The sequence below is a fragment of the Phlebotomus argentipes genome, unplaced genomic scaffold (assembly GCF_947086385.1).
Source record: "Phlebotomus argentipes unplaced genomic scaffold, Phlebotomus argentipes genome assembly contig_51, whole genome shotgun sequence".
Taxonomy (NCBI): Eukaryota; Metazoa; Arthropoda; class Insecta; order Diptera; family Psychodidae; genus Phlebotomus; species Phlebotomus argentipes.
The window spans coordinates 28,099-300,649 of record NW_026776191.1 but is presented as its reverse complement, the minus strand read 5'-3'; the positions used below and the strand labels follow the sequence as shown (position 1 = coordinate 300,649).

The 272,551-nt window shown below is 33.6% G+C and overlaps 11 protein-coding genes and 1 long non-coding RNA gene across 17 annotated transcripts; 6 read left to right on the top strand and 6 right to left on the bottom strand.

Annotated features, from left to right (window-relative positions):
- Nucleotides 1-34,343: 34,343 nt before the first annotated feature.
- Nucleotides 34,344-156,816, top strand: LOC132264416 (ras-related protein Rap-2a). Its single transcript, XM_059764626.1, has 4 exons — nucleotides 34,344-35,104; nucleotides 138,863-139,000; nucleotides 152,477-152,594; nucleotides 155,651-156,816. The coding sequence occupies exons 1-4, from the start codon at nucleotides 34,970-34,972 to the stop codon at nucleotides 155,806-155,808; spliced, it is 549 nt and encodes a 182-aa protein (XP_059620609.1). The 5' UTR covers nucleotides 34,344-34,969; the 3' UTR covers nucleotides 155,809-156,816.
- Nucleotides 156,817-158,349: 1,533 nt separating this feature from the next.
- LOC132264412 (uncharacterized) lies at nucleotides 158,350-164,345 on the top strand. The gene is made up of 2 exons (XR_009468532.1): nucleotides 158,350-161,915; nucleotides 164,066-164,345. It is a non-coding gene; the product is annotated as an uncharacterized LOC132264412 (long non-coding RNA).
- A 4,427-nt stretch (nucleotides 164,346-168,772) lies between these two features.
- On the bottom strand, nucleotides 168,773-210,350 carry LOC132264406 (copper-transporting ATPase 1). Of its 5 annotated transcripts, XM_059764610.1 has the most exons (9): nucleotides 210,022-210,350; nucleotides 209,862-209,946; nucleotides 195,074-196,147; nucleotides 191,747-192,866; nucleotides 188,570-189,055; nucleotides 175,008-175,708; nucleotides 173,424-173,582; nucleotides 171,761-171,781; nucleotides 168,773-169,336 (listed from the first exon to the last, which is right to left on the bottom strand). In XM_059764610.1, exons 1-9 carry the CDS (start codon nucleotides 210,098-210,100, stop codon nucleotides 169,207-169,209), a joined length of 3,855 nt encoding a protein of 1,284 aa, XP_059620593.1. In that variant the 5' UTR covers nucleotides 210,101-210,350; the 3' UTR covers nucleotides 168,773-169,206. The 5 variants fall into 5 exon arrangements, with proteins under 5 accessions (XP_059620593.1, XP_059620594.1, XP_059620596.1 ...); XM_059764611.1 differs by lacking the exon at nucleotides 171,761-171,781; XM_059764613.1 differs by lacking the exons at nucleotides 209,862-209,946; nucleotides 210,022-210,350 and adding an exon at nucleotides 207,570-208,056.
- Nucleotides 178,187-179,179, bottom strand: LOC132264408 (SUZ domain-containing protein 1). The gene is made up of 3 exons (XM_059764617.1): nucleotides 179,001-179,179; nucleotides 178,529-178,815; nucleotides 178,187-178,445 (listed from the first exon to the last, which is right to left on the bottom strand). Exons 1-3 carry the CDS (start codon nucleotides 179,055-179,057, stop codon nucleotides 178,301-178,303), a joined length of 489 nt encoding a protein of 162 aa, XP_059620600.1. The 5' UTR covers nucleotides 179,058-179,179; the 3' UTR covers nucleotides 178,187-178,300.
- On the top strand, nucleotides 179,335-187,395 carry LOC132264407 (ovarian-specific serine/threonine-protein kinase Lok-like). The gene is made up of 3 exons (XM_059764615.1): nucleotides 179,335-179,585; nucleotides 182,734-183,644; nucleotides 186,561-187,395. The coding sequence occupies exons 1-3, from the start codon at nucleotides 179,372-179,374 to the stop codon at nucleotides 186,963-186,965; spliced, it is 1,530 nt and encodes a 509-aa protein (XP_059620598.1). The 5' UTR covers nucleotides 179,335-179,371; the 3' UTR covers nucleotides 186,966-187,395.
- Nucleotides 210,351-218,011: 7,661 nt separating the features above from the next.
- LOC132264418 (uncharacterized protein K02A2.6-like) lies at nucleotides 218,012-219,157 on the bottom strand. Its single transcript, XM_059764627.1, has one exon. It carries the CDS (start codon nucleotides 219,155-219,157, stop codon nucleotides 218,012-218,014), a length of 1,146 nt encoding a protein of 381 aa, XP_059620610.1.
- Nucleotides 219,158-222,033: 2,876 nt separating this feature from the next.
- Nucleotides 222,034-224,626, bottom strand: LOC132264414 (lipid droplet-associated hydrolase). Its single transcript, XM_059764624.1, has 2 exons — nucleotides 224,255-224,626; nucleotides 222,034-223,034 (listed from the first exon to the last, which is right to left on the bottom strand). The coding sequence occupies exons 1-2, from the start codon at nucleotides 224,543-224,545 to the stop codon at nucleotides 222,417-222,419; spliced, it is 909 nt and encodes a 302-aa protein (XP_059620607.1). The 5' UTR covers nucleotides 224,546-224,626; the 3' UTR covers nucleotides 222,034-222,416.
- A 2,126-nt stretch (nucleotides 224,627-226,752) lies between these two features.
- Nucleotides 226,753-234,528, top strand: LOC132264411 (DNA cross-link repair 1A protein-like). 2 transcript variants are annotated; one of them, XM_059764621.1, is made up of 5 exons: nucleotides 226,753-226,894; nucleotides 226,966-227,927; nucleotides 230,010-230,314; nucleotides 231,477-231,620; nucleotides 233,604-234,528. In XM_059764621.1, the coding sequence occupies exons 1-5, from the start codon at nucleotides 226,888-226,890 to the stop codon at nucleotides 234,328-234,330; spliced, it is 2,145 nt and encodes a 714-aa protein (XP_059620604.1). In that variant the 5' UTR covers nucleotides 226,753-226,887; the 3' UTR covers nucleotides 234,331-234,528. The 2 variants fall into 2 exon arrangements, with proteins under 2 accessions (XP_059620604.1, XP_059620603.1); XM_059764620.1 differs by having other exon boundaries at nucleotides 230,007-230,314.
- A 1,892-nt stretch (nucleotides 234,529-236,420) lies between these two features.
- Nucleotides 236,421-240,509, top strand: LOC132264415 (seminal metalloprotease 1-like). Its single transcript, XM_059764625.1, has 3 exons — nucleotides 236,421-236,531; nucleotides 237,836-238,113; nucleotides 240,073-240,509. Exons 1-3 carry the CDS (start codon nucleotides 236,450-236,452, stop codon nucleotides 240,502-240,504), a joined length of 792 nt encoding a protein of 263 aa, XP_059620608.1. The 5' UTR covers nucleotides 236,421-236,449; the 3' UTR covers nucleotides 240,505-240,509.
- Nucleotides 240,510-243,514: 3,005 nt separating this feature from the next.
- LOC132264410 (zinc metalloproteinase nas-13-like) lies at nucleotides 243,515-244,406 on the top strand. Its single transcript, XM_059764619.1, has one exon. It carries the CDS (start codon nucleotides 243,566-243,568, stop codon nucleotides 244,349-244,351), a length of 786 nt encoding a protein of 261 aa, XP_059620602.1. The 5' UTR covers nucleotides 243,515-243,565; the 3' UTR covers nucleotides 244,352-244,406.
- A 2,281-nt stretch (nucleotides 244,407-246,687) lies between these two features.
- On the bottom strand, nucleotides 246,688-248,154 carry LOC132264409 (zinc metalloproteinase nas-7-like). Its single transcript, XM_059764618.1, has one exon. It carries the CDS (start codon nucleotides 248,053-248,055, stop codon nucleotides 247,285-247,287), a length of 771 nt encoding a protein of 256 aa, XP_059620601.1. The 5' UTR covers nucleotides 248,056-248,154; the 3' UTR covers nucleotides 246,688-247,284.
- Nucleotides 248,155-249,740: 1,586 nt separating this feature from the next.
- On the bottom strand, nucleotides 249,741-265,212 carry LOC132264413 (chitin synthase chs-2-like). The gene is made up of 7 exons (XM_059764623.1): nucleotides 264,606-265,212; nucleotides 261,550-262,047; nucleotides 259,648-259,838; nucleotides 257,436-258,572; nucleotides 255,088-255,554; nucleotides 253,207-254,007; nucleotides 249,741-250,993 (listed from the first exon to the last, which is right to left on the bottom strand). Exons 1-7 carry the CDS (start codon nucleotides 264,628-264,630, stop codon nucleotides 249,790-249,792), a joined length of 4,323 nt encoding a protein of 1,440 aa, XP_059620606.1. The 5' UTR covers nucleotides 264,631-265,212; the 3' UTR covers nucleotides 249,741-249,789.
- Nucleotides 265,213-272,551: the final 7,339 nt, after the last annotated feature.

Below are 272,551 nucleotides of genomic sequence, written 5' to 3'. Positions count from 1 at the left end.
ATAACCTCAAAAATATCACTAAAATTGCAGAAAAATGTCTCTTTGCCTTGATTATTTTCACGGTTTTTACTTTACAAGAATATATTTAAACTGCAAAAGCTTCAATTTCAATAAATTGAAGAATTTTTTTCAATTACTTTGCGGAGAAAAATCGATGTGATCGCTTTATTTTTGAGGTTATGTGATAAAATAACCCTTAAAATCATTAAATTTGTGTTCAAACTGAGAAATGTTCTCTTTTCTTGGCAAAATGAAGGATTTGCATTCGAAAAAGGCTCCAAATTTGGTTAGAAAACAGGTTAAAAGTCAACCATAACCTCAAAAATATCACTAAAATTGTAGAAAAATGTCACTTTTCCCCGGTTTTCTACGCGGTTTTTACTTTAAAAGAATATTTCCACTGCAAAAGCTTCAATTTCAATAAATTAAAGAATTTTTTTTCAATTACTTTGGTTAGATAAATCAATTTGATCGCTTTATTTTTAGGTTATGTGCAAAAATAACCCCAAAAATCTTCTTATTTGTATTTAAATTGAGAATTGTTCTCTTTTCTTGGCAAATTTAAGCATTTGCGTTCAAAAAAACTTAAGTTTAGTTAGAAAACAGCTTATAAGTCAAACATAACCTCATAAATACCAAAGAAAACTCTTTTTGCTTAGTTATTTTCACGATTTGTGCTTTTAAATGGCAAATTTAACCTCATTTTTTAGTGTAAAGATTGTGATATTCACCATATTTGCTCATATCCAGTCTCAAAAACATATTTTTAGGCATTTGTGATGAGAAAAGCGTCAAATTTTATAAGTAAAAGAGCAGATTTTATGTCAAACATAACCTCAAAATGTCATTTTAACCTCTTTTTTCGGTAATTATGCGATTTATTCGTAATTATCCAGTAGAAACATTGTAAAAAGGGGTTGAAAAGGGTTGAAATTTGTTCAAAAAGATTCTAAAGTCAGTTTTCATAACCTCACAATTTATTCGGAGTTTCTTTTCAAGCAATTTCTGAAGATTAAACTAGAAAATGAAGACAGAAATTGTTCATGAACAAATTCTGGGACGTTAAAATCATGTTTTTACGGTCTGAAATCTAAAGCATTTGAAGAGGTTTAACTTCTCGTGACAGAAAAACCCAGTTTAAATTGTGATAAGTCAGAAATCAGTAAGAAAAGTTCTTGAAGGAGTTGAAAAAGCCATGAAAATTGCCTTTTGAGGCGTCCAGAAGTGTCACTGAAGTGTTGAAGATTCTGCTGAGGAATTGCGAAAGTGTCAGGAAGTTGTGTACACTGTTTAGCAGTATTATCTCCCCCTTGGCTGGAGGCAAAAAGAAACCTCACGCAGGCCGAAATGTATTCAAATTGTGTGTGTGTTTCGTTTTTGGGCAAGTGAAATGGACCATGAAAACTTTCTCTCAACTTGCAATTTATATAATTTTTTATGGGCAAAGTTGGACCGTGTTTTCCACATGGAAATTCTGCGATAAGGGCAAATGGCCTCTTCATTTTGAATGGCCTTCTTTCGGGGAGGATTTTCCACCCTCAACGACCATGTGATTCAATTGAACATGCGGAAAATGTCTCAGTCTCGATGAATTCGCCACTTAAAATCATCATTAATGGGATTTTTATTGCACAGAAAGCTTTCCGCTTGGGTAATCTTGACAGTGAAAACCATTTCTAGCAGTGCAGAAGTGCCTTTGCCCAAGGGGCCAATCACTCGCCAGTTGAGACCATTAACTTTGAGATTATTCAATAATTTTTGATGATTTTATACAAAAAAACTCATTATGTTTTGATTATTTTCTCAATATTTGATGAAAAATCGATATTTTCATACCATTTATGATTATTTTTTGATTATTCAAAATCAAATTTTGATTTTTTTCATACAATCTCTAATTATTTCTTGTTTATTTCCTGAATATTTCTTTAAAAATCGATTATTTCTGATTATTCAAAATCAAATTTTGATTTTTTCATACCAATTCTGATAATTTTTTGATTTTTTTCTGAATATTTGATTAAAAATCGATTATTTCTGATTATTTTTTTAATTATTAAAAATAAAATTTTGATTCTTTCGTGTAAATTCTTATTATTTCTTGTTTATTTTGTGATTATTTTATTAAAAATTTGATTTTTTTTAAATTCCACTTGAGAAAATAATAATTTTCTTAATTTTTTTGAATTAAAAATTTGATTTTTTTTAATTTCACTTGAGAAAATAATAATTTTCTGAATTTTTTTCATTAAAAATGTGTTTTTTTTTTAATTTCATTTAGGAAATTAATAATTTTCTTGATTTTTTTATTAAAAATTTAATTTTTTTTGAATTTCATTTGGAAAAATATTCATTTTTTAAATTATTTTATTAAAATCTTGATTATTTTTTAATTTCACTTGAGAAAATAATCATTTTTTTATTTTTTTTTATTAAAAATTTGATTTTTTTTAATTTCACTTGAGAAAATAATCATTTTCTTGATTTTTATTAAAAATTTGATTTTTTTTAAATTCCACTTGAGAAAATAATAATTTTCTTAATTTTTTTCATTAAAAATGTGTTTTTTTTTTAATTTCATTTAGGAAATTAATAATTTTCTTGATTTTTTTTATTAAAAATTTGATTATTTTTTAATTTCACTTGGAAAAATATTCATTTTTTTAATTATTTTATTAAAAATTTGATTATTTTGTAATTCTACTTGAGGAAATAGTAATTTTTTGGATTAATTTACTCAAATAATTGATTATTTGACTAGAGAAAAATAAGTTTCCTCAAAATTCGCCCCTTGTGATTTGCCCCTTGTCTTTTCCCTTTGGACACTAATTAATCGCCGGCGATCAATCTCTTGGCGACGCGATGCATCCTTTCTGGAGATTAGGTGGAAATTTTACAATCTTCCGGCCCCTTAATGAATGGACAAGTTTTCCCGGCTCAATTGAAGGGTGTGAAAAATCTATGGCGCCGCCCCCAAAACTCCCCACCCTCCTAATGAGTTTAGTTTTCGTGAACACTCAACTGAGCACGATGATTAATCTTGAAGATTCCCTCTGACACGCCGTGTTATCAATCTTCCCAATGACACACAGTGTCACACAATATGTAGGCCAAACACTGAACGCCATCTTTTCATTCATTCACGCCCGTTGCAATGCTGCATTCGTACTTTATAAGATAAGATGTCACCTTTTTGTATTACAAGAATATGACAAGTGAGACAATTATCTTTAATCAGGGGGAAAAAAATGTGATTTTCACAGACTAATTTTCAATTTAATTTCGCATTCAATCATGTCATTGAGGATGAAAATCAAGGGGAAAATATTAACCCTTAATTTGTACATCACTTCTTGACACTTCCGCAGCTTCTGTGCAGAATCTTCAACATTTCTCAACGTCTTTAGAGGCATTTTCACCACTTTTCACACTCCTTCAACTGTTTTTTACATTCATTTCTCACTTTTCTTACAATCTAACCTCAATTTTTCCTTCTCAAGAAGCTTTAAAGCTCTTCAAATGCTTCAATTTAAGATTTCTAAACTGATTTTATTGTCCCTGGATTTATTTATGAACAATTTCTGTCTTGATTTTCATGTTAATGTCTTTGAAAAATGCTTAGAAAAATTCGGAAATAAATTGTGAGGTTATGAATTCAACTTAAAAAGACCTTCTTGGACTAATTTTAATACTTTCAAACCTTGAAAATTACAACAATGAGCTTTAAATTGTCACTTTTAAAGCACAAATCAAAGAAATTACTAAGCAAAAAGACATTTTTCTGCACAGAAACGATATTTTTGAGGTTATGGTTGCTTCTTAAATTGGTTTTTTCAACTGAATTTTAACCAATTTGAAGTTTCTTTGACGCAAATGCTCAACTTTAAGACAAATTTGACGATTTTAAGGGTTATTGAGTTGCCAAAATCTGTTTTAAATCAATCAACATAACCTAGAAAAGCAGTAAAATAATTGTTTTTTTGTGAGGAAAACATCATGAAAATCTTTGAGAAAACTTCCAATTGTTGAAAGAGAAGCTTTTGCAATGAAAAAAAAAATCTGATTTTTTTTTTATTAAAATCAAAAATCAATTAAAATTTGAATAAAAATCACAAATTTTACAAAATTTGTAATATAAATTGAACAATTGTGAATATTCGGGAATATTCTGAATTCAATTATAGAAAAAAAAAATCTTTTTTTTTATATTTCATGTAGAATTTGAATATTAGAAAAATATTTTTTCTTTTATTATTATTTTATTCAAAAATTCGATTATTTTGCAATTTTAATTTGGAAAACAATTTTTTTTATTCAAAATATGATTATTTTTTAAAATGTAGGTACTTGAGAAAATATTCATTTTTTCTATTCTTTAATTCAATATTTCGTTATTATGATTGTTGGTCATTTTATTTGGGAAAATACAAATTTTTTTCAATTATTTTTCAATTTGAGTTGAGAAAATAATCATTTTTTATGAATATTTTAATCATAATTTGATTATTCTGATTTTTTTCAATCTTACTTAGGAAGATTAATAATTTTTAAAATTATTTTATTCAGAATTTGATTTGTTTTTTCAATTTTTTTGGGGAAAATAATCATTTTTTGTGATTATTTAAATCAGAATTTGATAATTTCCTCAATTTTACTTGGGAAAATATTCATTTTTTTTAATTATTTATTTTTTATTAAAAATTTAATTATTTTTCAATTTTACTTGGAAAATTATCTCTTTTTTATTATTTTTTATTCAAAATTTGAATTTTTTCAATTTTATTGGGGAAAATAATCATTTTTTGATTATTTTATATAAAATTTTTGATTATTTTTCAATTTTACTTGGGAAAATAATCATTTTTTGATTATTTTATTTAAAACTTTTGATTATTTTTCAATTTTTTGGGGAAAAAAATCATTTTTTGATTATTTTATATAAAATTTTTGATTATTTTTCAATTTTTTGGGGAAAAAAATCATTTTTTGATTATTTTATATAAAATTTTTGATTATTTTTCAATTTTACTTGGGAAAATAATAATTTTATGATTATTTTAGCTCAAATAATTGATCATTTGATTGGAGAACAACTAAGTTTCCTCAAAAATCGTCTTGTGAGCTAAATTTTAGTGGTTTTTTCCTTATACAAAAGAAAGTTTTCTGAATTCCAAATATGGAAAAATGTGAGAAAATTTAATGCAAGTTGAAAAAATATCAATTTTCCTTAAAGATTCTACAAGTTTTGATGCATTTTGAGGTTAGAATACTTAATAAGAATTCATCAGTGCTTCTTGAGGACACAAATCCTTGTTTATCTCTTTCATGAACAGACATAAATCTTCTCCGTGTCCTGAGAAATTCTCATGCAAATCTGCGCTGAGAATGCAAAGATGGAAAATTTGCATTTCCTCCACAGTCGAGCAGAGAATCAATTTTCTTTGCTCCTCAGCCAAAAATCACATCACTTTTCCGCGTGCTTAATTGAATTCAACTCCTCCAGTGTTATAAGTTCTGTTGCTTTGTTGGCTGTGCAGAATGTCAGCGAGCGAAGAAGAGACTCAGTTTGTCGTCAGAGGAAGATCGATTGTGTGTTTTAAAGATAAAACGCCGCGCGCCTAACCGAAAAAGCACCCGCGGAGGATTCATTAATTTACCCCCGAAAGAGAAATTCACCCCAAATCATTGAGGCTCTTCGCCAAGGGGCAAATCACAAGGGGCGACTTTTGAGGAAATTTTTAATGTTCTCTAATCAAATGATCAATTATTTGATGGGAAATAATCAAAAAATCATTATTTTCCCACAAGTTTTCCCAAGAAAAATTGAAAAATAATCAAATTTTGAATAGAAAATAATTAAAAATGAATATTTTTGCAAATAAAATTGAAAAATAATCAAATTTTGAATAGAAAATAATTAAAAATGAATATTTTTGCAAATAAAATTGAAAAATAATCAAAATTTTGAAAAGAAAATAAATAAAAATTAATATTTTTGCAAATAAAATTCAAAAATAATTAAATTTTTAATAAAATAATAAAAAAAATTGAATATTTTCCCAAGTAAAATTGAGAAAATAATCAAATTATGATTTAAATAATCACAAAAAATGATTATTTTCCCAAATAAAATTGAAAAAACAAATCAAATTCTGAATAAAATAATTTTAAAAATTATTATTTTCCTGAGTAAGATTGAAAAAAAAATCAAAATAATCAAATTATGATTTAAATAATCATAAAAAATGATTATTTTCTCAACTAAAAACGAAAAAAAAATCTAATTTTGAATAAAAAATTAAAGAAAAGATTATTTTCCCGAGTAAAATCACCAAAAAAAAACAAAATAACCAAATTCTGAATTAAATAGTAAAAAAAATGAATATTTTTTTTACAAAAAGTGAAAAATAATTAGAAAAAAATTATTATTTTCCCAAATGAGATTACAAAAACATCAAAATAACCAAACACTGGATTACATAATAAGAAAAAAAGAATATTTTCTCAAGTAAATTTTTGAAAAATTATCATATTTTGAATAAAATAATCCAAAAATAAAATTCCCCAGTAAAATTACATTAAAAAATCTCAATAATCAAATTAATTAAATTAAATTATTTGATCAAAAAACAATTATTTTCAATCAATAAATCAGGATTTTCCTAATATTCACAATTTATATTCAAAAATTTTGATTAAATATTCAGAAAATGCATCAGAAAATAATCCAAATGTTGTATGAAATAATCAAAATTTAAGACATTAATTATTTATGATTTTTTATTCAAATTTTGATTATTTTTTTTCATTATAATAAAAAATTGGATTTTTTTCTTCAAAAAGTCAAAAAATAATCAGAATTTGACTTAAAATCACGAAATAATCGAAAAAAAATGATTGAATTATCACAAAGTTAATATAATACTTCTGAACGTCTTTGAGGGCTTTTCTTACACTTCTTCAACTGTTTTCAACACGAATTTCTGACTTACCACAAATCTAATCCAGATTTTTCCATCTCAAGAAGTTTAAGCTCTTCAAATGCTTAGATTTTGAATTGTAAAAATTGATTTTAATGTTCTTTGATTCGTTCATGGCAAATTTCTGTCTTGATTTCCTAATTTTGCCAACGAAAAATGCTTCGAAAACTTCTTACCAAATTGTGAGGTTATGAAAATCGAAATTAAAACCTTTTCGGATTAATTTAAATCGTTTTCAAACGTAAAAATGCAGTGAATTTAGGACAAATCAGAATGTTTTTACTGAATAATAAAGTATAAACAGCGAAAATAACAAAGCAAAGACGCTGAAATGATATTTTTGAGGTTATGTTTGACTTTAAAGCTGTTGTTTTTTACTTTTAAAATTTAACAAGGCTAAATTTTGCTAAGAAAAAAAGAATTTTTCCAGTTTCAACACAATTTTTGGCAATTTTTATGGTAATTTGAACACCAGAATCTGTTTAAATTTGCTTTAAAAAAATTTCATCAAATTGTGAGGTTATGAATGTTGACTTTAAAATCATTCTTGAACCAATTTGAAGCTTTTTTCACCAGACAATTAGTGATTATGGCGAAGAAAACAATGTTTCTACAAGAAAATGACGTTAAATTTGCCACTTTCAATCGCAAATCGCGGAAAACCTAAGCAAAAAGACAATTTTTGAGGTTATGATTGACTTTTAAGCTTTTTCTCAACAAATATGAAGTTATTTTAAACAGGAAAAGCTCAATTTCGCCAAGAAGAATTAAAATTATCTCCGATTAAACATAATTTTCATGGTTTAGATGATTTTTTAATCCCAAAAATCTGTTTTAAATCAATGACATAACCTAAAAAAAAGCAAGAAAATCGATTTTTTCAAACAGAATTATTTAGAAAATGCGTCAATTTGTTGAAACAGAAGGTTTTGCAATGCAAATATTCGATATATTTTTCCACTACCACTTCTTAAACACTTCCATGAAGTTGTACACCACTTTTAACCATAATATCTGCCCCTTGACTTTTAAAACATAGAATTAAGACGACGTGACAGACTTTCGTCGCGCGATTCGACGGTTTCACAGCGTGAAGAAGCGGAAAAAGAGAATTGTTTTGGCGTCCAATATGGCGATTAACCGTTTTACCTTTGGCGACATCTACACTCTTAACACAAGCACTTGTGCATAGATATTTAATCCTGATGGCTGATTTTCCCCCTGACGAAGTGCAAAAGTCAATTTTCTCGCGATGAATTTTCTGACTCTGTTTTGCTTCCCCGGGAAAAACCGACAAATGGAAAATGTTCCCGCGGGAATTGTACTCACTGAACACACACCTCGGGATTGTTCATGGCAAAAAGGAGAAAAAGATAAACTAAATAAGCCATCGAAGCAATTTTCCCCACACTCTTTTCATCCCCTCAATCTCCGTGGCGAAAGTTTCGTTTATTTCCCCAGCGGATTTTTCATGTGGAGCAATTTCACTTTTTTCGCCACAGTGAAAGTGGATTTTCGCCAAGAGACTCACACTCGAATGATCTTTAAAGTCCAGAAAAATGGTCAGAAATGTGTCTTAAATGCTGCAAGATTTGACGAATTGTCTTTTCAACACAATTTGGCGGCTGGAAATGTTTGAAATTGAAGAGAAAAAGCACAAAATTACGTTAAAATATGGGAAAAATAATAATATTGAAAAGTTTGTGGAGTTTTTGCTTAAGAAACTGTCGAAAAACCCTGTGACGACCTGTTTACGACCAATTTCTAACTGTGATTTCTAGCTGAAAAACAGAAGTTCAAAATCTTGCAAACATAAAAATCCAAGGGGAAAATTACTCGCGCAAGTTGAGAACATTTACTTTGTGATTATTCAATTTTTTTTTTATTAATTGTGATTTAATTTCAAATTTTGAATATTTCATAGAAAATTCTGATTATTTTTTGATTATTTTAAAATATTTGATAAAAAATTATTTATTTTATAAAAGAATCTGATTTTTTTTCAATTTTACTTGGAAAAATAATCTTTATCTAAATTATTCAATACAGAATTTGATTATTTTGATTTTTTTTCAATTTTAATTGAGAAAATATATTATTTTTGAATTATTTTAATCAGAATTTAATTATTTTCATAATTTTTCATTTTTAAATGGAAAAATAAACGTGTTTAAAATTATTTTATTTAAAATTTGATTATTTTTCAATTTCAATTGGGGAAATTTTTTTTTTTTAATTATTGTATTCGGAAATTCATTATTTTTATTATTTCAATTTTAATTGAGAAAATAAACATATTTATTAATTATTTTTATTCAGAATTTGATTATTTTTCAATTATACTTGAAAAAAGAAACTTTTTTTTTATTGTATAATTTAGACTTTGATTATTTTGATAATTTTTCAATTTTAATTGAGAAAATCAACATTTTTTCAAATTATTTTATAAAGAATATAATTATTATGATTATTTTTCAATTTTAATGGGGAAAATAAAACTTTTTTAAAATTATTTTACTTAAAATTTGATTATTTTTCAATTTGAAATTTTTATTATATTTATTTCTATTATATTTATCTTTCAAATAATTAATTCTTACACTTAAAATACAATTATTTCTATTCATTTTTAATTAACTTGATATTTTTTTTAAAAAGTTTTTCAACCCTTTTTCCACTAAAACTTTACTAAAAATGAAAAATGTCATGTTTTTAACCGAATTCTAACCAAAAACTAACTCTTAAGGTTTTTAGGTTTACAGGATTTTGAATTTTCGATTTTTAGAAAGAAAAAACGGTCAGAAATTGGTCATTATTAGGTCGTCACTTGGTTTTTCGACAGATTCTTAGGCAAAAACTCTTCAATCTTATCAAGAAACCTAAACAAAACCGATAAAATTATCGAGTTCGATATTAAAAGAAACCCAAAATTGCTGATTTCGATTTAATAACTCGATTTTGGCTTTTCTGATGCAGATTTTCTCCTTTCAACCAAAGTTCAGCGTGAATTCTCAATGATTTCTCAAACTTAACAACGGCAAAAGAAGGGCGGAAACCGAATCTTGTGAATCCTGTGAATCTCGTGAGAAATCCACCCGCTCTTTTGGCGCACTAACAAGCGCGCGGATATTGTTAATTGTATTGACAAAACATTTTAATTTTTCCACTCTCTGACTGTGGAGTGGAAGTGAGTTTGGTGGGAGTTGAAGCTCAACATTTGAGCAACTTCGTTGTGAATCCTTGCGAGACGTGCAGAGCAATTAGAAACTTTGGCGAATGCAAGCAATTATACTTCCGTGTGCAAACAATGTATTCAATTCGGAGTTCTTGTCTTTTCCCGCACCCTCTTTTCTCCCCTGATGGGAAACACACACACACACACACACAGTCTGGCAACTCTTATTTGCCCATCGTCGTCATCTCCATCATCGGCGGCTGAAGCGTCGTCGTCTTGGCAGAGCCAAGGGGCGAATCACAAGGCGATTTTCAAGGAAACTCATTTTTATCTAGTCAAATTATCCAATTATTTGAGGGAAATAATTGAAAAAATGTCTATTTTCCCAAGAAAAATTGAAAAATATTCAAAATAATCAAATTCTAAAGAAAAATAATAAAAAAAAGATTTTTTTACAAGTAAAATTGAAAAATATTCAAAATAATCAAATTCTGAATTAAAAAAAATCTAAAAAAGTTTATTTTCTCAATTAAAATTGAAAAATAATCAAATTCTAAATAAAAATATTTAAAAAAAAGATTTTTTTACAAGTAAAATTGAAAAATATTCAAAATAATCAAATTCTAAATAAAAATAATTTTAAAAAAGTTTATTTTCTCAATTAAAATTGAAAAATAATCAAATTCTAAATAAAAATAATTTTAAAAAGTTTATTTTTACAATTAAAATTGAAAAATAATCAAAATCTAAATAAAAATAATAAAAAAAAGATTTTTTTACAAGTAAAATTGAAAAATATTCAAAATAATCAAATTATGAATAAAAATAATTTTAAAAAAGTTTATTTTCTCAATTAAAATTGAAAAATAATCAAATTCTAAATAAAAATAATTTTAAAAAGTTTATTTTTACAATTAAAATTGAAAAATAATCAAATTCTAAATAAAAATAATAAAAAAAAGATTTTTTTACAAGTAAAATTGAAAAATATTCAAAATAATCAAATTATGAATAAAAATAATTTAAAAAAAGTTTATTTTCTCAATTAAAATTGAAAAATAATCAAATTCTAAATAAAAATAATAAAAAAAGATTTTTTTTACAAGTAAAATTGAAAAATAATCAAAATCAATTATAATAAAAATTTTAAAAAAAGTTTATTTTCTCAATTAAAATTGAAATAATCAAATTCTAAATAAAATAATTTTAAAAAAGTTTTTTTCTAATTAAATTGAAAAATAATCAAATTCTAAATAAAATCATTAAAAAAGTTTATTTTCTCAATTAAAATTGAAAAATAATAATTCTAAATAAAAATAATTTTAAAAAAGTTTTTTTCTCATTAAAATTGAAAAATAATCAAATTCTAAATAAAAATAATTTAAAAAAAGTTTATTTTTCTCAAGTAAAATTGAAAATAATCAAATTCTAATAAAAATTTAAAAAAAGTTTATTTTCTCAATTAAAATTGAAAAATACCAATTCTAAATAAAAATAATTTAAAAAAAGTTTATTTTCTCAGTTAAATTAAAATTCAAAATAATCAAATTCTAAATAAAAAAAAATTAAAAACTTTATTTCTCAATTAAAATTGAAAATAATCAAATTCTAAATAAAAATAATTTGAAAAAAGTTTTTTTCTCAATTAAAATTGAAAAATAATCAAATTCTAAATAAAAATCATTTAAAAAAGTTTATTTTCAAATTGAAAAATAATCACATTCTAAATAAAAATAATTTAAAAAAAGTTTATTTTCTCAATTAAAATTGAAAAATAACCAAATTCTAAATAAAAATAATTTAAAAAAAGTTTATTTTCTCAAGTAAAATTGAAAAATATTCAAAATAATCAAATTCTAAATAAAAAAAAATTTAAAAACTTTATTTTCTCAATTAAAATTGAAAAATAATCAAATTCTAAATAAAAATAATTTAAAAAAAGTTTATTTTCTCAATTAAAATTGAAAAATAATCAAATTCTAAATAAAAATCATTTAAAAAAGTTTATTTTCTCAATTAAAATTGAAAAATAATCACATTCTAAATAAAAATAATTTAAAAAAAGTTTATTTTCTCAATTAAAATTGAAAAATAACCAAATTCTAAATAAAAATAATTTAAAAAAAGTTTATTTTCTCAAGTAAAATTGAAAAATATTCAAAATAATCAAATTCTAAATAAAAAAAAATTTTAAAAACTTTATTTTCTCAATTAAAATTGAAAAATAATCAAATTCTAAATAAAAATAATTTGAAAAAGTTTATTTTTACAATTAAAATTGAAAAATAATCAAATTATAAATAAAAATAATTTTAAAAAAATCAAAATAATCAAATTCTGAATTTAACAAATAAAAAATGATTTTTTTTACAAGTAAAATTGAAAGAAAATCTAATTTTGAATTAAATAATAAAAAAGAAATATTTTTTTCACAAGTAAAACAGAAAAATAATCAAATTTTGAATGAAATAATAAAAAAAATCATTTTTTCCCAAATTGCAATTTAAAAAAAATCAAATTTCGAATAACAGAATCAAAAAATTGATTATTTTCCTAAGTAAAATTACAAAAAAAATACACAAAAAAAATGATTTTTTTTTCTCAACTAAAGTTTTAAAGAAAATCTAATTTTGAATAAAATAATAGAATAAAATGATTTTTTCCCAAGTAAAATTACAACAAAAAAATCAAAATTCCTGAATTCCTGAATTAAATAAAATCAAAATGTTATTTTCAAAAAAAAAAATCATAATTTGCTATGAAATAATCAAATTTTGATTAAAAATCACGAATAAGAAGAAGAAAATGATGAGAATAATCACAAATTTTATGGTCTCAACTTGCGCGAGTGATTTGCCCCTTGGGCAGAGCGAATGAGAGACAATGGCACACAGCATTTTCCTCTGCAGATAGTTTTCCTCATCTGAAAATCACTGACATGAGAGAAATAAATTCACGACGACGACGTCGCGGAATTCTTCCGCAACGCCGCATTTTCGGCGATGAATGTCAAATAAGATGAAACGAATATGCGCGCCTTTGGATTAAAAAGCTTTCCATTAGCCCATGGAGGAATAATTCAAAATACACACGCCGCACGGGGTAATATTTTTATCCTTTTGCCTCCCCCCGCCCCCTCCCCCCCCCCCAAATGATATATATCATTTCGCGCGCGCTCACATGAAATTCAAACACGTTCGAGCGCGTGCAAAAGGCTCCTCTTTCTTTTGCGCTCCTTCGGTTGGTGGGCCAAGAGAGAGGGAAAAAGGGAAGCTTTTTGGATGAGAGGCATAATTGTGTTTCATTCATTTGTATCCTTTGCCAACGTCTGCGTGCCGTAGAAAAATTCCCTTCCGCCCTCTGAGAAAGAATTCTGCACTCGACAGGCGTTATAAATCTTGAAGAATTCATCGTGGATTTTAGTGAACTTGAAGCTTTTTGTCTCATGCGTCAATCCCAAGCAGCACAAACAAGAATCATCAACAGCTTTTCAATATTAGATGCAATTCTCAAATGTGTACTAAAAATAACTAAAATCTGACCCAAATATAACTTCATTTCCAATTAGAAACACACAAAAGTACTTTTAAGGGTGAAATTTTCACAAATATATCTAAAAAGAATTAGATTCAGGGTGAAAATTGAAATATTTGACAATTTTCGGATAAACATGTGTTGTTGTTTGGTTGTCCTGACGTTATAATTCAGTTAGATTACTAGAATATTCCGTCAGGTCATCAGATTCAGGGGAAGATAGTATGCCTTAGACACTTCCAAATTTGCCTGACACTTCTAGAAGATGAAATTTGTAGTTTGTTTGAAGTTTTCATTCGATAATTCTGCAAAAAATTGACTTTTAACCACTTTCTCGGCTACTTTTCCAACTATAACCTCAAAATTATTACCAAAAGATCTTCAAAAACTCAATTTGGATGCTTTTTAGATCACAAAATCATCTGTTATAATTTGCAAATGAACTAACAATTGCTGATTCACAGTCAAAACTGCCTAAAAAGTCAACTAAATGTTTATTTTTGAGGTTATGTTTGATATTAGCAAAATTTGAGGTAAATTTTGGCATCAAATGAGTGTAATTCAATGGCAAGATTATGTTGTATTGAATTTCCATCCGATATTTCTGCACAAGTTCACTTAAAACCACTTTTTTGAGTGTCTTTTCCGACCATAACCTCAAAATGTCACTAAAAGATCATCAAAAGACTCAGTTTGGGAGCTTTCTTTTAATGTAAGCTGACAGAAATTGCTTTTTTAGCTCAAATTCCTTTTCTTCTCCTGAACACAGATCATGCTAATGTCAGCACAATCTTCCCTCTTATTGACATTTCTATGTCCCGATAAGAAGATGTGGAGAGCCTCGAATGTTTTCAGTTTTATTTGTCGTGGAAGCTTTCAAGATCACAAAATCATCTCTTATTCTTTGCTAATGACTTAAAAATTGCTGATTCACAGTCAAAATAGCCTGGAAAGTTTCCTAAATAAACATTTTTGAAGTGTCAAAATGATATTTTGAGGTTATGTTTAATTTTAACACAATTTGCAGTGTTTTTTTGGCATCAAAAGAGTCCAATTCAATGGGAAAATAAAGTTTGTATTAAGTTTTCATTTGATATTTTTGTTAGAAACCACTTAAAAACAGCTTTTTTGTGTGTATTTTACGACCATAACCTCAAAATGTCACTAAGAGATCTTCAAAATTTGAGGTTATGGTCTTAAAATTACTGATTCTTAGTCAAAATTGCCCTAAAGTTTCCTAAATAAACATTTTCCATGTGTTCAAACAACTATTTTTGAGGTTATGTTCAATCTTGGCACAATTTGCTCTGTTTTTTCGGCATTAAAAGATCGAAAAAAGACTGTTAATTGCTTACAAATGCTTAATTCTGCCAAAAACTAGCAGAATTGATGTGATAGAATGCGAATTATTCACTAAATTTGTCAATAATTCGCTACATAACCTAGAAAAGAGATTATAACCTTTGTTACTACGTAAAAATCGAAGAATATTAAGAGAATTTAAAGGATTTGTCAGTAAAAGAAGCGCTTAGGAATGGAATATTGTAGGTTTTTTCAACATTTCCACTTCTTAAGCACTTCTTCTTGAGCTGTACACCAATTCTAATTGATTTACCTTGAATCATTCACACTGAAAATCAATTGGAAATGAATTGAAATCTAACTGACAACTTAAAAGCCCTGATTTTTAGATTTTTCCAGGGAATTTTCATACTAAACTTGATGATTTTCTGCTTTTGAGAAAATTTGAGGTTAATTTTTGCATTGTTTTTTTATCATTCAACTGACAGAATAACAATGTTCATTGGGTACAAATTCACAATAAAATTGTTGACTGGAATTTGACACTTTTGTGTTACTTGGGATTTTTTTACACTGTGTTAATTCTGACGTGTATTTCAAGAGAATTCATTATCAAATATGATCTGTGTGAAATTAAAGAAACACATTTGATGTGCAGAATGAGAAATCAGCTTCAATTTAATCACTTTTTTGATGCTTTTTCCCAGTGAATTTCACCCCTTTTTTCTTCTGCATTCACTTTATTGCCATTGCTTGAAGTCTGTTGGAATAAAGAATTCCATTTTTGCCACAAAACAAGGTGCTTTTCATTCCACCCCAGAGTCGCTTTCTCCAAGAGTGGTGGTTTCCCGGTGGGTAAATTGTGCGGAACTCGCGCGCGTCTTGAGAAGTCAAGAATACAAATTTCAACCTTTTCAGCAACTGCTTCGCCAATTTGCTCCCTTCTTCGATGGCGCGCATTGGCAAAAGCCAAAAAAACACGAAAAATATTCAATGCGCTGTTGTGCATTCAAGAGAAAGAACTTGCAAATCGATTGAATGCTTACGCAAATTTCAACCCTCATTTTGCTTCTCAAAAAACCCGCGATAACAGCATAGCGAACAAAAGCTCCCCCGTCGTCGTCAATTCATCCCAGTTTACCATTGAGAAACACTTCAAATGGGGGGAAAATCAACTCTTGTGCGGAGATATTTTTCCACACACACATTTCGACGGGTGAATCGAAGACTATCAAAAGTCGTTTTTTGATAGTTGACGTCTTATGTCTGTTTGGATTGATCTTAAAAATATTCCATTGAGTTCTGATTGGCAAAATTTTGATTATTTTCTCAATATTTCATTAAAATTTGATTATTTTTTAATATTTCTTTATTATTTCCTGATTATTTCATTAAAAATTAATTATTTTATACAAATTTTGATTATTTCGTTCAAGATTCTGATTATTTTTTGAATATTTTCTGAATATTTGATAAGAATTTGATTATTTTTTGATTTTTTTTAAATTATTTTCTGAATATTTGTAATAAAATTTTGAATATAATTGAATAATTGTGAATATTCTGATTCATTGATTGATTATTGATTGAAAAAAAATCTTTTTTTTTGATATTTTATTTAGAATTTGATTATTTTTCAATTTTACTTAGGAAAATATTTATTTTTTTATTATGTCATTAAAAATTTGTTTGCTTTCTCAACTTTTCTTTAGAAAATAACCTTTTTTTTTTTGAGAATGTAATTCAGAATTTGAATATTAAGATTTTTATGTAATTTTAGTTTAGAATTTTTTTTAATCTTTTATTCAAAATATGATTATTTTTCAAAATTTTCTTGAGAAAATATTCCTTTTTTTTCATTCAATATTTGGTTATTTTGATTTTTTGCCATTTTATTTGGGAAAACAAAATTTTTTTCAATTATTTTTCAATTTTTGTTTGAGAAAATATTCATTTTTTGACTATTTTATTCAGTTTTTGATAATATTTTGATTTTTCTTTTGTGATTTAACTGCGGGAAAATAATCTTTTTTTTATTATTTAAATCATAATTTGATAATTTTTCAATTTTACTTGGGAAAATAATCTTTTTTTATTATTTAAATCATTTTTTGATTATTTTTTCAATTTTTGGTTGAAAAAAAGTACACGAAAACCATCAAAAATCGTCTTATTGTACCAAATTTCTTCCAATTTCTCTATGAATTCTTCGTATTTTAGTTAATATTTCAAACAAATAACAGTGGAAAAACCTGGGAAATTCTGCATAAAAATAGAATTGAGCAATTTTATCAATTTACTGAAAGATAACAGAGAGTTTATGGAAAAATTAGGCAAAATTTCAAAGCAATTTCATCTCTCAAACTTCAAATTGCTGCCTTTTGACAGTCTTCGAGGCACCCGTCGATATGCAAAATCGATTCAGTGCACGGGTTAAATTACTATGAAAATGATTGAGAAGTGATACGACACAGAACTCATTTTCTTCTTGCCACTTGAGCGCCAGAAGGAAGCTCTCTTTATCCATGGCGCGCGAGCGCATGTAAATGGGGGTGTTGATGGAAAAGACTGCATCATATGGGGAGAGTTTTATTGGGAATTTTCACCTTCAGCGAAATTGCATACTGATTATGCCAAGAGAGAGAGAGAGAAGATTGGACTTTCTTTTCCACCGTGGGAAAACCCCGCCTTGGGTGTGTTTGCTTGGGATATCACGTGGCTCAATGAGGTGATAAATTGAGCTCGAAGAGATCCTCATGGAAGATTAATATTTTATGTTTCGATGGAGAATTACCCTCGATTTTGGGGTGTGTGTGTGTTTGGAGCCAAGGGTGCGAGAATATGCAGAAAGACTTGTACATCACGTCTTAAAAACCAATTGAAGAGAATTCTTGATATCTTTCTGGAAAAAAAATTTTAATCCAGTCTCTCCACCTTTAGAGCCTCGACTGGCGTCTGCCGCCGACTTTATAACAGCCTCAGCGGAATAAACGACAGAAATTTCTGCATAATTGACTGAATAGCGAATAAACACACATCCTAACGAGGTTATTAGCTGATTAACAGAAATACAGAGTTCGGAACACAGACGAAGGGAACCAGAAAAAGAAAGGAAGTCAAGGAATAAGAGTCCACGTAAGCTCTGGTGAACTTACAGTGTCGCCAATGAATTCGGACAGGAAAGGACGAAAGAACACTTCAAAAGCAAATGCAGAAAACAGACACAGAAATGGAAACACGGACTAGGAAAGAAGGAGAGGAAAGACAGTAAGACAGAGAAGAAAGACACCACGTAAGAAAGGACGGAGCAAAAGGAGAGAAGCGATACGCATAGTAGAAAAGAAGCACGGAGTAGAAGAAAAGAGAAAGACAGAGAGACACAGTGCAAGAGAAGATGAAGCAAGAACCAGACAAAGGATTTAAACAGAAGGGATGAAATTATGTGAGCAAGAGAACGCGAGAAGAGGAAGAAGAGAGCATGCAGGAAAGCACCATTAAAAACACATCAGATTGTATAATATGAATAATGCTGTGAAATAAATTAAAAAAAAAAATTCTTTGTCAACTTAAAAAGAAATTTTTTTTATATCATAAAAAATTTTTTGAGGTTTTGTTTGACTCTAAAACTGTTTTTTCAGTGTAAATTGTGAAAGACGCAATTCTTTCTATAAAATCGTTTTGTCCTGGAGGTTGGTCACCAACGCTAAGACGGCGATGGCCGCAAAAAAGGGGCTGTGACAAACATTATACATGCTGTGATATAAAAATCTAATCTAAAAGCGTAAAGAATTTTGATTTCCATACTAGAATTGATATTTTTAGTCATTTAACTTTCACTTCAATTACAAACATAACCTAGAAAACCATAAAGATTGATTTCTCTTAGTAAAATTACCTGAATAAATACAACGAAACTGCGCTAGATTCTGAAGAAAGCTTCTCATAATCAATTATTGCAGATATTTTAACACTTCCATTGATCTGTACACCACTTCCAACCACATTATCTCACCCTTGGCGCTCACAAGCATTAAAGAGCACACACATTCCAATAGAATCCCTCTTTAATCGTGATAAGGAAGCATAAGGAGAAGTGAGAGAGAGAATAATTCCAATGTATGATTTGGCGCGCAACAAAAGCTTACAAACTTTTCCCTTTGAACACCTCTTTTGAGCTTCTCGTACTTTGCAAAATCCTATAGATAGTTTTGCCGTGAATCGCGCGCGAGAGTATAATTTATGTGAGGGCGAAACTATACACTTTTGCCTCTTATCACGCGGCTAAATTACCGTGAAAAGTTTCTTCGCGAGCGCAAAGCTTAACCCAATTATAGTGTTCGAAAATGCCCCCCTCCCCCCTCGTGTTGTCCCCCCGGAACCATTGCAAATCGATCACACTGAGAGAGAGAGAGAGAGAAACGCTGCGATGGGAGGGCGACCCAATCCGCCAAATTGAGCCCTGAGGACGTCCTCAGAAGCCATCTGGCGCCCTCACGACGTCTCCAAATGGGCCTAAAATTGGATTGCACCGACCATCTGAGGACTTAGACGAAATTTGCCTACATCGGTGCGCTTTTGACGAGCTGAGCGAGTTTAAGCAGTGGTCATTAATCGAGCAGAGCTCCAAATGTCCGCAAAAAAGTGGGTGTAAAAAATCACTTGCATGAAAGAATAAATTCCCATTGCGCTGAACGGGAGTCATCATGTCGAAAGAAGCGAGCAAAAGAGTGATAAGAAGTGTGGCTGTGTGATAGCGAACGCGCGTAGCTTCCTTTCTTTGCTGTTTCGCTGCGCGCGCTCTGTTCACAAGCGCCGTGCGAAAGAGTGTGAAACAAAGCGATCGCGCGCGTTCACTCTATCACAGACACACTTCTTATCACTCTTTCGCACGCTTCGAGTTCTCGATTTTTTCTCCGGGGTTTTTGTTTTGTGATTTTCGCAGTGATTTATTCGGGATTTCTGCAAAAGGTGAATTATTTTCAATTGACTAAAAAGTGAAATGTGAAAGTGCGATAACAAATAAAATAACTCGAGTGTTTTTTTCTCCCAACGATTCTCATGAGGGCGATTTTTAACCCTTTTGCTGAGGCGGCCGTGGTGCAGTCGGTAGAGAGCCAGACTGAGGACATCACGGTCGTGTGTTCGATCCCCATCACTTGCAAATGATCGAACACAACAGATGCGAAAAATATTAAGCCTTTCAATGACAAATATAAAATTCCAGCCCAAAAATAAGGTTGCTGTTAAATGTTCCAACTGAAGTAGAAACTTCTGTGGAAGTGTATTTCGCATCTGTCCTTACTTATAGATGGGCACACTACCAGACTGGTGTCGCTTGTAAATAGCGATATCTCGTCTGCAAACACGCCCAAGGCCAAGCTCTGCTAGTCTGTGAATTTGACTGGCTCACTTTGAAAGCCTTGCCCTCTGAGTGGGAATAAAAATCAGAGGATAACCGGGGGAGAGAGACGACATAAATAAAATAAGAAGATATCAATGAAAGTCACAGGCCAAAGCTGTACCGTCTGAAAGGTAACTGGATGACTGGTTAGCTTTGGGTCTTGGCCCTTAAATGGGAAAATTTTCCTGGGGATGCATAAAGGGCCCGTCAGATGGCCTGGATGCCGTGGAGCAAGATTTCTTGTACCACCCCCATTTCTAATCTAATCTAAGAAGAGGCTTTTATTTCGCGGCTGGTCGATGTACAACAACCTCACACGTGGCGTTTCTTCGGCGCACTCCGGGTCCTGTTGTGAGCTTCACGAGGATCCAGCCTTGAATCGGACGAACCGGGTGGCAGCGAGTGAGAACGAGGGGCTGCGGGCAAGGGGCTCGAGGAGCCTCTCGTCGCCACGCCGCCTCCTCTGTTCCTCTTGTCGGATAAACCGCCTTAGCGCCGCGGTTAGCGCGACGCCTTCCTTTCCTCGTCCTCGACGCAGGATCCTCTAGGGTCCTCGAACTCTGCTTCCTTGCGATCCTGGCTCGGATAGATGGCACAAAAACAGGGGCGATTTGCTGGTGGTGTGTCCACCTCCAGAAATCGCAACACACTGACTCTCGCTCGTCGTGACAAGCCTTTAGAAAGGCCGTTGCTTAACGGTGGATGTTTTTCTGTGAGGGCTAATAAAGCCACAGCACAGAAAAACACGTTGTTGTCTTTGGGCAAATAATTGAATTGGGAGGGCTTTTGCAAGCCACTGAGCCAATATCAATCTCGCCGCAGAGCGAAGTCACTCAATGCATTCTCCAGCGGCTGTTTATGTGGGGTGCAAAGATGTTGTGGTGACGAATTTTAGTTTCAGTTGTGAGACTCTGTTGAGCAGCCGCTACTACTCCCCCCTCGGATCGTAACAAAATAAAATAAATCGAGTGTTTTTTTCCAACGATTCTCGTGAGGGCGATTTTTAACCCTTCTGCTTGTGCCGGTGTCATTTTTTTGAACCTTTTTTCGGTTTATTAGTGATAAATTAGTGATTTATCGTGCGTTTCGTGTATTTTTCAGCCAATCGCATTCAAGGTTGGTTGAATTGAGAATCTTAACTCTGATGTGAACATGTTTGGATGCTCGTCTAATGACTTTATACGTTTATCAATTGTGGCATTTTTTTCTTCGGTTTTTGCTCGCGCATTTTAATGTTTCAGAAGTCCTTGTAATGCCACGACAATACGTGGAAATAGGAAAAATTGAGAAAAATGCGCGCATGAAAGCCCCGAAAGTCGAAGTCGCGGCTGGTGATCTGGGAAGGCACTTTGAGTGATGCTCCAGCAGAGAGAGAGAGAGAGAGCGAGAGTGCACTTGGCGCGAGCTCATTACAGAGGACGACCAAAGGCACCACAGCGATAAGGGATGAATAATGAATATGGCATGCGGGCGCGCGAGAGGTGAAAAAATTAACTTTATTGCCAGACACCACATTTACCCACGGCAGCATCTTCCGGCGCACTTGCCGAGACCTTAAGTACCCGCGCTGATGATGTTTCTCCGTGCACAAGAGCCAAAACTCCTCGCGTCACCTTCATTTGCCCCCCACCCCCACCCCCACCCCCACCCCCTAGCCGCAGTTTTATGGCGGAGGGTGCGATGAGTGCATGAAACATTCATAAACATTTTCCAATAACATTGATTTTCATTTTGTGGATTTGATGTACGTGCCCAACTCAAAGCATCAGTGCTGACACGATTCTAGGTTTCAAAATTCCCGGGCTTTGCAATCGGCACAGTGAAACTTTTCCCAGGAAAATCCAAGAATGGAATTCTCCATTTGACTCCACCCACTCAAAAGCCCCGCCTTTAGCATACGAAAACTGTGTGTTATTTCCATATTCAACCGTTGGAAAGTTTTTTGCAAAATCTAAAACTAATTTTTAGCTCTTAAATTCTTGAAAAATAGCATTTAGCAAAGATTAAAATTTTGTGAAACTTCTTTATGGTCATTAGCAAGTCTTAGAACTAAACAAGGCACGAGAAATTAAATTGAAATTAATGAGTTTCTCACTATTCGGTTGGATTAAGACTCTAGCTTGGTCTCTAGACAAGACACGCGGCGCTGTGAAATGTCAGTCTTTTTGACTCCAAATGTATGTAAATGCATTGTGACAGAAGCACTCCAGATAGAGTGGAAACTGCTGAACCATCGAAGAATGTCAATCAATCCTTTTTACACGGTCAATTGCACTGCAAACTCTCTTGCTGGATTAAGAGGTCCTTCTGGTTATTTCCCTGATTAAATATCCTTTCTTGCACAGTCAAAAAACCTCCGTTCGATCCTTTGAAGTCACATATTCTTCACTCTCCATAATTTAATATTCACTTAATCAAATTTTGATATCAAACACTTAAAAAGTTTAAATAAAATGTTAAAATCGACGGGATAATTGTCCTTAAGACACCCCAGGATACATTTAAACTCAAGTTTAAACCTCATTAAGTACCCAAACCATATTTATATGGGACAACATTAAAATGTTACTCAGGTGATCCTCAGGCTAATTGCTGTTTTGGTTCGGTTTTGGCATCATAAAGGGATTAAGGATTAGACCGAATGTCTTCAAACTTGGCATGGTCATTACTTGTTAATCAAGGAAGATTAGTGGAAAAATTCAGATCTTTAGCACCACGTGGAAATTCACAGCACATCGAAATGTCTTAGAGGCTGAGGGGGTCCTATTCCATTTGGAGTCAATGTACCAAATATCCAGATGATGTCCCAATTGGCACACACTGTCGCTGGTTTACACACAAAGCAAGAAACAAAACAAACACCCACAGTAAGACCAACAGAAAAACAGTAAAATGGCTGAAGAACAGAGTGTGACAACGTGTGAGGAGTGTGGGACAAATGAGGTTAATCAGTGGCTCCAGAAAAGAGAACCATGATTTCTTGTTCAGTGAAGTGAGCATATTGAACCACAACAAAAGAGAATGATTCACTGGACACATTAGAAGCGCTCCACATTCACTTCACGAAGCATCATAATGTGAACAAAAAGCAAGACTGTCTAAATGTGAATACAATCTTTTCTAGCATTCTGTAGAAGGTGAGACAGAGACGGAGGAGACGAGAAGAAGAGCATGAGGAAGAATTTTTGATTGGTTAATTGTAGAATTGTTGTTTTTCCCAAGTAAAATTGAAAAATAATAAAAAAAAATCAAATTCCGAATGAAAAACGAAAAAATTATTATATTTTCCCAAGTAAAATTGAAAAATAATTAAATTCTAAATTAAATAATACAAAAAAATGATTATTTTTCCAGGTAAAATTGAAAAATAATAAAAAAAAATCAAATTCTGAATGAAAAACGAAAAAATTATTATATTTTCCCAAGTAAAATTGAAAAATATTCAAATTTCGAATCAAATAATAATAAAATGATTATTTTTCCAAGTAAAATTACAAAATAATCAGAATTTGTATGAAATAATCAAAATTTTTTATCAAATATTTAGAAAATAACCACAAAAATAGTCAAAAATTATATGAAATAATTAAAAAAAAAAGGTTGTTTTCCCAAATAAAATTGAAAAATAATAAAAATAATCAAATTCTGAATGACAAAACGAAAAATTTATTATATTTTCCCAAGTAAAATTGAAAAAAAAATCAAATTCTGAATGAAAAAAAAAAAAATTTTCCAAAGTAAAATTTAAAAATAACTAAATTCTGAATGAAATAATATAAAAAAAAAGATTATTTTCCCAAAAAATGGAAAAATAATCAAATTTTGAATTAAGTAATAAATAAAAGATTATTTACCCAAGAAAAATTGAAAAATAATTAAATTTTGAATGAAATAATCAAAAAATAATTATTTTTCAAAGTAAAATTACAAAATAATAAAAATAATCAAATTTTGAATAAAAAAAAACGAAAAATGATTAAATTTTCTGAACTAAAATTGAAAAATATTCAAATTCTGAATGAAATAATCAAAAAATAATTATTTTTCAAAGTAAAATTACAAAATAATAAAAATAATCAAATTTTGAATAAAAAAAAACGAAAAATGATTAAATTTTCTGAACTTAAATTGAAAAATATTCAAATTCTGAATGAAATAATCAAAAAATAATTATTTTTCCAAGTAACATAACAAAATAATCAGAATTTGTATGAAATAATCAAAATTTTTTATCAAATATTGAGAAAATAACCACAAAAATAGTCAAAAACTGTATAAAATAATCAAAAATTTGAGTAATAATCACAAATTTAATGATCTCAACTGGCGAATTGAGAGGAAAATCTGTACATTTTGCATTCTTCGGGAAAATTTCTCTCCTTTTGGGGCAAAGCCTAATTTTTCGTGGAGTTGCCAAAGGTTGCTCACCCTTGAAAGTCAAACATTTTCTCTATCATTATGTGTTCCGTTCAATCTCTTGCCTTATCAACCACCACAGAACGCGAAACTTTGCCCACAGATTCAACCCCGCCGCAGGAGCTTTTCCACCCCCTTTCCACCCCCCACCCCCCCAACAGAGGCACGACTTCCGGCGTGGGAGACTCACGCACAGCGAATTTCCCGCCTCAGTGATTCGCGCTGAGACACTCTTTGATTGTTGATTACATTCGCTCGGCTTTCCAACAAACGAGCGGCAGCTTTTGTGATTTGCGCGTATTGACAGAAGATGATGTATCCATCGTCAGCAAGTCGTCAGAATGCCAGCAATACTTCCAGAAAATTGTCGAGAGAGAGAGAGAGAGAGAGAGAGAGATGGAAATTCCTGGGAATCAACACAATTGAGTGATTTTTGCACAGAGCAAAAGCTCACAAATTGACGCAGTTTTGCGTGAAACGAGATTTGCAAACGCGAAGAGAAGTTGTTTTGCTTGATGAGTCCAATTCCAAGGGGGAGATAATATGACTTTTAATCTGTATACAATTTCCCACCACTTCCAGGCTTTTCCAGTGCTTAACACAGATGTTTAAACGGTAATTTTCAAATTGTATACCCAGTAAGAACAGTCCTATAGAAATCCTGCAGAATTCCTGCCGGATCTTCCAATATTCCGCTATTTATTATTATGTCCCGGAGGAATTTTAGTGGAAAATCGCGTTAAAACTCCAGCAAGGACAATTGTGGAATTTTACCGGATTTCCTTGCCGAAATCACGCAAGATGATCCGTTGGAATTCCAGCAATAGCCAAAAATGGACCTTAAATGGCGGATTTGTACCGGATTTTCCTGCAGGAATCCTGCAGGAAATTCCGCCGAAATTCCGCTAAAATATATGCCTATACTTTGAATATGACGCGCTTCGGATCAATTCTTCGAGGTGGCGCTGTGATTCACAAAATGTGACATGTTGATGACACACAGGGGAATTTCACAACATTAAAAATGGCGACTTGGAATTTCACCAAAACATTAATTCAAGCACGCAAATAAGTCCTTTTTCACGCTTATAATAATAAAGAACTTTGTGCAAGGATGCTTCCACGGTACAGGATGTGTAGAAAGGGGGAAAAAGTACTTTCCGCACCGGAAATACGCAGATTTTTGGAAAAATTGTTGGAAAATACTTTAAAAAATATTTTTTTTTGCCGAAATTCTCATTGCTTCTCAAGGATATCAATGTGAAATCATCGAAAAACTGCAAATATGCACACCCAAGAGCCTTATTTCTTCAATATTGAGGATAAAATGTGTGACTTTTCCCCACCCACTTTTGACAGCTGCCATCTTGCTGGAATCTTGCGGGAGAATTCCACCGCAATTCCGGTATTTGAGAAAGAAATGCAGGAATTGCGGTGGAATTCTCTCGCAAGATTCCAGCAATAATCCGTCATGGCAAATCTGTCGTCCTGGCGCATCCAGCGTCTCAGCCTTTCAACTGTGAGGGAATTTGGCTGGAGGATTCGTGGTGGAATCTTGCAAAAGGCTTCCAGCGCTTTCCTGGCCTTCTAAATGAGAGATTCTGTCCGGAGGATTCCTGGTGGAATCTTGCAGGAAGCCTCCGGCGTTTTTCCGGCCTTCGGAAGAGGGAATTGGCCTGCAGGATTCTTAATGGAATCTTGCGGAATGCTTCCGGCATTTGTACGGTCTTTAAAGTGAAGGAATTTGAATTGGGGATTCCTGAAGGAATCTTGCAAGATTCGTCCACCGTTTGTCTCCCCGTTTAGTGAAAAGGGATTTGGCTTTAAGGATTCTTACAGGAATCCCGCAGTGCGGAGTCCGTCATTTTCAGATTGCGGATTTGACGGTGGATTTTCCTGCAGGAATCCAGCAAAGCATAATTTGGACTCTGGAGCCAACATGACGGAAATGTGGTGGAAAAACGGCGGATAGCGGATTGGTTTTTACTGGGTAATCAATTTTGTATGTTTCCATCCAATATTTCTTAGAAGACTAACATTTTAAAACTACTTTCTGGGTATTTTTTCGATCATTATCTGGGAAATATGTCAAATGGATCTTCAAAGACTTCATTTAGATGGTTTTCAGAAAGAAATTAGCTGTCAAAATTTGTCAATGAACTCAAAACTTCTGATTCATTGTCAAATTGACAAGAAAGTTTTCTTAATTATCATTTTTCATATTCAAAATGCAATTTTTTAACGTTATGTTCGACGTTAACACAATTTTGAGTGTTTCCTAACCATTAAAACATCCAGATTAGCAATGTTTATTGCATACAAATGCTTTATTTCTGCTAATGAATTGCAAATTATTCACTAAAACCATCTGAAATTAGTTACATAACCTAAAAAAACACTGAATTCCTTGCTGAATTCACAAAATCAAGATAATTTGCAAGTAAAAGAAGCATTCAGCAAATTAGAATTGTAAGATTTTGCAAAACATTCACTTGCAATACTCAATACATGGAGAAAAGGAATTATTCTTTACAGCTTTCTAGGTTAGGTGATTAATTTAAGAGAAACTTTGTCACTAAATAATCATAAAAATAATTCATTCTCACACCACAAGATGGTATAATTTGCATTTACTGACATAATTAGAAATGAAATCAGATGAAAATCACAAATATTCAGTGTTTAAAAGTATTTATTACTTTAAGATTAAACATAACCTCAAAAATATTGTGTCAAAATAAGAAATTGTGTAGTTTGACAGTTGTTTGATTGATTTTCCACTCTCATGGTCGATTTATAACAGATTAATACTCCTCAGATTTGCCTTTAAAACCTCCCAAACGAGTTTCTCAGTTTCTTTCAGGGATTCTCTTAAAAATTTTAAGATAATTTTTAGGTTATGATCTAAAATGCATCCAAAAGAGCGTTTGACAATTCATTCACATCAAAATAACTGCTTAAAACTTCAAATATTTCTTAATCACTGATTTCTCCATAAGTTTCGGGACTCTCAGAAGTAAAAAATTGTGTCTTTCAAAGACAAAGACAACTAAAGTTGAGGTTATGTCACTTAAGATGCTTGAAAAAAGCTTACAATATTCCTGTTCCTTTCCTGACTGCTTATTTTACTGACAAATAATCCGAGTTCTTTAGATTCTCTTCGATTTTCATACAAAATTAACAATAAAAATCTTCTTTTCTAGGTTATGTAACGAATCACGGACGGTTTTAGTGAATAATTCGCATTCTAGCACATCAATTCTGCTAATTATTGACTGAATTAAACATTTTTATGCAATAAACATCGTTATTTTAAATCTTTGACATCAAGAAACACTGCAAATTGTATTGAAATCGAACATAACCTCAAAAATAATCGTGTGGAATTGAAAAATGTTCGTTTAGAAAGCTTTTTAGACAATTTTCACACTGAAACAGCAATTTTAAGTTCATTTGCAAGTCATAATCAGATAATTTTGTGATCTAGAATGCTTCAAAATGGAGTTTTGGAAGATCTTTTGGTGATATTTTGAGGTTATGGTTGGAAAAGATGCCTAAAAATGTGTTTTTAAGTCGATTCTTATAGAAATATCACGTGGAAACTTAAGAAATTCATTATAATTTGAAAACAATTTAGTTTGGAATTGATGTATAGATTTAAGGCATATTATCTCCCCCTTGGCATAACCTAGAAAAGAGGTTTTTGTGATAATTTCTACGCATGAATCATAAGAAATCCATAGAATTGGAAAGGAATCTTTTGTGCTTTTCCAACACTTTCCAGTTCTTAAGAACGTCTGGACTGTATTATCTCCCCCTTGGCGCAACCCTTCATCGTGGCTTCATGAAATTTAATGCTCAAATAATTGTAATCTTCGCTGTAAATTCGCAAAATTCTGAGTGTGCAAAAACATCTGGCGCACGACAAGTGATTCCGCGAGGCGCGCGCGATTGATAAAATTGCGTAATTGGAGATTAAAGATTATTTGGGGTGGTGGTGGCTTTTTTGACAGTGGCGGGCGACTGTGGAAGTCACACTCCATCAATCATCGAAGGGGTGGCCACTCAATCTTGACTAATCGTCATAAAGCGACAGAGAAGACAGTGACAAATGTGCAAACAGCAATTTTGATTCATTCCACAGGCAACTTCCACCCCCAAAACCAACCCTCAAACCCAAGGGGCCAATCAGTCGCGCAAGTTGAGAGCATTAACTTTGTGACTATTTAATCATTTTTATGATTATTAATAATCAAATTTTGATAATGTTTTTTGATTTTTACTGAATATTTGATGAAAATTTGATTATTTTTTGAATATTTTTTATTCTAGTTTGAATATTTGATTAAAAAATTTTTATTTTATACAAAATTATGATATTTTTAAATTATTTTCTGAATATTTGATGAAAATTTGATTATTTTTTGAATATTTTTTATTATTTTCTGAATATTTGAGGAAAATTTGATTATTTTTTGAATATTTCATTAAAAAATTGATTATTTTATACAAAATTTTGATATTTTAAAATTAATTCTGAATATTTGATTAAAATTTTATTATTTTTTGAATATTTTTTTTATTCTTTTTTGAATATTTTATTAAAAATTGTTTATTTTATTCAAATTCTGATCATTTTTAAATAATTTTCTGAATATTTGATGAAAATTTGATTATTTTTTGAATATTTTTGATTCATTTTTGAATACTTAATAAAAAAATTGTTTATTTTCTGATTATTTTTAAAATTGTGGTTTTAATTCAAATTTTGAATATTTTTCAATTTTACTTGAGAAAAAATTCATTTTTTTTTATAATTTAGTTCAGAATTTGATTATTTTGATTTTTTTGTTTTTTTTACTTTCAAAAATAATAATTTTTTTTTAACTATTTTATTTGCAAATTTGATTTTGTTTTTGCAATTTAACTTTAGGAAATATTAATTTTTTTTTGTAATTATTTTTTTCAATATTTGATTATTTTGCAATTTTATTTTCGAAAATATTAATTTTTAATTATTTCTTTATTCATAATTTTATTATTTTTTCAATTTTTCTTGGGAAAACTTGTGGGAAAATAATCATTTTTTGATTATTTCACACAAATAATCGATTATTTTCCTCTAAAATCGCCCCTTATGATTTGCCCCTTGGCTCAAATCACCCCCAAACTACCCCCAAACCCTCGTCATCAGCGCGCCTCGCAGCAGAGCACAAAAGCTCCGACAGATGCTGAAGAGAGAATTACAATTGTCTCGTCTTGTTCTCGTCTTATTTACCGTGTTTCTCGAGCGGCTGCGGAGGAAAAGCCAACACTCGGCATTTCACGCATTTCCCCCCGATGATTTCCACCCTGTCACCGCACACACACACACGCATTGTTCCCCGGGTCCTTGCGAATCCCTTTTCGCCCACGAGGAAAGAGTCCCATTAATAACATCTTTAAGATACACGGAAAAACCCTCAGTGGAAATTATATCGCGAGTGGATTCCAGCTGAACATCTCTTTCTTTGGTTATCACCAGTGTTGTGCCTTTACATGGTAAAAAATACCTCTTTACATTTTACACGTAAAGAATATGTAAAAAATGTAAAATGTAAAGTAAAATGTAAAATGTCAAGTAAAATGTAAAAATTCTTTTCTGAAGTTTAAAAACTACTGAAATTCCCGTGGAATTCCCGTGGAATTGCAGAAAATACTTCTTGTCAAATACGCCGAGAAGTTGCAAAATTGTAAACAACAGTGAAAACTCAGGAAAATCTGCAAATTGTTGGCATAAATTGAGTAAGATAAGTTAATAATTCAAGAACTGATGTTCCAATATATTTGTTTGATGGATTATCGAAGTTTTACTCTAAATTTTACAAGAAAATTTGCTAACTGAACGTATTTTTCTTGTATTCTTTTCGAGGTGCTTCTGCTGCCGATTAACCATCGAGGAAAACACCAAGCAAGGAAGAAGAAAGTCCATCCAGCAATGAAAAGGTCTGTAGAAATGTCGGATTGCATTTTATGAACTTCATTCTTTGGATTTTGGGCAAGAGAAGACGATTTTCATGCCGATTGCCGAACATTTCGTTGTTTTTTGGCGAATAAAAACCACTTTAATCACACTTCAGTCTTCTGACAAGCGCTTCTGACATCCCAGGAACGCCATAGACGCCCGCAGGATATTCTTCGATGGTCAATTCCTAACTAAAAACGGCTCTTCAGAGATCATCTTCACATTCCTGGACAGAAAAGGACAATGTGACAGTTGCTTATTATGCTTAATCCAGAATGCACAGCGGGAAAAACCAATGTTTAGCAAATATCTTGGCATGAACTTCAAGGATTGCAAGAGATTAAAGTTTTGCCTAAGAATCATAAAACCGAGAAACCTGAATGCACATTTTGGTCTTAATTGCCTAAACGAGGGAAGAAAAAATTCACAAAACTCTTAATGATTTTGGCTTCATGGAAAAAAAACGCCTGAAGTAAATTTCCGTTATTAACGAATGTTCGATTCGAAAAATTGAACCCAATTTTCGTATTTAACATTTTTTCTTTACATGTTAAAAAAAAAATGTGTGTAAAGAAAACATTTTTTACCATGTAAAGAATTGTGTAAATGTAAAAATGTAAAAAATTCGCCCAACACTGGTTATCACGACAAGTTGAGGAGCACAAGAAGAATTCTTGTCAGTAGATAAAAAGCTCACACATTGCGCTCGAGGGAGCTTTTTTTCCTCCAACTGTAAAATTGCGATGGGAAGAAAAGAGTTGAGAAGAAAATTGTTGGAAAATCAAGTGATTCTGAGAGAATTTCATGTAAGAAATGTTGTTTGTGTTGAGATTTGAAATTCTGGGATTGCTTTTCATCATCGCCAAAAAAAAAGAAGAAGAAGAAGAAGAAGAAGAAGAGAAAAAGCTTGAAACAAGGGGTGAAAAATTATGTACAATTGCTTGTAAATCTGTTCAACTTTATTGATAAAATCAGATAAAATACACTTTACATAATTGTTCAGCTCGTATGGCATGGATCAAATCCAAATTCTAGTATGTTATAGCTGACCTTAAGACCTTTCCAACGAACCACCACGTAAGGACCTAAGTCCTTTCAAACCCTAGATATAAAGGTTCAAATTTTTAAACCTTAAACGGCCATAACTCCGCTTCTAATTAACCGAATTGAATAATTTTGAGCTCATTAGAAAGGTTTCGTAAAATGCCATCTCCCATCTAAACATTATAATTTGGTAGAACCACCGCTAGAGTCGCTAAAGTCGAGAAAACCATTTTTTAAACTTTAAAATTAACTTTCTTGAAAAGTAGGCTGTGTATTTTCTTTAAATTTTAATATGTTATAGCCGAGGTCGAGACCTTTCCAACGAACCGTTACTTTTAGGGCCCTATTAATTAGGAGTGAAGATATGGAAGGTCAAAGTTCACACTTTTATCGGCCTTTATCTCCGGTGTTTATCAACCGATTTTGATCATCTCTTCAGTAAAAGACGTGTCTCAATGCCCTTTAGTAGGCCATATTCATTATTACTCTGTGACGTCATGACAAATGCTGCCATATTGAAAAACCTTTGAACGCCTGTATCTCTGCAACTTGATCATAAATTTTCTTTAAATTTTAGTATGTTGTAGTTGAGGTCGAGACGTCTCTAAAAATAGGTTATAGTTTTATGTGAATGCAATAGAACCGGAGTTATGACGGTTTAAAGTTTTAATGTTAAATATGCTATAACTTCGGTTCTCTTTATCCGATCGTTACGATTTTGGGCTCGTTGGAAAGCTCTTACAAAACTCTACGACTATTTAGAACAACAGAAGTTCATCAGACCACCGCCAGAGGCGCTAATGTGAAAAACATAATTTTTGAAATTTGGAAGTGAAAAATTTTGTTCCAAAGTCACACTATTTTTGGATAATTTCTTAAGTATTTCGATAGTACAGATTGAGACGTTTCCAAAATGGGGTCAAACTTTACGATCGAAGCCATAGAACCAGAGTTATAATTGTTTCAGGAAAAAAATGCATTAATCAAAACTGTTTCAATTCACTTCTTTGCTCAAAATGACGATTGCAAGCTCAGGGATTTAATAAAAAAATTTGATATTGTATAAATTCCCGTGTAGTGAATAGACATATCATTTCCCCCTTGAATTAATTGGCTTTGATCAAGGGGAAAGTCACTCGCGCAAGTTGAGACCATTAACTTTATGATTATTTAATCATTTTTATGATTATTTGTGATTATTAATCAAATTTTGATAATTTTTTTTTTTATTTTTACTGAATATTTGATGAAAATTTGATTTTTTTTTGAATATTTTGAATATTTTTTCTGAATATTTTATTAAAAATCGATTATTTAATACAAAATTTTGATATTTTTAAATTATTTGATGAAAATTTGATAAAAATTTGATAATTTTTTTTGAATATTTTTGATTCTTTTTTAAATATTTAATAAAAAATTGTTTATTTGATACAAATTCTGATTATTTTTAAATTATTTGTGATTTTAATTCAAATTTTGAATATTTTTCACTTTTACTTGTGAAAAAATTCTTTTTTTTTAATTATTTAGTTCAGAATTTGATTATTTTGATTTTTTTTCTTTGTTACTTTACTTTCGAAAATAATAATTAGATTTTTAATATTTTATTTGCGAATTTGATTTTTTTTTGCAACTTTACTTTAGGAAATATTAATTTTTTTGTTATTATTTTATTCAATATTTTATTATTTTGCAATTTTATTTTGGAAAACATTCTTTTTCTGATTATTTTATTAAAAATTTGTATTTTTTCACAACTTTACTTTGGAAAAGATTCCGTTTTGGATAATTTTTTTGTTAAATTTGATTATTTTTCAATTTTATTTGAGAAAATATTCATTTTTTGATTATTTTACTCAAATAATCGATTATTTGATTTGAGAACATTAAGTTTCCTCTAAAATCACCTTGTGATTTGCCCCTTGGCTTTGATATTAATTATCACTGAATAAAGCACTAAATCAGTAGATTTACAGCATTTTGATTGTACAAAGCAAAATTACCTGAGCGTTATTATTTGAAAGCGCTTAGCGAAGACGTCAACCTCTTTCGGAAAATGTCAGCAAGACAGCAATCATGCGAACACAGCGCCATGCTTGATTGAGTAGCGCACTCGCATTAAACTGTATAACACTGCAAATGTCATGGTTTCTCATGAGAAAAAGGGGTGAAAGAATCAAAATACACTAAGAATTTTGAGCAATAAGCACACTTTCGGCCTGTTTGTCAGTCTAGATTAGTTTGAAGCATTTCTTTAAGCGCAATTTCCATGGAAAAATCCCCAAAAATCCCCTTTTCGCTGTTATACGGCGGCAAAAGAGCGCCAAAGCGCTGTGTGACAGTGGCTGGCATGCCAGCGTAGTGAACTGTCATCCACCGACGAAGATTGTTGGATGTGTCATTCCGAGTGTTCGCTTTCCGTGGTTCGGATCTCTTGTTCCATCACAAGCTTGTTGGATTTTCAGTGAAAATTCTCGCAATAAAACCACCCCCAATTGTCCCCAACACACCCCCACCGGTCGTGTGTCCAAAGTGTGGTGAAAAGGTGGTGAAAATTGTTGGTTTTTCTCTGTTTTTGTGCGATTTTTGTGGTGCTTTTTCGCAAAAGAAGAAGAAGAGGTGCATTCAGTCAGCGCCCCTTGCGGCGCCGTGTGCAAACCCAACAACAGTGTGTGTTTTGAGGAAAGGAGAAGAAGAAAATGCAATTTTCCCTTCTGCATCTCATTGTGGAGTGATTTTGGCAGCGGAAGTGAAGAAATTGGTGATTTTGTGAGTGTGTTCTTGTGTCGTGAAGAAGATGCCAATGGGCGGTGTTTGGTGCTGAAAGTTCTCAATCAAACACACACACACACAAAACAGTGGATTTGACGCTTTCTTGTGCCTTTGAGAAAGTGAGTTTTTCGCGTGACACGCACGCCATCCGCTTGATGCTGAGCCACACAGTCATCGACGACTGGCAATGACATTCCGCGCCCGCGAAGTGCAGTGAAATCTCCCTCTTGAGCGCTTGTCTCTCTCTCTCTCTCTCCACCCCAGCGACGACTCTGCGCGCCCCTCAGACGCCACCCAGACAACCGCCCAGACACCCTCAAAGCAGCGCCCCTCAAGAGATGCGCGAGTTCAAGGTCGTGGTGCTGGGCTCCGGAGGCGTGGGCAAGTCCGCCCTCACCGTCCAATTCGTGTCCGGATGCTTCATTGAGAAGTACGATCCCACAATTGAGGATTTCTACAGGAAGGAGATTGAGGTGAGTTGACCGAACTTTCGCAGCTCCCCAAATTGCCCATCTTCTTCTTCACACGCGCGCTCTCCAGCGCAAATTGCCCATAGAAATGCCCGCTTTCCGGGAGTGAATCTTTCTGGGCGAAAGTCAGTGCAATTAACCCATTAAACAACGTCGCTGTCAAAGCGCTGAAGAGCAATTTTCCATTGAAGATTGAGTGTGTGAAAATCCTCTCAAGAAAGATTTCTGACACACAGAATAGGAAATATATATATTTTTTGCCAGTTGAAGTTCAATGAAAAACCATACAATTTTAGGTGGTTTTCGACTGGGTCTCATTCCACGGTGTGTCGCTCCCTCCGAGGCGCTACCCGTCCCAGGATCTAGGGTCCACGGGTTTCCTAGAAGTGCCCGAAGAACTTTTCGCCCCATTTCATTGGGGGTGGTCCGGGGGATGGGGTGATTTGGGCTGTTAGAAGCAGAAAAAGACCCTAAAAGAAGTGCTTAAGGCCAGGATTCAAGGATGGTATCGGGGTCAGATAGCCCAATTATGCTCAAAAGGCTTCAGTCAAGCTCTATGAAGGAGTTTGTGGCCATTGGGCCCCCCAACCCCAATGCAGAGGACCCATATTGGGCAATCACGTAGTACTAGGCAAAGACCTTTAACAGTGCGGTCCACGGAGGACCGAGGCGGGGTGTGGCGACGGTAAATGGTTTCTGGGTTCAAAATGAAGGATCCTTGTGATTTTCAGAATTTTCCGATTTTTTTTCACTGAGATATAGTGAAATTTCCCAAGTGGAGCTACAATTAGTGCCAACGCAGAAAGTGATAAAGTTCCCTAGAATCCCTAGGATCCGGCGGTGGGGCCTCATATTGGGGGTTTTGTTTAGGCTATGAATAGGCAATCAAATGCCATATTTGATATTTTTTGATTTTGCCCCAGAATAACCTACAGTGGAGCTATAATTAGTGCCCACGCTGTAGTTTAGATTGAAATCGTTGGAGGATGCTCAAGTTTGACTTGCAAGTTGAACCCCACACTTGGATGCCATATATCCAAATAGGCTTGATGACAGATTTGTACACGAGAACTTTTGAGCGAAGAGGTAGACTAGAGTGGCGGCCGAGGAGCCAGAAGAGCTTTGCCGTGCGCAGTTTAAGTTGAGTCATCTTAGTAGTTATTTGATGCTTCCAAGTGAGTCTCCTGTCCAGGTGAATCCCGAGATATTTAACATGAGTCTGCTGAGGGATCCTTGAGCCGTTCAGGGACACAGCCGGGCAGGATCTCTTTGTTGAGCGTGAAGGTGATATGAGTGGATTCACTGCCCTGATGGAGTCATATCTTGTAAATCGAAAGTTTCGGGTTTATCAACAGTCGGAGCTGTCTGAGTTGAGACCAATTGAGGCTGGGGCGTCCCACAGGGAAGTGTTCTGGGGCCAATCTTATACCAGATCTACACTAGAGATTTGCCCACGTTGACGTACGTCACCACTGCCACTTATGTTGATGACACTGCAATCATGTGCTCACATAAAAACCCAAATACAACCTCCAGGGAGCTCCAAGAACATTTGTGGGATATCCAGAGATGACTTTCTCAGTGGCGCATAAAGAATAGGAAATATGACAGAAAAATACTATAACCCTATGGGGAAAATCCATGGAAAATTCCTCGGAACTCCGTTGGATCAATAAGGAAAATCCTATGGAATTCAGCATGGAAGATTTCATGCTGAATTCCATAGGAATTTGGATGCTGATAAACTTAAGTTGATCGAAATATTGGTAGAATTTTGTCAGAGCTTTTTAACGAGTCCAAAATCATTATGATGGGATCAACAGAACTGAAATTACACGTATTTAAAGTTAAAACTTTAAACCGATATTACTCCAGTTCTACTGCATCTGTGAAAAGTTATAACCTATTTTTAGAGACATCCTGACTTGAACTACAACATGCTAAAATCTCATCAAATTTCACAGAAGATTTGCCGAGATACAGGTGTTCAAGGTTTTTTTTTAATATGGCGCCGTCACTGATTATATGACAGGTTAATGGAGAATAAAGTCTACTTAAGGGCATGTAAGCACGTCTATTTAAAGAAAGTCTAGAAACGTTCCTTACAAGAGATTTGACATTGAATGATCAAACATCGTTTTTGCGACTTTGGCGCCTCAAGTAGAGATTTCACCAAGTTATAATGTTTAATGGCGGACAGAAGAGTGACAGATTGGATTTGACAACATCGCACATTGATATCTCTTGTCAATGAGTGAAACATGACAAAATGATCTGCTTTCTCATCATATTTCATCATATTTAGCCTTCCTGAGTCCATTTTTCCATTTTTCCGAAGTGCTCGGAAGATTCAGAGTGTCTCTTTGGCCACACACAATTCCCGGAATATTTGTGCATTCGAGCCACTCAAGTGTCGCAAAGAGTGTTCAATGACTGGCGCGCAACAACAAAAGAACCAACGCCAATGCAGCAACGGAAATGAAGCGCACAACACGCGTCTTGTACGCCAAGCGCGTTGAGGTGTTGAGCGAAATACAACAACAAAAAAAACATGCAAAAATCAACTCAACATTTTTACGTAACATTTCCCGAAGTTTGAAGCAAAAGAAAAAGCTGCAATTCACAGCAAAAATCGACAAGAGAGAAACTCATCGGAAATTTGCAGTGTGTGTGTGTTTCCAATTGACTGAAATATGGAGTGGGAGACGATTAAGTAACAAGAGGATTTTTGTGTGCCATTTATCGCGGATTTATCAATTCTGTCTCAATCCACCGAAAAAACATCATCGATAAATTGGGAAAATTTCCAGCGATGGCGCATTAAAACCGTGCGATTTTCGTGGAATTACTGTGATTTCACCTCATTTTGGGTGAGAATCTCTGTGACAAAGAGAGAGAGAGAGAGAGAGAGAGAAAGGGAAAGCCGTGCTGACATAAATTGAAAAAAGAATAAAAAATCATCGGTAACAGGAATTTTCCAGCAATGGAAAAGCATTAAAATTATCTTATTTTAATCAAGTAAAATTAGAAGAATTTTCTCAATATTCAGCAAAACATCAAACATAATCAAGGGGGAGATAATACAGTCTGAAGTGGTGTACAATTCAATTAAAGTCTTTGGAAATGAAAATGCTTGAATATTTATCAATTGGATGCATTTAAAAGTCATTTTAAAAAGAAATCACCGCGATTTTTGGAGAAAAGAATTGTTTTTTGCAATTTTCTAGGTTATGTTATGAATTTAAGACAAACTTTATCACTAAATAACCTCAAAAATCACTCATTCTTTCGCTTAAGCTGGTTTAATTTTGAATTTTGTTGAAAACTACAAGATTTCAATGCGAAACTATGTTAATTACACTAAAATTGACACATAACCTCAAAAATACTGTTTCAAGATACGAAATTGTCTATTTTAAGAGCTTTTTGATTGATTTTTCTACTCTAAAATAGTTTAATATTCCCCAAATTTGCCTCTAAAACATTCCGAAAATGGATTTTTTCAAGGATTCTTTCAAATACCTCAAGATATTTTATAGGTTATGTTCCAAAATGCATCCAAAAGAGCGATTTAAAGTTAAATCATATCAAAAAATTCACTGGAAACTTCAAATACATCTAAAATACTGTTTTTCTCTGAGTTTTGAAGGTTATAAAAGGTAAAAAAGGCGTCTTTTTGGGTCAAAGACTCCTAAATTTGAGGTTATGTTAATTTAAACGGTTGAAAAATAAGGAAAAATCATATTTAAAGCACTGGAAGTGTTAAGGATTTTTCACGGAAATTGTTGTACAGATTTTAGCCACATTATCTCCCCCTTGAACACAATAATTATGATTTTCCCGATAAAAATCATTCAATTGAGAATTATAAAAGAAATTTCTTAATAAAAAGGCATGAAAATGAAGGGAATAAATCAGAAAACGAAGCCTTAAATACAATTTTAAGTTATTAAAAATCTGTTCGAGTGCTTTAAAAGTATTTCAAACTATTTAAGAGTATTTCAAAAGGTCCAGTTTCAGTTGTTTTTCTAAAAAAAGGTTTAGACCAGGGGGGAAATATACAGAAAGTGCTTGAATATTTGTAATATTAAGCGTTTCAGAGCTTCTTTCAAAGTAAATTAACACTCAAATTTGAATAATTCATATTCTTTAACGTTAATTTGCGCTAAAATTGAATCATAACCTCTAAAATATTGTTTAAGGATACGAAATTGTCTATTTTAAGAACTTTTTGATTGATTTTTCTACTCTAAAATATCAAATTTAAGCTCATTTTTGATTAGTTTTGCCTTTAAAAGATTCCAAATAATTTTCTTTCAACGGTTCTTTGAGATATTTCAAGGTAATTTTTAGGTTACTGTTTGTCTGTAAGTTTTTTTTCAAGGTCAAATAAGTAAAAATTGAGTATTTGAGAAACAAATGACGATAAAAATGTGAGGTTATGATACTTAATGAGGTTAGAAAAATCTATAAAGTGTTCCGCAAAAGGGGAAGAAAATAAGGAAAACGCATGTTTTAAGTCAGTGATGAAGTTCTGGAAGTGTCTGTGGAAATGTCAAGAGCCGTCTTATCTCCCCCTTGATTTAGACTTTTCTGTTTAATAGAAGTTTTTCTTCCATTTATACTCCATTAACCTGTGACGTAATCAGTGATGGCGCCATTTTGAAAAAACCTTGAACGCCTGTATCTCGGCAAATCTTCTATGAAATTTGATGAGATTTTAGTGTGTTGTAGTCCAGATTAGGGCGTTTCTAAAAATAGGTTTTAGTTTTTTGTGGATGCAATAGAACCAGAGTTATGACGGTTTAAAGTTTTAACTTTAAATACACTTTAATTTGGGTTATATTTATCCGATTGTTACGATTTTGGGTTCGTTGGAAAGCTCTTGCAAAACTCTATAAACATTTCGAACAGCTGAAGTTTATATGACTGCCGCTAGAGGCACTTAAAGTCAATAATATTATTTTAAAGTAAAAAAAAACTGTTTCAAAGTCAATATATGACCAGTTTAAGTTGATTTTTAAACTAGTTTTAGACTTTTTCTGTCTAATAGAGGTTTTTCTTCTATTTAAACTTGCTTTGCTTGATGTTGTCCACTGAAAAAGCGGCGGTAAAATCCAAGGGGCAAAACGCAAGGCGACTTTTAAGGAAACTTTTAATGTTCTCTAATCGAATAATCAATTATTTGAGAAAAATAATCAAAAAATGATTATTTTCCCGAGTAATATCACAAAAAAAAAACAAAGTAACCAAATTCTGAATAAAATAGTCAAGAAATGAATAATTTCTCAAATGAAATTCAAAAATATTTGAAAAAAAATTATTCTTTCAGAATATTTACAATTATTCAATTATATTCAAAATTTGATTAAATATTCCGGAAATAATCAAAAAAATAATCCAAATTTTGTATGAAATAATCAAAATTTGAAAAATAATTAAAAAAAAAATTTTTTTTTATAATTCATATTCAAATTTTGATTATTATTTGATTATAATAAAAAAAAATCAGAATTGTTTTGATATAATTTTTTTATAAAATATTCAGAAAATAATCAGAATTTGAATGAAATAAAAAATTTTAATCAAATATTCAGAAAATAATCAAAAAATAATCAGAATTTGAATGAAATAAAAAATTTTAATCAAATATTCAGAAAATAATCAAAAAATAATGTGAATTTTGAACGAAAAAAATCAAAATTTGAGTAGGGGTAAGTGGGGCAGCTTCAGATTCAAAATGCTGCTCCAACTTGAGGATTTTTTCTTGAAAAATCGGCTGAATATATTGAAATGATCACAACGCTCAAATAAACTCTCGTCTGTTGAGCTTCAGAAAATGCCTTTCATTGGGCATTAAAACTGATCCTTTTTCCTCTAAAAGAGGAATGAAAATAATATTGTAAATTATCTGAAACTGCCCCGCACGGGGATGTTTCGGATTGCTCTGGGGCAGCTTCAGATTTTCACTGATATTTACCTTAAATTCCATTGTGGAATTGTAGAATCGCGGACAAATGATCACTTTGATATCTATTCTACGCACTGAAACTGTTTATTTCGCTAAAAATCGCCTTTAAAGTAATATTTTCGCGACTTTTCTGGACCCTTGCACGGACTGTCAAAATGTCTGAGCGAAAAGCAAGTTGCCCGTCATTTTTCCTGTGTCGCAACGCCACCATGCGTGAGTGGTGGCAACTTCAGTGCCACCACAAATCAAATCAGTGCAAATCAGTGTTTTTCGCGTGTATTTTCTCACTTTTCCACTAAGAAGTCGTTTAACGTGATGAAGCAATGCAGCACAGAACGGCACTTTGTGAAAAATCTTCAATATTTGCCACAAGAAAATTTCGACCGTGATGTTGCGTCATTCTGTCAGAGCGCGCTGTTGTCAGTCCGTGGCGATCCGAAACTGCCCCGTGTGCAGTGTTTGTGCATTTTCCACCACCCACTGAAAAGGCCGTGATCAGGAGGAAAAGTTCGGGCATATTTAGAATCTCTACTTAACTCTCAATAACCTTTGATTGTGTTTCACGCGAATTGTGGCTTTTTTAATGGAGAAAACACGCAATCAATTCGGCAGCAAAATTCTAGTTTGTGAGTGATTTTCAATTTTCACTTATTTTATCTAAACAGTCAAGGCAATCCTGTGCAAATTTTCGTCAATTGTAGTCCTTAAGGACTACAAACATTGTGTGAAGACCAGGAATTTATTCATGTAAAAATCTCTGAGAAAATTAAGAAATCTGAAGCTGCCCCAATCTGAAGCTGCCCCATTTACCCCTATTAGGCCCTATTGCTAACCCCTATTGCTTAGTGGAAAAGTGAGAAAATACACGCGAAAATCACTGATTAGAGCAGAAATTTCGAGAAGCACATTTTGCGCGGAACTTTCGCGGCGCGTCAAGTTGCCACCACTCACGCATGGTGGCGTTGCGACACAGGAAAAATGACGGGCAACTTGCTTTTCGCTCAGACATTTTGACAGTCCGTGCAAGGGTCCAGAAAAGTCGCGAAAATATTACTTTAAAGGCGATTTTTAGGGAATTAAACAGTTTCAGTGCGTAGAATAGATATCAAAGTGATCATTTGCCCGCGATTCGACAATTCCACAATGGAATTTATGGTAAATATCAGTGAAAATCTGAAACTGCCCCAGAGCAATCCGAAACATCCCCGTGCGGGGCAGTTTCAGATAAATTACAATATTATTTTTAATCTCCTTTAGAGGAAAAAGGATCAGTTTTAATGCCCAATGAAAGGCATTTTCTGAAGCTCAACAGACGAGAGTTTATTTGAGCGTTGTGATCATTTCAATATATTCAGCCGATTTTTCAAGAAAAAATCCTAAAGTTGGAACAGCATTTTGAATCTGAAGCTGCCCCACTTACCCCTAATCACGAAATAATCGAAAAAAAAGATTGAATAATCACAAAGTTAATGGTCTCAAACCGTGAGTGATTGTCCTCTTGGTAAAATCCCAGCTAGCCATAAAGCCAATGAGTTTATCCCACATTTTTCGGGTGGCTTTCGAGTGAGAGACTCAATTTTTATCTCGATCATCTCATCCACTTGTTTCTCTGAGTCATTTTCACAATGATTTTCTTTTTTTTTTTGCCACAAACACACAAAGGCGCAGGTGAGAAAGAGCGAAAGAGAGAGAGATTGTAAGAAATGTGTAATCATGTAACAATTAACTTTTCTCACTCATTTGCCTCAGCATTTGATGGATCTTCGGGGTGATTTGAGACGCTTAAGGAGAGCAAACTCTAACACACACAAATCCGAAAGAAATTTCATCTAAGCAGATGTTAAATTGCACTGTGTTTTTTCTCAATTTCCGTCTCAACTCACTTTACTTCTTCTTCTTTCCTTCACAATATTATTATTATTATTCTTGTTTTTGTATTGTTGTGTGTGTGTTCAATTTTTCTCCTCTCTTCTGTGAAAAACTCAAGTTGAATCTCTCAATGTTAAAAGGCGGAAAACGGTCTTGAGACAGTTAAAACGTGATTTACGTGATTCAATTCTAACATCTGGTTTTTCCTCAGCCTTTTATTGCTGATGCTTTGCTTCGGTGTTAATGATTTTTTTTTCTGTTTTTGCCACTCGTCAAATAAATACATTTGCTCGATTTGCTCAATATTTTTGGATTTTAGGGGAAGAACAGGGTGATTTTGGAGTGTTTTTAGTTTTTGACTTTATAAAATTATTGTGTCATTTTTGACTATGAAACCTCAGAAGGATTCAAAAAGGCCCCTAAAAACGACATTTAGTCACTAACTAAACCTTCTTTACCATTTTGAATGACAAAACATGTGATAAGCCAACGCCAAGAGTCGCTTATGCGAACATCGAAATGTAACAAACTCGATTTGTAATTGAGCTAAAGTGATTTTGGATCTAATTTATTTATTATTTGTTGAAATTTATTTTAACCACTATAAATGAGGTTCTGAATAATAACTTTATTTAAGTTTTTGTTGGTTCACGATGTTACTAAAAACCACGTAGTAATCGATGGATTTTAATCGCCACAAAGTAGGCAATTCACTCAATTATTTTCATATTTAAACCACTATATCTCGAGTTCTATGGCATTGATAAAGAAGTATAAAAACATTTAAGAAACGTCTCAATCTGGACTATCAAAGTATCTAAAAAATTAATTTAAAATATTTTTGACTTTAAGCAAAATTAGGGACCTAAAAACAAAGACATATCTCCCCTCCTATTATTTCAATCTTCATAAATGACGGATCATTTGAAAGGTCTCAACCTCAGCTACAATATATTAAAATTTAAAGAAAATACACAATGTAGTTTTCGAGTTATTCGATTTTGAAGTTTCTAAAAGGGTTTTTCGACTTCAGCGCCTCTAGTGCTAATCTTACCAAGTTATGATGTAAGAGTAAAAGATTGTATTTTATGAGATCTATCTAATGAGCTTTGAATCATTCAAATCGGATAATTAGAACAGGAGTTATAGCCATTTTTAGTTTTGAAACTTTGTACCCTAGTTTCTAGGGTCTGGAAGAACCTAGGTTCTTTAGTGGTGGTTCGATGGAAAGGTCTTGAGATCAGCTATAACATACTGGAATTTGGGACAAATCCATGCCATAGGGGCTGAAAAAATGAGTAAAATGTTTTTTTGGGATGTTCAAAATGGCTGACAAAGGGGTGGGGGATGGATTTGACATCATCAAGTTCTAGCGGCAGTAGAAATTTTGACTTTTGGTGCAAATTGCATGTCGATATCTCTTCCCGGATGGTTGGAAACCAAAAAAAAAATAACCCCCCTTTTTTCTTTTCGGCGGATTTTGTCATATTTGATCTCTTTTATGTAATTTTATTCGATTTTGCGAAATTCTATTTCTTGTGCGATTACATATAGAGCCAAGAAGCTCAATTCGATGGTGTAAATTGATATAATTGTCATATAAAGGGGCGGGGCATGCGAAGGGGCGTGGCAAATGAGCGTTTATGACATTTTCATAGCTTTGCACATCACTTTCTGCTAATAAAACGGACATTTCACTCTGATTGACCCTCTGAGTCATCGACAAAGAGAGAAAAAGAGAAGAGATTTGACTCTCGACTATCAGTGTGAATTCACAAAGGCCAGAAGGGAAAAAAAAGCCAACCGACATTCAATGGCTCAATTAAAAATGTGTGTGTGTGAGAGAGAAAGAGAGAGAAAGAGAGAATTGAAGGGAATATTTTTCAGATTAAATTGCAAATTAAGATGAAATGAGAAGTTAAGCGACGCGCTGAAATCTCGCGTCATTCTTGGACTCTCACAGCCAGAGGTGTGTTTGGAAGTGGAAAAAGATTAATGATTTTTAATGGTTAGAAACTGAAAGTGTACAGCTTTTTTCCTGCCCATTTGTCACGCCATCGAGATCTTCTCCATCTTTTCTCTCTTTCTCTCTCTGTGGATTATTAATCCTCTTGTAATTTGTGACTTTGTCACTGTAAATCCTCATCTTAATTACTAATTTCCACATAATCTCATTGCGGAGGAGCAAATAACATTAGAGATAAAACATAAACACCAAACAAACTATGAATTAATCATCACACTTCGACGGGTGCCTCGAAAACTGTGAAAAGCCAAAAGCGCAATTTTTCAGCAAAACAATTTCAAGATTTTCGCTTCAATATCGCTGCAAAATTTGCTAAATTTATCTTAAAAAACGCCTTCAAATCGTCCGTTAAAGTGCAAATATTGCTCTGAATTATTGATTTTGTAAATATTTTAGATGATTTTATTGGTATTTATTGGAATTTTTGATTAAAATATGGCAAAATTAATGGAAAATCTGAAAAAATTACTTTCCAAAGTTGATTTTTATTAGTCTTCGAGTCGATTTTATCGAAATTATTTCTAAAAAATCAATTTTTCATACTCCACTTGATCTTTTCCTTGCAATCTTAAATGTTTTTAAGTAAAAACTTTTTAAAAAATATGAGAAATATTCATTTCAAATCCAAAGAACATTTTAGAATAATTCTGAACATCTACAAATATTTTAAGAAAAGGCATTTTATGCGTTTCAATCAATTTTTCATGATTACATGAAATTTTTCTTAATGTTTTCAAGTGAAAAAAATTTAAAAGATATGAAAAATATTCATTTAAAATCTAAAGAACATTTTAGAATAATTCTGAAAAGGTATTTTATGCGTTTGACTGTAATTTTTGAGACATTTTTCATAGAAAAATTGTTGAATATTTGAATTTTCATTCGTAAAACATGAAATTTTTTTTTACCATTTGTGTTTCTTTAGATTAATAACATTTTTTACAATTCTCTCTTAAGATAAAGATCTCAAAAAAAATCTTTTACAGGAATAAAAAGGTCAAAATTGTCCCCTTTTTAACTTTAAAACACCTTGAAATTGAACTTTTCTTTAAAGTTTTCAAGTAAAAAAAAACATTTAAAAGATATTAGAAATATTCATTAGAAGTCAAAAAGCAAATCTCAAGGTGATTTTTGAGGAAATTTAATGTTTTCCAATCAAAAATTCAATTATTTGAGTAAAAAAAAATTATTATTTTCCCAAGTAAAATTAAAAAATAATCAAATTTTCAATAAAAAAAATTATTTTTCCAAGTAAAATTACAAAATAATCAAAATAATCAAATTCTGAATGAAATAATAAAAAATAATTATTATTTTCAAATGGAACAATATAAGAAATATTCAATTAAAGTCTAAAAAACATTTAAGAATAATTCTGAAAATCTAAAATGATTTTCTGAAAAAGCATTTTATGCGTTTAACTGCAATTTTGGAGACTTTTTTCATAGAGAAATTGTTGAATATTTGAATTTTCATTCGTAAAACATGAAAATTTTTTACCATTTGTGTTTTTTTTAGATTAATAACATTTTTTACAATTCTCTCTTAAGATAAAGATCTCAAAAAAAATCTTTTACAGGAATAAAAAGGTCAAAATTGTCCTATTTTTTCAGAAGAGCAAATTGAAAATTTTGCATTAAGATTGTTGGCAAATTTATCTTAAAACGCTTTCTAATCGTTAATGAAAGTGTTAATATTGCTATAATATTAAAATATTTTCACTAAAATATGACAAAATAATAGAAAATTTGAAAATAACATTTTCCAAAGACGATTTTATCCAAACAAGTTCTAAGAAATCAACTTTTCTTACTTCAATTGAACTTTTCTTTAATGTTTTCCAGTAAGAAATTAAAAAGATAAGAGAAATATTCATTAAAAGTCTAAAAAACATTTTAGAATAATATTTAAAATTAAAAATTATTTTCTGAAAAGGCATTTTATGCGTTTGACTGCAATTTCTGAGACATTTTTCTTAGAAAAATCTTTCCAATTTTCATCCATTTGTGCTTTTTTAGATAAATAAGATTTTTTACAATTGTTTCTTAAAATAAAAATCTCAAAATTTTTGTACAGAAAGAACAAAAAAAAAGCTTTTCAAAAATAACACAAGACAAAAAGTATGATAAATCGACTTTTCATAGTTTTCCATTCACCCGTCGATATTTGAAATGTGATATTCTTGCGTTGCTGAATGTGACGATTTGACTATCAATTAAATTCCATTTTGTGGATTGTCAGCGGTGATTTTTCATGCAGAAAATAATCCTCAACCTTCGGAAGTTCGCGCCAAGAAATATCTTGAAGATGTTTCAGTTGGTTTGCCACCAGTCAAAATACAACTTCAAGAAGAGCGTTATGGAATGAAACATCTGCAATTTTTTTTTTACCGCGTTCCAAGCAATAAAAAGCACCTCTTTTTTTGGTGGGCAAATGTTTGACCTCAGAAACCTGCCGAAGAAACCACCTTAAAATCTCACTCGTGTGTGTTTGTGTCGATTGACGACAACAAGAGAAAAAAGACTCTCTGGAATTTTGTTTCAAAACCTCAGCGCATGACTCATGTTTCTGAGGTTTTGAGCTTTGCAAATGCGCGCGCGCATTTGCGAGAAGGCAAAAATCAAGGGGCAAATATAAGGGGAAAATCACTCATTCAATCATTTTCTTGATTATTTGTGATTATTATTGAAATTTTGAATATTTCATACAAAATTCCGATTATTTTTTGATTATTTTCTGAATATTTGAATAAAAATTATTTATTTCATACAAATTCTGATTATTTTTCAATTTTAATTGGGAAAATAATCATTTTTTAAATTATTTAATTCAGAATTTGATTTTTTTTCAATATTACTTGGGGGAAAATCTTTTTTTTTAAATTATTTAATTCAGAATTTGATTTTTTGATTATTTTTAAATTTTAATTAGGAAAATAAACTTTTTTTTCAAATTATTTAATTCAGAATTTGATTTTTTTTTTCAATTTGACTTGGGAAAAAATAATTTTTTTGAATTATTTTATTCAGAATTTTATTATTTTTCAATTTTACTTGGAAAAAATATATTTTTTTAATTATGGTATTCAGAATATGATTTTTTTTTAATTATTTTTCAATTATACTTGGGAAAATCTTAATTTTTTTGGTTTTTGTTATTCAGAATTTTATTATTTTCAATTTTAATTGGGAAAACAAACTTTTTTTTTAATTTTTATATTCAGAATTTGATTTTTTGATTATTTTTCAATTTTACATGGGAAAATAATCTTTTTAACGTAAAAATTAAAGAAACAATTATAAAAATTTAACGATAAGCAACAGATTTATTGGTTTTTCTCTTGACAGTTTAATATATTTCAATATTTTCTGGGGAAACTGATTGAATTTCCACTGAATTTAGTTTGTAAATCTCACACGGTGAGAAATTTCTCATGTTTTGACATTTAAAATCATCAATAAATTAATTTTCTGTGGCAAAAACATCCTATAAAAATATTTTTTTTGCTTTCACAAGGAAGGAAAACAGACAGAAATTTGACGTAATTTCAGAAGATTCTATTTTAGAAACAGCAGAAGAAATGTCATTTTGACATTTGTATTTAATACTAACAACTGTCAATAAGAGTTACAAAGTTGCATCGTTAATTAGTAATTTTTATGAAATGAAATACAAAATCTGTTGTTTTGCATCGAATATCTCCTCCTTGGAGAGTAAAATATTGTACGTTGGCTGCAAATGATTTTCTCTCTCTCTCGACAAACACACAAACAGAGTTGACGAGCTGATAAAAATTTCAAGTGTTGACACAAAGGCGACCTTGTGTCAATTATTCTCAAATGTGGAGGAAAATCAACCATTCGAGAGATGTTTTAAGGAGAATTTTATTATCAATCGTTAATGCTGTATTTTATATTTTACGGAAATCAAACATCTCGCAATGATGTCATTGAATTTGGATTTTATTCATTTGTATGTCACAAGCGCGCGCCTCGCAAAGGCAAATGGATGGTTGAAATCAATCGATATGAGAAGGTCTTTTGTGTCAATAAAGCCACATCGAGGGTTGCTCAAGTGAGGAATTAATGAACCATTTTTGAAGCTGTTTCAGTTCGAATACTAAAGAATATTCCAGGAATGGATGGAAATATAAGTGAAAAATTCCATAGAATGAATTGTTAATTTGGGATAGAAGAATAAGAATTTCGCACATTAAAAAAAATTAAGCTAAAATTGAAGCATTTACATTGAAAGTATTCAGATTTTAAATTAATTTCCTTCACAAATAACGTTTTGCAAGGTTTATGTTGGAAAATTATTCATTGGGAGGCATTAAAACTCCTCAAATTAATCAATTGGTTGAATTGTGGTGTGAAAAAAAGACCAAAACCGGAAAATAAGTGAAAAAAAAAAACTTGTCGTGAGCTGGATTTGAACTCACAACGGAAAGTCTGCGAAGGAAAGTGACGGAAAATTGCGATATTAACAGCTTTCCAAACGACTTTTGCAGCGAACAAGATGGAAAATTACATTTTGGGCTTCGAAAAGAGTTCTTTTGACCATTTTTATAACCTAGAATTGACATAAAAACGTTAAAAAGAGTGGGAAAAATTTCCTCTCTCTGAGATAAAAGCAATTCCGGCCATCAAATTGAGGTTATTAGAGATAATTCTTGAAAAAATTGAGAAAAAATGCTGATATAAAGCTATAAAATGAAGGAAAATACAGGAAAAAGGAAAGAAAAGTGAAAAAGATTTGTGAAAAAATTAGAACTGAATGAGAATCGAACCCGCGACTTCACGATCTTGAGCTAAATTCTCTTTTGTGGAAGATTTGCGCTGGAATTTCTAACTAGACGATTTCGAAAACACAATTTCAAATAATTTTTGGAGGGAAAGAATATTTTGAAAAATGAATTGGAATGGAAAGGAATTGATTGTGGAATATTCTTGGAATTTTGAGGAATGGAATCCACTTTTCATCAACTTGAGTAACCCTTGAGCCACACACCAATTTGTCTCACAGCAATTCTCACAGAGCATTGAAAATGAATTTCAGTTGAGAAAAATTGAGTACGGAAAATCATCATTTTTTCACGCATTTTATTATTATTATTCATTTTATTATTAGCAAAAAAATCAAATGTCGCAAAATCTACTAAAATAACATAAGGGAGGCTAATTATGACGATATCTGATGAAAAAAAAATGGGGGGTCACTTTTTTTTGGTTTCCGTCCGCCATTTTGAACACCCTGAAAAAACGTTTTACTCATTTGCTCAGCCCCTATGGCATGGATTAGGCCTCAATTGTAGTATGTTATAGCTGACATCAAGACCTTTCCAACCAATTGCCACCTAAGGATCTAAGTCCTTTCGAACCCTAGAAACTAGGGTACAAAGTTTCAAAACTAAAAATGGCTATAACTCCGGATATAATTATCCGATTTGAATGATTCAAAGCTCATTAGATAGATCTCATAAAATGCCATCTCTCACCTCAAAATCATAACTTCGTAGGACCATCGCTAGAGGCACTAAAGTCGAGAAAACCATTTTTGAAACTTTAAAATTAATTTTCTTGAAAAGTAGGCTGTGTATTTTCTTTAAATTTTAATATGTTATAGCTGAGGTCGAGACCTTTCCAACGAACCCCTATATGTGAAGATTGAGATCATAGGAGGCGAGATATGGGGGGTCAAAGTTTACGTCTTAACCGGCTTCTGTCTTTATATAATGTTTAAGTCAAAAATTTTGCTCAAAGTCAAAATATTTTGAATGAAGTTTTTAGATACTTTTAGATGCGGCAAAGAAATCCTTTCACATCAAAAGCGTTCAAATGAAAGGCAAATCAAGAAATTCGCGGGATTTTAGAGTTAGATTTGACTTCATCAAACTCTATTTTGGTTCTCTTTTTCGGAGGAAAAATAGTTAAAATGCAATAAATGTGTGGCGAAAATGACGAATTGTAACATTTATAAAATATAATCACTATTTTCTATTCGAATATCCACTAAATTTTTACATTCTCCGTTTCAGAGCTTCTATAATAAGTGAAAATTATCAATATAATATTAAGAACAATTAGAATAATTATTCTATTATTCATTTCCGATGCCATCGATGACAATTTGATACTTAAATTGCAGTAAAATCTTAAAATTGAGACATTAAGCAATCGTGTTGATTAATTTTGAGCCAATTTTCACTCAGTTTCTCACTGATTTTTCACTCCAAGACTCGCAAATTTCTCAAAATCAGTCAATTTCCACTGATTCTGATTTTGACGACATTTCAACACTCAGACCTCAAAGTCTTGAAGTTTCTCGGAGTTTATCGGGTATGTGACAAAATCTGGTGTGAAAAAGAAATCAAATTCCACATCCAATTGATTATTATCATTATTTTCACTGTTTTCACTCCCAAAAAACGAAAACTTCATTTTCACAAATAACGTACGCATTTTTCACACACTTTCGCCCAAAATTCTTTTCACCACAGAAGCCACAATAAATTCTCTTAGCAAATCGACAAAGAAAAAAAAAGTTCCCAATTTACTGCTTGTTTGGGTTTGTCGATCAAACATGGCGAAGAGAAGAAGAAGAAGAAGAAGAAGAAGGAAAAAATCCATTATCGACGCTCTGATTATTTTCCCTCCCGTTCATTTCATTCCACAACACCGCATTTTCTGTGCGAACGCAATTTCTCATCTCCGCGCAATTCACTCTCTCACAGTTTTCCACAGTCGTCAAAGACGGCGCGAATTGCATTTCAGACAGCGCGCGTCAAATGCGGAATTACCTTCACACATATATATATACAAAACCCACATTTATCACTTTCTCGTGCGCAATTTACATGAAATTAGAGCCTCTAAAGTTGCATTAGATTTTTCACAATGTTAAGAAATCAATTGATTTTCAATTTATGAGGAAATAAATAAATTGTCAAAAATATGAATTCATTAAAAAAAAAAGACGTTGCAAGATTCCAATTCATAACATTTACTAAATCAATTAGAAGTTGAAGAAAAAAAAAACCTCCTAAAATTGCAGTTCAAAAGTAGACGGAAAGAAATAACTTTCTGACAGCTGTCAATTCATATTAAATAAAATACTAATTTTGCTTTGCAAAGCCAACTTGTTCGTATTTGATTTCGACGGGTGAATGGAAAACTATGAAAAGTCGATTTATCATAGTTTTCGTCTTATGTATTTTTGAAAAGCCTTTTATTTGTTCTTTCTGTACAAGAATTTTAAGATTTTTAACTTAAGAGACAATTGTAAAAAATCTTATTTATCTAAAAAGCACAAATGGAAATAAAATTGTCATGTTTTGCGAATGAAAAGTCGAATTTTCATTGTTTACGCTGAAGAATTTTCCCATAAGAAAAATGTCTCAAAAATTGCAGTCAAACGCATAAAACGTCTTTTTAGAAAATATTTGTAGATTTTCAGAATTATCCTAAAATGTTTTTCTGGACTTTAAATGAATATTTTTCATATCTTTTAAATTTTTTCACTTGAAAACATTAAGAAAAAGTTCAATTGAAGTATGAAAAGTTGATTTTTTGTATAAAATCGACTCAAAAACCATTAAAAATCGACTTTGAAAAGTAATATTTTCAGATTTTCTATTAATTTTGCCACATTTTAGTCAAAAATTTCAATAAAAACCAATAAAACATTTACAAAATAAAAAATACAGAACAATATTTTCACTTTAACGAACGATTTGAAGGCATTTTGAGTATTTTGAAGTAAATTTGGCAAATTTCGCAGCTGTTTTAATGCAAAATTTTGAACTCGTTTTGCTGAAAAATGGCGATTTTGACTTTTTATAGTTTTCGAGGCACCCGTCGAAAAGGAATTCGTAAAAACAGCTGAAATTTATATTAAATAAACAATTTCAATTTCGCCTTGCGACGCAATCTTGTTTGTCTTTTATTCGTATATAATACTAATAAATAATGTTAAGTTGCATCGTCCGTTTGTAATTTTTATAAATTGAAATAGGAAATATGTAAAGTTGCAACGAACACAGTGCAATTATTGCTTCTTTTGCACAATTTTCCTCGTGTAATTCATGTAATAATTCTAGTAACAATCATTCTAACTAATAATTTATGTAATTAATTATTATTTTACATTTCCATATTAATTTTCCTGTTGATTGCACTCTTTTTTTCCCTTGTCAGCATTTTGTATCAGAGGAATGACCTTGAATGATATATTCAATCGATTGAATATATTTGTGTGTTAAATTATCGGAAAAATGGTAATTTATTGCCTGTTTTCATAGATTTCTTCATATTCTAAAATCAATTTTATTCTTTATTACATCAACTGTTTTTTCGCTGTAATTTTTACTCTTCATGGCTGAAATCTTACGCCTAAATACGCGGTCAAGTTTCTCCGTTTTGCAGCGCGCGGCTTCTTTTTGACGCTTTATCTATTCAAATTAATGTGGCCAAAAGCGTCGCAGTGATTTTTTTCTTTCTTTCCTCATTCTTCAATCTGTACTTGGAAAAATTCACGCTCTGTTTTCTGAGAATTTCCATTCTGACTGACGCACACAACATAAATTCAGTGAAATTGCTCTGCATTTCCCGCTGAAATGAATTTGAAATGCATTGAGTGTGAATTGATGCAATCAATTCGTGATGCAATCAAATCGATTTTATTTTGCAATAAGAGATAAGAGAAGAGATTGAAGAAGTGTGAGAGAAGAGAGAGAATTTGCTCTGCGCGGAGGGAATTTTGTGCGATGCTTAATGGCAAATTATCGTGTTGAGGAAGAAGGAAAAAGCCAAAGTCAAGTGAGGTCACATAATTTGACCTCCTCTTTAGCATCGCGCGCGCGTCTTTCTTTTCTCTTCTGAGCAACTCTGACAAGAATGTGTTTTACACATAATTAGACAGATAGATATGTAGTAAGTAAACTACATTCTATTTATTTGTGATTTTAAGGCAAATTTCGGTTATTTCGTACAAAATTCTGATTATTTCTTGATTATTTGGTTTTTTAAATTGAAATTTTGATTATTTTATACAAAATTCTGATTATTTTTTGATTATTTGTTTTTTAAATTCAAATTATGATTATTTTATATAAAATTCTGATTATTTTTTTGATTATTTTCTGAATATTATAAAAAAAAAATTTATTTTATACAAATTCTGATTATTTTCTGATTTTTTTCTAAATATTTATCACAAATTTTGAATATAATTGAATAATTGTAAATATTAGAAATATTCTTAATCCATTGATTGAAAAAAAAACTTTTTTCTTTTAATTTTATTTAGAATTTGATTATTTTTCAATTTTACATTGGAAAATATATTTTTTGATATTATTTTATTCAAAATTTGATTCTTTTGCAATTTTTATTTTGAAAAACAATCATTTCTTGATTGTTTTATTCAAAAATTGTTATTTTTTTTCAACTTAACTTTGGAAAATAATGATTTTTTGATAATTTTTGAATGATTGATGATGTAAAAAAAAAGATGCGATGCGAAGTTGGTTTTCCTTCTTTTGGGGGGTGGAAATGAAGAGATTTCTCTGAATTGCAGATTTTCCACAGCATCCTTGCATTTTTTTCCCCCGCATGCAAATTGCGTTGCAAGATTGAAGGAATATTCTTTGTCGAGTCACATCACGATTCGTCATTGCAGGGGTTTTTCTCAAGGGGGAGAAAATGTGACTAAAATCACTTTCTGACCTTTATTCGCGACTTTTATTGAATTTTGAAGGTTCAAAAATCACCAAAAAGAGTTTGATTTGTTCATGTTTTAGTGCGCAATCAATTAAAAATAAACCTCCAAAGCATTTGTCAAATGGCCAGTGTGGCCAGATGTCAAATTTAACAGCCAAAAAAACACTTCTAAAAATTGAATCAAGCAGTGAAAATTCATATCGATTTGCGAAAAATCACTCGTTTATAATATTTTCCAATAAAACTGTCAATTATTGATCAAATTGACCAAGTTTTTCAAAGAAAATTCATAATTCAGTGCTTTCTAAGAGGTTAAGAATGCTGTTTTATTTGGCGGAAGAACTCAAGAAGTCGTTGTGACTTTATAGATTTCGAATATCTTATCTTAAAAGCTAATAAATTTGATTGTTGCAATTTTAAGATTTCATATCTTATATTGGTAGCCGTACGGTGGCGCTAGTGCAAAGCACGAATGAAACACGAAGAAGAAGGCGTTGCAAGGCAAAGTTAAGAGTTTATTAATTACGAATTGACAGCTGTCAGAATGACATTTCGTCTTTAAGAGTGTTTTTAGGACAGAATATTCCAATTTCCGTCCAGTTTTTGGTCATTTTTCTCCTCGTGGAAGTTAGAAAATGTTCTTCACTGTGATTAATACGCATATTTCTGACTAATCTTAAGGAAATTCCAGGAGTTTTCCCAAATTTCCACTTCTTTGTCTAAAAACACTGTCTATTTTCTTGGTTTTCACGTGAATTTTCCAACTTTTCTTGTCACAACGCGATGAAATATATCAATTTTACATTTCACATGAAATTAATCACTTTTGTAAATGTTATGAATCACAATCTTACAACGCAGAAGTGTGAATTAATAACTTTGACAGCTTATTATTTAAAAATATTGCAAAAGGAATGTTGCAACAACTCTTTTACATATTCGAAATGCTATTTTTGTGGTTTTGTTTAGCACAATTTGCATGTTTTCTCACTGTAAAAGTCAAGAAGAAAGTCCTGAAAATGTTGCTCCACGGATTTCGGGGGGTTCGCTCTGAAGGTCCGCTTCCTTCGTCTTCACGCAGTTTTCCAATGAATTTTATATATGACGACACTAGACTTACTGAAACGAAAAAAAAACACCTCACACCACCACTCACGACACTGTTGCACTCTCAAACGTTGAACAAGAAGTGATTTTACTTTGTCAATCCGAGAAATTCGGGATTGACAGATTGCACAATCTGTGTCAGATTTATTGAGGCACAAATGCGCCCGTAACAACGTTTCAATTTTTATTGTCCAACGCTTTATAGTGGATAAGAATAGATGTTAATCTTCAGACATTTTAATCTCCAAACTTGTTAACAGAGAAACATGCCTTTGATATTCTCGCTAAAATAGTATTTAAGAGTTTAAAGCGATTCCATAATGTGTAAAAGAGGAAAAATGGTGAAATTTGCCAAAATTAATAAAATTCAAGTAAATATTTAATGTAAATTCGCGATAAAAAGAATTTACTGCAAAGATCTTTCATGTTTATGCCTTAAAATGAGAGTCACAATTGCAGATTGATTAATTTTTCCAAGATATTTGCGGATTAAGATCTGTTATTCTGCTTTTAACACAATTCAATGAAGCACATTCACTTCTGGAAATTGTGTTAAAATTACACATTAATTATTACAAAAAAAAAAATCAGAAATGTTGATTTACAGGCTCAATTGAAATTCTATTTCCATGTTTTCTTACTGTAAAAGCCAAGAATAAAGTCCTGAAAAGTGTTCTAGTTATTAGATTAAAATTCCTTTGGCTTAAGTGTAAGAATTGATGTGTTGAAATGTTAATTTTTCACTCAATTTGACTTTAAATGGTCACATAACCTTAAAAAAAAGCTCAAGAATGAATGATTTTCTTCTAAAAAGCAGAGAAAAGAAGCATTTTTCTTCACAACACTTTTTACACAAACTTCTAACCATAATATCTCCCCCTTGGAATGTTCCTGTGGCGAAACAGTTGGATATATTGCACACCAAGTGAAGACGACGGGTTAAAACTTCCTTAATACAATTTCCGGGAGTTTCTTCGCAAAAGGCAAAAAATCACCGTAATTCTTGATTATTCAATTTTGCCAAAGTGAAGAAACTTTCTCTCAAACTCAACAGAACTTCCCATTTTCATGGGCAATTGCAAGATTTCTTCTTCTTCTTTTTGCCCCCGAGAAAGATGACGGGAATAATTGAGTTGTTTCCATCACTCGTGCGTCGTTATTTCTCTTAACCTTGTGAAGATTCTTCAAGAGAATTTGTCAAAAAAATTGAGAGCATCTTTTGCTGAGATGGCGCAGACAATTTAACCGCCGCAAAAGATGAGGGCGAAGAGGAATTTGTCGTCTTAATAATGATGGTGTTAGTTAAAAAGAGTTTCCGGTTGAACGATGACGACTTTTTTTTCTCTTCCCCTTCTTTTGCTCATCGACGGTTGCTTGGAAGACTGTTGAAAGTGCAAAAATGTTTAATGAAATATAAAAGGAAAATGTTAATCTACTTTATTAAGGACGAAATCTTAATGAATTTTTTCAATATAATGTCTTAATATCTTTGATTGAATATGAATGATTTACGCGTCGTTGCAATTTTACTGATTTTGTATTTTAATTCGTATAAAATACTAATTTGTGTTGCAACTTTACTGATTTTGTATTTTAATTCGTATAAAATACTAATTTGTGTTGCAATTTTTACTGATTTCGTAGTTTAATTCGTATAAAATACTAATTTGTGTTGCAACTTTACTGATTTCGTAGTTTAATTCGTATAAAATACTAATTTGTGTTGCAATTTTACTGATTTCATAGTTTATCTTGGTGGCCGTCTGGCGGCGCTAGTGTAAAGTGTGAATGAAATACGAACGAAATGGCGTAGAAAAGCAAAGTTGAGAGTTTATTTAATACAAATTGACAGCTGTCAGAATGACATTTGCGCTTTGAGGATGTTTTTAGGACAGAAAATTCCAACTTTCGCCCTGTTTCTGGTCAATTTTCTCCACGTGGAAGTTAGAAAAATGTTCTTCAGTGGAAGAGAAGCGTATTTTTCCGTGCTCTTCCGGAACTAATCTCAAGGAACTTCCAGGACTTTTCGGCAATTGCTAAGGAATGCTTTTCAACGTGAAGAATGAATTCAACAGGGCGAAATAGTGAATCTGCAACTATTCCTGACATTCGGCGTATTTCTGATGGGATTCTTGAAGGATTCTGCTGGTCAGAATGTCCGGAAAGATGTTTTTATTGTGACATTTCAGCACAGTTCCGTTTTCGTTCTCAGAAAGAAGAAACAGAAACCAAAAAGTACTTCTAAATGTTATCTAAACGCAATAACGAATTGACAGCTGACAGAATGACATTTGCGCTTGTGAGGATGTTTTTAGGGCAGAAAATTCCAACTTCCGTCGATTTTCTGGCCATTTTCCTCCAGGAGAAAGTTAAAAACAAATGTTCTTCAGTGGAAATGAAGCGAATTGTTCCGTGTTCCTCCGAAACTAAACTTCTACTGATCAGAATGTCTTAAGAAAATGTCTTTGTTGTGACATTTCGGCAAAATTCACATTTTTCTATTAAAAAGTACTTTTAAATACTTTCCAAAAAGCAATTAATTTCTTAGAAAATTAATCAAAGGATGTCGGAAAACACTTAACCTCAATCTTGTGCTTTGAAATATGCACAAAAGACCCAAAAAAAAGTGTAACAAATCCGTTCCTTTGAATCTAGAAACGTCAATTTTGTCTATTTTCTTGGTTTTCATGCGACGAAATAATATAAATTGTCTTCAAATGTCAAATTAGTAAATATTATGAATTCATAATCTTGCAACACCTTTTTATGAATTCATATTTTTGACATCTTATTTAAAATGATACGAAAGTAAAGTTGCAACGACGACTAAGGATGTGAAATTTGATGAAAATTAGTCAAATTATCTTCCCTTTTGTGTTCTTTTGATGTCAAAATCTTTGAGTTATTATTGATTTGATTGCAAGAAAAGTAAATTAGTCGTTTTTGTGTATTTTTCATGGCTTTAAATTGTCAACATAGTTAAAAGAATGTTGCAAAATATAACAACTTTAACACACAAAACAGACATCAATGACCAGTGGCATTGCGAGAAAGGCCAAGAAGTTAGCAAAAAGCCATAATTCCTGTCATTTTTCTTCTTTCCACCACCTTTTAAGTACACCTTAATGGACATCGCGGACATTCTTCAAACCACTGACTTAGAGATCCGTCATAAAGTGCTAAAATGTCTCTTTTTTACGACTCAACCGATGACAAAAAACTGACCCAGTTCAATCTCACCGTGGAGAAAATATGCGCTAAAATGACTTCAATATGAAATAAAACATACAATTATATGGTGAGACAAATATGAGTCATTCGCTCATGGTGAATCACACACTTTTAACGCTTTGACCAAAAATTCCAAGGGGGAGATAATGTGGCTAAAATCTGTACAACAATTCCATAATTTCCATTAAAGAATCACAGACACTTCCAGAACATCAGCAGTGCTTGAAAATGCAATTTTTCCTTACTTTCTTCACTTCTTTTGGGATTTTCAGAGATTTTTCCAATCGCCTAAAGTATCATAACCTCAAATTTAGGACTTTTTTTCCTCAGAAAAGACGTTATTTTCACTTTTATTACCTTAAAACTCTCAGAAAAACAGTAATTTAGACATATTTGAAGTTTCCAACGAATTTTTTGATGTCATTTAACGTTAAATTGCTTTTTTTGGATGCATTTCGGAACATAACCTAGAAATTTTCTTGAGATTCTTAAAAGAATCCGTGAAGGAAAGTTAAAAGGAATCTTTAAAAGACAAATCACACAATATTCGTTGAAATTCCTGCAGGAAAAAAGAACCTAATGGAATTGCACGTGACTTTCCTGGATTTTTCCATCGGAATTCTGTAGGAAAATCCCCTCAAAATGTATCTTTAATGTGAAAATAGCGCGCTTCGGATCAATTTTCACTTCCAGAACTTCGGCAGTGCTTAAAACAAGCGTTTTTCGCATTTTCTTCTCTGTTTTGTGAAATTTAATAGATTTTTCCAACCGTATTAAGTGTCATAACCTCAAATTTAGGTCGGAATTGTCATGAAAAGACTTGATTTTTAAGAAAAAACCCACGGAGAAACAGTTTTTAAGAAATATTTTAAGTTTCTAGCGAATATTTTGATGTGATTGACCTCTTAATTATTTTTTTGAAGACCATAACCTCAAAATTATCTTGAGATGTCTGAAAGAATCCTTGAAAAAAACTTATTCTTGTAGTGAAATCTTGCGTGACAATCAAATTTTCACCGAAATTTGCTATTTTAGAGTAGAAAAATCAATCAAAAAGCTCTTAAAATAGACAATTTTGTATCTTGAAACAGTGTTTTAGAGGTTTTGTGTCAATCTTAACACAATTAACATCAGTTTTAAATTGAAAACTTGTGAATTTTCACAGATTTAATTATAATTGTGCCAGTAAATGCAAAGTAAACAAGCTCAGGCGCAAAAATGAGTGATTTTTGAGGTTTTTTAGTGACAAATTTTGTCTTAAATTCATAACATAACCTAGAAAAATACAAAGAAAACAATTTTTTCTTCAATTATTGCGTAAATTATTTATTAAAAATGAGTTTTTGACGCATTATTTTGATGATATTCAAGCACTTCAATTTCTTAAATACTTCAATTGAATTGTACACCACTTCTGGACTGTATTATCTCCCCCTTGAAAAATTCCTTGGAGCAGAATTTTCGTTTCTCTCTTTCTCTCTGTTTCTCTTCTGTCCAAATTTGCCAAGCAAATTATCACGAGCGAATGACGGGAAAAAGTGCGAACGCGCGCGAGATTTTTACGTGACAAATTAAATATATATATTTGCTCTGGACTTTTTCTGCACTTCCGACAATTGCACTTTGAGGTCAACACGGATGGCCAAAAAACACACTGACAAACTTCTCAATGGAATTAGGAAACAAAGTTTGAAATTAACACATTTTGTCGACAGAATTTTGTGTGTCTTTTTTCGCCAAACACGACAAAACAAATTTACTTTCATCCATCGACAGACTGAGTAAAATTCCATTTTAACACAACGTGTTGCCAACGAGATAAAAGTTTGCAATGAAATAATAGAATTCTTCAAAGGGGGAGATAAATTAATCTTCTTTGAATCAACTTTTTTTCATTTTCTTCAAATTCATGGCAATAAATAACCTCAGAAAAATATTAAATGTTTCAATTCGTGTTAAAATTCAGCAATTTTCAATTTTTTGATGTGATTTAGATTAAAAAAAACCTTATTTTCTGTGCTTTCTCTTTATGTTTTCAATCAAATAAGAATCTATTTGTTGAGCTTATAAATGAATTTTGATGTTATTAGATAGATTGATAGATTGATTTATTCACTGATTTGGATTTGCGGCCATCGTCGTCTTAGCGTTGGTGACCAACCTCCAGGACAAAATGATTATTGTTATTTTTTAATTAATGATCAGGAAAATTTTTAAAAATGACCCCTAAAAATATCATTTCATAAGATAAATTTGAAAATATTTCGATTTTCTGCCAGAATTCAGCATTTGTAAGCAATAAAAATCACGATTATGTCTTTTATGGTGAAATCTAACCTCAAAAATGTGTTCAAAATTAAGAAAAACACTTTTATTACGAGATTTTAACCAAGTTTTCCATCAAAATTCCCAATTTAGAGCGTGTTAAAGAATTTTTACTGTTGAAAATCTTTTGCCTGCTTTTTTAAGAACGATTGAACATTTTTTTAAAGCCTATAATTGTTATTTTTGAGGTTATGATCAGAAAAATATCTCGAAAAGCATTTCTAAGCCAATTTTTTGCCAAAAAACAACATAAAACTTAATAGAAAATCTTAGTTAAAAGTGCTAAACAGTTACAAAATATTTTAGAAGAATGAAATTAAAAAAATTAGCCATAACTTGTTAAAATGTGTCAGAAGCTACTTAATTCGAACACAGAATTTTCGTTTTTCGGAGTATGTTTTTGAGCAATAATAGCCTACAATGTTGGGTTTAATGGCATGTCATGGACATAATATGCAACATTATGAATTGCTTGAACGCTAGAGAATATCTAAATGCAATTTGGCCCATTTTCCTGCAATGAATCTATAAGAAATTAATGATTTTCTGAACCCTATAATAAGAAATTGTCTAAAAATCACCCTTTTTAAAGAGCAAAATGCTGTAATTTTAACACCTACATAACTGTTCTTGAACAATCAACTTGGGCTCGTATTCTACAAGTCATCAAAACCTTTGGACCGGATTTGGGCCGCGGTTGTGCTTAAGAAATTAAGAAATGGTACAAAAGTGTTAAACAGTAGCGAAAAGCATACAAAAAGCAAATTTTCAAGTCTTAGTCAAGGCGGCCTATGATGTAAATGTCTTCTAGACATTCCAAACTCATGATTTAATGTAGTTTTCCTAGCCAATATTATGATTAAAACACGGATTTAGAGCAAATTATGCAGCGTCTTAAGAACATTTTCGCTGTTCTTTTGCGCACATTTCTCTGCATTTTGCCAATATCCAAGGGGCTAATCACTAGCGAAAGTTGAGACCATTAACTTTGTTGTGATTATTCAATCTTTTTTTCGGTTATTTTAGTGATTTTAAGTCAAATTTTGATTATTTTTTGATTATTTTCCGAAATACTTAATCAAATTTGGAATATAATTGACTAATTGTGAATATTCGGGAATATTCTGATTAATTGATTGAAAAAAAAAAATTTTTTTGATCATTTAATTCCGAACTTGTAATTTTACTTGGGAATTTAATTTTAAATAATCATTTTTTTTTATTATTATTTTTTAATTCAGTATTTGGTTATTTTGATTTCTTTTTTTTGTAATTTTATTTGGGAAAATAATTTTTTTTTTCAATTATTTTTCAATTTTTGGTTGAGAAAATATTAATTTTTTGACTATTTTATTCAGAATTTAGGTTTTTTGCGCTTTTTTTTTTGGCGATTTTACTCGGAAAAATAATCTTTTCTTTGATTTTTTATTGAAAATTAGATTTTTTCTCCAATTTTAGTTGAGAAAAAATTCATTTTTTTGATTAGTAAAATCATAATTTAATTATTTTGATTTTTTTTTCAATTTTTACTTGGGAAAATAATCATTTTTTGATTATTTGATTAGGAGAACATTAAGTTTCCTCAAAAGTCGCCCCTTGTGATTTGCCCCTTGGCAATATTTCGGTCCCAAATTGAGATATCGCCATGATTTCAACGCCATTTGAAAGATCATAAAATTCTCATTATTTTTTGTCTTAAGGTAAATGTCTCTAAAATTGAAAGAAATGTCGAATTTTTCACAAAAAATGGATTTTATGTCCTAAAACTTTTTTCGCTACTGTATATTATCTCCCCCTTGGAATTCTCAACACTCTCTTTTCAGTGTTCAATCTATTGATGGAAAAGTGTGTGTGATTTGTTTAACACCCTCGCAGTTTTTCAATCGTAATTTCCAATTCACTTCCAGACGAAAACTTGTTCATGAAGCACAGAATTCAACTGTGATTATTTGTGTGCTTTGAAACTTATGTTCAGTGTTATTTTCCACTGTGTGTGTGTGTGAGAGAGAAGAAAATGACGTTGAAAAGCAACCACCTGGCTTTACCCCATTGTTGTATTTGAAGTCTTATGCAAGCGCGAGTGCAAATGGTGTATTTGGAGAAAATGAGGTTAATTCATATCAGAAACCAGCACGAGGTGCAAAATTCTCATTCTCATTCCTCTGACATCAGCAACAGAGCACAAAATCCAATCTATACAGTGGCGAAAATTAGCTTAGGACACTTATGATGAAATTTTGGCCATCTTTCCTTTTTGGCGCTAAAAATTCGATATTTCTTTCAATTTTCGAGACAATTTCATTAAGACAATGAATAATCGCCACAATGCTAGATTTTGTGGCATGTCATGAGCATAATATGTAACATTATGGAAGCCTTGAATGCTAAACAATATGCAAACGCAATTAGAACCATTTTCCTGTCGTTCATCAATAAGAAATTATTGATTTTCTGAACATTATAATAAGAAATTGACTAAAAATCACCTTTTGTAAAGAGCAAATTACAGCAAAATGTTGTAATTTTCATGGTTACATGATTGTTCTTGAACAACCAACTTGGCTTCTTATTCTAAACACTTCATAGAAAACCTGTGAACAGGATTTAAGCCACGATTGTGCGTGAGAAATGAAGAAATGGTATAAAAAAGCGTTGAAAAGAAAGCTAAAAACATACAAAAAGCAAGTTTATAAGTCAAAATCAAGGTGCATTTATTATGTAAATATTGTAAATGTCTTTAAGACATTCTAAAATCATGATTTTATGTGATTATCTGAATTAGTTTTATGGTTAAACCATGGATTTAGAGCAAAATATGAAGTGTCTTAATTAAATTTTCGTTGTTCTTTTGCGCACATTTCTCTGCATTTTGCAATATCTTGGCACTGAATTGAGATATCGTCATGATTTTAACGCCGTTTGAAAGATCATTAAATTCTCATTATTTTTTGTCTTAAGGAAAATGTCTCGAAAATTGGTAGAAATGACGAATTTTTAGCATCAAAAGGAAAAATGGCCTAAATTTCATCATATGTGACTTAATCTAATTTTCGCTACTGTATTTTGAGGAGGTGAAATGCGATTCGCTTTCAGGTAAAATTCCCTTCAAAACTCACGTGCAAGTTGGATGGAAAACTTTTCAACCAATTTATATCTTTTCCATTTCGACGGGTGAATTGAAAATGAATGTATTTTTGTAAAGTTCTTCATCTGTTTTTAAACAATTGTTAAAAATACTCTTTATCCAAGAAAAAAAAAACTTGGTTGAAAGAAAATTTTAATGCTTTGCAGCGTAAATTATGAAAAGTTGACTAAGAAAATTGTCTGAAATTCCCATTTATTCTTAAAATATTCTAAGAGTTCGAATTAATAGATTATTTGTTATATTTTTGAATTTTTTCACTTGGAAACTGTGAAGAAATAAAAACTTTCGTGTAAAATATGAAAATTTGATTTTTTGGATCGTTTTTTTTTCTGAATAAAATCAATAAAATTTACTGAAAAACGATAAAAAATTAGTTTAATAAATAATATTTTCAATTTTTCTATTAACTTTGCCATATTTTAGTCAAAATATTTAAATATTACAGCAATATTAACATTTTCATTAACGATTTCAAGGTGTTTTAAGGTTAAAAAAGGGACAATTTTGACCTTTTTATTTCGGTAAAAGATTTTTTGAGATCTTTATCTTAAGAGAGAATTGTAAAAAATGTTATTAATCTAAAAAAAACACAAATGGTAAAAAAATTTCATATTTTACGAATGAAAATTCAAATATTCAACAATTTTTCGAAGAAAAATGTCTCAAAAATTGCAGTAAAATGCATAAAATGTCTTTTCAGAAAATCATTTTGGATTTTCAGAATTATTCTAAAATGTTTTTTAGACTCTTAAGAAATATTTCTCACATATTTTTTTAATTTTTTACTTGAAAACGTTAAAGAAAAGTTGAAATAAAGAATAAAAAGTTGATTTTATCGAACTTGTTTGGTTTAAATTGACTTTAGAAAGTGTTATTTTCAGATTTTCTATTAATTTTGCCATATTTTAGTCAAAATATTTTAATATTATAGCAATATTAACACTTTCATTGACGATTAGAAAGCATTTTAAGGTAAATTTGCCAACAATCTTATTGCGAAATTTTCAATTTGCTCTTCTGAAAAAAAGGACAATTTTGACCTTTTTATTCCTGTAAAATTTTTCTTGAGATTTTTATCTTAAGAGAGAATTGTAAAAAATGTTAATTATCTAAAAAAAAAAACACAAATGTAAAAAAATTTCATGTTTTACGAATGAAAATTCAAATATTCAACAACTTGTCGAAGAAAAATGTCTAAAAAATTGTAATTTAACAGCATAAAATGCTTTTTCAGAAAATAATTTCAGATTTTGAGAATTATCTTAAAATGTTTTTTAGACTTTAATTGAATATTTCTTATATTGTTCCATTTGAAAATAATAATTATTTTTTATTATTTCATTCAGAATTTGATTATTTTGATTATTTTTTAATTTTACTTGGGAAAGTAATAATATTTTTTTACTCAAATAATTGAATTTTTGATTGGAAAACATTAAATATCCTCAAAAATCACCTTGAGATTTGCTTTTTGACTTCTAATGAATATTTCTAATATCTTTTAAATGTTTTTTTTTACTTGAAAACTTCAAAGAAAAGTTCAATTTAAGTGCGAAAAGTTGATTTTTTCGAACTTGTTTGGATAAAATCGACTCAAGAATGATTAGAAATCGACTTTCAAAAGTAATATTTTCAGATTTTCTATTAATTTTGTTATATTTTTGTGAAAAATTTCAATAAATACCAATAAAATCAATTGAAATATTTATAAAATAATAAATTCAGCGCAATATTTGCACTTTAACGGACAATTTGAAGGCGTTTTGAGGTGAATTTGGCAAATTTAGCAGCTAAATTTTCAACTCGTTTTGCTGAAAAACTGCTATTTTGGCTTTTGACAGTCTTCGAGGCACCCGTCGATATGCAAATGCATAAATAGTGATTGTATTTTTCAGTGGAAATAGCAATTTGATGACTAATTCACTGAACGTCAATTGATTCATCTCCTTCCTCACCTTGTTGGCGTCAATTTTAATTGATTACAAACTCTGCGCGTCTCACCGCCTAAAGATAACACTCACGCAAGCACACAACATTTCCCTCTCTCTCTCTCTCTCTCTCTTGGCCAACGTCGTGGAGCAAGAATGAATTCCATTCAGTGAAAATGCACACACAAAACTGTCATTTCAGCATCTTTTCCACGCTTTTTTCACCATCGTTCGCCGCGTGCGCCATTCGACCGAATGAAAGTCGCCAAAGAAAGAGAGAAAGAAAAGACGATTAACGTCATCGATTATTTAATCAACTTTCAGTGTGTGTCCAACACTTGTGAACCAGAGATACGAGACCACGGATTGCCTGAAAGTCTTGTGGATCCAGTCAACATCCATTAAAAACTTCACACTCACACACAATTTGCCGCTTTGAGTGAGTGGAAAGAAAAACACGATGGTGACTCAACAAATAGTCGATCATCGAATTCAGAGCTTTGAAATTGACTCTTTTTGCCGGAAAAAGTTGGAATTTAAGATTCAAGCTGGAATATCAAGGAATGGGGAAGAATGGAAGGGAATGATTGGAATGGATAAAATTCTTGGCAGAATTAAACATCAAAAAGCCCAAAGAATACGCGGAATTTGTTGTAAATATTCCGTTTTTCAGTCAGAATATAAGATTTTCTACTAAAATCGCATTTTCCTTCCATTTTCACACATTTCTCTATGATTTTCTTAATAAACTTTCAAAGTTTTACAAACATTTTCGAACATTTAGAATAATTTCAAGCCCCAAAATAAACATTAAAGCGTTAAAAAGAATTTAAGAGTAAAAATTTAGTGAAAGAAAAGCAATTTCGACCATCAAATTGAGGTTATTAGAAATAATTCTTGAAGAAATTGAGAGTAAATCTAGGGGTACGCAAGCTGATTTTAAACGTGGCCGTATTCCATTATTCCTCAAATATTCCAAATATTCCAAATATTCCTAAATATTCCTGAAATATTCCTAAATATTCCTAAATATTCCTAAATATTCCTAAATATTCCTAAATTTTCCTAAATATTCCTGAAATATTCCTAAATATTCCTAAATATTCCTAAATTTTCCTAAATATTCCTGAAATATTCCTAAATATTCCTAAATTTTCCTAAATATTCCTGAAATATTCCGGAAATATTCCGGGGTGGAATATTTTGGAATATTTAGGAATATTGGAATATTTAGTATTGTAAATTGAGCATAGCGGAATAAAATGAAACTAATGGAACGCGATTTCGTCATCTGACCGACAAGTTTAAAGCGATCGCGAGGGAGAAAGAAATTATATTTGAGGCATAAATATTGATAATAGCAATAAACAAGAAAGGAAATGCATGAGAAAACAGGAAAAGAGTGCAAAGCGAGAAAAAAAATGCACAACGCACCAAAATTGAACTCGGTAGGGGTAAATGGGGCAGCTTCAGATTTCTTAATTTTCTCAGAGATTTTCACATGAATAAATTCCTGGTCTTCACACAATGTTTGTGTCCTTAAGGACTACAATTGACGGAAATTTGCTCAGGATCGCCTTGACTGTTTAGATAAAATAAGTGAAAATTGAAAATCACTCACAAACTAGAATTTTGCTGCCGAATTGATTGCGTGTTTTCTCCATTAAAAAAGCCACAATTCGCGTGAAACACAATCAAAGGTTATTGAGAGTTAAGTAGAGATTCTAAATGTGCCCGAACTTTTCCTCCTTGTCACGGCCTTTTCAGTGGGTGGTGGAAAATGCACAAACACTGCACACGGGGCAGTTTCGGATCGCCACGGACTGACAACAGCGCGCTCTGACAGTCTGACGCAACATCACGGTCGAAATTTTCTTGTGGCAAATATTGAAGATTTTTCACAAATTGCCGTTCTGTGCTGCATTGCTTCATCACGTTAAACGACTTCTTAGTTGAAAAGTGAGAAAATACACGCGAAAATCACTGATTAGAGCTGAAATTCCGAGAAGCACATTTTCGCGGCGCGTCAAGTTGTCACCACTCACGCATGGTGGCGTTGCGATACAGGAAAAATGACGGGCAACTTGCTTTTCGCTCAGACATTTTGACAGTCCGTGCAAGGGTCCAGAAAAGTCGTGAAAATAGTAATTTAAAGGCGATTTTTAGGGAATCAAACAGTTTCAGTGTGTAGAAGAGATATCAAAGTGATCATTTGTCTGCGATTCGACAATTCCACAATGGAATTTAAGGTAAATATCAGTGAAAATCTGAAGCTGCCCCAGAGCAATCCGAAACATCCCCGTGCGGGGCAGTTTCAGATAAATTACAATATTATTTTCATTCTCCTTTAGAGGAAAAAGGATCAGTTTTAATGCCCAATGAAAGGCATTTTCTGAAGCTCAATAGACGAGAGTTTATTTGAGCGTTGTGATCATTTCAATATATTTAGTCGATTTTTCAAGAAAAAATCCTAAAGTTGGAACAGCATTTTGAATCTGAAGCTGCCCCATTTACCCCTACCTCGCAATCTGCAAGCGCATGCTTTACCACTATGCTATCCGCTCTTATACAGGTGGTTCAATTGGATCTTGTTCATGCCTTTTCCACGTGGGTGGCTTCTCGCGCCATCTGGACGTGTTCGAATGAAATTGAAGCAAGTTCGAAACATTTATTCCTGGATATTCCAAAATATTCCTCCTTTTAGGAATATTTAGGAATATTTAGGAATATTTGGAATATTTGAGGAATATTGGAATACGGCCACGTTCAAAATCAGCTTGCGTACCCCTAGCGTCAGCCAAATGATGCATTTAATGCCATTAAACATCCGTAAATTTGTCTCATCGCGCGGCATAAAGAAAAAACATGGACGCAGACGAAGAAATTAGACACTTTGAGCGATAGTAAAATGTCACCTCTGAACTCATGACGACCTCGAGACAATTTCCCCTCCGCAGAGTTGTTATTCGAGTGTTGTGCAAAAGTTCCACGTCTGAGATGCTTTTATATCTTCACCGCGCACAGCAACTATTAAACTCTCCCTCCAATCGCCTGGAGGAATTGTGGCAATTCTTCTGGTATTTTCCACAATATATACATAGATATCGGAAGAAGAATGGCGGAGTTAATATTGCCACAGATGGGAAAAATGTGACTTGAATTATTTGTCAAATGATGTGAATTCACAGACCACTAATAATGATAATGGAATTTTCTAATAAAAATTTTTTTTTTTTTCACCACACAATTCTCACTTCCAAGCCGTGTGCGATATTTCATATATATATATATACATATGCTCTATATATATATATTCTCTGCTAATTGCATTATCGCATTGTGTGTGTGAAAAATTCATCTCGCCACGGTAAAAATATGTGGAAAGAAAAGCGCATTCCAGAGTGAGAAGTGGCGCAAAGAGTGAGAGAATTTTAATCAAATATGGCTTCACTTGTGACAATTTAGTCAAAAAGAAAAATCGTCTGACTTTGACGTTTCAGCAACTGTCAATTGTCAAAATTTTAAATTATCCATAAAAACACCAAACAATTACACAGTAAAAATTTCCATCCAGTGTCAATCGTTTATCCGCCGTTTTTGCCATTTGGCTGCTTTTACAGATTCACAACGTGTACAGTTGCTATAAATTAAATAAAACCACCATGAGTAATAATTGAATTTTTCCCCCCACTTTTTTTTTAAATTAATCTGAAGTGTCTTTAGAATGATTTTCCTGTTGAATTTTCATTTATTATCTCGAACTTTGAAATTGTTAGATATAAAAACGCAAAAAAGGACTTCTTTTTCCTAAAAAAAAAAGACAATTTGGAGTGAAATTGACAAGGAAAAAGCTTCGATTTCGCGAGAAAAGTTTCCCGAATAAATTTTATCATCGAATTGTTCGCAGTTTTAGGCGAATTTCGTCATGTTTGCTTCTAAGAACCACTAAGGAATTGTTTCCTAAGGACCTTTCTAATCCCTTTTTTTATACCATGAAGAACATATTTTATGTGTTTTTGAACTGAAATCAAAAGAGTGCGAAACATCAATCACTAAAACGTTGCATTTCCTTGCAAAATGCTGGAATTCTTGGCTTTTGAGACGCCAAACATCCTTTTTTTGCGTCATCAAATCCATGACAGATGAGCTTCTGTCTATCAAAATATAGGACTTTTTTTTGCCATTTGGAGGAAGAATTGGACCGAAGATCTTTTTTAATTTGCCAAGATTGGTGGAAAATGTCAGACCTTTAACTTCACGTGAAAATTCGCGGCACATCGATTTGTTTCAAAGCCTCCAAGTGGCTCTATTTAATTTGAAGTCACTGTAGATTTTCTAGTATTAGTACTAAATGTTGAAGAAAAGGTGAAAATATTGTTAAATTCCAACATTGACATTTTCATCACGCTTATTTTGTTGATCGAAGCGCCACGGTAGAAAATGGATTCAAATTTAAAGCACACAATAATTTATACAACAAATTACAGTTCATGCAGGATTTCGAAAGGAAAAACCTATGGAAATGTCAATATTTAATGATCTACAAGATCTTAGGACAACAGTGGACGTTCTGTGGGAATTCTGCAGGAATTCTGTGGGAATTCTGCAGAGTTTTCCTGCAAAAATCCTTAGGACTGTCCGATGAGAATGGTTTTCACTAGGCAAATGATTCCATTAAATAATCACATGTCTCTCTTGTGGGACACACACAAAAGTGAGTCAACAATGTGAATGTGAAATTTAATGTTGGCGGCGATATTTTACCACAAATTGTTTGTCGTCACAGCAAAATAGAGTTGCAATGAGAAAACGCGTTGCTGCGCAATTGGGAGTTGAGAGAGAGAGAGAGAGAAAAAAGCACAACAATGTTGCACAAAGTCCAAAATCTTGTTTCATTAATGTCGGAGGAGCATTGAAAAATAAAAGAGAGCCAGAAAAGACGTCCAGCAATCACGCATAAAGACGACAGAATGAGATGCAAGAGAGTCACACAGAGCAATAAAAAGTGTGGTCGAAGGCAAAAGTGAGGCAAAATAAGCGCAGACAAAAAAAGCATAAAATATATATATGTAAGATTGTATACATTAATTATAAAAGCCACCCACATGAAAGTTTCTCCCTCTCGCAATGTTTTGATCACCATCATGGCGTGCACATATATATACATTCCGACAGAGAGAGAGAGAGAGAGAGAGAGACTTTTCTTCACAATTGTCAAGGGGCAAATCACAGGGCGATTTTTGAACCAACTTGGTTGTTTTCTAATCAAAAAATCAATTATTTGAGGGAAATAATAAAAAAAATGATTATTTTCTCAAATAAAAATGAAAAATCATCAAAATTTTTGAATAAAATAATTTAAAAATAATTATTTTCTCAAATAAAATTGAAAAATAATTGAAAAAAAATTATTATTTTCCCAAATAATATAGAAAAACAATCAAATTTTGAATTAAGTAATAAAAAAAAGATTATTTTCCTAAGGAAAATTGAAAAAAAATTAAATTCTGAATGAAATAATTAAAAAAATTATTTTTCCAAGTAAAAATGGAAAAATAATTAAATTCATAAAGAAATAATCAAAAAATAATTTATTTTCCCAAGTAAAATTACAAAATTATCAAAGAAAAAAAAAATGAAATTCTAAATTAAATAATCCAGAAAAGATTGTTTTCCCGAGAAAAATTTCAAAACAATCAAATTTTGAATAAAATAAATTTAAAACTGAATATTTTCTGAACTGAAATTGAAGAAAAATATCTAATTTTGAATAAAAAATTAAAGAAAACATTATTTTTTCGAGTTAAATCACACACAAAAAACCCCAAAACAACCAAATACTGAATTAAATGATCAAAAAAAAAAATAATTTTTTTCTAAAGTAAAAATATAAAATAATCAAATTTAAAAAATTATCAAAAAATCATTATTTTCCAAAGTAAAGTTGAAAAAAAAAAACAATTTTTAAATAAAATAATAACAAAATCAAATAAATATTTTCCAAAGTAATATTGAAAAATAATCAAATTCTAAATAACATAAAAACAAAGATTTTTTTTTCAATCAATGAATTCAAAATATTCCGAATATTTACAATTAATTCAATTGAATTCAAAATTTGATTAAATATTCAGAGAAATTAATCAAGAAATAATCATAATTTGAATTTAAAAATCAAATAATCAAGAAATAATCAGAATTTGTATAAAATAATCAAATTTAATAATAAATATTCAGAAAATAATCAAAAAATAATCTGAATTTTGTATAAAATAATCATAATTTGAATTTAAAAATCAAATAATCAAGAAATAAAAAATTTAATAATAAATAGTCAGAGAAAAAATCAAAAAATAATCAGAATTTTGTACGAAATAATCAAAATTTGACTTAAAATCACTAAAATAATCGTAAAAAGATTGAATAATCACAACAAAGTTAATGGTCTCAATTTGCGCTAGTGATTTTCCCCTTGACAATTGTCTTCATGTTGTCGCACTGAAAATGTTTGCATTTTAAAATTTCTTCTATGGCATATTTTAACCACCTCTCAACACACATCAAAGATTTCTCACACACAATTTAATAACCACAACTCATCAGAGAGAGAGAGAGAGAAATGTGAGAAACGCCAAATATGATGGAAGATCATTTTTTTCTTGCCTCTCTTTTTCCGTCCCACAATCAAAAGTCATTTTGTCAATCGAATGCCATAAAAGCAAAGTGAAATATTTCACTGGCCATAAAAATACAAAACCGTGAATTGCGTAAGTGTGCCAGATCCGAAAAAAAGACCAAGATTGTGGCTCAATTCCTTCGCCATTTAAGATGGCAAAATTGTTATTGAAATGCTGCGAGATTTTTGAGTGGCAAAAATTATCAAGTGAAATTCTTTTACTGCGCCCAATCATTGAGCAACAAATTGCCCCGAAGAAATCAACAGTATTGAACCGAAAAAAAGGGGTTGCTAAGATGGATTTTGAATGCCAAAGACGAATTGTTTCGTAGAAAAATATCTTTAAAAGTGTCCAATTGTCTTAAATTAGAATCTTTGGGATTAGTTTGAAGAAGTTTAAAGAGCGCGAAAGAGAATTTTGAAGTGAAAAACCTAGAAAAGAAATTATATTTTGAACATTTGAACGCGAAAAATGTGAAAAATTCTGTAATAAAATATAGAAATTAGAAGATTTTGGGAGAAAAATGTATTTTTTAGGTGGAAAAAGAACTTTTGAGGCACAGTTTAAAGAGAAATTAATAATATTGAACGAATACAGGACTTTTTTTTGGTTTTTTTTACATTCACTCTCGTTTTAACCCTAAAACCGTGCGTAAAACCCTAAATATCCGATTAAACATTAAGTATTTAAGCCAAAGCTGTTCAGCTGTGAAATTCAACTTCGACTGTTTTAAAAATGTGCTCAATAATTTTATTATTACATTTTGATTGAGAATTACATTTATCACAGTCTCATTTGCGGCCATCGCCGTCTTAGTGTCGGGCAATCAACCTCCAAGACAAAACGATAGGATAAAATATCGGTTTCTTTTTCAAGAACAATCGCGATTCAGAGCCTACAACTTTTTCAAAACATATTATTTGTCTCAGAGTGGATTTTTACTGAGTTTTAAAAGCTTCTTTTACTGTCTTCTTATGCATTTTGCATGAAAAATATCTATAATCGCTCTATTTTTCGTGACATTTTCAAGAATATATTGACGGGTTGAAATAGGGGAAAAGATAGCCTACAATTGTCTGGAGTAAACCACTTGAAGAAAAGCATCTTCACATGGTATTTTTGAATAAGTATTTTACAAATGCGTGAATATTTCATGTTTCTCTTTGCTTCATTCTTCATTTCAACAAAAAGTGATTTCTTTTTCATGTAATGTTGCACAAATACGTCATAATATAGAGTCATTGAAGCTTACAATGCAAAATTGCGAAGTTCCTCTTAAAGCGATTACAGACTAGCGGATTATCCACGGGAGGTTAAGCGAGAGCGCGAGTACGATTGACAGTTCGCTTAGCCATAAAACGCGAATAATCTCTCGATATATCGAAGGTTCAACCGATATTTATGGGATTTCCGACAGCAGCGCGCTCGTGCGGAAATGCGCCGAAACTTTGCACGACTCAGGAAAGGCGCAAAATGGCGGATCTTTTGCGAATTGATTTCCTGAATAATTAAAATCACATTAAATTCTTCTGCGAATCATCAATTTTCGCAATTTTAACGTAAAATTTGACGCTTTTGAAGCATTCAAATCAACTGACAGCTGAACACACCAAACACAGTGGCGCTAGTGTCGACAAAGAAGAATAACTGAGTGTGTTTAGCGCCAGTTTAGCCACGAATTGTGGCAGATTAACCACGATTTATCGCTGATCTGACCTTTCTCACACTAAAGGCTGATCCACGGAGGATTGATCCCCAGTTCCCGTCGATTTGAGGATAAGCGGCAAGTCTGTAATCGCTTTAACAGATCAAGGACAGATTCTAGCACACAAATTCTCAAGTTTAAGTCAGAGAAATCACTCAGTAATTGGCAGAATTAACTATTTATGTACAATAAATTGTGCTTTTCTGAATATTTAATGCCAAGAAACACTTGAAATTGCATTAAACTCAAATATAACCTCAAAAATATTGAGTTGGACTTCAAAAATGTTAAATTTAGAAAAGTTTCCGGGCAATTTTGGCATCTTAATCAGCAACTTTGAGTTCATTGACAAATCATAAACAGATGATTTTGAAGTTTTAGTGATAATTTTGAGGTTATGTTGGGAGAAAAACGCTTTTAAAAGCAGTTTTCAGTGAATTCTTATACAAATTTCAGATTGAAACTCAATAAAACATAATGTTCCTTTTGAATTGGACTCTTTTGATGCCAAAAAATGCCTTTTATGTGTTTTAAGATCAAACATAACCTCAAAAATTGTTATTTTTTTTACAATTTTGACTCTGAATTAGAAATTCTTAGTTCATTTTGATCAGCAAGTCTGTAATCGCTTTAACTTCCCTAAATATTATAACCTCAAATTTTTATCGTAATTCTTTCTCAAATACTCAATTTTTGACTTATTTAACCTAATAAAAAACTTACAGACAAACAGTATTAAAGAAATATCAGTATTAAGGAGATATTTGGATGCACTTTTGATCATAACCTAAAAATTACTTTGAAATATCTCACAAAAGCGGTAAAAGAAACTTATTTAAAGGCAAATCTAATCGAAAATGAGCTGAAAAAAGTTCTTAAAATAGACAATTTCGTATTCTTAAACAATATTTTAGAGGTTATGATTCAATCTTAGTGCAAATTAACATCATTTCACGTCGATTCGACGATAAGCGTCAAGTCTATAAACGCTCTTGTCGTTACACCTTATCAAGATCATAAATCTTGAAAGGGTCGAATTTCTCTGGTGAATGTAAATTTTACACAGGAAGTGAACTGTTGCGCTTAATTGCATTTTAAGTGATTCCTCAATTGCTCTTGCCTTTCGACGGGTGAATCGAAGACTATTAAAAGTCGTTTTTTGATAGTTGACGTCTTATGTCTGTTTGGATTGATCTTAATGTCTTTCATCGACAAAAATGAAAGAAATACGATTTTTCTTAAAAACTCTCGCGTGTAGAAAATTTCTCAATGTTGCGTTGAAAAGTATGAAAAGTCGACTTTTGATAGTTTACGCCCAAGGGGCTAATCACTAGCGCAAATTGAGACCATTAACTTTGTGATTATTCCATCTTTTTTCGTCGATTATTTCGTGATTTGAAGTCAAATTTTGATTATTTTCTGAATATTTTATAAGAATTTGATTATTTTTTGAATTTTCTTTTATTTTTTGAATATTTAATCAAATTTTGAATAAAATTGAATAATTGTGAATATTCTAATTAATTGATTATTATTGATTAAAAAAAAATCTTTTTTTTATTTCATTTAGAATTTGATTATTTTTCAACTTTTCTTTGGAAAATATTTATTTTTTTTATTATGTCATTCAAAATTTGTTTGCTTTCTCAACTTTTCTTTGGAAAAAATTCATTTTTTTTGATAATTTAATTCAGAATATGGATTTTTTTAAAAATTCTCTTGAGAAAATATTCATTTTTTTATGTTTTTTTCATTCAATATTTGGTTATTTTGATTTTTTGTCATTTTATTTGGGAAAATAAAATTTTTTCAATTATTTTTCAATTTTTGTTTGAGAAAATATTCATTTTTTGACTTTTTTATTCAGAATTTGATAATATTTTGATTTTTCTTTTGTGATTTAACTCGGGAAAATAATCTTTTTTTTTTATTTAAATCATAATTTGATAATTTTTCAATTTTTTCTTGGGAAAATATTGGGCAGAAAAAATGTAAAAAGTTGATTTTTACGAATTGTTTGGAAAAAAGAACACAAAAATGATCAAAAATCGACTTTTTGTAGCAAATTTCTTCCAATTTGTCTGTTAATTCTTCGTATTTTAGTTAATATTTCAAACAAATAACAGTGGAAAAACCTGGGAAATTCTGCATAAAAATAGAATTGAGCAATTTTATCAATTTACTGAAAGATAACAGAGAGTTTATGGAAAAATTAGTAAAATTTCAAAGCAATTTCATCTCACAAACTTCAAATTGCTCTACTGAAAAATGACGATTTTGACTTTTGACAGTCTTCACGGCACCCGTCGCTTTGGAAAAGCCCTAAATTCCTAAATGCATTTCGCAAACTCTTTGTCAAAAATGTCCCACAACATTTTCATACATTACAATAATCTCTCTCTAAAATGTGCTCAAGAAATAATTACTCATCGTGTTAAACAATTCAACACAACAACAAAAAAAAAACTCAGCGTGACTGATGAGGTTTAAGTGGTAAATATCGCCTCAACGGACATATAAATGATCCATGTCGTTTCATTTCACAAGAAATTTCCAAGATTGCACCAGAGAATGTCGATAAATCTCAATTTAGAGAGCTTCTTTTCTTTCTCTCTCCCCCACACAAGAAAAAAAGAAAAGGAAAACGGAAGGATTTACTGTGCGGTGCTTCATGAATTTTACACCAAATTCAATTGAATGGGATTTCACGAAGAAAAAAGGAACACGAGAAGAAATTGGATTCGGTCGGTAACTCCTTATGTCTTGTAAGATTCTCTCTCTCTCTGTTTCTCGTCGTGAAAAACTGCCAGCAAGGGCAGAAATGGCGAGAGAAGAAAACACAATAAAAGTGTCTGGGTTAGTGAAAGACTGTGGAATTTGGGAGAGATGATATTGATGACGACGCGACGAAATATCATTGCGAAATATCACAGCACACACAGAGAAAAGGGGGGAAAATACGTTGTAATATACACTACGCGACGTAGTTAATATCCATAACGTGGCCAGTGTTGGGTGAATTTTTTACATTTCAACTTTTACACAATTCTTTACATGGTAAAATATGTTTTCTTTACACACAATTTTTTTTACACGTAAAGAAAAAATGTAAAATATGAAAATTGTGCTGAATTTTTCAAATCGAACATTCGTTAATAACACTAGGCAACAGAAATCATACTTTTTCTGCCCTGTTTTTTTTTTGAAGTGTGGATTTCTCTGATTCCTTCAGAAGTTCGTCCTTTTTGAGCCTATTTTCCCCTATTTTTTCCCACTTTTCTGCACTTTTGTGCTCAAATCTCGCCCAATTTCCAACGGATTTCCCCCAAATTAGACTCAAATGACAGATATTGAAATTATTTACTACTTTGTGAAACATTGTGGGTATTTTAGAGCACTTCTTGTTGGTCAAAAATGATCTTTTGTGAAGCAGTTGGTAAAAAATCGCCGGTTTTTTGACCACATTTTCTCAAATATCTCCGAAACGAAATAACTTTTATGTTGAAAAAATTGAAAGAAGGTAGATTTTGCTCTTTACGCACTCATTTAGATGATGATAATACTTGGATGTTAAAAGAAAAGAGAAAAAATGCCAATATCTCGACTTTTTAGCTATTTTACATGATTTTTTGGGTGTTTTTTGTGCAATTGTTGTTATTAAGATCAAAAAATTCACGAAAAATAGCTTGTAAAATAAGAGAAAAAACTTCAATATTCCATCAAACAAATGTATTGGAACATCAGTTCTTGAATTATTAACTTTACCTTACTCAATTTATGCCAACAATTTGCAGATTTTCCTGAGTTTTTCACTGTTTCTTTACAATTTTGCGACTTCTCGGCGTATTTGACAAAAAGTATTTTCATTGCAATTCCACGGGACGTTTCAGTAGTTTTTTTTAAACTTCAGAAAAGAATTTTTACATTTTACTTAACATTTTACATTTTTTACACATTCTTTACGTGTGAAATGTAAAGAGGTATTTTTTACCATGTAAAGGCACAACACTGAACGTGGCTTTTGACCAAGCTTTCAACTACGCGTTATAAATACTAATACTACTAATAATAAAGCGCCAGGATAAGCTTTTCCAGCCGCAGAAAATCAACTACGCGTTATAAATACGATTACGCGTTATAAAATATGAAAGTAAAGTAACTATTTACTATGCGCAATGGCGTTGTAAATGTCATAACGTGATTTTTCCGCGATAAAGAATGAAACGTGGAGAGATTCTCCATGGCCAAATTGGTCGTTTCTTTTAAAATCATTTTTGCCGAATAGTCTTTCGTTAGCAACATGAAGTTGGCTCCGAAACTCTGTCAATTCACTCTCTTGGATTCATTAAAAAGCAAAAAGAAACATCGTGCATTTTGTTGTGTGAGAAAATCTGCTTTTATTAAAGCAATTTCAAGCCATCAGTCATCGTCGTTGACGCGAGGTGGATCGAAGAAGCTGCCGACAACGTGGACGTGTGAAGTGCGAATCTGGCGACACGAAAAATTGGTCTTTCTCGCCAGATAACTTTACACTTCCGTTCTTACATGTCAGTGAGTCGTTGGTCAGCAGGAAGCCCAGTGGAAGAAGGGCAGAGATCTAATCCACTCTGTTCTATCACAGATTGGTTTCCCGACCAAAACGTAATAAATAGCATAACGCGTAATCGAATTTATAACGCGTAGTTGATTTTTCGGAGTCGAAGCTTTGAATTATGTCTTTATTACGCCCGTTGTAATATGCATAACGAGCGTAGTTGATTTTCTTTAGTCTGAAAAAAGAATTACGGCATAAAAATGTTATGATATTAACCACGGCGTAGTTGATTTCATGATGTTTGGTTGCCTACAACGTTATAATGCACCCATTGTAGTATTCAACTACGAGCGTAGTTGATTTCTCACAATTTTATTGCGTTTTCGCGAAGCTTTTGAACGCCGTAGTTGATTTTTCGTAAACTTCGTAACATTTATAATGTATTACGGCGTTATCACGACGTAGTTAATTGCACCATAACATATTTTTCGCTGAGTGTGGGGCTCAATGAAAAGCGAAAATTGTTCTCTTCTCTCTCACCGAAGAAGAAGAATAAGAAGAAGAAGTTATGATGGCAAATATTGATGGTGTTTCTCTGGGTGTTTATGAAATGTGTGATTACAATTCGACGGGTGCATTACATTACGTTTATTGACTCAATAACAAGTACATTTATTACGACCTCATTTGCTGCCATCGCCATCTTAGTGTTCTTAACAAAAACTTCAAAAGTTCTTCTAATTTTTCTTCTAAAATTTTCCAGTTGATTGCGTAATTTTTTATTAAAAAATTTTGAGTGAATTATGAAGAATAAATGAATAAAATGAGAATATCAAAAAAGGAAAATAAAATTTTTCATAAATATTTTATCTCATAAACTAAAATATTAACAGAATCAGTTTGTTGATCATTTTTTATGAAAGAATTTTGCACAAGAAATACATTCTGAGTGACTAAAGAGCAAATACTTAAAGAGAGGTCGACTGTGAAGTCGGCGGCAGCCGCAATCGTGAAGGAGGAGAATAAATTTTATTATTATTATTATTATTATTATTATTATTATTATTATTATTATTATTATTATTATTATTATATAAATCTGCATTAAATAAAAGAATTGGGAACAGATTTTGTAAGAAAAATGTATATTTTTGAGTATAAATTGAGAAATTGTGGTAAACTTTAAGAAGAACTTATTAATACTGAACGAATTAAGGACTCTTTACGGTTTTAGCATTTTTACAGATTTCCGATTTTGCAAAAATTACGAAGTTTTTCCACTGTCAGAAACATTTTGAACTTCAAACCTTCCGTAAAACCGTAAATATACGATTGAAGATTAAGTATTAAAGCAAATTTTGCTATTTATTGCGGTGTTTGCTCAGTTTCTTCCAGGAAAAGTTTCCAGTGCATATTTTGATGTGATTCAATTTTTAAGTCGCTTTTTCGGATGAATTTTGGTAACATAACCTAAAAATCACCTTGGGATATTTTAAAGAAACCTTGAAAGAAAACTTATTCGGATCGTTTCGAAGACAACACTGGGGAAACTTAATCAAATAATAGAAAAATAATCAAATTCAACAACAAAAATGATCCAAAAATGATTCTTTTCCAAAGTAAAGTTAAAAGAAAAAAAACACAAATTTTGAATAAAATAATCAGAAAAAAGAATGTTTTCCAACAAAAAAAAAAATTGCAAAATAATCAAATATTGCATAAAATAATAACCAAAAAAATTAATATTTCCTAAAGTAAAATTGCAAAAACAAAATCAAATTCGCAAATAAGATAATAAAAAAAAAATTATTATTTTCGAAAGTAAAATAACAAAAAAAAATCAAAATAATCAAATTCTGAACTGAATAATTAAAAAAAAATGACTTTTTTCTCAAGTAAAATTGAAAAATATTCAAAATTTGAATTAAAATCACAAATAATTTAAAAATAATCAAAATTTTTGTATTAAATAATCGAATTTTAATAAAATATTCAGAAAATAATTTAAAAATATCAAAAATTTTTGTATTAAATAATCGAATTTTTAATAAAATATTCAGAAATTAATCAAAATATGAAAAAAAAATAATCAAATATTCTGTAAAAAATCAAAAAAATTATCAAAATTTTGTATGAAATAATCAAAATTTGATTAATAATTTCCTTATATTGATTTTCTAGGTTATGTGACGAGTAGTTAAGCAAGATTTAGTGAAACAATCAGGCATTTGCACCCAATAAAGATCGCGATTTTTGAATTGTTTCATGCCAAGAAACACTGCAAAATGTGATAAAGTAAAATATAAAACCTCAAAATAAAAATGATTAAAATCTGAAAAATGTTCATTAAAAGAGTTTTCTCGACAAATTTTGGGATTATGAGAGAATTTTCACTTGTCTTAATCATTCGAAACAGTTTTAGAAGATTCTCAATGTTATTTAAATAAAGAAATACAGAAAGAAATTTTTTTTCAAAGCAATTTTTCACCAAAATAATTATCAAATAAATTTTAACAGAATTTTTGCAAAAATATCAATAATTTTCTGATTATGAAGCGCTGTCAAAATAATCATTTTTACTCTGTTTATTTTTGGCTGGATAATTGCATAATTTTCCTGGAATTTTCCCTTTAAAATCCCCTTAAGAAGCCTAAAAACATTTTTTGTTTTACAATTCTGAAGGAGTTAAGGAAGTGTTTCACTGATTTTTAGCCATATTTTAGCCCCTTGAAAGCTGAGAAATTCATCCTCTGCAACCCCCAAATTATTGAAATTATTCAGTCAACTGAAATTAATTAATCAGCAAGCAAAAGACGCTTTTTCTCCACTGTGTTCAACTTGTTAATGCTTGATTCAACATTGGCCGGAAGTATGAAATGGTTGGAAGTTAAACAGAGAGAGACTCACACACTTATTTCTTAATTAATTCCACTGCAAATGTGAAATCACGAACAATTACCAATTAATTTATTGTTGTTTGCTAATTATTTGACGTTTCGTGTGTGTTTTCTGTGTGTGTGCAGAAATGCAAATTGTTGTTTTGTTAAAGCTGAAAGTGAATTTCAACAGCTCACGACCTTGCTGAAGACGCGCTTTCGTGTCTTCCTAGGAATGTGGGTGGCGATTCAGCGAGAGGATCTCTGATTTCTTGCGCTGATTGTGATTGAGTGGGTTTGACGAAGAGAGAGAGAGAGAGAGAGAGTCGTTGAGGATGTATTTCTTGAGATTCTCCAATTTATCAATTGATATTGCATCAATCACAGAATGATTGATGGTCTCACGAGTTAAAATATATGTCAATTAAATGATTCAAGGGGAAGATATTATGGTGAAAAGTGGTGTACAGCTGAGTTGGAAGTAGAAGAAAAAACTCTGATGACAAAAATCTTCTCTAACAAAAAACTCTCTGGGATTTAAGCCAGATTTTCTATTGATTTGTGGATAAAGAATCCCGATGAATTTTGTTGCTTTGACAGCAATTTCATCGCAGTGCAGTTTCCAAGTCAAACACCTGTCCAAATGTGACTCCAAGATATTTAACAGAGGAAGGTCGCACTCGGCCCTGGTCTCGGAATGCAGAGAATTATTGTCTAACCTGTCACTCTCCAGTGGCGCTAGCCTCCACTGGGTACCCGGTCATCGGGGTATTGAGGGAAACGAAGAAGCAGACCGTCTCGCTGTTGCTGGAACTAGGTCTGACTTCATTGGTCCCGAGCCTGCTGTCTCTTTATCACTGAAGAGACAGATCTTACACGGGCACTTTTCTGAAGAACACCAAGCAGATTGGACCACGTCAGACAACTGTCGCGTGTCTAAACTGTTTATGGTCGGCCATGATAAGAATAGGACGGAGTTCATAGTCGGTGGCAGCAGATGGAGATCCCGGACGCTTGCCAACCTGCTAACTGGGCACTGTCTCAACAAACATCTCAGTAGATTAGGCGTTAATTGCCACGACATCCTGCAGAGGCTGTGATGAAGCGGAGGAGACGGTCAAACACCTTGTGTGCGACTGCCCTCGATTTGTGAATGTCAGAAGAATCCTTTTAGGAAAACCATTACTCTTGGAAAGTGACCTATCGAGGCTAAAGCTAGCTAGTCTGCTGAACTTCATTCGGAAGACTGGCTGCCTTAATCATCCTTGCCTTGTGTAGAAGATGTTATTTTGTATCGGGGATGCATAAAGGGCCCGTCAGATGGCCTGGATGCCGTGGAGCAAGACCTCTTGCACCACCCCCCTCTTTAATCTAATCTAATCTAATCTAACAGAGGAAGATCACCCATTAAAAACCGTCCGAATGGAATCCCGCTGGATTCATACTGGACAATCCTGCTGGATTCCTCAATCTGAGTTCCTACAAAAATACTGGAAACCGTCCACAGAAATCCAATGGATATTCCTGCCGGATTCTTGCCGGAACGTCCACTACTTTTCCTGACCTCTTAAGTTCGTATAAGAGACCTCTTATAGACTAACTTTCTATGGATTTTCATTGGATTTTCCTGCAGGAATCCGCAGGGAAAATCCATCAAACATCCGGGAAGGGCTAAAAGGACACAAAACGACGGATTTTCACCGGATCTTCCTGCCGGAATCCTAACGGACAAGTCCAGTGTTTGTCCAATTTCCGAAATATTGTATTGTTCCTTGGGATGTCCTGGAGGAATCCGGCATAGTGTTTCGTGATAATCATGAGATTTGACTTGGTGTTGTATTTTTGAGAAAGGCTCTGATGATCTTAGCGAGATAGAGAGGAAGTTTGTTCTTGAGCATCTTAAAGACCACCACATCCATGTCAGACTGTGTCAAAACACTTCTCCAGATCGAATAACTTCTAAAATCATTTAATTATGCATCTAATCTGGTTAAATTTGCATTTTTGGTACAATAAACGATGAAAATCACAAGTTTTCAATGCAAAACTGTGTTAATTGCACAAAAATTCAATCATAACCTCAAAATATTATTTCACAATATAAAAATTGTGTATTTTAACAGGTTTTTGATTGATTTTCCAGTCTAAAATTGTAAATTTTCCTTCAATCAATGCCTTTAAGAGGTTCTAAATAAGTTTCTTTCTAGGATTCTTTTGAAATATCTAAAGATATTTTTTAGGTTATGTGCATAAAGTTTTTTTCAGTGTCATTCAAGTAAATTTGAGTGTTTTTAAGGTCAAGAACACCTAAATTTGAGGTTTTTGATAACTTAAGGCGATTGAAAAGATCTATAAAGTCCTGGATGTCGTCAGGAAGTGGTGTACACAGTCTGGCCATAGTATCTCCGCCTTGAGATGATTCTTCTTTTCTTTTTTGGGGGGAATTTGAAGCATGTTTTGACGTGCTTCTGTCGGACATGACATCAATTACGACACCTTCAAATGGCACGAAAAAAGGTGGACAGAAAGAGGCAAAAAGATCGACAGAATTCTCAAACCCACACACTGATCGATAAAATCCAATGGAACTCACCTGAATTATGTCAGGTGTTGAAAAAGTCAACATTTTTCTTCTCTCTCACTTGCCAATAATCACAATCAAGGAGGAGATATTATGACCAGAAGTGTTTAACGAGAAGATTTACAAGTGTTTTCTGATCTTGAATGTTTTTTTGCTTCAAATTGAGATTAAAAAAGCAAAATTCTTTGCTTCATTATGCTAATATCTTAGCTTTCTAGTGAGTACATTAGCGATGCCAACGCAGATTAGCTAAAGTCCTCACACGGCTAAAAAAAGCAGGTTATTTAGCTAAAAAGTGCTAAAATTTGAGCAGCACTCGAACAAAAAGTGCTAAGCTAAGTTAAAAATACATCAATTTACAGCACATTTTAAAGCTTATTTTACTGCTATGATTAGCTAATTTTTCTAAGCAATTTTCAAAAATGTTCCGAATTTTTCTGCTCCTTTTCCGCTAAATATTGTGCTCAATTTTGAGTTTGCTTCTGATAAAAAACATAGCAGGAAAACAGGAAGTACAAGGACTTCCCTTAATCACGTTTTTTGTATCATATTTGTGCTTTAAGAGTCCTGAAAAAATGTAAATTTCTCAATTTTGAGGTTATTTTCATGGCGCTATTTATATAATTCACTTGTGTGTTGTCATCACGAAGTATATCATTGAAATAAAACAGTTTTACACGAAGCGACATCTATGTATTTAAGTGCTAAATCAATACTTTCATTGGTCGCCGCTACATTCGCTAGTGCATCAAGCAAATGGCTAAAATTTGAGCAGAAAATAGCACAAAAATCAACTATTTCAAGCTCAACTATTGACACTTCGGCAAAACATGTTATAATAAGAAAGTGTTTGAATTGAAACGGCAAAATAGCAATTCTAATTCATTCTAACGCTTGCAACTCAATGAAAACTGCCATTTTGAAACTTCAAGTGTACAAAAAATCCTTTTAAATTCAACATAACCCCAAAAATATTGCGTCCTAACCTAAAAATATCACTTTAAAGGTCGTTAAACTTGTTGGAAAAGCACAACAGGTTGATATAAACGTATTTAAAGGTTTTGAAACATGTTTTTAAATCCAAATGATGTTTAATTTTATGATATTATCTCGATTTCTATGATTTTCTAGGTTATGTGACTAATTTTAAGAGAAATTCTGTCAATAAATAACCTCAAAAATATCAATTCATACACCGAATTAGGAAATATTTCTCTTCTGTGGCAGAATTGAACATTTTCCAGTCATAAAGAACACATTTAGGGCTTTTATTGTGCAACATAACCTCAAAAATGGGTTTGAAACTTGAAAAATATTAATTTTACAAACTTTTCCCACAATTTTTCCATTAAAAATACCAAATTTTGAGATTATAATAGAATTTTGACGTTTGAGAATTTCTTTGAAACCAATAATTGACATTTTTTGAGGTTATGAACAGAAAAATGTCTTTAAAAAGCGATTCAAAGCTTTTTATTTATTCAAATCACGTCGATTAAGTCGAAAAACAGTAAAATTACATCGCAAAGTCAATAAATAATGGAAGAAAACTGATTTAAATGCTGATTTTCCTCATGCAATTGAAAGTTCATCAAATTTCCTGCGAATGCAATTAATTCTCCTGAATTAATCTTAAGACATTCTGCTGGTCAATTTGCCAAGAAAGGGGAAAATTACTCATCATTAGTGGCATCAACCAAATGGCTAAAATTTTAGCAGAAAATTACTCAAAAATCAGCATTTTGTGTTCGCTGAAATGTCACATTATTCCAATACGTGACATTTTAAAATATACTTCGCGAGAAAGACACTTGAAAGCTAATTGAATAAATTGTGACATGAAACTCATTTGTTGCTGTTGGAATTGAGCAAGAAAAAGCATTGAATTTAGCTTATCTAGGCATATAAAATTCCAGTTCAATACTTTAGCACTTTGCTCTAAACAACTGCTAAAAATTGAGCATATTTAAGCTAATAATTCTGCTCTTTTGAGCTTTCAGTCACAATTTATTTCCTCCTTTTGTCACAAAGTTCTCTGTGTGGCAAAAGTGCAATATTCTCATGGACAAAATGCTATTTATGTTGATGGCTGTTTATTTTGTTTTTATTGGTGAGAGGAAAGATTTGCCGCCAACACAAATTACGCTCTCTTTGAGGTTCTCTTTCGAATGGTTTATTTTCAATTGAATATATATTTCAGTGTCTTTCGCGCTTTGATGCTTTGATAGATGAATTGAGCAATTGAATGTCGAATTCTCAAACTGTCGTCAAAAGTCGACGAAGTGCGTTGTTTTTTTTTGCTGTGTTATTTGCAGAAATATGCCAAGGGGCAAATAATAAGGCGATTTTTGAAGGAAATTTAATCAAATATTTAATTATTTTAATGAAAAAAATCAAAAAATGAATAATTTTCCGAGTAAAATTCCAAATGAAGAAATTTTGAATAAAATAAAATAATCAAAATTTTACTAAAATAACAACAAATCTATAATTTATTGAAATTTTTATGAAAAAAAATTCAAATTCAAATAAAAATCACGAAATAATCAAAAAATGATTGAAATTTTTACAAAAAACGTGTAAATTCAAATAAAAATCAAAAAGTTATTGGAATTTTTATGAAAAAAATTTAAATCAAATAAAAATCACGAAAAATCAAAAATTATTGAAATTTGTATGAATAAAAATTTTTAACTTATCAAAAATCACAAAATAACCAAGAAATGATTGAAATTTTTGCAAAAAAAATTTAAATTCAAGTAAAAATCACAAAATAATTTTAGAAATGATTGAAATTTTTACAAAAAACTTTTAATCAAAATAAAAATCAAAAAGTTATTGAAATTTTTATGAAAAAAAATTTAAACTAAACAAAAATCACGAAATTATCTTAGAAAATTATTGAAATTTTTACAAAAAACGTTGAAATTCAAATAAAAATCAAAAAGTTATTGAAATTTTTATGAAAAAAAATTAAATTCAAATAAAAATCACGAAATAATCAAAAAATGATTGAAATTTGATTGAAAAAAAAATTTTAACTTATTAAAAATCACAAAATAACCAAGAAATGATTGAAATTTTTGCAAAAAAAATTTAAATTCAAGTAAAAATCACGAAAAAATCAAGAAATTATTCGAATTTTTATGAAAAATTATTTAAATTCAATTCAAAATCAAAAAATGATTGAAATTTTTGTGAAAAAATTTAAATGTAAATAAAAATCACGAAATAATTAAGAAATAATTCAAATTTCTATGAAAAACCAATTTTAAATTTAAATAAAAATCAAAAAATGACAGAAATTTTTATGAAAAAAATTTAAATTCAAGTAAAAATCACAAAATAATCAAAAAATTATTCGAATTTTTATGAAAAAAATTTAAATGTGAATAAAAATCACAAAATAATCAAGAAATTATTCAAATTTTTAAGAAAAAAAAATTTAAATTCAATTAAAAATCAAAAAATGATTGAAATTTTTGTGAAAAAAATTTAAATTTAAATAAAAATCACAAAATAATTAAGAAATTATTCAAATTTTTACAAAAAAAACGTTTAAATTCAAATAAAAACCAAAAAATTATTAAAATTTTTATGAAAAAAAATTTAAATCTAAATTAAAATCACGAAAAAATCAAAAAATGATTGAAATTTGTATAAAATAAGCAAAATTTTAATAAAAATCCCGAAATAATCGAGAATTTATTGAATATTCACAAAGTTAATGGCCTTAAATCGCAAATGATTGCCCCCTTGGCCAATGATGACGATGATGATGACGATGATGTCCAAAAGCAGAAGTTCAACTTCTCTGCAGACATTTTGGCTCGCGCGCACTTTGCAAGAAATCTCCGTGCGCAATCTTGTGTTTGTGACGATCGCGATGATTATGGGATGATTAGTTAATGGGTGATGAAGTGTTTGTTGGGTTGATTTGACCACAAAAGGAAAATGGAACTTGAGATGAGAGAAATTTTAGCTAATATGCCATCAATGAATGGCCATTTATGGGATTGATTGCAATATAAATTGGATTTGATTTGGAATGTCGCGCAGATATTTTAAAATCTGCGGCATCTTTTATTTCGAATATATAATGCTGAATCGGTTGAAGTTGCCTCATCGATCCACGCGATCAAGGGGCAAATATTGCGGTCGAAAGTGGTGTACAGCTTTTGTGGAAGTGTTAAGAATTAAAAGTGTTCAAATATTCGGAATATTTGCCGAGAAAAAGCTTCAGTTTCAATAAATTCAGACATTTTCTATACAATTCTACTTAGATTAAACAATTTTTATTGCTTTTTCTAGGTTATGTGATTGATTTAAAACAGATTCTATCGATTTAAAAGCTTCAAAATCATCAAAATTCTGCTTAAGCTGGAATTATTTCTCTTTTTCTCCGCAGAATTGAACTGTTTTGATCAAAATAACGCTATATTAATTGAGAAAAAGCTTAAAAATCATTCATAACCTCAAAAATTTGAATTTCAGTCCAAAAGAATGTTTTTTTTTTATTTATCTAGTGGAAATATTCAGAAATTCACAATATTTACTCATTTCCAGGGTTTATAAAGATCTAAATTAGCTCAAAAAGGATTTTTTAAGTCCAATTCATATGCTAAGAATTTGGTCAGAATTTTCTAAAGCATTTTCTAAAGGAAAAACTTTGATTAAATTGTGATAAAAGTTAGAATTTTTGTGTAAGAAACAGTTGAAGAAGTCTAAAAAGCGATAGAAAATGCATTTAAAAACGTTCAGAAGAAGTGTCTGGAAGTGTTGAAGATTCTGCAGAAGAATTGTTACAGATTTTAGCCATATTATTTCCCCCTTGTTCACAGATTTAGTAAATAATTCGCATTCTAGCACATGAATCCTGCTAGTTTTTGGTAGAATAAATCTTTTACAAGCAATTAACAGTGATTTTTCCGATCTTTTGATGCCAAAAAACACTACAAATTGTGCTAAGATTGAACATAACCTCAAAAATAGTTATTTGGACAATTTTCTGGACAATTTTGACTATGAATCAGCAGTTTTGGGATCATTGATGAATCATAACAGATTATTTTGTGCTTTAGAAAGCTTCAAAACGGAGTTTTTGAGGATTTCTTAGTGATATTTTGAGGTTATGGTTGCAAAAGACACACAAAAAAGCGGTTTTTAAGTGGTTTCTAACAGAAATATCAAATGAAAACTTAATACAAACTTTATTTTCCCATTGAATTGGACTCTTCTGATGCCAGAAAACACTGTAAATAGTGTTAAAATTAAACATAACCTCAAAAATAGTCATTTAGACTTGAAAAAAGTCTATTTAGGAATTTTTCCAGGCTATTTTGACTCTGAATCAGCCATTTTCAGTTAATTGACAAAGCATAAGAGATAATTTTGTGATCTAGAAAGCTTCTACAGCAGCAAAAAGCTGAAAACATTCGAGGCCCTCCACATCTTCTTATCGGGACATAGAAATGTCGATAAGAAGGAAGATTGTGCTGACGTTAGCCTGATCTGTGTTCAGGAGAAGAAAAGGAATTTGAGCTAAAAAGAACGTTTTTGTCAGCTTACATAAAAAGAAAGCTCCCAAACTGAGTCTTTTGATGATCTTTTAGTGATATTTTGAGGTTATGGTTGGAAAATACACCCAAAAAAGCGGTTTTAAGTGAATTTTTACACAAATATCGGATGAAAACTCAATATAAAATAAATTTTGCCTTGAATTGGACTCATTTGATGTCAAGAAAAGCTTCAAATTGTGCTAAGATTGAACATAACCTCAAAAATAGTCATTTAGAACACTTTTTGGACAATTTTGACTCTTAATTTTGAGGTTATGGTTGAAAAAATACCCGAAAAAGTTATTTAAAGTCGATTTTTGCAGAAATTTATTCGATAATTAAGTCAATTAATGTGGAAACAGTCTAAAAATTTCATATTCTAGAAGTGTGAGGCAAATTTGGAAGTATTGTACAGATTTTAGCCATATTATCTCCCCCTTTGGACGCCATTCCACTTGCAAATTTATTCATCATATCACACCAACATTGCTGTGTGTTTTTGTGTGTGAAAGAAATGGCGCGAAGAAGGTGGAAAAATTGCAACAGGAAAGGCGGCGGCATAAGAGATATGAGCGAAGAAGAAGAAGAAAAAAGCAGACACATTTTGCATGCAATCGAGGAGAATTCCAGCAAGGTTATTTCCATTGAAAGAAGTTCGCGCGATCAATAGAAACATGGCCAATTTCATGCCCACTTTATCCCCATTATCAAAGCCATGTGATAGTTGAGAAAAACAATGTGTGGCGAAGAGCCGCCAAATTGATGGCCAAAAAATACACTCTCAAATATCGACGGGTGAATGGAAAACTATGAAAAGACGATTTATCGGAGTTTTCTTCTTGTGTATTTTTGAAAAACTGTTTATTTGTTCTTCCTGCAAAAGAGATTTTGAGATTTTTATCTTAAGAAACAATCGTAAAAAAGAATCCAAGGGGCAAATCACAAGGCGACTTTTGAGGAAACTTAATCTTCTCTAATCAAATAATCCAATTATTGAGTAAAATAATAGAAAAAATGTCTATTTTCCGAAGAAAAATTGAAAAATAATCAAATTCTGAATAAAAAAATAAAAAATAATTTTTTTTCACAAGTAAAAATTGAAGAAAAAAATCTAATTTTGATTTAAAAATTAAAAAAAGGATTTTTTTCACAAGTAAAATTGAAAAATAATCAAATTCTGAATAAAAAAATAAAAAATAATTTTTTTTCACAAGTAAAAATTGAAGAAAAAAATCTAATTTTGATTTAAAAATTAAAAAAAGGATTTTTTTCACAAGTAAAATTGAAAAATAATCAAATTCTGAATAAAAAAATAAAAAATAATTTTTTTTCACAAGTAAAAATTGAAGAAAAAAATCTAATTTTGATTTAAAAATTAAAAAAAGGATTTTTTTCACAAGTAAAATTGAAAAATAATCAAATTCTGAATAAAAAAATAAAAAATAATTTTTTTTCACAAGTAAAAATTGAAGAAAAAAATCTAATTTTGATTTAAAAATTAAAAAAAGGATTTTTTTCACAAGTAAAATTGAAAAATAATCAAATTCTGAATAAAAAAATAAAAAATAATTTTTTTACACAAGTAAAAATTGAAGAAAAAAATCTAATTTTGATTTAAAAATTAAAAAAAGGATTTTTTTCACAAGTAAAATTGAAAAATAATCAAATTCTGAATAAAAAAATAAAAAATAATTTTTTTTCACAAGTAAAAATTGAAGAAAAAAATCTAATTTTGATTTAAAAATTAAAAAAAGGATTTTTTTCACAAGTAAAATTGAAAAATAATCAAATTCTGAATAAAAAAATAAAAAAATGATTTTTTTTCACAAGTAAAAATTGAAGAAAAAAATCTAATTTTGATTTAAAAATAAAAAAAAGGATTTTTTTCACAAGTAAAATTGAAAATAATCAAATTCTGAATAAAAAAAAAATGATTTTTTTTCACAAGTAAAAATTGAAGAAAAAAATCTAATTTTGATTAAAAATTAAAAAAAATAATTTTTTTCACAAGTAAAATTGAAAAATAATTAAATTTTGACTCCAATAATAAAAAAAATCATTATTTTCCCAAATATTAACTTAAAAAAATCTAATTTCGAATAACATAATAAAAAAAAAAATTAATTATTTTTCCAAGTAAAATTACAAAAATACACAAAAAAAAATCAATAATAAAAAAAATTATTTTTTTCTCAAGTGAAATTGAAAAAAAAAATCTAATTTTGAATAAAATAATAGAAAAAAAGTTTTCTTTCCCAAGTAAGATTATAAAAAAAAATCTCAAAAATCAAATTCTGAATAAAATAATCAAAAAATGATTATTTTCAAAATTGTAATTGAAGAAAAAAAAATCTTATTTCAAATAACAGAATCAAAAAATTGATTGATAGATAATTTTTGAAATTCAGAATTATTCTTAAATGATTTTAAGATTTTTAATGAATATTTCTCTTATTTTTTTTTAATTTTTCTTTTCAAATCAAGTATAAAAAGTTGATTTTATCGAACTTGCTTGGATAAAATCGTCTCAAAAACTATTAAAATCGAGTTTAAAAAGTACTATTTTCGGTTTTCATTCCAAAAATATCCAAAAAATACCAATAAAATCAACAAAAATATTATCAAAATCATAAATTTAGATCAATATTTGCACATTAACGGACAATTTAAAGGCATTTTGAGGTGAATTTGTCAAATTTAGCGGGTAAATTTTCAACTTGCTTTGCTGAAAAACTGCGATTTTGGCTTTTAATAGTTTTCGAAGCACCCGTCGATATAGAGAATGTGTTAAATTTACCAATTTACCAGTGAAATATTTATCTTTGATTGAGAAACAACAATTTAATGACGCGAAAGTCTCTTTAACTCACTGCTCGGGATTTTTTGCCTTTCTTCTTTTCTTGCTTCTTTTGCAATTTTCTAGCCCGGAAAATTTAATTAAACATGCAATTTGAGATAAGAAATCTCACTATATAAACTGAAGAAAGAAAGAAAAAATCTCATTTTGCAATTATTTCTGCAATTCGTTTTGAATTTATATTTTCTATTTTTCTTCCAATAGCCTTTTATGGTGGTGAAAATTACAATGTAATTTTTCGATAATAAGTATTTGCCTTTCGTCGGGTGAATGGAAAACTATGAAAAGTCGATTTATCATAGTTTTCGTCAAATGTTATTTTTGAAAAGTTTTTTATTTGTTCTTTCTGTACAAGAATTTTGAGATTTTTAACTTAAGAGACAATAGAAAAAAATCTTATTTAACTAAAAAAGCACAAATGGAGAAAAATTGTCATGTTTTATTCGAATGAAAAGTCGATTTTTCATTGTTTACGCTGAAGAATTTTCCCATAAGAAAAATGTCTCAAAAATTGCAGTTAAACCGCATAAAATGCTTTTTCAGGAAATTATTTTTGAATTTCAGAATTATTCTAAAATGTTTTTTAGACTTTGAATGAATATTTCTCATATATTTTTTAATTTCTTACTTGAAAACTTTAAAGAAAAGTTCAATTCAAGTATGAAAAGTTGATTTCTTAGAACTTGTTTGGATAAAATCGTCTTTGGAAAGTGTTATTTTCAAATTTTCTATTATTTTGTCAAATTTTAGTCAAAATATTTTAATATTATAGCAATATTAACACTTTCATTAACGATTAGAAAGTGTTTTAAGGTAAATTTGCCAACAATCTTAATGCGAAATTTTCAATTTGCTCTTCTGAAAAAAAAGGACAATTTTGCCCTTTTTATTCCTGAAAAAGATTTTTTTTAGATTTTTATCTTAAGAGAGAATTGTAAAAAATGTTATTAATAAAAAAAAAACACAAATGGTAAAAAAATTTCATGTTTTACGAATGAAAATTCAAATATTCAACAATTTTTCGAAGAAAAATGTCTCCAAAATTGCAGTTAAACACATAAAATACCTTTTCAGAATTATTTTAAAATGTTTTTTAGAATTCGAATGAATATTTCTCATATTTTTTAAATTTTTTCACTTGAAAACATTAAGGAAAAATATCAAGAAATGTATGAAAAATTGATTTTTTAGTACTATTTTCGATAAAATTGACTTTGAAAAATAAAAATTTTCAGATTTTCCATTAATTTCACCATATTTTAGTCAAAAATTCCAACAAATACCAATAAAATCAACTAAAATATTAACAAAATCATAAATTCAGAGCAAGATTTACACTTTAACGGACGATTTGAAGGCGTTTTTTTAAGATAAATTTGGCAAATTTTGCAGCGATATTGAAGCGAAAATCTTGAAATTGCTTTGCTGAAAAATTGCGCTTTTGGCTTTTCATAGTTTTCAAGGCACCCGTCGCTTTGGTGAAGAAGAAGAAGATGAAGAGAGAAGAATTTTCATTGAATTTTGCCGCCTTGTCATGTGGAAAATATGTGGTCAAATACACAGTGGTGAACGAAGTAATAGTGATGGGATTTATTTATTCTTTAAATCTGTATTTGTCAGTGTAAAAACACCCATTTTTTTTTGACAAATTGACCAGAAGGAATTCTTGGACATTAACACTCGCTTATTGTGCATAAAATGTTAAGAGATATTTCGCAAAGACCTTCTTGTGCACCGCGAGAATTCATCGTTCAGTGAATGCTCTATATAAAATTGCACGCTTGCAGATTGAGATTGTCAGATTAAACACCGCTACAAATATGAAATAGTTGTAAATTATGCAAAACACTTAACAGATTCCAACACTAAATGACCCTTTTATTGGCTCACTGTTTACACTTGTTAACCAAAGTGAACACACACTGTGAAAACAATCCCCACAAACTCCCTGCAACCAAGGGGGAGATAATACAGTCCAGAAGAAGTATTTCTTCTTCTTTTCCACAAAAAATTATCCAAATTCGCTGAATTTCCTTCGATTTTCACGCAGAAACAAACATAATAATCTTTTTTCTAGGTTATGTAATGAATTAAGGACAGATTTAGTGGATAATTCGCATTTTAGCACATGAATCCTGCTAGTTTTTGGTAGAATAAATCTTTTACAAGCAATTAACAGTGATTTTTTGATCCTTTTGATGCCAAAAAACACTACAAATTGTGCTAAGATTGAACATAACCTCAAAAATTGTCATTTGGACAATTTTCTGGACAATTTTGACTATGAATCAGCAGTTTTGAGATCATTGAAGAATCATAACAGATTATTTTGTGCTTTAGAAAGCTTCAAAACGGAGTTTTTGAGGATTTCTTAGTGATATTTTGAGGTTATGGTTGCAAAAGGCACACAAAAAAGCGGTTTTTAAGTGGTTTCTAACAGAAATATCAAATGAAAACTTAATGATTTTTCCAAGTAGAATTAAAAAATAATAAATTAATTTTGAATAAAAAAATTTTAAAATGATTATTTTTCTGAGGTAAAATTGAAAATAATCAAATTTTGAATTGAATAATTAAAAAAAGGATTTTTTTTAAGTAAAATTGAAAAAATAATCAAATTTTGAATTAAATAATTTAAAAAAAAAAAAATTTTTCCCAAAAAAAAACAAATTTTCAATAAAAACAAATAATCAAAAAATGATTTTTCCAAGTAGAATTGAAAAATAATCAAATTTTCAATAAAATTATTAAAAAAATGATTTTTTCCCGAGAAAAATTTAAAAAATAATCAAATTTTTAATAAAAATTAATTGAAAAATGATTTTTTTCTGAAGTAAAATTGAAAACTATTCAAATTTTGATTAAATATTCCGGAAAATGATCAAAAAGAAGTTTTGTCCTGGAGGTTTGGTCAGCGACGCTAAGACGGCGATGGCCGCAAATGAAGTTATGTTGAATGTAAACGCTGTGATTTAAGTAATAATAATAATAATAAATCAGCATTTGTATGAAATAATCAAACTTTAAATTTAAATCACAAATAATATTAAAAAAGAAATCAGAATTTGTGTGAAATAATAAAAATTTTGAATTAAACATTCAGGAAAATAATTAAAATTTGAATTAAAATCACAAATAATCGAAAAAAAGGTTCAATAATCACACAACTTGCGAGTGATTGACCCCTTGTTGGGACTTCAACTCGGCGAAACATTATATTCTTGAGCAATATTAATAATTGAGGAGAAGAGCAATTTGTGACACTTTTAATTTAGCCCAGACAATTCATGGCATTCCGCACGAGTCTCCATGGAATTAAGATGTTCTCTCTCGAGAGAGAGACAGAGAAAACAGGGAAAATGATTTAAATTCCTCCAGAGAAATTCTATTTAATTACACCAAATAGATTCACTTCTCCAAAATTTAGCAACCTTTGGCACAAGCAATTAAGGCGTTTCTCTCATGCCAAAGAAAAGCTCTCTGTGCTCAACAAGGGTGAGTTATTGTGGTCAGAAGTGGTGTACAATCCCAGCGGATGTGTTTCTCTCAATATTTCTGCTTTCCACGCTTGTTTTTTTACACAAATCGAAAAAAAATTATTTCACAATTGAAGTAAAGAAAGGTTTTATCAATAAAATTTCAATATAAATCCTTTACTTTTGCACTTAAAGACAGTTGAGATTTGTTTAACGGATTCTGAACTAATTTAAACAGTGTTTTAAAAGTGATTAAATATTCTTTTTGAGGTTATGGTGAAAGAAAAAGTATCGAAAAGATAAGAAAACTAGTTATTTTTACAATATGTCGATTGAGATCTTCTAAAGTGGCTTAAATAAAATGACCACAATTGATTTTTGAGATAATCAAATCAAGAATGACAGAAATTTTTCCAAAAAACTATTAATAATCTTTATTTTTACCTTTTTCATTGACAAATCTTACAATTTTCCTCTGAATTCTTCTAAGATTCTCCTTGAAAGGGTCAAAAAGTTTTATTGAAATTGTCCTGAAAGTGTTGAAAAAGTGTGGAGAAAGTGTCAGTGTTTTGTTCTGGAGGTTGATCATCAATGCTAAGACGGCGATGGTCGCATGGTCGAATTAAACATCAAAAACCAAAAGAATACGCGGAATTTGTTGTAAATATTCCGTTTTCCAATCGGAATATCAAATTTTCTACTTTATTAATTTGGAAAAAGTACTAAAATCGCATTTTCGCGCCATTTTTCTTCCATTTTCAACTCATTTTCACACACTTTCTTTGACTTTCTTATAACTTTCAAAGTTTTTATAGCATTTTCGAACATTTAGAATAGTTTCAAGTCCCCAAAATAAACATTAAAGCGTTAAAATGAATTTAGAAGTTAAAAATTTTGTGAAATAAAAGCAATTTTGAGCGTCAGATGGCGTTATTAGAGATAATTCTTGGAGAAATTGAGGGAAAATGTCGATTAAAAAAGGTATAAAATGAAGGAAAATCCACAAAAAAGGCAAGAGAAGTGAAAAAGAATTAAAAAAAAAATCACAACTGAATAAGAATCGAACCCGCGACACTTCACGATCTTGTGCTAAATTCTCTCTTGTGGAAGATTTACGCTGGATTTTGTGCCAAAAGTCTTTCCTGTCTAAGACGATTTCGAATATAAATTTTTCGAAGAATGGAATAATCGGAATAGATGGAATGGATTGGAATGGATCAATGGATTTTGTACAGTGAAATCATAGGAATGGATTATGGAATGTAGAAGAAAATTTGAGGAATATTGAGAAATAAAATCTAAATGGTGTACAGATTCTAGCCACATTGTCTCCCCCTTTGATTGAGAGAGTTTTTCTTGGTTGATGAGAGAAGAAGAAAAAAAGTGACGCAGGTGAAAAGGTCATGAAGATCATCATAATTTATCCCTTATTCTAAGGTTAATTAAAATTTTCTTCACTTCACCGACAACATAGTGATTTTTCTCTCTCTCTCTCTCTTTCTCTCTCTCTTCTCATTGACTATAAATGTGAGAATTAGCAATTCATTCATTCATTTAGCATGCTCATTTTTTTTATGCCACCACAACACATGAACTCTTGCGGGCGCAAAAGAAGGAAAGAAAGAAAAAAAACCACCAGCAATAACCATAGAGTGAGAGAATAGCTGAAGAGAAAAAAAGCCCAGTGATTATTATTTTGCTTTATAAATAAATATATTTTCCCTTCTTCGGCGTCACAGCAAATGAGTGCTGTTTATGTTCCCAGTAAAACAGCCGCGATGGAAAACCGCGGGATTCCCGCAGATTTTTCCATACACAAATTTGTATGGAGTCTGTCCGCGGATATCCACTGGTTTTTCCAAGGGGACTCCTGCAGGGAAGTCAATGGTTTTTCCACACCTCTTAAGCCCGTAAAAGAAACCTCTTAGGCCTCTTTTCAATGATTTTTCAGTGGATTTTCCTGTAGAAATCCCTCAGAAAAGTCAATTGAAAATCCTTCAGGGATGAACAGGACCCAAAACGGTGGATTTTCAGTGGATATTTGCGAGGAATCCCGCAGGAGAGTCCATTGGAAATCCTTCAGGCATGAACAGGACCCAAAACGATGAATTTTCAGTGGATATTTGCGAGGAATCCCGCAGGAAAGTCCATTGGAAATCTTTCAGGGATGAACAGGACCCAAAACGATGGATTTTCAGTGGATATTTGCGAGGAATCCCGCAGGAAAGTCCATTGAAAATCCTTCAAGTTTAAATTGGACACAAAACGATGGATTTTCAGTGGATATTTGCGAGGAATCCCGCAGGAAAGTCCATTGGAAATCCTTCAAGTTTAAATTGGACACAAAACGATGGATTTTCAGTGGATATTTGCGAGGAATCCCGCAGGAAAGTCCATTGGAAATCCTTCAAGTTTAAATTGGACACAAAACGGTGGATTTTCAGTGGATATTTGCGAGGAATCCCGCAGGAAAGTCCATTGGAAATCCTTCAGAGATGAACAGGACCCAAAACGATGGATTTTCAGTGGATATTTGCGAGGAATCCCGCAGGAAAGTCCATTGGAAATCTTTCAGGGATGAACAGGACACAAAACGATGGATTTTTAGTGGATATTTGCGAGGAATCCCACAGGAAAGTCCATTGGAAATCCATCATAAAGTGAACCTGTAGTTAGAATATGGCGCGTTTCGGATCAATTTTTCGAGGTGGCGCTGTGATTCACAAAATGTGACATGTTGATGAAACACAGGGGAATTTCACAACATTAAAAATGGCGACTTGGAATTTCACCAAGACATTAATTCAAGCACGCAAAAAAGTCCTTTTTCACGCTTATAATAATAAAGAACTTTGTGCAAGGATGCTTCCACGGTACAGGATGTGTAGAAAGGGGGAAAAAGTGGTTTCCGCACCGGAAATACGCAGATTTTTGGAAAAGTTGTTGGAAAATACTTTTCACAAAAAATTTCTATTGCCGAAATTCTCATTGCTTCTCAAGGATATCAATGTCAAATCAACGAAACAGTACAAATATACGCTTCTTAGAGGCTAATTTCCTCCGTATTGACGATAAAATGGGTGACTTTTCCCCAAACACTTTTGACAGCTGCCATCTTGAAAGAATATCTCCGAAATGTAGGTAATTTGTTATAGTAGATGATCCTGCGGGATTCCACCATGAATTCACAAGGCCAAATCTATCTTCCGAAGGGCGAAAAGACGCCGGAAACGTCCTGCCGGATTCCTGCAGTAATCCATAAGGCAAAATCCGTCTTCCCAGGAGGCGTCCTGGAGGATTCCACCAGGAATCTTTGAGGCAAATATCTGGTTCAGTCTCATGAATTCCTGCAGGCATCCTGCAGAACGTTTCCGGTGTTTTTCTGACCTTTAAAATGAAGGAATTTGATTTTGGAATTCCTGGAGGAATCTTGCAAGTTTCCTTCGTCGCTTAGGCAAAAGGGATTTGAGCTTTGGAGAATCGTGGAGGAATCCAGCAAACCATCTTTTCTGCTCTGAAGAAACACGATGGAAAAATGGAGGGACAAACGGTGGACAGCAAAATGGTTTTTAATGGGTTTTCGCTTCACTTTGGACAATGCGAAGTGCGAGAGTGTGGAAATCAAGGATCTCAAGGATGGAAGTCAAGCATATCAATGTGAAATCAGCGAAAAACTGCAAATATGCATTCCACAGAGCCTTATTCCCTCAATATTAAGTGAGATTTTACTGAATTTCACTGGATTTTTGACGGGCAAATCCACTGTTTGCCCAGCCTTTTGGGATGAAGGATTTGACCTTAGGGATTCCCGCGGGAATCCTGTGGTGCATCCATTATACTCCATGGCAGCAGTATGGAAAAACGATGGATAATCGATGGACAGCGGATTGTGTTTTTACTGGGTTATGATGGTTGAACAAAAGTGAAATACCTCAGCATTAATACACGATATATTCTATGATGAAATTTCATACGAACACACTCTGGCAATGTGGAAGGAACATGCATTACAATAAGGGCAACGACATGTGAAAGACATATTTTTCTTCTTTTTTTTTTAATATGCTATGTGGAAATAACACAGACACATTCTCTCTAAATCCGCGAACGTCACACAGCGTCAATGATCTCTTCCTCCCCCAACGCCGCCACACACACACATTTATATGTGTATATAGGGGAGAGTGGGGCAGATTGGGACACAGATTTTTTGTTATTGAATTTGAGTGTATTTTCCAAGAAGATAAAACATTTGGAGGAAAATCTTATTCAGCCTCTTGAGTTCTCTTACAAATCAGCTTCAAAAGGTCGCTTTTTCTCGGGTTTGGAAAATGCAAGGATTTTCTACACACAGAGAAAAGAGGGGAAATAACGTCAGTGGTAATAATCAAGCCAACTACGCATTATAAATTTCCGTAGGTCATATCATAACGTGGCTTTTGGCCAACCTTTCAACTACGCGTGGAGAAAAGTCATAAATTATGCAAGAAGAAATTGTTTTTTATGAGAAGAGTCCGAATAATTCAATACATCTATAGAAGTTTATATAACAATATTTGATAGAGTTGATCCAAAGAATTCAGTCTTATATTGAAATCAAGGGGAAGAAAATATGGCTCACATATGTATTTCTTTAACACTTCTCAGGACTTCAGACTTCAAAAGCAACTAAACATAAAAACTAACTGGAAACTGACTGCAAAATTTGATGATTTTCTACTTTTATCCGCACTTTCTGATATCGCTTTATTAATTACAATCATTTTTAGCTCAAAATTCGTAGTTGCGAAGTGAAAATTTGAGGTTATGTTTGATTTTAACTCACTTAACTTTCAAAATCCCTATTTGCATTGAGTGAAAATGCACAATTTTACTAATATATGATAAAAAAAACGTTTTTAGTGCTAGAAAACCTAGAAAATTCATAGATTCACAAATCGTAAGACAAAATCTTTGAAACCCTGCGTAAAGATTACTATTTGAATAAGACGATAAAAGAGATCAAAATCAGTGATATTGTACTTAATTTTAGTTTAATTAACTTGAAAATACACGTAAAATTCACATTTTCATACAATATTTTTTCGATTTTCTTCCACTAAATTGTACTTTTGTGTATTTTTTTTTTAATCATAATCATTAAATTTTATTGAAATATTCTTAAAAATAAACCGATTAGGATCGTTTTAAATCAAAATCGGTGATGTTTTGTGAAAAATTGAGGTTATGTTTGCAATTAGCCTTTGTAGAGTTCGATAAAAAAATCAGTTCTGAGAATGAAATAATTGACAAAAGTTCAAAAATGGTTAACCAAATATATCTCCCCCTTGATTAAAGTAATTGAAGGAGAATTTAGATAAATGTGAATAAATCTAAATTGAGTGAATTACTCGAGCATTATTTGAAACATCGTAATGTGTGCTGAAAGAAAACTCTTAGTAATTTCGGCCGGTATACACACAGAGAAAAGAGGGGAAATACGTTGTAATATACACTACGAAGTAGTTAATATCATAACGTGGCTTTTGGCCAAGCTTTCAACTACGCGTTATAAATACCACAACGCGTAATGGATAAACGTTATATCAAAGCAAGCAGGATAAGCTTTTCCAGCCGCAGAAAATCAACTACGCGTTATAAATACGATTACGCGTTATAAAATATGAAAAAAAGTAATTATTTACTATGCGCAATGGCGTTGTAAATGTCATAACGTGATTTTTCCGCGATTAAGAATGAAACGTAATAAATATCATAACGCGTATATTTATAATATTAATATCGGCCGTTGCCTCGAAAACTATAAAAAGTCAAAATCGCCATTTTTCAGCAAAGCGACTTCAAAATTTTGCATTAAAACAGCTGCGAAATTTGCCAAATTTACTTCAAAATCCTCAAAATGCCTTCAAATCGTTCGTTAAAGTGAAAATATTGCTCTGTATTTTTTATTTTGTAAATGTTTTATTGGTAGGGGTAAGTGGGGCAGCTTCAGATTCAAAATGCTGTTCCAACTTTAGGATTTTTTCTTGAAAAATCGGCTGAATATATTGAAATGATCACAACGCTCAAATAAACTCTCGTCTGTTGAGCTTCAGAAAATGCCTTTCATTGGGCATTAAAACTGATCCTTTTTCCTCTAAAGGAGATTAAAAATAATATTGTAAATAATCTGAAACTGCCCCGCACGGGGATGTTTCGGATTGCTCTGGGGCAGTTTCAGATTTTCACTTATATTTACCATAAATTCCATTGTGGAATTGTAGAATCGCGGGCAAATGATCACTTTGATATCTATTCTACGCACTGAAACTGTTTAATTCCCTAAAAATCGCCTTTAAAGTAATATTTTCGCGACTTTTCTGGACCCTTGCACGGACTGTCAAAATTTCTGAGCGAAAAGCAAGTTGCCCGTCATTTTTCCTGTATCGCAACGCCACCATGCGTGAGTGGTGGCAACTTGACGCGCCGCGAAAGTTCCGCGCAAAATGTGCTTCTCGAAATTTCTGCTCTAATCAGTGATTTTCGCGTGTATTTTCTCACTTTTCAACTAAGAAGTCGTTTAACGTGATGAAGCAATGCAGCACAGAACGGCACTTTGTGAAAAATCTTCAATATTTGCCACAAGAAAATTTCGACCGTGATGTTGCGTCAGACTGTCAGAGCGCGCTGTTGTCAGTCCGTGGCGATCCGAAACTGCCCCGTGTGCAGTGTTTGTGCATTTTCCACCACCCACTGAAAAGGCCGTGCCAAGGAGGAAAAGTTCGGGCATATTTAGAATCTCTACTTAACTCTCAATAACCTTTGATTGTGTTTCACGCGAATTGTGGCTTTTTTAATGGAGAAAACACGCAATCAATTCGGCAGCAAAATTCTAGTTTGTGAGTGATTTTCAATTTTCACTTATTTTATCTAAACAGTCAAGGCGATCCTGTGCAAATTTTCGTCAATTGTAGTCCTTAAGGACTACAAACATTGTGTGAAGACCAGGAATTTATTCATGTAAAAATCTCTGAGAAAATTAAGAAATCTGAAACTGCCCCAATCTGAAGCTGCCCCATTTACCCCTATTTATTGAAATTTTTCACTAAAATGTGGCAAAATTAATAGAAAATCTGAAAATATTACTTTTCAAAGTCGATTTTTAATGGTTTTTGAGTCGATTTTTATACAAAAAATCAACTTTTCATACTTCAATTGAACTTTTTCTTAATGTTTTCAAGTGAAAAAATTTTAAAGATATTAGAAATATTCATTTAAAGTCCAAAAAAACATTTTAGAATAATTCTGAACATCTACAAAAATTTTCCAAAAAGACGTTTTATGCGTTTAACTGCAATTTTTGTGACATTTTTCTTGGGGACAAATTGTACAGCGTAAACAATGAAAATTCGACTTTTCATTCGAATGAAACTTGACAATTTTTTTCCATTTATACTTTTTAGATAAATAAGATTTTTTACAATTGTCTCATAAGATAAAAATCTTAAAATTCTTGTACAGAAAGAACAAATAAAAGGCTTTTCAAAAATAACATTTGACGAAAACTATGATAAATCGACTTTTCATAGTTTTCGATTCACCCATCGATATAATATTTGGTATATTTAATAATATTAATATTTCGTATAATATTTATAACGCGTAGTTGATTTTTCAGAGTCGAAGCTTTGAATTATGTCTTTATAACGCCCGTTGTAATATGCATAACGAGCGTAGTTGATTTTCTTTTTGGTCTGAAAAGAATTACGACATAAAAACGTTATGATATTAACCACGGCGTAGTTGATTTCTCACAATTTTATTACGTTTTCGCGAAGCTTTTGAACGCCGTAGTTGATTTTTCGTAAACTTCGTAACATTTATAATGTATTACGGCAATATTAGGGCCTCAAATTCACTTTTTCCCATTTCTTTTGCATGAGATTTTAATATTTTATCTACAAAAAACCACTTAAATTTTCTACAGAAACTATTATGCCAAAACATCCCCTAAATATGTGAGAAATTATTGGAATATTTTAATTGGCTTTGTTGGACAATGTCTTGTGAATGCTGAGAAAGTAAACTGAAATTGCGAAAATTTGGATAATTTCTCTCCAAGACATTTTCTATAATATCAGTGCTAATTGGAAGCCTTCAGAGACCTTTGATTACCATTCATGGCTGTGGATAAATAAAACGCACTGTCCCAATCTGCCCCACTCTCCCCTATATTATTGCATATAAAAACAACGAGACACTTCTTTTATCTCCTCGTGAATTCTGCTGCAAAATATTCACATAGATATTGTTTTTTTTTCTGTACATTTTCTCCATATATAAAACCAAGAGAGAGAGAGAGAGAGAGAGAGAGAGAAAAAACACGCAGAGTTTATGTGGAAAGTCATAAAAAGAACTCGTGGTTCGCGTTGAAGGAGGAGGAGGAGGAAAAAAAAGGAGGTGAAAAATACGACGCGAGATCATGGAAATTGTGTGATTTGCAAATGCAGATTTTTGCAACATTTCACAGCATTTTTTTTTTGTCTGTAACGAAATACTTGAGCTTCACATCGTTAAATTCACAATCGCATGGATGACAGAGAGAGAGACAGAGAGAGAGAGAGAGAGAAAAAAGTGGCGGAAAAACTGTCAGGCTTAAAAGCGAGCAAAGGATGAAAACACTAACAAAAAAAAATTTGCCCTCAATTAAATTTGCAAACAAGAGATGATTTTGTTTCTTCTTCGCTATGAGAGAAGAAAAAACCAAGAGAAGTGAGCCGAAAGGGATGAATAATAAGTGAAAGAGAAAAAGGAGCAAAATCAGTAATTTCAGCGCTGAAATTCAAAAGCTTCCATATAAAAATTCATAAGTTTCTCTAATTCAGAACTCTTTATCACTTCACAGCCAAAAATTACTGTGGAGTTCACAATAATAGTGCCAGTAATTTACAAGGGGAAAGTCACTCGCGCAAGTTGAGACCATTAACTTTATGATTATTTAATCATTTTTATGATTATTTGTGATTATTAATCAAATTTTGATTATTTCATACAAAATTTGGATTTTTTTATTTTTTACTGAATATTTGATGAAAATTTGATTTTTTTTTTTTTGAATATTTTGATTATTTTCTGAATATTTGATTAAAAATCAATTATTTAAACAAAATTTTGATATTTTTTGATTTTTTACTGAATATTTGATGAAAATTTGATTTTTTTTTTTTAATATTTTGATTATTTTCTGAATATTTGATTAAAAATCGATTATTTAATAGAAAATTTTGATATTTTTAAATTATTTGATGAAAATTTGATAAAAATTTGATAATTTTTGTTGAATATTTTTGATTCTTTTTCAAATATTTAATAAAAAATTGTTTATTTTATACAAATTCTGATTATTTTTAAGTTATTTGTGATTTTAATTCAAAATTGTGAATATTTTTCAATTTTACTTGAGAAAAAATTCGTTTTTTTTATTATTTAGTTCAGAATTTGATTATTTTGTTTTTTTTATTATTTTTATTATTTCAATTTTTTTTGCGAATTTTATTGTTTTTTTTGCAATTCTACTTTAAGAAATATTAATTTTTTGTTATTATTTTATTCAATATTTGATTATTTTGCAATTTTTTTGTTGGAAAACATTCTTTTTCTGATTATTTTATTCAAAATTTGTGTTTTTTTTTCAACTTTTCTTTGGAAAAGAATCATTTTTGAATAATTTTTTTGTTGAATTTGATTATTTTTCAATTTTATTTGAGAAAATATTCATTTTTTGATTATTTTAGTCAAATAATCGATTATTTGATTTGAGAACATTAAGTTTCCTCTAAAATCACCCCTTGTTTATTTGCCCCTTGGTAATTTATTTGGCTTTTTAAATAGTTGATGAAATGTGACAATTTCAAATTACTTGAATTTGTAAGAGGAAGAAGAGAATGTTTAATTTCATCGATAGGCAAATGTCTGCTTGGAAGACATTCTTTCATTTGTCTACAGAATATCCATTGACAATAAATAGACAATCCAACGACTAATATTATTACATTCATATAAACTTTTGAAAATCAAATGTCAATGACAATTGTAAGTCATTTGAGTTCTTTACAATCCAGTCTGTCTGTCTTTAGGGCTTCGAGTGGCGGCTGCCGCCGTCTTTATAACAGCCTCAGTGGAATAAACTGAAGAGAAATTTCCACATAATTGACCGAATAGCGTATAAAAACACATCCTAACGAGGTTATTAACTTAATATTATTGAAACGGCACGGCCAATTTTTTTTGCTCACTCTATTATATTTACTCTCCTACGTTTCGGAGGTCAGTTTCCTCCTTCCTCAGGGATGAAAAATTTTTAGGGTGAGAAATGTCGCCAAAATATTCGCCACTTTGCACACTCCAACACTCATCCCGACACTCTTTCCATCACCTCTCTCACTGATCGCACTTATATTTTAAATATAATAATAAAAAAAACAAACAAATCCCAAGTAAAATTACATAAAAATCTCAATAATGAAATTCTGAATTAAATAATTAATAAAAATAAATTATTTTCAATCAATTAATCAGAATGTTTCAGAAAAATAATCAATTTTAAATCAAATATTCAAAAAATAATCTGAATTTTGTACGAAATGATCAAAATTTGACTTAAAATCAGAAATAATCGAGAAAAAAGATTGAATAATCAAATAAGTTAACAGTTTAAGTCAGTATTAAATGTTTGGAAAGTATTTTGGGACATATTCAGCCAACGATGCAAGGCTTTTCTGTCGTTTTCTTTTCCCGCTGAGGCTATTTTGACTGACGGCGGCAGCCGCAAATCAAAGACTTCTCAGTATAAAATTGTAAAAATGACTGAATTGTAATAAATATTCTTATTCTTATTATTGGTTATCATATTAAATGCGAGAAAAGACCTTAAAGAGTTGAAATTGATATTAAAATATTGACTTCCTGGTCCGGGAAAACCGGAAAAGCTAAGAATCAGAGTCTCTGCAGCATTAAATCCGCTCATAAATATGTAGAAATTGCTATTAATCCTATTAGAAATAGGGGTAAATGGGGCAGCTTCAGATTTCTTAATTTTCTCAGAGATTTTTACATGAATAAATTCCTGGTCTTCACACAATGTTTGTAGTCCTTAAGGACTACAATTGACGAAAATTTGCACAGGATTTGCCTTGACTGTTTAGATAAAATAAGTGAAAATTGAAAATCACTCACAAACTAGAATTTTGCTGCCGAATTGATTGCGTGTTTTCTCCATTAAAAAAGCCACAATTCGCGTGAAACACAATCAAAGGTTATTGAGAGTTAAGTAGAGATTCTAAATGTGCCCGAACTTTTCCTCCTTGGCACGGCCTTTTCAGTGGGTGGTGGAAAATGCACAAACACTGCACACGGGGCAGCTTCGGATCGCCACGGACTGACAACAGCGCGCTCTGACAGTCTGACGCAACATCACGGTCGAAATTTTCTTGTGGCAAATATTGAAGATTTTTCACAAAGTGCCGTTCTGTGCTGCATTGCTTCATCACGTTAAACGACTTCTTAGTTGAAAAGTGAGAAAATACACGCGAAAATCACTGATTAGAGCAGAAATTTCGAGAAGCACATTTTGCGCGGAACTTTCGCGGCGCGTCAAGTTGCCACCACTCACGCATGGTGGCGTTGCGACACAGGAAAAATGACGGGCAACTTGCTTTTCGCTCAGAAATTTTGACAGTGCGTGCAAGGGTCCAGAAAAGTCGCGAAAATATTACTTTAAAGGCGATTTTTAGGGAATCAAACAGTATCAGTGCGTAGAAGAGATATCAAAGTGATTATTTACCTGCGATTCAACAATTCCACAATGGAATTTATGGTAAATATCAGTGAAAATCTGAAACTGCCCCAGAGCAATCCGAAACATCCCCGTGCGGGGCAGTTTCAGATAAATTGCAATATTATTTTCATTCTCCTTTAGAGGAAAAACGATCAGTTTTAATGCCCAATGAAAGGCATTTTCTGAAGCTCAATAGACGAGAGTTTATTTGAGCGTTGTGATCATTTCAATATATTTAGTCGATTTTTCAAGAAAAAATCCTAAAGTTGGAACAGCATTTTGAATCTGAAGCTGCCCCACTTACCCCTAAGAATCAAGCTTTATTCCAGAGAAAAATTGAAGAAAATAGATTATTTAATTTAAAATTTGATTATTTTTCAATTTTACTTGGGAAATTAATAATTTTTTTTGATTATTTGATTAGGAGAACATTAAGTTTCCTCAAAAATCACCCCTTGTTTATTTGCCCCTTGATGTTTCCAATGAACCTGAAGCGTGACTATATCAGGTGAAAAAAATCACTGATTAAACTCATGATTGTGTGACAATTACAATCTGTGTCACATGTCAAGCATGAAAAGCTCGGCGCAAAAGCGATAAAAAAGACCCAATTTTGTACACAATAAATACATGTCATTATTCCACACACACAAAGTATGTTAATAAATTTAATTTTATTATTGAAACATGATTTTGGTGGCTTTCCTGTTGCACAAAATGTCCGAAGTGTCGAAGAATAAAATTTAATAATTTTTCCCCCTTTCAACACGCATGATTTCACAGTGACTATTATAAATTCCATTAAGTATGTCGATGTGTTTTCGTTGTTAATTGGAAAAATGATATTAAAACAAAATATTGATGAGTTTTCCCTCGTTCACGTGAAACTTTTCCAATTGTGAAAAGTGATATTCAAAATTGGATTTCATATCAATTAATATTGACCTTCCCTTTGGGTGATTGAATACAACACGAATTTACTTTTAATTCTCTTGCAAACACAATATATAAATGAAATTTGCCAATCTCTTCAAACCATTTCAAATGCATTTGCCAAGGGGGAGATAATATGGCTAAAATCTGTACAACAATTCCACAATTTCCATTAAAGAATCACAGACACTTCCAGAACATCAGCAGTGCTTTTAATATGTGTTTTCCTTATTTTTCCACCGTCTAAAGTTAACATAACCTCAAATTTGGGACTCTTTATCCTCAGAAAAGACGTTATTTTTACTTTTATTACCTTAAAACTCTCAGAGAAACAATAATTTAGACATATTTCAAGCTTCCAGCAAATTTTTTCTATGTGATTTAACTTAAAATCACACTTTTGGAAGCATTTTGGAACATAACCTAGAAATTATCTTGAGATATCTAAAAGAATGCGTGAAAAAAACTTATTAGGAATCTTTAAAAGTCAAATCTGGCAATGATTAATCTAATATAAATCGATAATGAGCAGAAATTTGCTATTTTAGTGTAGAAAAATCAATCAAAAACGTCTTTAAATAGACAATTTTGCATCTTGAAACAATATTTTTGAGGTTATAATCAATTTTAGTACAATTAACACAGTTTTAAATTAAAAACTTGTAATCTTTAACAGATTTCATTATTATTGCGCCAGTAAATTGCAAATTATACCCAGTTTAGATACAAGATTAAATGATTTTTGAGGTTATTTAGTGATAAAGTTTGTCCTAAATTTATATCATAATTTAGAAAATTGCAAAAAATAATATTTTTGAATGCATCATATTGAAAATATTCAAGCACTTTCACTTCGGAGTTCTTCAATTGAGCTTTACAGCACTTCTGACGGCATTATATCCCCCTTGGTTGGAAGTGGTGAACACTTTTTTGTGAAAGTGTTCTAAAATTCAATTTAATTGATACAAATTTGAGAAATTCATCTTATTTTTCATGGTTTTCAGTCTCATAGGAAATAATAAACCAACGAAAATATTTTTTTTTACTACTAAATGCTTTTAAACACAAGAATCTTTCATTTCTCTACGGAAAATGTGTCATGAAAAACGCTTTACTGTTCGTGATTCCGGAAAGAAAATCTACTTTCTTCAATTTTTCTCAAAAACAAAGACTGGTCCGTATTTCTAATAGAATCAATGGCAATTGCTATTGATGAACGGACTTAATGCTGAAGAGATTTTGATTCTGTCTTTTGCGGTTTTCCCGAACCGGAAAATCAATATTTTAATATCAATTTCAACTCTTTGAGGTCATTTATTGCTTTCAAAAGACATCCAATATAAAGAATAAGAAAATTTACTACATTCGCGCCTTTTTACAATTTTATACTGCGAAGTCTTTGAGTTGCGGCTGCCGCCGTCGGTCAAAACAGCCTCAGCGGGAAAAAGAAATGACAGAAAAGTCCTGCAAATTCGCTGAATATGTTCCAAAATACTTTACAAACATTTAATACTGACTTAAAATGTTTCTATATGAGAAACATTACGAGATAACATGAAGAATTTCAATAGAGTTTGAGGTTAAATTGAAAAATTTCTGTGATAAACTGCCATTTGTCCGGGAAAATTGATGAAAACCACGCAATTTTATCATATAAATCAAGAGCACTTCTTTCAGGAACAGAAACAAGCAATTTATGTCCTTTACTTTGGGTGGAAGTGCATTAAAAATGGTCGTAAATATTCTATAGTTGTTTATTTTAGCAACTCGGATAGGATTTGAGGCTCTAATTTGATAAAATATTGCAAAGAAAATTGAATTTCAAAGGCAAGATTTCCAAAATTTGATTTAAACGACTTTTCCGAACATAATCTCTATGATATCTCATCGATTCCCAAGCAAAATAAGCTTCTTGCAAGATTCTTAACACTTAAGAACAGATTTTCCTCCTCAAAATCTCCGGGGGAGTTTGTGAGAATAAGTTTCATTCTGATTCTTTGAAGTGGTGTAAAGATTTCAGTCAAATTATCTCCCCCTTGGCATTTGCATGCATTTCTGCGCTTTATTTGCTTAAGAATCTAATCCTCAATTGATGGGCAGTTCTTGCACGGAAAATTTCAATTACGTCGATTATTTTTTTTCTTCCTCTTGATTTGTTCGTTAATTCGAAACACAATCCAACTTGTGAATTTTTCATCTCTGCACGCCATTTTCCATAACGAGATGGAATTCAGTCAGTCAGAAGAGTACTTTAGCATCAACTTATGCACTCTTAATCGGATTTGACTGCACAAGGTTCAATGCAATTTTTCCCTCTCTTTTTCTCTCTGTCTATTCTCTTCAATTGCCTTCCGCAAATATTCATGGTAGAGTGGAAAAATGTGCAGGCGAGAGAAAAATTACACCATCCAGGCGAAGAGAGAGAGAGAGAGAGAGTTTTGGGGAGGAGGAAGAGCAATTCTAAACGACTATAACGAAGTGATCATTTTAATAAAATGCAACCAAAGTCAATTAACTTTTTTCTCTCTCTCTTTCTGTGTGTTTGCAAAGGGATTTTGCGCAATTATTTCCAGGGAAAACACACACTTTTTCATCCCATTGATATCATCTGTTATCACTTTGATGTCCGCGCGGATGTTCATGTGATGAAAAGACCTCCGCAATGGACTGTCATTGCGGATTAATTGAATTTTATATGAAAAGAACTCCCTTTTTTCATCATGTTCCCCATTTTTTTCCCCCCTTTCTGCCATCAATTGGAAATACCAAGGGGGAGATAAGACGGCTAAACAGTGGACAAACACTTCCACAATTCCTCTGCAGAATCTTCAACACTTCAAATGCATTTTCCATCACTTTTTCCGACTCCTTCAACTGTTTTTCACACTCAATTCTGACTTATCACAAAGCTAATCCGGGTTTTTCCATCTCAAGAACTTCAAAACCTTCAAATTCTTCAGATTTCACACCGTAAAAACATGGTTTTAACGTCCTAGAATTTGTTCATGAACAATTTCTGTCTTCATTTTCCAGTTTAATCTTCAGAAAATGCTTGAAAACAAACTCTGAATAAATTGTGAGGTTATGAAAACTGACTTTAGAACGTTTTTGAACTAATTTAAATCCTTTTCAAACTCATCTCAATGTTTCTACTGGATAAAAAAGGTTAAATTATCAAGTAAAAAGACTAAAATAACATTTTTGAGGTTATGTTTGACTTTAAACTGTTTTTTTTACTTACGAAAATGAACAAATTTGAAGTTTTTTCGATTACAAATGCCCAAAAGTGTTAGGAAAATGTCAGAAAATGCTTTAAAAACATCTTAATCATATTGTGAGGTTATGAATTTTGCCTAAAAATATGCTTTGAGTCTGAAAATGACTAAAAATGGCGAATATCACAATGTTTCCATTAAATATTGAGGTTAATTTTCCACTTTAGAGCACAAATTGCAACAAAAACCTAAATAAAGATAATTCTTTTTGACATTTTTGAGGTTATGTTTGACTTTCAAGCTGTTTTCTAACGTAATCTTAAGTTTTTTCGATCGCAAATGCCTAATTTTGCCAAGAAAAAAGAACAATTCTCAGTTTTAATACAATTGAGATGGTTTTTGAGGGTTATTTTTTCACATAACCTAAAAATAAAGCGATCAAATTGATTTTTCTACCCAAAATCATTTTTTAAAAATGCCTCAATTTGATGAAACGGAAGTTTTTGCTTCGCAAATATTCTTTTACAGCTAAAACCGCGAAAATAATCAAGGCAAGGAGACATTTTTCTTCAATTTTAGTGATATTTTTGAGGTTATGTTTGACTTTTAGGCCTTTTTCTCAATCAATATGAAGTTTTATCGCACAAAAATGCTCAAATGTGCAAAGAAACAGTGAAATTTGATTATTTAATCTGTTTTGACATTAAACATAACCTCAAAAAAGCAATAAAATTGATATTAAAGCAAAATTTAGTGGGAAAATGCGTGAATTTGGTTGAAATGGAAGCTTTTGCCACGTAAATTTTGTCACTCGCATTTCTAAACACTTCCTTTCAAGTCTTACACCACTTTCGACCTTAATATTTACCCCTTGGGAAATACATTTTCCAAATTTATCTATCTCGCTCTTCATTTTGCTCTCCATTTGTGAAGCTCTTCATGGACTAATTTCCGTAATCAGTTGCCGATACTGATTACATTGTTTGCACTTGTCTCTGTATATTGACGCCATCGAAAAGAGGCACCAAAAGATATCACAAAGTGAAATTTGGCCAACTGTATCAACAGATCTTCTAGACATTGAAGGTCACAGTGAGTGTTCAGTGGCGTAGGGATAAGAAATTCAGTAGAAAATCTACAAAAACAGCGGAGAAACATCTGAAAAAAGCGGATTTTCGCTCTGAAAGGCTTGTTTTTCCAACATTTCGATCCTTGTTAGGGATTTCCTCAAGGTCTATAAAACCACAAAGTACGGAAAATACTGTGAGATTACAATTGGGAAGACAGAAAAACATTTTATGAAGAAAACAAGACACAAAAACCCGCTTTTCTTCACTCCTGTTCACAATCAACGCTTGAAAACAACAATTAAATTCAATTAAATGGGCGTGGCATTCAAAGGGGCGGAGCTTATCATATTCATTTACTTGGCATGCACGCGATTGACATGATTTAGGGTAAATTAGACGCAAAATAGCACTTTTAGAAGTCAAAACTGAGAATTCTTCAAACTTTTAGATGTTAAAATCGATGTTGGAATTGTTTTTAAACCTTCCAAAATGTCAACAAAAAATATGTCTTCCTTAAAAGGGGAAAAGGGATTTTTTCTTCCTACAAATTTAGCTTTTTTTTAGCTTTTAAATTGTCTAATAAAGCTTTCCAGTTGACAATGAGCAAAAACATTTTAATTTCAACAAGGAAAATCCCATTTCTGACACCAATGTCAATTTAAATTTCCTCCAAATGCAAGGCAAATTTTGTCTACAAAATGTCTTGTGAAATCAAATTTCAATTCAATCACACCGAAACGGAAGTGTTCTTATTGTGTCACATTGATTTCCCACTTTGCTTCGAAGGTCACACACTTGGAAGTCACACAATTGACCATTTTGTCTGCGTGGAAAATGTCAATCGTGAATGTCAGATTTTACTTTTTCTCCCCCTCAATTGTGTCTGGGATGAAGACATGGTTGACTAAAGCACGTCTTATTGTGTCATATCATGAATTTTCTATTACAAATCATTGAATATATTCTGTCCTTCTTTTGGCATTCACGCAAATTGTGCATAAATACAGTGACACTAAATTAAATAGAGCCACCCCAGAGAATATATGGAAAATTCCTGCCATTAATATCTGTTTCGGGTTCTTACCAAGATTTTTAACAAAAAAAAAAACCCGAGATTCCTTCTGGATATTTGTCATTTAATCGCAGACATTCCATTAAATGTCTCTGCTCCTGAAATTCACCAAGAACTGTTTCCCAAAGAGCCTGTCATGAAGCTCTGGACTGAATGCAAGAGTGCGCCAAGGAAGAAACTGCTGATTTCCAGAAATCAAACCGCGATTAAAGCGACTTGCGTTCGCGTGGAAATATGAATCTTGGCCATCAGAAAAAATGGCGAAATGTCGTCAAAATCAGAATCAGTGGGAAATTGAATGATTTTGAGAAATTTGCGAGTTTTGGAGTGAAAAATCAGTCAGAAACCGAGTTAAAATTGACTCAAAATTGATCAACACGATTGCTCAATGTCTCAATTTTAAGATTTTACTTCAACTAGAGTATCAAATGGCCATCGATGGCATCAGAAATGGATAATAGAATAATTATTTTAATGCTTTTTAATTTTATATTGATAATTTTCCTTATTATAGAAGCTCAGAAACGGAGAATGTAAAAATTTAAAGGATATTCGGACAGAATTAGTGATTATATTTTATAAATGTTACAATTCGTCATTTTCGCCACGCATTTATTGCATTTTAACTATTTTTCCTCCGAAAAAGAGAACTAAAATAGAGTTTAATAATGTCAAATCTAACTCTAAAATCCCGCAAATTTATTGATTTGCCTTTCATTTGAACACTTTTGTGATGTGAAATGATTGACAAATGATTGGACAGATAGTCCAAAAACCAAGTGTAATCAGAAGATGAACAATTGGATGGACAAGAAAATTGATGAAGAAATCAGATTCTGCTCCTGGAACTTCTTGTTTAACTTGCAAGAAAACATTTGTGCGATAATAATGCGCATTATTCACATATTTGTCGCCTGAGGGTGTAATTTTTAGCCCGTCTTAAGGCACTGAAGACACCCCCGATGATGATTCTTTGGGTTTCTCAAACATCTCAAATTCTGAAGACTGATTTTGACTCAAAAGACTCACGAAACTTTCAAAATTGTAATCATGTCAGGCAAGTTAAAAATCGATGAGGTTCTGTTGATTCTAATTTTGAGCCATTTTCAACACTCAATCCTCAGGATTGGCCATCGTCCTCTCCAGACTTAAATCCTATTGAGAGACTTGTATGGATGGTGTTGAAAGGAAAGCTTCGGAAGAAGAAAATCACAAGCATTCCACACATCTCGTCGAAGAAGTGAGAGTAAGCGTGGAAGGAAATTGACAAATCATATATATTCAGATGGCTTATTGACAGCATCTCCTAAGAGATTGAAGGCTGTAGTTAAGAATAAGGGTAATAATACAATATATTTAGAATAAAAGTGGTATAAAAATATATTTAAGTGACCTATTTCCCTATATTCTCTGGGGTGGTTCTATTTAATTTGGAGTCACTGTATATATTTTTTTTCATGACGAATAGAAAATGTTGATGATTGAAGGAATTTTCTTGTCTTGATTTGCAAGAAAGTTCTGCACTTTGGCATGAGCTTTTAAGGGATTTGTCTATCATGAAAGAAGCACGTTCGCTTGTTGCACTGTTCTGTTTCTTATTTTTTCTGTTTACTTGTGTGTGTGTTTGGTGAAGAAAAAGGATTTCTTCCTTTTCTCACACTTTTTTTCTCTCTTTCCATAAAGATTTTTATTTACCATTGATTTGATGAATGATTGAACTTTCATTTGATGGAGAAAAGTTTTATGCTCGAAGAGGTTAAAAGAAGAAAAAAGGATGCGAATCCTCTTGTTGTGATTGTGAATTTTATCGCGTGGAAGAATAAATAGAGTTGTGCGCCATCGTTGAAAAGGGGATTTTCCTCATGAGTGCCATTTTCCATTCAATATTCCTTCTCCTTCACAATATGATTAATAATGGGAGCAATTCTGAGTAACACAGAAAAATGTTAAACCTTCAAACATGTTAAAATTTAACATAACAAAAACGAATAAGAGCGATTACAGACTAGCGGATTATCCACGGGAGGTTAAGCGAGAGCGCGAGTACGATTGACAGTTCGATTAGCCATAAAATGCGAATAATCCCTCGATATATCGAAGGTTTAGCCGATATTTATGAGATTTCTGGCGAATCTCTTGGCGAATGATTTCTTCGGCTCTCAAAATCATTAAAAATACTTCTGCGAATCATCAATTTTCTCAATTTTAACGTCAAATTTCACGCTTTTGAAGCCCTCAAATCAACTGACAGCTCAACACACCAAACACAGTGGCGCTAGTGTCGACAAAGAAGAATAACTGAATTTAAATAATTATTAAATCCATGATAAAAAGAATTTATTGCAGAAATCTTTCATGTTTATGCCTTAAAATGAGAGTCACAATGACAGATTGATTAATTTTTGCAAGATATTTGCGGATTAAGATCTGTTATTCTGCTTTTAACACAATTAAATGGAACAATTTCTGGAGGTTGTGTTAAAATTACACATTTTGAGCTATTTTAAACCTTACAAATGTGACTCAGAATAGCAAAGGCGTGTGTTAAATCAATATAACACAATTATAACATATTGTGTGCGGCTGAGAATTGCTCCATAAGTCTCTTTGCACACACAAACAGTGTCAGATGATGGGAAGAGACAGTGAAATGGTATATTTTGAATGCGGTTGCCAAAGCAATTACAGATCATTTGCAATGTAAATTGATTGAAATTTCACATCAGACTGAATTGTGCATCTGATCCTTGCACAGCATAGCATTTGTGATAAGAAGATGTCTCAAATGGGGAAGTTGTTGATGCACAAACTCACGGCTGGCGCACACTGTGTGGAATTAACCACCTGTCAATGGCACAAAAATCTTCAAGATCTCCACTCCACTCCAGAACTCCATTCACGCGAAAGGGCGCGCAGATGGATGGCTGGCGAGTGAGGAGGAAGAAAAAGAAAAAGAAAGAAGACGTCTTGGGTGCAATTTGATAAAATTGCGCGCTTTCAGCACTAAAACGCCGTATACTAACAGTTTTATTGAACTCTTCTTCCATTGCACATCTTTCCTCCGCCCATCAGCTCTTTATCTCGTGCCCGCTTTTTTTATTTCAAGGGGGAGATAATACAGTCCAGAAGTGGTGTACAACTCAACAAGAAGTACTTAAGAAGTGGAAGTGTTGAAAAACCTTCAATATTCCTCTTCTGAGTGCTTCTTTTACTGACAAATCATGTAAATTCTCTGAATTTCCTTCGATTTTCATGCAGAAACAAACGTAATAATCTGATTTTCTAGGTTATGTAACGAACCAAGAACAGATTTAGTGAATAATTCGCATTCTAGAACATAAATTCTTCTTAAAATAAACATTTTCAAGCAATTAACAATGTTTTTATGATCTTTTGATGCCAAAAACACCTTAAATTGTGCTAAGATTCAACATAACCTCAAAAATTATCATTGTTTTGGACAATTTTGACATAAATTCGCATAAATTCTGCTAGTTTTTGGCAGAATTAAGCATTTTCAAACAATTATCAGTGCTTTTTTGGTCTTTTGATGTCAAAAAACACTGCAAAATGTGCTAAAATTGAACATAACCTCAAAAATAGTCATTTCAACACTTGGAAAATGTCAATTTAGACAACTTTCTGGCCCATTTTGATTGTGAATCAGTAGCACAAATCAGAAGTTAATCAGAAATTATGTTTTTTGTGATCTAGAAAACTTTAAAACTGAGTTTTTGAAGATATTTGAGTGACATTTTGAGGTTATGGTCGGAAAAGACACACAAAAAAGCGGTTTTATGTGATTTCTGACACAAATATCGGATGGAAACTCATTACAACATAATCTTCCCATTGAATTAGACTCATTTCATGCCAAGAAAGACTTCAAATTAGGTTAAGATTGATCATAACCTCAAAAATTGTCATTAAGAAGACTTTTTGGGCAATTCTTACTTCATTTTCAAACTATAACAGATGATTTTGTAATCTAAAAAGCTTTTAAACGGAGTTTTTGAAGATTTCATAGTGATATTTTTGAGGTTATGATCAGAAAGATGTCCAAAAACAGTGGTTTTAAGTCGATTTTATGGAAATATCAAATGAAACCTCAAGAGATTCATTATAAGTTGGGAAATTATGTGGAAACACACAAGAAATTTCATCTTCTTGAAGTGTCAGACAAATTTAAAGCATATTATCTCCCCCTTGATTTCTTTTTCACTCATTCTCTCTCTCTCTCTCACATGGTGGAATAACTGAGGTTGGCGGGGAGTTTGATGAGGAAAATAAGTGCAGTGCGATTGTATATAAGAGAAAAGAGACGTGAAATTTCCGCTATTTTCCACCACACACCAATCAAAACTGCAAAATTGCACGCGCGCACAAACATCTGCTCTTCTGTTTTGTTTTTTTTTTTATTTTTTTGGATCAGGAAACTTAATTAGCCGAAATCAATCACACAACGCGCCAATTTTCCTGCAGGCAAACTTCACTTGTCGCAGCCATTTGACATTGCTTGTCGCTTTCATCTGCAGAAAAATCAGCACACAGACACTGTTTAATGCCAAATCGCTGCAGGGTTTTCCAATAGTTGCTAATTGATGATGGGAAACTTCGTTCTATCGCAGAACTTCCTCGTTCTCAATGGCCCAAAAATCATCTCTGTGCAATCTATCAGCGCCCGAAGCGACAATTTATCCATGAATTTTGTGCTACAACTTAAAGCCATGCAAAAGAAATTCTGTGTCAGAGTTCACTATCCTTAGTCCAGACTTAGGGATACACAATAATAGGAATATTCCTCAAATATTCCTAAAAGGAGGAATATTTGAGGAATATCCAGGAATAATTGATATTTGTGAAACAGACGTGGTCTTAATGACAAAAAACTCCATAAAAAACACCCAAAAAATTCACGTGAAATAGCTAAAAAGTCGAGATATTGGCCTTTTTTCTCTTTTATTTTAACATCTAAGCATTATCATCATCAAAATGAGTGCGTAAAGAGCAAAATCTACCTTCTTTCAATTTTTTAGCGGGTGCGCGAAGCATAAAAAAGCAAAACTTGTCAAAGAAAACCTTGTTTTTCCGGTATAAAGAAAAGAAATATCACTTTGGCATGTATGAAGGAAATTCATCCCCTGAAGTGCTCTAAACACAGGAAAAATAATCCAACATAAAAGTTTTTCCGTTTCGGAGATATTTGAGAAAATGTGGTCAAAAAACCGGCGATTTTTTACTTAGTGGTTCACAAAAGATCATTTTTGACCAACAAGGAGTGATCTAAAATACCCACAATGTTTCACAAAGTAGTAAATAATTTCAATATCTGTCATTTGAGTCTAATTTGGGGGAAATCCGTTGGAAATTGGGCGAGATTTGAGCACAAAAGTGCAGAAAAGTGGGAGAAAATAGGGGAAAAGAGGCTCAAAAAGGACGAACTTGAAGATTTAGAGGAAAAAGAGCTCAAAGATTCAAGGAATCAGAGAAATCCACACTTCAAAAAAAGAGTATAAAAAAGTATGATTTTACGAAGCACATTTTAGAAACGTCTCAATTTGGACTATCAATGTATCTAAAAAAAACTTCATTTAAAATATTTTGATTTTGGACAAAATTTTGGACTTAAAAATTATATAAAGACAGAGGCCGGTAAAGACGTGAACTTTGACCCTCCATATCTCGGCTCCTATGATTTCAATCTTCATGATTGGGGGTTCGTTGGAAAGGTCTCAACCTCAGCTACAACATACTAAAATTTAAAGAAAATTGATAAAATAGTTTTTGAGTTATTCGATTTTGAAATATCAAAAATCAGTTTTTTTGACTTTAGCGCCTCTAGTGGTGGTCCTACCAAGGTTTGATGTTTGACAGGGAGTTGGCATTTGACGATATCTATCTAATGAGCTTTGAATCATTCAAATCGGATGATTAGAACAGGAGTTAGAGCCAATTTTTAGTTTTGAAATTTTGTACCCTAGTATCTAGGGTTCGGAAGGACCTAGGTCCTTGAGTAGCGATTCGTTGGAAAGATCTTAATATCAGCTATAACATAATAGAATTTGGACCCAATCCATGCCATAGGAGCTATGTCATAGGAGTAAAAAAAACAGGGTAGAAAATGACATTTGAGTCTTTAAAAAATGTGTTCTTTAAGGGATGTTTTAAGCCCAAGAATGGACATTAAAGACACTTTAAAGCGTCAAAAAGAATGTCAGGGAATAAACTTAGAGAGTGAGAAAGGTAATTCAGAGCCTCAGATGGACGTTAGTAGATATTATTTTTAAATTTCTTAATTAAAATTCTTAAATTTGTTTATTCCAATATTCCTCATTATTTTATTCCTGATTATATTGAAAATATTCCAAAATATTCTCCAATATTCCAGATATTCCTACAATATTCCAGATATTCCTGGTCAAACGTGTCCATATTCCGAGTTTGCGTATCCCTAGGTCCAGACTTAGGATTGCTAAGTGAGTTTAGAAGTACTTCAAAGATCTTAAATTGAAGCAAACTCAACACCTTTGATAATGTTTCTAAACCACCTTAGAAAGAAGATTTGAAAATACACGAATGTCCTCTGATTGTCCTTCTGACTGTCCCAAGAAAAGTGTCCAAAATATCTTCAGTCAAGGTAACACCGTTCTAATGAGTTCTCATGGTTCTTTCCCCTCTTCTCGAGTCTCTGATGTTCATTGTTCGGTTCTTACTTCGCCTGCTTCCTTGTGATTCTGTTTGCGTCTTTCCTCTTCGCTTCTCTTCTTTTGCTTTGTCCTCTTCTACGCGGTGCCTTTCTTCTTAAAGTAAAATTACATAAAAATCTCAATAATGAAATTCTGAATGAATTAATTAATAAAAATAAATTATTTTCAATCAATTAATCAGAATTTTTCCAAATATTTACAATTATTCAAAATTATATTCAAAATTTGATTAAATATTCCGGAAAATAATCAATTTTAAATCAAATATTCAAAAAATAATCTGAATTTTGTACGAAATGATCAAAAATTTGACTTAAAATCAGAAATAATCGGGGAAAAAGATTGAATAATCACAAAGTTAATGGTCTCAACTTGCGCGTCTGATTATCCTTTATGTTATCTCGTAATGTTTCTCGTATAAAAACAGTTTAAGTCCAGTATTAAATGTTTGTAAAGTATTTTGGGACATATTCAGCCAATTTTCAGGACTTTTCTGTCGTTTTCTTTTCCCGCTGAGGCTATTTTGACTGACGGCGGCAGCCGCAACTCAAAGACTTCTCAGTAGTAAATTGTAAAAATGACTAAATTGTAATAAATATTCTTATTCTTTATATTAGATGTCTTTTGAATGCAATAAATGGCGTCAAAGAGTTGAAATTGATATTAAAATATTGACTTCCTGGTCCGGGAAACCGGGAAAAGCCAAGAATCAGAGTCTCTGCAGCATTAAATCCGCTCAATAATATGTAGCAATTGCCATTAATCCTATTAGAAATAAGAATCAGGCTTTATTCCAGAGAAAAATTGAAGAAAATAGATTATTTGAGTGTTTTTCCTAACACATTTTATGCTGAAAAATTAAAGATTCTTGTGTTTCAAAGCATTTAGAGGTAATAAATAAATATTTTCGCGTGTTTTTTGTCATCAAATGAACTGAAAATCATGAAAAATTGGAATGAATTTCTCATATTTATAAAATTTTATTGAATTTTCCAACATTTCCAACCATATTATCCACGCCTTGGGAAACTTCTATTTGAGATTACTTAAAAGCAATTCTTCAAACGATGTTTCTTCTTGGGTTTTCTGTGATGTAATTTACAGAGATTTTTTCCTCACTTCAGATGAGAATATTTCTTTGCAACTTCAGCTTATCTTCAGATGCGACAAAAACTGTCAAAAGTGGGAAATTTCTTAGTTAAACTTATCAAGATTTTTTACAATCAATTGTCAATAGAATTTCTCATATTTCACACATGAGTCGTTGCAACTTTACAGATTTTGTATTTAAATTCGTAAAAGTTACGAATTTGATGTTGGAAACTTTATGCTTTTCACAGCTTCCATTGGCGGCCACCCAGTGGCGCTGGTGTAAAGTACAAATGAAATACGAATGAGAAAGCGTTGGAAGGCAAAGTTGGGAGTTTTTTAATATGAATTATAGCTGTCAAAACGTCATTTCTTTCTGTCTACTTTTGAGCTGTGGTTTTGAGAGTGTTTTTAGAGCAGAATATTAAAGGATTTTTTGGCGTTTACAGAGAGATATTTCCTTGGAAAAGCTTTAGAAGATGTCTAGAAACAAATAACCTCAATTTGATGCGTTAAAATGTCCAAAAATTGACAGATAAATGCAACAAGATTTGTATTAATTAACCAAAAAGCTTCAATATCGCTTATTTTATTGATTTCTTCACGTTTTCACCTTAAACTTGCATTGCAGTTTTATGATTTCATGACTTTGACATCTTATTTAATATGTTATCAAATTAAAGTTGCAACGACCTCTTTATCTCTATTTTCTAATATAATGAGTGAATAATTAACTGCTATTATAATTAGTATTAATTGTTGAGAATCTCTGATGGCAAAAGGTCACCATTTTGCACTTTTCTTTCTCCATAATAATTAACTGTCTCTGGGTGGTCTTCTTTTGGTTGATGTACAAGAATGGCAGAGAAGATGTGCAAAAAGACGGATAAAAAAAAACATTTCCCGCGTGTTCATTGTTTAATTTCTTTAAGCGTCATCTCTTCCATGGTGTCTCTTTCTCCAGTGTCTTTGCAGTTTAACACTTTGCTTTCTGCTGAAAACACCTTAAGATTGAAACAGAAGAATAGAGAAGAATGAAGTTCCATTGAAAGACTATTTCATAGTGCAGAATATTAATTGCTTCATAATCCAAAAGACAGAGAGAGAGAGAGAAGGAAAAAAAGTGAGTCAAAGAACCCAAAAGCCATGGAGTTGAGATAAGAAAGGCGACATAATTTGCGAAAAGAATTGGATTATCACGTTTTCTTTGTCTTGTGATGGACTTTTGTGCTAATTTTCATTCCAAGAAAAACCGACACTCGAGCACTTGACAGTGTTGTACACTCCAAGGGGGAGATAATGCAGTCAGAAGTGGTGTACAAGTTCAGCAGAAGTATTTGAGAACACTTTCAATAGGAATTAACACAATAATTGGAGAAAAATAATGGTTTTTCACAATTTTCTAGGTTATGTTATGAATTTAAAGTAAACTTTGCCACAAAATAACCTCAAAAATCATTTAATCTTGCATCTGAGATGGTTTAATTTGCATTTTCTGGTTAAAAATAATGAAATCTGATGAAAATCACAAACTTTCAGTGTTAAACTGATGTGAATTCTGCTATTATTGACACATAACCTCAAAAAATATTTTTGCAGGATACAAAATTGTCAATTTTTAGAGGTTTTTGATTGATTTTCTATTCCAAAATAGTTTAATATTTCCCAAATTTGCCTTTAAAACACTCCGAAATTGGATTTTTTTCAAGAATTCTTTCAAATATCTCAAGATAATTTCTAGGTTATGTTCCAAAATGCATCAAAAAGAGCGAAAAAAAATTTAATCACATGAAAAAAATCCACTGGAAACTTCAAATACAACTAAAATACAGTTTTTCTCTGAGTTTTCGGGGTCATAAAAGGTAAAAAAGGTGTCTTTTTGGGTCAAAGAGTCCTAAATTTGAGGTTATGTTAATTTTGACGGTTTGGAAAATAAGCAAAGCACCCTGTAAAAACAGTCCTATGGGAATCCTGCGGGATTTGCGTTGGATCTTCCACTATTCCGCTATTTATTATTATGTCCCGGAGGTTTTGGATCTCGGGATTTCTCGGCGGAATTATAGAGGAAAATCGCGTTGAAACTCCAGCAAGGACAATGGCGGAATTTTAATGGATTTCCTTGCTGGAATCACGCAAGATGATCCGTTGAAATTCCAGCAATGGCCAAAAAAAGAACATTAAATGGCGGATTTGTACAGGATTTTCCTGCAGGAATCCTGTAGCGGAATATAGCGGAAAAGTTGAGGAATCTTGCGGGAGAATTCCACCGCAATTCCGGTATTTTAGAAAGAAGATACCGGAATTGCGGTGGAATTTTCCTGCAAGATTCCAGCAATAGATAGATAGATAGATAATTAATTTATTCCTAGACGACATAGTCCCAGGAGAACTGGCGGGTAGCCTTTGTCTCCTTTATGGGTGTGGTAGTCGTCCTTCGATGATTTTCCAGAAGTTGAGCAGATTGCTTAACTTCGTCGTCCTCAGGTCCGTGATGTCCGTTATATGTAATCCGAATGCGCTGAGTCTGTCCGCGGCCAGGGCAGGACAGGTGCATAGAACATGTTCCACGTCCTCGTAGTCCGGTCGACACCATCTGCAGGCAGAGCTGGGAGCCAGGCCCAGTTTGTAGAGATGAAAATTAAGCCATAGTGTCCAGTAAGTAGTCCAATGAGTATTCCGATGAGCGGTCTGGGGAAGCTGAGCAGCTGCTCGGAGAGTTCCGATGGGGGCGTCTCCTCGAAGAGGGCTCTAGTAGTTCTGCAGACTTCGCGGGTTTTCCAGTACTTCTGATGTTTCTCCTCAAGGATCTCCCTTTATGCTTTCTTTCCTAAAGTCACCAGGCACTCCAATTGCGGATTCTGGCCCGTAGAATAATTCCTTGCTGCCAATTTTTGTAAGTCTGTCCGCTATCTCATTTCCAAGTATATCTGAGTGGGCAGGGATCCAGAAACAGAATATTTGGTCATTTGGTGGCCAAGGGTTCCAGCAATAATCCGTCATGGCAAATCCTTCGTCCCGGCGCTTCCAGCGTCTCAGCCTTTCAACTGTGAGGGAATTTGCCTGCAAGACGCGTGGTGGAATCTTGCAAAAGGCTTCCAGCGCTTTCTCGGCCTTCTAAATGAGAGATTCTGCCTTGAAAAATCATGGTGGAATCTTGCGAGAGGCTTCCAGAGTTTTTTCCGTCATTTAAAATAAGGGAATTTGCCTGCAGGATTCGTGATGGAATCCTACAAGAAGCCTCCGGCATTTGTTTTTTTTTTTCTTTTATTCCACCCTACCCTCTGGGCTTTACAATGAGTATAATGGGCCGGGGATCATTTCACTTCTCAATAAATACATTATATAAGTGATCAGATCACATTGCTGATCCCGCTTTCTCTGACGAACTTCATGAAGGCGCGTCCTTCCTTATTCTGCCCTCCTCAGACATGCAGCTCGCCAGCAAGCTTCTTATATCCGTTGTTTCTTGTCCTAGCCCGAATGCCCGGAGCATCTCCTGCCGGCAATTCGAATATTGGGCACATCGTAATAAGATGTGGTACATATCCTCCACCACCCCACAGGACTCGCACAGAGGACTGTTCACACAATTGATTCTACACAGAAAGAAAAAATTAGTAGGATTTTGTAAAATTTTGTAAAAAAATTCTGAAATTGTATGGGAAAATTACGAACATGCTTGTGAAAATGTCTTCCGGGTAAACATTTGTAAGATTTTGTAATTTCTTTTACAAAACCATCTAACTGACACATTTTACCAAATCTGCTCGTAAAAGCTCGTAATTGTTCGTCAAAATTTGTGCTCGTAATTTTTACCTGCCGTTTGTAATTCTATGTAATCCTTCTCATGGGGTTACAAATGCTGGTAATTTTTTGTAACATTTTCTGGGGTTTGTAATTTAATGGATGAAAAGACTATATTTTGCTTTTCTTTTATAATTATATTTCTGAAACAAATACATATAACTTTCCTTAAATTTTAACATTTTTTAACTATCTATTTGGACAAAATAACATCAAACCTATAATTTAGACAATTTACTTTGAATCTCTTTACATGTGACATAAAAGGACTTGCAATCTTTTGTGTTCTTCTTGTTCTTGAAGAGAACTTTTAAAATTAGTAGGGGTAAATGGGGCAGCTTCAGATTGGGGCAGCTTCAGATTTCTTAATTTTCTCAGAGATTTTTGCATGAATAAATTCCTGGTTTTCACACAATGTTTGTAGTCCTTAAGGACTACAATTGACGAAAATTTGCACAGGATAGCATTTACTGTTTAGATAAAATAAGTGAAAATTGAAAATCACTCACAAACTAGAATTTTGCTGCCGAATTGATTGCGTGTTTTCTCCATTAAAAAAGCCACAATTCGCGTGAAACACAATCAAAGGTTATTGAGAGTTAAGTAGAGATTCTAAATGTGCCCGAACTTTTCCTCCTTGGCACGGCCTTTTCAGTGGGTGGTGGAAAATGCACAAACACTGCACACGGGGCAGTTTCGGATCGCCACGGACTGACAACAGCGCGCTCTGACAGTCTGACGCAACATCACGGTCGAAATTTTCTTGTGGCAAATATTGAAGATTTTTCACAAAGTGCCGTTCTGTGCTGCATTGCTTCATCACGTTAAACGACTTCTTAGTGGAAAAGTGAGAAAATACACGCGAAAATCACTGATTTGCACTGATTTGATTTGTGGTGGCACTGAAGTTGCCACCACTCACGCATGGTGGCGTTGCGATGCAGGAAAAATGACGGGCAACTTGCTTTTCGCTCAGAAATTTTGACAGTGCGTGCAAGGGTCCAGAAAAGTCGCGAAAATATTACTTTAAAGGCGATTTTTAGGGAATTAAACAGTTTCAGTGCGTAGAATAGATATCAAAGTGATCATTTGCCCGCGATTCTACAATTCCACAATGGAATTTATGGTAAATATCAGTGAAAATCTGAAGCTGCCCCAGAGCAATCCGAAACATCCCCGTGCGGGGCAGTTTCAGATAATTTACAATATTATTTTCATTCTCCTTTAGAGGAAAAAGGATCAGTTTTAATGCCCAATGAAAGGCATTTTCTGAAGCTCAATAGACGAGAGTTTATTTGAGCGTTGTGATTATTTCAATATATTCAGCCGATTTTTCAAGAAAAAATCCTAAAGTTGGAACAGCATTTTGAATCTGAAGCTGCCCCACTTACCCCTAAAACTCACATTTTTGAACATGAACACACTGATGCGTTGGCGACTTTGCTCGTTGAAATGCTCTCGAAAACAGCGTTCTTCCAACGTTGTCCGGAATCAATTCCATTTGGCGACAAGTCCGGACGATGTTCTCTGATGCTCGCGGCCCGATTCCAATTGTGTTGCCGTGGAGTAAAGATGTGAGGTTATGTTGTCCTCTTTGCATCCCCGGCAACTTCTGACGCACTGTAGAGTTGTCCTGGACGTGAATGCGTGAAGCTCATCGGCATCCTTGTCACTTGTTGACGATGAAGTGAGGAATTGCGGGAAACATTTTTTTCCTGACGAGAGAAAATAAGTCAATTATGATGCAATCAAATTCGCGAATTCAAGAGAAGAAAACACTTACCAAATAGTGTCTGATGTAGAGACGCACAATTCCACACTTGCTGATGTACATGAAGTACATTTTCACTTATTTTCCGCGGTGAAAACTGCAATATTTGCTGAATTACGGCACTTTTCACGACACAAATGCGTTCTGTTCCACCATTTTTTGACAAACTGAGCTGCAACCGAAGCAACAGAGACAAATATACTAAATATGCTGAAAATCTATTTGTCTCTTTCGCACTTGCAGCTGTGGTCACTGATGAGAGGGTAAAAGTTCGTAAAAGTTTGTAAAAATTTGTTATATTTCGTAAAAACGTTTAGATTTTTACGAAAAATTACCTATTTTTACATATTTTTTGTAACTTTTCGTGAAAAAGGCAATTACTATCGTGTTTAACAAGCTTTGTCACTATTTCAACTATTTTTTTCTTTCTGTGTAAACAGATGTGATCTATACTTAGTATGACCAGACACAAGACGAGACAACTTGACTATGGTCTCACGATCAAGGTCCCTGGAGCCCCTGGAATCATGGTTTGAACGATACGCTGCTCAGGATTGAATGACATTGTCTTCCAAGAGGACTCTCATTCCAATCTCTCTGCCATCTCTCCGGCATTTGTACGGTCTTTAAAGTGAAGGAATTTGAATTCGGGATTCCTGAAGGAATCTTGCAAGATTCGTCCACAGTGTTGGGCGAATTTTTTACATTTTTACTTTTACACAATTCTTTCACATGGTAAAAAATGTTTTCTTTACACACACATTTTTTTTTTAATATGTAAAGAAAAAATATAAAATATGACAATTTTGAGCTGAATTTTTCGAATCGAACATTCGTTAATAACGGAAATTTACTTCAGGCATTTTTCCATAAAGTCCAAAATCATTAGAAGAGTTTTGTGATTTTTTCTTCCCTCGTTTAGGCAATTAAGACCAAAATGTACAGAGAGATTTCTCGGATAAATGGTTCTTTTCGTCCATGTGAAGATGATCTCAGAAGAGACGTTTAGTTAGGAATTGGCCATCGAAGCATATCCTCCGGGTGTCTTTGGGGTTTCTGGTATGTCAGAAGACTGAAGTGTGATTAAAGTGGTTTTTATTCGCCAAAAAACAACGAAATGAAGCAATCGGCATGAAAATCGTCTTTTCTTGCCCACAATCCAATGAATGAAGTTCATAAAATGCGATCCGACATTTCTACAGACGTTTTCATTGCTGAATGGACATTCTTCTTCCTTGCTTGGTATTTTCCTCGATGGTTAATCGGCAGCAGAAGCATCTCGAAAAGAATACAACAAAAATATACGTTCAATTAGCAAATTTGCTTGTAAAATTAGAGTAAAAACTTCGATATTCCATTAAACAAATGTATTGGAACATCAGTTGTTGAATTATTAACTTTACCTTACTCAATTATGCCAATAATTTGCAGATTTTCCTGAGTTTTTCACTGTTTCTTTACAATTTTGCAACTTCTCGGCGTATTTGACATGAAGTATTTTCATTGCAATTCCACGGGAATTCCACGGGAATTTCAGTAGTTTTTTTAAACTTCAGAAAAGAATTTTTACATTTTACTTTACATTTTACATTTTTTACACATTCGTTACATGTAAAATGTAAAGAGGTATTTTTTACCATGTAAAGGCACAACACTGTTAGGGATTCTTAGAGGAATCCCGCAGTGTGGACTCCGTCATTTTCATATGGTGGATTTCGACGGGTGCCTCGAAAACTATCAAAAGTCAAAATGGCCATTTTTCAGTAGAGCAATTTGAAGTTTGAGAGATGAAATTGCTTTGAAATTTTGCCTAATTTTTCCATAAACTCTCTGTTATCTTTCAGTAAATTGATAAAATTGCTCAATTCTATTTTTATGCAGAATTTCCCAGATTTTTCCACTGTTATTTGTTTGAAATATTAACTAAAATACGAAGAATTAATTGACAAATTAGGAGAAATTTGCTACAAAAAGTCGGTTTTTGATAATTTTTGTGTACTTTTTTTTCAAACAATTCGTAAAAATCAACTTTTCACATTTTTCCTGCCCATCATTTTCCCAAGAAAAAATTGAAAAAATAATCAAATTATGATTTAAATAATAAAAAAAAGATTACTTTCTCAACTAAAATTGCAAAAAAAAATCTAATTTTGAATACACAAAAAAAAAAGATTATTTTCCCAAATAAAATGACAAAAAATCAAAATAACCAAAAATTTAATGAAAAAAAAAATAAAAAAAATGAATATCTTCTCAAGAAAATTTTGAAAAATAATAATTTTGTTAATAAAATAATCAAAAAAAAACAAATCCCAAGTAAAATTGCATAAAAATCTCAATAATCAAATTCTGAATGAAATTATCCAAAAATGAATATATTTTCCAAAGTGAAATTGAAAAATAATCAAAAAATAATCAGAATTTTTTACGAAATATTCAAAATTTGAGTGAAAATCACGAAATAATCGAAAAAAAGATGAAATAATCACAAAGTTAGTGGTCTCAATTTGCGCTAGTGATTAGCCCCTTGGGCGTAAAATATCAAAAGTCGACTTTTCATACTCTTCAACGCGACATTGAGAAATTTTCTACACGCGGAGTTTTTAAGAAAAATCTTATTTCTTTATTTTTTGCCAATGCACTCAATGTAATGTTTTCACACGTGATAAGAAGACATTAAGATCAATCCAAACAGACATAAGACGTCAACTATCCAAAATCGACTTTCAATAGTCTTCGATTCACCCGTCGATTTGACGATGGATTTTCCTGCAGGAATCCAGCAAAGCATAATTTCTGGAAGTGTTTAGGATTTTCCATACAACTTGTACAAATTTTAGCCATATTATCTCCCCCTTGTTACAGTCTTTTCGAAGGCAAATTGATAAGAAACTACCCACGGAGATAATGCAATGTTTTTGTGTGTGTGTGTTTGGTGAGTAAGACAGAGAGAGAGAGAGAGAATAAGTTGTGTGGTGCCGAAGAAGATAAGGAGTGGCGATGAAAATAAGAAGTGATTAGTCACTAGTCAATTGGATTGTGACTCTCTTTCACTATGTGTGCTTTTTTCCGGTATGAGATTTGGTGTGGCTTGAGATGCGATAGCAGAATTTCTAGTCAAGCACACAAGATTCTGTTGAATTTGAGAATTCTTGAGAGACGCGCGCACGCTGACGAGGAGAAGGTCAAAAAACCAAGTGGGAACAAGACTTCAATTGTTCTTAAATATCTATTCCGCCTTGAACAAGTTCATATTTTGCCTTTTATTTCACTCAAAGGGGGAAATAATACTGGCTTAAACAGTGTACATCACGTCTAACATTTACGTGAAGAATTCACTCTGTGACACTTTCAGAACTTTAGCAGTACTTAAATTATTCATTTTCCTTATCCAGTGTGAGCCAAAATAGCTGGAAAAAAGCAGTTAAATCAGCTAAAAAGTGCTAAAATTACTGAAGCTAAAATTTGAGCAACAAAAAGTTGCTTAATTTGAGAAACAGAAAAAGCAATCGCAGTATTTTTATGTTTTTTCAATCGAAATTTCAAAAATTTTCTACTCTTTTCCTGCTAAATATTGTGCTCAATTTTGAGCTTTTTTCTGATAAAAATTTAGCAGAAAAAACAGAAAGTACAAGAACTTCCCTTCATCTGGTTTTTCGTGTCATATTTGTAGCCTAAAATGCCTGAAAGAATGTAAATTTTGAGATTACTTTCATGGCACTATTTATATAATTCAATTGGGTGTTGTAATCACGAAGTATATTATTGAAATGAAACAGTTATACACAATGGGACATCTATTCATTTAAGTGCTGAATCAATCACTTTGACTAGTCGCCGCTACGTTTGCTAGTGCATCAAACGAATGGCTAAAATTTGAGCAGAAAATAGCACAAAAATCAACTAAATTAAGCTCAACTTTTGAAACTTTGCGTATTTTGTGTTCGCTGGGTATTTTTTTCTTTTCTCATAACCTCAAATTTGGGGTTGTAATTGTCATAAAAAGACTCAATTTTGACTGAGAAACAATATTTAAGAAATAATTGAAGTTTTCAGCAGATATTATGATGTGATAAACAATTTTTAATCACACTTTTGGATGAACTTTAGAATATAACCTCAAAATTATCTTACGATATCTAAAAGAATCCTTGAAAGAAACTTATTTGGAACGTTTAAAAGGGCAAATTAAAGCTGAAATTTGCTATTTAAGTGTAGAAAATCAGCCAAAGAGTTGCTAAAATAGAGAATTTTGTATCTTAAAAAAGTATTTTAGAGGTTATGATTATTATTAGCGCAATTATCACTCATGAAATCTGTTCCTCGCGTTATTAAAAGGATTAGAGGGACATTAGGACACAATTCCTAATGGAACTTAGAAGCAGACATGACGGAATGCATTAGAAAATGCTGAACAATTGGTCGAAAAAGTGATTCGCGATCTTTTCCGCGACACTTTTTCCGCGAAATCGATTCTTTTTACGCGGTCAATTGCGCTCAAAACTGTCTTGCTGGTATAAGAGGTCCTTCTGGTCATCTCCCTGATTAAATATCCTTTCTTGCGCAGTTGGAAAATCTCCGTACGATCCTCTGGAGTCGTTTATTTGGTTCACACCCTATAATTTTGTTTTTCACTTAATCAAATTTTGATATCGAACACTTATAAAGTTCAAATAAAATGTGTAAAATCGACAGGATAATTATCCTGAAGACACCTCAGATACATTTAAACCTTATTAAGAAACCAAAACCTTACCTAATTGTATGGTTTTTCATTGAATTTCAACTGGCTCTCGTTCTACGTTAGGGCGCTCCCTCCAAAGCGCTACCCTTCCCCGGATCTAGGGTCCACGGGTTTCCTAGAAGTGTCCTAAGAACTTTTCGCCCCATTTCATTGGGGGTGGTCCGGGGGTTGGGGTGGTTTGGGCTCTTAGAAGCAGAAAAAGACCCTGGAAGAAGTGCTTAAGGCCAGGATTCAAGGATGGTATCGGGGCCAGAAATTCCAATTATGCTCAAGAGGCTTCAATCAAGCTCTATGAAGGAGTTTGTGGCCATTGGGCCCCCCAACCCCAATGCAGAGGAGCCATATTGGGCGATTACGTAGTACTAGGCAAAGACCTTTAACAGTGCGGTCCACGGAGGACCGAGGCGGGGTGTGGCGACGGTAAATGGTTTCTGGGTTCAAAATGAAGGATCCTTGTGATTTTCAGAATTTTCCGATTTTTTTTCGCTGAGATATAGTGAAAATTCCCAAGTGGACCTACAATTAGTGCCAACGCAGAAAGTGATAAAGTTCCCTAGAATCCCTAGGATCCGGCGGTGGGGCCTGCTATTGGGAGTTTTGTTTAGACTATGGATAGGCAATCAAACGCCATATTTGATATTTTTTGATTTTGCCCCAGACTACCTACAGTGGAGCTATAATTAGTGCCCACGCTGTATAAAATTCCAGCCCAATTAAGGTTGCTGTTAAATGTTCCAACTGAAGTAGAAACTTCTGTGGAAGTGTATTTTGCATCTGTCCTTACTTATAGATGGACACAGTACCAGACTGGTGTCGCTTGTAAATAGCGATATCATCTGCAAACACGCCCAAGGCCAAGCTCTGCTAGTCTGTGAATTTGACTGGCTCACTTTGAAAGCCTTGCCCTCTGAGTGGGAATAAAATCAGAGGATAACCGGGGGAGAGGGACGACATAAATAAAAATAAGATATCAATGAAAGTCACACAGGCCAAAGCTGTACCGTCTGAAAGGTAACTGGATGACTGGTTAGCTTTGGGTCTTGGCCCTTAAATGGGAAATTTTCCTGGGGATGCATAAAGGGCCCGTCAGATGGCCTGGATGCCGTGGAGCAAGATTTCTTGTACCACCCCCATTTCTAATCTAATCTAATCTATTAAGAAACCAAAACATATTTATATGGACAAGATTCAAATATTACTCAGGGGGTCCTATTCAAATTGTAAGGCTAATTACTGTTTTGGTCCAGTTTTGATATCATAAAAGGGGATTAAGGATTAAGCCGAATGTCTTCTAACTTGGCATGGTCATTACTTGTTAATGAGAGATGATTAGTGGAAAAATTCAGATCTTTAGCACCACGTGAAAATTCGTGGCACATCGAAATGTCTTAGAGGCTCAGGGGGTCCTATTCGATTTGGAGTCACTGTATATGTAGCGATTCCAAGGTCTCAAGTTGTCTATTCATCCCGCTGCGGTCTAAGATGCTCACATTTTCAAACTCGAACGCATGATTTTCTCCTCTCGAGTGGGTTACAAGAGCGCTCACATCATTTTCTGGTCTGGTTTCTTGAGGATTCTTCTGCATGTTCCTTACGCTCCTTTTGTGTTCGACCCACTCGATCCTTGAGCCTCTGTATCGTCTTGCCGACGTATGTTTTGCTGCAGTTGCAGGGAATTGAGTAAACAACTCCACTCTGCAATAATGTAGGCGTCTTATCCTTCTGGTTTGTGTAAAATTGAGAGAAATTTCGTGGACACCTGAAGACGTAGAATGTATGTGAGGATGTGGAGGATGTATGTGAGCGACTTGTAGATTTTTGCCTCTTCAATCTCGCTATCTTTCGTGTTGTCCAGCGTTCTGCAGTGATGATGCCACAATCGATTGATGAGTGCTCTTGGAAATCCATTCAATTGTAATTTTGTCGAGATTATGTGTCTGATGTTCTGCTGATTTATCGTTGTTAATCTCTGTATGCGTTTTATAAATCCCACCGCAGTGCCAATCCTTTGTTGAAGTGGGTGTTGAGATAGGTAATTGAGCATTCTGTCAGAGGCGATTGGCTTCTTATACCAAATTGCTTGCAGTGTTTCATCTGTCCTCATGACGAACGTATCCAGATATGCTATGCCTTGGTTGTTCTCAATCTCGACCGTGAATTGGAGCTTCGGATGGAAACTGTTAAATGCCTGCAAGACGTCGTTTATTCTCCCTTCAGGGATTAAGGCAGAATATGTCGTCCGCAGCTCTTAATATTGCAAATATTCAAACACTTCTACTGAAATGTACACAACTTCTCACCATATTATCTCCCCCTTGTTTTTCACTCTGCTTGGCGCATTTTTTTTTCCGTGTTTATGGCTGGAGAAAGAACATGAACTACTGTTGCTTACTTTCTTGCTTGATGGTTATTTACAACTTTTGTGAAGAAAAAGAACGAAGAGAATGATGCGAAATGTCCAGAGATTCATCATTCAGTAAAAGGAGTTTTATATATCATATTTTTTCCCACCAAAAATATATCATGAAATTCATATTGTCTTATCTCTGTGTCTCAATCGGCACAGAAAAGTCAATGTTCTTGGGAAAAGAAAGAGATTCTAAATAACTTGCATAATAATATTGAGAGAAGATATATATTATTTCTCCTGCTGAGATTTTAGATTATGATAATATCCCATTACGATAAGAGAGAATAAAAGAGAGAGAGAAAAACGATGGGAAAATCAGTGTGACGTTAAATTCCGACTATGATTTTTGTTAAATCACTGAAATAACCACAAAAATGCCGAGAATAATCTCAAGAAAGTCAATAATATCAACTTTTTTCCTGTATTTCTCACAAAATAAGAGATATTTGTTATGTTTCCATGAAAAACTTAAGAGATTGAAGACAATATTATAACAAATTTCTGAAGAAATCTGGCTTTTCTTGAAGATTTTCAGCACTCTTTGCTACTTTGATGAATTTTTAGATCACATTTGAATTCTTGTTCACTTTTCTTAAATTTCAATTCTATATTATCACAAAAATAATAGAAAAAGATGGATTTTCACGAGTATTTAGAGAAAATTCACAGATAAATGGGCGGAGCTTCCGAATGGGCGTGGTTTAAGTTGTAAAAACTTGAAATAATCACAAAAATAGTCAATAATATCCACTTTTTACGTATGTTTCTCACAAAATAAGAAATATTTGTTGTGTTTCCATGAAAAACTTAAGAAATTGAAGGCAATATTATGACAATTTTTGAAGAAATCTGGCTTTTCTTGACGATTTTCAATACTTTTTGCCACTTCTGTGAATCATAATCATTAAAAAGAAAGGGAAAATTACTCTAAATTGTGGAAAAACACAATAAAAGAATCTCAGAATATGTTCTTAACGCCATTTTTCGCTATAATTCGCTGGAATTGAGGTTATGTAATGAATCAAAGACAGTTTTAGTAAACAATTTGCATTTTAACACATAAATTCTTATGCTCAAGTTGGAGAGATTGCTAATCATTGACAGATTCAAGCATTTTCATGGTTTTTCCTAAACATTTGATGCCAAGAAACACAGAAAATTGTGTTCATGTCAAACATAACCTCAAAAATTGTCATTTTGACTTGAAAAATGCTAATTTAGAAAGCTTTTTTGGACAATTTTGACTCTGAAACAGCAGTTTTAAGTTCATTAGCAGATCTAGAATGCTTCCAAACGGAGTTTTTAAAGATCACTTGGTTAAATTTTGAGGTTATGTTGGGAAAAGACACAGAAAAAAGCGGTTTTTAGTGAATTCTCACAGAAATATCGGATGAAAATCGAATACAAACATTATCTTACCTTGAATTGGACTCTTTTGCTGCCAAGAAACACAGAAAATTGTGCTGAGATTGAACATAACCTCAAAAATAGTCATTTGAACACTTGGAAAATGTCAATTTAGACAACTTGCTGGGCAATTTTGACTGTGAATCAGCAATTTTAAGACGATTTGTGATCCAGAAAGCTTTCGAAGAATGTTTTTGAAGATCTCTTGGTCATATTTTTGAGGTTATGCTCGGAAATATGTTCAAAAACAGCGGTTTTCGGTCGATTTTTATAGAAATATCGAAAGGAAACTTGAGAAATTCAATATTATTTGGGGATTAATATGAAAAAAGATTACAAATTTCATGTTCTCTAGAAGTGTCAGGGAAATTTGGAAGTGTTTGGAAGTGTTGTAAAGATTTAAGGCATATTATTTCCCCCTTGTATTTACCTATTTATCTTTTTTAACACTAAAGAACCTCCGCAAAGCGCAATATTTATGTGAAATATTTTGCAATACACATCAAAATACACCTTTTTTTGCTATTTAATTCTGTGATGTTAAAATTTGATAATATTTTTTGATGTTTTTGCCAGAAATTCGGAAGAAATCAATCGAATTCACGCGCCAAAATTCAAAATATCTCTCTTGTATTCACGAAATCTCTCACTGTTTTTACCTTTCGATAATATCAGCTTCCAGACACACCTAATCAATGAAACTTAATGTTCTCCTAATCAAATAATCAATTATTTGAGCTAAAATAATCATAAAAAATGATTATTTTCCCAAGTACCTAAATTTCAAAGAAAAAATCAAATTTTGTATAAATTAATTTTAAAAATTATTATTTTCCTAAGTAAGATTGAAAAAAAATCAAAATAATCAAATTATGATTTAAATTATCATAAAAAATTATTATTTTCTCAACTAAAATTGATGGAAAAAATCCTTTTTTGAATAAATAATCAAAGAAAAGATTATTTTCTCGAGTAAAAGCACCAAAAAAAAAACAAAATAACCAAATTCTGAATTAAATAGTCAAATAAAATTGGAAAAAATTATTATTTTCCCAAATAAGATTACAAAAAATATCAAAATAACCAAATACTGGATTAAATTAAAAAAAAAAGAATATTTTCTCAAGTAAATTTTGAAAAATAATCATATTTTGATTAAAATAATCAAAAAAAATCCAAGAAAAATTACATTAAAAAATTTCAATAATCAAATTAATTAAATTAAATTATTTGTTTAAATATTGAGAAAATAATCAGAAAATAATCCAAATTTAAGAAATAATTATTTCTGATTTTTATTCAAATTTTGATTATTTTTTTGATTATAATAAAAAAAATTAGATTTTTTTTTAAAAATTCTTAATCAAATATTCAGAAAAAAACCAAAAAAAATCAGAATTTTGTACGAAATAAGCAGAATTTGAATTTGAAAAACAAATAATCAGAATTTGTATAAAATGAAAAATTTTAATAATAAATATTTAGAAAATAATCAAAAAATAATCAGAATTAGAATTTAAAAATCAAATAATTAAGAAATAATCAGAATTTTTAATGAAATAAACAATTTTTTAATTAAATATTCAGAGAAAAAATCAAAAAATAATCAGAATTTGTATAAAATGAAAAATTTTAATAATAAATATTTAGAAAAAAATCAAAAAATAATCAGAATTTGACTTTAAAAATCAAATAATTAAGAAATAATCAGAATTTTTAATGAAATAAACAATTTTTTAATCAAATAATCAGAGAAAAAATCAAAAAATAATCAGAATTTGTATAAAATGAAAAATTTTAATAAGAAATATTTAGAAAATAATCAAAAAATAATCAGAATTTGTATAAAATGAAAAATTTTAATAATAAATATTTAGAAAATAATCAAAAAATAATCAGAATTAGAATTTAAAAATCAAATAATCAAGAAATAATTAGAATTTTTAATGAAATAAACAATTTTTAATCAAATATTCAGAGAAAAAATCAAAAAATGCTCATAATTTTGTACAAAATAATCAAAATTTGACTTAAAATCACTAAAAATAATCGGAAAAAATTATTAAATAATCACAAATTTAATGGTCTCAACTTGCGCGAGTGACTTAATTGACTCTTGATTGCTGTTTATCTTTGCAGGTTGACAACTCACCGTGCGTTCTGGAGATTCTGGATACCGCCGGAACAGAACAGTTTGCCTCAATGAGGGATTTGTACATAAAAAATGGCCATGGATTTATTGTTATGTATTCACTAACAAATCATCAAACGTTTCAAGTGAGTATATATATTCAAAAGACTTCTCTTGTATTGCCTTCCATTAAAGTGTGTTAAATGTTTGCTCACGGGTGTTGATGATGATGAAGGAGGGAAAGAGAGAGAAAAAACGGTTGTGGTAAATAACCAGAGGTGTAAGTGTTGCATAAGAAGGTATGAAGAGATTGTAGTCGAAAAAGACTGGACAGTTTCATTGCCTTCTGTGGAGTTCAAAAAATCAGCAGAAAAAGGGTGAAATTAGGAGTAAATGAATAAAAATGGGCGGGATATTCGAGTGGGCGTGGCTTCATGAACCAATCATGATTGTTTAATAAATTTATTTTTAAAAACCATCCAAGGGGCAAATAACAAGAGCCGATTTTTGAGGAAACTTAATGTTCTCCTAATCAAATTATCAATTATTTGAGTAAAATAATCCAAAAAATGATCAAATCTTGAAAAAATTAACAAATAAAGGTTTTCTCAACTGAAATTTGAAAAATAATTTAATTTTTAATTTAAATGATTATTTTCCAAATTAAAATGGCAAAAAAGTTCAAATTTTGAATGAAATAATAATAAAAAAAATTTTCTTAGGTAAAATTGAAAAATAATCAAATTCTAAATTTAATATAAAAAAAAAGATTTTTTTTTTTCAATCAATGAATTAAGAATATTTCAGAATATTCACAATTATTCAATTTATTTTCAAAATTTATGATAAATATTCAGAAAATAATCAAAAAATAATCTGAATTTTGTACGAAATAATCAAAAATTTGTCTTAAAATCACTAAAATAATCGATTTTTCCCTTGAAATCATCTTTTTTGACAGCCCGAAAGGTAAATTTGTCAGCTGAAAAGCTTGCAAATGCTATTAAATACACAAAATAGTCGTTGTAACTTAACAGATTACGTATTTCAGTTCGTAAAAGATATCAATTTGGGTTGCAACTTTACAGTTTTCATGTAGTTTATATTATCAACCGCCAGGCGGCGCTAGTGTAAAGTGCAAATGAAATCCGAACAAAATGACGATGAAAGGTGAATTTTGGGAGTTTATTTAATACGAATTTCAACTGTCAAAAAGCCATTTCTTTACCTTTTCCTCTGTGATGCGATTTTAAGAGTTTTCCACAAATTCCGAGAGATTTTATCAGCTGAAAGAGTTGCAAATGCATTAGAAAAATCAATCAATTTCCATGGAAAGCGTTTGAAGGTTGTCCGGAAACACATAACCTCAATTTAGTGCATTTAATTGTGCACAAATTGACAGATAAATATCATTAAACTGTGAGAATGAATCTAAAAACATCGTTTGCTGCCTTTTCTCTTGATTTTCACATGAATTTTCCAAATTGTCTTGTTATAAATGTTATGAAATCGCAATTTTGCAACGCAGTTTTACGAATTCATAACTATTACAGTTTATTTTATAAGTTATGAAAATAAAATTGCAACGATCGGTAAGTTGCTTTAATATTTGTTCTTTAATCGGATATTTCGGATTTTACGCAAGATTTTACGTTATAAACGAGTGTGAAATATGAAAAACTTTACTATTTCTTTTAAGCAAGGGGGAGATAATATGTCAAAAGTGGTTTACAATTCAGTTGGAAGTATTTGGAAGTGGAAGTGCTTGAATATTTTCAACATAATGCGTTCAAGAGTCATTTTTACAAGCAATTAACGCAATATTTGGAGAAAAGAATTGTTTTTTTCACAATTTTCTAGGTTATGTTTTTGAATGTAAAACAAACTTTACCACTAAATAACCTCAAAAATCATAAATTCGTCCATCTAAACTGGGTTTAATTTGCATTTTATGGCATAATAATAATGAAATCATATGAAAATCACCAGTTTTCAGTGTAAAATTGATGTTAATTTTGCTATGATTGAACATAACCACAAAAAAAATACACAAATATACAAAATTGTCTATTTACAAACTCTAAATTAGCAAATTTTAGCTCATTATCAATTGAGTTTTGCCTTTCTAAAGATTCTAAAAAATCTTTCTTTTTTTTACGTATTCTTCTAGATATCTTTATAGGGAATTTTTAAGGTTATGTTGCGAAGTGTATTTATCCAAAAGAGTGATTTGTAAATTGAATCACATCTTATTATACAGTAGCGAAAAAGTTTTAAGACATAAAATATTTTTTTCACAAAAAATTCCTTCTTTTTTTGGTGCTAAAAATTCGATATTTCTTTCAATTTTTCGAACATTTACCTTAAGACAAAGAATGATTAGAATTTAATGGTCTTTCAAATGGCGTTGAAATCATGATGATATCACAGTTTGAGGCTGAGATATTGGCAAAAATGCGTAAAAAGACAATGAAAATGTTCTTAAGACGCTGCAGATTTTACTCCATAAAATTGACCTGGATAATTACATTAAATCATGAAGGATTGAAGAATGTCTAGAAGACATTTTTATCACTTAACACATCTTCATTTGATCTTGCTAACTTTGTTTATTTTTTTTGTATATTTTTCACTGTTATTTAACACTTTTGCACCATTTCTTACGCACAATTGCGTCCCAAAATCCTGCTTAAAGATTCTTTGTGTGAAATGTTAGAATAAGAGATCAAGTTAAATCGTTCAAGAACACGTATGTTAAAAATACAAGAAGTTTTGCTGTTAAAAAGTGTGATTTTTAGTCAATTTCTCAGAAAATCTGTAATTTCTTATTGAAGAATGGTAAGAAAATGGCTCTAATTGCGATTAGAATATTCTCTAAGTGTACAAGAAATTCATAATGTTGCATATTAATGCCCATGTCATGCCATTAATCATTAAACCCAACATTGTAGCTATTATTGCTGAAAATCACACGCCGAAGAAACGAAAATTCACATAAATATACATTTTTCTATTAGAGTCCAAGGGGTAAACATGTGGCGCAATCACGGTTCACTGAGAACGCAATCTTCGCAATCCCAAACGCAATCCGCAATCCCTAGTGTAAAAACGCAATCTTTTGGCGCAATCACCGCAATTCTAAGCGCAATCTTAAGCGCAATCCGCAATCCCTAAGAGTATTTCGCGGAATTTGGGTAGTTTTTCTCGGAATTTGGTACGATTTCAGATTGATTCACTATTTTTCCATGGCGTGATGAGCAAAAATGTGGTTTGTTCTTTCTTGATATCTTTTACTAGTAATTCTCTGATCCAAGTAAGTAATTTTATTATTACTTTATACGGTCAATAACATAGGACGTAAAGGATATAAATTCTACCAGTGATCTCAGTGAAGAAAAAAATGTTTAGAATATTCTCATTTAGTGAATTCACTAACAAAATATATTTTTTTGGTTTAAACTTGGGTGTGAATTCCTTCAGATACCTGCTGCTCAAATGAGATTTCACGATAGGTAGGGGTAAGTGGGGCAGCTTCAGATTTAAAATGCTGTTCCAACTTTAGGATTTTTTCTTGAAAAATCGGCTGAATATATTGAAATAATCACAACGCTCAAATAAACTCTTGTCTATTGAGCTTCAGAAAATGCCTTTCATTGGGCATTAAAACTGATCCTTTTTCCTCTAAAGGAGATTAAAAATAATATTGTAATTTATCTGAAACTGCCCCGCACGGGGATGTTTCGGATTGCTCTGGGGCAGTTTCAGATTTTCACTGATATTTACCATAAATTCCATTGTGGAATTGTTGAATCGCGGACAAATGATCACTTTGATATCTATTCTACGCACTGAAACTGTTTAATTCCCTAAAAATCGCCTTTAAATTACTATTTTCGCGACTTTTCTGGACCCTTGCACGCACTGTCAAAATGTCTGAGCGAAAAGCAAGTTGCCCGTCATTTTTCCTGTATCGCAACGCCACCATGCGTGAGTGGTGGCAACTTCAGTGCCACCACAAATCAAATCAGTGCAAATCAGTGATTTTCGCGTGTATTTTCTCACTTTTCCACTAAGAAGTCGTTTAACGTGATGAAGCAATGCAGCACAGAACGGCACTTTGTGAAAAATCTTCAATATTTGCCACAAGAAAATTTCGACCGTGATGTTGCGTCAGACTGTCAGAGCGCGCTGTTGTCAGTCCGTGGCGATCCGAAGCTGCCCCGTGTGCAGTGTTTGTGCATTTTCCACCACCCACTGAAAAGGCCGTGATCAGGAGGAAAAGTTCGGGCATATTTAGAATCTCTACTTAATTCTCAATAACCTTTGATTGTGTTTCACGCGAATTGTGGCTTTTTTAATGGAGAAAACACGCAATCAATTCGGCAGCAAAATTCTAGTTTGTGAGTGATTTTCAATTTTCACTTATTTTATCTAAACAGTCAAGGCGATCCTGTGCAAATTTTCGTCAATTGTAGTCCTTAAGGACTACAAACATTGTGTGAAGACCAGGAATTTATTCATGTAAAAATCACTGAGAAAATTAAGAAATCTGAAGCTGCCCCAATCTGAAGCTGCCCCATTTACCCCTATTTGAATTTTCATTCGTAAAACATGAAATTTTTTTACCATTTGTGTTTTTTTTTAGATTAATAACATTTTTTACGATTTTCTCTTAAAATAAAGATCTCAAAAAAAATCTTTTACAGGAATAAAAAGGTCAAAATTGTCCTTTTTTTTCAGAAGAGCAAATTGAAAATTTCACATTAAGATTGTTGGCAAATTTATCTTAAAATGCTTTCTAATCGTCAATGAAAGTGTTAATATTGCTATAATATTAAAATATTTTGACTAAAATATGACAAAATAATAGAAAATTTGAAAATAACACTTTCCAAAGACGATTTTATCCAAACAAGTTCGAAAAAATCAACTTTTCATACTTGAACTAACTTTTTTTTTAGTTTTCAAGTAAGAAATTAAAAAATATATGAGAAATATTCATTAAAAGTCTAAAAAACATTTTAGAATAATTCTGAAATTCAAAAATAATTTCCTGAAAAAGCATTTTATGCGGTTTAACTGCAATTTTTGGGACATTTTTCTTAGAAAACTCGTTTCAATTTTCATCCATTTGTGCTTTTTGGGCAAATAAGTTTTTTTTAAAGTCACTCGCAAGTTGAGACCATAAACTTTGTGATTATTCTCATCATTTTTTTTTTATTATTTGTGATTTTTAATTAAAATTTGATTATTTCATAGCAAATTCTGATTATTTTCTGAATATTTGATTAGAAATTTAATATAATTAAATAATTGTGAATATTCGCGAATATATTTTCATTCATTGACTGAAAATAATCTTTTGATTTTATTTAATTCAGGAATTTAGAATTTTTTTTTGTAATTTTACTTGGAAAAAAATCATTTTTTCTATTATTTTATTCACAATTTCATTACTTTGTAATTTTTTTGTCATTTTACTCGGGAAAATAATGAATTTTTTGATTCTGTTATTTGAAAAAAGATTTTTTTTCTTCACTTTTAATTTGGAAAATAATCATTTTTTGATTATTTTATTCAGAATTTGATTTTTGAGAATTTTTTTTATAATATTATTTGGAAAAAAAACTTTTTTTTCTATTATTTTATTCAAAATTAGATTTTCTTTCAATTTCACTTGAGAAAAAAATCATTTTTTATTATTGTTTTTTTTCGTGTATTTTTGTAATTTAACTTGGGAAAATAATCAATTTTTTTTTTTGATTATTTTATTCAAAATTTGATTATTTTTCAATTTTTACTTGTGAAAAAAAATCATTTTTTTATTAATTTATTCAAATAATTAATTATTTGATTAGAGAACATTAAGTTTCATCAAAAATCGCCCCTTGTGATTTGCCCCTTGGATTTTTTACAATTGTTTCTTAAGATAAAAATCTCAAAATCTTTTTTACAAGAACAAATAAACAGTTTTTCAAAAATACAAAAGAAGAAAACTACGATAAATCGACTTTTCATAGCTTTCAATTCACCCGACGAAATAATATTGTGAATTTTTAGGGGGTGGTTTTTGTGTGTTGAATTTCTTCGGCGCTTCTTGCACATTTTTCCAGCTCGAAGACAGAGAGAAAGTGGAAGAAAAATTCTGCTCGACAGACATTGACTTGAACTAGACCTTCGTGGAAAGTTAAATATTTACTAAATATCGCGGTGCGGCTGCCAACGAGGGCTGAGGAGAAGAAGTGTGGCAACATATAAAATGTGACATAAACAAGAACAGTTTGGTAGGAAATATGAGAACAATATTCACACATAAACACTGTGAATATGTTTTCTATGAAAAGCGAGAGAGAGAGAATGAAAATTTGGCCAGACTTTTTTCCCTGGGCAAATTGCCAGGGAAGAAAAATGATTTAATGTGTTGATGAGATTATGTTTGGAAATTGTGTGTGTGTGTGTGTTTTTCGTAGGGGAAAGTGGGGCAGCATCGTAATGGGGCACATTGCTTAGTGACAATGTACAAATTGCAACAAAAACCTAAATAAAGATAATTCTTTTTGACATTTTTGAGGTTATGGTTGACTTTCAAGCTGTTTTCTAACCAAATCTGAAGTCTTTTTCGATCGGAATTCTTAATTTTGTCAAGAGAAGAGAAGAATTCTCAGTTTTAACACAATTTAGATGTTTTTTGAGGGTTATTTTATCACATAACCTAAAAATAAAGCGATCAAATTGATTTTTCTACACAAAATCATTTTTTAAAAATGCCTCAATTTGATGAAACGAATGTTTTTGCTGCGCAAATATTCTTGTACAGTAAAAACCGCGAAAATAACCAAGGAAAAGAGACATTTTTCTTCAATTTTAGTGATATTTTTGAGGTTATGTTTAACTTTATGGCTTTTTCTCAGTCAATATGAAGTTTTATCGCACAAAAATGTTCAAATCTGCTAAGAAACAGTGAAATTTGATAATTTAATCTGTTTTATATTAAACATAACTTCAAAAAAGCGAAAAATTTGATTTTTCAAGCAAAATTAAGCCAGAATTTGATTAAAACGGAATCGTTTCCTGTTCAAATATTCTTTTTAAGCAAAAACCGCGAAAATAATCAAAACAAAGAGATATTTTTCAGCCTTCAAGTGATATTTTTGAGGTTATGTTTGACTTTTCGGCTTTTTCTCAATCAAAATGAAGTTTTTTCGCACAAAAATGCTCAAATCTGCTAAGAAACAGTGAAATTTGATAATTTTTTATGTTTTTTTTTATTTAACATAACCTCAAAAAAGCAATAAAATTGATTTTTAAGCAAAATTTATTAGGAAAATGCCTCAATTTTCAACTTCTCAACTTCTAAACACTTCTTTTCAAGCTGTACACCACTTCTAACCTTAATATCTGCCCCTTGAAAATGACAATAAAGAGGTAAAAATAAGAAGGGAAAAGAAAAGCATTCAGGTGAATTCTTTATCATGTTTTTCAGCAATTACTGTCCATTTTGTTTGCTTCTCCCTCGTCAATTTTTACGAGGAAGTCTTCGTGGAATTGTAAACAAATGTTGGAATGAATAGTGTTGTTGGTCGATGTAAGTTAGAAAATGGCCAAACTTCTTGACTTTACACCTTTCCTCGCATTTCCCAACATCAAGTGGCAACCGTAAAATGTAATTGACAGACGTGCCGAAAGCCACCTTAAACAAGGGGGCAATTAATTACACGTTTTCCTTTCCTGACATCCTTCGAAGTCGTCGACTAAGTGATGACTCTATTTTGAATTCACTTCAAAATCATCTTAAATTCATATAGGGGAAAATGGGGCAGTTTGGTTTTGGGGCAATTTCGTTTTTTTTGGAATTTCCTCAGAGATTTTCACATTAATCAATTTATTAGTCTTAGCAAATGACGAAATTTGCCTCACACTTCTTGAGAACATGAATTTCTTGAGGTTTCCTTTCGATATTTTTATCAAAAATCGACTTGAAACCACTGTTTTTGGACATCTTTACTGATCATAACCTCAAAAATATCACTTAAAGATCTTCAAAAACTCCGTTCGAAAGCTTTTCAGCTCAAAAAACATCTCTTGTGATTTGTCAATGATCTTAAAATGCAGAATCACAGTCAAAATTGCTCAGAAAGTTGTTTAATTGACTATTTTTGAGGTTATGTTCAATCTTAGCGCAATTTGTCAGTGTTTCTTGGCATCAAAAGATCAAGAAAGCACTGTTAATTGCTTGTAAATGAATAATCGTGCCAAAGACTAGCAGAATTCACGTTCTAGAATGCAATTATTCACTACATTTGTCCTTAATTCGTGACATAACCTATAAAACCGGATTAATACGTTTATTTCTGCGTGAAAATCGAAGGAAATTCGATGGAAGGATGGTGGAAAATGCACAAAAACCACCCAATGGGGCAGCGTTGGAATCCTTCGCGGGGCAGTTTTGACTCTCTGCGCTCTGACAGTCTGACATAACCTCACTTTTGCTTCGCGCTCGAAGTTTTCTTGTGGAAAACATTGAAATTATTTCACAAAAATAAGATTTGTGCTCAGTTAATCGACTTCTGTGTTAAAAAGTGAGGAAATAAACGCGTAAATCACTGATTAGAGAAGAATTTTCCACTTCTGACGCTTGCTTTTCACTAAGGAATTTTGACATTTCGTGAAAATGTCGAGAAAAGTCTCAAAAATAGTATTTTAAAGGCGATTTTTAGGGAATTAAACAGTCTCAGTGTGTAAAGAAGACATCAAATTGATCATTTTCTTGCAATTCAACAATTCCACGATGTAATTTGTGGTAAATAAAAGTGCATTCTAACACTACCCCACGGCGGGGCAGCGTTGGAATATTTACAACGTCTTTTCATTCTCCTTTAGAGCGAAAACCATCAGTTTTAATGTCTAATTTGAGGCATTTTCTGAAACTCAGTAGATTCAGCCAATTTGCTCCACTTTTTCCCCAATAACTTGTCAAAGAATTTTTCCTGAGACCGTTTTCCTTGGGAAGACAGTTAATTTTCTTTATCAGTCCAACTTTTTCAGTGATAATTTCTTTTATATTCAAATTTGTAAATTTATTTGTATTTTGAACTTTCATCCTGACAATCTTACTGCTTACTTACGTTTCTATTGGTTGCTAATGCAAATGTGGAGGCATTCCAATAATCATACATTCTTCATTTCTATTTGCGCTGTGCTGTCAATGCGAGTATTTGTCAACCTCTTGAGCAATTCCCTCCTTAATTCTCTCCTCAACTGTGTCTCGTGGCGTGAAGAAAGAGACATTGCAAAAGGGTGGCAATTTGTGTGTGTGCGCGCGTGTTGGAAGAGGAAAAGGGAAAATTAAGTATTGATTTTGCATGAGTCGCATAATTTTTCCACCCACAACACAATGTTGAATGATGATTATTGTGACCAATATTCATCATTATTTCTTCCTTGTTTCTGTTTTTTTGTCCCACAAAGTGCGCATGAAGTGCGCCGCATGTCTTAAATATTCACAAGAAGGGAAAAAGGCGTGCAAGACGCTCGGAAGACTGGATGAATGGGCGAGAGTTTAAGATGAGTGGTCAGGCTTCATGTCGCCTCCATTTAAAATTAAAGAATGGAAAGAGGCGCGAAGGAAGAAAGTGAACACGAAATGTGAGGGTGAAACCAAGACCACGAGAGAGAAAGAGAGAAAGAAAGACGATTCGAAGGATGAGAAAATGTCGTATTTTATGTAACTGACAAGGGGTTGCTCAAGTGAGGAATAGATGAACCATTTCAACCAGAATAATTAAGAATATCCAGGAATTGATGGAAATATAAGTCAAAATTCCATGGAATACGCAGAATAGAATAGAAGAATGGCAGAAATTCACAAAGTGTTCTTATTCTGAAATCTCAAAAGACTTTAATAGAAAAACTTGCACAAATTCCAGGGCGAATTTTAAATTTTAAAGTAGAATACATGGAATATATAGAATATATTTATTAATCATTCATAATAACATGCTTTTATTAGCCTAAATTATGTCCATCGACGTCTCAGTGTTGATAATCGAAAGTATTTCAATTCATCTGCTTTACAAATATCATTTTGCTGGATTTGTGATGAATAATTACTTATTAAAACTAGTCAATTGATTAAATTGTGACATGAAAAAAGGTCAAAAACAGGAAAATATGTGAAAAAAAACTTGCCACGATCTGGATTCGAACTTACAAAAGTAAGATTGCGAAGTAAAATGACGCGAATATGCAATATTAGCAGTTTTCCAAAGGATTGTTGGGGAAAACTACATTTTAGCCTTGAAAAAAGAGTTCTTAGAAGCAGTTTCAGACCTGATAAATAGCATTTTAGGTGAAAATACTTTATTTCTCTGATAAAAAAGCAATTTCCGAAATAATATTTAGTTTTTGAAAGACTTTTAGGTGAAAATTGAGGGAAAAATGCTGATAAAGTGAAGGAAAATACTTGAAAAAGGAAAGAAAAATGATAAAGAATTGTGAAAAAATCGAATTTGCAGGAGAATCGAACCTGCGACTTCACGATTCGAAGATTTGCGCTGAAACTTGTGCAAAGGTCTTTCAAAAACATAATTACGAATTAGGAATGGAGCAAGGGTTGCTCAAGTGGAAGAAAAGTGGTTTTCATTCCTCAAAATTCCAACAATATTCCACAATTCATTCCTTTTCATTCCAATCCATTCTTCGGAAATATTCTTTGAGCACTTTTCGCTCAATTTTCGTCTGAAACTCTTTCTAACACTCAATAAACTGATTCTCTTCAAGAATAATCTCTAAGAAATGACTCAGAATTGCCTTTCTTTCTCTCTAAGAATTTTCCCTAACATTCTTTTTAACACTTTAACGTCAATTTCGGCTTAAAACTTCTTCTTGCTTCTGGAAAATATAATTTTCCATCTTGTTTTCCGCAAAAGTCGCTTGGAAAGCTGCTAAAATTGCATTTTCGTGTCTTTTTCTTTCGCACATTTGCGTTCATGAGTTCAATTCCAGCTCGTGGCAAATTTTTTTTCACTTATTTTCTTGTTTTAGACTTTTTTTCATACAATTATTTGAATCAATGGATTGGAAGAAAATCTTATTTGTGCAACAGATTCATTAAATGAGCGAATAATGAATATATTCTTTATTCTATAATTCTTTTTCACTTCTTTTTCCTTTTTCGTGTATTTTTCTTCATTTTATAGCTTTTTATCAGCGTTTTTTCCTCAATTCCTCCAAGAATTATTTCTTATAACTCAATTTGATGCTCGAAATTGCTTTTCTTTCACTAACTTTTTACTCCGAAATTCCTTTTTAACGCTTTAATGTCAATTTCTCGGGTTTGAAACTATTCTAAATGTTATAAAAATGCTATAAAAACTTTTAAAGAGTGTGAAAATGGAAGGAAAATGGCGCGAAAATGCGATTTTAGTAGAAAATCTTGTATTCCGACTGAAAAACGGAATATTTACAACAAATTCCGCATATTCTTTGGGCTTTTTGATGTTTAATTCTGCCAAGAATTTTATCCATTCCTATAATTCTCGTTCATTCTCTCCATTCTTTGATATTCGAGCTGAAGTGATTCGTTCATTCTTCAACTTGAGCAACCCTCGGAATTGAGGGAATATTTTTGTAATTATTTCGAAGAATATTCCATGGAATGAATGGAATGGAATGGAATGAAAACCCCTTTTTCTCCAACTTCAGCAACCCTTGGGTTTCTGCCAATTTCGTTGGTGAAAAACGGGGGAAACGCACGGTGGAAAAAGACGAGAATGGAAAGTGTATCAACGAATATGGGCTATTAAAAAATTACGGCATTTAAATATTTTATTTTTAATTCACAACATGTTCGATAGAGAGCGGAAATGTCACTTGGAAGGGGCGAACAAATGGGTGGATTTACATCAATATCCGGAGCTTTTTTCCACCGTGAATTTTTCATGGGCATTTTTTTTTAAAGACTGTCGCGAGTTGAATAATTCAATGAAGTGTGAGGAAAGAGAGTGAATTTGCTTCTCACTGTATATTAAGGGGGCGCAAATTGCGCCGGTTTTTCCTCGCAAACCCACAAAGTCTCGCTGAATTAGTGAATAAAGTCGCCTTTGCTGCCCTTCTTGTTTACTTTTTTCTGCCTCGGCAGAGTCTCGATTGTCGCCAAGACTTGTGCGTGCGACAGGAGCGCCAAAGGAGTCGCCATCCGGTCTCCCGGACGGCAGGGTTGGACATTTGCATGGCGGAATGCTATTTAATGCCAAATTGACATTCATCGTGACGCAGCAATAAAGAATCATCCCTCTTGCTTTGACTATTGACTATTTTGAGAGATTTTCATTGTATTTCTTACACTAAAATATCAAATTTTAGTTTATTGTTGAATGAAAAAAGATCAATATTTCCGAAAATTACCCTAAAAACGTTTCGAATAAGTTTATTTCAAGAATTCTTTGAAAATATCTTAAGATAATTTTTAGGTTATGATCCAAAATGCATCCAAAGGAATAATTGAAAATTCAATAAAATCTTAATTTACACTTTCAATGTTTCTTAAAAACTAATTTCTCAGTAAGTTTTTTTCAAAGTCATACAAGTAAATTTGAGGTTATGATACTTTAGATGGTTAGAAAATTCTTTGAAGTGCTGAAAAATGTGAAGAAAATAAGGGAAAATCAAAGAGTTACTCAAGTGGAAGAAAAGTGGTTTCCATTCTTTTGATTTCTTTATATATTCCAATCCATTCCATCTATTCCATTCCATTTCTGGAATATTCTTTCGAATAATTACAAAATACTCCCAAATCGAACTTCAATTTTTTCGCAATCGTCTTAGACAGGAAAGACTTTTGCACAAAATTCAATTTAGCAAAAGATCTTGAAGTGTCGCGAGTTCGATTCTCCTTCAATTCTGATTTTTTTTTCATTTCTGTTTCATTTTTCCAGGATTTTCCTTCACTTTCTAGTGTTTTTATCAGCATTTTTCGCTCAATTTCTTCAAGAATTATCTCTAATAACCTCAATTTGATGCTCAAAATTGCTTTTCTCTCAGAGAGAGAAATTTTTCCCACTCTTTTTACCACTTTTATGTCAATTCTAGGTCTTAAAAATGATCAAAAGAACTCTTTTCGAAGCCCAAAATGTAATTTTCCACTAAAAGTCGTTTGGAAAGCTGCTAAAATCGCAATTTTACGTCATTTTCCTTCGCAGACTTTCCGTTGTGAGTTCGAATTCAGCTCACGACAAGTTTTTTTCACATATTTTCCTGATTTTTTTGTCTTTTTTACACCACAATTTAACCAATTTGGCTAATTTTGGGAAGATTTTAAATGCCTTTCAATAAATAATTCAATCTCATTCTTTAATCTCAACTTAACATTTCATTCCATGGAATTTTTCACTTAAATTTCCATCCATTCCTGGAATATTCTTTAGTATTCCAACTGAAACAGCTTCAAAAATGGTTAAATTCATTCCTTAACTTGAGCAATCCTTGGGGAAAAACGCATATTTAAGGTGTTGCAAAATTCTGAAAGTGTGAGAAAGTCTAGTGTACAGATTAAAGACACATTATCTCCCCCTTGTCATTGGCAATAATTTATTCAATGCATGTTTTTTCTGTCTCTTTTGCAGGATATATCAAATATGAAAAATGTTATAAGTCGTGTTAAGGGAAGTCAACCTGCACCTATTCTCCTAGTCGCCAATAAACTAGATTTAGAATGCCAAAGAGAAGTCTCCACACAGGAAGGTGAGTTCATTTTTCCGCGCGCATTCGTCATTTTTCTTCCACCAGCCAAACACACACGCTGAAGATTGAGAAAAATCTCTGGCACGCGATCAAAAGTTGCAGGATTTTCTCCCTTTTTTTTCCCCATTCTTCCCTTATTTTCTTCCCGTTGCCGGAAGAACTGAAGGTGAATTAACAGCAGATGATAAGATCAAAGGCAGGACTTTTCCACAATATGTGGTTTTGTGTTTGTTGGTGGCAAAAAAAAGCAATTTTCCTCTTTCCACTTTTCACCACCATTCAAAAGATGCAATTTTTGCCAATCGCGCAATAATAAATTGACTCAATAAGAGCGAATTTGAGTTGAACAATAATTAGACGCAATTTTATTGCAGTTTTTTTTTGCCTTAAATATTTGGAGCAATTCTGAGTCACACACAAAAATGTTAAACTTCAAACATGTTAAAGTTTAACATTCCAAAAACGAATAAGAAAAAAAACAGCCCTTGCTATTCTCATTAAAATAATGTTTTAGAGTTTTAAGCGCCATCACAATGTGTAAGAGAAGAAAAAATTGTTTAAAATTCAAGTAAATAATTAGTAAATCCGTGATAAAATGAATTTACTGTAAACATAATTCATGTTTATGCTTGAAAATTAGAGCCAAAATTGCAGATTTATTCGTCTTTGCAAGATATTTGCAGATTTAAATCTGTCATGTGCTTTATGACACATTCTTTTAAACAACCTGCTGGAGATTGTGTTAAAATTACACACTCTGACGATATAAAATGGCTTAACACATGTTTGCCCCAGAATGGCAAATAACACAAGCGCAATTTTTTAGCTTTAAATGTTGTGACTGAGAATAGCAAAGACATTTCTTAAGCCAATATAACACATTTTTAACATATTTTGTGTGACTCAGAATTGCTCCAATTTTATATCATCTACGAAAAACATTATTATTAATGTTGTTTAACTTTTACAACATTTTTTTTTGGCTAAAGAAAGAATTACTTTAAAAAAAAAATCCATGTTTTTTAGGAAATAATTATGATAGTGACCAAAATAAAGCATTTCGGAGGGAGTGTCACATCGTAGAACGAGACCCAGTCCAAATTCCCTTAGATTAGATTAGAAGGGGGGGGGGGGGAGGAGGGACACTCTACCGATTGCACCACGGCCGTTCTTAAACTTTACCTAAAATTGTATGGTTTTTCATTGAATTTCAACTAACTCTCGTTCCACGGTGTGGCGCTTCCTCCGAGGCGCCGACCCGTCCCAGGATCTAGGGTCCACGGGTTTTCTAGAAGTGTCCGAAGAACTTTATGCCCCATTTCATTGGGGGTGGTCCGGAGGTTGGGTTGATTTGTGCCAAAAGAAGCAGAAAAAGACCCTGGAAGAAGTGCTTAAGGCCAGGATTCAAGGATGGTATCGGGGTGAGATAGCCCAATTATGCTCAAGAGGCTTCAGTCAAGCTCTGTGAAGCAGAGGACTGAGTGTTGAAAATGGCTCAAAATCAGAATCAACAGAACCTCATCGATTTTTAACTTGTTGACATGATCACAATTTTGAAAGTTTCGTGAGTGTCTTTTGAGTCAAAATCAGCCTTCGGAATTTTTTCGGGAGGGAAAAAGGCTTTCTTAATGCAGCCAGAAATGTTATTTTGTTGCTTTGATTTGTGCCGAATTGATGTGTTTGAGGCAGAAAATGATAAAAATGCTCCTCAAACTTAACTTTTACCCCAAAAGAATCATCATGGAGTGTCTTCAGCGCCTTAAGAAGGCCAAAAATTAACCCTCGGGCGACAAATATGTGAATAATGTGCATTATTAACGTACAGATGTTCTCCTGCGGTTATACGAGAAGTCCCGGGAGCAAAATGAGACTTCTGCAGGCGATCTTGAGTTGCCCCACGAGATGGGGATCAATTTCTTCCCCTTTGCAAAAATTTCTCCATCCATTTTTTTTGTCCAACCAATTGTTCATCTTCTGATTACAATTGGATTTGTCTTATATGTTCACATGTTCAATTCATTGATTCATGAGACTTAAGCACTAAGCAAAGGATGAAGAATTTGGGAATTCCATTCAATTAAGAAGAAAGAAACCTTCAAAACTGAAAATGTTTATGGCAAGGATTATGTATGACATAATAAAATTTGGATTATCGTTGCCTCGACACTGCAAAGAAGGACTCTTCAGGGACTAAATAGCGCGCATGGAAAGAAATTATTTTCCGTCTCTGAGCCTCTTACGCGAGCGCAAGAAAAGAGATGCTTATATCTCAGCAATAATAAGGAAAATTATCAATATAATATTAAAAACAATTAAAATAATTATTCTATTATCCATTTCCGATGCCATCGATGGCAATTTGATACTCTAATTGAAGTAAAATCTTAAAATTGAGACATAAAGCAATCGTGTTGATTGATTTTGAGTCAATTTTCACTCAGTTTCTGACTGATTTTTCACTCCAAGACTCGCAAATTTCTCAAAATCAGTCAATTTCCACTGATTCTGATTTTGACAAATTTCAACACTCAGCCCTCTGGAAAGAGAATAAGTCAATTATGAGGCGGATAAATTCACCAATTCAAGAGTATAAAACACATAAAACACTTACTCAATAGTGTCTGCTGCAAAGACGCACATTTCCACACTTGAAGATGGTCTTTTTCACTACTTTTCCGCGGTGAAAACTGCATTTTTTGATGAATTACGGCACTTTTCACGATAAAAATACATTCTTTTCCACCATCTTTTGACAAAAACTGTCTTAACACCGAAGAAACAGAGACAAATATACTAAATATGCTGAAAATCTATTTGTCTCTTTCGCATTTGCAGCGAAGACAGTGCTGTGGTCACTGATGAGAGGGTAAAAGTTCGTAAAAGTTTGTCAACAGTTGTTATATTTTGTAAAAATGTCCGGATTTTAACGAAAAATCACCTCTTTTTACATACTTTTTGTAGATTTTTTGTGGAAAAAAAAAAGCAATTACTATCGTGTTTAACAAGCTTTGTCACACTATTTCAACTATTTATTTTCTTCTTTCTTTCTGTGGCAGGAAACACCCTCGCAGAGCTGTGGGATTGCCCGTTTATCGAGGCCTCCGCCAAAGATCGCATCAACGTGAACGAGGTGTTCGCCACGATAGTGCGAGAGATGAACATGACGTCGGAGAAGCGCCAAAAGAAGTCCTACTGCTGCTGCACGCTGTTATAGGGCAGCAGCAGCAGCAGATCACTCCTGATCGGTGCACGCGTGAGTCGCCACGACGCGGCATTTCTTTAATTTCTTAAAAAATTCTGCATAAAAGGAGGAGGAAAAACCCTTTCTTTTTTATTTTTAGGCTTTTAAGCAAAACTTCTTTTTTTTCTTCCTGTCTCTAGCTTAATTCTTTCTCTACATTTATATTGTGTATAAAAAAAAGAAACTAATTTTGTTGTGTTTTTCCTTCTCTTTTCGTACAATTTTTGTTTTTTTTACTATGACAGAGAAAAATCAATTTGTCTTTGGCTTTTGAGACTCAAGAGAAAGAGAGAGAGAAGAAAAAACACTTTTTTACCGCAAATTGATGATGATGAAAAGGAGGAGGAAAAAGATATTGAAATCATGTGTATTTTTGGGATCAAAATAGCAAAAAAAAAAAGGAGAAGAAGAAGAAGAAGAAACTGAAGAAGAAACAATGAGAATGTGAGGTGAAAAAAAATATGTCGATAATAATTTTTTAAAATAATGTGGAAATGAAGATGAAGAAATGGAAAATCTTGTAGATTTTTTCTTTCTGTTTTTTTTTTGGTTCATTCTGGGCAAATTCTTTTTCTATGTGTGTGTGTGTCCATCGAAGAAGAAGCTGAAGAAGGAGAAGAAGGAGAAAAAATGGAAAAATATATCAAATAACTAAGAAGAAAAGAAAAATAGGTGAAAAGAAAAACAAGGAGCAAAAAAAAAATATTTGTAATTGAGAGGAATTAAAATGAAAGTGAGAAAGATGAAGAAAAAGAAAAACTTTATAGTGTTAAAAGAATAAAACATAAGAAGAGAAGAACATTTCAAGAAGCGTCAGAAGATGAAGATGAAGAAAAGTGTGTGGAAAAAGTGCGTGTGAAAGAGAGAGAAAAAAATAGTTTGAATAGACAGAAATATTTTTGCACAACTTCGTGAAGACAAACAAGATAAAAAATTTAGAGAGAAAATAAAAAAAAACATTCAGTGTTTCTACCAAGAATAAATGGCAAGAAAAACAATTAAAAGTGCGTAGAAAGATTTTGCGAAGACAACAATTTCATGAAAATCATGTGTTTTTTTTGTTTCTTTTTTTTCTACTGTAATTAATCAAATAACACGGCGCAACACTTTTCTGTCCTTTTTTGAAAGTGTGGATTTCTCTGATTCCTTCAGAAGTTCGTCCTTTTTGAGCCTATTTTCCCCTATTTTCTCCCACTTTTCTGCACTTTTGTGCTCAAATCTCGCCCAATTTCCAACGGATTTCCCCCAAATTAGACTCAAATGACAGATATCGAAGGGGTGAATGGAAAACTATGAAAAGTCGATTTATCATAGTTTTCGTCTTATGTTATTTTTGAAAAGTTTTTTATTTGTTCCTTCTGTACAAGAATTTTAAGATTTTTAACTTAAGAGACAATTGTAAAAAATCTTATTTAACTAAAAAAGCACAAATGGAGAAAAATTTCATGTTTTACCAATGAAAAGTCAATTTTTCATTGTTTACGCTGAAGAATTTTCCCCCAAGAAAAATGTCTCAAAAATTACAGTCAAATACATAATGTGACGAACACACCTGATAAATAAAGTGGCAGAGCGTGGATTAATACACCTCACGCCTCCTGCAGTCCTCCGCCAGGAAATGTGCCCAATATTGCCTCTAGCTCACCTGATAAATACACAGAATACTTTAATCACTCCATCCGCGGATGAAGGACAAAAAATTCTGTGTCCGGCGCCCTCTCAGTGCCCAAGAACGTCCGGGAGCTCTGCGCTGATTCCTCCTCTTCGCCGTCACAGGAAAACACTCGCGTGAATTTAACAATATTTATTCACAGAACCAATAAACTTAAATGCCCGATTCAAGAAGCAACAATTCAATTTTCCAAGAAATTACACAGATAATTTTGCCACAAAAAACAGAGATTAATAGTAATTGTAATATGGTGATGATGAGCGATTGAAGTAGTGATAGAGGCCGATGACTCAGCGTAATCCCCTTATAAACCCATTCACATTCCGCTGAGCACCGGCCGACTGCGCACGAGTGCAAATGCACCCAAAGATGTCGGCGCCTAATCGATTTTGAGCGCGCCGTTTTTAAGTGATAAGAGAAGCAGCCTAAGAGGTCTCTTAATCGGCGCGCTCACATAAAACGTCTTTAAAGAAAATATTTGTAAATTTTCAGAATCATTCTTAAATAGTTTTTAGACTTTTTATGAATAATTTTCATATCTTTTTATTTTTTTTTTCACTTGAAAACTTTAACGAAATGTCTGAAAAAGTGTAAAAATTTGATTTTTTCGAACCCTATTTGGATAAAATCGACTCTAAGATTATTAAAAATTGACTTTAGAAATTAATATTTTCCGATTTCCTATTAATTTTGTCATATTTTAGTACAAAAATTCCAATAAATACTGTTAAAATCAATTGAAATATTTACAAAATCATAAATACTGAGCAATATTTGCACTTTTACGGACGCTTTGAAGGCGTTTTTTAAGATAAATTTGGCAAATTTTGCAGCGATATTGAAGTGAAAATCTTGAAATCGCTTTGCTGAAAAATTACAATTTTGTCTTTTCATAGTTTTTTCGATGCACCTGTCGATATTGAAATTATTTACTACTTTGTCAAGCATTGTGGGTATTTTAGATCACTTCTTGTTGGTCAAAAATGATCTTTTGTGAACCACTAGGTAAAAAATCCCCGGTTTTTTGACCACATTTTACTAAATATCTCCGAAACGAAAGAACTTTTATGTTGGATTATTTTTCCTGTGTTTAGAGCACTTCAGGGGATGAATTTCCTTCATACATGCCAAAGTGATATTTCTTTTCCATCCGCCTGAAAAGCAAGGTTTTCTGTGAGAAGTTTCGTTTTCTCATGCTGCAGAGCATAAGCTGCGCGCTCCCGCCAAAAATATTGAACGAAAGTTATTTTTGCTGTCTTCACAATCATTAAGATCATTTGATTATGCTTAGATATTAAAACACAGAAGAGGAAAAGGCCAATATCTCGTCTTATTAGCTATTTTCCGTGAATTTTTTGTGTTTTTTATGGAGTTTTTTGTCATTAAGACAACAAATTGAAGGTTTAAGGAAAAAAGTGTGTGTAGGGGAGAGTGAGGCAGATTGGGACAGTGCGTTTTATTTATCCACAGCCATGAATGGTAATCAAAGGTCTCTGAAGGCTTCCAATTACCACTGATATTATAGAAAATGTCTTAGAGAGAAATTATCCAAATTTTCGCAATTTCAGTTTACTTTCTCAGCATTCACAAGACATTGTCCAACAAAGCCAATTAAAATATTCCAATAATTTCTCACATATTTAGGGGATGTTTTGGCATAATAGTTTCTGTGGAAAATCTAAGTGGTTTTTTGTAGACTAAATATTAAAATCTCATGCAAAAGAAATGGGAAAAAGTGAATTTGAGTGAATTTGAAGCCCTAAAATTGCGAAAAAGTAATTTATTTGTCAATTTTACACTCTTATCGTCAAAGAAATGCTTTTCTATTGTCTTTGAATTGTTATTAATGTCGTTGTTTGGCTTTAACAGCTCAAATCATGAGAAAATACAAGAATAAAACCCAGGAAGATCACAACATTGAAAGAATATCTGCAGAGGAAGTGTTAAAGAGTTTCACAGTCAAAAATATCCAATCTGGGCTTTCTTAAAGCAAGGATTTATTCAAGGAATCTTCCTCAAGATCAAACCATGCAGATTTCATGCAGAGATTCTTCAGCCAAATTGAAAATGTTGAAAACAAAGAAAAGGTGCAAAACAGACGTCAAAGATTCGCCAATCTAGCAAGTTCTTCAGAGAAAAGATGAAAAACTGTTTAAGTCCCGAAGAAAAGAAGAAAAAAGGAGAAGAATTGAAGTTTGTTTGCAAGATTTTGCTTAATTTATTGATTATTGTGACTAAAACCTATTCAAATGTGCCCCAAAATCGTCCCAATTCTGCCCCACTGTGGGGCAAGATTGGGACAAAATGCCTCAAAATGGGAAAAAAACCCATTCTGTAGAAAATCCTTGCATTTTCCGAACCCGAGATTTTTTTTTTTTTTTTTATACTATCTCCGATTTATTTTACAATCTGTATTTGATACAATGAGTAAAATTACTGACGATTGTGCAAAAAAATTAACATGAGTTGAAATGATGCCAAGTGACACACTCAACAATTAACAAATATATATTACTATAAAAGACTTTACGTATTATCGAAGTCGATGACTCGTTGTCTTTTAAGTCTTCTCCTGCCTTTAACTATGAGCAGGTTTTTCGCCAGGAAATTAGGATGCTCCTTCAGCCTCTCCCTGTGTTTTATGGCGTATCTTCGAATCTCCTCCTGTATTAGTGGGCATTTGCAGATCATTTCTGATGAGCTCATTTGGCACGTACCAAGGTGTGCGTTGACAATCATTCTTAACATCTTATTTTCAAATCTCTGCATAATGTTGATGTTAGAACTTGCGGCAGCGCCCCATATCTGTATATCCCATAGATCCATTTAGGCTTCAGAATGGCTTTATACAGGATTAATTTACTTTCCATGGATAGTTGGGATTTACGACCGATGAGCCAATACATTCCGCGCGAACTGTTTCACTTAAATGTAGTCTCTTAGTCCAGAGATGCTTTTTCCAGGCGAGACGTCGATCCAGATGAAAACCCAGGTATTTGGCGCTATCCGATTGCGGCACAACCTCATTGTTGATGCTCACCGGTGGGCAAACGCCCTTTTTTTGTTGAAAAGGTGACTCGGGGAAGACTTCAGCGCGTTGACCTTTATCCTCCACTTCAGCATCCAACTCTCCACCACCGTGGCACAAGCCTGCATCTAAACCCGAGATAAAGCGACCTCTTGAAGCTTCAATTAGCAAGATGAACTCAAAAGGCTGAATAGGATTTACCTCCAAATGTTTCATCTCTTTGTCATTAAGACCAAAAAAATCACGTAAAATAGCTAAAAAGTCGAGATATTGGCCTTTTTTCTCTATTCTTTTAACATCAAAGCATTATCATTATCTAAATGAGTGTGTAGATAGCAAAATGTCCTTCTTTATGTTCAATATTTTTGGCGGGAGCGCGCAGCTTATGCTCTGCAGCATGAGAAAGCGAAAATTGTCACAGAAAACCTTGCTTTTCCAGCAGATGGAAAAGAAATATCACTTTGGCATGTATGAAGGAAATTCATCCCCTGAAGTTCTCTAAACACAGGAAAAATAATCCAACATAAAAGTTCTTTCGTTTCGGAGATATTTGAGAAAATGTGGTCAAAAACCGACGATTTTTTTACCTAATGGTTTACAAAAGATCCTTTTTGACCAACAAGAAGTGCTCTAAAATACCCACAATGCTTGACAAAGTAGTAAATAATTTCAATATCTGTCATTTGAGTCTAATTTGGGGGAAATCCGTTGGAAATTGGGCGAGATTTGAGCACAAAAGTGCAGAAAAGTGGGAGAAAATAGGGGAAAATAGGCTCGAAAAGGACGATCTTGAGGATTTAAGGGAAAAAGAGCTCAAAGATTCAAGGAATCAGAGAAATCCACACTTCAAAAAAGAGCATAAAAAAGTATGATTTTTGTTGCCAAGTGTAATGAAGCAAAAGAAGTATTAAAAAAAAAAGTGAATGAAGAGCGAGATTTTGTCTTTGCTTTTTGTGGGTGGCAAGAAAAGAGTAAAAAGAAAAAAACAAACAAACACTGAGGAAAGAAAAAGAAGAAAAAAAAGCCCACAAAAAATCCATTTCTGAAGGGCGCGCAAGAATTGTAAAGAAGAAGAAAAAGAAAGATTGACGGTGAAAAATAATGCTATTCTATATAATTATTAACTTTTACCAATAAGAAAACTAAAAAAAAAAGGAGGAGAAAATAGTGAAGAAATATTTACTTAAATGTATTACAGGTTATTTGAAGAATGGAACAAAGCAAAAAAAAGAAAGATTGATGGAAGAAATAAAAAATATCTGCGACGTCAATTGAAAATTAGACGCAAAGAAGATGAAGAAGAAGGAATCATATCTTAAGGCGAAATGAGAGAAAGAGAGAGAGAGAGAGTAATTTGTCTAAGATTTATTTGATATAGGGGTAAATGGGGCAGCTTCAGATTGGGGCAGCTTCAGATTTCTTAATTTTCTCAGAGATTTTTGCATGAATAAATTCCTGGTTTTCACACAATGTTTGTAGTCCTTAAGGACTACAATTGACGAAAATTTGCACAGGATTGCCTTGACTGTTTAGATAAAATAAGTGAAAATTGAAAATCACTCACAAACTAGAATTTTGCTGCCGAATTGATTGCGTGTTTTCTCCATTAAAAAAGCCACAATTCGCGTGAAACACAATCAAAGGTTATTGAGAGTTAAGTAGAGATTCTAAATATGCCCGAACTTTTCCTCCTTGGCACGGCCTTTTCAGTGGGTGGTGGAAAATGCACAAACACTGCACACGGGGCAGTTTCGGATCGCCACGGACTGACAACAGCGCGCTCTGACAGTCTGACGCAACATCACGGTCGAAATTTTCTTGTGGCAAATATTGAAGATTTTTCACAAAGTGCCGTTCTGTGCTGCATTGCTTCATCACGTTAAACGACTTCTTAGTGGAAAAGTGAGAAAATACACGCGAAAAACACTGATTTGCACTGATTTGATTTGTGGTGGCACTGAAGTTGCCACCACTCACGCATGGTGGCGTTGCGATACAGGAAAAATGACGGGCAACTTGCTTTTCGCTCAGACATTTTGACAGTGCGTGCAAGGGTCCAGAAAAGTCGCGAAAATATTACTTTAAAGGCGATTTTTAGGGAATTAAACAGTTTCAGTGCGTAGATTAGAAACCAAAGTGATCATTTGTCCGCGATTCGACAATTCCACAATGGAATTTATGGTAAATATCAGTGAAAATCTGAAGCTGCCCCAGAGCAATCCGAAACATCCCCGTGCGGGGCAGTTTCAGATTAATTACAATATTATTTTCATTCTCCTTTAGAGGAAAAAGGATCAGTTTTAATGCCCAATGAAAGGCATTTTCTGAAGCTCAATAGACGAGAGTTTATTTGAGCGTTGTGATTATTTCAATATATTCAGCCGATTTTTCAAGAAAAAATCCTAAAGTTGGAACAGCATTTTGAATCTGAAGCTGCCCCACTTAGGGGTAAGTGGGGCAGCTTCAGATTCAAAATGCTGTTCCAACTTTAGGATTTTTTCTTGAAAAATCGGCTGAATATATTGAAATAATCACAACGCTCAAATAAACTCTCGTCTATTGAGCTTCAGAAAATGCCTTTCATTGGGCATTAAAACTGATCCTTTTTCCTCTAAAGGAGAATGAAAATAATATTGTAATTTATCTGAAACTGCCCCGCACGGGGATGTTTCGGATTGCTCTGGGGCAGCTTCAGATTTTCACTGATATTTACCATAAATTCCATTGTGGAATTGTCGAATCGCGGACAAATGATCACTTTGGTTTCTAATCTACGCACTGAAACTGTTTGATTCCCTAAAAATCGCCTTTAAAGTAATATTTTCGCGACTTTTCTGGACCCTTGCACGCACTGTCAAAATGTCTGAGCGAAAAGCAAGTTGCCCGTCATTTTTCCTGTATCGCAACGCCACCATGCGTGAGTGGTGGCAACTTCAGTGCCACCACAAATCAAATCAGTGCAAATCAGTGTTTTTCGCGTGTATTTTCTCACTTTTCCACTAAGAAGTCGTTTAACGTGATGAAGCAATGCAGCACAGAACGGCACTTTGTGAAAAATCTTCAATATTTGCCACAAGAAAATTTCGACCGTGATGTTGCGTCAGACTGTCAGAGCGCGCTGTTGTCAGTCCGTGGCGATCCGAAACTGCCCCGTGTGCAGTGTTTGTGCATTTTCCACCACCCACTGAAAAGGCCGTGCCAAGGAGGAAAAGTTCGGGCACATTTAGAATCTCTACTTAACTCTCAATAACCTTTGATTGTGTTTCACGCGAATTGTGGCTTTTTTAATGGAGAAAACACGCAATCAATTCGGCAGCAAAATTCTAGTTTGTGAGTGATTTTCAATTTTCACTTATTTTATCTAAACAGTCAAGGCAATCCTGTGCAAATTTTCGTCAATTGTAGTCCTTAAGGACTACAAACATTGTGTGAAAACCAGGAATTTATTCATGCAAAAATCTCTGAGAAAATTAAGAAATCTGAAGCTGCCCCAATCTGAAGCTGCCCCATTTACCCCTACCCCTATACAGAAAAAACGCTGCGGAGCAAAAGAGAAAATTCCTGCACACAAAAAGTGTGTTTTTCGCAAAAGTGTGGCGAAAAAAAAGTTGCGAATCGGCGGGAGAGAAATTGCTATTTTCGAATTGCGAGCAGGACTCAAAAAAGGAGGAGCGGAAGGAAGGAAGGATGTGTGGAAAACAGGTGTGGATATATTAGAGAAAATCATTGAAGGATGTGTAAAACGACAGAAAACGACCCCACAATTTTATGCTGTAAGGAAAAAAAGAATAAAAATTTAATATGAAAATTTTCACTTCGTTTTCTTGATGATGGAAAAACACAGATTTCCGCTGATTGAGAGATGATTTTGACACACTTTTAAAAGGTAAGATTCGAGATATCTTCGCGAAAATCCACCACTTAAAAATCCTAATACTTTGTGAATAACACACAAAATCAAGAAAATGATATAAAAATCAACAATTAATTAATTTAAAAAAAAAATGGAAATATTTTTTGAAACTTTCTGTTTTCTTACTCAGATAAATTTTAGTGAGAAATTGCTGGAAATTTTAACTAAACGATTTTAGCATAGGTAATTAACTTAATGGATCAATTCGCATTAAAATTGGGAAATTCAAAAACAGTCTTTGCAATTCTCAATCAATACACTTAAAATGACAATTATGCTAAAAGATATCACCAAGTTCAAACACTTGCGTTAAAAAGAGATTTTGTAATTATGCTTTTACACAATCGACGGTTGAATGGAAAACTATGAAAAGTCGATTTATCATAGTTTTCGTCAAATGTTATTTTTGAAAAGCGTTTTAGGGGTAAGTGGGGCAGCTTCAGATTCAAAATGCTGTTCCAACTTTAGGATTTTTTCTTGAAAAATCGACTAAATATATTGAAATGATCACAACGCTCAAATAAACTCTCGTCTATTGAGCTTCAGAAAATGCCTTTCATTGGGCATTAAAACTGATCCTTTTTCCTCTAAAGGAGAATGAAAATAATATTGTAAATTATCTGAAACTGCCCCGCACGGGGATGTTTCGGATTGCTCTGGGGCAGCTTCAGATTTTCACTGATATTTACCATAAATTCCATTGTGGAATTGTAGAATCGCGGGCAAATGATCACTTTGATATCTATTCTACGCACTGAAACTGTTTATTTCGCTAAAAATCGCCTTTAAAGTAATATTTTCGCGACTTTTCTGGACCCTTGCACGGACTGTCAAAATTTCTGAGCGAAAAGCAAGTTGCCCGTCATTTTTCCTGTATCGCAACGCCACCATGCGTGAGTGGTGGCAACTTGACGCGCCGCGAAAGTTCCGCGCAAAATGTTTCGCGATTGATGATTGATTTTCGCGTGTATTTTCTCACTTTTCCACTAAGAAGTCGTTTAACGTGATGAAGCAATGCAGCACAGAACGGCACTTTGTGAAAAATCTTCAATATTTGCCACAAGAAAATTTCGACCGTGATGTTGCGTCAGACTGTCAGAGCGCGCTGTTGTCAGTCCGTGGCGATCCGAAACTGCCCCGTGGGCAGTGTTTGTGCATTTTCCACCACCCACTGAAAAGGCCGTGCCAAGGAGGAAAAGTTCGGGCACATTTAGAATCTCTACTTAACTCTCAATAACCTTTGATTGTGTTTCACGCGAATTGTGGCTTTTTTAATGGAGAAAACACGCAATCAATTCGGCAGCAAAATTCTAGTTTGTGAGTGATTTTCAATTTTCACTTATTTTATCTAAACAGTCAAGGCAATCCTGTGCAAATTTTCGTCAATTGTAGTCCTTAAGGACTACAAACATTGTGTGAAGACCAGGAATTTATTCATGTAAAAATCTCTGAGAAAATTAAGAAATCTGAAGCTGCCCCAATCTGAAGCTGCCCCATTTACCCCTATTTGTTCTTTCAAGTTTGTCAAGTTTCATTCGAATGAAAAGTCGATTTTTCATTGTTTACGCTGAAGAATTTTTCCATAAGAAAAATGTCTCAAAAATTGAAGACAAACACATAAAACGTCTTTTTAGAAAATATTTGTAAATTTTCAGAATTATTCTAAAATGTTTTTCAAGACTTTAAATAAATATTTCTCATATCTTTTAAATTTTTTCACTAGAAAACATTAAGGAAAAGTTCAAATCAAGTATGAAAAACTGATTTTTTAGTACTATTTTCGATAAAATTGACTTTGAAAAATAAAAATTTTCAGATTTTCTATTAATTTTGACATATTTTAGTCAAAAATTCCAATAAATACCAATAAAATCAACTAAAATATTAACAAAATCATAAATTCAGAGCAATATTTGCACTTTTACGGACGCTTTGAAGGCGTTTTTTAAGATAAATTTGGCAAATTTTGCAGCAATATTGAAGCGAAAATCTTGAAAACGCTTTGCTGAAAAATTGCGTTTTAGGCTTTTCATCGTTTTCAAGGCACCCGTCGCAATGTATTAAATGATTTTTTTTTAACGTTTTTAATTTCAGGAGTTCAATTTCTCTGCACAAAATTCATAACAAATTTCAATATTTATTCAAGGATTTGGGTATTTTTTTTCTTCTTCATAAAACAGGACAATTTTAGTGTGATCTTTTTAGTGTTGCTGAGTTTGTTTTAAGGAATGTGTAAAAAAAAACAGCACGATGGATCAAAAGTTGCAAAAAAAAACGGATCAATCAGTGATTGTATGGCTTTAATTTTCAATTGCAATATTTGCAGTTAATTTTTTTTTATCAATAATTTTCTAATTAATAACTAGTGTTTTAAGAATTCCAGCATATTTCATTTAAAACACTCTAACATTGCTTTTTGTGGGCACCAACCTTGAATAATGAGAAGGAATGGTTACTTATTTGCCCCTTCAGCACTTCTCCAGTGTCTTGAGAGACTCTTCTACCTTTAAAATGAGAAGGGAATTCCTTTTAGTTCAGTGGCAGAGCAAACAGCACGCGAAACTCCTCCACAATGACCAGCCAACAATTACACACCTGTGGGAGAGATGGAATATTGTCCTGTTAGCGTATCTGGCGAGAAGAATTCAAAAAAATCCTTCTTCTGGCCCGCAGAACGCTAAGAAAACTTCCACTCTGTATTTCCTCGGTAGAATTGGCGCGAACCACGGCGTCCTCAGCTCCTCGCCACTCACTAAAAACCACACTTCAGCTCCCCTTAAAGCTCCTTAAATGTATTTTACACTGCATACAATCTTAGCACTATCTCCTGCACAGCCTCTTCCTCACCTAAAGTCTACACTTATTCATTAACTTAACTCAACTTACGCGAAAACTTCACAAGACGAACAAAGACTAGAAATTGCACGATATAAAAATTGGCCTCTTCAGCTGCCCAAAGATTGTCGCACAAGTGCAGATGCACTGAAGATGGCCCACTGACGAGAGCTGGTGACCTTGATCTTGAACTTGGGAGTCATCAGCTGTTCATGACAAATACTTGCCCAAATCCGCATTGCGCCAAAATCAGTTGCATGCGATGTTGCGCTCGTGATCGCGTATGATCTTCCGTCACGTCGCGTGCGACTTTTGCGATAGGGAGAGCGAGCACACCATGACTAGGGAGATCACTTTAAGTTCTCCTGAACACTTTTAATGAGAATACAACAATGTGTTTTTTAGAATTTTTACATGATTGAATATATCGACGGGTGCCGTGAAGACTTGATTTGTTGAAATATTAACTAAAATACGAAGAATTAATAGACAAATTGGGAAAATTTGCTACAAAAAATCGGTTTTTGATCATTTTTGTGTACTTTTTTCCAAACAATTCGTAAAAATCAACTTTTTATATTTTTCCTGCCCATTATTTTTCCAAGTAAAATTGAAAAAATAATCAAATTATGATTTAAATAATAAAAAAAGATTATTTTCCCGAGTTAAATCACAAAAAAAAATCAAAATATTATCAAATACTGAAAAAAAAAAATAGACAAATAAATGAATATTTTCTCAAACAAAAATTGAAAAATAATTGAAAAAAAATTTATTTTCTCAAATAAAATGACAAAAAATCTAAATAACCAAATATTGAATGAAAAAAATTAAAAAAAATGAATATTTTCCCAAGAAAATTTTTAAAAAATAATCATATTTTGAATAAAATAATCACAAAAAATCTCAGTAATCAAATTCTGAATTAAATAATTTAAAAAAATAAATATTTTCCAAAGTAAAATTGAAAAATAATCAAATTTTAAATGAAATAAAAAAAAAGATTTTTTTTTTCAATCAATAATTATCAATGAATTCAGAATATTCCCGAATATTCACAATTATTCAATTATATTCAAAATTTGATTACATTTATTCAGAAAATAATTTAAAAAAAAATCAAAAAATAATCAAATTCTTATAAAATATTGAGAAAATAATCATAAAATAATCCGAATCTTGTACGAAATAATCAAAATTTGTATAAAATAATTAATTTTTAATGAAATAATCAGGAAATAATAGAGAAATATTCAAAAAAATAATCAAAAAATAATCAAAATTTGACTTTAAATCACGAAATAATCGAGGAAAAAGATTGAAAAATCACAAAGTTAGTGGTCTCAATTTGCGCTAGTGATTAGCCCCTTGGGCGTAAACTATCAAAAGTCGACTTTTCATACTTTTCAACGCAACATTGAGAAATTTTCTACACGCGAGGGTTTTTAAGAAAAATCGAATTTCTTTATTTTTTTGCCGATCTGAACTCAATGGAATATTTTTAAGATCAATCCAAACAGATATAATACGTCAACTTTCAAAAAACGACTTTTAATAGTCTTCGATTCACCCGTCGATATTAACATTCCTTGATTTTTAAATTTAGCACAATTGATGTTAAACGCTTAATGAAGCGTTGGAAAAGGAGAGAGAAAAAAAAGTCCAATCAAAGCTCTCTAAAACTTCATTCAGATTCTTCACAAGATCCTTTTGAAAACTGCCGAGAAAAGAAAAGAAAAGTCTCACAACACGCATTCTTCAAAGCTCTCAATAGATTTTTTTTTATTATTATTTCACTGGTTGTACAAGAGAGTAAATGATTAGAAAAAAAAAATCCTAAGTACTGTCTTTGCGGCATAAGAAGGCTGGAAAGGAGTCTGTGTTTAGTCGTCTCAGTTTATCACAAGATTCATTCGTCACTCCTCACAACTTCTGCATCTCCGTGCAGTCTCTGTAGCTTCTGCTCTTGCCCGAGCGCACCACTTCGATGCGCATCTCGTCGTCTTCGCCCAGCAGTCGCGGCTCAGAAGAACTCTTGCCACGTCCGAAGATCCTGCAGAGTCAAGACAACCAACATTAGCTTCACGGCGCCTTTTGTCCACTCCTTCGCGGCTGTGTTTCATGCATATTTTACCCGATAAACGTGCAGAGAGTGGTTGGAAAAGAAGCGTGCAAAGTGGATGTGGAAAAATCAGTCCGAAAAAACCATCATGCAGTTTGTGAGGAAGAAGGATATTTTCCATGATGTGTCAATTAATTATTAGTTAATGATGATCTGGTGTTAAAAACTCTACTTTTGATCACTTCTTTGTGTTGAAAATATCCCACAAAATGTTATATCTGTACACTCAGCGAAAAATATCTTATGATTGCGCAATTAACTACGTCGTGATAACGCCGTAATACATTATAAATGTTACGAAGTTTACGAAAAATCAACTACGGCGTTCAAAAGCTTCGCGAAAACGTAATAAATTTGTGAGAAATCAACTACGCTCGTAGTTGAATACTACAATGGGTGCATTATAACGTTGTAGGCAACCAAATATCATGAAATCAACTACGCTCGTGGTTAATATCATAACATTTTTATACCGTAATTCTTTTCAGACCAAAGACAATCAACTACGCTCGTTATGCATATTACAACGGGCGGTTTAAAGACATAATTCAAAGCTTCGATTCAGAAAAATCAACTACGCGTTATAAATTCCATTACGCGTTATGCCATTTATTACGTTTCATTCTTTATCGCGGAAAAATCACGTTATGACATTTACAACGCCATTGCGCATAGTAAATAATTACTTTACTTTCATATTTTAAAACGCGTAATCGTATTTATAACGCGTAGTTGATTTTCTGCGGCTGGAAAAGCTTATTCTGACGCTTTGATATAACATTTATCCATTACGCGTTGTGGTATTTATAACGCGTAGTTGAAAGCTCGGCCAAAAGCCACGTTATGATATTAACTACGGAAATTTATAACGCGTAGTTGGCTTGATTATTACGACTGACGTTATGGATATTATAACGTATTTCCCCTCTTTTCTCCGTGTGTAATCACGTAAAAAATCAACTAAAATAGCCTCAGGGAGTCTTAATATGACGAAAAAGGACATTTTTTCTGTGCTTTTTTGATCTTTTGATGTCAAGAAACACTGACAAATTGTGCTAAGATTGAACATAACCTCAAAAAGAGTCATTTAGACTTGGAAAATGTCAATTTAGACAACATTCTCAACAATTTTGACTGTGAATCAGTAATTTTTAACATCATTGGGAAATTTTGAAGATCTCTAAGTGACATTTTGAGGTTATGGTCGGAAAAGACACCTCAAAAAAGCGGTTTTAAGTGAATTTTTACAATAATATCGGATGAAAACTCATCACAACATAATCTTCCCATTGAATTAGACTCATTTCATGCCAAGAAAGACATCAAATTGTGCTAAAATCGTACATAACCTCAAAAATTGTAATTTAAAAAGCTTTTTGGACAATTTTGACTATGAATCAGCATTTCTTAGTTCATTTGTAAACTATAACAGATGATTTTGTGATCTGGAAAGCTTCCAAATAGAGTTTTTGAAGATCTTTTAATGATATTTTTGAGGTTATGCTCGGAAAAATGTCTAAAAACAGCGGTTTTAAGTCGATTCTTATAGAAATATCGAAAGGAAACTTAAGAAATTCATTATAATTTGAGGGTTAATATGAAAAAGACTACAAATTTCATGTTCTCTAGAAGTGTCAGGGAAATTTGGAAGTGTTTGGAAGTGCTTGGAAGTGTTTTACAGATTTAAGGCATATTATCTCCCCCTTGACTTTTCCAAACAAAAAGTTTTACTATTAAATTGATATTATTGACTTTTCAACTAAATTTCTACACCTAACAATGAGGCTTATTTTACACCTTAGACACTAAAACACGACGTGATAGAGTTGATAAAAAGACACCAAGAAAGAAACCGCAATAAAGATTCCATGACGTGAATTCTTCATGCTTTTTTCCTCTTCTTCTTCTTCTCAATCAACAAATCAATCTTCAAACTCGTTGAGTCAATGAATTGCGATGCGCTTTATCAAATTCTTGTCAAATGAAGGAGTCGCGATTGTACGTCAAATCTTATCAATTTGACGCGAAACTCTTTTCACCCAAAAGACAATCAAAGTACTTCCTTCCACAGCATTTAATAATAATAATTAACACTACTGAAAAAAACACACAAAATCCCTTTTTTTCTACACTTTTTCCGCCTCCTCTTTTTCTATCCATCCCGAGAGAATTGTGAGCTCGTGTCGCGCCTCAAATCACAGTCAAGAGTGGGATTTTCTTTTTGGTTAACTTAAACAGTTGAAAAGAGTGGAGCAGCGCGGCGAGAAGACTAGAGAGCACGACGATGAGCTCAGAATCCCTCAACAAGACATGCAAAAGAGTGTGAGTTCAGGGGAGGAATTGAGGAGTTTCTACCGTGCTGGCGTTCTAAGGAAGCTGCAAATGAGAGTGAGAAGCAGAAATCAAAGAACTGAAAAGGGTGCGAAAAGTGGATGCTTAAAGCGATTACAGACTTGCTGATGATCCACGAATCGACACGAATTGGGGATCAATCCTCCGTGGATGAACCTTTAGTGTGAGAAAGGCCCAAATCAGCGATAAATCGTGGTTAATCTACCACAATTCATGGTTAAACTGGCGCTAAACACACTCAGTTATTCTTCTTTGTCGACACTAGCGCCACTGTGTTTGGTGTGTTCAGCTGTCAGTTGATTTGAGGACTTCAAAAGCGTGAAATTTCACGTTAAAATTGCGCAAATTGATGATTCGCAGAAGAATTTAATGTGATTTTAATAATCCAGGAAATCAATTCGCAAGAGATCCGCCATTTTGCGCCTTTCCTAAGTCGTGCAAAGTTTCGGCGCATTTCCGCACGAGCGCGCTGTCGTCGAGAACCCCATAAATATCGGTTGAATCTTCGATATATCGAGGGATTATTCCTAGGGGTACCCCAGCTGATTTTAAACGTGGCCGTATTCCAATATTCCTCAAATATTCCAAATATTCCTACAATATTCTATTCCTGATATTCCTCAAATATTCCAATATTCCTAAATATTCCTAAATATTCCTAAAAGGAGGAATATTTTGGAATATTCAGGAATAAATGTTTCGAACTTGCTTTAATTTCATTCGAACACGTCCAGATGGCGCGAGAAGCCACCCACGTGGAAAAGGCATGAACAAGATCCAATTGAAACATCCGTATAGGAGCGATAGCATAGTGGTAGAGAGCTGGCTTCTAGATCGTGAGGTCTTGGGTTCAATCCTTCCACTGGCCGCCTTTTTTCACAATACTGTTACCATTCTATTTCCTTTTTCGTGTATTTTCCTTCATTTTATCGCTTTATATTAGCATTTTTCCCTCAGTATTCGCTTAAAATCCCCTTCAAAACACTCAATATAATTTCCTCTTCAAGAATTGTTTCTAATACTCCATCTGAGGCTCTGAATTACCTTTCTCACTCTCTAAGTTTATACCCTAACATTATTGTTAACACTTTAATGTTCATCCTTGGGCTTGAAACTTCCCCAAAGAACACTTTTTAAAGACTCAAATGTCATTTTCTACCTTGTTTTTTTTACCATTTTCATTTGGGAAGCAACTAATATCTATTTTTGCGTTCTTTTCCTTCCTTTTTCACGTATTTGCAGACTAAAATTTACCCAATTGATATTTGTGAAACAGACGTTAAATTCTGAACAGTTTTAAGGGCAATGAAAATGCAATAATAACTTTAAAAGTTATTTGGAAGTTACAAAGTTACACAGGAATATATTCTTGTGTTTTATACAAATATTCCTCATTATTTTATTCCTGAGTATATTGAAAATATTCCAAAATATTCCTAAAATATTCCGATATTCCTACAATATTCCTGGCCAAACGTGTCCATATTCCGAGCTTGCGTACCCCTAGGATTATTCGCATTTTATGGCTAAGCGAACCTTCAGTCGAACACACTCGCGCTCTCGCTTAACCTCCCGTGGATAATCCGCTAGTCTGTAATTGCTTTTAGGGTGCAAGAGAGAGAGAGACAGAGAAAGAGAGAAAATGAGGCACACATTGACGCATTACCTGGACAAAGTGGAGCTATTTGATCTACCAAAGTCCGGCCGCGGAATGTCCTCGAGGCCACGATGAACTGACACGGCGTCCGGATCAAGATGTGCGCCGGCGTCGATCAGCTGAAGATATTCAGGCGTTCGCAGTGACGCCAAAGAAGGCTTTTTGTACCTGTTGAAAAGAGCGCGAGCAAGAATTCACCATCAGACACCAATTTGGTGTTGATTCTTAACATTAAACTGTCCATTTGAGTGCCAATTAAGACTTTTGAGGTCAAAAAGACATGAAAAAGCTGAAAAATTGCACCATCAGAGTGTGTTAGCGTAAAACGAAGCAATTCTTAGTCACACATTTAATGTTAAGAGATGTGTTAAGCGATTTTTAACACTCGTTTTACTTTCTAGGATAAAATGACATTTTCGTCTCAAATTGTTTCATCAAAAGTGTGTTAAATACAATTTCTTGAAGCAGTTTTTAAAGACGAATCAATTTTTTAAGGTTTCGTGTCTGATTTTAAAGTTTAAATGCGAAAAATTACTTCAATAATTTGCTATTATTTCTTCTTTGTCAAGTTCATCTCTTTTTCTATACATTTTTGAATGTTTTAGACGAAAAGGTTTTCAAGATCTTGGAAAAAATTTAACATTTTATGAATTTTACGATTTTTCAGCTTTTTTTGCCAATTCTTCACTGACAAAGATGAACAAGATACAGTTTTTTCGCTCAAATCAGTACAATTTAGTCCAAATTGATGTTTTCTGATGCATTTTGAGTGATTTTAAACATTCGCTTGATTTTTTGGCCTAAACATGTTATGTCAAAATGACTTTTGTGTCACAAATTGTTCCGTCAAATTGTGTCTTAATGAAAAACAATCTCTTGAGACAGTTTTAAAAATGTCAAAAGCGACAGAAGAGTGATTAAACGAACCAATTTAAGTTTTCTGAGATGTTCAAATGTGAAAATTAAATAGTAATTCAATAATTTGCTATTATTAAGGCCTGTTATTATATAAAACTATGTTAAAGGAAGGACTTTTGAAGATTCATACGTTTAAGATCAATTTAAAGCGTCAGAATGTGTGATTTTGAATGAATGTGTCAAAAGCAATTTGACAGATCTGCAAGAATCTTCAAATATCTTGCAAAAACGAATAAATCTGCAATAAATTCACTTTTTATCATGGATTTACTAATTATTTGCTTGAGTTTTTAAAATTCTGGACAACTGTTCCTCTCTTCCACATTGTGAAATCGTTTAAAACTCCAACACTGTTTTAGTGTGAATAGAAAGAGCAATTTTCCCTTATTTATTTTCAACATTAACATTCATCAGTTTTAGTGAGAATCAGTTCAGATATTTGAACATATAACACAAACAGTTTGAATGGGAATTGGGTTCAATTTGAGCATCTTGTCGGTTAAGATTGACATAATTTCCTTAAAATATTGCGATCTGAAGGATAAAAGCAAAGGACATGAAATTCGTTCATCATTTTCATGTCTTTCCGGTGCTTTTCCACCAAAAAGATTCTGTCTCTTTCTCTGAAATGGCAAATGGAGTGAAATCTTGAGTGTGAAATGCAGTGAAACTCACAGTTTGAGCAGCAGCGACGAGCACACGACGGACACCGAGCTGGCGGCCATGGCGGCGGACGCCATCCAGGGCTGCAGGATGAAGCCGAAGGGGCTGAAGACGCCGGCGGCGAGTGGGATGCCCAGCAAATTATACATGCTGGCGAAGAGGAAGTTCAGCCGGATGCGCTTCACGGTGCGCCGCGACAGATCCAAGCACGCCACGACGTCCAGCAGATCGTTGCGCATCAGCACGACATCCGCCGCCTCCGCCGCCACATCTGTGCCCGCCGCAATGGCAATGCCCACGTCCGCCTGCGCCAGTGCCGGACTGTCGTTCACGCCATCGCCCACCATCGCCACGCGCGCGCCACTCTCCTGCAGACGCTGAATCTTGGCCACCTTGTGCGACGGCAGCACCTCCGAGAACACCCTGTGGATGCCCACCTGGCGCGCAATGCTGGCCGCCGTGTTCTTGTTGTCGCCCGTCAGCAGGATCACGTCGACGCCCATGCGGCGCAGCGTGAACACGGCCAAGTGCGCCTCGGGCTTCACCATGTCCGACACGGACACCATGGCCAGCAGCTGCTCGTTCACGGCGCACAGCACGGCCGTGTGTCCCATGGACTCCTCCTCCGTCATCTTCGCCGCCACCTCCGGCGGCACGTGCACGGCGTTGCGGTGCATCCACTCGCGGTTCCCGATCAGCACGCGATACTCGGCCTGCAAGAGGGCAGAAGAGCGCCAACATTACATCAACATTCACTAGAATACGCCGAAGAGCCAAGGGTTGCTGAAGTTGGAGAAAAAGGAGTTTCCATTCCATTCCATTCCATGGAATATTCTTCGAAATAATTCTTAAACATTCCCTGAATTCCGAGGGTTGCTCAAGTTGAAGAATGGACGAACCACACTTCAGCAGGAATATCAAGGAATGGGAAGGAATGAATAAAATTCTTGACAGAATAAAACATCAAAAAAAACTGAAGGAATACGCAGAATATGTTGTAAATATTCCGTTTTCCTGTCAGAATAAGAGATTTTGTACTAAAATCGCATTTTCGCGCCATTTTCCTTCCATTTTTACACATTTCTCTATGCTTTCCTAAAAAACTTTCAAAGTTTTTATAGCATTTTCAAACATTTAGAATAATTTCCAAGCCCCCAAATAAAGATTAAAGCGTGTAAAAAGAATTTAGGAGTAAGAATTTAGTGAAAGAAAAGCAATTCCGGCCATCAAATTGAGGTTATTAGAGATAATTCTTGAAGAAATTGAGGGAAAAATTGCTGATAAAACGCTATAAAATGAAGGAAAATGCTCGAAAAAGGCAAGAAAAGTAGCGAAAAAAACGAATTGAAGGAGAATCGAACGCGCGACACTTTAAAATCTTCTCCTAAATTCTCTAATGTGGAAGATTTTTGCTGGAATTTGTGCAAAAATCTTTCTCTCTAAGACGATTTCGCATACATACAATTTCAAAGAAGTCTTAAAGGGAAAGAATATTCCGAAGAATGGATTGGAAGGGATTGGAATAGATCGAATGGAAAGGAATGGAAATGGATATTATGGAAATTTGAAGAATGGAAACCACTTTTCTCCCACTTGAGCAACCCTTGCTCAATTCTTAATTTGTAATTATGTTTTTTTTTTTAAATCGTTTTAGACAGAAAGATTTGCGCAAATTTTCCACATAAGAGAATTTAACATAAGAAGAACGCCGAATTTTAGAATCATGAAGTCGCGGGTTCGATTTTCCTACAAATTCGATTTTTTCACAATGTTTTTTTTTCATTTCTCCTTTTTTTTGAGTATTTCCTTCACTTTATCAGCATTTTTCCCTCAATTTTCACCTACAAGTCTTTGAAAAACTAAATATTATTTCGAAAATTGCTTTTTTATCAGAGAAATAAAGTATTTTCACCTAAAATGCTATTTATCAGGCCTGAAACTTCTTCTAAGAACTCTTTTTTCAAGCCTAAAATGTAATTTTTCTTAAAACTTGTTTAGAAAGCTGCTAATTTTGCATATTCGCGTCATTTTACTTCGCAATCTTTCGTTTATAAGTTCGATTCCAGATCGTGGCAAGTTTTTTTTCACAGATTTTCCTGTTTTAATCTTTTTTCACGTCACAAATCAACTAAAATGGTTAATTTTGGGGAATTTAAATGCCTTCCAGTAAATAATTTTTCATGACAAACTCAGCAAAATGTCATTTGTGAAGCAAATGAATTTAATTCACTCACAAAACGCATTCTTATGAGCGAATAATAAATCTATTCTCATATATTCTATTTATTCTAAGAGCGAAAATGTAAATGATTTAATTTTCCATCACACATTCTGTGTATTCCAAGTGATTTTCACTATTATTTCCACACATTCCTGAATATTCTTAAATATTCCTGCTGAAATTATTCCTTCATTCCTCACTTGAGCAACCCTTGGAAATTTGCCAAATTTACTTTAAAACGCCTTCAAATTGTCCGTTAAAATAGAAATATTGCTCTGAATTTATGATTTTGTAAATATTTCAATTAATTTTATTGGTATTTATTGAAATTTTTGACTAAAATGTGACAAAATTAATAGAAAATCTGATAATATTACTTTCCAAAGACGATTTTATCCACACAAGTTCCAAAAAATCAACTTTTCATACTTAAATTGAAGTTTTCTTTAAGGTTTTCAAGTGAAAAAATTTAAAAGATAGGAGAAATATTCATTAAAAGTCTAAAAAACATTTTAGAATAATTCTGAAAATCGTAAAAATCTAAAATTATTTTCTGAAAAAGCATTTTATGCGTTGAACTGCAATTTTTGAGACATTTTTCTTAGAAAACTCTTTCTAATTTTCATCCATTTGTGTTTTATGGGATAAATAAGATTTTTTACAATTGTCTCATAAGATAAAAATCTCAAAATCTCTTTTGCATAAACAAATAAAAAAAAACTTTTCAAAAATACACAAGATGAAAAGTATGAAAAATCGTCTTTTCACAGTTTTCTATTCACCCGTCGATAAGAAAATTGTCCAAAACGTTTTCAACAATTTCCATTCAAAGAATAACAAATCGATCAGGCAATCTAGTTGGCCACGGATTCCAATCCCAGACAAAATCACACACACACACACAGAACAAAAGTGTGCGTTGCAATTGATAAGATTCTTCGTCCTTATAATACTTTTTGTGTTTTATTACCGAATAAAAAATAAAGAGAATTATGTGTATATTGTACAATTTTCACAATCTCGCCAACCAAATGCACACACAGACTCGCGCGGCCGACCCGGAAACTCTGCCGCCGCGGCGCCGCTACCGCCTCAGCGTGAAGCCACACGTGCCGTCGGGGCCGCGCGGCAGGCGAATCAGTCCATCGGGTGTCTTTGTGGCCGCCTGGCGACTCGTGGAGCCGCCGCCGCCGCCGCCGCCCTCGCTGCCGCGCCTCATCACAGTGTTGCTGCAAGGACAATTCCCCAATCAGTCATCATCGCACATGCACAAATCTCCTTTCCCCGCTGGTGGAGAGACAAGGACAAATACTTTTGTTCATCCTCCGGACTCTTGGCACAACCCAGAATCCGCAATCTCGCCTCCGCGTACTCCTGCTCGCGCTGCTGGAGACTCTTCACCGGCGCCTTGGGCTTCACATCACCACCCGCCGTTCCGCCACCATCCTGTGGCCTCTTCAGGATCTTCAGTGTCGGCTCTGACGGTCCAAACTGCCCAAAGTGACTCCGCGGATCATCCTCAACGGCGAGTATCGTCATCTTCCGGCTGTTCTTGTCCTTGGAACTGTGCTCACGCATCTTGTTGATCTTCGCCGTGAGCTGCAACACAACAATTCCCGCGTGAAATTCCCGCTCTTCTTCTTCTTGGCCATTCCGGGAGAGCCATTCACACACGTTGACAGGTTTCACACGCCTGTCACTCGCCAACGAGCCACCAGGCGCGCCCCCATCGCGTGGTCAACTCTCACCCATTCATCCAATCAGTTGAGGGTATTTTCACTCACTTGCGCCTCGTCAATCTCCTCCCAGCTGTCCAGAACGTCTTCCTGCTTCCTCGACATCACTGTTATATACAATTTTAATGAGATTTTCACGACAATTCCACTCTTTTTCCACCAATTTCTACAGACACCATGCAATTTTCCGTCCCCACCATCTTTTCCCACTCTGACACTGTCATTCTGTGGCACAATTCACCGTCGACCAGCCAGGCGGCGCTGCTGTCCGGTGAGAAGGCATGAGGAGTGGAGAATTGTCAAATTCATCACAGTCGCACATGCCCGGCAAATTGTTTGTGTTTCTCACTTGTGGTTTGTTTATGTGCCGCCCACAAAAGCACCCCAGAAGCTGAGCCACCCCCCTCAGGTGCACAAAGATGACCAACCCAACGGAGGATTGCACACAGAGTCAGACACAACACTTCCCGGAATCTCAGTTGGCATCACAAGCAACTGTCGTCACTGAAGTCACCAGACATCCGTGGGGGCGCGTTTTTGTGCAGAAAATGCGCGCCCCCAGGCAATTGGAGGCCTCCACCACACAGTGCTACCTCAATGAGTATCGCAATGATGGAAATGGTGCTTTTCACGGTGAGTTAAAGAGTAAAAAGTATTGTCAACAGAAGATTTTGCGGCATTTTTATACATTTCCTCAAATGTCTCTTCTTTCTATTGCGTATTTTGCACCTTTATATGTCCTGCTTAAATTGTAGACAGCTTTGAAGCAGCAAAGTTGCGAATAAAAGGTCTCCGCGCAGGTAGAAAGATCCCACAAAAACCACTTTTTGCACTTGTTTTCTCTGGGTGAACATAAGAGAAATCGTCGCTTCCATCAGCTGTCATCGTATCTGTTATTGTTTTTTTTTCATACTCTTCAAGAGACACTTGAGATAAAAGAAAAATTTCTGCCTTGAAAAAAATAACCACGGAAAATAGTGGAAAATCACTCTAATAATAGAAAATTTCCTGATTTTCCCATTAATGTCACAGGATTTTGGCGATCACAGTTGGCCTTGAGAGATCGGTTGAGAGACAAATTTGCTCAAGTTTACAGCAATTTATCCGCTTACTGTGGGCAAATTTTCCCCATTTTCACCACCGTCGTGGACTTGATGAACACTTTGTGAGCTAAATTCTCACACGATAAAGAGATATCTTCCAAGGAACACTATTTAAGAGAGATTTCTTTGAGATTTTTCAAGGATCAGCGCATGCTTTGCAACAAAATTCTCTATATGAAAAGCAGAGAAGGAAAACAATTGCTGAGGAATTGTCTAATTTTCATGCATCTTTTGGTTTGACAAACAAGAAAACAACATTTTTGTAAGAACTATTAAAGATCCTATGGATGATCCACGAGAGTGTTAAGAATCTTTTCACATCAGATGCAATGATAGGATAAGATTATCCAGATCTTATCCAAATACATCAGAAAGATTATCATTGTTTGCATTTTTACGCCCAAAACTTCACGCTTTTTATCACTTGTCGACAAATAAAACTAACCTTTGTTCTATTTGCTTTGAAGTTATCAACAATTCAGTTATTGACAATGGATTTTGACCCAATTTTCATACAATTTTGAAGGAAAAAACAGATTAAATCGACAGTCAAAAGACTAATTAGTCCAGATCAGTTCTATTTTTCCCTTTAAAATTGTGTTTAGAAAGGGAAATTTGAGGCATTTCGTATTGATAAGTTAACTAATTTACTGACATTTCAATGCTGATGGAATAACTCTCTGTAATGGTTCTAAGGCTGAAATGTGTGAAAAACTGTTATTCAAGTTGAATAATGAACGAATCACTTCAGCATGGAATATCAAGGAATGGGGAAGAATGAACGAGAATGTCAGGAATGGATAAAAATCTTGATAAAATTAAACATCAAAAAGCCCAAAGAATATGCGGAATTTGTTCTAAATATTCCGTTTTTCAGTCGGAATAAAATATTTTCTACTAAACGTGTTTGGAAAACTACTAAAATCACATTTTCGCGCCATTTTCCTTCCATTTTCACACATTTCTCTATGATTTCCTAAAAACTTTCAAAGTTTTTATAGCATTTTCGAACATTTAGGGGTAAATGGGGCAGCTTCAGATTGGGGCAGCTTCAGATTTCTTAATTTTCTCAGAGATTTTTGCATGAATAAATTCCTGGTCTTCACACAATGTTTGTAGTCCTTAAGGACTACAATTGACGAAACTTTGCACAGGATTGCCTTGACTGTTTAGATAAAATAAGTGAAAATTGAAAATCACTCACAAACTAGAATTTTGCTGCCGAATTGATTGCGTGTTTTCTCCATTTAAAAAGCCACAATTCGCGTGAAACTCTTTTACAGGATATTGAGAGTTAAGTAGAGATTCTAAATATGCCCGAACTTTTCCTCCTTGGCACGGCCTTTTCAGTGGGTGGTGGAAAATGCACAAACACTACACACGGGGCAGTTTCGGATCGCCACGGACTGACAACAGCGCGCTCTGACAGAATGACGCAACATCACGGTCGAAATTTTCTTGTGGCAAATATTGAAGATTTTTCACAAAGTGCCGTTCTGTGCTGCATTGCTTCATCACGTTAAACGACTTCTTAGTGGAAAAGTGAGAAAATACACGCGAAAAACACTGATTTGCACTGATTTGATTTGTGGTGGCACTGAAGTTGCCACCACTCACGCATGGTGGCGTTGCGACACAGGAAAAATGACGGGCAACTTGCTTTTCGCTCAGACATTTTGACAGTGCGTGCAAGGGTCCAGAAAAGTCGCGAAAATATTACTTTAAAGGCGATTTTTAGGGAATTAAACAGTGTCAGTGCGTAGAAGAGATTTCAAAGTGATCATTTGTCCGCGATTTTACAATTCCACAATGGAATTTAAGGTAAATATAAGTGAAAATCTGAAGCTGCCCCAGAGCAATCCGAAACATCCCCGTGCGGGGCAGTTTCAGATAAATTACAATATTATTTTCATTCTCCTTTAGAGGAAAAAGGATCAGTTTTAATGCCCAATGAAAGGCATTTTCTGAAGCTCAATAGACGAGAGTTTATTTGAGCGTTGTGATTATTTCAATATATTCAGCCGATTTTTCAAGAAAAAATCCTAAAGTTGGAACAGCATTTTGAATCTGAAGCTGCCCCACTTACCCCTAGAATAATTTCAAGACCCCAAAATAAAGATTAAAGCTTTAAAAAGAATTTAGGAGAAAGAATAGCAATTCTGGCCATCAAATTGAGGTTATTAGAGATAATTCTTAAAGAAATTGAGGGAAAAATTGCTGATAAAAAGCTAAAAAAAATGAAGGAAAAATGCTCGAAAAAGGCAAGAAAGTAGCGAAAAAAAAACGAATTGATTTTGTGCAAAAATCTTTCTCTTTAAAACGATTTCGCATACATACAATTTCAAATAAGTCTTAAAGGGAAAGAATATTCCGAAGAATGGATAGAATGGATTGGAATAATTCGAATGGAAAGGAATGGAAATGGATATTAGGGAAATTTGAAGAATAGAAACCACTTTTCACCCACTTGAGTCAATCCTTGTCTTTCACAAACAATAAAAAAGTCACACACCACAGAGTCGCTGATGGAAGTGACGAAATCAGTGTGTGTGTGTGTGAGAATCTTTTTCTCATTCTTTTGCTGTTTAACATGAAAAATTTTTCCTTCTGCGAGATTGTAAATCAATGGCTATTTGACTGTTTTACTGCTCTTTGACATTCTAATGATTCCTCTGCAGATCTCTTCGACGAGGAGTGGTCAGTTGGTCGTGAAGGTGCTCACAGTTCGTGTCTGAGTTTCACCATCACGAAGTGTGAAATGCCACAGGGTGAATTGCTGAAGCTCAGCAAAGTACACTTTGTCATCCGTCGGGATCTTCGGCATCCCTTCAATCCACCCATCCTGGAGGATCGCAGCACCAATGGCACATTCCTGGAGGCGTCGCGTGTCGGCAAAGGACAGAGTCGCGTGTTGCGCAACGGTGACTTTATCAGTGTTCTCACGCCAAAATTCTACCTCTTTCGCTTCTACGATCTCAACATCAACTTCACCGTGGCGGATTTACCGCCGGAAATTGGTCAACACTACTATGTGGGTCACAAGTTGGGCGCCGGTGGCTGTGGTGAGGTGATAAAAGTCTTTCACGTGCGCTCATGCACGCCGTACGCCATGAAGATCGTGAAGAAGTGCCAATTCAGCGAAGCACCAGGACGCGCCAGCAGTCAAAGAGTGTTGAATGAGATTGAGATTATGAAGCGTCTCAAGCATCCGTGTGTGATTGTGATGCATGAGATTATCAATCGACCAGAGGCGGTGTTTATGTTTCTGGAGTTGATGAATGGTGGTGATTTGTGTCAACGCATCACGACGCATCCGCGCAAGCGATTGCCTGAGAATCTGGCCAGACTCTATTTCCTCCAAACTTGCTATGCTGTGCGCTATTTGCACGCCCAGAACATCACACATCGTGACCTGAAGCCGGAGAATATTCTACTTGCCACCGATGACGATGTGACGCTGGTGAAAGTGACGGATTTTGGACTGAGCAAATTCGTGCAGAAGGACAGCATCATGAAGACAATGTGCGGCACGCCACAATATGTGGCGCCGGAAGTGTTGAACAGCGATGCCGGCGCGTACACGGAAAAGGTGAGTCCTTTTCACACACCGACTTATTTGTTGTTGTTTGTGTTCGCCAAAGGGGGAGATAATGTGCACGTGAAGTTGAAACATTTTACGCATTTTCCTAACCTTTTTCTATCACTTCTTAGACATCTTCAATCCCTTTTTTTTTTATTCATATCTATTTTAGGGATAAACGGGGCAGTTTCAGATTTTTTTTTTTAAATTTTTCTCATAGATTTTCACATTTAATCAATTTCTAGTCTTCACACAATGTTTGTAGTTCTTAAAGGTTCTACAATTGACGAAAATTTGCAGAAAGTCACCTTTACTGTTTATATTAGATAAAAATAAGTAAAAATTGAAAATCACACGAAAATGAAAGTTTTCTTGCTGTTTTTTGATTGTGTGTTTTTACCATAAACAAAGCCACAATTCGCATGAAACACAATTACGGGCTCTCGAGGGTTAAGTAGAGATTCTAAATATGCAAGAACTTTTCCTCCTGGACACGATCAATCAATTTATTAGTCTTAGCAAATGACGAAATTTGCCTCACATTTCTTGAGAACATGAATTTCTTCAGGTTTCCTTTCGATATTTTTATCAAAAATCGACTTAAAACCACTGTTTTTGAACATCTTCACTGATCATAACCTCAAAAATATCACTTAAAGATCTTCAAAAACTCCGTTCGAAAGCTATTCAGCTCAAAAAACATCTCTTGTGATTTGTCAATGATCTTAAAACTGCAGAATCACAGTCAAAATTGCTCAGAAAGTTGTCTAATTGACTCTTTTTGAGGTTATGTTCAATCTTAGCGCAATTTGCCAGTGTTTCTTGGCATCAAAAGATCAAGAAAGCACTGTTAATTGCTTGTAAATGAATAATCCTGCCAAAGACTAGCAGAATTCATGTTCTAAAATGCAATTATTGCGTAAATTTGTCCTTAATTCGTGACATAACCTAGAAAACCGGATTAATACGTTTATTTCTGTGTGAAAATCGAAGGAAATTCGATGGAAGGATGGTGGAAAATGCACAAAAACCACCCAATGGGGCAGCGTTGGAATCCTTCGCGGGGCAGTTTTAACACTTTGCGCTCTGACATTCTGACATAACCTCACTTTTGCTTCGCGCTCGAAGTTTTCTTGTGGAAAACATTGAAATTATTTCCAAAAGTGCAGTTTTGTGCTGAGTTTATTGTTTTCTACGTTGAAAAGTGAGAAAATAAACGCGTAAATCACTGATTAGAGAAGAAATTTTCACTTCTGCCGTTTGCTTCTCACTAAGAAATTTTGATATTCCCTTCAAAGGTCGAGAAAAGTCTCAAAAATAGTACTCTAAAGGTGGTTTTCGGGGAATTAAACAGTCTCAGTGCATAAAGAAGACATCAAATTGATAATTTTCTTGCAATTCAACAATTCCACGAAGGAATTTATGGTAAATTAAAATGCATTCTAACACTGCCCCACAGCGGGGCAGCGTTGAAATAATTACAACATCTTTTCATTCTCCTTTAGAGGAAAAACCATAAGTTTTAATGCCCAATTTGAGGCATTTTCTGAATCTCAACAGATGAGAGTTTATTTGAGCGTTGTGATTATTTCAATAAAATTCAGTCGTTTTTTTTTGTTTTCAAGAAAAAATCCTAAAGTTGTAACAGCATTTTGAATCTGAAACTGCCCCACCTACCCCTATTGTTATTAAATTAAAGGATTTTCTGTCTCAAAAACATACTTTAAAGCTCAAAATTCATGGATTTTGAATTTAGAGAATTGATTTTACGGTCTAAGAATTCAATTAGAAGATATTTTTGTCTTAATATCCAACTGAAAACACTTTAAGAGCCATTGAAAAAGGAGTTTTTAACAAATTTTGAGGTTATGAATCAAGTCAATAAATCATTTTTAGATCTTTTCTGTCACTTTTAGTGCCAGATTCAGATGATATTAAATTCATATTACTTCCCAATAAACTCTAAATTGCTAATTTTTACCGTGAAATGGGGGAAAAGTCCTAAAAATTGCATTTTTCTTACTACAAAAAAAAAGCTTTTGTGAGGTTATGTTCGACTGTTTTGAGTGTGAAATTATGAAAATTGTGATTTTTTCCATAAGAAGTGAAAATATGTCACACAAAATATGTAAAAAGTGTGTTATATTGGTTTAACACACATCTTTGTTATTCTGAGTCACATTTTGCAAGGCTTAAAATGGCGATTGTGTTAAAAAATTCCACCACTTATGTGTTAAGCCATTTTGTATCGCCCAAAATGTGTAATTTTAACACAATCTTCAGAAGTTGTTTCATTTAATTGTGTTAAAAGCAGATTGACAGATCTTAATCCGCAAATATCCTACCAAAATTAATCAATCTGTCATTGTGACTCTCATTTTAAGGCATAAACATGAAAGATTTCTGCAATAAATTCTTTTTATCGTAGATTTACACTAAATATTTACTTGTATTTTAATCATTTAGGCATATTTTACCAATGTTTTTCCTTATTCATTTCGAATATTAAACTTTAACATGTTTGAACGTTTAACATTTTCGTGTTTGACTCAGAATTACTTCATATGTTTGACTATTTGAGTGTAAATTGTTAAAAACTGCTATTTTAATTTTGATTTTCACACAAGAATTGAAGTTTTTTTTTTTTAGTCACTTTACCTTTATACTTTATGATATTAACTTGATTTTCCTTTTGTAAAATTACTTGAAGGTGATTCAAAGAATTGCGCTAATTTGTTGAGAAAGCTTCTGATCACATTATCTCCCCCTTGACTTTTTTTTTATATGTTCCTTTTTCCAATTGCCAAAGTGTTTTTTTGTCAAATTCTTCAGTTTCTGCTTCTTTGTCGTTTTTCTCTGTCTTCTGTTCAATCCAATTCGATCTTTTGTAATGAATTCTTTTGCAATTGACACACATTGAAAAAGGTGGACATTTGGAGTCTCGGCGTGCTTCTTTACACGGCCGTTTGTGGGGATTTTCCCTTTGTTCTGCGCAACGGACGGCGTCTGATGACGTCGAGTTCGTGCTTCCGGACACTGAGCAAAGATGTGCAAGTGTTGATCTTCGATTGTCTGCGCGCCGCCGTGGAGAAACGTCCATCAATTGAGGATGTGTTGAAGTACAAGTGGATGACGGACGAACGCACGCGACTTGCCGCCGCACAGCTGATGGACAACGGCAGTCCGCCGCGCCAGAACCGCCGAAGTGGTGACTCTGCACAGCCGCCGCGCGTCCAGAGTAGCGTCACGGCCACGACGCCGGTTTATGAGCTGTCCGATGAGCAATTCATGGAGCCGCCGGCGAAGAGAATTCGCGTGGATTACAATTGACACGATCACCAAATTTTACACCACTTTTTTTTTAAAATACCTCTGAAGAAAAAATTTTGTGATCCCGAGAGAAATATGTTTTGTTCATCCACAATTTTCATGGATAACTTCGATTGTGTTTATAAAATTTACAAATACACTTGTGTTCTTGAGCCCTTTTATGGCTCACTTTTTTTTTGACTCTCTCTCTCTTCGTGATGAGAAAAGTGCCTTTTTGACAATAAAAAAAAAACAATTGAGAAGCACGATATTAATATGAATGTGTTGTTTATCATTGTTATCTTCACAGCCTTTTGTAAATTCAATATCACGCGACGAAAGCAGGGAAAAAAGGGTGATTTGAAGTGACTTTTTTCAATTTCGAGAGTTTTCTCTCATCAAAAACTGATTTCTGAGTCGTTGCAACTTTACGGATTTCGCATTTCAGTTCATATAAAATACTAATCGGGCGTTGCAACTTAACGTTTTCATATACAGTGACTCCAAATTAAATAGAGCCACCCAAGGCCCTGAGACATATCGGTGTGCCGCGAATTTTCACGTGAAGCTAGAGATCTGAAATTTTCCACCAATCTTCCCTCATTAATGAGTAATTATCATGCCAAGTTAGAAAACATTCGGCCTAATACTTGATCCGTTCGTGACACTAAAACCGAACCTATGCATAAACGGCTCTCCAAATTAAATAGAGCCACCTGAGTAACATTAGAATTTTTTGCCACTTAAGTATGTTTTCTGTTCTTAATATGGTTTAAATGTATCCGGGGTGTCTTCAGGATAATTGTCCTTTCGATTTTCATTTATTATCTCGACTTTGGAACTGTTTAATATAAAAATTTGATGAAGTGAATATTAAGTTATGGGGCGCATACAGCCCATGACTCTGGAGGATCATACGGAGGTGTTTCGGCTACGCAACAAAGGACATTTAATAAGGGGAATAACCAGAAGGACATCTTATTCCAGAAAGAGAGTTTGGAGCGAAATTGACCGCGAAAAAACTTTGATTTCGCGGAAAAAAAGGCGCGGATAAGTTCGCGAAAAACTTTTTCGACGAATTGTTCAGTTGTTTTAGGCGAATTCCGTCATGTCTGCTTCTAAGATCTATTAGAAATAGTTTCCTAACGTTCCTCCAATCCTATTAATACCATAAAGAACAGATTTTATGAGTCTAGGACTGAAATTGATGACTTTGAAGGTTATTAAATCGACAAAATCTGTTTTAAATCAATCACATAACCTAGAAAAGCAATAAAAATTGTTTAATCTAAGTAGAATTGTATAGAAAATGATTCAATTTGTTGAAATTGAAGCTTTTTCTCTGCAAATATTCCAAATATTTTATCACTTCCACAAAAGCTTGCAACACCTTTTAGTTAAAATCATATTTATGACAGTTTATTAATAAAAAATATTAAAGGAGAACTTAAAGTTGCAACGCCCAGTTAATTTCAGAGTTTTCAGAGCTTTTCACAAGCATAAATCAAACTATCATAAAAGAAAACAAAAAAAAAGCCTCTCAGAGGGACAAAATGTGACAAAGAGATCTTTTCCATTGACATGGAATGAGAAATTGCAGAGTTTTGTAAGAAAATTCTACTCACGATTGTCGCGAAAGTCTCTCGTTGATCAATCTCCTCGTCACTCTTGTCGATCTGCAGCAATTGCTGCAATTCTCTGGTCTTGCGCTCCGACGATGACAGTTCAGGGATGATCTCCTCAATGGCCACGCCATTTATCAGCACCAAATCACCACCATTGCGTCGAGCATTCTCATAATTCACAATCTTCTCAGACTGCAGCGCCTTGGCGAGTGTGCCATCGATGTTGGAGATCTTGCACATGATGCCACAGCCGGGCACGGACATGAAGTTGGCACACTTGCCAAACACATCCACTTCCAGCATCTCCTTCACGAACTTCACCACCGCCGTGGCGATGGGATGCTCGCTGTTGCTCTCGGCGCCGCCCAAGATGGTCAGCAGGCGCGCCAGCGAGCACACGCCGGGCCTCACGAACAGACAGATGCGTGACGTCATCGGCATGCCATGCGTGATTGTGCCAGTCTTGTCGAACACAATCGTCTTGACCTGCCATTGCCAAGAAAAAACAACTTCTTATACATTTTGATCGAATTCCCACTAAAACAGAGGAATGTTAAAGATGTGTTAGATGTATTTTACAACATTCTTTGCTATTCTGCTTTACACAAGAGGGAGATAATTTGCCTGAAATCTGTACACCACATTTCCAAAAACACTTCCAACACTTATTTTCTACCATTTGTGAGAAAGAATCAAAATGAAACTTATTTTCACACACTCCTTCGGAGATTATGAGGCGGAAAATCTGTTTTAAAGTGTTAAAAATCTCACAAGAAGTTTATTTTGTATGGGAATCGATGAGAAATCGTGGAGATTATTGCCGAAAACGTCGTTTAAGTCAAATTTTGGCAATTTTGCCTTTGAAATTCAATATTCTTTGCAATATTTTATCAAATGAAAACAACTAGAGAATATTTACGATCCTTTTTAATGCATTTCCACTCGAAGGAAAGGACTTAAGTTGCTCATTTTTGTTTCCGGAAAGAAGTGCTTTTGATTAATATGATACAAATTGAGTGATTTTCATTGGTTTTCCTGTGCAAAAATGCAGTCAATCACAGATATTTTTGTATTTAAACCTTAAACTCCATTAGAAAACTTATTTTTTGAGATAAGAACAGTTTAGGTTCAGTAATAATTTTTTTTTTTAAGTATTTTGGGACAATTCAGCCAATTATGCAAGACTTTTCTGTCATTTTCTTTTCCCGCTGAGGCTATTTTGACCGACGGCGGCAGCCGCAACTCAAAGACTTCGCAGTAGAAAATTGAGAAAAAGGCGCGAATGTAGTAAATATTCTTATTCTTTATATTAGATGTCTTTTGAATGCAATAAATGGCGTCAAAGAGTTGAAATTGATATTAAAATATTGACTGTCTGGTCCGGGAAAACCGGGAAAAAGCCAAGAATCAAAGTTTCGGCAGCATTTAGTCCACTCATCAATAGATAGTAATTGCCATTAATCCTATTAGAAATAAGAATCAGGCCTTATTCCAGAGAAAAATTGAAGAAAATAGATTATTTGAGCGTTTTTCCTAACACATTTTGTGCTGAGAAATTAAAGATTCTTGTGTTTAAAAGCATTTAGAGGCAATAAATAAATATTTTCGCGTGTTTTTTGTCATCAAATAGACTGAAAATCATGAAAAATCATGAAATTATATTGAATTTTACAACACTTCCACTTCCCAACACACGATAAACACTTCCGAAAAAAATGTACACCACTTCCACAACCATATTATCCCTCCCCTTGGATTTACGCATTAAATTTATGTTGACAATGTTAAAGAACTAAATTCTCCACTTGTATTCAAAGGAGATTTTTGCTATTCTAGTTAACACATGTGTTAAGCTAATTTGTACTGCCTGAATGTGTTACTTTAAAATGAAGGAATTTTGCTTTTACACATTTCACATTCAAACAATCACAAGCAATTTTGATTGTTTTGCAGCGAAAAACAGTATAAAAGTCAAACATAACCTCAAAAAAAAAGTCTTTTCAGTATCTTATAGTTGTTTGAATGTGTAAAAGAATACAGTGACAAATCAGAAGCTGTTAGAGTTACACAAAAATGGATTTATCTGTGATTTTGACTCTGCTTTGAAGTGTAAACATGAAAAATATTTGCTGCAAATTATTTTTATCACTGATTTACTAATTAATCTCTTGTATTTTTATTAAATTTGTCAAATTTAACCAGTTTTCTTCTTTTACAACAATGTGGAATCAATTAAAACTATATTAATTCCCAAATTAAAGTCAATCTTTTGAGATTTCATTTAAGATTACTATAAAAATCTACCTTAAACCGATGTTTTTGGACATCTTTTTTGATTCTAACCTCAAAATATTACCAAAAAATCTTCAAAAACTCCGTTCTAAAGCTTTCTGGATCACAAATCATGTTAAAAAATTGCTAATTCACAGTCAAAATTGTCCAGAAAATTGTCTAAATGGACATTTTCCAAGTCTAAATGAAAAATTTTGAGGTTATGTTTGATATTAACACAATTTAAAGTATTTTTTGGCATCAAAGGAGTTAATTTGAAGGGAAAGATTATGTTGTATTTAGTTTCCATTCGATAATTCTGTAAGAAACCACTTAAAATCGTCTTTTGGGTATCTTTTTTCGACCATAACCTCAAAATATCACTAAGAGATCTTATAAAAACTCAGTTTTGAGGACTTTTTGGGGCCGAATTCCCTCCATTTTAAGTCAAAAGACAGAATTTATAATGATTTTCATGTGTTATGGGAAGAATTGTGTTTTTACAGCTCTTACAAGTTTCATATTTGAAGAATAATAAGCAAATTTGATTGTTTTGTAGCAGAAAAGAGTTTAAAAGTCAAACATAACCTCAAAAATATCTTTTCACAATTTTAAAAGGATCTTTTTAGGGTGTTTTCACAAATTTTACGTTCGCAAAAGTGTAAAAATAATAAATTTTAGCTCATTTAGTATTGCTTTGAAAAGATGTCATTCATAACCTCACAATTTATCAATTATTCCCAAAACGACTCACAGAAACATGTTTTAATGCCTAAGATCGTGAAAACAAATCTCCGAATCATAAATTCATGCATTTGTGGAACTTAAGCCTCAGTTTTTCGGCGGGAAATCCTTAGATTCTGTGCCAGAAGCTTCTGGGATTGTCAGGGGAGTGTGTTGTCTTACCTTGTGTGCATTCTCCAGCGGTCCGGCGCCCTTCACCAGCACGCCGTGCAGCGCACCGACGCCCGTGGCCACCATGACGGCGGTGGGCGTGGCCAAGCCCAGAGCGCACGGACACGCGATGGCCAGCACGCTGAGGGCGCAGCGGAAGGCGTAGCTGAAGATGATCTCCTCGCGATTCAAGCCCCGCTTCTGCGCCTCCGTCATCGGCAAGTGCGCAATGTCAATGTAACCACTGATTGTCCAGCCGATCAGCGTGATTGTGGACACGGCGATGACAAAGGGCACAAAGTAGCCGGCAATCTTGTCTGCCAACTGTTGAATTGGCGCCTTTGACGTCTGCGCCTCCTCCACAAGACGCACAATCTGTGCCAGTGTTGTATTTTCACCCGTGTGCGTGGCCGTCATGAAGAGTAGGCCGTTTTGATTGATAGATCCACCGATGACCACGTTGCCCTTCTTCTTCGGCACCGGCATGGATTCACCGGTGATTAGACTCTCGTCACATGTGGAATTGCCGTACAACACTTTGCCATCCACGGGCACTTTGCTGCCCGGCACGACTTTAATCGTGTCACCGCGCTGCACATAATCCACCGAGATCACCTTCTCGCTCAACACCTCGAAGTTCCCATTGATGACCACCAGAGTGGCTTCGGTGGCTTTCAGTGACAGCAACTTCGACAGCGCCTCCGACGTCTTCCCCTTGGCCACGTGCTCCAACCACCGACCCAGCGAGATGAAGATCAGCAGCATTGGCGGCGTGTCGAAGAACGTGAGTGGCGACGTGATTTGCTGCAGCGCCATCGCGGCGGCCAGCACGGCCACGGAGTAGATGTAGCTGATGGTGGTGGCCATCGTGATCAGCACATCCATGTTCGTTGAGCCATGACGCACGGCGCGATACGCCTGCACGTAGAAATGCCAACCGCCGAAGAATTGCACCGGCGTGGACAGCACAAACATCACCAGATTCTCCATGGACAAGCCCGGCAGCACACAACACATCTCCTCGTGCGTGTGATACTCCATCTCCACCATGAAGTAAATCATGGCCACCATGCACGGTCCGCCGAACACCAGTGAGATCAGGAAGGCGTTGCGCCACTTCCGGATCTCCTCTCTGTGGCGGAAAAACCCCCGGGGAAAAAGAGGTTAAAAAGTCATTCTGCAGTTTACTTGGTGAACAAAATTTAAAGAAAGGAATCAATTCCCACTTAAACTGTTAAGTGTTAAACATTTTAGTGTCCAAAGTTTAACATTCCAAAGGTAAAAGAAATTTCCAAGGGTTGCTAAAGTGGGAGAAAAGTGATTTCCATTCCTCAAAATTCCATAATATTCCACAATCAATTCTTCAGAAATATTCTTTCCCTCCAAAACTAATTCGAAATTGAGTTTTCGAAATCGTCTAGTTAGAAACATATGTAGAAATTCCAGCGCAAATCTTCATCATTTAAGAGAATTTAGCTCAAGATCGTGAAGTCTTCCTTCAGTTCTGATTTTCTTACAACTCTTTATCACTTCTCTTTCCTTTTTCGTGTATTTTCCTTCATTTTATAGCTTTGATTCGACATTTTTCCCTCAATTTCTTCAAGAATTATTTCTAATAACGCCATCTGACAGTCGGAAATGCTTTTATTTCACTAACTATTTACTCCGAAATTCTTTTAATTGCTTTAATGTTTATTTTGGGATCTTGAAACTATTCTAAATACTATAAATGTGTAAGAATGGCGCAAAAATGCAAAATTTTAGTAGTTTTCCAAACAAGTAATAGTAGAAAATCTTGTATTCCGACTGGAAAACGGAATATTTACAACATATTTCGTGTATTCTTTGGATTTTGGATGTTTAATTTTATCAAGAATTTTATCCATTCCTAATCATTCATTGATATTCCTACTGAAGTGATTCGTCCATTCTTCATCTTGAGCAATCCTCGGTCGGAATATTACAGAATATCCAAGAATGGATGCAAATAAAAGTGAAAATCACTTGGAATACACAGAATGTGTGTTAGGTTTAAAATAGTTCAAAATGTGTAATTTTAACACAACCTTCAGAAATTGTTCCATTTAATTGTGTGAAAAGCAGAATAACAGATTTAAATCTGCAAATATCTTGCAAAATTTAATCAATCTGTCATTATGACTCTCATTTTAAAGCATAAACATGACAGATTTCTGCAATAAATTCTTTTTATCGCGAATTTACTTTAAATATTTACTTGAATTTTAATAATTTAAAATCACACATTGTGGAATTGCTTAAAACACGGTCTGTTTTCCCCTATTCATTTCGAATGTTAAACTTTTACATGTTTTAAGGTTAACATTTTCTTGTGTGTTACTGAGAATTGCTCTGTGAAAGTAACACATGCAAGGGGCAAATAAACAAAGGGTGATTTTTGAGGAAACTTAATGTTCTCCAATCAAATAATCAAAATTATTTGTGTGAAATAATCAAAAAATGATTTTTTTCCCAAGTAAAATTGAAAAATAATTTAATTTTGAATAAAAAATAATAAAAAAAAAATTATTATTGTCCCAAGTAAAAATACAAAATAATCAAATTTAAAAAAGAATTATCAAAAAATGATTATTTTCCAAAGTAAAATTGAAAAATAATTAAATTCTAAATAATATTTAAAAAAAAAAGATTTTTTTAATCAATGAATCAAGAATATTTCTAATATTCACAATTATTCAATTATATTTTCAAAATTTGTGATAAATATTTAGAAAATAATCAAGAAATAATCAGAATTCTGTATGAAATAAACAATTTTAATAATAAATATTCAGAAAATAATCAGAATTTTGTACGAAATAATTAAAATTTGAATTTAAAAAAACAAATAATCAAGAAATAATCAATTTTTAATCAAATATTCCGGAAAAAAATCAAAAAATAATCAAAATTTGAATTTAAAAAACAAATAATGAAAAAATAATCAGAATTCTGTATGAAATAAACAATTTTAATAATAAATATTCAAAAAATAATCAGAATTTTGTACGAAATAATCAAAATTTGAATTTAAAAAAAAAACAAATAATCAAGAAATAATCAATTTTTAATCAAATATTCCGGAAAAAAATAAAAAATAATCAAAATTTGAATTAAAAAAAAAAACAAAGAATCAAGAAATAATCAATTTTTAATCACAAATACAGAAAATAATCAGAATTTTCTACGAAATATTCAAAAATTTGACTTAAAATCACGAAATAATCGGAAGAAAAAGATTGAATCGAATCACAAAGTTAAGTTAACACATGTTAGCCAGAATATATCTGCAAGAAAAAAGAGAGAGCATTTAACACTCACTTGTGCTCCAGATAACTGTGTGCCATCTTGTCCTTGTTGGACAGCAACGTCGCCTCGAAGCCCAGCGCATTGATGGCATCGCAAATGGTGCGCGGCCCAGTTTGCTCGTTGCTGAAGCGGAACTTGCCACGCCGCGTGGTGAGCGCCACGGCGGCATGAGTGACGCCGGGACACTTGAGTGCCGTCTGTTCGATCTTGCTGACGCAACTGGCGCACGTCATGCCCTTGATCTCCACCTCAATCTCACTCTCGCCCGTGCCCGGCTCGTCGATGATCTCCGCCGGGAAGCCCAGCTCGCTGATGGACTGCGCAATGTCCTCGGCCGTGATGTGGCGCGCATTGTACTTCACCTCCGCCTTGGCGGCCAGCAGTGCCACCAAGATGCTGTCCACGCCGAAGATGCGCCGGCAGTGCTTCTCAATCGCCGCCACACAGCTGGCGCACGTCATGCCCTGAATGTGAAGGAAGCACTTGCTCCACGTCGTCTCCTTGCCACTCTCTGCGCCGCCGCCCAGCATCACGAGACTCTCCGACAGCGGCCGTCGCGCCGGCGGACTGTCTTTCTTACCATTGCGCGCACTGTTATCATCTTCCTCCTTCACGTGCGCCTCAAAGCCCATGTCCTCGATGGCCTCGGCGATGTCTTTGGCCGTCCACAGTGTCGCATCGAATGTCACGCACGCCTCCTTGTCCGCCAGACTCACTCTCATCTCCTTCACGCCCTCACGCCCACCCACAGTGGTCTGAATGTTGCGCACGCAACTGTTGCACGTCATGCCGTCAATGTGAATCTTCGCCGTCTGCGCAGCACCACGAAAAGGACACTCAAAGCCCATGTCCTCAATGCTGGCGGCGAGATCTGCGGCACTTGTCGTGCACGGATTGAACTCCACTTCCGCCCACTTCTCCGCCAGCGACACTCTTATGCCGAACACGCCATCCTTCGTCCCAATGTTGCCCTCGATGTTCCTCACGCACGACTGACACGTCATGCCAATCACTGGAAGCCTCACGGTGGCCACAGGACGCTCCAGCAGTCCCTGCGACTCCGCCGCGCTCTCATCATTTACGTCCCTGTGCAGAGAAGAAGAAGAAGGAGAAGAAGAAGAACGTGATGAGCGAATGAAGATTTCAAAAATGTAAAAAACAATGGGAAAAAAATTTCTCTCTTCCGTGGCCAACTTGATTTACAGTAGCGAAAATTAGCTTAAGACACTTCGACGGATGCCGTGAAGACTGTCAAAAGTCAGCAATTTGAAGTTTGTGAGATGAAATTGCTTTGAAATTTTGCCTAATTTTTCCATAAACTCTCTGTTATCTTTCAGTAAATTGATAAAATTGCTCAATTCTATTTTTATGCAGAATTTCCCAGCTTTTTCCACTGTTATTTGTTGAAATATTAACTAAAATACGAAGAATTAATAGACAAATTGGAAGAAATTTGCTACAAAAAGTCGGTTTTTGATCATTTTTGTGTACTTTTTTCTCAACCAATTCGTAAAAATCAACTTTTTACATTTTTCCTGCCCATTTTGTCTCACACTTTCGTCTACCTTTCGTAATTAACACAGTTTTGCATTGAAATCTTGTAGTTTTTATCAAATTTCTTTATTATTGCACCAGTAAATTGCAAATTATACCAGCTTAGGCGAAAGAATGAGTGATTTTTGAGGTTATTTAGTGATAAAGTTTGTCTTTAATCAATGACATAACCTAGAAAATTGCAAAAAAAAACACTTCTTTTCTCCAAAAATTGCGTTAATTCCTTTTAAAAATGACTTTTGAACGCATCCAATTGATAAATAAGACACTGACGATGGATTTTCTAGTCAGTTTAACAAGTAGCAAGATTAAAAACTGCAAAATTGAGATCTTTTTTCGCTCATCAAACTATTAAAAGTCGACTTTACATACTTTTCAACGCAACGTTGAGAAATTTTCTACACGCGAGAGTTTTTAAGAAAAATCGTATTTCTTTCATTTTTGCCGATCTGAACCCAATGGAATATTCTTACACGTGATAAGAAGACATTAAGATCAATCCAAACAGACATAAGACGTCAACACGACATAAGACTATCAAAAAAACCACTTTTGATAGTCTTCGATTCACCCGTCAACTTATGATGAAATTTTGGCAATTTTTACTTTTGGTGCTAAAAATTCGGTATTTCTTTCAATTTTTCGAACATTTATCTTAAGACAAAAAACATTAAGAATTTTATGATCTTTCAAATGGCGTTGAAATCATTACGATATCTCAATTCATTGCTGAGATATTGGCAAAATGCAGAGAAGTGTGCGCAAAAAGACAGTGAAAATGTTCTTAAGACGCTGCAGATTTTGCTCTAAATCCATGGTTTAACCATAAAACTAACTCGGATAATCACATTAATTGAGTTTGGAATATCTTAAAGACATTTACATCAAAAATGAGTCTTGATTTGGACTTATAAACTTGTTTTTTGTATGTTTTTTCGCTATCATTTAACGCTTTTTATGCATTTCTTAATTTCTGACGCACAATCGCGGCCCAAATCCTGTTCACAGGTTTTCTATGAAGTGTAAAAGAGGACTTCAAGTCAATCGTCCAAGAACAATCATGTAGCCATGAAAATAACAACATTTTGCTGTAATTTGCTCTTTGGAAAGTGTGATTTTTAGTCAATTTCTTATTATAATATCCAGAAAATCAGTAATTTCTTATTAATGCTCGGCAGGAAAATGGCTCTAATTGCGTTTGCATATTGTTTAGCATTCAAGGGTTGCATAATGTGGTGAATGGTGCCCTGAATGTAGTTAGAAGGAAAGAAAGCATGGAAATTTTCATATGCAATATAAAATCCAACTTCTGAAATTCAAACAGTTAAAACTCTGATTCTATGGCTTCAATAGAAAAAGTTTGACCCCATTTTGGAAATGTCTCAATCTGGACTATCGAAATACGTAAGAAATTATCTCAAAATAGTGTGACTTTGGAACAAAATTCTTCACTTAAAAATTTTAAAATTCTGTTATTAACGTTAGCGCCTCTGGCGGTGATCTGATGAACTTCTGTTGTTTCAAACAGTCATAGAGTTTTGCAAGAGCTTTCCAATGAGCCCAAAATCGTAATGATTGGGCGAAAAGAACCGAAGTTATAACGTTTTAAAGTTCAAAACTTTGAACTGATAAAACTCCGGTTCTATTGCATCCACAAAAAACTATAACCTATTTTTAGAGACGTCCTGACCTGAACTACAACATACTAAAATCTTATCTAAACGCATTACTGATTTGTCGAGATACAGGCGTTCAAAGGTTTTTCAATATGGCAGCATTCGTTATGACGTCACAGACTAATAATGAATTTGGCCTACTAAAGGACACCAAGACACGTCTTTCGGTGAAGAGATTATCAAAATCGGTCGGTAAACAGCGGAGATAAAGGCCGGTAAAGGTCTGAACTTTGACCTTCCATATCTCCGCTCCCAGAACATCAAGCCTCACAAGTAGGGTGTCGTTGGAAAGGTCTTAAGACCAGCTAAATCGTACTGAAATTTGAGATCGTTCTATGCCATAGAGGCTGAACAAATGAGTAAAACGTATTTTATGGATGTTCAAAATGGCGGACGGAGGGAGAGAAGATTAGATTTGATATCACCAAACTCAAGTGACAGCACGACTTTTGACCTCTTGTGAAAATCGCAATACCATTTTGACACCATTAAATAAAAGCCCACGAAATGTCATAATATTTAACTTTAAACTTAATCAATTCGATTCTTTTTCACAGTGTTTACAGAAATAGTTTAAAAAAAATAATGTTTTTCGTCCACATTCAACCATAATTGCAATCACACTATTCAACAAATTGATAAACTAACACACAGAAGCACAGAAAGAAGAGAGAGAGGGAGAGAGATAAGATAAGTGATCATCAATCCCTTGGAAACACCCGACAAAATAATCACTTTCACCCAATCAATTTGCGGGGGGGGAAAAGAATTACCTAATTAACCTAACACTCTCGTTTTCCACCAGAAAACCATCTTTTGCCTCTTCCACGATCTTCATTTCGCTCACAAGTTAACACACCTGTGGGCAAAACCCACCAGATTCTCAGCACAACTGAAGCTCAAACATGGAATTTCAACACACAATAGACAAACGTCCCAGATTCCCAAGTCTGGAGACAGAAGATGAGAGCAGAGTAACCAATAGCAACGAGAGCTGATAATATTCCAAGTGATAAAGACCTCGTGAGCGTCTGTCATACACTATGAAGTTTTGGGTCAAAGCACTCACTTTGTGGCAGTGCGAGAAAATTCGTGTTGGCAAATTCAAAAAATTGAGGTTAAGAAGCTTTTAATCGCTGAAACGGAGCCAAGAATGCAACGATATTCCATTAAAATTCACCTTATATAGAAAATACAAGACTATTTGGAGAGGACAGGGTAAAAATTTCCACCTCACGAGGTGAAATTTTGACGTCTAGTGTCAATTTTGAGGTTATGTTTTCAACTTTCCACACAAATTGCTGAAAAAATCGCTTTGGGAACGAAAAAAAGCTGTAAAATTAGTTCTTGTGGACAAAAAAACACGTTTATATCAAATTTGCGTGAAAAAATGGCCACGAAATCTACAATCAATCTGTCATTTCTGTCATTTTTATGTCACTTTTCACCTAATTTTCGTAAGAATCACGCTAAATTGCATTTAAAAGCTAGAAGAGGTTCGAGTAAAGATTGTATGAGACATTTGAAGCATAATTTCTTCGTCTAGCTTTGACATCTGTCATCTGGCCACGCTGGCCACTTGACAAGTGTGTTTCAGGAGTTCATTTTTGATTTATCGTGAGTTAAAACTGAACTAATTCAGCTTGTTTTGGTGCTTTTTGCGTGGTCACAAAGTGCTTTCTATTCCGGAGAACAAAAAAAAAAACGCCAGTAGAAAAATAGCCGCGAAAATTCTCCACTCGAACTGTCATTTCTGTCATTTTTATGTCACTTTTCGCCTAATTTTCACAAAAAAACACCCTAAATCGCACTAAAAGGCTTGAAGAGGTTCAAGTGAAGATCGCACGAGAAATAAAGCGTAATTTCGTAGGGAAAGTCCGTCTAAAATACAAGGACATTCGTGGAATGTCCTAGGAAATGTCGTACATAATCTTTTCCGGGATAAATCTTACTGTTTCAACGCAATTCTGGATTACAAATGATTAAAAAAAACGTTAATTTAGCCATAAAAATAGGTTAAAATCAGTGAAAAAAGTAGCAGCGACGAATTAAAAGTTGTATTTAATTTGACATCTTTTTTCATAAGAGGATTTAAATATGAGGTTTTTAGTGAAATTTCATTGCTAAACTTTCAGCTTTGTTTGCATTAAAAATCCTGCAAAATTCGAGGCATTTTAAGATCAATTTTGAGACAAAATCCACTCTTCCTCTTCACATTGAATCTCTTCCGCCCATAAGCTAAGCTCACATGTTGCTTATCATGTGGCTTCTGTCACTCTTATCACTGGATAATTCACTCTCCTCTCGCGCAGTCTTCTGTGTGAGATTTCGCGCGCGCGCGTAAGAAAAAAATCTGGGAAATCTATTACTGAAATGACTTTAGCAGAAAATTCAATTAAAAAGCACTCGCGAGAAAAAGGCATTGAGAGCGAGAGGCGCAACATGGTCACTTTGGTGCTGAGCGTGAAGATTAAATCGAAGCAGCTGACGAAGGTTTGTGTGTGTGTGTGTGTTTTCAGGTACACCAAGGGGGAGATTATTTGCCTGAAATCTGTACACCACTTCCAAAAACACTTCCAACACTTATTTTCTACCTTTTATGAGAAAGAATCAAAATGAAACTTATTCTCACAAACTCCTTCGGAGATTTTGAGGAGGAAAATCTATTTTTAAGTGTTAAAAATCTTGCAAGAAGTTTATTTTGTATGGGAATCGATGAGAAATCGTGGAGATTATTGCCGAAAACGTCGTTTAAGTCAAATTTTGGCAATTTTGCCTTTGAAATTCAATATTCTTTGCAATATTTTAACAAATGAGAACAACTAGAGAATATTTACGATCCTTTTTAATGCATTTCCACTCGAATGAAAGGACTTAAGTTGCTCATTTTTGTTTCCGAAAAGAAGTGCTTTTGATTAATATGACACAAATTGAGTGATTTTCATTGGTTTTCCCGGGCAAAAATGCTGTTTATCGCAGATATTTTTTGTAGTAAAACCTCAAACTCCACTAGCAAACTTATTCCTTGAGATCTTTTATGTTATCTCGTCTTGTTTCTCATATACAAAACAGTTTTAGTCCAGTATTAAGTGTTTGTAAAGTATTTTGGGACAATTCAGCCAACGATGGACGACTTTTCTGTCGTTTTCTTTTCCCGCTGAGGCTGTTTTGACCGACAGCGGCAGCCGCAACTCAAAGACTTCTCAGTAGTAAATTGAAAAAAGGCTCGATTGTAATAAATATTCTTATTTTTTATATTAGATGTCTTTTGAATGCGATAAATGGCCTCAAAGAGTTGAAATTGATATTAAAATATTGACTTCCTGGTCCGGGAAAACCGGAAAAGCCCAAGAATCAAAGTCTCTGCAGCATTAAATCCGCTCAATAATATGTAGCAATTGCCATTAATCCTATTAGAAATAAGGATCAGGCTTTATTCCAGAGAAAAATTGAAGAAAATAGATTGTTTGAGCGTTTTTCCTAACACATTTTGTGCTGAGAAATTAAAGATTCTTGTGTTTCAAATCATTTAGAGGCAAAAAATAAATATTTTCGCGTGTTTTTTGTCATCAAATAGACTGAAAATCATGAAAAACTGAAATGAATTTCTCATATTTGTGAAATTATATTGAATTTTACAACACTTCCAACCATATTATTCCCCCCTTGAAGTACACTTTTTGCGCCATAAACCGCCAAATCAAACGGAGAACAAAATGTGTAATTTAGAAAGTTTCAATGAAATATCTCTCAATTTGTGGACCACATTTTGCCACAAATCCAGAGTTATTGTTGCGCAAAGACGCATTTTTCTCGTCAAAATTTCTCGTGCATAAATCATGGCATAAATGAACGACTTTTGCGTGTGTTTTTGAGTGAAAAAAAAAACATTTGAATCAAAATTGACATCTCTCTAGTGTCCAAGATTGTTCACACATGAAAGGACGTGATAAGTGAAGGCGTAGGTTCGCTTATGGGTGAGCTGAGCGATGCTGCCAAAGTCGAAATGTGGACTATCAAATTATCTAAAAATTTTATTCAAAATATTTTGACTTTGGACAAAATTTTGGACTCAAAAATTATACAGAGATAAAGCGCGGATCAAGGTGTAATGTTTAACCCCCCATAACTCCCCTCCTATGATTTCAATCTTCATGAATAGGGATTCGTTGGAAAGGTCTCAACCTCAGCTACAACATACTAAAATTTAAAGAAAATTGATAATCTAGTTTTCGAAATATTCGATTTCGAGATTTCAAAAATGGCTTTTTTGTCTTTAGCGCCTCTAGCGGTGGTCCTACTGAGTTATGATGTTTGGGTAAAAGATTGCATTTTATGAGATCTTTCTAATGAGCTTTGAATTATTCAGATCGGTGAAGTAGAAGCGGAGTTATGGCTTTTTAAAGTTTCAAAATTTGAACTCTAATATCTAGGGTTGGGGAGGTGCTAGGTTCTTAGGTGGAGGTTCGTTGGAAAGGTCTTAAGGCCAGCTATAACATACTAGAATTTGGACCCAATCGATGCCTTAGGGACTGAGTAAATGAGTAAAACGTTTTTTTGGGGGTGTTCAAAATGGCGGAAGGAAGAGTGGGGGGTTTAATTTGACATCACCAAATTCTAGCGGCAGTAGGATTTTTGACTTTTGGTGAAAATCGCATGTCGATATCTCTTACGGACCGACGGACGGACGGACAGATGGTCAGATTTCGTCATAATTTAGCCTCCCTGATGTCATTTTAGTCGATTTTGCGACATTTGATTTTATGCGCGATTACAGAAAGTACCGGGTTTTGCTCAGCTCAACATTCTATGCTGCTTTGCAGTCAGAATTCACAATAAATTAATCCAAAAAACCGGTATTGAAAGATTCTTCAGGCGAGAGCAAGTCAAATTGTGAGATTTTGACTGCGCGGAAGAGTCAATGATTCCCATGGAATCTTCAAGAAAAAAATCTCACAATTTGACAGTTCCGCACATAATTTCCCTCTCATTTTATTCACACACACACAGACAACATTTGCTCAATCACGCAATTGAAAGCTCATTATAATCATCTGAGATTCTCTATTTGACTGTAAAAATACAAGATAACTTATTAGCACATATTGAGTCAGAGTGCGCGATGGTAAAAAAATATGTGAGCGCGTGAATTTTCCCTCTCTTTCTTGTCCAACCACTTCGAGGCATTGTGTGTCTCTTGAGACCCACTTCGAGAAGCTTTCCTCGTCTGCATCGCGCTCTCAAAGTAATTTCTTCTTTGCTCACTTTTCATCATACACACTTTCAATTGAATTCACACACACAGAAAGTCCACTTCGCTTTTGCCGTCTTGAAACACACTCCAAAACTGTCAACAAGGCAGAGATGATCAGGTAATCATTTGTACACCACTTCTTTGTCTTTGAAAACAGTCTTTCTTTCCTCCAAATTAAACATTTCAAAGACTGTAAATTGTAAAAACGTAGGAAAACTATTCAAAAATACCTTTTTTCCCAGTGAATTTTGATTTTTTTTGAGGTTATGTTTGACTAAACTCAAAAAATCAATCAATTAACGTCATTGTAAATGTCACTACGATGTTTTCGCATCAAAGCGTACTTGATTTCTCGTGGTTAAATCATCTCGTGGTGTTTTTTCCCGATCATAACCTCAAAAACTCATTTTAAAAGCTGTCTAGATAGCAAAATCATCTTTTATGATTCGCCAATGATCTTTAAATTACTAATTCACAGTCAAAATTGTCCAGAAAGTTGTCTAAATTGGACATTTTCTAAGTCTAAATTAAAAAAAATTTGGAGGTTATGTTTGATATTAACACAATTTAAAGTATTTTTTGACATCAAAGGAGTTAATTTGAAGGGAAAGATTGTGTTGTATTTAGTTTCCATTCGATAATTCTGTAAGAAACCACTTAAAATCGTCTTTTGGATATCTTTTCCAACCATAACCTCAAAATGTCATTAAAAGATCATCAAAAGACTCAGTTTGGAAGCTTTCTTTTTATGTAAGCTGACAGAAATGGCCTTTTTAGCTCAAATTCCTTTTCTTCTCCTGAACACAGATCATGCTAACGTCAGCACAATCTTCCGTCTTATTGACATTTCTATGTCCCGATAAGAAGATGTGGAGGGCCTCGAATGCTTTCAGCTTTTTGCTGTTGTGGAAGCTTTCTAGATCACAAAATCATCTTTTATGATTCGCCAATGAACTGAAAATGGCTGATTCAGAGTCAAAAATGCCCGGAAAGTTGTCTAAATGAACATTTTCCAAGTCTAAATGACTATTTTTGAGGTTATGTTAAATCTTTGCACAATTTACAGTATTTCTTGACATCAAAAATGTTCAATTCAAGCGAAAAATTCTGTTGTATTAAGTTTTCATGTGATATTTGTGTCAAAATTCACTTTAAACCGCTTTTTGTGTTTCTTTTTTTCCAAACATAACCTCAAAATGTCACTAAAAGATCTTCAAAATGTGCCAATGATCTTCAAATTACTGGATTCTCCGTGAAAATTGTCCACAAAGTTGTCTAAAGACACATTTTGAAAGTGTCTGAATGACCAATTTTGAGGTTATGTTCAATTTTAGTACAATTTGACGTATTTCTTGACATAAAAAGATTTAAAAAGTACTGTAAATTGCTTGCAAATGCTTATTTTTGGCCAATAACTGGCGAGCTTGGTGACTTTAGCATAAGAATTTATGTGCTAAAATGCGAATTATTCACTAAATCTGTTCTTAATTCGTCTACATAACCTAGAAAAAAATTATTACGTTTGTTTCTGCGTGAAAATCGAAGGAAATTCAAAGATATTTCTGCAAAAATCCTAAGAAATGACCTTAAAACGCATTTTTAACAATCTATTCCGACCATAACCTCAAAAATATCACTAAAATATTTTCAAAAAGTCTTTTCGAAAGCTTAAAATGATCCTTAAATTGCTGATTCTCAGTCAAAATTGTCTCGAAAGTTGTCTAAATTGTCATTTTTCAAGTTTTAATGACAATTTTTGAGGTTATGTATGAACTTAACACAATTTTCAGTGTTTCTTGGCATCAAAAGAGTCCAATTGAAGGGAAAGAAAACTTTCGTATTGAATTTCCATTTGATAATTCCATATGAATCGATTTTGAAGCACTTTTTTGAGTATTTTTTCGATTATAACCTCAAAAATATCACTTAGAAATCTTTAAAAACTCCGTTTTGAAGCTTTCTTAAGCACAAAATCAACACTTTTGATTTGCCAACAGACTTAAAACTGCTGATTCTCTGTGAAAATGGTCTAGAATGCTGTTCAAATGTCATTTTTTTGAGGTTATGTTCAATCTTAGCACAATTTTCAGTGTTTCTTGGCATTAAACAATAAAAAAAAGCACTTTTAATTGATTGCAAATGCTTAATTCTGTTCATTTGCAAGAATTCAATTTAAAAACAATCACTTTTAGACATCTTTTTTGATCATAACCTCAAAATAAAATCCAGAAATCTTCAAAAATTCCCTTTAAGAAGGTTTTTAGATCTAAATCAGAGACTAAATCATTGGATTAGTGCTGATTCTGAGTCAAAATCGTGCAGAAGTGTTTCTTAAATGAACACTTTTCAAGTTCAAATGACTGTTTTTTGAGGTTATGTTGAATTTTAACACAATTTTCAGTGTTTCTTAGCATTAAAGGATAAAAAAAAACACTGTTTAATGCTTGCAAATGCTAAATTCTGTCACTGATTGGTAGAATTTATGTGCTAGAATGCGAATTATTGACTAAATCTCTTCTTGATTCGTTACATAACCTAGGAAAATGATTATTTCGTTTGTTTCTGCGTGAAAATCAAAGGAAATTCAGAGAATCTGGATGATTTGTCAGTAAAAGAAGCACTCAGGATTGAAATATTGAAGGTTTTTCAACACTTCCACTTTTCCTAACACTTCTGTACACCATTTCCCACTTAATATTCCTCCCTTGCACCTAATTTCCAACATATTTGTTCTTCTTGCGACTATCGCGACATTACAAACAAAATAACCGTCGAATTGGAGTGATAAGAAAATCGTGCTTTACAGCATATTTCCTTGATTGTCGGTCAAATTGTAAAAGAGAGAGAGACAATTTGGTGTCATAATTGAGGTGGGAAATTGATGGATTCTCAAGCATTCCATCACGCCTCGCCACCCACACGCCAAACCACCCTCTCGAGGCGTGGGTGGAATGCCTGAGAATCGTGGGTGGCGACGCATCAATGAAAATATCCCTCAATGAAGAAATGCCTTCGCACCAAGGGTTGCTCAAGTTGAGGAATGAATTTAATCATTTTCTTAGCTGTTTCAGTCCGAATACTAAAGAATATTCCAGGAATGGATGGAAATTTAAGTGAAAAATTCCATGAAATGAATTGTTAACTTGAGATTAAAGAATGAGAATTTAAAGTATTCCGATTTTTTATTCTTTTCCTTCACAAATAACATAAATAAAAGCATTTAAACACCCCAAAATTAGCCAAATTGGTTAAATTGTGGCATGAAAAAAGGTCAAAACAGGAAAATATGTGAAAAAAAATTTGTCGTGAGCTGGATTTGAACTCATGACGGAAAGTCTGCGATGGAAAATTACGTAAAATGCGATATTAACAGCTTTCCAAGCGACTTTTAGTGGAAAATTACATTTTGGGCTTCGAAAAGAATTCTTTTGACCATTTTTAAGACCTAGAATTAACATAAAAGTGGTAAAAAGAGTGGGAAAAATTTCTCTCTCTGAGAGAAAAGCAATTTCGAGCATCAAATTGAGGTTATTAGAGATAATTCTTGAAGAAATTGAGCAAAAAATGCTGATAAAAACACTAGAAAGTGAAGGAAAATCCTGGAAAAATTAAACAGAAATGAAAAAAATCAGAACTGAAGGAGAATCGAACCCGCGACACTTCAAGATCTTCTGCTAAATTGAATTTTGTGCAAAAGTCTTTCCTGTCTAAGACGATTGCGATAAATTCGAAGTTCAATTTGGGAGTATTTTGTAATTATTCGAAAGAATATTCAAGGAATGGAATGGAATAGATGGAATGGATTGGAATATATAAAGAAATCAAAAGAATTGAAGCCACTTTTCTCCAACTTGAGCAACCCTCGCTTCGCACGGAGGAAAAGAAGCATTCCAGCATGGAAATCAAGCAAGTCCTTGATCGCATTCTAAGTGTGTTTGAGTTCAATTTCACGCTCATTAAAGAAAAGAAAAAGAAAAGAGAGAAAAAAAAACACCGCAGCGGAAGTGGGAAAATCCCTCTTTACCTCTGATCTTCATCCGAAAGGCGTGAGTAGCGAAAATTCTCCTTGAACTTCGTGAAATTCATTCTCACAAGTGTGGAAAATCACAAGACAACAAACACAACATTCACAATAAAAAGATCACCAAAAGATTTGTGCGTTTTTTCTCTCACTGAACTTGAACGATAAAAATGTGTGTTTGATACTTTTTCTTCTTCTTCTTCTTCTTTTCTTTTGGACAAATTGAACGGGATTTATATTTGGCGCGCGATGGACTCTCTTTTTCCATCGACAGTCACTTCTCTGCACACAACACCCAACCAACAGTCACCACTCTGCACTCCGTCGCAGACCATCTGATCCACACAGGCTCACAAACAACACTGCGCGCGTGTGTGACGCTGGCGCTCAACTGGAGAGAATCAGTGAATGGAGTGCAAAATAGTAGAGAACGCGAAAGGCGTCAAAAGGCACAACGCTTCGCTGAATGCTCTCCCCACGGACAGACGAAGGGAATAATTAACTTAATGAAAAAAACAGCTTTCATTTTGGCACAATAAAATCACGATAAACCCCAAAATGCACCTCCAAAAAGCACTTGTCAACTGATCAATGTGGCCAGATGACATATAAAATGTCAAAGCGCTGTCAAAGCTACTTGAACGTGAAAATTGAGTGGATGCGCGAAAAATCAATCATCTTCATTTATCATAAGTTGGATAAATAATTTGATTTGATTAGATTTATCGCGAAAAAGATTATGTATGACATTTCCTACGACATTCCACAAATGTCCTCGTACTTTCCCTATGAAATTACGCTTTATTTCCCATCCAACCCTTTCTTGAACCTCTTCTAGCGTTTAAGTGCGATTTATCGTGTTTTTTTTGTGTGAAAATTAGGTGAAAAGTGACATAAAAATGACAGAAATGACAGTTCGAGTGCAGAATTTTTCGCGGCTATTTTTCCGAAATAGAAAGCACTTTGTGGCCCCGCAAAAAGCACCAAAACAAGCTTAATTAGTTCAGTTTTAACTCACGATAAATCAAAAATGAACTCCCGAAACACACTTGTCAAGTGGACAGCGTGGCCAGATGACAGATGTCAAAGCTAGACGAAGAAATTATGCTTCAAATGTCTCATACAATCTTTATTCGAACCTCTTCTAGCTTTTAAATGAGATTTAGCGTGATTCTTACGAAAATTAGGCGAAAAGTGACATAAAAATGACAGAAATGACAGATCGAGTGGAGAATTTTTGCACTTTTCACATTTTTCACAGTAATTTCGTCAGGTAAATTTGTCACGAATGTGTTTTCTTTGTCCATAAGGACCAATTTCACAGCTTTTTGCCACTCCAGTCGCCATTTACCTCAAAAGTGGTATACATAACCTCAAAATTGTCTCCTAGCACGCTTTGGGATGTGAGAATTTTTCCCTTTTTCTTAGTTTTTAGTAAATTTATATACTTTGACTGAAAAATATACTGATTATTTGTCAATTTCCACAATTTTCAGCGATTTGCATCAAAAGTGGCAAACATAACCTCAAAATTCAAAATTTCAAATTACAAAATGGTTTTTATGCCTTTTTTATCACAGTTTGAAGGTAAAATTTACTTTTAAAATGCAAATTGGAGAAAAGAATCAACTTTGTAAAAGACATTTAAGGACTCAATATGCTGCAAAAAGAAATATTAACCTATTTTATACACTTGAAAAGCGAAATAAAATATAGAATTGCGAATTTTACAGTATAAAAACTGTCATTATGTCATCAGAAAACTTATCAAATGTCATGAAAGTCTAGAAAACTACTGATGACTAACACAATTGCCGCCTTTGGGATGGTGAGAGTGCGAGTTTTGCCCCGAAGGCAGGTGAAAAGTCTCCAAATCCGCTCATTCTCAAGGTGGGAATTTCAAATGAGCACGAAATGCCCGCCAAATGACTCACGCGCACTGCCTGCTTTGCCTACCTCCCGGCGTTATCACGCGCGCGGTCGCGAATTTCAATCACTTTTTCAGAGTGATGATAATATGTGAAATATTGCCATCAATTCCATCGCAGCCAAGTCTCTAATTGATTACTACAATACAATGTACTCCTTGACTGATTTGACGGTGGTGTTTGATAAGACGTTTTGTGACAAGAAACAGCTGAAACAAGACATCTTTATCGTCGTCGTTGTCGCGCTTTTCGCTGGCACGATAAGCGCGGAAAGCGGGGAGTGAGGGTGCATTTGAGCAGCTTGACAGGCGCCCCACGGCGTCCGGGAGTGTGTTAATGTGGGTCAGCAGATGTGGTGAATACTCACTGAGATGCTGTGTTGTCTTCCGGATGCATTTGTGCGGTGGAATTGAGGAAAAGCAGAGGATTTGCTGCAGCCTTGCTGTCATTGTCTGCAAAAGAGAATGGAAAACATGCGTCATTTCCGTGATGTTTCACTCCAATGCATCCTGTGTGGGTTTGCACACCTTGTGGAACAATAAGATGTCCTGTGTCCATTGCAGCACTTTTCACATGGATCTCTTGACTATTTACAAAAGAGTTCATTGATCTTCGCGCGCACTTCTTCACTTCATACTTTCATTTTCTCCCCCAAAACGAGACACTTTCACTCACGCGCGTGACACACTTTTGGGGGGCGCTTCGATGGGTGTCTCTCTGCGTGGGTGACTTGATGATGTTCCCGCGGACAGAGGCGCAAAGACTCTGAGAGCCGCTCTTGTGGGGAAAGAGGTTTGTTGAGGAAATCTCCGCGGAGGAAACGCGAGGAAATGTGCTGTCAATGTGACAAAACCAGCTGGGTGACTGACATGCCAGTCAAGTGACATGTCAGCGCGCGCGCGCGCAAATGTCATGACATTTAACCGAATTCACCGTTTAAAATCTGGTGTGAAAGAATATTTTTCCTCCTGATTATTTCACATTTTCCTCTGGAAATACGAAAAGAAAAGACCACTTTTACTCTCAAATCGATAAACTGCGAAGACGAGTCTACGATGTGAGTGAAATTTGTGCAAATCATGGTGTTTTATCAGCAGAAAACCATAAAAGGCGCGAAGCGATTTTTTCTTTTCGATGTTTCCGGAATGCGAATTCTGAGAATATCGAAAATACCGTAATATTTTCTCTGTTGTTTTTCTCTGCACCACAAATTCTTCTGTGTAGCATTAAGAGTTCTGGAAACAAATCTCTGGATTGAATCATCTGATGGGGAGGAGGAAGAAAAAGAATGTGAGCGACAAACGCTCCAAGAAGTCCAAGAAGCAGGCCGTGAAGAACATGGCGGAACCATCAATGTCTTCGGATTCTTCGGTTTCTTCTAATTAGGAAGTAATCTGTCGAAGAAGTCCTTTTGTCCTTTCATCTGAATTCACCACGGGCAAAGGATCAAAAATTGATATTACCTGAAGTTACGCGATAATAAAATTCTTCGTTGAAATTTCAATTTATTGTTCAATTAATTGCGCGAAATTTGTGTTTCAGCTAACTTTGTTTCATTTGAATTTTCTACTTGCGAAACACAAACGAAACATCACATGTTTGAATATTGGAATAACGTTAAATTTTTCCTCTTAGCCCATTAATCGGTGTTGAAATTCGACGAAGAATCGCAAAGAATCGTCTGAAAGGTAAATTGACATGCTTGATTGATAAGATAACAACTTGGTAAGACATTATCTGTATTGCGGCGTTTCACAGTTGTATAAAAGGCCGAAGAACACTTGGAAAAAAGTCAGTTGTTGTCAATTATTGTGATCGATTCACTCTTACACGAAATTCGATGGAGATTTTTTTAGGCTGAAAATGGTGATTTTATCAGCTTAGTTTTGTTCGTTGAAAAAGTGTCATTTAATAAGCTCTTGATTAAGCTACATTTCGAAAAACAAGAGATTTGAGTGTGATAAAGTATAGCAAATTTCATGAGAAAACCGATATTGGTTTTTAAATCGCATTGATAAGATTATTTGCAGAGCATACAAGAAACCAACAGCAAGATATTAGACGTTTTCCCTTGAAAGATGTGGCGCAATCAGAAAGTAATCTCAGGTAAAGATAGAAAGAAATCAGTTATTGTTTTCGCACAAAAAATCGAATCTCGCAAAATCGATTAATCGATAGACTCAGGAAGGCTAAATTTGACTGTGCATTCATCGCCATAATCGTGTCAGAAGCGTCTAAAAGTTTAAAGATATCAACTTGTGGTTTTAGCCGATTATTCAAAATTTGTCGAGTGACAGAAGATGGTGTTGTCAAATCAAACTCCGCATTCCTCCGTCCGCCATTTTGAACATCTGCAAAAATAACTTTTTCTCATTTATTCAACCCCTATGACATGGAATGATCCCAAATTTTAGTATGTTATAGCTGACATCAAGACCTTTCCAACGATATGTTACTTAAGAACCTAGCATCTTCCCAACCCTAGATATTAGAGTTCAAATTTTGAAACTTTAAACAGCCATAACTCCGCTTCTAATTAACCGATCGGAATGATTTTGTATTCATTGCAACAGACTCGTTAAATGCAATCTTTAACACGAACAGCATAACTTGGTAGAACCACCGATAGGGGCGCTAAAATTGAAAAAACTATTTTCGAAAATTCGAAATCAAATAACTCGAAAACAAAATCATAATTTTCTTTTTATATTTCAATATGTTGTAATTGAGGTCAAGACCTTTCCAACGAACCATTACTTTTGAGGCCCTATTCATTAGAAGCGGAGATATGGAAGGTCAAAGTTCACACCTTGATCGGTCTTTATTTCCGCTGTTTACCAACCGATTTTGATCATCTCTACGCCAAAAGACGTGTCTCAATACCCTTAAGTAGGCTGCATTTACCTTTAGTCTGTGACGTCATCGATGACACCGCCATGTTGAAAAATCTTTGAACGCCTGTATCTCGGCAACCTGATGATGCGTTTAGATAATATTTTAGTATGTTGTAGTCCTGGTCAAGACGTCTCTAAAAAGAGGTTAAAGTTTTTGTGGATGCAATAGAACCGGAGTTTTATCAGTTCAAAGTTTTGAACTTTAAAACGTTATAACTTCGGTTCTTTGCGCCAAATCATAACGATTTTGAGCTCATTGGAAAGCTCTTGCAAAACTCTACGACTATTTAGAACAACAGAAGTTCATCAGACTGCTAAATTATAACTGATTAAATTTCAGGAGTTGGATTTTATATTGCATATGAAAATTTCCATGCTTTCTTTCCTTCTAACTAAATCGAGTTGACCACGGAAAAGAAATATTGTAAATCTCAGCTAGTTACCATTCACATATCCATATTTTTTTAACTTCTTATTTAACAATAGGAAATTATTCTCAATCTGTAGACAATTGCTGGGCGAGTTCTTCTGCTGATGATGACATTCAAGCGCCATTGCTGCCAAGACTGCTACTCACTGTTTTCGATCCACGCAGAGAATCGTTCAGACAATGGTTGGAACATCAGGAGAAGTTCTTCAATGTCAATGGAATAACTATTGCTGAACTCAAGAGAAATTTGATCTTCACATATTTGGACGAAGACACTCAAAACGGTCTCAACAGCAGAATTGCGCCAAAAACTCTGGAAAGCTTAAGCTATGCTGAGATGTTGAGAGAAGCTGAAGCAGTTGTGACTGATTTCATGCGCCAATCTAAACAAGCTGCGATGAAAAAGCAAAGAAATCAGGAGGAATTGAAGAAAAGTGCTTTGGAGGGACAAAACATTGGTAAAATCAGCAAACTTCGAAGAAAAGCAGAGGCAAAAACATCGTCAACAACTGAGCTAAGCCGCGAATTGAGTCACAAATCGTTTCCGACTTCGGAACACGGAATGGAATTCCAGCAGGAAATCTTCCTCTTCATTTGCCTTCAAGTCTTCGCGCTGAATTTGCCGGACTTCAAGCTGGGCTACGAAGTTTCGGGATTTGATAAGTTCGACGACATTGTTGTGAGTTTTCCCGATCGAAAATTGGCGTTTTTCATTCAGGCCAAACACAGCGACACGAAGGACTTCATGACTGCTGAGAACTTCTTGCAGCCGAACCGGGAAAAAGCGAAGAACAAGAAATTGTGGGACAAATTGAATTTCCAGCAATTCGTCGACGCATTTTCGAAGCCAGAATTTCAAAGCAAACTTCGAGAAGACTTCGAAGAATTCGAAACACGTTTTATACTAGTGATGAATAATCGATTAATCGAATCGAACGCCGAAAATCAAAGTAAAGCCAATGATTTCGAAAATGTTGACGAATATTTCAGTAACATTTTCGATATTCTCAAAGAAGAAGAAACTGAAATTTCGAAGTTCCGCGATCGCTCGAATGTTTCAAATGAATTGTTGAGAAAAACAATTGTTTTATCCAATTTGCCGGACGATTTGAAGAAAACAAATGACAAGTTATGCAATGAAATTTTCTTGAATTATTCAACTTTCTTACCTGGAATTCTAAGGGAAAATATTCTAAATTTCATAAAGATATTCAGCCCAGAAAATATCGAAAATCACAGTGAAAAAAAAAGCAAAAGATCGCTAAGAAAATATATTTATCCGAAAGATCTTGCGAATATCGTGGAAAGTTCGAAATTAGAAGCCGAATTGATGACAAAAAGCTCTTCATTTTGCTCGCAATTTGATATTTCAGTGCAATTTAAGGAGGAAATTCTTAACAATTTACGCGAAAAATTGAAAGGAAAGAGAATTTTTGAGTGCGAGGAAAATTCAAAACTCACAATTTTGAAGATTTTTCACGCGCTTAAATCCACCGAAGCCAAAGTTTTTCTCGTGCCACTTTCGCAAGTGCGAGAAAAGCTCGAGGATTATCTCAAGTTGGATAGAATAAAGCTCGTGATTTTCATCGACACGCAAGAGAGAAATTCAAGAATTTTTTCAGACGAAAAGATTTTCATTATCGCAGAAAAGGCAAAATTAGTTGAAAAGAAAAGTGACGTTAAGATTAGAAAGACTAAATTTGATGAGTTGGAAAATTCGAGCATCGAAGCGCTTTTCGAAAAAGACATTTCAATTCAAGGCAATTTGGTGAAACTTTCGACAATCAAATCGATTATTTTCGAACAAACAAATCAAGATTTCGAAGAATTCATTGTTGACTTGGTCGAAGAATTTCTCACGAAAGGCAAATTGAATTTCGGTGCTAAATTTCAAAAGGACGAATTTTACGTTTGCAGAAATTTTCTTATAAAAGAACACATGCGAATTTTTTTGGATACGGAAGAATATTTCTTTAAGAATACAGAAAATATTCTTCTTTATGCGGATTTCGGAATGGGAAAAACATCGACGATTATCGAATTGGCACGGAGATTCAAGGAAGAAAATCCTCACTTTTGGATTTCTGTCATTTTTCTGAATCAAATCACGAAAAGTCTGAATTTAGGAAGTAAAAACAAAGAAGATTCTGAGAAATTCTTTCTTGATCATCTTTTAGTCTGCAAAGAAGATCAAAATCGAAATCTCTGTAGAAAATTGCTGAAATTCTACTTGAAACAGTCAAGAAATGTTCCAATGATTCTCTTTTTCGATGGTTTCGACGAAATTCATCCGACTTACAGTGAATTCGTGCTGAAATTGATCACGGAAATGAAGACAAAAGGAATAAGAATATTTTTGACATCGCGAACAAGTTGTCTTAAAACCCTAAAAAAACTTAGTTTCAGTAGAATTAAAGTCAATAAATTCACAACGCGGCAAACTGAGGATTTTATTGAGAAATACATCAATAAATCTTATCCCGATGACAATTCAATTCCCGCCATTTTTCAACACTGGACAACTTTTAGCGCCTTCAGTGTGTATTTCGAAATTCCGATGCTCCTGAAAATGTTTATTGATCTCGTGAAACAGTCGAGAATACGAATTGAAGTTGGAAATCTGTTGAATGTTTGGGAATTGTACACAGAAATTGTACTTTTGCAATTTGACAATTCATATGTCAAAGAGAAAAGTGACGAAACGTCAAACATTGCAATGACAAACAGGGCGGAAAAGTTGAGAAAGTTTAAATATATTCACACATATTTTGGTTTGAAAGAAATGCGTTTAGACAATAAAATCACGTGTGCGGTGCCGAAATTCAACGAAACCGAACTTATTTCTCAAGGTTTTGTGCGAAAAGTCGAAAACGGGCCTTTTTACTTCATTCATCGCTCATTTGCAGAATATTTTGTGGCCGAAACAATCGCCGAAGATATTGTGAAGATGCTAAAAGCGAAGGCGATTAAGATCAATAAATTCAATGACAGAAGATTTGAATATATTTTCAACACATATGTGAAATATTCAGTGTTGGACAAACTTCGAAAACTGCCAAAAGAATTTTTCGATGATATCGATAAATTTGATCAATTCTTTTATCTTTTCGCAAAGAACTTTAATACCAAACTTGTCAATATTGACTTTATGCGCGAACTTTTGACAGTATTTGCCGATAAAATTGACAATAGTCAACGAATTTTGACAGTTTTGAAAGCGTTTCTCAACAAAAAACGAATTTTGAACGAAAGTTTTATTCAGTGTCTTATAAAAGTGTTGGAAGACAAGCATAACGAAAATGTTGCAAATGAATTTCTTCTTACCCTCAAAGAGTCATCATTTGACAGTAAAATCCTCTTTCGACTTTACTTTCAAAATTTCTTAGTCACCAGAGGCATTCGAAATGAACTGTCATTTGACATGATTTACACTTTGGTTCGCGAGGAATTTCTAAGAGTGCCTGATGAGCAGTGCGATAAGGCAAAACAGTTGTTTTATTCTGTCTTAGATTGTCGCAAAGATAAAATTGTCGATGAAATAGCAGAAAAGATCGAATCTAAATTGCTAATTTTGAACGCACTTTCGAATTTTGACATTTTCCTCATTTTCATGTGTTTCGACTTCCTAAATGTGTCTGAACAACAAACAGAAGCACACAATTTGCTTCGAAAGATATTAGAAATAGTAAACAAATATGGAGAAATAACGAGGTTTTTTGAAAAAATCATGCTCTTCTTTGACATGGCGGTCAACAATAAAAAAAATCAGTATCTCGCGAAATTTGCTGTTATACTAAAAAGCAATCTTAAAAGTTTCTTTAAAACATTCGAAGAGATGAAATTGAATTGTAAAACATTTCGCAGCAAATCATTCGTTCATCACTGTTGGACGTCAAAATATCGACATCGTTTTGAGATGATCATTAAGTCTTGTCCAGAATTAGTGACGAGTTCGGACTGGGATTTGAATATACTCGCAAAATCGTATGCCGAAGGCGAAGGACCGGAGAAAATTTCGTACGAATTTTTGCGCATTATTTGCCTCAATTACGAAAATTTGGATCTTTCGCTGTTTATTCTGCAAAACACGGTGAAAAATTCAACTAAAATTCAAATCGAACGGAATATTGATTTGTGCCACAAATTTTATCGCCTAGAAGAAGAAAAGTTAATTGACGAAGAGACGCGCGACGAATTAACACTGAAAATACTCGTGGAAGTGTTAAATATCGAAGAAAATAAATTGAGTGATGTAAAAATGATCAGCAAGTGTTGGAATATTGATTTCCAAATGTACATTTTATGCAAACTCGAGGAAATGTTCATATTTATTAAGCCAAATTGTCATGAACCCAGAATTGCTGAATGCAAAGATTGTGTGAATTATTGCAATTATGTTTCATGTTTAAATACTTATGATGGAATTTTGTATGATTCCTTAAATATAATGCATCATTTTAAAGTCTCAGGGACAGAAGCACAATTTGAAATTGCCACGCAAAGTTCAGAAATTTTTAGATATTATATTTTGGCATGTGAAAATTGTCGATTTTCTGTGAAAAAGAAAATTTATGAAGCAATTTATTGTGGTTTCTGTGATGAAAACGGGAGAAGAAACTTATGTGATACCCTTGACACCTTTGACACCTTTGACACCTTTGACACCTTTGACACCTTTGACACCTTTGACACCTTTGACACCTTTGACATTGACACGGAGGAGACTATAAGTGAAAGAAAAGGTATTTATTGTATGAAATATTTTCGACAGTATTTTTGCTGTTCCCGTTGTTAAATTTTAGAATTAGATCATAACATATAATATTGTGATTAATTTTGTACTTGTAATCGCGCTAAAAATAAAAACTCGCAATATGCATCAAAATGACATTAGGAAGGCTTAACATTACGAATTATGACGGAAAAGAGTGGGGTCGCATTTTGTTTTGGGTGCCGTTCGTCGCTCCGTTGTAAATTGACTTGTAAACACCTAAACAATAAGATATATCTGTAACGTGATAGTCTGTACTCAATGATTACTGGCAAGCTACTGACTTTATTAATATAAGTATTTGCATGACAGTTTGATTGACTCTTTTGATAACAAATAAATTCGATAAATTCAGATTGGCAAATTTCAATTAAATTAGTGACTAATATTAAGTGACTCTATAAGGCGATGTCATGCTTAAGTTAGAGATCCAGTCTGTCGGGTTTCTTCACAGCTCGGCCCGAGCGTATAATGTATGGTCCATCTCCTCTGCCTCCCTCTGGAACGCCGGAAACGACAACAACTGATCTGGGTTGCTCCACAAGTGAACTCCTGTTTTGCGATGAGGCTTGAGACTGTACTGGGAGGGAATTTGGCTTCTCTCCGACTGCTGAGTAGTCTCGTGGCACTTGTGGCTGCTCTTCTGGCGCGCTCAGAGCTTCAAACTGGGACTGTGAGCTCTGCAGCAATCTCGTCTCCGGCATCTGTACTGGTCTGCGGTAGTCATCGGGAATGATGGTTGTGGTGACGTTGGTGGGCTTGAGAAAATGGCTATTTCTCCACAACTCCCGACCATCGTCAAGCGCTACAATGTAGGAGCGCGACCCCTTCCTGGCTTTCACTCCTCCGGACCTCCAAGTGCCATCCGGATTTTGTAGCATCACTCGCTGACCCTCAGACAGCTCCTTGAATGTCTGAGCCCCTCGATCAGCGTACTTCTTTTGCTGCTGCCTCTCTGTCTCGATTCGTGACGCAACTGTTGATGCTGTCTCCGGCGTCACGAGCTTCTTAGCTGCACAGAGCCCATTGCGCGTCTTCCATCCAATGAGGCGCTCCGCTGGAGAATCCAGACCTTCCTTCGGAGTATTTCTAGCCATCACCAACGCATGGCGCACGTCTTCGCCCTCTCGTTGACATCGCCTGAGCATCTTCTTGGCGATCTGCACATATCTCTCAGCCAGGCCGTTGGCTCTCGGAAATCTGGGGCTAGATTTCTCCTGACGGAACCCCCACTTCTTGGCGAACTCCGAGAATACTTTTGATGAATACTGTGGGCCTCCATCAGTCTCCAGGATCTCCGGGCAGCCATGAGCAGCAAATTGCTCTTTGAGGAATTCCACTACCGCGTCTGAGCTTGTGTCTCTCAGGCGCCGAAACTCGAAGAATCCACTGAAGGAGTCTGCCACTACGATGTACTCCTCCCCTCCGTAGTGGAATAGATCAATGGCCACGATCTGATATGGGTATTCTGGCACTTTCTTCAGCAGCAGTTCCTCTTTCTTCTTCGCCGGCTGTGTCTCCAAACAGGTTTTGCACTTCTCCACGTAGTCCTTGATCATGGCTGCCATGTCAGGCCAAAATACGAACTCCCTGGCGCGTCTGATTGAGGCCTGCACTCCACAGTGCCCTTCGTGGATTGCTTTCAGCGCATTTGCTCTCTCCGACTTTGGTATTACGATCTTCTCTCCCTTGAAGAGCAATCCATCGACAATAGACAACTGTTCACGGAACGAAAAGTAGGGGTAAGTGGGGCAGCTTCAGATTCAAAATGCTGTTCCAACTTTAGGATTTTTTCTTGAAAAATCGGCTGAATATATTGAAATAATCACAACGCTCAAATAAGCTCTTGTCTGTTGAGCTTCAGAAAATGCCTTTCATTGGGCATTAAAACTGATCCTTTTTCCTCTGAAGGAGATTAAAAATAATATTGTAAATTATCTGAAACTGCCCCGCACGGGGATGTTTCGGATTGCTCTGGGGCAGTTTCAGATTTTCACTGATATTTACCATAAATTCCATTGTGGAATTGTAGAATCGCGGACAAATGATCACTTTGATATCTCTTCTACACACTGAAACTGTTTAATTCCCTAAAAATCGCCTTTAAAATAATATTTTCGCGACTTTTCTGGACCCTTGCACGCACTGTCAAAATTTCTGAGCGAAAAACAATTTGCCCGTCATTTTTCCTGTGTCGCAACGCCACCATGCGTGAGTGGTGGCAACTTGACGCGCCGCGAAAGTGCCGCGCAAAATGTTTCGCGATTGATGATTGATTTTCGCGTGTATTTTCTCACTTTTCCACTAAGAAGTCGTTTAACGTGATGAAGCAATGCAGCACAGAACGGCACTTTGTGAAAAATCTTCAATATTTGCCACAAGAAAATTTCGACCGTGATGTTGCGTCATTCTGTCAGAGCGCGCTGTTGTCAGTCCGTGGCGATCCGAAACTGCCCCGTGTGCAGTGTTTGTGCATTTTCCACCACCCACTGAAAAGGCCGTGCCAAGGAGGAAAAGTTCGGGCATATTTAGAATCTCTACTTAATTCTCAAGAACCTTTGATTGTGTTTCACGCGAATTGTGGCTTTTTTAATGGAGAAAACACGCAATCAATTCGGCAGCAAAATTCTAGTTTGTGAGTGATTTTCAATTTCCACTTATTTTATCTAAACAGTCAAGGCTATCCTGTGCAAATTTCCGTCAATTGTAGTCCTTAAGGACTACAAACATTGTGTGAAGACCAGGAATTTATTCATGCAAAAATCTCTGAGAAAATTAAGAAATCTGAAGCTGCCCCAATCTGAAGCTGCCCCATTTACCCCTACTCCCTAACACTTCTCTTCACCTCATGCTCGCTGTCCGGCCAGCCTTTCCGGACGTACTCAAGGACACACGCAAGCACTTCATCGTCAGCTGTTGCTGCTCTTCATTTGTGCTGTTGTCCATGCTGCTCTCCATTTCATCTCTCAGTTCTTCATTGACTTCCGTTGTGGGCGAACAAATTCTGCTCAAGGCGTCGGCTACGGGAATGTCTTTCCCCTTCTTATACACCACAGTTGGTGCATAAGGCTTCACGTCGTATAGAATGCGCTTCAATCTTGGCGGCGCGGCAACTAATGGTCTTCTGAAGATAGTCTCTAGAGGCTTGTGATCTGTCTCGATGGTGAGTGGTGCTCCCCAAATATAGTCGTGAAACCTCTGACACCCAAATCTGACGGCGTCTGCCTCCTTCTCTATCTGCGGATAGTTACTTTCTGCATCGCTCAGACTCCTTGAAGCGTACGCCACTGGCCAGTTGTCTTGCAATAGCACCGCTCCATATGCTCTCGATGTACTATCCACACTCAGCACGACTGGTTCACAGATCTTGAAATAGTGCAACAGAGGCGCCTCTACAAGCCTCTTCTTGATGGCCTCAAAGCTCTCCTGATGTTCTGCCTCCCACTGATATACAGCGTCCATAATTACTTCCTCAGTAACATTCACGTCCGTCAGGTCAACACAGATGCGTATCTTTCCTTTGCGACGCACCACGACTAGCGGGGATACAGCATCTGTGGCTTCCAGGCACTTCTCGATAACATCCAGCTTCACCATGTTGTCCAGCACTCGCTTGACAGCCTCTCGTGCTCTGAACGGGATGGATCTGGCTGGATGAATCACAAACTTCGGATTCTCAACGATGTCAATGTCGTACTCAAAGTCTTTGAGCTTTCCGAGTCCCTCAAAGACTCCACTCTCGATCGTCACGTTGTTTATGCGCTTAATTAACCCCACTTTCTCAGCCGATTTGCCGTCGAGTATCGTAGTCACGTTCTGGTCAATCACTTGGAAGCGCAGATCACAGCATACCCCTCGAACCATGCACGGCAGCATTGCACAGCCCACTTTTCACCGTTGCAATAGAACCGGAGTTATGACAGTTTTAAGTTTGAATTTTAAAAACGCTGTAACTTTAGTTCTGTTTGTCCAATTTTAATGATTTTAGGCTCTTTGGAAAGCTCTTGCAAAACTCTACAACTCTTTAAAACATCAGAAGTTCATCAGACCACCGCCTGAGGCGCTAAAGTCAATAACAAAATTTTAAAAAATTTTAAGTGTTAAATTTTGTTCCAAGGTCACACTAATTTGAGATCATTTCTTACGTATTTCGATAGTCCAGATCGAGACGTTTCCAAAATAGGGTCAAACTTTTCTATCGAAGCCATAGAACCAGAGTTATGGCGGTTTTTTGAAATTTTCGTTTAAAACAAAGTTGGTCAAGTTGGTGACATTGCGAGTTGGCGACGCCCAACTGACCATTAACGTTCGCTTATCACGTCATTTTTCATTGCGATGATCTTGTATATCAATCGATGGTCTTATCAATGTCAGACTCCAGATATATGCAAAATCATTCAATATATTTGTGTGATATGGAAATATTACATAGGAAAAACTCTCGTAAACTTTTGTATATATTCTTCTATATAGTAATTTTTTTTATTTAAATCATAGTAAAACATTTGAATATAAAATCACATTGTTTTGTATTTTTAGCATTTTCTCCGCATTTCTTTTGGTGCTTTGAGTGTGCAAATTTTTTTGTATAATGCAAATCAAGGCTAATGAGCCATCATTAGTGCCATTTTTGTGTAAATCCCATTTAAATTGACCCACATTTGTGGGATTTTAATTACTAAATGTCAAATAAAAGTTTCTCTTAGGGAGAAAAATCATTAATAAAAAGAAATGTTTACTTTTGATCATATTTTGACTGTCTCACAAATTCTTTTAGCGCGATAATGGAATGTGCTTGTCATGCAATGAAATTAATTTAAAAAACTTCTACATAATATCCCTAATCCAATTGGCAACAATTGAGGCCATTTCTTTGCCGGATTTCAGCACAAATGCATGAGCGATGCCTTTGTTGTCCAATTCAGCGTCAATTCCCGGCACATTTTCGCACACTTCCTCGTAGTACTTCACCGGAACCCATCCGTCTGTTGCGCCGTAGAACATCTTGATTAAATCCTTATTGTCCTGAAGTGCTTGAATGTCCAACTCCTTCACGCGTCGCATTTCCTCCAAGGCCAGCGTGAAGGATTTCTCAATTGCGACGGGATTGATGTAGTGATTGATGGGCGAAAGCATTGTCTTGTCGTATGATTTCCACTTGGCAAAGCTCCTGATGAGGAATCCTTTGACAAATTCAGGCAACCAGTAGATTAAAGTCACGAAGAACTTCAGGATGGGATAAAGGCGAATTGTGGCAGAGCAAAAGTACTTTCCATTTGGACTCTCGGACATTCTTTCAATGGTGGGAAAGAGCATGAAACACTTGCGTGTCCTTTGCTTGATGTTGGCAAGCTTCAGCATCTCCAGAATCATCCAGCAGCCAATTGAGTGGCCAATGAAGTAGAGATTGGTGTCTTTCGGCACGGTGGAAAGGATGTTTTTGATCTGCAAAGAAAGGAAATTTTCTACCAGGAATTTTGAGCGGAATTCTGACAGTAAAATAAAAATTCAAGAGATCAAAACGTCAAAAATATTTAAAGATTTGGTATTCTTAACTCTGGACTAGATTCTTGTGCTCAAGAGGCAAATCACAAGGCGACTTTTGAGGAAACTTAATGTTCTCTAATCAAATAATCAAAAAATGATTATTTTCCCAATAAAAAATGAAAAAATAAACAAATTTTGAATAAAATAAATTAAAAAATTATTTTTTCTTCAAGAAAAATTGAAAAAATAATTAAATTCTGAATAAAATACTTTTTAAAATGATTATTTTTCCAAGAGAGATTTAAAAAATAATCAAATTTTTAATAAAAAAACATAAAAATAAATATTTTCGCAAATAAAATTGAAAAATAATCAAATTTTGAATAAAACAATCTTAAAAATTATTTTTTTCTTAAGATAAAAAGAAAAAAAACAATAAAATTATGAATAAAATTATTTAAAAAATGACTTTTTTCCAAGAAAAATTGAAAAAAAAATCAAATTTTTAATAAAAAATAATAAAAATAAATATTTTTGCAAATAAATTTGAAAAATAATCAAATTTTGAATTAAATAATCTTAAAAAAAATCATTTTTTTCCTAAGAAAAATTGAAAAATAATCAAAATAATCAAATTTTGATTAAATATTCAGAAAATAATCAAAAAGAAGTTTTGTCCTGGAGATTAGTCAGCGACGCTAAGACGGCGATGGCCGCAAATGAAGCTATGTCGAATGTAAACGCTGTGATTTAAATAATACTAATAAAATAAATCACAATTTGTATGAAATAATCAAAATTTCAATTAAAATCACAAATAATAATCAAAAAGAAATTAGAATTTGTATAAAATAAACAGTTTTTCAATCAAAAAATAATCAGAATTTGTGTGAAATATTCAAATTTTGAATAAAAATCACAAATAAAATAAAAGAAATTATTAAATAATCACAAAGTTAATGGTCTCAACTTGCGCGAGTGATTAGCCCCTTGTATCTTCGTGATATTTTGAGGTTATGATCGGAAAAGACGTTCAAAAAAGGCGGTTTGAAGCGGATGAAATCTTTAGAAATGCATGAAAACTTTGGTTTTCGACTATTGATGGGCTTTAAATATTTTAACAATTCCAAGATATTTTCATCTTGAAATCTTGATCTTGATTCTTTGAAGTTTCTTACCTGATTCTTCACCTGACCATCGAGATCGTACAAGTGTTCATTGCCCTGCAATGGTGGATCAACATGTGATGCCTGATGACCAAGATGACCAGTCACCAACACTGGAATCTTCTTATCAAGTTTAAAATAAATTTCCTCGGCGAACGTATCGTAGAATCCTGTTATTCCCGGATTTCCGGGAACTATCACAATTGCTTCCTTTGCTGTGTGGTTTGGATTGTCATCAAATCCCAAAGAATGCACATTTGAAGAAATATTTTCACACAATTCAGAGATACTTTCGTCACTCATCTTCACAAAGGTCGCAACACAATAATAATGATTGAAATTGCGATAAGATGAACGCAAAGTTGCTTGTGAGAAGCTAGGATTTCGGTGGTGATTTGGAATGAGCAAAGCAAACCAAAATTCTCTTTCATTTACATTGTGATTCCATAACAATTGACTTTCAACCACTTTTTAACCTCAAAATATCACCAAAAAACCTCAAAAACTCCGTTTTGAAGCTTTCTAGATCACAAAATCATCTGTTATAGTTTGCAAATGAACTAAGAATTGCTGATTTAGGGTCAAAATTGTCCAAAAAGTCTTTTAAAATCGATAATATTTGAGGTTATGTACGATCTTAGGACAATTTGAGGTATTTCTTGGCGTCGAAGCAGTCCAATTCAATGAGATGATTCTGTAGTGTTATCTTTCTATTCGATATTTGTGCAAGAATTCACTTTCAACCGCTTTTTTGTGTGTCTTTTCCGACCATAACCTCAAAATGTCACTAAGAGATCTTTAAAATTGATCAAAGATCCTAAATTATGCTGATTCTCACTCAAAATACCCCAGAAAGTTCACTAAATAAACATTTTCCTAGTGTTCAAAAGACTTTTTTTGAGGTTATGTTGAATCTTAGCACAATTTGCAGTGTTTCTTGGCATCAAAAGATCAAAAAAGCACTGTTAGTTGCTTGAAAATGCATAATTCTGCCATAGACTAGCTGAATTTATGTGAATTTATGTCATAATTGTTCAAAAAGATGATAATTTTTGAGATTATGTACAAGCTTAGCACAATTTGAGGTATTTTTTGGCATCAAAAGAATCATAATCAAGGGAAATATTACATTGTATTAAAATTCCATCAGATATTTGTGTCAGAATTCACTTAAAACCGCTTTTTTGGGGTGTCTTTTCCGACCATAACCTCAAAATATCACTAAAAGATCATCAAAAGACTCAGTTTGAAAGCTTTCTTTTTATGTAAGCTGACAGAAATTGCTTTTTTAGTTCAAATTCCTTTTCTTCTCCTGAACACAGATCATGTTAACGTCAGCATAATCTTCCCTCTTATTGACATTTCTATGTTCCGATAAGAAGATATGCAGAGCCTCGAATGCTTTCAGCTTTTTGCTGTTGTGGAAGCTTTCTAGATCACAAAAACATTATTTATGATTTGATAATGATCTTAAAATTGTTGATTTACAGTCAAAATTGTTCAGAAAAGTGTTTAAATTGACATTTTCCAACTCTTAATGACTATTTTTGAGGTTATGATTAATTTTACCACAATTTGCAGTGTTTCTTGGCATCGAAAGTGTTCAATTCATTGGGAAAATAAAGTTTATATTAAGTTTCTATCAATATTTTTATAAGAATTCACTTAAAAACCATTTTTGGGGGTCTTTTCCGACCATAACCTTAAAATATCACTAAGAAATCTTTTAAAAACACAATTTGGATCACAAAAACATCATTTCTGGTTTGCTAATGATCTTAAAATTGCTGATTTACAGTTAAAATTGCCCAAAAAGTTATCCAAACTGACATTTTCCAAGTCTAAATGACTATTTTTGAGGTTATGTTCAATCTCAACACAATTTGCAGTGTTTCTTGGCATCAAAAGATCGAAAAAGCACAGTTAGTTGCTTAAAAATGCTTAATTCCGCCAAGAACTAGCAGAATTTCTAGGCTAGAATGCAAATTATTCACTAAATCTGTTCTTAATTCGCTACATAACCTAGAAAAAAGATTATTACGCTTGTTTCTGCGTGAAAATCAAAGAAAATTCAAAGAATCTGGATGATTAGTGAGAAAAAGAAACACACAGAAAAGGAATATTGAAGATTTGATAAGAAAAGCAAATAACACAAATGATTTTTTTGGTTTTTTTTATACTTTCGCCATTTTATATTTTACATGTGAGATTCAGAACAGCAGAAGGCGTGTGTTAAATCATTATAAAACATATTTAACATTTCTTGTGCAACGGAAAATATGAATTTTTTGGTTATTTTGCAAATTTAACGTTGAATATGTGCAATTTTTGGTTATTTTTATTGAAATTTTGATGATTTAATGGAAAGTGACTTAAAATCTATATGTAATAATTGTTACTTCTCTTCGCTTAGTTTCCCAATTTTTCGCCTACTAGTTTTAGACCACTTACAAAAGCCGTTCGTGTTGCATGACATGAAATTAGTACAGCTTTTGACAGTTTCACAGCCGGGTTTAGTACTAAAAACGCTCGTGAATTTCACAACATTGAATGTTTTCCCTCCAATTTCTATGATTTTTCTCAATTTTTCAGCTTTTCACATCATTTTCCACCCCCAAAAGTGCCCTTAAATTGCCAAAAGAGGGATGAAAGGTGAGATTTTACTGCATTTGTGATGTGTTATAGTGTTTAAATGTGAGGGAAAAATCCATTTCTTTTGGCAGGAAGAATCCACGTGAAACCTCTTGCTGTGCTTCAGGAGCCAGATTTGAGTGGCAATCAGGACACTGTGGCACCAGGTGATCTTGAGGACAATGTGATTGTCCTGTCGTCAGATGGTGAGGATGTGACAGAGTCAACTGTGCCACCGTTGAGCTTGAGGAGGCGCAAGAGACGAAAAGAAGTGCTGCTGAAGATTGAGGAAGAAGATTCTGTGGCGCAACTCAATGAATCCCAGCCACAATCCGGCAGGAAGTCCAGGAAGCAACAGCAGCTGAAGAGCATAGCTTCCAAGTGCTACAGAATACAGGATTTCTTCAGTCCTGCAGCGAAGGATGAGGTGAAATGCCAAGAAGTCGTCCAGAAGATGATTGTTGACGAAGAAGTTCAACAGCCGAAGGAGATGAAAGAAAACAGAGATGATGACGCAACACTGCGTCAATTCTCCTCCACAAGAGCCCGAAATCCCGTCACGAACATCTTCGTGAGGCGAACATTGGGCAGGAGCACAAATCTTAAGATGATCGGGAAGAAATACTTCACGGACAAGCAGAAACGCATCCAAAACTACTTTGCTGTCCATCGAGGATCGACTTTTCGGTCGTATTATGAGACATTTCGCGAATCTCTCTTCCCGGTGATGATTTCCGGTGACATCAATGTCAACAACTTCCTGTCCAAGCTGCTGGAAATCACGGCGACGGCTGAGCAGGAATTGCTGTTCAACTTCAGTCTGCAGAAGGATCAAATCGTGGTGCGTCCGAAGAAAGGCTGTTGTTTCGCCGACGAGGCACAGCTGATGGACTTGCTGGAGCGGACAATCAAGCAGGAGGGCGACGTGGAAGTGAATCCCGAGTGCCAGACAATCAACAGAGTCTCGACGAGCGGAGATTCCGGCATCACTGAACCGCCGGAGAATCATCCGCCGGAGAATCATCCGCCGGCGATCAAGGAAGAGCAGCCAAAGGTGAGCAGAAAGACAAAAAAAAGAACAGTCGAAATAGTGACAAATTATTAAAAGATGTGTTTTAGGGGAAGGTGGGGCGGTGTTAGAGCGGAAATGTCGTGCCAACTTTAAGAGTTTTTCTTGAAAAATCAGCTAAACATAAACCAAGGGGCAGATATTGTGGTCAAAAGTTGGTGTACAGCTTGAGAGGAAGTGTTTAGAAGTGGAAGTGGCAAAATATGTAGAATATTTGCACTGAAAAAGCTTCCATTTCAACCAAATTGAGACATTTTCCTAATTAATTTTGCTTAAAAATCAATTTTATCGCCTTTTTTGAGGTTATGTTAATGATTTAAAACACTTTCTGGTGCTTAAAAACCCTCAAAATTGTCAAATTTGTACTAAAGCTTAGGAATTTTTCTCTTTTTCCCTTGATTTGTGTTCAAAATAACTCAAGATTCGTTGAGAAAATGCTTTGAAGTTCAATCATAACCTCAAAAATAATGTTATTTCCGCAGTTTGTGCTTTAAAAGTGACAAATTCAACTAGAATTTCTTGTAGAAACTTTTTGATATTCGCTTTTTTCACTCATTTTCAAGTTCAAAAGGATTAAAAATCAATTAAATCGCTTTTTTTGAGGTTATGTTTAACTTGCAAAACAGATTAAATTATCAAATTTCTCTATTTCTTGGCAGATTTGAGCATTTTTGGTGCGAAAAAACTTCATATTGATTGAGAAAAAGCCTAAAAGTCAAACATAACCTCAAAAATATCACTTTAATTGCAGAAAAATGTCTCTTTGCCTTGGTTCTTTTTCACGGTTTTTACTTCAAAAGAATATTTGCACAACAAGTTTCCTTATCAATCAAATATTGGCTTAATTTTGCTTAAAAAAATCAATTTTATTGCTTTTTTGAGGTTATGTTTAATGTAAAAACAGATTAAATTATCAAATTTCTCTGTTTCTTGACAGATTTGAGCATTTTTATGCGAAAAAACTTCATTTTTATTGATAAAAAGCCTAAAAGTCAAACATAACCTCAAAAATATCATCTTAAATTGCAGAAAAATGTCTCTTTGCCTTAGTTATTTTCGCGGTTTTCACTGTACAAGAATATTTTCACTGCAAAATCTTCCATTTCTACAAATTGATACATTTTTTATAATTACTTTGACTACAAAAATGAATTTGATCGCTTTGTTTTTAGGTTATGTGATAAATATAACCCTCAAAATCCTTTAATTTGTGTTTTAACAGAGAAAACTTCTCTTTGCTTAGTAAAATTAAGCATTAGCGTTCGAAAAAACTTAAGATTAGGTTAGAAAACAGCTTAAAAGTCAAACATAACCTCAAAAATTGTCCTTTTTTGGCAAATTTAACGTCATTATATTGCAAAACATTCTGTTCTTCGTCACATTCACTAATTTTCTGGGTGCAAAAAGGTTCAAATTTATTGAAGAAAGATTTTAAAGCTGCTTTCATAACCTCACAATTTGATGAAAATTGGTTTGAAGCAAATTTAAACAGATTTTGGTGTTCAAATTACATTGAAAATCGTCAAAAATTGTGTTAAAAGTGAAAAATTTCTCTTTTTCTTAGCACAGTTAATCATTTGTGTTCGAAAAACCTCAGATTGATTGAATTTCGGACGTAAAAAACAGCTTAAAAGTCAAACATAACCTGAAAAATATTAATTTTTGCCTCTTTGCTTTGGTTTTTTTTTGCTGTTTCAACTTTATTATTCAGTTTAAATAAATAAAAACATTTTCTACATTTTATTTCTACAAAAAAGTCAATTTTGTTGCATTTCTAGGTTATGTTATTCATTAGAAAACAGATTCTTGTGTTCAAATTACCCTAAAAATCGTCAAAAATTGTGTTAAAAGTGGAAAAATTCTGTTTCTTAACAGAATTGAGTCTTGTTAAATTTTGAAAAAGGAAAAAAAAACAGCTAAAAAGTCAAACATAACCTCAAAAATACTCACTTTTGCCTCTTTTCTTAGGTTTTTTCGCTGTTTCTACTTTATTTTAAATTTTTCTATATCATTTTTAGACATTTTTTACAAAATCTTACTATTTATCTTTCCTTCTGCGTGCAGAAGAAGCCGCGCCGCGGAAGGAAAGTCGTCTGTCCGCCGTTCAAGATCGTGAAAGGCACGACGTTCGCCGTGGACGCTTTTCGCTACGGGATCGTGGACAGAGTCACGCACTACTTCCTCACGCACTTCCACGCCGATCACTACGTCGGACTGCGCAAGTCCTTCGACCGCCCAATTTACCTCACGGCCGTCACGGCGAATCTCGTGCGTGCGTTCATCGGCGTGCACGAGCGACATCTGCACGAGATGGAGCTCAACACGCCGATCACGATTGACGGTGTCGAAGTCACGGCCATCGACGCTAATCAGTGAGTCAATTCTTTGTCTGCTTCCAGAGATTTAAGGGAGGATTTACAGCTGAGCAAAGTCCACTGATACTTGTAATCGCGCTAAACATAAGGGAGGCTTAATATCACGAAAAAGAGGGGGGTCACTTTTTTTTGATGTCTCGAAGCGCCTAAACGGTAAGAGATATCGACATGCGGTCTTCACCAACAGTCAAAAGTTGTTGAGCTGCTAGAGTTTGGTGACGTCAAATCCAACCCCCACTCCTCTGTCCGCCATTTTGAACACCCCTAAAACACTCTTTCTTCATTAACTCAGCTCCTATGGAATGGATTGGGTCCAAATTTTAGTATGTTATAGCTGGCCTCAAGACCTTTCCAACGAATCGCCATTCAAGGATCTAAGTCCTTTCAAACCTTAGATATTAGGGATCAAAATTTAAAACTTTAAACGGCCATATTTCGGTTTCTACTTAACCGATCTGAATGATTTTGAGTTCACTGGAAAGGTCTCGTAAAATGATATCTTTTACCAAAACATCACAACTTGATAATATCACCGCTAGAGGCGCTAAATAGGAAAAAACCATTTTCTAACCTTCTGAAATCGAATAACTCAGAAGAAACGTTATGCATATTTCTTAAATTTTAGTATGTTGTAACTTAGGTCAAGACCTTTCCAACGACACCCTACTTGTGGGGCCTGACGTTTTGGGAGCGGAGATATGAAAGGTCAAAGTTCACACATTAACCGGCCCATATCTCTGCTATTTACCAACCGATTTTGATCATTTCTTCAGCAAAAGACGTGTCTTGGTGTCCTTTAGTAGGCCAAATTCATTATTAGTCTATGACGTCATAACGAATGCCACCATATTGAAAAACCTTTGAACGCCTGTATCTCGGCAACTAGATAATACATTTTCTTTAAATTTTAGTATGTTGTAGTCCAGGTTAGGACGTCTCTAAAAATAGGTTATAGTTTTCTGTGGATGCAATAGAACCAGAGTTATGACGGTTCAAAGTTTTAAACTTTAAAACGCTATAACTTCGGTTCTTTTCGCCCAATCATTACGATTTTGGGCTCATTGGAAAGCTCTTGCAAAACTCTATGACTATTTAGAACAAGAGAAGTATTTTCTTTGAGAATTTACTGAGGATTTCTCTCTCTCACTTTGCTTTTCAGTTGTCCTGGAGCCGCGATGTTCTTCTTCAAACTGCCCAGCGGCGAAACTGTTCTGCACACGGGCGACTTCAGGGCGTCTTATGCCATGGAAATGCACCCAATCTTCTGGAATAACGACGTCGACACCATTTATCTCGACACAACGTGAGTGAAAAGCCACAGATTGAGCTGAAGAAAGCTTTTATCTAGTTTATATGCAGAAAATTTGGTATTTTTCGCATACATTTGACATCTTAATAATGCTTTAGAGTTTCTTATCTTAAAATTTAACATCACATTTTACCCGGAATTAATTTCCACATTCATTTTAATAGAATTTTAATCTCTGAATGATTCAAATTGCAGCTTTATTTGACTATTTTTAAGGTTATGATCAATCTTAGCACAATTTGCACTGTTTTTTGGCATCAAAAGAGTCCAAATCAATGTAAAGATTACATTCTATTGAGTTTCCATTCGATATTTCTGTTAGAAACCACTTTTAACAGCTTTTTTGGGTGTATTTTCCAAACATAACCTCCAAATGTCACTAATAAATATTCAAAAACTCCATTTAGAAGCTTTCTGAAGCACAAAATCATCTCTCTTCATTTGCAGATGAACTCAAAACTGCTGATTCATAGTCTAAATTGTCTAGAAAGTTATTTAAATGTCTTTTTTTTAAGGTTATATTAAATTTTAACACAATTTTCAGTGTTTTTTTGGCATCAAAGGACCTAAAAACACTGTTATTTGCTTGAAAATGCATAATTCTGGCAAGAATTAACAGAATTTATGTGCTAAAATGCGAATTATTCACTAAATCTGTTCTTAATTCGTCTACATAACCTAGAAAAAAGATTATTACGTTCGTTTCTGGGTGAAAATCGAAGGAAATTCAAAGATATTTCTGCAAAAATCCTAAGAAATGACCTTAAAACGCATTTTTAATAATCCATTCCGACCATAACCTCAAAAATATCCCTAAAATATCTTCAAAAAGTCTTTTCGAAAGCTTAAAATGATCTTAAAATTGCTGATTCTCAGTCAAAATTGTCTCGAAAGTTGTCTAAATTGTCATTTTTCAAGTCTTAATGACATTTTTTGAGGTTATGTTGAATCTTAACACAATTTTCAGTGTTTCTTGGCCTCAAAAGTGTCCAATTGAAGGGAAAGAAAACTTTCGTATTGAATTTCCATTTGATAATTCCATAAGAATCGATTTTGAAGCACTTTTTTGAGTATTTTTTCGATTATAACCTCAAAATATCACTAAGAAATCTTCAAAAACTCCGTTTTGAAGCTTTCTCAAGCACAAAATCAACACTTTTGATTTGCCAATGGACTTAAAACTGCTGATTCTCTGTGAAAATGGTCTAGAATGCTGTTCAAATGTCATTTTTTGAGGTTATGTTCAATCTTAGCACAATTTTCAGTGTTTCTTGGCATTAAACAATAAAAAAAAACACTTTTAATTGATTGCAAATGCTTAATTCTGTTCATTTGTAAGAATTCAATTTAAAAACACTCTCTTTTAGACATCTTTTTTGATCATAACCTCAAAATAAAACCCAGAAATCTTCAAAAATTCCCTTTAAAAAGGTTTTTAGATCTAAATCAGAGACTAAATCATTGGATTAGTGCTGATTCTGAGTCAAAATCATGCAGAAATGTTTCTTAAATGAACACTTTTCAAGTTCAAATGACTGTTTTTTGAGGTTATGTTGAATTTTAACACAATTTGCAGTGTTTCTTAGCATTAAAGGATAAAAAAACACTGTTAAATGCTTGCAAATGCTAAATTCTGTCAATGTTTTGTAGAATTTATGTGCTAAAATGCTAATTATTCACATAATCTATTCTTAATTCGTTACATAACCTAGAAAATGGATTATTATGTTTGTTTCTGCGTGAAAATCGAAGGAAATTCAGAGAATTTGGATGATTTGGAAAGGAAAATTGAAGATTTCTCAACACTTCCGCTTCTTAAGCACTTCTGCTGAACTTGTACACCACTTCTGGACTCTGTTTTATCTCCCCCTTGGCATTTTCTAGTGTTAAAATCGCTTTTATAATTACTTTCTTTATTCAATTTTGTAGTAAAAATTCATGAAATTAACCGCAATTTGTGGTGTTTCTCCTCTGCAGCTACTTGTCCTCGCGGACGGTGTTGCCGAGTCAGGAGGAGAGCATCCAGAGTGCCGTCGAGGCCACGCAGACTTTCCTCACGCGCAACATCGGCGAGAAGACGCTGGTGATCGTGGGCACTTATGTGGTGGGCAAGGAGAATGTGTGGCGCACGCTGGCCACACACTTCCGCCTGCGCGTGTGGCTGGAGGCGCAGCGGCGGCGCGCCGTGGAGGCGCTTGGCGACGCCGACTTGCTGCGGCTGCTGTGCGAGGATCCGCGCGACGCGCAGCTTCACGTGCTGCCGCTGGCGCAGCTCAACTACGACTACGTGGTGAAGTATGTGTCGCAGTTCGAGCACGAGTTCACGCACGCGCTGGCGCTGCGTCCGAGCGGCTGGGAGGTGAACTCGCGGCCACGCCATCAGGGCAGAGTGTCGCTGGTAGGCGTGACGTACAGCGAGCACTCGAGTTACGTCGAGTTGCGGCGCTTCGTGCGCTTCCTGCGGCCGCGCGAAGTGATTCCCACGGTGAATCCCGGCGGCGACAGAGTGCCGGCCAAGTGGCTCAGCCGTGGTGTTGAGCCGTGGCGCGAAGGACAGCAGAGTGCCATCACGAACTTCTTCCCAATCAAGCAGAAAACCGCGCGGCGACGCCAAGAGTTCGACGGCGAGGCGAATCTGACGCAATTCAGCGTCGCCGCACAATGTGATCCGGCGGACTTGGCGGCCACCGACTGGACATTGTGACTCTGCAATTGCGCCAAAATTTATATTCCTGAATAAACCAAAATTTACCAAAAAACATCCGTTTTTCCAAGGGTTGCTCAAGTGATGAATGGACGAATCATTTCAGTCGGAATATTTTGAGAATATCTAAGAATGGAATGGAAAATAAAAACATTTCGACGGGTAAATGGAAAACTATGACAAGCAAGGGGCAAATAAACAAGGCGATTTTTGAGGAAACTTTTAATGTTTTCCAATTAAATAATCAATTATTTGAGTAAAAATATTTAAAAAAAAAGATTATTTTCCCAAGAAAAATTGAAAAATAATTAAAATAATCAATTTCTGAATTAAATAATTAAAAAAAATGAATATTTTCACAAATAAAGTTTAAAAAAAAATTAAATTATAAATAAAAAATCAATGAAACCAAATTCTGAATGAAATAGTCCGAAAATGAATATTTTCTCAAAATAAAATTGAAAAATAATCAAATTCTGAATAAAAGAATTTTAAAAAATATTTATTTTCCTAATTAAAATTGAAAAAATATTCAAAATAATCAAATTCTGAATTAAATAATTTTAAAAAATGATTATTTTCCAAGAAAATATAAAAAATAATCAAAGTCTGAATTAAATAAAATCAAAAAAAAATAATTTTCAATCAATGAATTCACTTATATTCAATTATATTCAAATTTTTTGATTTAATATTCAGAAAAAATAAAAAAATAATCAGAATTTTATTGAAATATTTTATTAATAATCAAAAAATATTCAGAAAATAATCAGAATTTGAATGAAATGATAAAATTTTAATGAAATATTTTAAAAATAATCAAAAAAATTCGGAAAATAATAAAATTTTATTGAAATATTAAAAAAAAAATAATCAAATTTTAATCATTTATTAAAAAAAATCAAAAAATAATCAGAATTTTAATGAAATATTTTAAAAATAATCAAAAAATATTCAAAAAAATCAAATTTTAATGAAATATTCAGAAAATAATCAGAATTTGAATGAAATGATAAAATTTTAATGAAATATTTTAAAAATAATCAAAAAAATTCGGAAAATAATAAAATTTTATTGAAATATTAAAAAAAAAATAATCAAATTTTAATCATTTATTAAAAAAAATCAAAAAATAATCAGAATTTTAATGAAATATTTTAAAAATAATCAAAAAATATTCAAAAAAATCAAATTTTAATGAAATATTCAGAAAATAATCAGAATTTGAATGAAATGATAAAATTTTAATGAAATATTTTAAAAATAATCAAAAAAATTCGGAAAATAATAAAATTTTATTGAAATATTTAAGAAAAATAATCAAATTTTAATTGAATATTTAAAAAAATCACAAAATAATCAGAATTATAATGAAATATTTTAAAAATAATCAAAAAATATTCAAAAAAATCAAATTCTAATGAAATATTCAGAAAATAATCAGAATTTGTGTGAAATAATAAAATTTTAATGAAATATTTTAAAAATAATCCAAAAATATTTAGAAAATAATCAATTTTAAATGAAATATTTAGAAAATATTCAAAAAATAAACAAATTTCAATGAAATATTTAGAAAATAATCAAAAAATATTTAAAATAATCAAATTTTGATTAAATATTCAGAAAAAATCAAAAAAGAATCAGAATTTGTATGAAATATTCAAACATTTTTAATCATAATCACAAATAATCAAAAGAATGATTGAATAATCACAAAGTTAATGGTCTCAAATCGCGAGTTATTGTCTCCTTGCTCTTAATTGAAGCTTTCTTGGTCGTTTCTTCACCGAAATATCGCTTTAAAATCGCTTAATTTCGTGAATATTAACGAAATTTTAGAAAACTCAAAGAAACTTCTTGAATTCTGCAATTGCGCAGAATTTATTCGTTGATTAAAGCAAAGAAAATATTCCACAGTGTTGCATTGCTTTGAGTGTGTTCTTTGCGCTCCTCCACTTTGTATTCCACTCTGGTGACCAACTGATAACACTCAGTGGCACTTGAGGAAACGTGCTGCCACTCAAGGTGTGAAGAACATCCAAAGGTGTAAATTGGCGCTATAAAAGCCCAGAACACGATTTGTCTGCGCATCAGTTGCTCTGTGCTCTCAGTGATCATGATTGGTGTCCAAGTTGCGATTCTCTGTCTGCTTCCGGTGGCCATTCTGGCCAAACCAACGCTGCCATTTCACGCAAAGTGTAAGTCAAATTCACCACAATTCGCGCTTGATTCAGTTGATTCAAAGCGCGTGAGAATGAATTGAGGAAATAAGTCAATGGCGGAAAATCAAATGTAAACCAAGGGGGAGATAGTTTGCCTTTAATGTGTACAAAACACTTCCAAATTTACCTGACACTTCTAGAACATGAATTTCTTAAGTTTCCATTCGATAATTTTCATAAGAATCGACTTAAAACCGCTATTTTTGGGTATTTTTCCAACCATAACCTCAAAAATATCATCAAAAGATCCTCAAAAACTCCGTTTTGAAGCTTTTTCGATCACAAAATCATCTAAACTAATCAAATTATTTCTAATAATCTAATAATATAATAATATCTAATAATTTAATCTAATTTAGATTGAGAAAATAATCTTTTTTGTGATTATTCAAATCATAATTTGATTATATTAATTATTTTTCAAATTTTACTTAGGAAAATAATCATTTTTTCAAACATTTTATTCAAAATTTGATGGTTTTTTCAATTTCTCTTGGGAAAAAATTCATTTTTAAAATTATTTTATTCTAAATTTGAATATTTTTTCAATTTTACTTGGGAAAATAATTATTTTTTCAATTATTTTTCAATTTTATTTTGAAAAAATATTCATTTTTTTTATTATTTCATTAAGAATTTGGTTTCTTTGATTTTTTTGTTATTCTTTTCGAGAAAGTAATTTTTTTTTGATTATTTTTTTCAAAATTTTGTTTTTTTTTCAATTTTATTTGTGAAAATATTCATTTTTTGAAATTATTTAATTCAGAATTTGATTATTTTGATTATTTTTCAATTTTTTGGGAAAGTAATAAATTTTAAAATTATTTTATTCAAAATTTGATTGTTTTTTCAGTGTCTTTGGGAAAATAATCATTTTTTTATTCAAAATTTGATTGTTTTTTCAATTTTTTTTGGGAATGTAAACATTTTTAAAAATATTTTATTCAAAATTTGATGTTTTTTTCAATTTTTTTGGGAAATTAATAATTTTTGTTATTATTTTATTCAAAATTTGATGTTTTTTCAATTTTATATCAGAAAATAATTATTTTTTAAAATTATTTTATTCAAAATTTGATTAATTTTTCAATGTTATTTCAGAAAATTATCATTTTTTTATTATTTTACTCAAAATTTGATTATTTTTTCAATTTTTTTGGGAAAGTAATCATTTTGTGATTTATTTTACTCAAATATTTGGATTATTGTGATTAGAGAACATTGAGTTTCCTCAAAATTCGCCCCTTGGGAATTGATGAATTAATCTGTAACTCCTTCAGGGCTTGCGGCGCAGAGTAAGAATGTCGAGGAGCAGAGTGGTAACTTCCAGGGCGACATGATCCTGTCGCCGAAGCAACTTCTTGCCCTCAAGCAGCGCACCGGCTACATTGCTGAGCGCTATCGTTGGCCGAACAAGACTGTGCCGTACGAACTGAGCGACGATTTCACGGACGAACAGAAGCAATTCATTCGTCAATCCTTGGACATGATCGAGGAGGTTTCCTGCGTGCGTTTCGTGCCGAAGAATGCCTCGCACAACAGCTATGTCTTGGTTCGAGTGAGTATTTTGCCAAAATCAAAGTCGTATCACTTTAAATACACTTAAAAACGCCTTTTTTGAGTGTCTTTCTTCGACCATAACCTCAAAATGTCACTAAAAGATCATCAAAAGGCTCAGTTTGAAAGCTTTCTTTTTATGTAAGTTGACAGAAATGACCTTTTTAGCTCAAATTCCTTTTCTTCTCCTGAAAACAGATCATGCTAACGTCAGCACAATCTTCCCTCTTATTGACATTTCTATGTCCCGATAAGAAGATATGCAGAGCCTCGAATGCTTTCAGCTTTTTGCTGTTGTGGAAGCTTTCTAGATCACAAAATCATCTTTTATGATTCGCCAATGAACTGAAAATGGCTGATTCAGAGTCAAAAATGCCCGGAAAGATGTCTAAATGAACATTTTTCAAGTGAAAATGACTATTTTTGAGGTTATTTTCAATTTTAACACAATTTGCAGTGTTTCTTGGCATCAAAAGTATTCAATTCATTGGGAAAATAAAGTTTATATTAAGTTTCTATCAATATTTTTATAAGAATTCACTTAAAAACCGTTTTTTGGAGGTCTTTTCCGACCATAACCCTAAAATATCACTAAGAAATCTTTTAAAAACACAATTTGGATCACAAACACATCATTTCTGGTTTGCTAATGATCTTAAAATTGCTGATTTTACAGTTAAAATTGCCCAAAAAGTTATCTAAACTGACATTTTCCAAGTCTAAATGACTATTTTTGAGGTTATGATCAATCTTAACAGAATTTACAAGTGTTTCTTGGCATCAAAAGTATTCAATTCAATGAGAAAATAAAGTTTGTATTAAGTTTTTATTCAATATTTGTGTGAGAAACCAATTAAAACTGCTTTTTTGGGTGTTTTTTAGAAACATAACCTCAAAATATCACTAAGAAATCTTTAAAAACCCAGTTTTGAAGCTTTCTAGACCACAAAAACATCATTTCTGATTTGCTAATGAGTCACAATGGCCCAGAAAGTTGTTTAAATGGACATTTTCCAAGTCTAAATGACTATTTTTGAGGTTATGTTCAATTTTAGTACAATTTTATTGTTTTTCGGCATTAAAAGAATTCAATTCAATGGGAAAATAACATTTGTATTAAGTTTTCATTTAATATTCCTGCTAGAAACCACCTAAAACCGCTTTTTTGGTTCTGTTTTACCAACATAACCTCAAAAAATATCTAAGAAATCTTCAAAAACTCCGTTTGGAAGCCTTTGAGGTCACAAAATCATCATCAATAGTAAAGGAAAAAAGATTATTTTCAATCAGTGAATTCGGAATATTCCGAATATTCACAATTATTCAATATATATTCAAATTTTGATTAAATATTCAGAAAATATTCAAAAAATAATAATCAGAATTTGTATGAAATATTCAAAATTTGAATAGAAATCACAAATAATAAAGAAAAATGAATATTTTCCCAATTAAAAAATCCAGAATTCTTCATAAAATAAACAATATTTCATCAAATATTCAGAAAACATTCAAAAAATTTTCAAAATTTTAATAGAAATCACAAAAATTTAAGAAAAAATAATGTTTTCCCAAAAAAATGAAAAATAATCCAGAATTCTTTATAAAATAAACAATATTTAATCAAATATTCAGAAAATAATCAAAATTTAAATGAAAATCACAAATTAATAATAAAAATAATGAATATTTTCCCAATTAAAATTGAAAAATAAACAATATTTAATCAAATATACAGAAAACATTAAAAAAATATTCAGAATTTGAATAAAAAACACAAATAATAAAAAATAATTAATATTTTCCCAAATTAAAGTTGAAAAATAATCTAGAATTCTTTATAAAATAAACAATATTTCATCAAATATTCAGAAAACATTAAAAAATATCATTAAATATTCACACTTTAAGCTGTACACAACTTCTAACCACATTATCTCCCCCTTGGTCGCCTTCACAGGGTGACGATGCTGGATGTTCGTCTTCTGTGGGCTTCCAAAATCGTCGCCAGACACTGAATTTGGCACCAAATGTTCCTGGCCAGGGATGCTTCCGCAACGGCACGATCGTGCACGAGTTTCTGCACGCTCTCGGCTTCTTTCACATGCAGAGCGCCTCTGATCGTGATGACTTCGTGACGATTGTCTGGGACAACATCAATCCGATGTTCGTGAGGAACTTCGAGAAGTTCGACGACACGGTGATTTCGCACTTTGGCGTCCGCTACGACTACGACAGCGTGATGCACTATCCCAGGACGGCCTTCACGATGAACGACGAAGACACGATTGTTCCGCTCGATCCAGAGGCGGAAATTGGCCAGAGAGTGAGACTGAGCCAAGGAGACATTGACAGATTGAACAACATGTACGATTGCCAGGCGAGAAATTGAATAAACAAGATGTAGAAAAAGAAATTCAAGGGCAATTTTCTTTAGGAATCTTGAGCGGAATTCTGACAGAAAAATAAAAATTCAAGAGATCAAAACGTCAAAATATTATTATTATTGAAAAACAATTAAATTCTGAATAAAATACTTTTTAAAAATGATTATTTTCCCAAGAGAACTTTAAAAAATAATCAAATTTTAAATAAAAAATATTTAAAAATGAACATTTTTGCAAATAATATTGAAAAATAATCAAATATTTAATGAAAAATAATTAAAAATAAATATTTTCGCAAATAATATTGAAAAATAATCAAATATTAATAAAAAACAATTAAAAAATGATTTTTTCTGAACTAAAATTGAAAAATAATCAAATTTTGAATTAAAAATTAAAAAAAAATGTTTTTTTGTTCAAGAAAAATTGAAAAAATAATCAAATATTTAATAAAAAACAATTTAAAAATGATTTTTTCTGAAGTAAAATTGAGAAATAATCAAATTTTGAATTAAATAATAAAAAAAAAAAGATTTTTCCCAAGAAAAATTGAAAAAATAATCAATAATTTAATAAAAAACAATTTGAAAAAGATTTTTCCAAATAAAATTGAAAAATAATCAAATTTTGAATTTAAAAATTAAAAAAAGATTTTTCCCAAGAAAAATTGAAAAAATAATCAAATTTTTAATAAAAAACAATAAAAATAAATATTTTTGCAAATAAAATTGAAAAACAACCAAATTTTTAATAAAAATACAATAAAAAAATGATTTTTACTGAAGTAAAATTGAGAAATAATCAAAATTATGAAAAAAATAATTTAAAAAAGTTTATTTTCCCAAGAAAAATTAAAAAATAATCAAATTCTGAATAAAATAATTTAAAAAATGAATTTTTCTAAAGTAAAATTGAAAAATTTCACACCGTTACCGGCCTACATCTCCGCTGTTTACCAACCTATTTCAATCATCTCTTCATCCGGACGAAGATTGCTTTTGCGTGGTCGTAATTCTGCACCAGAAGTCTAATGATGAGAGCCGTTGAGCGCGGTTTCAAACGCAAAAGCACAGCAAGGACGCGATTTGGACAACCTTAATAAATTGTACACAAAATGTTAATAGAAAATGCAGTTGAAGGAGGAATTTCCAGGAATTCCGCATTTTTGAGAAGAAGAAAGAAAAGAAGAGAATTCCTCTAAGGTAAACAAGAAAATATCAACACAAGATATTGTTTTAATTATTATCTCTACTCGAAAATCAAGTGATTGATTTACTCAAGCTTGTGACTCTTTCAACCATCTTTATCTTGGCTTGCGCGAGAGCTTTTGTCGATATGATCTCTCGCAATTGTTGACACCAAGGGGGAGATAATAAGGCTAAACAGTGTACACAACTTCCAAAACACTTCCACAATTCCTCTGCAGAATCTTCAAACACTTCCAGACACTTCTTAGCGCCCTTAAAAATGCATTATTGTCTTGATTTTCCTAGTTTCATCTGCAGAAAATGCTTGAAAATAAATCTGAATAAATTGTGAGGTTATGAAATTTGTCTAAAACCTTGTTTTAAGTCTGGAAATGACTAAAAATGGCGAATATCACAATGTTTCCTCTAAAAAATGAGACTAAATTTGCCACTTTAGAGAAAAAATTGCAAAAATAACAAACAAAGAGAATTCTCTGAGACATTTTTGAGGTTATGTTTGACTTTTAAGCTATTTCTAACCTAATTTGGAGTCTTTTTCAAACGCAAATCCCTAATTTTGCCAAGAAAATAGAAGAATTCTGAGTTTAAACACGAATTAGATGATTTTGATGATTATTTTATCACATAACCTAAAAATAAAGCGATTAAATTGATTTTTCTAGGCAAAATTATTTTTAAAAATGCCTCAATTTGTTGAAATCGAAGTTTTTGCAGCGCAAATATTTATTTAAAGTGAAAAACCGCGTAAAAACCCAATGCAAAGAGACATTTTTCTACAATTTAAGATGATATTTTTGAGGTTATGTTTGACTTTTAGGCTTTTTCTCAATCAATATGAAGTTTTTTCGCACCAAAAATGCTCAAATCTATAGAGAAACAGAGAAATATTTGCAGTTTAAACACAAATTAGCAGATTTTGAGGGTTATTTTATCACATAACCTAAAAATAAAGTGATCAAATTGATTTTTCCAGGCAAAATATTGAAAAAAAATGCCTAAATTTGCTGAAAAGTAAGCTTTAACAGTACAAATATACTTGTAAAGTAAAAATCTGCGAAAATAACCAAGGCAAAGAGACATTTTTCTGCAATTTAAGTGATATTTTTGAGGTTATGTTTGACTTTTAGGCTTTTTCTCAATCAAAATGAAGTTTTTTCGCACAAAAATGCTCAAATCTGTCAAGAAACAGAGAAATTTGATAATTTAATCTGTTTTTACATTAAACATAACCTCAAAAAAAGCGATAAATTTGATTTTTAAGCAATCAAAGTTATTAGGAAAATCTGCTCACTCATTTTTACTCATTTTTATCCTTTTGAATCTGAAAATGAGTGAAAAAGCGAATATCAAAAAGTTTCTACAAGAAATTCTGGTTGAATTTGTCACTTTTAAAGCACAAACTGTGGAAATAAAATTATTTTTGAGGTTATGATTAACTTCAAAGCATTTTCACAATCAATTTTGAGTTATTTTGAACACAAATCAAGGAAAAAAGAGAAAAATTCCTAAACTTAAATACAAATTTGACAATTTTGAGGGTTTTTTAATCGTCAGAAAATGTTTGAAATCAATAACATAACCTCAAAAAAGGCGATAAAATGGATTTTTAAGCAAAATTAATTAGGAAAATGTCTCAATTTGGTTGAAATGGAAGCTTTTTCCACTGCTAAACACTTCTTTTTGAGCTGTACACCAACTTTTGACTGTAATATCTCCCCCTTGACTCAAGCTTTTGACTCTTTGTACCATCTTTATCTTGGCTTGCGCGTCGATATGATTTCTCGCTTGATCGCGCAATATAAAAGCAAGGAACGTTGTGGGATTAGAAACCAGTTTCACGAGAAAGCGCGCGTGCAAAATGAAGTGGATTTTGGTGGTTTTATTGTCTCTCCTGGCCACAGTCTTGGCTGTTCCTCTGCTCGTCAGTCCGGACGATGAGCAGCCCATTGAGGAGATGGGTGAGTTCTTCGAGGGTGACATGGAGTTGACGGAGGCACAGCGAAGATCACTGTTCGATGGCATGCTTGACAGTCGCACAGGACTCTTGGCCACACGCTATCGCTGGCCAGGTGACACACTGGCCTATGAGTTCAATGCCAATGTGAATCAGGAGCAGAGGGATTGGATTGAGTTGGGTCTGAGGAATATCTCAGGACACACGTGCTTGAAGTTCGTGAGACGCACCAATGAGGCTGACTATGTCCATGTCACCACCGATTCCACCGGATGCTCCTCATATGTGGGCAGAGTGGGTGGCATGCAGACACTGAAGTTGGCACCAAATGTACCCGGATCCGGATGCTTCCGCTTCGGCACGGTGGTGCATGAGTTCATTCACGCCCTCGGCTTCCATCACTCACAGGCGGCCTACACCCGTGACAGCTACATCATCATCAAGTGGGAGAACATCCAAGCGGGCACGGAGAATAACTTCAACATGAGAGATCGCACCACAACAAGCATGTTCGATCTGGACTACGATTATGGCAGTGTGATGCACTACAGCTCCACGGCATTCAGCATCAATGGTCAGCCGACAATTGTGCCAATCCAGAGTGGTGTGACCATTGGTCAGCGCTTGGGCATGAGTGAACTGGACATCAAACGTCTCAATCGCATGTACAACTGTCCCAATGGACAGTGATTCGCGAGAGATTGTAACTCTTGTTGGCAAATATAAATGCTTAAATATTGCATGATTCAAGTGTTTCTATGGATTGATTCATACTTACTTACTTACTTAAGTGGCCCTACGTCCCTTTAAGGGCCATGGCCTTCTCCACAATGCCTCTCCACACTCCGCAATCCGCCGCCACCGCCCACCAGCAACGCACCACACCCTGAGTGCCCTGAGATCCGGGGTCGGCCCCTCCTTCTAAGCCCCGAAAACCACAATTTCTTGGGCATTCTGTCGTCCGGCATGCGGTGCAGATGCCCGAGCCATCCCAGTCTTCTTACCCAAATGGAGTGGTCCTTTGCTCTTCTCCATGTTCATCAATGATCTGCCCTCTGTCCTGCGTGGTTGCTCGTATCATTTGTATGCGGACGACCTCCAGATTTACGTTGAAGGTGATCCTTCAAACTCTTCCTGTGCTTTCACACTTCTCAATGATAACCTCTCCCGAATCGGGCACTGGGCCTCTTCAAATGGGCTTCGCCTAAATCCTAAAAAACCGCAGGCAATTATCTTCTCAAAAAGGAGTGCTAACTTTCCTTATTTCACCGTTCTTCTTAACGGTGAAGTTATCCCTTATGCGGATCAGGTTAAAAACCTTGGTATTGTCTTTAATTCGACACTATCCTGGTCTGATCATGCCACACCTCCCTTTGCCGCAAGGTCAACTATTCTCTTTACGTCCTCAGACGCTATCGGGACATCACGCCCTACGACACTCGGTTGCTTCTCGTGCGAGCGCTAATTATGCCATTCTTCTCATATGGAGCAGAGCTATTCTTCCTGGCGGATAGTGACACACTCCGTCGGCTGACTGTAGCATTTAACAATTGTGTCAGGCGCGTCTGCGGACTGGGTCCCCGCGATCACATTTCTGCCCATAGGGATGTGCTGGTGGGCTGCAGCCTGTCCTCCTTCCTGCAAATGCGAGCCCTAATTTTCTTAGATCGTCTTTCCATCAGCGGCTGCCCTGGATATCTGGCTTCACTCTTGACGAGGGGTGGTTCGACCAGGCTTCGGGGACTTCTTGTTCCTCGAGCTGAGCATGAGACCTTTTTCCGTACCCTCTTTGTCCGGGGGGTATCGCTTTACAATGCCCTCCCGCGTGAGGCGCGCGAGACCGTGGGGGGCATCAGGAAGCACTTTCAGGCTGCTGATCTGGTCAGTGACCCATCATAGTTAAACGTTTTGAAATCATTTTTTTTATTGTCTTGTCGATTCTTAGTCTTTGTTTTTTCCGTTTTTTTTTTCCTTTCTCATTAGCAAATTGTAAGAGGGGTAGGCCCTAAAAATTTTTGCTCAATAAATTGAAATTGAAATTGAAATTGAGTCGACAATGTCCGGTTCTCCATAGAACTCCTCCAGTTCGTGGTTCATCCGTATACAGAATTCCCCTGAATTCGCATCCTGGGTCGACCCCCCATATATTCTTCTCAGAATCCATCTCTCAAAGGTCCTGCATCCTTCTCTCCTCCGTGCAGTTCAATGGTGCTGCTTCCAGACCATACGTGATCATTGGCTTCACGATGGTTCTGTAGATTTTTTTTGACCTTTGTTGACCCATGAGACGTTTCTGGACCGGAAAACTGACAAGACGGACTTCATTGTCAGACGTCATCACCGAATCTAGGTACTTGAAGTCACGAACTATCTCGAAGTTCCAATCGTCGCCATGGTGAGATTCTGCCTGAATTTGGATGCTGCGTCGCCGGTGACCATGTACTTTGTTTTCGCTTTCGACAGGGTGTCTCCTTCACCTGACACACCGAACTGGAGATGGCCATCTTCACCAAACTGATTAGTTTAAGCTGGGATTCCCAGCTCCCGCATGGCCTTCCACAGTGCTCCTCTGTTAATGGTGTCGTAAGCCTGTCTGAAGTCCACGAACAGCTGATGAACTGAGATGTTGTGCTCCCAGTATTTCTCCAGTATCTGGCGAGTACTGAAGATCTGATCAGTCGTGGACTTCCCACGGCCGGAAGCCTGCCTGATACTCCACGATGATCCTTTCAGCATACGGCTTCAGTCTATTCAGAATGATCCTCGACAAGACATTATACACACATGTCCAGGAGCGCAATTCCCATGTAGTTCTTGTAGATCGAGATATGATTGATTTATCATGGTGGGAAAATGGGTGGTAAACAGTAGCTCATTGATCACCGGCCACTTGACACAATCATGCGAATCAGTGGAGATATTCAATGAAAGTAAACACATCGTGAGAAGTGGTTTATTGTGTGTGAGATAGCGATAAAACTATTAATCTTTATTCCCAGAGTTCTAAATTCCAACATTAGACTCCGTTATCCCTTCTTGATTGTTTTGATCCAAAAAAAATGTCTTGATGGTGCTTTCTTCCATACGCTTTTCTTCCATTCTCTTGCTCATATGGTTCTTTTTCTTCTACTCGAATCCCTGGTGTTCTTTGTCTGGTTCTTGCTTCGTCTGTTGTCCTGATACTGTTTGTGTCTACCCTCTTTGTTTCTTCGTTCTTTTATCGTCATTTGCTCCGTCTTCTCTTGTGCCTTTCTTCTCTGTCTCTTTGTTTTGGGCTTTCCCTAGTTCTCTTTTTTTCTTGACTCAAGATTCATCAAGTGTTCTTCTTGTTCTTCTTCTGCATGCGAGTCATCCTGAACGCCGGTTTCTGCGGTTGTCATCGGATCCTCTGGATCCACGGTTGCCTAGTATATATTGTCTTTTTCACACTTCCGTGTTTCTTCTCTGTTCGTAGAGTCTCCGCCGTGTTTCTCCTCTCTCATTCTACTCACATGCTTCCTTCATCTGCGGCCATATTGCTATTGCCCGAGAAAAACGTGTGACAGGACCCGAGGGAGTGTGTTCAGTAATAAAACTAAATGAATGAATTTTCTCCTGCGTATTCAAGTTTATTCACTGCCAATCTACTGTCCATCTGGGCAGTCGTACATCCTGTTGAGTCGCTGAATGTCCATTTCACTCATTGAGTTCCTCTGTCCGAACACCGCTCCGGGCTGTGTAGCAATGATGGTAGGCTCTCCGTTGATGCTGAACGCCGTCGGTCCGTAGTGCATCACACTGTCGTAGTCGTAATCCAGGCCGAACATGGTGCTCGTGGTTCTGTCTCTCAGTGCAAAGTTGCCCTCAGTGCCCGCCTGAATGTTCTCCCACTTGATGATGACGTAGTCATTGCGATTGTAGGCCGTCTGTGTGTGATGGAAGCCAAGGGCGTGAATGAACTCGTGCACCACCGTGCCGAAGCGGAAGCATCCCAATCCTGGATCATTGTTCTGCAGATTCAACTGCTGAGCACCACCAACGCGACCCACATAGGAGAAGCAACCGGAACTGGAGGTCGTGACGCGAACGTAGTCAGGTTCATTATTTGTGCGTGGAACAAATGTCAGGCATGTCTCGCCAGTCATGTTGGCCAGAGCAAAGTCAATCCATTCCCTCTGCGTTGGTGTCACCTCATCGGCATATTGGTAGTACAGGATGTTCCCGGGCCAGCGATAGCGTGGATTCAGGAGTCCTGTGCGACCGTCTACCATCACATCGAAAATCTGCTGCTTCTGCGTGTCCGTGAGCAGGATATCACCCTCAAAGTGCTCACCCAACTCCTCAATAGGCTGTCCCACGAATGGGATGGCCTGCACAGCAGCCAAAATGCAACTTAGCACCACAATCCACTTCATTTTTGCCCCAGTTCACTGCCTCACCATCAACTAAGCGCGTCGTCTCTTGTCACTGGCCTTTTAAATCCCACCAGAACATCTGATCACCGGCAACCACTCCAGATTACTCAGGTGTTGTAAATAAAACAACCTCCACAGACCTGACAATGCCAATGTTATCGGACATCCTCTTGAGGCATATCTTGACCGTTTTTTTTTTTTCACCTGATATTAATCGGGTGTGACATTCATTCCAATTGAACTTACGAAAGAGGAAATTCAATGTGCATTTTCATGGTTTCACCTTTCATGGCATATAAACAAAGGGACGTGATAAGCCAACGCTTATGATCAGCTTGGCGTCGTCAACTCACAATGTGGTCAACTCGATCAATCCATGTTTTAATCGGAAAATCTTCAAACAGCCATAACTCAGGTTCTATGGCAGTGACAAAAAAGTTTAACCCCATTTTGGAAACATCTTAATCTGGACTATCGAAATATCTAAGAGATTATCTCAAATTAGTGTGACCTTGGAATAAAAATTTTCACTTGAAAATTTTCAATATTTTGTTATTGACTTTAGCGCCTCTGGCAGTGGTCTGATGAACTTCTATTGTTCTAATGAGTTGTAGAGTTTTGCAAGAGCTTTCCAAAGAGCCTAAAATCATTAAAATTGGACAAACAGAACCAAAGTTACGGCGTTTCAAAGTTAAAAACTTTAAACCGCCATAACTCCGGTTCTATTGCATCGATTAAAAGATATCACCTATTTTTAGAGATGTCCTAACGTGGACTACCACATACTAAAATCTCATCAAGAGGCATAACAGATTTGCCGAGATACAGGCGTTCTAAGTTTTTTCAAAATGGCGGCATTCCTTATAAAGTCACAGACTAATAATAAATGTAGCATGCTTAAGGGCGTCGAGACACGTCTTTTGCTGAAGAGATGATCAAAATCGGTTGGTAAACAGCGGAGATAAAAACCGATCAAGGTGTGAACTTTGACCTTCCATATCTCCGCTCCCAACACATCAAGCCCCACAAGTATGGTATCGTTGGAAAGATCTCGACCTCAGCTATAACAGATTAAAATTTAAAGAAAATGCACAAGGTCTTTTTAAAGTTATTCGTTTTCGAAGTTTTGCCAATGGTTATTTCAACTTTAAGCGCCTCTAGTGGTGGTCCTACCAAGTTATGATGTTCTGGTAAGAGATGGAATTTTACGAGATCTTTTCAATGAACCTACAATTATTCAAAACGGATAATTAAAACCGGAGTTATGGTTGTTTAAAGTTTAAAATTTTGATCCCTCATATCTAAAGTTTGAAAGGACTTAGATCCTTAAATGACGGTTCGTTGGAAAGGTCTTGAGGTCAGCTATAACATACTAGATTGTGAGCCTGATCTATGCCATAAGAGCTGAATTGATGAAGAAATAATGTTTTAAGAGTTTTCAAAATGGCAGACGGAGGGGTGGGGAATTGGATTTGATAACACCAAGTTCTAGCGAGTGTACAACTTTTGACCTTTGGTGAAAATCGCATGTCGATATCTCTTACCGTTTATCCGCTACGAGTTGAGAAACTACGGATGAACGGACGGACGAGCGGCCGGAACAAGAAAAAAAGTGACCCCCCTCCCTTTTATCGTCATATTTCGTGATGTTGAGCCTCCCTAATGTCATTTCAAGATAGTCTTATGAAATATCTTTATTGTTAGACCTTAATTGAAATCATTCCAATCCAGCAATCATTGGAAGTGCACTCTCTGAGTGTTGCGACGTGATATCTCATTGGACGCCCTGGGATCGAGTGGATCATCTGTGAAGGAGTGATTGTCATGGCCACCCTCGGTGAGATCACAGTATGGTCTGTTGTTGAGATCGTACTCAATTCTTGGCTGTGCTGGCATCAACTGCGGTCGCGTCGTGATCATGCTCTCTCTTGGTGCAATTGGTCTCGTTCTCTCCCAGCGCATTCCCGGCGGCACAGGTGTCACACCGTTGATGCCCACCATCGACTGACGATTGCGACTCATGGACTTGCGTTGCTCAATTTGTGTCGTTCGTCGATTGTTCAGCAAATTCATTGTCTCACGTCGCACAGTTAAGCGACCCAAATCCAAGTCGCCCTCCTTGAAGTAGCGCCTCTTGAAGTTCCTCTCCAGATTACTCCAATCGTGCTTCTGATTGTGCTGATAGAGAATCTTCTGGATGGTGTCACGTCGTCGTCCAATTGCTCTCTGTTCCTCCTTCATGTCCTCCTCATCCCACTGTGGCTGTGGTCGTTGTGCCTTCTTGGCAATATTCACCGCTTGACTCTTGAGATCCATCTGTGGTGACAGCTCATTGGCCTTCTTCACACAATACCAATCCAAATTGGTGGCAGCGAGAATTTCCGCCAGTGTGCCAAAGCGATGAATCAACATGGCGACGAATTGAATGGCAAGAATGATGCCAAAGAAGGCGACAAAGAGCAATCCAATGGGATCCAATTCCAAATACTCACGCACAATTGTGATCTCATTGTTGGCGGTGTCGTAATCAATGAAGTTCTTCACCTCAAATGGCCATCGAATGTGAATGTCATCCTTGTTCATCTGCAGCAGCAACACCGTGAGCACGAAGATCACATTGATCATGATGAAGGCAAAGACTGACATGTCTCTCAGATCTTTCAATGCTGTCGCCACTTTGCTCTTCTCCTCCTCAGACAGATCCAATGGCTTCAGGTAGCGATCAATGATGTCATTCCAGAATTTCTCCTCCGCCAGCGGAAGAGTGTCATTGTCACCATTCCTCAGATCCTCATCGTAGAGCCAATCGGGAAGGGAGATTACAGGACGTTCGGGCTCACAGAACACCTCTTCCAGTGTGGGTTCATTTGGTGGCGGTGAGATGGTTTCGTGATCCTCCTTGTTGTCTGTCATCACTGTCACTTCTCCGGAGAGTTTTCTGCAGAAACAGAAAGGATTTAAGTCAGTGGTGTTGAAAGCAGAGGATCACTTTTCGTCAAGAGTCGAGAAATGTGACTAAAAAGTGTCCAAAAGTTGGTCGGTTCTGAGTCATGGAGCATACAATTGTCGGTCATATAGTCACTCATACGACTCGATTACGACCAAGAACTAGCAAACCCAATTTTCCTTGAAATCAATCATTTTTTTTAAATTATTTTTTATTCAAATTTGATTAGGGGTAAGTGGGGCAGCTTCAGATTCAAAATGCTGTTCCAACTTTAGGATTTTTTCTTGAAAAATTGGCTGAATATATTTAAATAATCACAACGCTCAAATAAACTCTCGTCTGTTGAGCTTCAGAAAATGCCTTTCATTGGGCATTAAAACTGATCCTTTTTCCTCTACAGGAGAATGAAAATAATATTGTAATTTATCTGAAACTGCCCCGCACGGGGATGTTTCGGATTGCTCTGGGGCAGTTTCAGATTTTCACTTATATTTACCTTAAATTCCATTGTGAAATTGTAGAATCGCGGGCAAATGATCACTTTGATATCTATTCTACGCACTGAAACTATTTAATTTCCTAAAAATCGCCTTTAAAGTAATATTTTCGCGACTTTTCTGGACCCTTGCACGGACTGTCAAAATGTCTGAGCGAAAAGCAAGTTGCCCGTCATTTTTCCTGTGTCGCAACGCCACCATGCGTGAGTGGTGGCAACTTGACGCGCCGCGAAAATGTGCTTCTCGAAATTTCTGCTCTAATCAGTGATTTTCGCGTGTATTTTCTCACTTTTCCACTAAGAAGTCGTTTAACGTGATGAAGCAATGCAGCACAGAACGGCACTTTGTGAAAAATCTTCAATATTTGCCACAAGAAAATTTCGACCGTGATGTTGCGTCATTCTGTCAGAGCGCGCTGTTGTCAGTCCGTGGCGATCCGAAACTGCCCCGTGGGCAGTGTTTGTGCATTTTCCACCACCCACTGAAAAGGCCGTGATCAGGAGGAAAAGTTCGGGCATATTTAGAATCTCTACTTAATTCTCAATAACCTTTGATTGTGTTTCACGCGAATTGTGGCTTTTTTAATGGAGAAAACACGCAATCAATTCGGCAGCAAAATTCTAGTTTGTGAGTGATTTTCAATTTTCACTTATTTTATCTAAACAGTCAAGGCAATCCTGTGCAAATTTTCGTCAATTGTAGTCCTTAAGGACTACAAACATTGTGTGAAGACCAGGAATTTATTCATGTAAAAATCTCTGAGAAAATTAAGAAATCTGAAGCTGCCCCAATCTGAAGCTGCCCCGTTTACCCCTATTTTGATTAATTTTCACTTTTACTTAAAAAAAATAATAATTTTTTTTTTTTTTTATTAAAGGTTTTCATCAGGATGATGATTTCCCTAATAATTTTTTGATTATTTTAATTTAAAATTTGATTATTTTTCAATTTTACTTGGGAAAATAGTAATTTTTTGATTATTTTTTTTCAAAATTTGATTCTTTTTTAAAATTCACTTCGAGAAAATTATCATTTTTTTTATTATTCTATTCAAAATTTGATTATTTTTTAATTTTACTTGGAAAAATAACAATTTTTCATTCAAAAATTTGATTATTTTTCAATTTTAATTAGAAAAATAATTTTTTTTGATATTTTATTCAAAAATTTTATTATTTTTCAATTTTACTTGGAAAAATAACAATTTTTCATTCAAAATTTTGATTATTTTTCAATTTTAATTAGAAAAATAATTTTTTTTGATTTTTCATTCAAAAATTTTATTATTTTTCAATTTTACTTGGAAAAATAATATTTTTCTTTGATTTTTGTAATTAAAATTTTTTTATTTTTCAATTTTATTTGGGAAAATTATCATTTTTTATTATTCTATTCAAAATTTGATTATTTTTTAATTTTACTTGGAAAAATAACAATTTTTCATTCAAAATTTTGATTATTTTTCAATTTTATACTCGGGGAAAAATAATATTTTGATTATTTTATTCAAAATTTGATTATTTTCAATTTTACCTAGAAAAATTTTAATTTTTTTCCAAATTTTATTATTTTTTAATTTTACTTGGAAAAAGTTGATAAAAAATAATAATTTTCTAATCTTTCTTATTCAAAATTTGATTATTTAGATTTTTTGTAATTTTCCTGGGGAAAATAATCTGTTTTTTTGATCCTTCAATGTCAACTTACGCTTCGAGATCCCTCATTTTGCTGGTGATTTCCGTGAGTTGGGTGGAAATGTGCATGAGATGGGCGTCACTGGCGTCATCCTTGGGATGTGTGCAGCACATGCAGCGAAAGATTCCGCCGCAGGACAAGTCAAGTGTCCCCTCTTCCTGCTTGTTCACCTGCAGGAAGCCCAGGAGGCGCTGGAAGCGATTCTGAGTGGGCGAAGCAGCAGCGGCGGCGGTGGTGGCTTGAGTGGTGGGCTGGGGATTCTCTCTGGTGCCCCAGGAGACGTCGTTCATGTTGAAGAGGGAGTAGATGATCAGAAGCATGTACATGGAGGGAATGGTGATGTAGTAGACAATGCCACAGATGAGAGCCCAAGCTTCCTGTGGATGCATCAAACCCGTCACGATGATCTGACCAGCGACAGCGAGGAAGAACAGGGAAGATGGTGAATTGATGCCATCCTCCTGTGTTTGCATGACAATTCCAATCACCACAGCAATCATCACCATCGCATAGACAGATGTGATGAAGAAGGCGGCAATCAATTGGTACTTTTGCTTGGCAAAGTAGCACAGAATCATGAAGAAGAACAGCGGAATGAAGTTCCAGAGGAAGGATGTCCAGATGCTGGTGCCAAAGACCGCAACAATTGCTCCAATCATCATGAGAAAAATGGTGCCTGGACCGAGAATTGTGCCAATCATCATGACAAACTGATAGACAATGTAAGGCATGGAGATGCTGCTGTTGGCTTTCACGATCATCTTGTAGCTGAAGATCAGATCTAGGATGTTGGCTATTGTCGAGGGAACCCATCTGGGGAAAAACAGGAGAGAAACGATCAGTGATATTTCTAGATATCCTAGCTAAATTCCATAGGAATTCCATGGGAATTCCATAGGAATTTACCTAGGATGATTTTCCATGGATTATTTACTATATTACTTCCAACTATTCCATGGTGACTTTTCCCATATATGGAAAATTTCCATTTGTGATTCTATTTACCAATCCAAGGACGATTACAGGGAATTCCATGGAGAAAATTGCAATGTGTGGAATTTCTCCCAGAAATTCCCGGCGCTCCACCCCAAAATATCAACAAAAAAAGACGTATTTATCCGAAATCCGATCCTTTGGCGCAATTTCAAGCGCAAATCGAAATCTTTAGGCGCAAACCGCAATCTTTAGGCGCAACGCGTAACATTTGGGCGCAATTTCAAGCGCAAATCGAAATCTTTGGGCAATATCTACAGATTTTTGGGCGCAATTCGGAATATTTGAGCGCAATTTGTTATCTTTAGGCGCAATTTTTTTCTTTTCGGAACTTTTGGAAAATGCACTTTTCGGAACTTTTTGAAAAGGAAATTGCACTTTTCGGAACTTTTTGAAAAGTGCACTTTTCGGAACTCTTTGGAAAGTGCACTTTTTGGAACTTTTTGAAAAGGAAATTGAACTTTTCGGAACTCTTTGAAAAGGAAATTGCACTTTTCGGAACTTTTTAAAAAGTGCAGTTTTCGGAACTTTTTTTAAAGTACACTTTTCGGAACTTTTTGGAAAGTGCACTTTTTCTAGATTTTCTAGATATCCTAGCTAAATTCCATACGAATTCCTTGGGAATTCCATAGGAATTCCATTCGGAACTTTTCGGAACTGTTCAGAAAGTGCACTCTTTGTAACTGTTCAGAAAGTGCACTTTTCGGAACTTTTTGGAAAGTGCACTTTTCGGAACTTTTTGAAAAGGAAATTGCACTTTTCGGAACTTTTTTAATTGAAAAAATAAGCATTTTTTGATTATTCAACTCAAGTTGGATTATTTGGTTAGAGAACATCAAGTTTCCTCAAAAATCGCCTTGTTTATCTCCCCCTTGGAGTCTAAGTCCGCTTATTACTGACCTTCTTCGTTGGTTGTAGAACTCATTGAAGCCCTCCGGACTGTGTGTGTAGGCATCGGAGGCGGCGGAGTACTCAACGCGGAACTTCTGCTTCAGCAGAAGTGTGCACAACCACCGATCCTCACCCTGATCGTACTGCACATAGTGCAGCGCCTCCTCGGACTTGGTCGTGTACTTCTTCATCACGCTGTTCTCCATGAGAGCGCGTCCGCGGAAGAGGGAGAAGCAGCCAGGACTGCACAGCACACAGCCGATGACGTGCTCCGTGGCCTTCTGCAGCCAATGACCGATGGCATACTCGAAGCGCTGATACCACACCATCGGACCACTGCCGACCGGATGAATCCGTCCGCACGCGGCTCCGAGGTCCGGATCGATCTTCATGCGCGTGAGAAGGAGTTGAACGGCATTCGGCTGGAAGTCAATGTCACCGTCCAAGGCGAGAAGGTAAGTGTTCTGCGCGATGACCTGGTTTCGGTTGAAACATGCAGTAAAAGGAATGTTAGATAAACAGTAGTGAAAATTAACTTAGGACACTTATGATGAAATTTTGACCATTTTTCCATTTGATGCTAAAAATTCGTCATTTATATCAATTTTCGAGACATTTACCTTAAGACAAAAAACATTAAGAATTTAATGATCTTTCAAATAACGTTAAAATCATGGCGATATCTCAATTTGGGGCTGAGATATTGGCAAAATGCAGAGAAATGTGCGCAAAAAGACAACGAAAATTAAGTTAAGACATTTCATAATTTGCTCTAAATCCATGGTTTAACCATAAAACTGCCTCGGATAATCACATTAAATGATGAGTTTGGAATATCTAGAAGACATCTACATCATAGGCCGCCTTGTCTTGGACTCGACAATTTGCTTTTTGCATGCTTAAACAGTAGCGAAAAAAGTTTAAAGACAAAAAATTTTTTGCCACAAAAAAATATTTTTTTTGTGAAAAATTCGATATTTCTTTCAATTTTTCGAACATTTACCTTAAGACATAAAACATTAAGAATTTAATCATCTTTCAAATGCCGCTGAGATCATGTCGATATCTCAATTTGAGGCTGAGATATTGGCAAAATGCAGAGAAATGTGCGCAAAAAGACAGTGAAAATCAGTTAAGACGCTGCAGATTTTGCTCTGATAGCGGAAATTTTGGCGGAAAAATACGCGGAATTCCGCAATATTTTCACCGGATGATTGAAAAGGACCCGTAAATGGCGGATTTGTGTCGGATTTTCCTGCAGGAATCTTGCTGGAAATTCCACCGAAATTCCTGCATGGACGAAAAGGACCCGTAAATGGCGGATTTGTGCCGGATTTCCCTGCAGGAATCCTGCTGGAAATTCCACCAAGGTCGTAAAGGACCGAAATGGTGGATTTTCATAGATTTTCCTGCAGGAATCCTGCTGGAAATTCCGCCGTAATTCCTGCAAGGACGAAAAGTACCGAAAACGGTGGATTTTTATATATTTTCCTGCAGGAATCCTGCTGGAAATTGCTGCAAGGACGAAAAGTACCGAAAACGGTGGATTTTCATAGATTTTCCTGCAGGAATCCTGCTGGAAATTCCGCCGTAATTCCTGCAAGGACGAAAAGTACCGAAAACGGTGGATTTTTATATATTTTCCTGCAGGAATCCTGCTGGAAATTCCGCCGTAATTCCTGCAAGGACGAAAAGTACCGAAAACGGTGGATTTTTATATATTTTCTTGCAGGAATCCTGCTGGAAATTCCACCGAAATTCCTGCATGGACGAAAATGTCCGTAAATGGCGGATTTGTGGCGGATTTTCCTGCAGGAATCCTACAGGAATGCCGCGTTTCCGCCGTTCTCATCTCAAATAGCGGAAAAGTTGAGGATTCTTGCGGGAGAATTCCACCGCAATTCCGCCATTTTCTTCTCAAATTCTCCCGCAAGATTCCAGCAATAATCCGTCATGGCAAATCTTTCGTCCCGGCGCTTCCGGCGTCTCAGCCTTTCAATGTGAGGGAATTTGCCTGCAGGATTCTTAATGGAATCTTGCGAGAGGCTTCCAGTGCTTTCCCGGCCTTTTAAATGAGAGATTCTGCCTTGAAGAATCGTGGTGGAATCTTGCGGGAGGCTTCTGTCATTTTTTCCGTCATTTAAAATGATAAAATTTGCCTGCAGGATTCTTAGTGGAATCTTGCAGGAAGCCTCCAGCATTTGTACGGTCTTTAAAGTAAAAGAATTTGAATTGGGGATTCCTGAAGGAATCTGTTTAGTGAAAAGGGATTTGGCTTTAAGGATTCTTCAGAGGAATCCCGCAGTGTTATGGATTTTCCCTGCAGGAATCCAGCAGTGGAAAAAATCTTTACACACCTTCTTCCGCTCCGGCGACACATCGCGCTGCATGATGCGATAGCCGAGGAGATAGTACATGTACATGACTTGTGACCAGCGCTTCTTCTTCCTGATCTTGTCCTTGTGCTTCAAATGTGCCACCATTTTCGTCCTGCCGGGCAACACCCAGATCAAACGTCCCCCGTACGGTGTGACAATCTTCGTGGGTGGATAGATCTTCATCTTCTGCTTGTACACTTCTCTTGCCGCCTCCTCGAGATTGTTGATCAAGATCTTCACATATGTGTTAATAGGTGATCCATCAGGATCATCACACTTGTCCTTCTCCATAAAGGCGTCATCGAAGAAGATGTGTGTCTCCAGTTCGTAGTACTCGTCGTCGGGTTCGTCTGTGCGCTGAATGAACTTCCATGCTAATCTTCGAGCACACTGATCCTCATCCAGACGCAAAATGGACTTGAGGAACTCCATCATCTCCTCCTTGGTCTCATGCCACATTGTTGCACACACATACACTTGTGGTATGCGATCACTGGACTTGATTCCCTCGAGTTCTTGCAATTGAATGTGTTCAGTGAATTTACTCACATCAATCTCATCCTCCTGACCAGAAATATCCACTGTCTTTGTGATTTCCTCTTCGGGAAATTGTCTCCTGTTGAGTGTCATTGATTGATCCACCAGTAAACCATTATACATTGGCAGGACAAAGAGTGTATCCGTTGGAGCATTCTTATTGCATCTCGACCACCAAATGTGCAATGTTATCCAGACTTGAGAGAAGAGCCACAACACCCACAACCACACATAATCCTGTCGCACATACACCAACAAATCCTCAGCCCGTGGCGTGATGAAGAAGAGATAATTGGGAATGATGTCCTGGAAGGTGCAAGTGTGACTTTCCCGATAGCCAGCGAGGATGAAGAGTGTCGTGAGACTGATGGGCACAGTTAAGCAGAGTGGAAGCGAAAAGCTCACACTCTGGATGTGAATTTTGCAAGCGAATCGAGCGAAGAAGTAGCTGAAGTAGCCAGTGAGAATCTGTGCCACCAGAATCCAGCAAATGGCCAAGTGATGAGATTCCACGGTGAAGGAACCGCTCTCGTACACTTGAGGCATTTCCGGAAGATTGTCACTGAAGTGTGTTTGTGCCTGTGTAAGAAGAAAAGAACGTGAGATAGTGATAGTTAAGGGTTTCTAAAATGTTATCATTGACAATAGCGCCTCTGGCGGTGGTCTGATGAACTTCTGTTGTTTTAATGAGTTGTAGAGTTTTGCAAGAGCTTTCCAACGAGCCCAAAATCATTACGATCGGGTAAATAGAACCGACGCTATGGCGGTTTAAAGTTACAACTTTAAACCATCATAACTTAGGTTCTATTGTACCCACAAAAAACTATAACATATTTTTAGAGATGGCCCGACATGGACTATAACATACTAAAATCTCATCAAAATCCATAACAGATTTGCCGAAATACAGGCGTTCAAAGATTTTTCAAAATGGCGGCATTCCTTATAAAGTCACAGACTAATAATAAATGTAGCATGCTTAAGGGTGTCGAGACACGTCTTTTGCTAAAGAGATGATCAAAATTGATTGGTAAACAGCGGAGATATAGGCCGTTTAATGTGTGAACTTTGACCTTCCATATTACCACTCCCAAAACATCAAGCCCCACAAGTAAGGTGTCGTTGGAAAGGTCTTGACCTCAGCTATAACATATAAAAATTTGAAGGAAATGCATAAGGTTTTCTCCGAGTTATTTGATTTCAGAAGATTTGAAAATGGTTTTTTCCAATTTAGCGCCCTTAGCGGTGGTTCTACTAAGTTATAAGGTTTAAGTGGAAGATGGCATTTTACGAGACCTTTCCAATGAACTCATAATCATTCAGATCGGTTAAGTAGAAACTGAAATATGGCCGTTTAAAGTTTTTAATTTTGATCCCTAATATCTAAGGTTTGAAATGACTTAGATCCTTGAATGGCGGTTCGTTGGAAAGATCTTGATGTCAGCTATAACATACTAAAATTTGGACCCAATCCATGCCATAGGAGCTGAGTTAATGAAGAAATATTGTTTTGGTGGTGTTCAAAATGGCGGACAGAGGAGTGGGGGTTGGATTTGACGTCACCAAACGTTTAGGCACTTCAAGACACCCAAAAAAAAGTGACCCCCTATTTTTGTCGTGATGTTTCGTGGATGTTAAGCCTGATAATCCTTACCCCATGAACGGTGATCGTGTGGTTTTTCCAGCCATCTGTGAATTCTCGGAAATACTGCCGGAGTTTAAACTCGTTGAGAGACACAGCCATAAGGAAGAAGATAAGGATTTTAAGTGGGCCAAGATAGAGGTAAACGTAATATCTGCTCCGTCCAATCTTGCTTTTTATATCGGCAATCCAGCGTATCGGTTCTGGGAAAGTGATAGAGACGCTTGAGATTACTGTCGCGTGTGCCAAGGTAGAGATAATGCAGTCCAGAAGTGGTGTACAAGTTCAGCAGAAGTGCTTAAGAAGCGGAAGTGTTGAAAAATCTTCAATATTTCTTTCGAAATCATCCAAATTCCCTGAATTTCTTTCGATTTTCACGCAGAAACAAACGTAATAATCCATTTTCTAGGTTATGTAACGAATTAAGAACAGATTTAGTGAATAATTCGTATTTTAGCACATAAATTCTTCTTAAAATAAACATTTGCAAGCAATTAAAAGTGTTTTTTTTTATTGTTTAATGCCAAAAAACACTGAAAATTGTGCTAAGATTGAACATAACCTCAAAAAATGACATTTGAACAGTGATTTAGACCATTTTCACAGAGAATCAGCAGTTTTAAGTCCGTTAACAAATCAAAAGTGTTGATTTTGTGCTTGAGAAAGCTTCAAAACGGAGTTTTTGAAGATTTCTAAGTGATATTTTTGAGGTTATAATTGAAAAAATACTCAAAAAAGTGCTTCAAAATCGATTCTTATGAAATTATCAAATGGAAATTCAATACGAAAGTTTTCTTTCCCTTGAATTGGACACTTTTGATGCCAAGAAACACTGAAAATTGTGTTAAGTTCGTACATAACCTCAAAAATAGTCATTTGGACAACTTTCTGGACAATTTTTACTGTGAATCAGCAATTTTAAGATCATTTTAAGCTTTCGAACAGACTTTTTGAAGATATTTTAGGGATATTTTTGAGGTTATGGTCGGAATAGATTGTTAAAAATGCGTTTTTGGGATCATTTCTTAGGATTTTTGCAGAAATATCTTTGAATTTCCTTCGATTTTCATCCAGAAACGAACGTAATAATCTTTTTTCTAGGTTATGTAGACGAATTAAGAACAGATTTAGTGAATAATTCGCATTTTAGCACATAAATTCTTCTTAAAATAAACATTTGCAAGCAATTAAAAGTGTTTTTTTTTTATTGTTTGATCAAAAAAAAATTTCCAAAGTGAAATTGCAAAAAAAAAATCCAATTCTGAATTTATAATTAAAAAAAAATTATTATTTTTCCAAGTAAAATTGAAAAATAATCAAATTCTGAATAAAGAATTTAAAAAAATGATAATTTTCTCAAGTAAATTTTGAAAAACAATCAAATTTTGAATTAAAAAAAAATAAAAAAAAAAAATTTCAAAAAATTAAATTTTGAATAAAAAAAATTGAATAATTATTTTTCACGGGATAATTGAAAAAAATAATCAGATTTTGAATAAAATAATTTGAAAATGAATATTTTCGCAAATAAAATTGAAAAAATAGTCAAATTTTAAATAAAAAATAATATAAAAATGATTATTTTCGCAAATAAAATTGAAAAAATAATCAAATTTTGTATGAAAAAAATTGAAAAATTAATTTTTCTTAAGTAAATTTTGAAAAACAAATCAAATTCTGAATTAAATATTTTAAGAAAAATGTTTCTTTTCCCAAGAAAAAATTGGCAAAAATAATCAGAATTTGTATAAAAATAATAAATATTCAGAAAATAATCAGAATCTTGTATGGAATATTAAAAAATTTGACTAAAAATCACAAATAATCACAAAATTCATGGTCTCAAATTGCTTTAAGGTAGGCGTATTATCTCCCCCTTGGCGTGTGCTTATCAGCTAAGATTCTTTATCTTACGCATGAAGCTCTGCGCGGACACGTAGTTTTCCCACCAGCCAGCTGATATGAGGACGCTGGCCGAGAGAATCCACAGCATCTGTGACATGTCGCCGTCGATGATGGGCCAGAGGAAGATGGCCGTGAGTTGCACAGCGATCGCGAGGAGATCGATCAGGATCTTGGGCAGGAAGGCCTTGGCGGCGGTGGAGCGCGACAGGAGGCCCAGGATGGCAGGAATGAGACACAGACAGTTGGTCAGCATGACGCCCTTCATGGCGTCCATCTGTGGGAGGACTTTGAAGGCGAGGATCGCACAGCCGATCACGTGTGAACACTCAAAGGCCGTGATGATCAGCTGTTGACGCACAGCAGGCCGAAAGATGTTCTTGAACAGACATATTCTGCACGCTCTGACGAATGTCACAAGTTCTGGGAAGGCGAAGGCAAAGACAACGGCCCAGATCCAGGTCAAGTGCTCCGTCTTAGGCAGTTCCGCCACGTACGTGCCATCTTTATCTGCCAGAGAAGATATCATAAAAAGATAAAAAACATTTTTTGATTTTTTTAATTCAATATTTAATTATTTTTCAATTTAACTTTGGGAAAATTCATTTTTTAAATCATTTTATTTAGAATATTATTATTTTGTTTTTTTTTATATAATTTTATTCAAAATTTAATTATTTATCATTTTTACGTGGGAAAATAATCTTTTTTTTATATTTCATTCAGAATTTGGTTATTTTTTTATTTTTCTTTGGAAAAAATCATTTTTTTTGTTTTTCTTATTTCAATATTTTATTATTTTTCAATTTAATTTTGGAAAAATTCATTTTTTAAATCATTTTATTAAGAATTTTATTTTTTTGTTTTTTTTTTAATTATCTTATTCAAAATTTAATTATTTATCAATTTTACTTGAAAAAATAATAATAATTTTTTTGATTATTTTATAAAAAATTTTATAATTTTTTTAATTTTACTTGGAAAAATAATCTTTTATTTAATAAATTTAAATTTAAATTTTTGTTTGGAAAAAATCTTTTTTTTATCGTTTTATTCAAAATTTGAATATTTTATCAATTTTACTTAGGAAAAAATTATTTTTTTGTTTTTTTTATTTAAATAGTTGATTATTTTTTTCAATTTTTCTTGGGAAAAAAATCATTTTTTTATTATTTTTATTCAATATTAATTTATTTTTCAATTTTACTTTGGAAAAATTAATTTTTAAAATATTTTATTTAGAATTTAAATATCTTTTAATTTTTCTTTGGAAAATATCATTTTTTTTAACTTATTATATTCAAAATTTGAATTTCTTTTCAATTTTCCTTGGAAAAATAAACTTTTTTCAATTATTTTTTTCATAATTTGGATTATTTTTCAATTTTAATTGGGAAAATAATCATTTTTTGATTATTTCTAGTCAAAATTTAATTATTTTTCAATTTTTCTTTGGAAAAATTCATTTTTTGAAATACTTTTATTCAGAATTTGATTATTTTTTGAATTTTTATTGGGAAAAGAACCTTTTTTAAATTATTTTTTTTCATAATTTGGAATATTTACGTGGAATATTTTTTCAATTTTACTTTGAAAAAGTTCAATTAAAAAAATTTTTATTTAGAATTTGGATATTTTTCTTTGAAAAAAATAATTTTTTAAAATTGTTTTTTTTCTTCAAAATTTGAATATTTTTTTCAATTTTTCTCGGGAAAAATTCATTTTTTCATTGTTTTACTCAGAATTTGTAATATTTTTCAATTTTATTTGTGAAAATATTCATTTTTTATTAGTTTTTATTCAGAATTTGATCATTTTTTCAATTTTACTTGGGAAAATAATCATTTTTTGATTATTTCTAGGCAAATAATTGGATTATTGTCATTAAAGAATATTAAGTTTCCTCAAAAACCGCCCCTTGAGATTTCTCCCTTGTCTTAAAGAACTTCTGCTGAACTTGTACACCACTTCTGGACTGTATTATCTCCCCCTTGGGCTTTGGAGACTTTGGCTTACGCTCACAGAGATACTCACGGTCGGGATGGCAATAGGGAATCTGTCTGGGCAGAATGTGTGACGTCATGAAGAGGAAGGACAGCTTGGACGCCGTGCTGCCCAGCAGGACGATGAGGAAGACGAGAATGTACACAATCACCTTGATGACCTTGATGAACACGAGGAACTTCTTCGTGTCCACCGCGGATCCGGTCGTCTGCTTGACCGGCGGATCCTGAAATGTGTCCCACAACTCGGTGTCCTGTTGCGGAGCTCTGCGGAAGAATGCGAGAAATGCATGTTATCAGGAAAAGCACTCGAATTGCTTCCGGCCGATGGCAATATTTTTCACAGAAACACCTGATAAGGCGATTGATAGTGGACGAGAGAGTGAGAGAGTGACTTTTAAGGGGACTCGCGCAAGTTCATTCAATCATATTTTCTCGATTATTTCGTGATTTTATTCCAAATTTTGATTATTTCACACAGAATTCTGATTATTTTCTCAATATTTCAGTAAAAAATTGATTATTTTTTGAATATTTCATTACAATTTTATTATTTTCTGATTATTTGACTGAAAAGTGTTTATTTTTTGATTTTTTTCCAAATATTTCATTAAAATTTGATTATTTTTTGGATATTTTTATGATTATTTCATTAAAATTTGATTATTTTTTGAATATTTTCTGAATATTTCATTAAAATTTGATTATTTTTTGAATATTTTCTGAATATTCCATTAAAATTTGATTGTTTTTTTTATTATTTTCTTAATATTTTATTAAAATTTTATTATTTTCTGAATATTTGACTGAAAACTGTTTATTTTTTGGATATTTTTTTGATTATTTTCTGAATATTTAATTAGAAATTTAATTATTTTTCAATTTTACTAGAAAAAAAAATCATTTTTCATTAGTTTTTATTCAAAATTTAATTATTTTTCAATTTTACTTGAAAAAAAAATCATTTTTTCATTAGTTTTTATTCAAAATTTAATAATTTTTCAATTTTACTTGAGAAAATAATAGTTTTTTTATTAGTTTTAGACTTCTGATTCCCAAACCAACCTGGTAATGTGAGTGTTTTCTTCATCTTCGGACGTCGAGGAGTCCTCGTAGCGATCCTGAATCCTGTCCTTGTGCATTTTCACTCAAATTACATTAAAGATTGTGATGAGATCGAGATTTTTTTCTTTCACAGATTTTTCTTTTTGTCACTTCTAACAGTCACTGATATCCGAAATCATCCACATTTTATCCAGAAAAGCGTCACAGAAGAACGGACAAGGGGGAGATAATATGCCCTTAAAGCTGTACACCAACTGTAAACTTCTAGAACTCGAAGTCTCTTAAGATTCCATTCGATATTTCTGCAAAAATCATAAGAAATGACTTCAAAACGCTGTTTTTGGACATCTTTTCTGCTCATAACCTCAAAAATATCACTAAAAGATCTTTAAAAACCCTGTTTTCAAGCTTTTTAGATCACAAAATTATCCAATTTACAGTAAAAATTGTCTAGAAACTTGTCTAAATGGACGTTTTCCAAGTTAAAATGACTATTTTTGAGGTTATGTTCAATCTTAGCATAATTTTCAGTGTTTCTTGGCATCAAAAGTGTCCAATTCAAGGAAAAGAAAACTTTCGTATTAAATTTCCATTTGATAATTCCATAAGAATCGATTTTGAAGCACTTTTTTGTGTATTTTTTCAATTATAACCTCAAAATATTACTAAGAAATCTTCAAAAACTTCGTTTGGAAGCTTTCTCAAGCACAAAATCATCACTTTTGATTTGCCAATGAACTCAAAACTGCTGATTCTCTGTGAAAATGGTCTAGAATGCTGTTCAAATGTCATTTTTTGAGGTTATGTTCAATCTTAGCGCAATTTTCAGTGTTTCTTGGCAAAAAACAATAAAAAAAAACACTTTTAATTGCTTGCAAATGCTTAATTCTGTGCATTTGTAAGAATTCAATTTAAAAACACTCACTTTTAGACATCTTTTTTGATCATAACCTCAAAATAAAACCCAGAAATCTTCAAAAATTCCCTTTAAGAAGGTTTTTAGATCTAAATCAGAGACTAAATCATTGGATCAGTGCTGATTGAAAGTCAAAATCATGCAGAAATGTTTCTTAAATGAACACTTTTCAAGTTCAAGTGACTGTTTTTTGAGGTTATGTTGAATTTTAACACAATTTGCAGTGTTTCTTAGCATTAAAGGATAAAAAAGCACTGTTTATTGCTTGCAAATGCTAAATTCTGTCACTGATTGGTAGAATTTATGTGCTAAAATGCTAATTATTCACTTAATTTGTTCTTGTTTCGTTACATAACCTAGAAAAAAGATTATTACGTTTGTTTCTGCGTGAAAATCGAAGGAAATTCAGAGAATTTGGATGGTTTGGAAAGAAATATTGAAGATTACTCAACACTTTCACTTCTTAAGCACTTCTTCTGAACTTATACACCACTTCTGGACTCTGTTTTATCTCTCCCTGTTGGAGAACGGACAAAAGGTGCGCGTGTGCACTGAACGAAAATCGCCGCCAAACTGTCTTATCGCGCGCAAACAATTAATTAAAACTTTCTATAGCGCTGACGATGAACGAGACAGCATGAGTGATGTTTTGTCACTCTTTTTTCCCCTTTCGCGATATCACACGTCGTGGCAAAACCATTACTTTTTATTATCAACGCCAGATTGCAATGATATGTGTGGGAATTGGTGGTAATTAATTTGTTTCTTAATCTTCAATGGACAGAGTGAAGATCGCGCGCGTTCTTTTCTTCGTCGAAATCGCAATTGTGTATCGACATTGAAACATTGTGATTTATTAGTGGAAATTGATGTTGATATTCATCCTCAATATTTCCGTCAATGAATCGTAAAAACTTAGTCATGATTGTGACGAAATCTCAAGATGAGATCTTTTAAGACATTTTGTGATGTTCCGGAAGTTGTTAATGCGCTGACGCATGGCGGAAAACTTCCCCGGAATGAATCTTCACTTCCAAGATTCTTATCAAATGCTTAGATTAGGGACACTTCCCAGTAAAAACCAATCCACTATCCGCCGTTTTTCCACCGATTTTTCCATCATGTTGGCTCCAGAGTCCAAATTATGCTTTGCTGGATTCCTGCAGGAAAATCCACCGTCAAATCCACCATCTGAAAATGAACGGAGTCCACACTGCGGGATTCCTCTTAAGAATCCTTAAAGCCAAATCCCTTTTCACTAAACTGAAGGACAAACGGTGGAGGAATCTTGCAAGATTCCTTCAGGAATCCCGAATTCAAATTCCTTCACTTTAAAGGCCGTACAAATGCCGGAGGCTTCCTGTAGGATTCCACCACGAATCCTGCAGGCAAATTCCCTCACAGTTGAAAGGCTGAGATGCTGGAAGCGCCGGGACGAAAGATTTGGCATGACGAATTATTGCTGGAATCTTGTGGGAGAATTCCACCGCAATTACGCCATTTTCTTCTCAAATGGCGGAATTGCGGTGGAATTCTCCCGCAAGATTCCTCCGCTTTGCCGCTATTTAAGATGAGAACGGTGAAAACGCGGCATTCCGGCAGGATTCCTACAGGAAAATCTGGCACAAATCCACCGTTTTTGGCCCTTGTCGTCCTTGCAGGAATTACGGCGGAATTTCCAGCAGGATTCCTGCAGGAAAATACATAAAAAATCCACCGTTTACACTTCTTTACTTCCTTGGTGGAATTTCCTGCAGGATTCCTGCAGGAAAATCTATGAAAATCCACCGTTTTCGGTCCTTTTCGTCCTTGCAGCAATTTCCAGCAGGATTCCTACGGGAAAATCCATAAAAAATCCACCGTTTACGCTTCTTTACGTCCTTGGTGGAATTTCAACGGATCATCTTGCGTGATTCCGGCAAGGAAATCCGGGAAAATTCCGCCACTGTCCTTGCTGGAGTTTCAACGCGATTTTCCTCTATAATTCCGCCGAGAAATCCCGAGACCCAAAATCTCCGGGACATAATAATAAATAGCGGAATCATCCGGTGAAAATATTGCGAAATTCCGCGTATTTTTCCGCCAAAATCAGCGGAGATAGAGAAAGATCCGGCACGATTCCCGCACGATTCCTATAAGGACTGTTTTTACTGGGTGGTTTTCACGTGAATTTTTCGGTTTTTCTTATCAAATGGCAACATTTGTAGCATTTCAGATTTCGCAGAAGATAAATTCATCACATTCATATAATATACTAATCGTAATGTTGCAACGCCTTTTAGTGAAATCACATTTATGACAGTTTATTAAAATAAAAATATATGAAAGGAGAACTTAAAGTTGCAACGATTATTCTATAGTTTGTTTGTCTTCTTGGGAAAACACAGAGGAATTTCCGTGAGGCGAAGAATGCTGGGTAAAATCCAGAAGCACAATCACAAATCAAAGGTTTTTACACGGTTTTTACCGCAAAAGCTTCAATTTCAATAAATTGAAGCAATATTTTTCAATAATTTTGCATAGAAAAATCAATTTGATCAGTTTGTTTTGAGGTTATGTGATAAAATAACCTTCAAAATCATCAAATTTCTGTTTAAACTGCAAATATTTCTATTTTTCTCTGTAGATTTGAGCATTTCGGATCGGAAAAACGTCATATTGAATTGAGAAAATGCTTTAAAGTATTGAAATGATTGCATAACCTCAAAAAATATCGAATTTCAGACTAGAAAAGTGTTTCTTTGGGTTATTTTTCGCGGTTTTTTCGTAGAAACATTGAGATATTTCGCTATATTTACTCATTTTCAAGGTTTGGAGGGATTTAAATTAGTCGTAGAAGAATTTTCTAAGTAGATTTCATAACCTCACAAGTTGATTCTATTGTGAAAAAGTCAAAATTGAGTGTGAAAAACAGTTGATTTGTATTTTAACTGGAAATTCTTCACTTTTCTTGTCAAAATTAGGCATTTGCGTTCGAAAAAACTTAAGATTAGGTTAGAAAACAGCTTAAAAGTCAAACATAACCTCAAAAATGTCTCAGAAAATTCTCTTTTCTTGGTTGTTTTTGCGATTTGTGCCCTAAAATGGCAAATTTTACCTCATTATTTAGTTGAAACATTGTAATATTCGCCATTTTTAATCTTTTGCAGCGTTTTGGTACTTTTTCAAGCTGAATTCTTAACCTCACAATTTGATTAACATGTTTTCGAAGCATTTTCTTCCATTTTCTTGACACATTTGAGCATTTGTGATGAAAAAAGCTTCAAATTTGTTTCATTTCGTGAGTAAAAAAGCAGTTTTAAAGTCAAACATAACCTCAAAAATGTCATTTTAACCTCTTTTCTCGGTTATTTATGCGATTTATACTTTATTATCCAGTAGAAACATTGTAAAAAGGGGTTGAAAAGGGTTGAAATTAGCTCAAAAAGCTTCTTAAGTCGGCTTTCATAACCTCACAATTGATTCAGAATTGTTTTTCAAGCATTTTCTGAAGATTAAACATTGGAAAATGCATTTTTAAGTGGCGCTAAGAATTGTCTGGAAGTGTTTTCGAAGTTGTGTACTCTGTTTAGCCGCATTATCTCCCCCTTGGAATTTTTCCTTGCTCAAGAATAAACAGAAAATAGAAATAAAGAGATTCTTTGTATTTTCCAATCGAATATTTCTGTGAATTTCTTTTCAAATTATACTTTTTCTTCAATAATAACGTAGAAAATATGAATTTGAGGTATTTTAAAGAATCTTATTGATATAAATTAAGAAACTCTTAAAATTGTTAATTTTTAGTGTTTATAGTTTATTATTTTCGCTGAAACTTCCTTTTTTATTTCAACAATTTCAGTTTCATCTTCAAAAAGTTTAACAAAAGGTGAAATTCCGGAGAATCGCAGAGAAATTTCCGTGAGGCAAAGAATGCTGGGTAAAATCCAGAGGCACAATCACAAAATCAATAGAGTGAAGAAGAAGAATAAGGACTCAGGAGGAACTGAAGAGTGGCGCCAAATGTCTTCGAGTGTGAAATTTGGAGGCATGTTCAGTGAATTGGAGGATTATGGAGATTTCCAAGGGATTTCTGGGCGAGACAAGTCTGCAATTACACAAAGTTAAAGCTCTAAAGCTCCACTGATTAAAATGTCTCCGCAGTGATTTTTGGGGCGGGGGAGGAGGAATTTGGCAGAGATGACATGATTAGCAGAAAAATCATCGTGTAGCAATTATGTGTATTGTTACAGCACTAATGAGGGGTGAAATGCTGACTCTGGATAATTTCTCTTCACCCCCTCCGAAGCCCACGAGAGAGAGAGAAAGAGAGAGAGATGAATTAGACACCCAAGGGGCAAATAAACAGGGTGATTTTTGAAGAAACTTATTGTTCTCGAATCAAATATGTAATATTGTTTGAGGAAAATAATCAAAAAATGATTATTTTCCCAAGTAAAATTGAAAAATAAGAAAGAAAAATTATTAATTTCCAAAGTAAAATTGAAAAACAATCAATTATTGAATAAAATGTTTTAAAAATAATTATTTTCCTAAGTAAAATTAAAAAATAAGAAAGAAAATTATTAATTTCCGAAATGAAATTGAAAAATAATCAAATTTTGAATAAAATAATCAAAAAATTGAATTTTTTCCAAATGAAAAATTAAAAAATAATTAAATTCTGAATAAAGAAATTTAAAAAAAGATTATTTTTCCGAGTTAAATTGAAAAAAAAAACAATTATTGAATAAAATATTTAAAAAATGATTATTTTCCCAAGTAAAATTGAAAAAAAAATCTAAATAATAATTATTTTTCCAAGTAAAATTGAAAAATAAGAAAAAAAATTATTAATTTCCAAAGTAAAATTGAAAAACAATCAATTATTGAATAAAATATTTTAAAAATAATTATTTTCCTAAGTAAAATTGAAGAATAAGAAAGAAAATTATTAATTTCCGAAATGGAATTGAAAAATAATCAAATTTCGAATAAAATAATCAAAAAATTGATTTTTTTCCAAATGAAAAAATTAAAAAATAATTAAATTCTGTATAAAGAAATTTAAAAAAAGATTATTTTTCCTAGTAAAATTGAAAAACAATTAAATTCTGTATAAAAAATTTAAAAAATTACCATTTTTCCAAGTTAAATTGAAAAAAAAAATCAATTATTGAATAAAATATTTAAAAAATAATTATTTTCCCAAGTAAAATTGAAGAATAATCAAATTTTGAATAAAAAAAAATGTTGAAAAAAATAATTCTTTTCCCAAGTAAAATTGAAAAATTAGAAAAAATTTTTAATTTCTAAAGTAAAATTGAAAAATAATCAAATTTTGTATAAGATAATCAACAAAAATTATTATTTTTCCAAGTAAAATTGAAAAACGAACAAAATCTGAAAAAAATTGAAAAACAAAGATTTTTTTCAGTCAATGATTTCAGAATATTCTCGAATATTCACAATTATTTAATTTATATTCAAAATTTTAATTAATATTTTAAGAAAATAATAAAAAAAAAAATCAAAATTTTGGTATGAAATAATCAAAATTTGAATAAAAATCAAAAATAATTATTTATGAAAAAATTAAGATTATTTTTAAAGATAATTTTTAATCAAATATTCAGAGGAAAATAAAAAAAAATCAGAATTTTGTATAAAATAATCAAAATTTAATGAAATATTCAAAAAATAATCAAAAAATATTCAAAAAAAAATAAAATTTTAATGAAATATTCAGAAAATAATCTGAATTTTGTATCAAATAATCATAATTTGAATTAAGAAAAACAAATAATCAGAATTTTGTACGAAATAATAAAAATTTGAATAAAAATGACGAAATAATCGAAAAAAGATCGAATAATCACAACAAAGTTAATGGTCTCAACTTGCGCGAGTGATTAGCCCCTTGGTTGACACACTTTCCGGGGGTTGAACTGAAAGAATTTCCTCCCGATATATAGAGAAGGAGCGCCGCCGTGATAATTCAATTATTCTTTGGCAAATGATGAGGAGGATTTTCGTGTGCTTTTCTGCCCTTGTTGGCGCTCTAATCAAAACATCCCCCAACAATTTCTCACACATTGTGATTCTCTGCGATGGTAATTAGCATCGAATAAATTAAATACACCGTGTCGCACTTTTCGCCTCATCCTTTTGCACCATCGCACCGGAGGAATTTCGCCTCTGTGACTTTTATCAGTGGAGAAACACAAGAGTCATTGTGAAATTACTCTGTGATTTCCGTCGCGCGATTATAAATTACTCGCGATTTGAGACCATTAACTTTGTGATTATTCAATCTTTTTCCGATTATTTCGTGATTTTAATTCAAATTTTCAAATATTTCGTACAAAATTTTGATTATTTTTTGATTTTTTTCTGAATATTTGATTAAAATTTGATTATTTTTTGATTATTTTCTAATTATTTATTACAAAATGTTTATTTTATAAAAATTCTGATTTTTTAAAAATTATTTCCTGATTATTTCATTAAAATTTGATTTTTTTTGTATTTGTTTGAATATTTTATTCAAAATTTGAATTTTCCACACAAATTTTGATTTTTTTTTTTAATTGTTTTCTAATTATTTATTACAAAATGTTTATTTTTTACAAATTCTGATTTTTTTAAAATTATAATCGGTTTTTTTCCATTAAATTCTGATTTTCTTCATTATTTTCGGATTATTTTTTTTTCAATATTTTCGGTTTTTTTATTACATTCTTATTTTTTTTAAATTATTTCCTGATTTTTTAATTGAAATTTGATTTTTTTTAAATATTTTTCTGAATAATTTAATCAAAATTTGATTTTTTCACATAAATTCTGAATATTTTTGGATTGTTTTCTAAATATTTAATACAAACTGTTTATTTTATACAAATTCTGATAATTTTTTTCTCTGAATTTTTTATTAAAATTTGATATTTTTTTTATTATTTTCTGAATATTTGATTTAAAATTGATTTTTTTATTTTTTCTCCGAATATTTCAATAAAATTGGATTTTTTTGAATATTTTTTGATTATTTTCT

Excerpts from the sequence above, each read along its gene's own strand:
- LOC132264407 (XM_059764615.1), top strand. The coding sequence starts at position 179,372 with ATGACCAACCCAACGGAGGATTGCACACAGAGTCAGACACAACACTTC. Across the intron at positions 179,586-182,733 it reads TGGAAATGGTGCTTTTCACG|ATCTCTTCGACGAGGAGTGG; the intron begins GTGAGTTAAAGA and ends ATTCCTCTGCAG. Across the intron at positions 183,645-186,560 it reads CCGGCGCGTACACGGAAAAG|GTGGACATTTGGAGTCTCGG; the intron begins GTGAGTCCTTTT and ends ACATTGAAAAAG.
- LOC132264408 (XM_059764617.1), bottom strand. The coding sequence starts at position 179,057 with ATGTCGAGGAAGCAGGAAGACGTTCTGGACAGCTGGGAGGAGATTGAC. Across the intron at positions 178,816-179,000 it reads AGGAGATTGACGAGGCGCAA|CTCACGGCGAAGATCAACAA; the intron begins GTGAGTGAAAAT and ends GTTGTGTTGCAG. Across the intron at positions 178,446-178,528 it reads AGTCCGGAGGATGAACAAAA|CAACACTGTGATGAGGCGCG; the intron begins GTATTTGTCCTT and ends TTGTCCTTGCAG.
- LOC132264411 (XM_059764620.1), top strand. Across the intron at positions 230,315-231,476 it reads ACGGCCATCGACGCTAATCA|TTGTCCTGGAGCCGCGATGT; the intron begins GTGAGTCAATTC and ends TTTGCTTTTCAG. Across the intron at positions 231,621-233,603 it reads ACCATTTATCTCGACACAAC|CTACTTGTCCTCGCGGACGG; the intron begins GTGAGTGAAAAG and ends TCTCCTCTGCAG.
- LOC132264418 (XM_059764627.1), bottom strand. The coding sequence starts at position 219,157 with ATGGCAGCCATGATCAAGGACTACGTGGAGAAGTGCAAAACCTGTTTG.
- LOC132264410 (XM_059764619.1), top strand. The coding sequence starts at position 243,566 with ATGAAGTGGATTTTGGTGGTTTTATTGTCTCTCCTGGCCACAGTCTTG.
- LOC132264414 (XM_059764624.1), bottom strand. The coding sequence starts at position 224,545 with ATGAGTGACGAAAGTATCTCTGAATTGTGTGAAAATATTTCTTCAAAT. Across the intron at positions 223,035-224,254 it reads ATGGTCAGGTGAAGAATCAG|ATCAAAAACATCCTTTCCAC; the intron begins GTAAGAAACTTC and ends CTTTCTTTGCAG.
- LOC132264413 (XM_059764623.1), bottom strand. The coding sequence starts at position 264,630 with ATGAAGAAAACACTCACATTACCAG. Across the intron at positions 259,839-261,549 it reads GTCCGCGCAGAGCTTCATGC|AACCGATACGCTGGATTGCC; the intron begins GTAAGATAAAGA and ends TCACTTTCCCAG. Across the intron at positions 250,994-253,206 it reads AAAATGAGGGATCTCGAAGC|AAAACTCTCCGGAGAAGTGA; the intron begins GTAAGTTGACAT and ends CTGTTTCTGCAG.
- LOC132264406 (XM_059764610.1), bottom strand. The coding sequence starts at position 210,100 with ATGAACTCTTTTGTAAATAGTCAAGAGATCCATGTGAAAAGTGCTGCA. Across the intron at positions 192,867-195,073 it reads CACAGTTATCTGGAGCACAA|AGAGGAGATCCGGAAGTGGC; the intron begins GTGAGTGTTAAA and ends TTTCCGCCACAG. Across the intron at positions 173,583-175,007 it reads TCGTCGCTGCTGCTCAAACT|GTACAAAAAGCCTTCTTTGG; the intron begins GTGAGTTTCACT and ends TCTTTTCAACAG.
- LOC132264416 (XM_059764626.1), top strand. The coding sequence starts at position 34,970 with ATGCGCGAGTTCAAGGTCGTGGTGCTGGGCTCCGGAGGCGTGGGCAAG. Across the intron at positions 35,105-138,862 it reads TCTACAGGAAGGAGATTGAG|GTTGACAACTCACCGTGCGT; the intron begins GTGAGTTGACCG and ends TTATCTTTGCAG. Across the intron at positions 152,595-155,650 it reads AGAAGTCTCCACACAGGAAG|GAAACACCCTCGCAGAGCTG; the intron begins GTGAGTTCATTT and ends TTTCTGTGGCAG.
- LOC132264409 (XM_059764618.1), bottom strand. The coding sequence starts at position 248,055 with ATGAAGTGGATTGTGGTGCTAAGTTGCATTTTGGCTGCTGTGCAGGCC.
- LOC132264415 (XM_059764625.1), top strand. The coding sequence starts at position 236,450 with ATGATTGGTGTCCAAGTTGCGATTCTCTGTCTGCTTCCGGTGGCCATT. Across the intron at positions 236,532-237,835 it reads GCTGCCATTTCACGCAAAGT|GGCTTGCGGCGCAGAGTAAG; the intron begins GTAAGTCAAATT and ends TAACTCCTTCAG. Across the intron at positions 238,114-240,072 it reads ACAGCTATGTCTTGGTTCGA|GGTGACGATGCTGGATGTTC; the intron begins GTGAGTATTTTG and ends TCGCCTTCACAG.